General features: G+C 41.6%; 1 protein-coding gene and 1 long non-coding RNA gene across 2 annotated transcripts; one reads left to right on the top strand and one right to left on the bottom strand.

Moving 5' to 3' along the window:
* The first annotated feature begins 35,326 nt into the window (after positions 1-35,326).
* On the top strand, positions 35,327-249,454 carry LOC132210255 (uncharacterized). Its single transcript, XR_009446488.1, has 3 exons — positions 35,327-35,417; positions 52,918-52,974; positions 249,261-249,454. It is a non-coding gene; the product is annotated as an uncharacterized LOC132210255 (long non-coding RNA).
* alas1 (aminolevulinate, delta-, synthase 1) lies at positions 238,326-257,902 on the bottom strand. Its single transcript, XM_048547547.2, has 11 exons — positions 257,560-257,902; positions 251,176-251,390; positions 250,190-250,390; positions 249,650-249,796; positions 249,279-249,501; positions 248,604-248,788; positions 247,039-247,218; positions 245,263-245,427; positions 242,202-242,470; positions 241,555-241,717; positions 238,326-239,901 (listed from the first exon to the last, which is right to left on the bottom strand). Exons 2-11 carry the CDS (start codon positions 251,375-251,377, stop codon positions 239,741-239,743), a joined length of 1,896 nt encoding a protein of 631 aa, XP_048403504.2. The 5' UTR covers positions 251,378-251,390; positions 257,560-257,902; the 3' UTR covers positions 238,326-239,740.
* Between the last annotated feature and the right edge of the window lie 10,655 nt (positions 257,903-268,557).

Below are 268,557 nucleotides of genomic sequence, written 5' to 3'. Positions count from 1 at the left end.
CTTCATAAGTTGTTTGTATTTTCACAGACTGCTCTCCACCTGCACCCCACTCTTTCACTGTAGAAGAAGCCAAGTCAGAGCACATCTAATAAAACCACAGCATCATCAAACCAGGGCCCCTGAGCAAAAGCTATCCCTCTTGACTGAAGCCTGCTGTAAACAATGACAAGCTTACAGCTTTTGCATCTGCAATAAATAGCAAGACCAAGACAGCAGTGATATGAACCTGCTATCACTGACTGAGAGTACAAAGTGCAGCACAGCAAGGCAAGGAAGGGATGCTGTGAGCCTCCAGGTATGCTCAGTCTGAGTGAGTGCTATGACAGCGAGTGAAGAGCCTGGAGATGCAGTCTGGTCCAGACCAGGAGCTGGATGCAAGTCCGTAAGCACATATTGTCCCAGTAGCAGCATTACAATGATAGTTATTAATGTAGCCCAAGAATTGGTACTGAAGTGCAGAAACATCCTCTTAGTGAATCAAAGATGCGCCACAAGAGTTCTTAGAGGCTGGCATATGTCAGATGCCAATGTCTGTTGACATATGGTGTGAGTGGCTCTTGGAGATGCTGGTGCCAGTTTCCAACAAAGAAGTGATTCAGAGAAAGCAACAAACTGAATCTGCCACTTGCTTGCCTTAGTTTCCCTGTCCAATTCTTTTTGGTGAGTTTGATAAGAAAGGTGGCAGAATACCAATAGAGTCAGTTGGGCTGTTAGCCAGGCATCTAATAAACAATAATGACTCAAATGGCATCTTGCTGCTGCCCAGTGAGATTCTCATCACATCATCTGAGAAAAGCATAAACATTTGAACATACACATCGGGTTAAGGTTTAATAACATACCACATATTCTCTCAGGGCTACATCAGTTGTTCACAGTCACTAAGAGCAGATTGCTGTTAAAAATCGAATTGCAGCTCATTGATCAATGCTCTCATTTTTTCTCTGGTGTAAGAATATACATGACAATGCCTGAATGCCAATGATATCCAAGTTGATCATTGTTACTATCTATGTTCTTTGTTCTTTTTAATAATGCCTAGACATAAAATATACCTGCATAATGGCTAAGTACCTGTGCCAGTATTTCAAATACCTGGACAAATACCCCAGGAAATATTAAATTCATTTCATATAATCATAAAATCATAGAAGCTCTACAGTGCGGAAACAGGCCATTCTGCTTCACAAGTCCACAACACCCTTCCGAAGACATCCCACACAGACCCATTCACTTACCCTGTCCCTGTAACCCTACATTACCCATGGTGAATCCACACAATTTACAAACCCCTGGGCTCTATGGGCAATTTAGCAAGGCCAATCTACTTAACCTGCACATCTTTGGACAGTTATGGCAGAAATTCTGGGGCAGCAGATTTTGCCACATTTTCCTCTCACCTTTGGATTTTGAAAATGGGTATATCAGTCATTTGTACTTGGTGCATCTGGTGAATCTAATTTATGCCTCAAATTCCAGACTGTTAAGACAGATCCATACTACTTAGTCTCCCCGCACAATCCTAGCCCAACATTTCAAGGTTTTTAAGGATGCTTCCATGATCCTTGTGAAGACCTTTCTTCAATAATATAGCAGTCTTTCAAGCAATATAACTAATGGAGAACCTGGTTAGTCTGAGATTCACACAATGGATACAAACATAAGTAGCGACTATAAAAGAGATGCTTGTTGTTTATAGATCTGCAAGGTTAACATTGATGGCAAAATGCTGAAGCAACCTGTGGGCAGATTCGATTCGCTTCTGTCCCAGGAATTTGTCGTCCATTTGGGGTGAGATGGCAACATTACAATGTTTCAGAGCAGCAAAGCAACAACTCTTAAAGTCTTCAAGTTCTAGTTAAATTTACCAGTTCATTGTTGCTGGGTAGAGAATACTAAACAGTGTTTCCTGCAAACTGATATTGTTGTACTTGGCCAGTTTTCTTTTAAGTTCACAGTACCTTTAAAATTCTGGCTGATATGCAGCACATACAGAACACAGCCTGTGGAATGCCATCCAGTGTTGGTCCATGAGGCATAGTACCGCGACTTTTGTGTAATATTTTTGCAGGGACCACAGGAAAGAACAGTTGAAGGCCAAGCCATTTTTACCACAACAGAACAGGACACCCTGCTTGGCAGGAAAAGGCAACAAGATTAAATGCTGTGGCAAAGGGTGTGGGAGCCAATTGGATAAAATAATAGTCCAGGAAGTCTGCCAAAAACAGGTTTGTCAGTATTTCGCCGTTGCAAGTAAATGGGCAGAAATATACTAGCCACAAAGAGTTTCTACTCACTCTGCTAAATCATGACTGAGGTTGCACATTAAATTCTTAAAATACAGCTCTTTGCAAGTGTCACATGTGGAAGCATCCTCAGTGGAATGTATTCATTTACTGTCACTTCAAATTGTAATTGCAGTTCTGCTACCTCTTCAGAAAATGATTCCACAAAATGGCCAAAAAAATCATCACAAACATACGTTTACACATGTTTACCTAATCACACCAAAACTTGGAAGAATGATGCACACTTGGGTTTGGGTCCCCACAATTTTTCAAACATTCATCTCAACATTCTGAAGTCTAATTTTATCCCTGCTTGCCATATTTCTGTAAAGACATTTGGATTCTGGACAAATTTTGCAATGATGTGGCGTTGCTGCTCCCCACTAGGGAAAAATAGCATGGGAGGAGTTCATTAGATTTGAAGACAGAAGCACATGTAGATAATGTTGTATATTAGATAATGGGAACTGCAAATGCTGGAGAATCCGAGATAACAAAGTGTGGAGCTGGATGAACACAGCAGGCCAAGCAGCATCTTAGGAGCATAAAAGCTGACACTTCAGGCCTAGACCCTTCATCTGATGTGCTCCTAAGATGCTGCTTGGCCTGCTCTGTTCATCCAGCTCCACACTTTGATATCTCACATGTAGATAATAGTCTCTTAATAATGCAACAATAAGAGTAGAACCTGGTGTAGCTTAGATTACCTGAGTATAGTAATATTTAGCATTAAATTGTAGTAATCAGAGTTTTTTTTAAGAATCCCTGCAGTGTGGAAACAGGTCCAGGCTGATCCTCAGAGCATCCCACCCAGACTCATCTAACATATACATGAACATTCTGCGCAATTTAGCATAGCCAATCCACATGGCCTGCACATCTTTGGATTTTGGGAGGAAACTGGACCACCCAGACACAGGGACAATGTGCAAACTCTGCACAGACATATGCCTGAGGGGCAATTGAACTTGGACCCCTGGTGCTGTGAGGCAGCAGTGCTAACCACTGAGCCATCGTGCCGCTAAGGCAAACGGCTGACACAGTGGCTCTGAAACTAACAACCAGCACACTCGTCGGCATGGGTGGGATTGAACCCACAATCCTCAGTTTATGAGACCAACACCTTCCCTTTTGGCCACTGCACCTTTGAAAGCCTGGAGACAGATCTTGAATTTGCCTTCTCCTCAAGTAGTTGGTAAAGAAATCAAATTCTTAGTCATTTCACCATAGGTGAAAGGTGGTGGCACTGTTCGGATCCACTGTCTACAAAATGATAGCAGTGATAGCAGAAACAGGCCTGAAATTACCTGGCGAATAGATAAATGCAAAAATTCACTTTTCCAAAAAACTAGCCATACGGTTTCAAGACTACTTAGCAGTCAGAAGAACCACAGTTCTGAACAGGTACCAAAGACGATCAGAAATTAGTGGAAGCTTTTATAACCAGCAATAGGGGAAACAAACTTTCAAGGGAAAATAAAAGATAATTATGGTGTTATGGTAAAAACCTGCAAACTGTCAAAGGACAGATTAATCATCGTTGAAAAGAGGCCAATTACTGGACATCCGAAGTAAATTTGATACTTTAGAGGATGAAGTAACTGTCGAGAGGCCAGTGTCCTGTCAAATTTATTTATTAGTACACAGTATATTAGCTGTGGCCAGCCAGTTCAGAGTCAGTCCTCAACTGAGGAGATTCCAAACTCCTCGTTAAATTAGTCAGCCAAGGCTTTCCTGATCGGCCTAGGTTAACAGCCCCAATCAAGAGCCTCGTTTTTGAACAGGTCAACCCGGTTCTGATCACTACAGAGGAATATTTAGAAAATCTAGATTTGGAAGCAGAGTTGCAAAATAATATAAAAACCAAAGAACTATGGATGCTAGAAATCAGAAACATAAGCTGAGATTGCTGGAAAAACTCAGCAGGCCTGGCAGCATTTGTGGTGAGAATTTCTCTCCAGCAATTTCCGTTTTTAAGACAGTAGTATTGTAGCATTAAACTATTTACTTGACAGCATATTTGTCAGCAACCAAGTTATGAAAACTCTTTATAAACAGGCTCAAGGTACATTAATTGAAGAAATAAGGAATAAGAATTGTGCTAAGATTCTGAAGTAAAGTTTTGGAGTCTTAACAGTTAAATCTTTATTATTTTGACGCGTTGGGTGAGAAACACAAGTATAGTCAGAAACTAAGTTTTTTTTGTTGAATATCATTCTTAAATAAACAGCATTGGAAACAAAGAAAAAGCATATAAATTTGATAATGTATTGAAAGTGCTTCAGATGCAGAATGATAGGCACAAAACATACATTGCAACCACTTTTGATTGATTGAATCTTCTCACTTAAAACTATTTTGAGAACGTTTCTACAAACAGATCTTTTGGAAATGTTTTAGCCATTTTGGTAAAGGAATATTTCTTTCATCTCCATAAAGATAAGACACTGTTAATGGAAAACTGCATTTTTAAAAAGCAGCATTTAAAACTTTTACTGCTTTCCGTTTTAATGCTGAATAAGTTTACAACAAAAATATCAGCAATAATTCTAATGTGTAGAACACAAGAAGATCAAAATCCTCCCAATCATTTTCCAAATCAGGAAAATAATCAATAACTTGAGGTGATCAGCCAATGCAACAAAATTTATCAGTACCACTCCTTCCGCTCAAGACATTCAAATTATCAGCTCTATTTGGTAGACCAGCAAATTGGCAATTGTGGAAAGCAGAATGCCTAAAATTTTGGATTGGATATCAATCAAGAGCAGGACAGGTTTGCTCACAACCCTAATACATGGGAAGAACATTAGATCCTTTCTTATATAGACAACAGATTGATGAGAAACAAGTTGCACGAATGAATTTGGATAAGATTTCAACTCAAGAACAAACAAAACACTGGCAATATCACACTTCTATCGCAGAAACCAGCTCCCAGGAAAGACTGTGGATATTATATAAAAGTTATTAATGAATCTGTTAGAAGCATTCAACTATGAAAATGTACAAAAAGATCTCATTTATGACAGAATCATTATTGGTCTCTTAGATAAATCAGTTATTGAGCTTCTTCAGGCAAAATAGGATCTTGCCATAGGACTAGCAGTCTAAATAGCAATGTATACAGACCCTAGAAAATTGTTCCAGAGCATTATACTGTGAAAGTTCAATTTAATGCAAAACATTGTACCTGCTGATTACATAAATCATGGAAGTATTCAACCAGAGGAGCAGACCACCTATCTGAACAACATACCGTAGGTGACAACTTTAATACAAAATGCTATGTAATTTAATGCTGCATCTTCTTGTCACAAATATGGTTCCAAAACCCCAAATCAACCAACACAAAACTGTCTATCCCTATTACATCAAGTATTAAACCAAATTGTCTTCCAAATAACACATATATTTATTCCTTGGAATAGGATTTTGGAGGACAGGCCGATGCTACAATGAAGCACATTTCTACAAATGGGGAATAAATACTAATGGACAACCAATCTGAACAAGAGGCAACACAGTGTGGAGCTGGAGGAACACAGAAGACCAGGCAACATCAGAGCAGCAGGAAAGCTGATGTGTCAGATCGGGACCCTTCATCAACTTTCCTCCTCCTCTGCTGCTGCCTTGCCTGCTATATTCCTCCAGCTCCACACCATTTTGTCTCTGACTTCAAAACCTGCAGTTCTTGCTATCTCAATCTGGACATGTGATGTTCAAGAAAAGGTAATCAGAGCAATAAATGTATGTGCAACATCAACCGTAGCTTTTGATATGGCCAATCACTTGATTTGGTCTTTCCATTAGAATATGTGGTTAGGCAGCCAGACTGATTAAATCTCTGATCTAACAGAAACACCATAGAGAAAGTCAGCTCACCAGCATTACTCCAAATTCCTCTCTACCTTGAGATAGACATTCCTTACCCACCTATCGACATAGATTAATCAAATCAAAAATCTGGGGAGGTGTAAATTGTAGCAGTGATAATGGGAACTGCAGACGCTGGACAATCCAAGATAACAAAGTTTGGAGCTGGATGAACACAGCAGGCCAAGCAGCATCTCAGGAGCACAAAAGCTGACATTTCGGGCCTAGACCCTTCATTAGAGAGGGGGATGGGGTGAGGGTTCTGGAATAAATAGGGAGAGAGGGGGAGGCGGACCGAAGATGGAGAGAAAAGAAGATAGGTGGAGAGGAGAGTGTAGGTGGGGAGGTAGGGAGGGGATAGGTCAGTCCAGGGAACATGGACAGGTCAAGGAGGTGGGATGAGGTTAGTAGGTAGGAAATGGAGGTGCGACTTGGGGTGGGAGGAAGGGATGGGTGAGAGGAAGAACAGGTTAGGGAGGCCGAGACAGGCTGGGCTGGTTGTGTGATGCAGTGGGGGGAGGGGACGAACTGGACTGGTTTTGGGATGCGCTGGGGGAAAGAGAGATTTTGAAGCTGGTGAAGTCTACATTGCTGCAGGGTTCCCAAGCGGAATATGAGTTGCTGTTCCTGCAACCTTCAGGTGGCATCATTGTGGCACTGCAGGAGGCCCATGATGGACATGTCATCTAAAGAATGGGAGGGGGAGTGGAAATGGTTCACGACTGGGAGGTGCAGTTGTTTATTGCGAAACGAGCGGAGGGTTCTGCAAAGCGGTCCCCAAGCCTCCACTTGATTTCCCCAATGTAGACGAAGCCACACCGGGTACAATGGATGCAGTATACCACATTGGCAGATGTGCAGGTGAACCGCTGCTTAATATGGAAAGTCATCTTGGGGCCTGGGATAGGGGTGAGGGAGGAGGTGTGGGGGCAAGTGTGGCACTTCCTGCGGTTGCAGGGGAAGGTGCCGGGTGTGGTGGGGTTGGAGGGCAGTGTGGAGCGAACAAGGGAGTCACGGAGAGAGTGGTGGTGTGGTGGGGTTGGAGGGCAGTGTGGAGCGAACAAGGGAGTCACGGAGAGAGTGGTCTCTCCGGAAAGCAGGCAAGGGTGGGGATGGCACCTCCTCCCTCACCCCTATCCCAGGCCCCAAGATGACTTTCCATAATAAGCAGAGGTTCACCTGCACATCTGCCAATGTGGTATACTGCATCCATTGTACCCGGTGTGGCTTCGTCTACATTAGGGAAATCAAGCGGAGGCTTGGGGACCGCTTTGCAGAACCCTCCGCTCGTTTCGCAATAAACAACTGCACCTCCCAGTCATGAACCATTTCCACTCCCCCTCCCATTCTTTAGATGACATGTCCATCATGGGCCTCCTGCAGTGCCACAATGATGCCACCCGAAGTTTGCAGGAACAGCAACTCATATTCCGCTTGAGAACCCTGCAGCCCAATGGTATCAATGTAGACTTCACCAGCTTCAAAATCTCCCTTCCCCCACCGCATCCCAAAACCAGCCCAGTTCGTCCCCTCCCCCCACTGCATCCCAAAACCAGCCCGACCTGTCTCTGCCTCCCTAACCTGTTCTTCCTCTCACCCATCCCTTCCTCCCACCCCAAGACACGCCTCCCTCTCTTACCTACTAAACTCATCCCACCTCCTTGACCTGTCCGTCTTCCTTGGACTGACCTATCCCCTCCCTACCTCCCCACCTACACTCTCCTCTCCACCTATCTTCTTTTCTCTCCATCTTCGGTCCGCCTCCCCCTCTCTCCCTATTTATTCCAGAACCCTCACCCCATCCCCCTCTCTGATGAAGGGTCTAGGCCCAAAATGTCAGCTTTTGTGCTCCTGAGATGCTGCTTGGCCTGCTGTGTTCATCCAGCTTCACACTTTGTTATCTGGGAAGGTGTAGATGTGATAAGGAAAAATATAAGAAGAAGAAATCTGAGCAGTTTGTTTGAGATGGTATATAACTGTTAATCAATAATTATAATGGGGACAGGGGAAAGCTTATGATGGGATGTTGTTAAAGGGCTTTCAAACCCTGGAGGAGCCTTACAATGATGTCACAAATTGTATAATTGTACAATCTAGGAGGAGTTAACTAAATTTGAAGAGAGAAATGCTTGTCATTAATGGTATCCGAACAATGTGACAATACAATTACAGCCTGATATATCTCACATTACCTTATATAGTCAGTAGTTTTAATAAGCAATAAACAAAGTTCTCATGAGGTCGAAGCACAGGCATGCTTAACCTTGCCTTCGCCTCAATCAGTCTAAAAAGACCCAATCTCTAAAGTATGTTGCCAAAACCCAATGACCAAATGGACAATGGCAGCAGAGCAATGGAGTAGTTATAATGGCATTTATATGTTTCCTGATCGGCTCACTGTGCTTTTCACTCATCGCTATTTTACAAATGAAGTGTTTTTAAGAAAAGAAACTCATCACAGACAAATATGAACCTTGTTCATATGTAACAATTATGAACTCTTGGCATGATTAGATCCTCAGTAATAGTTTAACATCCAATCGTACAATTTGTGCATAATATGGACTCAGAGTTGACAATATAGCTGTAAGCAGTAGCAGGAACAGAGGAGGTCCAGGCATGTTGATAATTTTAACTCTTTTAAATGTCTCCCTATGACCAGGAAGTGAAGAAGATATTTTCTGAATCTTCTGAAGAAATGTGTCCCTCCCACCCAATCCCTGTGCTAAGCTCTTCCTCCCCTGATTATGATCTACTGCAGACCCTTTACCTTCCACCATTTGGCCAATCCCCAGGTTTATGCCATCTGAATCAGGGAGGTCCACAATGTGTGCCTGATCCACATCCTAAGTTAAAATCAGTCTCCTGCCCATTGGACAAAATAACAGACAAAATGAAGGCAAATTAATTTTAATCCACTGAGTTCATTTTAGACAATTGTATTTAAAGTTCTAGGAATTGGCAATGTGAAGTGAGCTGAAGCAGAACTATAGGCTTCAGACTTTTCCTCTCATTATTTCTTCACAAACTCCAACGGACACAGAGCATAAATGGTACTTGAAACTCCTTGCAGCTGGTGACAACTTTAGGTTTTGTGGATATGAACAAGGCCCCTAAAATTAATTGGAGATTCTTCTGGGCAATGGCATACATTGTCATATTACATTCTTCCTCTGGCACTCTAGCCAATACCCTGTTGGAACGATCACAGAATTCTGGGAGAAATTGCACAAGCCTTCATGGTCAGTGTCTTTTGGAAGCCAACAGTAGAAAAAAGAACAGTTGCAGGTTTTGTACATATTGTTCATTGACTGACTGACTGGTATAACGAGAACAAAGCAACCTGCTACATCCACAAACATTCACTCCTTCCACCATCGACACTCAATAGCAGTTGCATGTACTATCTACAAGATGCACTGCAGAAATTCACCAAAGATCCTTAGACTCAGCACCTTCCAAACCCATGACCATCTCCATCGAGAAGGACAAAGGCAGCAGACATATGGGACCACCACCACCTTAAAGTTCCCTTTCAAGCCATTCATCATCCTGACTTGGAAATACATTGCAGTTTCTTCACTGTCACTGGGTCAAAATCCTGGAATTCCCTCCCGAATAGCATTGTGCGTCAACACACAGCAGGTGGACTGCAGCGGTTCAAGAAAACAGCTCTCCATCACCTTCTCAAGGGCAGCTAGGGAGAGACAAGAAATGCTGGCCAGCCAGCGACACCCACATCCCACAAATGAATAGAAAAAAAAATTGCTAATGGTGCTTGGAATTGCTCGGATTGAGCCTAAGGAATACAAGCTCATGGTTTAATACCATTGACGTAATCAAGGGTCCAAACAGATCATGTGTGAGCAGATGGCACAAATTAATCTTCACCACAGGCTGTAGTTTATCAGACATTCCCAACCACGCATTTCTGGGACCATATGTACAGTTGCCTGAGTATAGGTTGCACAGTGTGGGCAGTTGACAATACACAAGCCATCAGTGTTACATTCCTCTTTTTATTCTCATCTGTATTTTCTGAAATGTGCAAAATTAGAGAAATATTCTTTGGAATTCCCATACTCTAGATTTATAACAGTTGAACTCTGAGACAAAAACTTTCAAAACCAAGTTAGTGTTCAATTTTACATGTTTCAAACATTAAATAAAATAATCTCCCATTAAACACTGAATTCCTGTTAGCTCAGAACATGCCTGGCCTGTTCACTTATTGCTCTCGACTGTGTGGAGCATAAAGCCCATTTTAAAATAGTTCTATCATGACGTGAGTGTCATTACAAGGCCAGGACAAATATTGGTCATGTTTAGAGATAATGGGAACTGCAGATGCTGGAGATTCCAAGATGATAATGTCCATCATGGGCCTCCTGCACTGCCACAATGATGCCACCCGAAGGTTGCAGGAACAGCAACTCATATTCCGCCTGGGAACCCTGCAGCCATATGGTATCAATGTGGACTTCACCAGTTTCAAAATCTCCCCTTCCCCCACTGCATCCCTAAACCAGCCCAGTTCATCCCCTCCCCCCACTGCACCACACAACCAGCCCAGCTCTTCCCCCCACCCACTGCATCCCAAAACCAGTCCAACCTGTCTCTGCCTCCCTAACCGGTTCTTCCTCTCACCCATCCCTTCCTCCCACCCCCAGCCGCACCCCCAGCTACCTACTAACCTCATCCCACCTCCTTGACCTGTCCGTCTTCCCTGGACTGACCTATCCCCTCCCCACCTCCCCACCTACACCCTCTCCACCTATCTTCTTTTCTCTCCATCTTCGGTCCGCCTCCCCCTCTCTCCCTATTTATTCCAGTTCCCTCTCCCCATCCCCCTCTCTGATGAAGGGTCTAGGCCCGAAACGTCAGCTTTTGTGCTCCTGAGATGCTGCTTGGCCTGCTGTGTTCATCCAGCCTCACATTTTATCATATTGGTCATGTTTAACTGCCTTTTGAAAAGGAGATGGTTTGTGTATAAAGTAATGCTCTAAAGTAGTTAATGTTGGAGACTGAATTAGGCTTCTTCCAATCAGGTGTTGCCACACCACCTTGGGTCTAGAATACAGGGGCCCAGCTCTCCCAGAGGACATAGTTTAAAAATAAAGGTTAGGCCATTTAGAACAAAGTTGAGGAAAAACTTCTTCACCCAGAGAGTGGTGGATATATGGAATGCTCTGCCCCAGAAGGCAGTGGAGGCCAACTCTCCAGATACTTTCAGGAAAGAAATGGATAGAGCTCTTAAAGATAGTGGAATCAAGGGTTATGGGGATAAGGCAGGAACAGGGTACTGATTGTGGATAATCAACCATGATCATAATGAATGGTGGTGCTGGCTCAAGGGGCCGAATAGCCTACTCCAGCACCTATTGCCTATTGTCTCTTGATCCCAATGGTGACGGACATGCCATCTGACACTCCTGTTCATTTTCATGAGAATGCCTATCTAGTAAATGTAATTTGTATCTAATGCAATCGTGTAATAAATTACATGAATTTCTTTGTTACATGGAAAACTTCTGAAGAAGGGCCCTGATCTGAAATGCCAACTTGCCTGCTCCTCTGATGCTGCCTGGCCTGCGGTGTTCCTCCAGCTCCATGCTGTGTTGTCACTGACTCCAGAATCTGCAGCTCTTACTATCTCTGATGTTATAAATTACTCTTTTTGCTATAAACTTCACTTCAGCGCTGTTGAGACGGGTAGGCAGGACAGTATGATCTAGTAAAGGATTAAAAACACAAAACACATTTAACAGTTACGGAGTCCTTAGAGAAGAAGATCTTGTCAGGACAGTCTTAATTCAAGGGTTTGTTTAGAAGCAACAATTTTGGAGCTCCATAAACAAGGTGAAGATCCCTCTAGGCTGGGCGATAAATTTAAAATAACAGAGCAAAACAGTAGGATGGTTCAAATAAAAATTAAAGAGGAGGACTTCCCATTCACAATAAACATCACTGCTGTAGTGAGCACACACCACAAGGCATGGCTGCCATAGTGAAGTCCTGGCTATTAATTTATACCTAGGGCATAGCATTTTGAAAACTGTTGAGCAGATTTATAGGGACAAAAAGCAATTTTAAACATTTTGAAGACAGGATCTGATAGAAGAAGATATTTGAGAGAATTTAAGACTGTGAAAAGGTTGAAAAACTCATAATTTAAATCATTGATTTAGCAGTAAGATTGTTTAGGACACAGCCTCAGAGGTTCATTTGAAATATTGTGGAAATAGACATGCATTCTGTTTTAGGCTGTAAAAGAAAGGAACATGTCCATTTCTTTTCATGAAGAAAGAGGAAATGTTAGAAGCCGCAACAATATAAGATTTAACAGAAGGTTTCAGCCTCTAGGGAAATCTGTGAAGAGTCTTATTCATGATCTCCACAGATGAATACAAAACTTTGATTGAGGAACTTTGAAATTTAAATTCATCAGAGACGGAATTGTTGGAATTACTGGTGTGTCTTGGTCAGATTTATTATAGTTCGAAGAAGATTTCCATTGAATCTTCACCTTGAAGGCACCGTCAGTAAAAAAACCACCTGGATGTCATGAACAATCACCCTCACCTCTAGAGTTCAGCTCTTTTGTACTTCTTTTGACCAAGGTTATAATGAGGTCAGGAGCTGAATGGTCTCAGCAAGACCTACAGTGAACTGTCATTGCTGAGCTCGTGACAAATGACAACACTACCAATGACCTCTTCTATCACTTTATGGATAATCGACAGTACATAGATAGCGTGGTTATGATTTGAGCCTTGTCCCCAGAGCATTAGCTTGGATCCCTTGATTAAATTAAAAGGTAAAGTCAGCACTAGCCATAAGGCTGCTCTATCAATAGATTGACACCACTGGTGGCGAGAGTCGTTACACCTCAGGCAAGAAGCAAAGTTGAAAAAAATGGGAACCTCTCAGTAACCTGAGCTGGTGAAGCAATTGAAACCACGCTGAGAGAGCAGCCTGATGATCCATTGGGACTACGGTAACTTTAGCACCAGACTACCAGTTCAATGATATTACCACTGTGCTACCACCACCTGGTGGAACTCGAGATATTTGATTATTTCAAAACAAAATTGGATGGACTCCTGCAGAAGAATGTGTATATCGAGGGGGGAAATGGGACTGACTACGTCATTCTGCAGAGAACTGGAGTAAATTTGGATCAAATAGCTTCTTTCTACAACCCTAAGATTCTCTGAACTGGAATCTCATCCAGGATGATAAAGTTGTGAACCCCCTGATCCAGAAGGGTATCCATCCACTATATTTTCATCCTTGTGAATTGGAGAGGGGATAGAAATGGGCTCACCACCTCCAAAGGCAGATTTGAGACAACTTTGAGGTGGACAGATGGTGAGGCCATCAGACTGGAATACTCACTTCTGTTTAGTGGGACGTTAGTCCAGTTTCAATGACGAAGGCTAGACCCTCAAGCCCTCACTCATCTAGCCACTCTCCATGCCACCTCCATGACCCTCAAACCCTCAATGCCACCATGTTCCCCATACATTTCATATAACCAATGCATCAATCCTCCCCATCTACCATCCAAAACCACCCCTCTAAAATACACTTTGGGCAAACTTCAAGATATCTTTGAAATAGACATGAAAAAGGTCTTCTATAAATCTATTAGGGCTGCTTTATTCAAATATACTTCATACCATGGGAGAAAAAACATAAGAGTTATTCAAAAGTGCAATCCCCTCAATTGGTCAATCCATACTGAAAAAAAACACAATATTTGTGCCACTAAAGATTCTTTTAATGCTCTTTTAAAATTGACAATGAAAATGTGTTTAGTGTCTCCCCTTTCCTCCATAGCAGAAATAATTGGTTCTGAAGCATTTCAAACTCAGCTAAACATTCATAATGGTGCTATCTGTCAAAACAAATTCTGGGAAATATCAGCAATGTGGTCCATTGAAACTGCTATACCTGGTAGCTGTTTTTTTAAAGCTGCAGCCGCTATTACATTTCCTATTCAAAGCAGATTGCTTGTCAATCAATGCAGTGCAGCAACTGCTTAGTTTTTCTTTTAAATATATAGTAGCAGTGCCATTTCTTTAAAGGCTGAAGATCGCTGGACATTTAATCTCAGATCAAAACAAGACAGTGGTATTTTCTGGAAAAGAAAATTTTGCAGTTTTGAATGCATAATGAAACTTCTCCATTGGAAAAACAGACTGTAATGGATGTCAACACATATAATCCTGCTCAATATAATGTTAACTTTCCTTTGGAGGATAGAACTCAGTTACTGAAGTAAAAACACATCGTTCTGACAATACAGTCTCAGTTTATTGAAACTTATTCCAAGCCTGTAAATAAGAGAATTCCACAAGCAGGAGACTTTTTTCACGCTGAGCTTGGGAATATGTTCATGATTCCTCTGAGGTGTTGTGAAACATTTTTCTTGTCAAAATGGTCCAATTCTATGAAACTCGTGGGAGTCAAAATGAAGTGGAGAAAGGTCAGATTGCAGTGTGCGACCTTAATACTCTGGGACTACGCAATGCAATTTGATTAGGGTTGATTCTGGAATTTGGTGCTGTCCATGATTTTGAAGGTCCTCTACCCTTGTTCTCGATGCATAATACTCTTTCATATGAAGCAGTCATCACTGGCATTTCTTTTACCCAATTTTGCTTTTCCTGTGTAGGTGATAGTGACCCATACTCTTGAAAGTCTGCAGTGTGTATGGGATAGGTACCCCAACAGGACTGTTAGACTGTGAATCGCAGTATTTTGAATCAGCAATGATAAAGAAATGGCAATATATTTCCAAATCAAGATGGTGTATTAATTCGAGGCAGTATTGGAGGAGGTGACATTTCTCTAGGCCTGCTTCCATTGTTCTTTTAGGTGGTAGAGGCTGTGGGTTTGAAAAGTCCTATTGAAGGAGTCTTGGAGAGTTGCTGCAGTGTATTTTAGGGATGGTGCACACTATTATCACTGTGCACTGATTGCTGAGGAAGTTAAGCTTCATTTTCTTTTGTATTGGAATGTGGCTTTTGCTAGGTAGGTCAGCATTCATTGCCTGTTGCTGATTGGTTAGAGAATAGCTAAGCATCAACCACATTGTTGTGGGCTTGTTGTCATAGCTAGACAAGGTCAGGTAAGGACAGCAGATTCCTTTACCTAAAGGACATTAGTAAACCAGATAAGTTTGTTTTATGACAATTGACAATGACTACATTGTTGTCAATAGATTCATTTTTAATTCCAGCTTTTTACCTCAAATTTCACCATCTGCCATGCTGGAATTGGAACTCATATACCCAGACTGGGAGTGGTACAATGGTTAGTACTGCTGCCTCACAGCAATCAGGGACCTGGGTTCAATTCCAGCCTTGGATGACTGTTTGTGTGGAGTCTGCGTGTTCTTCCATGTCTGTGTGGATTTCCTGTGGGTGCTCTGATTTCCTCCCACAATCCAAAGATGTACAGGCCAGGTGGATTGGGTATGTTAAATTGCTCCAGAGTATGCGGGATAGATGGGTTAACTATGCTGAGTGTGGAGGTGCCGGAACAGGTATATGGTGGGATGCTGTTCAGAGTGTTATTACATACTTGCTGGGCTGAATGGCCTCTATCCATGCCGTTTGGCTTCTATGATTCTAGAAGATTAGTTTGGAAATCAGATTACTGGCACAGTGACATTACTACTGTAATGTCTGGTTCACAGGTAATGTCTGTTTCAACTACTGGTTCTCAGTTATTGCAGATGATCATTATCTAGTACTTTTGTGGCATAAATTGTACTTACCACTTATAAGTGCAAGAGTGAATGTTGTCCATGTTTTGCCGTTGCACTTGGACATGGGCTGCTTCAGTATCTGAGGAGTGGCAAACGGTGCAGAACATTGTGCAATCATCAGTGAACATCTCCAGGTCTCAGCTTATGATGGAAAGCACAACATTGATGAAGCAGATGTAAATAGTTGGGCCTAGTACAGTCCACTGAGGAACTCCTGCAGAGATGTCCCTGAACAGAGAGATTAACCTCTAATGAAAACAATAATCTATTACACAAAGTATTACTCCAACCAGTGGAAAGGCTTCACTTCCATTCCTATTGACTTTGGTTTTGCAAGGAGTCCTTGATGCAACACTCAATCAAGTGCTGCCTTAATGTCAAGGTCAATTATTGCTCACATGCCACATTCTATCTAGGTCTGTGACTCCCCCTCCATTAACCCAATAACATGATTGCTCTTTCTGCCCCATATCTCAGTCACAAGAACAGGCAGGTCATGTTCTTTGATGTTTATCTTTCATTTTTAAAACTTGCTGCCTTTTTAATCACTGCCTGATTATTACAGTTATTATACTGCATCTTATTATGTAGTCTGTAAAGGAATATGGACGCACAAAGTGTGTGGGCAAAAAGATTGGCAAATGAATTATAATAGGGGGAATGTAAACATGCCACATCAGCAGGAAGAATGGAAAAGTGATATATTGTCTAAATGGTGAGGATTTGCAGAGTCAATGTTACAGATGGATCAGGTTGTCCTGATAGATGAATTACAAAAATTTACATAGCTTGTTTGAATGTGGTTAGACAGTAATTGCATTGGAAGCAGTTCAGAAAAGGTTTACTTGTCTCTTCCTGGGATGAAGGGTTTACCTCATTAAGAAATGTTTAATAGATTGGGCCTGTACCCATTGAATTTTAGAAGAATGAAAGGTGATCTTATTGAAATATATAGCATCCTGAGGGGACTTGATCGTGAGAAAACTGGATGGGGTTTCTTCTGAGGGAAGATGGAGACTAGAACTACAGAACATAGTCTGAGAATAAGACGTCTATTTTGTTAAGGTTTGGATGAGGAAATGGATTTTTTTTGTTAAAATCTTGGTCAGTGGAATCATCTTCCTTGGAAAGTGAAATTCATTCAAGCCATGATAACAAAGTGTGGGGCTGGATGATCACAGCAGGCCAAGCAACATCTTAAGAGCACAAAAGCTGATGTTTCGGGCCTAGATCCTTGAAAGTTCTAGGCCTGAAAGGTCAGCTTTTGTGCTCCTAAGGTGCTGCTTGGCCTGCTGTGTTCTTCTAGCTCCACACTTTGTTATCTTGGATTCTCCAGCATCTGCAGTCCCCATTATCTCTCATTCAAGTCAGGGTTGGCTTGTTGATAGACAAGAGAGTCAAGAGTCATAAAGCGATATAAACAAGAAAGTGAGATTATGTGGCCATATCACAAGATCTGCTGTGATCTTAATGAATGGTGGAATAGTATCGAAGAGCCAAATAACTTACTCCTTCTCTTAAAGTCTACTTTTATCAAAGTAAAATAATTAGCACTTAAAACTTTGCATTGAAAGGTATTGTAAGTTAATTGTAATCGTATCCACAAATAATAATCAGCTGGATTTACATGTGAATTAAGAGCACAAATGGGGGATTCATTCCCTTTTGCTGCTTTGCCATTCAAAAAGATCATGGCTAATCTGATAATGGCCTCAAATCTGCATTCTCTTCTGATAAGCTTTCACCATTTTGCTTAATCTATCTACTTCTGCCTTAAAAAGTATTCAAAGGTTCTGCTTCCATGCCTTTGTGAGACAAGACTTCCAAAGACTTACAGTTCTCTGAGAGAAAAAGATTTGCATTAAGTGGACTATCACTGATGTTAAATAGTGAAACTTCTCTCTAGGAAGAGGAATATCCTCCCACATTTACTCTGTCAAGATTTTTATGTTTTATTCTCAGTGGGTTTGAGACTAGGGAGGGATGGGAGTATAATCTAATGGGTGGCCTTAAATTGTTGCTACTGTTGCTCTTGTGACTATGGAACCATTGGCAGCCAATTGGCTGAAAGGCCTCTGAGGCAAGACCTCTGCAGTGGAGTGGAAGACACTTATATCGAAGCATAGAAGTTAGGAGCAGGAGGCATGCATTCAGCCTTTTGAGACTGCTCCACCATTTATTACACTCATGGCTGATCAACCAGTTTAATGCCATGTTCCAGCTTTCTATCTAATCCATTAAGCCCAAAAAACTACATCTAACTCCTTCTTGAAAACATTCAATGTTTTGGCCTCAACTACTTTCTGAGGCAGAGAATTCCACAGGTTCTCCAGTCTCTGCATGAAGAAATTTCTCCTCATCTCAGTCTTAAATGGCCTATCCCATATCCTTAGATCATGATCCCCCATTCTTGACTCCCCAGTCATCAGGAACATCCTTCCTGTATTTACCCTGCTTAGTCTAGTTAAAATTTTACAGATTTCAGTGAGATCCCTTCATTCTTCTGAACTTGGGTGGATGTAATCCTCGACAATCCAGACTCTCTTCGTATGTCAGTCCTCCCAACCCAGGAATCAGACTGGTTAATGCTTGTTGCACTGCTTTCAAAACCAAAATGTCCTTTCTCAGATAAGGAGCCCAAAACTGCAGCCAATGCTCCCAGCATGGTCTCACCAAACCTGTACAGTGCAGCAAGACATCTCTGTTCCTGTATTTGAATCCTTTCGGCTATCATTTATCCTTTTTAAAGTAATTAAACATTAAATTGCTGTAGGGTACTTAGTGGGGTCATGGGCAGGCTCTACACAGGCTAATCTGAAGTAAAGGAAAGAGAATTAGCATTAACATTATCTTCATTTTAGAAACCTTCTTTCAAAGAGGTATAGGTATGAGTATGATGTTATTGCTGTCCATGTGATTGCCCTTTGATAGCTGCTAGTGTTTGACAATTGGTTATTCTTTTGACCTATAAACAACATTTTGAGCCCACAATAACCTGAAAGCTCCAGCAATAATAGAAACCTATTTATAAATGCCTCAAACAATAGCAATGCATAACTGGAATGATGTATGGAGCATTGTGGGTAACACTTACAGAATTGTATAAGACCTTAACAGACAATTTAGCTTTATTAACTCTCTAATTGCTTGATTATCTATGTTTTATTCATATAATTCCAAGGACGTGCAGAGGGCAAATCAATACATTCCTCCATATGTGCTAGAACAGGGGAAGAAATTTCAATCTAAAGCACATTAGGCAATAAGAATGAGGTATTCTTCATTCATCTGGCAAAGTTTCAACAATACTGTAGAGATTAGGCCAGATTTTATTAGAATTTATGATAGTTACCGTTGTTCGAAGTGACATGGTACCTGCAACACCATGATTGTGTATCTATTCACTCTAAGTTGCAATCTTGTTTTAAAATTGAGCAACTGTCGATTAGTTTGACAGATGGAAACACCCCATAGCATGTTTAAACACTCAATGGCATTAAGTAAACTCTGATTTGGTGAATTAGTTTAAATATGAAAAATATGCTTTAATTCCAACTGAATTTAAGCAATGACAGATGCTTTTCAAGGACATATAGCAGCTAGTGGCCCTTCACAATTTCACATGAACGTTTACATTTCACATGTCTGAGGCTGTTGGCTTTTCAGCATCTGAATATGAGATAAACTGAAGTATTGCAATATTTGTGTCATTTGAATGAGAGTGGGGGCTGTAGGGAGGATGAATAAACTGACCATAGTACTGTAGTACAGGAGGCCAATTGAGACTGGAGGAGGTGCAGGAGAAAGAATGTAGTTGTAATCAGGGTATTAAAAGCAGCGGATAGACACTGTTGTCTGTGGCTAGGATTGAGAGCAAAGACTGGTACTCACCTTGTGCCCAGGTTCAGCACATCTCATCTGGGCTGTGGAAAATCTTGACATGGGAGGGGAAACATTCTGTTGTCATGGTCCACATAGGTATCAACAGTTTAGGTAGAAAGAGGAAGGAGGTTCTGCTGGGGGCGTATGAGCAGCTAAGAGCTATATTAAGAAGCAGAACCAAAAAGGTAACATTCTTTTCATTATTACCTGAACTACAACCACAGGGTATACAAGATTAAAGAGATAAATGTGTGGTTCAAAGAATGGGGTGGGAGAAACAGGTTTGAATTCATGGGATATTGGCACCAGTGCTGGGGAAGGAGGGAACTAATCCAATGGGACAGGCTTCACTTGAATCATGCTGGGACCAGAGTCTAGCAAATTGCATAACTAGAACAGTGGATGGGGATTTAAGCTAAATATTAGGGAAGTGGTTTCAATTGCACGGAAAAATATGGAAAGTGAAAGTTAGGGAGGGCTCTTCAGGGCTTAAATTTTCCAGAACCAGTTATAGGACAGAGAATAAGGAAAAGGTCAGGAATCTAACTTCAGGCACAGCATGAATAAGGGGCAGCAATGAGCAAGGGGGCAGTCAATACAATACTTCAGTACACTAAACTTAATTGCACGCAGCATGCAAAACAAGGTAAAATGAACATGTTGCACAAATTGAAATTGGCAGCTATGATGTTGTGGGTATCACAGAATGACAGCTGTGAGGCTATCAAGTTGGGAATGAAATATCCATGGATATGTGTTTTTTTGAGGAAGTTGCCAAGAAGATTGATGAGGGCAGGGTGGTAGACAGTGTTTACTTAGACTTTAGTAAAGCCTTTGACAAGGGTTCACATAGTAGACCAATTAGTAAAGTTAGATCACTTGGGAATCAGGGTGAACATGTGAATTGGACACAAAATTGGCTTAACAGCCAGAGACAGAAAGTGGTAGTAGAAGGCTGTTTTCTGGATTGGAGGCCTGTTACCAGTAATGTTCTGCAGGGTCCATTGTTGTTTGTCATTTATATAAATGATTTAGATGAGAATACAGAAGGCATGGTTAATAAGTTTGTGGATGACACCAAAATTGGCAGTATAGTAGACAGTGAAGAAGGTTATCTGAGGTTATAAACAGGTCTTGATCGATCGGGTCAATGGGCAGAAGAGTGGCTGATAGAGTTTAATGTGAATAAATGAGGGATTTGCATTTTGATAAAACAAACAAGTGCAAGACTTATGCAATTAAAAGTAAGGCCTTGGGTAGTGTTACAGAACAGTGAGAAACTGTGGTTCGGGTACATAATTCTTCGAGGTTCGCATCACATGTAGACAGGGTGGTTAACATTTATCACACTTGCCTTCTTTACTCAGACTTTTGAGTATAGGACCTGGGACGTCATGTTGAGGTTGCACAGGACATTAGTGATGCTTCTTCTGGAATACTGTGTCCAACTCTGGTCACACTGTTATAGGAATGATATTATTAAATTGGAGATGATTCCAAAAAGATTTACCAGAATGTCGTCAGGGATGGAGGGCTTGAGTTATCAGGAGGGGGCTGGATAGGCTGGGATTTTTTTTACTGGAACTTACAAACTTGAAGGGTGACCTTATAGAGGTTTATAAAATCATGAGGGGTTTAGATAAGGTGAATGGCAGGTGTCTTTTCTCTAGGTTTGGTGATTTCAAGAATGGGGCCATATTTTTAAGGTAAGAGGATAACCATTTTAAAAATACACTGGGGAAACATTTTTACACAGAGTAATTTGTGTGTGGAATAAAATTCTGTTGGAAGTGGTAGCTGCAGTTGGAATTGCAACGTTTACAAAACATTTGGGTAAGTACATGAATAAGAAATGCTTGGCGGGATTTGGGCCATTCTCAGGTAGGTGGGATTAGTTTAGTTTGGAATTTTGGCTGGATCGAAGGGTCTGTGTCTGTGTGACTCTATGGCAGGCAGATGGGCAGACGAGGCAGGCTGCCTTGTTAGTAAGAAATGAAACTAAATTGATAGCTATAAGTGAAATGGAGTCAGAATGTATAGAATCTGTGTGGATAGAATGGAGGAACCGCAAAGGAATAAAAGACCCAGATGGGTGTTATGTGCAGGCCTCCTAACTGTAGTCAGGATGTGGGGCAAAAAATAGAACAGGAGAAAAAAAAGACATGTAAGAAAAACACTATCAACAATAATCATAGAGGACTTCAATACGCAGGTGGACTAGGAAAATTCAGTTGGTAGTGGATCTCAAGAAAAGAAATTTGTAGAATGTTTACGAGATGGTTTTTGGAGCAGCTCATGGTACAGCCCACTAGGGGACAGGCAATTCAGGATTTGGTGATGTATAATAAGGCAGACTTGATCAGGGAGCGGAAAGGGAAGGAATCCCCAGGAGGAAGTGACCATAATATGATAGAATATACCCTGCAGTTTGAGAGGGAGAAGCTGGAATCAGATACTATGTATTTCAATTGAGTGAAGGCAACCATAAAGACATGAGGGAGGAGCTGGCCAGAGTGGATTGGAAGGGGAGCCTAGCATAGAAGATGGCAGAGCGGCAATGGCAGGAGTTTCTGGGGATAATTCGGGAGGCACAGCAGAAATTTGTCGCAAGAAAGAAACAAACTGAGGGGAGGATGAGCTAATCATGTCTGACAAGGGAAGTCAGTGACAACATTAAAGTAAAATATAAAGCAAACAATTTGATGAAGATTATTGGGAAGCCAGAGCATTGGAAAGAATTTGAAAACCAGTAGAGGATAACCGAAAAAGCAATAAGTTAGGGAAGGGGCATAGAGAGGATGAAATATGAACAGTAAGCTGGCTAGTAATATAAAATAAGATTGCAAGAGTTTTTTTCAATATCTCAAAGGGAAGGAAGAGGCAAGGGTGGACATTGGAAAATGGGGCTGGGGAAATCACATCATAGAATCCCTACAGTATGGAATAAGGACATTGTTGCTAAGTTTGCAGATGATGCAAAGATATGTGGAGGTACAGGTAGTGGAGAGGCTGCAGAAGGACTTGGACATGTTAGGAGAGTGGGCAAAGAAGTGGCAGATGGAATAAAATGTGGGAAAGCATGAGGTTTTGCACTTTGGTTGGAAAAATAGAGGTGCAGGCTATTTTCTAAATGGGGAAAGGCATCAGAAATCTGAAGAACAAAGAGACTTAGGTGTCCTAATTCAGGATTCTCTTAAGGTTAGCATGCAAGTTCAGCTGACAGTTAGGAAAACCAATACAATTTTAGTATTCAGCTCAAGAGTGCCAATATACAAGGGCAGAGATGTACTTAGTGTGTAACATTGTGAGCAGTTTTGGGCTCTGTATCTAAGGAAGTATATGCTGACCTTGGAGGCAATCCAGAAGAGGGTTATGAAAATTATTCCAGGGATATAACCTGTCATCTGACGAATGATTGAGGACTCTGGGTCTGTACTGTATGGAGTTTAGAAGGATTGACGGGGATGATGGGAGGTGTTGATTGAAACTTACAGAATATTGAGAGGCCTGGATAGAGTGGATGTGGAGAAGATGTTTCCACAAGGCCACAGCCTCAGAATGAAGGGATAACTCTTTAGACTAGAGATGAGGAAGAATTTCTTCAGCCAGAGGGTGATGAATCTATGGAACTTATTGCAACAGATGGCTATAGAGGCAAGTTATTCAACGTATTTAAAACAGAAATAGATAGGCTCTTGATTAGTAAAGAGAACAAGGGTTTCAGGGAACAAGCAGGAGGATGAGGCTGAGAAGAATATAAGGCATGATTAAATACCAGAGATGACAAGATGGGCCAAATGGCCTAATTCTGCTCTAAATTGTATGGTCTTATGGTTTTATATGGAGTCAGATGTTTAGCAAAGTTGAACTTCTACATTGGCCTGAAATAACACAGCAGTTTCTATGTTCCCACACAAATCTACCTTCTTCCAACTGCGTCATCCAATATTGTAAACTAAAGTCCGGAGAGGAGTAATGATACATGGCTCTCGAAACAAATTACTCCACAACTAAAAACTATTAACCAGCAATAGGGCAGAATTAGCCCACAGATGGTCTGGTTCCCACATTCAGGGAAATCTTCAACAACACTTTCTAACTAATTAATCTTTCACTGCATTAAAATTCCATTGAAGTGGTTGGAAATTAGTTTGACAACTTCTTGGGTGAGCAGTTTATTATGAATTGAAGGTCAGAAACAAGCACCAATAAGTTAAAATTGATTGCAAAAGTGGTTCAGGGCAGACTATCAGGGCAAGCCAGATAAGTGTAAGATTTTGTTGGAGTATTTCTGAAGTATCCTGCTGTAAAAAGTTGAATGTTTTTGAGCTGATTTTTGCTTTTCCTGATGGAAGAAGTACTTAGAACTGAGGCAGAAATGACTAGGAAGCTGTCTCTTTAAAAATAGTCCTTCTAAAACAAAATAAACATTATATCTGCCTCCTATTCATACTGAGAGCCTAGAAACATTTGGGGTCTACATAGATTATTATCCGTACTGAATTAATACATTTAGAAGCTTCTGGAAACAATGAGCCAAATTTACAGACCCAACGAGTCCCCACAGTGCAGATAGAGGACATTTGGTCTATCGAGACTGCACCAACCCTCTGAAGAGCATCCAACCATCTCTGACCCTCTATTCCCTTAATCCTGCCTTTTCCCTGGGTAATCCACCTAGCGTGCACATCCCTGGACATTACAGGACAATGTACTCTTGCCAATCCACCAAACCTGTATATTTTTGGACTATGGAAGGAAACCAGAGCACCCAGTGGAAATCCATGCAAACACAGGTAGAATGTTCATAACACCACACAGAGAGTCACCTAAGGCTAGATTGAACCCTGGGCTGTAGCACTGTGAGGTAGCAGCACTAACCACTGTGCTGCTTATTTATTGTCTCAGGCCCAACCCCCTCCCCTTGGGAGCAAGGTGGGAAGCAAAGAAGTACAGGTGAAATAATGAGACAAGGAGATTTGGGCTGGAGATCTCACCTTTCCATCCACTGCAATTAAGTTTGGGACAAGAAGTGCCAAGGACAACTTTCTTGCCCAGAGGCGAATTGAGATCATTAAGAGCTCATCAAAAATCTTACACTGCCACCGCTGGTAGCGTACCAGCTGTTAAGAGGTAGGGGTGAACACTCATGTCGGAAAGATGCCAGGTATTCACTAGCAGACATGCCTGCGACCTTGTGGTGGGAATGGAGTGCTGTTCTAACACTTTGTGCAAAGGCCTCTTCCGCAGGAAGACCCTTCTTAAGGTCTGTCTGACTGACTGCCCATGGTAATACCAGTTCACCTCTGAGGCTCAGTGCTGATTCTGCTACAGAGGCCCACTGCTTTACTGGCAGCAGGTACTGGTCATGCTGACATCGCTTGAAGGGAACAGTGCAAGCCTGTGACTGACCAGCAGTGTTTGGAGGAGAGATATTCAGTTGACAGGATCTGGAAATCCTGACAGCACAGGCATCAGACTGGCTGTTTGGCTTTTAATTTGGTTGGAGCTTCTGGAAATGGCTGTGCTGGGGTTCACATCCTTTCTTTCTGTCACTGAATGGGCATCATGTTCATTAACTTCCGCCGAATTTGAGGGGCTTAATTTGAAGAAGGAAAATCAAATGGAAGGGAATTTTAGTACTCAGTGTTAAAAGCTGAAATGTAGTAATTCCCTTGCAATACAATTTAATTCAGTAGCCCTTTAACGCGAGATCTGGAGGCAGTTTACACTTAAGACATTCTCTGGACTGTTATATAAACCAATGGTATGGATCATTTGGTGACAATTTCAAAAACAAGATAAATAATGCGAGTGAATGCTTTCATCCTGTTGGCCCACTGCCTGCATTGGGGTAGTATTTTTAAAAACAGTACAAATGGGGAACTTGCCACGTAAAACAAGATTGTTAGTGGGGCAGGGTTTGCCACTGCAGCTTTTGTGTCTGGAATAATAATTATTTCCAGGGAGACTAAGCTAAGTTACAAGCATATAGATAAAAGCTTTTCAAACCGTGAAGAGTGATGAATGCCATCAAGTGGCAAATTGTTATTTTGAATGCAAATGAGCTTTGCATAATTACCAAACATGAAGATGGAGAGGTTTTGAATTTAGCCTTATTCCATCACAATTTGAGAGACTCCCATAGTTATCACCTTTTCTGTTAAGATATTGCTTATTTGTCATTTTATCCACAAATAGACATTCTTTTTTTAACCAAACACATGACAAAACATGAAATGAATAAACTTGCATTAGCTGGCTGTTAGTGCCTTTGAAAAAAAAGCTCTTGTTTGTTGGAGACAAAAAGTCCAAGGATTTCCAATACCATTCTCTCCAGGAAATTTCTTTTCTGCACTTTACTGCAGACTGTAAATAATGAGACTGGCAGCATATTAGGTTTTAGGGCAATAAATTCTGGCAGAAGTGACATAGAGCTGAAAATACAACCAGAAGACTGACTGGCTTTCGTATTTTTAAGTCCATCCCATTGATGTGAAAGAGACTGCTATTATTTACTGTAATAAATCACAAAGTAAGGTTGTTTTTATTACCACATCAATCGGTGCTTAATTATAGCCATTCACTGGCTTGAGAATGAAACGTTACATTATGTTTTTGTTATCCATATATTTTTCATTTCAAAATATACATTTTTTAAAACTATATTGTATTTTTTAAACTATTTTGTAATACTGCAAAACACCTAGCTCTTGATTTGTTTGATTTTTTTTAACTCCCTCATTTCAACAAAGTAAATGTCTGCACTAGGCTAGGGGAGAAAGACGAAATCCGTTGCTAGGAAACCTGGCACCATTCACCTGCTAAATCTTTTGAATATAATATGGAAGCAGAAGATGGAATGCAGAAAAAAAGTAGTTTGCAATAGTAAAGTCTTAGTAATGTTGAATTGCGGTATCTTTGTGAATATTGATATGTTTTAATGATGGAAATATGAGGGATTAATAATTTCAATGCTTATTGATGTAGGGTGAAATACAGGTTATAAGGACCACATATTTAGATTCAGTCTTTTACGTTTTACTGCATATGTCACCTGTGTAATGATGTCAGTTTTGCTTGTAATAGCAGTCAAAAACATTCAAATTTATGTGTTACTTATTTACGGCTAACATACTAAATAATAAATGGGCCTTTATAGTCAGCTAGAACGAAGATCACTAACCTAACTGAGCTAATATAGATTTCTGGCAGATTAAACTGGCTGAAATCTGCTACATTCAGCTCCAGAATAGACTCAGTCTTGTTGTAGATTCTTATAAGAACATTCATCAGCATCAGAGCATTTTACCTGCACCTTTCCCTCACCACTAGCCACCATTCCTGGCACCAAAGATCTGCATAAATCACTCCTCAGACAGGTTCAGTGTTTTATTAATGTATTCCCTTAAGCAACTCTTTTGAAAGGGAGGAAATTTTAAAATATCCGTTTTGGGAATTTATGGACTATACTTGCTTTTTTATTTCGAATTCCCTCTCTTCCTCTTCATGTTGGAATGTAAATGTGTTTGGCCAGAAATCAAGCCTCAGTTATATACTCCATTTGATTTGCTAGCCTGTAATATATTGTATTTAAGAATATAGAAGAAAAAAAATTAAAGACTTGGATCATACTATGCCTCCTCAAAATTTGGAGATGTAGTATAGATATAAAGTGTGTGTGTGTGTGTGTGTGTGTGTGTGTGTGTGTGTGTGTGTGTGTGTGTGTGTGTGTGAGTGATGTGTGAAGTAATTAGCATGGAATGACATATTTTTAAATTATGTCCGCGTAGGCTCAATGGTGGAACGATTTAAAGGTTCAAATATTTTTCAAAGTACTGTAATCATAAATTCATGCAACCTGAACAGTTCGTAAAGCTTTCCAATGGTACTCTGTAAATTGACAACCTGAAGGCTTAACAGTTCATAAAGGCCTAACAGAATAATGCACAAAGCCAGGAAAATAATATTCATTCAGATTACATGTTCATCAATTTGCATTTTTTTTCACGTGGCTGTGTTCCCAGAAGGATAGGTAACCTTTCTTTAAAGTTTATACACTGATAAGAAATTTTCCTCTGGGTTAAATTTTACTGTGAATGCTGTACGTGGAACAGGTTTTCTAAAAGTATGAGAGGAACAGGAAATAAAATGATTAATTGGTGGCCATGACAAATATTTGTAACTAAATCCTAATTTCAAAATACTGGAAGGATTTCTTATGTGGTTCGGGAGATGGGCCCCACATTCAATTCCCAACCTATTCAGAATTAGATTCCTCAGCCATATGGCACCAATAAGAATGCTCCAAGTTGCTTCAGGACTCCTGGGACAAGGAACAGAAATTTGTCCATGGGCTTTTCCTTATTGCAATTCATTAACTCTCCTTGTAAGAGCTGTATGAAAGTAAGGAGGAGTCACCTCTCCACACATCACCAATAAATAATTTGGCATCATGTATTGTCATATCATGTTCATGAATAATGCTGACTTGACTAAGGATCGATAAGTTGAGTGTACTGAAGTTCTGACAGATTGAGGGAATCAATAAACTCGCGAAACACACCGACATGCAGCTGAGAGATTAACTGTTCCAATGGCTTATGCTTACTGTTGTGTCTTATAATTTCTTTTTACTGTACTATTAGTTACTTCTCCTTCATTTGGTAAACTGGTGGCTAGACCATCTAGCAAAACTCAGCTGTCATTCATGGGACAGAGAATGAGCTGAAATCCTTTCCCAGTGAAGTGCTAGCTCTCTGGTTGAATTCACATGTTCAGGAAGCACATAATAGTCAGTTGCTTGGGAAGGGTTATCAGTGAATCAAAATGAAGTGATTTCCATTGACTATTTTCAATTAAATGGCTTCTAATTACATACTTTCTGACAAAATCATGCTAACGTGTCTGAGAATTCATTGTTGTCTAGATGACTAGAATGACAAATAGACTCTGTCCGAGATTTAAAAAGATTTGCAAAATGAGTTTTATGTATCACTTGTGATGTAACAAAGTGAAAGATGTAGCAAAGGAGTCACGGGACAAAGATCTGAAGATGTAAATATTTCATAAAATGCAGAAGAGAAATGCGTTCGCATTGGTAATTGTATCTACTTGCCTTTATTAATTTTATACTAGCCTTCACATTTAGACCTGGAGGAACTAATAATCTATACCAGAGGGAACTGTGAGTCTGAATTATTGACGAGAAACAATTGCTGTCACTAATAATGATTTACCATTGGCAGGTAACCTTAATCGTGCATGGCTCAGTGAACATGGGACCATCTGCGTTATGTCACACTGAGACTTACAGATACACATTGCTGATTATAAATGTGTAAACACTATGTTGGTCATAGACACAGTGTGTATGGGCTGTAGATCCACCCTGTTGATTATTGATATACAAGTACTATGCAGATCATGGACACTGTATGTCGATTATAGTTGAGTGATGCTAACTATAAACTTGTAGATCATAGATACTAGGTTTGTGGATTATAGATCTGTAGTGTTATCCATAGATATATAAATACCTCAATAAAATTGCTGTGACACCTCCCCACCCCTACCACCCCACGCCACGACCACCTTCCCAATCTTCACTTGCCTTCCACAATTCTCACCTCTCAGGATTTCAGATCCATTTGGGATCATCACTGCTCCACTGTGATTCCCACTATAATTCTCAAGTATCCTTAGGATAGAGCCAAAAACCCATTTATACATACTCTTGGTTTGTATCAGCCCACCAACCTTCCAATTATCTTGGTATATTATTCCGTATAACAAGAGTTTTTATTTTCTGCTGTAAGTCTTGATGTGGTACCATACCAAAAGCATTCTGGAAATCAAAGTATAGTATTCTTTTAACTTTTTTATCCAAAGTGCATGCTACTCCTTCAAAGAACTCCAGTAAATTGGCTAGACATTTTTCAAATCATACTAACTCTTCCTGATTACCTCTTGGGTTGTTCTGCGTGTATGCTGCAATCTCTTTAATATTATATTCTAACACCTTCCTCACAACTGATCTCAAGCTAATTGGCCAATTGATTCCTATTTTCTTCCTCTCTCCATTCTTGAAAAGAGGGGAGAAAAAATGCTCCAGTTCACAGGAACCTTTCCTGAATTTAGGGAATTTTAGAAAATTAACACTAATGAGTCTAAGAAGCTATTAGCAACTTCTTTTAAGACTCAAGGATGAGGTCCATCATCCTTAATGGAGACTAGACGGCACACAGTTCTGTTGGTTGTTTAAAGCCATATCCCTGTGATTGCTACTTCAATAAGCTCCCCTCTTCATAGAATACCGAACATAGAACAGTGCAGCACAGGAACACCTGTGGCCCACCATATTTGTGCTGTCCACGATACTATTCCAAAGCATGATGCTATCCCATTTATCTGCACATAGCCTGTATCCCTCTATTCCCTGTCTGTTCATGTGTCTTTCTAAATGCCTCTTAAACATTGCCATCACATCTGCTTCTACCACCTCCCTGGGTGGTATGTTCCAGGGACTTTTGGAGTACTGTGTACAGAAAGAATATTATTAAATTGGAGAGGATTCAGAAAAGATTTAACAAGATAATACCCAGACTAGATGGTTTAAGTTATAAGGAGAGGCTGGATAAGCTGGGACATTTTTTTCACTGGAGTGTAGAGGGTTGAGTAACCTTATAGAGGTTTATAAAATCATGAGAGTTATAGATAAGGTAAATAGCAAAGATCATTTCCCTATGGTTGATGAGTTCAACACTGGAGGCCATAATTTTAGGGTGAGAGGAGGAAGATTTAAAGGAGACCTGAGGGGCAACTTTTTCACACAGGGAATGGTTTGTATTTGGAATGAACTGCCGGTGGAAATGGGAGATGCAGGTGACGTTAAAATATTTAAAAGACATTTAGAAAGAGATAAGAATAGCAAAGTTTGAGAGGGATATGGGCCAAACACAGGCAAATGGGACTAGTTTAATTTGGTTGGCATGAATGAATTAAACTGAAGGGTCTGTTTCTGTGCTAAATGACTCTATGACCTATCACCCTTGCCGCACACATCATCCTTAAACATTCTCCTTCACACTTCAAGCTTATGCTAAACATTATTTGACATTTTCACCCTGGGAAAAGGACTCTGACTATCCACCCGATCCATGTCTCTTAAAACTTTGTATAATTCTATCAGGACACTTCTCAGCCTCGAATTCATTAGCGAAAATAGTCCAAGTCTCTCCTGATTGCTAATACACTTCAATCCAGGTGACATCCTGGCAAAACTTTTTTGCATCCTCTCCAAAGCCTGTAGTGTGGTGACTAGACTGCACACAATACTCCAGATGTGACCTAACTAAAGTTTTATACAGCTGTGATATGACTTTCCGGCTTTAGACTTAATACTCCGACCAATGATGGCAAGCATTCAGTTTGCCTTCCCAGGTCTCTCATGTCTCCCAACTCTCCCATGTCCCAGCCTCCCACCCCACACACCAGGCCTTGTTACCACATAGCCTGCCACTACACACTACCTGTTGTTAGTCACTAACAGTCCCCATTACTAACTGTTCACCCTCCCAGCCTGATTGTTAGCAACTCCTTTGTCTGTCCAACTGTCTTTCTCTCTCTTTGGACCCTATCCTATCGTTTACTCCCTACCCCACCCACATCCCTATTTTCTACATGTAAACTGACATTTTCCCAGCCACCATCAGTTCTGAGGAAGGGTCACTGGACCTGTTAACTCTGTCTTCTCCTCCACAGATGCTGCCAGACCTGCTGAGCTTTTCCAGCAACTTTGTTTTTGTTCCTAATTTACAGAACCCACAGTTCTTTTGGTTTTTATTCAGTTTGCCTTCTTTACCACCTTATCCACTTGTGTTGCACTTTCAGGAGCTATGGATTTGCACCCAAAGGTCCCTCTGTGGATTAATGCTCCTAAAGGTCCTGACATTTACTATATACTTATCACTTACATTTGACCTCCCAAAATGCATCACCTCACACTTATCTGGATTAAAATTCATCTGCCATTTCTCCGCCCAACTTTCCAACTGAACTATATTCTATTCCATCCTTTGATAACCTTCCTCACTATTCATGATTCCACCAACTTTCATGTTGAGTGCACACTTACTAATCAGGCCATCTACATTTTCATCAAAATTATTTACATAAATTACAATCAGAGGTCCCAAGACTGATTCTTGTGCAACAGTACTGGTCACAGATCTCCAGTCAGAAAAAAAATCCCCCCACCCTCTATATTCTATAACTCAGCCTATGTTGTGTCTGACTTAACAACTCCCTGTGGATCCCAGGTGACTTAATTTTCTGGACCAGCCTACCATGGGGGACCTTGTCAAATGCTTTAGTAAAACCCACGTAGACAACATTCACAGCTTGCCCTCATCAACCATCTTTGCCACTTCCTCAACATAACTCTATTGGATTTGTGACAAAGCACCCCACACAAAACCATGCTGACTGTCCCAAATAAGTCCATTATTTTCCAAATGTGAGTAAATCCTGTCCCTAAGCATCTTCTCCAGAATTTTCCCAGCCACTGATGTAAAGCTCACTGAACTATGTTTTCTTGGTTTATCCCTGTTGCCCTTCTTAAACCGCATAGCAGCATCGACTATTTTTCATTCTTCTTGGACTCCGCCTGTGGACAATGATCTCTGTCAAGGTCCAAACAGTCTCTCCCTTGCCTCCTTTAGTATCCTGGGATAGATGCCATACATTTTGGAGGTGTATCTACCTTAATGTTTTTCAAGACACCCAACACCTCCTTCTGCATATTGATATGCCCTAAAATATCAGCCTACCTCTCACTAATCCTGTGCTAATCAAATATGTCCTCTTCTTGGTGAATACCAAAGCAAAGTATTCATTAAGGACCTCTCCCATTTCCTCTGGCTCCATGCATAAATTCCTTCCATTGTCATTGAGAGGACCTACCCTTTCACTAGCTATAATACACAGACACACATGCGCGCACACACATGCGCACACCCACACACAGACACATTGGAATCCACCTTGACATCACTTGCTAAGCACATTGTATGGCCTCTTTTAGCCCTCCAAATTCCTTGTTTAGTTTCTTCCCAACTTCCTTTATATTCCTCATAGGCCTTGTCTGATTTCAGTTTCCTAAACTTTATATATGCTTCCTTTTATTTGTTGACTAAACTTTCAGTATCTCGTCATCCAGAGTTCTAGAATCTTGTCATCCTCATCTTTCATACTCTGTAACATGCTGGTCCTGAACTCTGATCGAATGGCCTTTCAAAGACTCCTACATGTCAGATGTGGATTTACTCTCAAACAGACGCCCCCAATTTAATTTCTCCAGTTCCTGCCTAATACTGTTGTATTTAGCCTTCCCCCATTTTAGTATGTTCACCCAAGGATCAGTCTTAACCATAACTATCTTTAAATTTATGTAATTATGATCACTGTTCCCAAAATGCTGCTTAACTGAAACTTCATCGGTAAAGTGATGGAAGGTGCCATCAACAGTGCGATCAAGCAGCATCTGCTCAGAAATAACCTGCCCAGTGACACTCAGTTTGGGTTCCACCAGGGCCACTCAGCTACTGATCTCATTACAGCCTTGGTTCAAACATAGACAAAAGAGCTGAATTCCAGAGGTGAGGTGACAGTGGCAGCCCTTGATATCAAGGCTGCATTCGATCAAGTGTGGCATCAAGGAGCCCTAGCAAAACTGGAATCAATGGGTATCAGGGACAAACCTCTCCGGTGATTGGAGTCATACCTGACGCATCAGAAGATGATTGTGGGAAGTTAATCAGCTCAGCTCCAGGACATCACTGCAGGACTTCCTAAGGGTAGTGTCCTCGACCTAACCATCATCAGCTGCTTCATCATTGACCTTCCCTCCATCACAAGATCAGAAATGGGGATGTTCGCCAATGATTGCACAATGTTCAGCACCGTTCGTGACTCTTCAGATACTGAAGCAGTCTATGTTCACATGCAAGAAGATCTGGACAATATCCAGGCTTGGGCTGACAAGTGGCAAGTGACATTCGTACCACACAAATGCCAGGCTATGACCATCACCAATAAGAGACACTCTAACCATTGTTCTTGACATTCAACGGGGTTACCATCACTGAATCTTCCACTATCAACATCCTGGGGGTTATCATTGACCAGAAACTCAACTGGACAAACCACATAGACACAGTGGCTACAAGACCAGGTCAGAACTAGGAATACAGTGGTGAGTAATTCACCTCCTGACTGCTCAAAGCCTGTTCGCCATCTACAAGGCACAAGTCAGGAGTGTGATGGAATGCTCTCCACTTGCTTGGATGAGTGCGGCCCCAACAACACTCAAGAAGCTTGATATCATCCAGGAAAAAAACCACCTGTTTGATTGGCACCACATTCACAGCATCCACTTTCTCCACCACCAACACGCAGTAGCAGCAGTGTGTGCTATCTACAAGATGCACTACAAAATTCACCAAAGGTCCTCAGACAGCACTGTCCAAACCCATGATCACTTCCATCTAGAAAGACAAGGGCATCAGACATATTGGAGCACCACCACCTCCAAGTTCACCTCCAAGTCACTCACCTTCCTGACTTGGAAATATATCATCGTTCCTTCATTGTCGCTGGGTAAAATTCCTGGAATTCCCTTGCTAATAGCATTGTGTGTCAACCCATACAAGAGGACTGCAGCGGTTCAAGAACGCAATTCACCACCACTTTCTGAAGGGCAGCTAGGGATGAGCAAGAAATGTTGGCCAGCCAACAACGCCCACATCCCACAAAAAAACGAATAGAAAAGAGATACCACCTGGCAAGGGTAAATCCCTAGTACAAGATCTAGTGCAGATCCCTCCCTAGTTGGGCTATCTACATATTATTTCAAGAAGTCATACCCTGGGGCTAACTCTTGCCAACACCAACATTTTGAGGTGCACATTGCTTCCAATAGTCAACTGCAGGTGACGCAGCAGATCAGGGTCAGTTTTGTGTTGTGTCAGCCCAGTTCAAGTATGCCTCCGGCAACAAGGTACTTGAGAGCAGTAACTGAGTAGAAGGGAACTGTGAGGAAGGGATTTCCAGGTTTTTGATTGAGTGACAGTGAAAGAATGATTTCATCATTGCAAGTCAGATATGTGTGTGGCTTGGAGGGAAATTTGCAGGTATTGGTGTCCTGGCTGCCAGTAGACTTTCTATGTGATAGATGGTTCAAGCTTGGAAGGTTACTGAGTTACTCACTTTCATTCTCATTATACAGTTTCAAATTCAATTCCACTGTTATCTTATTTGTTGCTGAATTTAAATTGTCACTTACATTGACTATTGGTTTATCAGCTCCTGTGCAGGCTCCTCTGCTGAAGCATCGCTTGTTTCATCTGCAGAGTTGTCCACCTGCCAGAGTCCACACAGGGATCCTTCTGGCAGTGATCACTCTAGCAGAATTGGCACAGAGATCACCCTGGCAGAGTTGGCACAGAGGTGCTGAAGGATCATCAGAAACAAGGGTAATGTTTGAAGTGGAAAGACTGAGAGAGGCTCTTGGGGAAATAAAATGGAAATACGTGGTAAGATTTCTTTATTTTTGCTTATATCATAACGAATTAGCATTTGATGCCTGTGTGTCATGCAAATTTCAGTCTTCAACCAACATTTAAGACCTACAAGCAAGTCTCAGGACATGTCAAGAAACTAATTAATATTCTACTGTAATTGTTTTAGACACCTGTAATGCAAAATAGGAGACTGTGGCATTGTAAAAATTCCAACTGCTGTTTCTCCACTGCTGCTGTGTGCACTTGTATGTGTGAGAGAGTTTGGTCCATGTCTGTAAGACACTCAGCGTGACCTGTGAGTGTGTTAGTGTGAATGTGTGTTTGCGTGTGTTGGGAATCTGGGAATTGGTTTGGGAGCAATAATGGCATGAATTGAAAGCTGGGGCTTTCATCACCAAAGCTGAATGCTGTGAGAGGTATCTGCACTATTGTTTTACCCTGACTTCGTTCCTCAGAGTCCATTTTGCACAATGAGGACTTATCAACTTTGTGACTGACTCTTAGCCTTTTGCAACCACTCAGCACATTTTACATTCCAAGATAATAAAATGTGAGGCTGGATGAACACAGCAGGCCAAGCAGCATCTCAGAAGCACAAAAGCTGACGTTTCGGGCCTAGACCCTTCATCAGAGAGGGGGATGGGGGGAGGGAACTGGAATAAATAGGGAGAGAGGGGGAGGCGGACCGAAGATGGAGAGTAAAGAAGATAGGTGGAGAGAGTGTAGGTGGGGAGGTAGGGAGGGGATAGGTCAGTCCAGGGAAGACGGACAGGTCAAGGAGGTGGGATGAGGTTAGTGGGTAGCGGGGGGTGCGGCTTGGGGTGGGAGGAAGGGATGGGTGAGAGGAAGAACCGGTTAGGGAGGCAGAGACCGGTTGGACTGGTTTTGGGATGCAGTGGGTGGGGGGGAAGAGCTGGGCTGGTTGTGTGGTGCAGTGGGGGGAGGGGACGAACTGGGCTGGTTGAGGGATGCAGTAGGGGAAGGGGAGATTTTGAAACTGGTGAAGTCCACATTGATACCATATGGCTGCAGGGTTCCCAGGCGGAATATGAGTTGCTGTTCCTGCAACCTTCGGGTGGCATCATTGTGGCAGTGCAGGAGGCCCATGATGGACATGTCATCAAGAGAATGGGAGGGGGAGTGGAAATGGTTTGCGACTGGGAGGTGCAGTTGTTTTTTGCGAACTGAGCGGAGGTGTTCTGCAAAGCGGTCCCCAAGCCTCCGCTTGGTTTCCCCAATGTAGAGGAAGCCGCACCGGGTACAGTGGATGCAGTATACCACATTGGTAGATGTGCAGGTGAACCTCTGCTTGATGTGGAATGTCATCTTGGGGCCTGGGATGGGGGTGAGGGAGGAGGTGTGGGGACAAGTGTAGCATTTCCTGCGGTTGCAGGGGAAGGTGCCGGGTGTGGTGGGGTTGGAGGGCAGTGTGGAGCGAACAAGGGAGTCGCGGAGAGAGTGGTCTCTCCGGAAAGCAGACAGGGGAGGGGATGGAAAAATGTCTTGGGTGGTGGGGTCGGATTGTAAATGGCGGAAGTGTCGGAGGATAATGCGTTGTATCCGGAGGTTGGTAGGGTGGTGTGTGAGAACGAGGGGGATCCTCTTGGGGCGGTTGTGGCGGGGGCGGGGTGTGAGGGATGTGTCGCGGGAAATGCGGGAGACGCGGTCAAGGGCGTTCTCGATCACCGTGGGGGGAAAGTTGCGGTCCTTAAAGAACTTGGACATCTGGGATGTGCGGGAGTGGAATGTCTTGTCGTGGGAGCAGATGCGGCGGAGGCGGAGGAATTGGGAATAGGGGATGGAATTTTTGCAGGAGGGTGGGTGGGAGGAGGTGTATTCTAGGTAGCTGTGGGAGTCGGTGGGCTTGAAGTGGACATCAGTTACAAGCTGGTTGCCTGAGATGGAGACTGAGAGGTCCAGGAAGGTGAGGGATGTGCTGGAGATGGCCCAGGTGAACTGAAGGTTGGGGTGGAAGGTGTTGGTGAAGTGGATGAACTGTTCGAGCTCCTCTGGGGAGCAAGAGGCGGCGCCGATACAGTCATCAATGTACCGGAGGAAGAGGTGGGGTTTGGGGCCTGTGTAGGTGCGGAAGAGGGACTGTTCCACGTAACCTACAAAGAGGCAGGCATAGCTGGGGCCCATGCGGGTGCCCATGGCCACCCCCTTAGTCTGTAGGAAGTGGGAGGAGTCAAAAGAGAAGTTGTTGAGTGTGAGGACGAGTTCAGCTAGGCGGATGAGAGTGTCGGTGGAGGGGGACTGGTCGGGCCTGCGGGACAGGAAGAAGCGGAGGGCCTTGAGGCCATCTCCATGCGGAATGCAGGTGTACAGGGACTGGACGTCCATGGTGAATATGAGGTGTTGGGGGCCAGGGAATTGGAAGTCCTGGAGGAGGTGGAGGGCGTGGGTGGTGTCACGGACGTAGGTGGGGAGTTCCTGGACCAAAGGGGAGAAAATGGAGTCCAGATAGGTGGAGATGAGTTCGGTGGGGCAGGAGCAGGCTGAGACGATGGGTCGACCAGGGCAGGCAGGTTTGTGGATTTTGGGAAGGAGATAGAAACGGGCCGTGCGGGGTTGGGGAACAATGAGGTTGGAGGCTGTGGGTGGGAGGTCCCCTGAGGTGATGAGGTCAGCCATATGGTATCAATGTGGACTTCACCAGTTTCAAAATCTCCCCTTCCCCTACTGCATCCCTCAACCAGCCCAGTTCGTCCCCTCCCCCCACTGCACCACACAACCAGCCCAGCTCTTCCCCCCCACCCACTGCATCCCAAAACCAGTCCAACCGGTCTCTGCCTCCCTAACCGGTTCTTCCTCTCACCCATCCCTTCCTCCCACCCCAAGCCGCACCCCCCGCTACCCACTAACCTCATCCCACCTCCTTGACCTGTCCGTCTTCCCTGGACTGACCTATCCCCTCCCTACCTCCCCACCTACACTCTCTCCACCTATCTTCTTTACTCTCCATCTTCGGTCCGCCTCCCCCTCTCTCCCTATTTATTCCAGTTCCCTCCCCCCATCCCCCTCTCTGATGAAGGGTCTAGGCCCGAAACGTCAGCTTTTGTGCTCCTGAGATGCTGCTTGGCCTGCTGTGTTCATCCAGCCTCACATTTTATTATCTTGGAATCTCCAGCATCTGCAGTCCCCATTATCTCTGATACATTTTACATTCCATCTGACAGCCAGAGGCTAAATGGAGAGGATAATGGTGAAGGAATTGTAGAATATGAACAGCCACATATATCAGCCTAAATTTTGGAGCTAAACAAGGAAGCTTTTAATTCTTTAAGCTTTTCTTTAATTGGTAAGTTCACTCAATACATGTATTTTACATTTTTTTTGTTTTCTTGGGTCTTTTAATAAAGATTAGAAATGTTTTTTTTAAAATAATCTATTATCATGTTTTTAGTGTTTTCCTTACTGGAGTTTCTTAAAGTTAAAACTATTTGTTTTCATCAGATCACTGCGTGTTAATTATTGTCATATTTTCAGTGTCCTCTTGCTTTTGGGTGTCTTAATAATAGTTTAAAAAATTCCTTTTTCAATCATTTCAATTGTTTCATTGAGACCATGCTAATAAGTATGCATTGTTTTATTTTCTTCTGTTTTTTATTTCATGTTTTTTTTAAATTTACATGAATTGTGTGTTTTCTTCTTATCTTACATTAAAGCTTACATCCTCGGTCTGGCTTCATCAAAGTTAATTTACCACTGAAATGTAAAATTCACATCAACAAAAAAAAGGTACATAAAGCTGAAAATTATATCAGGAAAATAATTAAAATTATAAAGGTGCATTGTGCAACATCCCCAGAGTGGAAGCCTACTGCTGAGCTACCAGATTGAGCCAATAATACCAGCTGACTGGGCAGCTCCCAATGACTGCTACAATCAACTACTGGCAACAAACCACAATAGGAAACACAAGAGTCCATGAACACCAACCAGCAACAAAAAGACACGACCAATACTCACTCATCTCCATTCACACGGATGAAGGGGACCATCAGTTCGATTGGGACAATACCAGGATCCTAGGATAGGCCAAAAAGAGACGAGCATGGGAATTTCCAGAGGCCTCGTTCTCCACCAAGAAGGCCAACAACAAACTCATTGAGCTAGACCCTTTATATACACCACTGCGAAGAAAAACCAGAAATAAGGTAATCAAATCCAATGGACCCCAGAGTTTAAATACCAGGCAGGAAAACACAACAGTGCTTCATTGGAGGCTGACCTGATGAGGGTAATGAAATGTCTGCGAACTAATGAACCAGCTCAGTGAGCGAACCAACCACAGCAAGCCACAATGCCAATGTTACTTATTGCCCAGAACAGGGAGAAAATCTATGTCGAGACATCCAGAAGTTAACAGCCTCTACAAGCCTCAATTACTGGTTGAATTACTCTTTTCTTCTGGATGGCTGCTACAGTTTTTCCCTTCAGGGAAGTGTCTATGAACGTTGAGGGAAGTGTCTATGAACGTTGATTGGACTGCTGAGGCAGGCAATTAGTGCTACTATTTTCAAAGGGTGTGGACGCACATTTAGCAATGCGATCATTTGGAAGAAGTTTTTGGAGAATAATAGTGTGATATTGAATTCCTGGGGGTGATCAGATGGCTAAACTTAGATCAAATTCAAATCAGAATATCAGAGATAATGGGAACTGCAGATGCTGGAGAATCCAAGATAATAAAGTGTGAAGCTGGATGAACACAGCAGGCCAAGCAGCATCTCAGGAGCTGCTCCTAAGATGCTGTTTGGCCTGCTGTGTTCATCCAGCTTCACACTTTGTTATCTCAAATCAGAATATCATTGGTTTACATGTAAAAAATTAAATCAAACAATTAAATATTGGGCAGGACTGGTACATCACTTAAATATAAGACACTTGGACCACTGACAATGCTCTGAAAGTTAGTATTTTCAAATAAACCTGTCAGACTGTAACCTGGTATGATTTGATTTTTGACCTTGTCCAATCCAATCCAACACTGGCACTTCCACATCAAGAGTAAATGTACTCAACAAACTATCCAAGAGAAGAATTTAACATTACAACAGACAAGTTGTTCAAATGTTGCATGTTATTTAATCTGTCAAAACTTCTGGAACTGTCAAAAATAAAGGCAGATTAATAACCAAAAAAAAGTGATAAAGAATGTATTTAGTCTAAATGGCAATACTTGGACTTCTTTAAGTTTAATATATTTTACCTAGTTTGTAGTAGAATTTTTATTTCTCAGTCAGTAGTTTTTAAATTTAAATCCTTCTTCAGAAACTTAAGCACAAAGATTAATCCTCATATGCCAAAGCTCTGTTAAATTGGTGACAGCTTTTGGATTAAACATTAAAACAAGTCTCTGTACTATTTGAAGAAGAGCAGCAAAATTATCCCTGGAGTTGGCCAATATCATCAATCCATATCAGTGAAAATCCGATTACCTGGTTATTATCTCATTGCTGCTTGTGGGAGCTTGCTGTGCAAATATTGTCTTCTGTGTTTTGTCTATAACAATAGTTGCTAGACTTTAAAAAAGGACTTAACCGGCTGTAAAGTACTTTAGAACATCCTAAAATTTTGAAATTTGCAATAGCAGATGTGAGTCTACATTTGTAAATTGTATATATATTTGAAGCAGAGAGATTGCAAATCAATCAGCGATCCAGCAAGAACATGATGAATAATATTTATCTTGTACAGGTTCTGTTTGTCATGTCAAACATTTCAAAATCAAAGCTGATGTGTAGGTTGGCTTAAGTATTTCCAGAAATCCAAAGTCTTTTGTAAAGGTAGCATCCACAAAGGGTTGATATCAAGCATTTCCCTGGTATAGCCTCTGGTAAAGATAATAGATACATGCTGCATTTCTGGGGTTGGGGGTTTGTGGTTAACTCTATAACTGTAATGAACAACAGTGCTTCCTAAAATATAACTCAAGTTATATTTTACTTTCATAATTGAGGGGTAATATTATGAACGAGTACCTTAAGAATTACAACAGAAATGATTTAAACTGACTTGATACTGGCTGAAGAATATTTGATTGTGATAAACCTACGATATAGAAGAGAAGGATCATAGATGTTTCAAGACAAAGGTTCTTTCTGCATAGCCCTGCGCTTCTTTTTTTTCTCTCTTCAAGTGCTTATCCAATTCCCTTTTGAAAACCAAAGGTTGAATCTGCCTCCACCAGCCTCTGGTGTTGAATTTCTAATATTAACCAGTACCCATATAGGGATAATGGGAACTGCAGATGCTGGTGAATCCGAGATAACAAAGTGTAGAGCTGGATGAACACAGCAGGCCAAGCAGCATCTTAGGAGCACAAAAGCTGACGTTTCGGGCTTAGACCCTTCATCAGAGAGGGGGAATGGGGTGAGGGTTGGGAAATAAATAGGGATAGAGGGAGAGGCGGATCGAAGGTGGATAGAGAAGATAGGTGGAGAGGAGACAGACAAGTTAAAGAGGCGGGGATGGAGCCAGTAGAGGTGAGTGTACGTGAGGAGGTAGGGAGGGGATAGGTCAGTCCAGGGAGTATGGACAGGTCAAGGGGGCGGGATGAGGTTTGTAGGTAGGGAATGGGGGTGCAGCTTGAGGTGGAGGAGGGGATAGGTGAGATGAAGAACAGGTTAGGGAGTCGGGGACGTGTTCCTCATGTTATCTGAGCTTCAGTTGTAAATCACCTTAAGTCAGTCCCTTTAGCTTCTTAAGCCTGCCATCATTGGGAATAATTTCTCATTATCTACTTCTGCTAAGCCTCTTATGATATTGACTACTTCAATTAATTCACCTCTCCACCATCTTCGTTTGGGACTACAATCTCAGCTTCTCAAATATTTCCTCACAACTGAAGTCGCTTGCCCCCGGAACCATTCTCACAAATCAATGGGTTGGCATCTTGAAAGTCTTTGAATCTCTCCTGATTAGACAAAATCCTTTGGTTGATGTTGATCCAGGGTTTTATGAAGGTGGGGATCATAACTTTCTGGCTTTGGTAGTTTAAACTTACATTTATAAAGCCCAGTATCTGCTATGTCATTTTAACCATTTTCTCCATCTGCCTTGTCAACTTCAACAATTGTGCACTTTTGCTTTTATTATTGTTTGCTATTATGCAATTTATGCCTATTCATTTATTATCCTGCCATTTAATTCAACTTAACACCTCAGTAACTTAAATAATGATACTTGATCTAAAATGACCTTCATGAGTGCCATCTCCTCATTAGTAGTAGTAATGTTTGATGCTGCCCATCTGTCTCAGCTGTAATCTTTCAGAAGCAAATTGTTGCTTCATTAATTTAAAAATGATGTTCACAAATAAATGATTTCTCCTCATTATTCTCTTCTGTCTTTCAAGTAATCACTGTGGGAAGTTTTCAATGTATCTAACCACAATCTTGCAATAATTTTGCATTTAATCTCAAAGATCTATCCAATTCTAGGGCAGTAACCACTGCTAAGATCATAGAATCCCTACAGTGTGGAAACAGGCCCTTCGGCCCAACAAGTCCACACTGACCCTTGGAGAATCCCACCGAGACCCAACCTCGTATAATCCACATAATCTACACACCCCTGAATGCTACGGGCAATTTAGCATGGCTAATCCACCTAGCTTGCAAATCTTTGGACTGTGGGAGGAAACAAGAGCAACTGGAGGAATCCCACGGAGACACAAGGAAAATGTGCAAACTCCACACAATCACCAAGGGCGGAATCAAACCCAGGTCCCTGGCACTGTAAGGCCACAGTGCTAACCACTGAGCCACCATGCCAGATCCATTTGCTGTTGTGGTGATAAAAACCATGTTTGTGATAAACACTAGCATGAAATCAAAAGACACGTGCAATAGGAATTTCCCATTTCAAACAGTACCAATATTCAGCAAAGTGAGAGCCATCACCAGAGCATTGAAAACTTTCCAGATTAAGTGCTGCATCAGTCTGTTTGCTGCAATGCTATTATATGCCACAATGATAATGCTCATGCACGTATGATCAGATTGAGTTGGATAATCGATCTCTATAATGCCCCCTCTTTAATTCAGCCAGTGATATTCCTTTGCTGAAATAAAAAAAAGACTTCAGGGTTCCAATGTTTAAGGAAAGTGGATAGGTTACAGATAGAACTAAAATTGGCTGAAGAACACAGGAAATCAAGAGATTCGAATGTCCTGTGAATTTTAGCATTACTTGGAATGTCTTCTGCTAAATGGACAGCCTGCTGGTGTATGGAAGGTTTGGGTTCATGGGGTAGCGGTGGAGGGGCTGAAAACTTTCTTAAAGGTCCTGGAGAATGATATCCTGGTCCATAAAAAATACTAACAGTGTCAGTTTTCCTAGGGAGGCAGTAGCTGTTCACTGTTGACAACAATTTAAGTATGTTAATAAAGGTCTCACCAATCCATGGTGGGACACTGAGATACTCTGATATTTGTCATTGTTAACAGACATGGTTTGGCATAAGAGATAATGGGAACAGCAGATGCTGGAGAACCTAAGATAACAAAGTGTGAAGCTAGATGAACACAGCAGGCTAAGCAGCATCTTAGGAGCACAAAAGTCGACGTTTTGGGCCTAGAACCTTCATCAGAGAGAGGGATGGGGAGAGGGTTCTGAAATAAACAGGGAGAGAGGGGGAGGCAGACCGAAGATGGATAGAGGAGAAGGTAGGTGGAGAGGAGAGTATAGGTGGGGAGGTGGGGAGGGGATAGGTCAGTCTGGGAAGGACGGACAGGTCAAGGATGGTGGATGAGGTTAGTAGATAGGAAGTGGAGGTGCGGCTTTTGCAGCTTGTCCCTGCCTCCCTAACATGTTCTTCCTCTCAGCTATCCCCTCCTCCCACCTCAAGCCGCACCTCCATTTCTGACCTACTAACCTTATCCTGTCCCCTTGACCTGTCCGTCCTCCCCGGACTGACCTATCCCCTCCCACCTCCCCACCTATACTCTCCTCTCCACCTATCTTCTCCTCTATCTATCTTTGGTCCGCTTCCCCCTCTCTCCCTGTTCATTTCAGAACCTTCTCCCCATCTCCCTCTCTGATGAAGGGTCTAGGCCTGAAACGTCCGCTTTTGTGCTCCTAAGATGCTGCTTGGTTTGGCATAAGGTTTGTTTGTGTAGTGTTGGGATCTTGTAGTTTTAACCCTCTCCTATCCTTTTGAGGCTATTGAGGTTGTGGAGCAGGGGAATGTCATGGCAGTGCATACTTACTCTTTAAGTTGCCATACAGAGCAGTAGGAGGATGTGGGGCTTTGCCAATTATTTTCTTGCTCAGTTAAACTTTGAGAGCAATGAACAAAGAGCAGCAGCAGCTTTATCGAAACAAGAGGCAGTGAAATAAGCAAGTGTGTCAGCTCGGGATTCTCCAATTTCCCCCAGCTGCTGACCAGAGTGACATTGAAAACAGCCAAGGAATAGAATGCACTCTCAGCCCCATTTAATGTTGGAATGATCTACAATACTGAGAACTCAAACAAAGGGAGAAACATGAAAGAAAAGTTAGTTTGGAAATTTCAACATGAGTATATTTTTACATTGCAGCAGAAGAAATCAGATTCTGCGCAAGAAGGCAGCTCACCTTCTCAAGGGCAACTAGAGAGGGGCAATAAATCCTTGCTCCATTAGTGGTGCACGTGTCCAAAATAAATTTTAAAAATTTAGTTCTGAGCAAGGCTCACCAGACCCGAAACAAACTCTGCTTTTTCCTTCACAGATGCTGCCAGACCTGCTGAGATTTTCCAGAAATTCTGTTTTTGTTCCTGATTTACAGCATCCGCAGATCTTTCAGCTTAATTTTTAAAAATCTTCATTCTGCTTTCAGACATGGTGACATCCTGAACTGACAATGTTAAACATGATTTATGCATATTTTAATCCCATCTTCCTATTTCTGAAGACATTGCTTGACTGGCTGAGCATTTTCAGCATTATTTGCTTTGATGTTGAATATCACAGCACCAGCTATCTCTTTCCTAATGTTTTGCTGTAACAATGATTCACTCAATAGAGTGTTGCTCAGGTGCTGCTGCACAATACATCCATCCCATGGTGCATTTACTGACTTTTTGAATATCTATCCAATTATCCAGTAAATTATCTCGTACTTTACATGGGAAGTGGACTCAGTAAGCTTCACACACAGTTGCCGTCTGGACTCCAAGTGCCACATGGTTCAGGTTATTAAGTGTAGTGTATCTCATGTGCAAGCCATCGGTCTCAGGCCCATAATGTTGTGGTCTGAGTACTATATGGACAGTTTCATTTCCGTTAAATAGATGCAAGCCTGAATAAGTATTTTTATTGGGTTCTATTAGCAAAATTTTGACACTCAAGAACATTCTGTTTGATGACACTTACGGGGCTAAATTAGATAACTTGTAAAACAGGTCACAGGGATTGTGATACATGACAAATTTGTGCCTGTGAACTGCAATGCAGGTAGCAAGCCAATTCATACTGTTTGGTTCTTAACATGAGTGTATTGTCCACGTCAGTGCTATGTGCACTTTTTATTGGTTGGGCCAGCAAACGGTGATTCAATACATTGAGTGCTTAGCATCAATTAATGCTAGCTTGCACTATTTAGAGAGCATATACATGTCTTAGAGGAGAGATGCATTGTGGCCGGAGCAGGTACTGGCATTTCTGAGGAGGTCTAGGCTTATGTTGGTATGAATTGTACATGGAGAAAAACTTAAGGCTTTCTCAAAACAAAGGTCATAGATTTCCAAAAGCCTTATAAATTGATCCAGCTTTGTTCCCTTTCTATGGACCACATATTGATGATTATTATAGATAGTTACTATCTATCTAGTTAGCCTGCCTGCCTAAGCTCTTGTAATCTTCCATATCCAGATTGCTCATTCTGTTCTAGTATGTTCGCTGTTCATAGTAGTACCTTTTGCACATCAAGTGTATTTTACAGTCATGGGCCACTCTTTGCTTTTTCTTTTGTTACAATAAATGTGGTAACAGCTGGAATTTCTCAGGGATTATCTGCACTCCTGTTTCTTTGTGAAGGCCACATAGTGTCGTGGAATCATATAGCATTTAAAGAGGCCCTTTGGTCCAACTTGACCATGCCGACAACTTCCCAAACTAAATTAGTCCCACTTGTCTGCACTTGGCCCACATTCCTCAAAACTTTTCCTATTTATGTACTTATCTAAATGTCTTTTAAATGGTGTAACTGTACCTGCATCCATCAATTGCTCAGGCAGTTCTCACCACTCATGAACCATTCTCTGTGTAAAAAGGTTGCCCCTCATGTCTTTCTAAACATTTATCCTCTCACCTAAAATATGCCCCTTGTTTTGAACTCCCTCACCCTAGAGATCGGTACCTTCTCCTCTATAATATGGACATTTTTCAAGATGTCGCAATTTATTTCCCCACATTCTGTATCTTCCAATTCCTTCTCCACAATAAACAGTGATGCAAAATCTTCCCCATCTCCTGCAGTTCCACACATATGTGGCCTTGATGATCTTTAAGGGGCCCTATTCTCTCTCAAGATACCCTTTTGACCCTTATGTATTTGTAGAATTTCTTTGGATTCTCCATGACTCTACTTGCCAAAGCTATCTCATGCCCCCTTTTTGTCCTCCTGATTTCCCTCTTAACTATACTCCTACTGCGTTTGTACTTTTCTAATGATTCACTCAGTTTCTACTGTCTATGCCTGATATATGCTTCATTCTTACTCTTGACCAAACCCTCAATTTCTCTAGTCATCCAGCATTCCTTACACCTAACAGCCTTGCCCTTCACCCTAACAGGAATATACTGTCAATGGAGTCTCGTTGTCCGATTTTGAAGGTTTCCCATTTCCCAGCCTGCGAACATCCGCCCCCCTGCCCCCACAACAACTTTTGAATGTCCTTGCCTAATACCATCAAAATTGGCATTCCTCCAATTTAGAGCTTTAACTTTTGATCCAGTCTATCCTTTTTCATCACTGTTTTAAAACTAATACAATTATGGTTTCTGGCCCCTGGGTGTTCCCCCACCGACACGTCAGTCACCTGCCCTGCCTTATTTCCCAAAAGTAGGTCAGACTTTTCACCTTCCCTAGCAGGTACATCCACATACTGAATCAGAAAATTTTCTTTTACACACTTAACAAATTCCCCTCCAGTAGAAGCCCTTAACTCTATGGTAGTCCCAGTATATGTTTGGAAAGTAATGTTTTGAAACTACCATAACCCACCCCATTGTTCTTGCAGGTAATGAGATCTCCTTACAAATTTGTTTCTCAATTTCCTGCTGACTATTAGGCAATCTGTAATACAATCCCAATAAGGTAATCATCCCCTTCTCATTTCTCAAATCCACCCAAATAACTTCCCTGGACATATTCCCAGGGATATTCTCCCTAAATACAGCCATATTGTTATCCTAATCAAAAATGCCATTCCCTCTCCTCCCCTGCCTCCCTTTCAATCCTTTCTATAGCATCTATACTCTGGAACCTTAAGCCACCAGTCCTGTCCACCCCGAGCAATGTCTCTATAATTGCTATGATATCCCACTCCCAAGTTCCTAAACATGCCCTGAGTTCATCTGCCTTACCTATTAACCCTCTTGCATTGAAATAGAGGCAGTTTAATTTATCAATCCTACTTCAGTCTCTACTTTGTTCCTGCCTGCCCTGACTGACTTATTCCTTTTCCTAACAGCACCAGTCTTAGACTGCTCTGTTTCCTCGCTGTCTCTTTGTGTGAATCCTTCTCCCATGCACCAGCTCCTCAGCCACACATTCATCTGCTCTATCTTTCTATTCCTACCCTCACTAGCTTGTGGCACCAGGAGTAATCCAGATATTACCACCTTCGAGGAACAACTTTTTAAATTCTACCTAACTTCCTATATTATCTCCTCAGAATCTCATCCTTTTCTCTTCCTATATTATTAGTGCTAATGTGTACAACAACCTCCCATAGGTCCCTCTTGCCTTTGAGAATAGTCTGCACCCTCTGTGAGATGTCTTTGTTCCTGGCTCTTAGGAGGCAACACACCATTCTGATGTCTTCCTTTTGGCCACAGAAATGTTTGTCTGTGCCTCTGACTAAAGAGTCCCCGATTATAATCCCCATATTATAAAAGGAGGAGCTCTTTCTGCCAGAATTTTTTTCACATAGAACATAGAACATTACAGCACAGTACAGGCCCTTTGGCTCATAAAGAACTCTGTGCTGAACGTTTACCCTAAACTTAAGGTCTATCTAACCTCCACCACTACCTTATACTATCATCCATATGCTTGTCTAATAGCTGCTTAAATGCCCCTAATGAGGCTGACTCCACTAACCTCTCCGGCAATGTATTCCATGTCCCGTCCACTCTCTCAGTAAAGAACCTACCTCTGACTTCTCCCCGATATCTACCTCCTTTCATTTTAAAACTATGTCTCCTCGTAAACGCTACCTTCACATTCTCCATCTTGGATAGCCCAGAATGAGGAAGTTCAGGGAACATTTTCTAGATTGATATCTGAAACAAAATACTGTTTTAAGAGGAAAGATTGGACAGGCTAAGCGTGTATATGCTGGATTTTGGAAGAATAACTAGTGATTTGACCCATACAAGATCCTAAGGGTTCTTGACACAGTAGTTGTGAAAAGGATATTTTCTCTCATGAGAGAACTTAGAGCAAGAAGTGTTTGTTTAAAAATCAGGGGTCATCCATTTAAAACAGAGATGAGGTTTATTTCCCTCTCAGAGAGTTGTGAGCTTTTGTAACTCTCATCCTGAAAAGAAAAAAAATCGTTGAATATTTTTAATGCAGAGGAAGACAGATTTTTGTTAAGCAAGGGGGTGAAAGGTTATCACGAGTAGGCAGGATTTTAGATTTGAGGCTACAATCAGATCAATCACACTCTTGTTATATGATGGAGCAGGTTTTGGACAGCAGCATGGCCTGCTCCTACTCCTAATCATTTGTGATTGCAGAGGGGGCTAGGGAATTCAGTGAGCAGGAGTGGGAAGCCAGAGCTTTTTGGCAGTTCTCATCTGGTGCACAGTGGAGATGATTTTCAATACCAACCTTATGCCCACTTATTCCATATGGGGTTGCCAACTTGTTTCAGATGTAATCCTGCTGATTATATCGTATGAACGTTAGCCTGCAATTGCCCTCTCAAGTCATGCAACCTTTTTTTCCAACATTCAATACTTCTGCAACTAATGAACAGAGATGATCAAAGAAGATGCAATGTTTTAAATATTGGCAGGATTCATGTTCTTGGTTGAGCACAGCAGTGAATAGCAGCTTAGTCCTTCATTACAAAAGTGTCCAGGAAGATCGGAGAAGTGACAATTTGAATTCCTTGGTTAGGTGTTCTCTCAGGGAATCCTCAAATCCTCATAGATTCAGCGCTGGAGGGCACTTGTGGGTCCAACAGCTGAGACCAAATCAACAGGATTTTCAGCCTATTCTAAAAGTGCTGCGATTAAAATCTTCTCCTTTGATGAGATTGTTTAAAGGAGGAAGAGGCAATCTTGATCATTTCACTTCGGTGATGTAAATTCTGAACTACATCAATCATTTCATTGCATTTAATCTCTCCCAAGCTGTAATGTCCTATTTTCTTTTCCCTAAAGCTAGAAGCAACAAATATATTAGCACTAAATTGTTACATAAACTCCTGGAAATGGTTCTCAAAATAGATTGAAAGAGGCTTTATTGCATGTAGCTCTTCACAATGTTTTTGAAATGGTCCACAGTGATAGATAGCGACCAGATTGAAAGGAGCGTTCTTTCAAGACCTCACAGAAAAGTGTTTGGGTAGGCTGCATTCCTGGAACATAGCCTGTTCTGAAACCTCAACTGAAACTCAGCCTGCAACAGTTTACGTGCAGCATTGTGAAGGTGCACCTTTACCATCTTGTTCTTATTTACTCAAGAATCCTTCTTATATTCCTCAAGATTAATAAGGAAGGAACATGTAGTCACACAATATACTCCTTTCAATAATTGTGCTGTTCCTTACTCCACTGTACATAAACCTAATAACGTGTCTTGCTGGAACAACATGAAAGAAAGGATAGCATTTATATTGTGCCATTAAATCACAGGACCTCTCAAAGACTTTACAGTCAATTTGAAATACAGCGTCTGTTGAAAAGTAAGAAATGCAGCTGCTAATATAAGGGCTTCAATGTCACACAAGTACCAAAGTAATAATGTTTAGATATCTAGTTTAGGTGAGGCTGATTGAGAAATAAATGTTGCTTGGGACGTCAGGGATCTCTGCCCTTCAACAAAACACAGTAGAATTGCTTGCATCGACCTGACAAACAGACTCTCCATTTAACAACTCATTCAATGGCTTAGCAGAAAAATTCCATTAGAACTTTTAATAACAGGGATGATTTAATTCTTCTTTTTTAATTATAATAGAAGTGCAGAGTTGCACAGACATTTTTTGTGAGTCTAACTTCTATCTCCAAAGCTACTTTAACCTATTTCAAGCGAATCAAGGGTTATTCAGAAAAGGCAGAAAATTGGAGTTGAGGATAATCAGATCAGCCATTACCTCATTGAATGGCAGAGCAGACTCGATGGGCTGAATGGCCTACTTCCGCTCCTACACCTTAAGGTTAAGGCAAAAGCACACTATATTTTTAATGTAAAATGAAAGAAAAATGTATCTTTCTTAAAAACCATTTAGAAGGCACCATTTACAGGGGATATCTCCATGTGTACATGATTTACCTGATCTATGTGGTTGCTAAGATCATCATAGCAGCATTATTACATGGCTCAACAAGATAAAAAATATGCTTCTTCTGTGTAGTGGTTACTTACCAGGTAGTTCCAGCTGTTTCTTTTGTACATGTTCCACTTTAATCCAACTGTTTAATTTTCTCTTTACAATCATTTTCTCCAGCTCCACGTAAAAGTCATTTTGTTTTAGTTTAACCGTTGCACTTGAACTTCTGATAACAATTCCAGTTTCCACTCCAGTCCCCAGCCCCAGATTGCATTTGGAAACAGAAGCAGAGGCAGCCACTGGAAGAAAGAAATTGAGGGGGTGGGGTTTGTGGATAGAGAAAAATTGATGGAGACTGAATCCTGAGGACAGGAATGAGGGTCCTGTGGTGCAGGGGAAAGAAAGTGATTGGAGTTAAATCCATGGGGTGGAGATGGAGAGTACCCAAACCTAAGGTGGAGGGAGGTGTAAAAATCCTCCCATTTGACATTTAACCAACACCAGCAGCACAAGCTTTGCCTCCAGTCCGTCTAGTGGTCAAAGGTCAGAGTTGCCATTAATTTATTAACCATAAATTAGTGGCCGTCCGTCCATGTAGTCAAGCAGCATTATAGGAGCGGGAAGGCTGACGTTTCGGGCCTAGACCCTTCATCCGTCTCTAGACCTTGTTATCTCAGATTCTCCAGCGTATTATCTCTCATCCACGTAGTCAGTCTGGAAAGCTTATTTTGCAAAATGCCTTGTGCCAATACAATCTTAATTATAATTATCATGATAATAAGAATAAAATGCCAAAGTCCCTGATTGAGATCCTGAAGAAATCTTTTAATTAGCTTTGCAATGCACAGTAATGAAAACATGTGAGTTGACAAGTTTATTCTCAAAATCCAATATAGATTTCAACACTTGCAGGTTTCCACTGAAATTGCCACTTATGTCATTTTTTGGTGCAAAAAAAATGAGATCATAAACGTGCTCCTCAAATATGTTTTCATCAAGAGATTACCTCCAGTCACTGGTGTTAACTGGTTTTCCTTTCAGTAAACCTAACAGTAAATTTGATTAGATTGGTTTATTTTGGTGTTCAGGTTTGAAGCTAGTAGAAGTATTAACAAAGTGAGGCGTCATTGGCCAGAAGTACATGTGTTCACCTAAACACAGAAACCAGATAAATAAAAAGGGAGGCACACGTTTTTCCTCTGCTGCCACACAATTTTCATGCTGCCTGTTAATCACAGATTGCATAGTACATATCAGTTAGAGCTAGAAAAAATTAATGACATAAGACTGCATGATGTTAAATAATGCATGGAATTCAGTTAAAATTTGTCTCACCATCGCTGGGATTCTCTTTTGTCTGTTTCTGAGCACTCAGGGCAATCAAATGATGCTGACCACAAATGCCTGCATGCAATGATATTCCATTTGATGCCAATTGATGACAATGGCGCTAGTTGGGATGTCAAATTATAGCTACGTGATTGCTCTCAAGTGCAACAAATGTCAATTGTTGCTGAAATATTGCATTTCAGTTCAAATGAAATCAATTCAGACCAAGTGATGCCTGAACAACTTATTTTTAAGAGCAAATGAAAGCTGTTGAAAGCAAATGAAGTCAAAGAATATCAAAAATTTCTGGTAGGAATGTTACTATACTTCATAAGTTGTCTCTTTAGTGAGAAGCGAATGCAATGTTTTGTGTTGTGAATGATATATCAATACAAGTCTGCCATTGCTGCTGTTCTTCTCGCCTACACCATTTTAGTTTGTTTTCTTATTGTCGGTCAATAGAGCTAGACTGAATGTTCCTGGAGGAATTGAAGCTGAGCATCAATGTCCGTGTTACTGGTGAGTAAGTGCTGTTTAATAACACTGTCAATGACATCTTCCATCATTTTGTCGATGATTGAGCGGGTTTTAATGGGCTTGTAATTAGTTAGTTTCGACTTGTATTTTTTTTTCAGACAGAACACACCGAGAGCAATTTTCTGCATTATTGGCTAGATGTCAGTGTTATAGCTGTGCTGGAACAGCTTGGCAGAACTAGTTCTGGAGCACAAATCAACAGTCCTATTGCTGTGATCTTGTCGGGAGCAATAGCGTTTGCTGTATCCAGTGCTTTATGATTGGCATAGATGATGTTGGTGGCCTGAAGAGGAGGCCAATGAATCTTCCACTTGTGCTTTCTGGCTTAAAATGGCCCCAAATACCTCAACTTTCTTTTACTGGCACTAACATGTTGGGTTCTCCCATCTCTGAGGACAGGACTATTTGTGGATTCTTTTGGTTTAGCCTATTATTTGTGGAATCACTTAGCTCCTTCTGTGGCATGATGTTTCTGGTTTTAGCATGCATGTAGCTCTATGTTGTAGTTTCATAAGTTGGCACCTCGTTTTTAGGGCTCCGTGGTCTCTTTAAATCTTTTTTGCCATTCAACGAGATCACCATATCCTTCAATATTTGGAAATAACAACAATCAATCAATCTCAGTTTTAACATTATGAATTACACTCGTATTAACCATAAGACCATAAGATATAGGAGTAAAATTAGGCCATTCAGCCCACTGAGTCTGTTTTGCCATTCAATCATGGCTGATCTGCTTCTAACACCATCCTCCTGCCTTCTCCCTGTATCTCTTGATCCCCATACTAATCAAGAACTTTCTACCTCTATATTAAATACACTCAATGACATGGCCTCCACAGCCCTCTGCAGCGAGTTCCACAGTTTCACCACCCACTGGCTTAAGAAATTCTTCCTCACCTCAATTCTAAAGTGTTGTCCCTCCACTCTGAGGTTATGCCCTCAGGCCCTAGTCTCTCCTATTAGTGGAAATGTCTGCTTAACATCCACTCTATCCAAGCTTCTCAGTATTCCACAAATTTCAACGAAATGCCACTCATCCTTCTGAACTCCATTGAATACAGATTCAGACAATCACTCCCCATATGACAATCCCTTCATCCCAGGATCATTCTTGTAAGCTTTTTCTGAACCCCTTCAACACCATCATATCCTTCTGCAGATATGGGGCCCTAAACTGCTCACAAGATTCCAAATGCGGTCTGACCAGAGCCTTTTACAGCCTCAGCAGTGTATCCCTGCTCTTGTATTGTAGCTCTCTTGAAATGAATGCTAACATTGCCTTTGCCTTCCCACCCACTAATGAACCTGCATGTTAAACTTGTGAATCCTGAAACAGGACTCCAAAGTCCCTTTGTGCTTCAGATTTCCAAAGCCTTTCCCACTTCAATGCCTCTGTTCCTCCCACCAAAATGCATAACCTCACACTTTCTTGCATTGTATTCTATCTGCCACTTCTTTGCCCGCTCTCCTGGCTTGTCTAAGACCTTCTGCAGCCTTTCTGCTTCTACATTACCTGTCCCTCCACCTAACTTTGTGTCATCTGCAAACTTAGCAACAATTCCCTCAGTTCCTTCATCCAGATTGTTAACGTATAGCATGAATATTTGTGGTCCTAACACCCACCCCTGTGAAACTCTCTAATCATTTGATGCTATCCTGGAAAAAAACCTTACATCCTCACTCACTGTCGTTCCTCAGTCAGCTAATCCTCTATCCATGCTAGTACCTTACCCCTAACTGCATGGACAATTATCTTATTCAGGAGCCTCCTGTGTGGGACCTTGTAAAAGGCCTTCTGGAAATCCAAATAGATGATGTCCATTGGCTCTTTTTTGTCTAACTTGCTTGTTACCTCCTCAAAGAATTCAACAGATCTGTCAGACATGACCTCTCCTTGACAAAGCCATGCTGACTCAACTTTATTTTACCATGCATTTCCAAATACTCTGCAATGTCATCCTTAATAAATGAACTCTATAATCTTACCAACAACTAAGGTCAGAAAAGCTGGCCCATAGTTTCCTGTTTTCTGCTTTCCTCCCTTCTTAAACATTAGCCAACTTCCAGTCCTTTGGGACCCTCTCTGACTCCACTGGTTCCTGAAAGATCACTACCAATATCCCTACAAACTCCGCAGCTATCTCCTTCAGAACCATGGGGTGCAGTCTATCTGGTCTGGATGATTTATCCATTTACAGATTTTTTAGCTTCATCTGTGCCTTCTCCTTCGTGATGGCCACTACACTCATCTCTGCCCCCTAACTTCCTTAAAGTTCTGGTATACTGCTGTGTTTTCCACCATGAAGATTGATGCAAAGTACCTATTCTGTTCCTCTGCCGTTTCTTTGTTCTTCATTACTACTTCTCTAGCTTAATCTTCTGTTGGTCTAATGTCCACACTTGCCTCTCTCTTATCTTTTATAGATCTAAAACAAACTGTTGCAAACTACTTTTATATTATTATTTAGCTTACCTCTCATATTTCATCTTCTGCCTCTTTATTGCATATTTATTTATGCTATGCTAGTGTCTAAAGGCTTCCCAATCCTCTGGATACCCACTAATCTTCACCACATTTTCTTTTGCTTTTATGCTCTCCCTGACTTATGCTGTCAGCCACGGTTGTTTCATCCACCTGTTCATATGTTTCTTTTTCCTTGGGATGAATTTCTGCTGTGCCTCCCAAGTTAGCCCCAGAAATTCCTGCCACTGCTGTTCCAGTGTCTTCTCTGCTAGGCTGCCCTTCCAATTAACTCAGGGCAGCTCTTCCCTCGTGTCTTTAGTTGCCTTTACTCAATTGTGATACCATTACATCTGATTCAATCATCTCCCTTCAAATATCAGGGTGAATTCTGTCTATTGTGGTCATTGCCCTCTGGGGCTTCCTTCACTTTAAGCTCCCTGATCATGTTTGCCTTATTACAGATCACCAAACCCAGAATTGCCTGTTCCCTATTCTGTTCTACCACAATCTGCTCCAAATACACCTTGTAAACATTCTAAAAAATTCTTTTCGTGCAATCTACTACCAACCTGATTTTCTGAGTCCACTTGCATATTGAAGTCAGAGATAGCAAGAACTGCAGATGTTGGAGTCAGAGACAACACAGAGTGAAGCTAGAGGAACTCAGCAGGTCAGACAGCATCAGAGGAGCGGGAAAGTTGACATTTTGGGTTGGGACCCTTTTTCAGATTTTCTTTTATGATCTTATAGATTTTCTGAAGAATTGTCCCGATCCAAAACGTCAACTTTCCTGTTCCTCTGATGCTATGTTCCTCCAGCTTCATGCTGCATATTGAAATCCCCCATTTTATTATATTAGTACGCTTCCTACATGTCTTTTCTATCTCCTGTTTTACGTTCAACCCCACATCCTGATTCCTGCTAAGATGCCTGCACATCACTCGCATCAGGATCTTTTTCTTTTGCATTTCCTCAACTCTACCCACACAGATTCTATACCTTCTGACTCCATATCACTTGTTGTTGATTTAATTTCATTTCTTATGAGCAAGGCAACCCAGTACCCTCTACCCATCTGCCTGTCCTCCTGATAGGACACATATCCTTGGATATTCAGTTCCCAGCCCTGATCCCCTTGTAGCCACATCTCTGTGATACCCACGACATCATACCCGATAATTTCAATCCGTGTTACAAGCTCATTTACCTTGTTCATTTTTGGAGATCAAGTTGTACACAGTAATCTAGGCTACATGGGTTAGCCATGGAAAATGCAGTAATAGGGTAGCATGATGGGTCTGGGCAGGATGCTCTTCAGAGGGTCAGTGTGGGCCTGTTGGGCCGAATGACCTGTTTCCACACTGTAGAGATTCTATTCTATTCTATTCTATCTATTCAATCACTCCACCTCCTCTATTAACTCTGTTTCTCATGCCATTGATGCTGCCAGACCTGCTTTTATTTGAGATTTCCAGCATCCACAGTATTTTCTTTTATCGTCCACAAAGGCATTGATCTACTCACAGGAGTTCATCAGAATTCATCATCTATAAAGTGCTTTATTATATTCCTCTGAAAAGGTATGACATTAGTATGTTGATAAAATGTGAGGCTGGATGAACACAGCAGGCCAAGCAGCATCTCAGGATGCTGCTTGGCCTGCTGTGTTCATCCAGCCTCACGTTTTATTATCTTGGATTCTCCAGCATCTGCAGTTCCCATTATCTCTGACATTAGTATGTTTTTGTTTTCTTTTGTTTCACTGTGAATCTACATATAGCTATGAGGTACTGTAAGAATTGAAATATCCACCAAAAGGTCTGATGTAATGTTTTAAATTTCTTCTCTTATTTCTGTTTTAGTTAAAAGAGTCAATAGCATGAGAGGATGTCATGAAATTACGTTAAGACTTTCCAACACAATTATTTTTGATTAAAATGTATATTCTTCACTTAATTTTTATTCTTTTTACTGAGAAATAAATATAAGAATGTAAGAGCATAATATATTGGGGCAGAAGATCCTTACCACCTACCCCATCTCTTCCATTCAGTCCCACCGATTTGCTGCCTACTCCCCATCTCCCTTAGTTCCTTGAGAGGTTAAAAATCTGTCTATGCCAGCCTTGTGACACATCCACACTCCTCTGAGATATAGATATCCTAATGCTTGTTTCGTAAATGATCAGTCCCTTACCTAGAGATGGTGCCTCCCTTATTCTAGATTTCCATCTAGTGGAAAAAATCTCTCACTCTGTAAACCTGTCAAATCCCTTCAGAATCTTGTATGTTACAGTGCCTGATGTAGGAAAACTGTTAACATGAAAGGGTTCAGAAAAGATTTACAAAGACATTGCTGGTCTTGAAGGGTTTGAGCTAGAGGGAGAGGCTGAATAGGCTGGGACTATTTTCCCTGGAGCATCGGAGGTTGAGGGGTGACCTGAAAGAGGTTTATAAGGTCATGAGGTGCATGGATAGGGTGAATTGCCAAAGTCTTTTACCCGTGGTAGAGGAATCCAAAACTAGAGGGCACAGGTTGAAGATGAGAGGGGAAAGATATAAAAGGGACTGAAGTGGCATTGTTTTTTTGCAGAGGGTGGTGTGTGCATGGAATGAGCTGCCAGACGAAGTGGTGGAGGCTGGTACAATTATAACATTTACAAGGCTTCTGGATGGGTACATGAATAGGAATGGTTTGGATGGATACGCTCCAAAAGCTAGTAAATGGGACCAGAATAATTTAGTGTTTCTGGTTGGTATGGATGAGTCGGACCAAAGGATATGTTTCCATTGTATACAACTCTCGGGGACTCTATGACTCTATGCGATCACCTCTCATTCTTCTAAACTCCAAAGAATAAGATCCAATTTGCTCAGCCTATCATTATTATAGGACAACACTTTGAACACAGTGAACAATCTAGTGAGCCTTCACTGATTTTTTTTCAAAAACAAGTATATCCGTTCTAAAAAACAGAGATCAAATTTTGCACAGTAATCTAGGTGTGGTCTCAATCACCCTCTGTACAATTGTAACAAGATTTTTTTATTCTTTTACTCCATTCCTTTACGGTAAAGATCAACATGCCAATTGCTTTCATGATTGCTTATTTTGTTTTTAATACAAGGACACCCATGTCTCTCTGAACATCAATACCCACAAACCTCACGCCTTTTAAAAATTATTTTGCTTTTCTATTCTTAGGACCGAGATAAATAACCTCACACTTCTCAAATGTATCCTCCATTTGGCACCTCATTGCTTCTCAACCTGTTTAGATCTTTTTTGTACATATTAGCACAAGAGAAACAATCATCTCATCAAATGAAAATCAGGACACATTTACCCGCACAAAAACAGATTTCACATTCATGCTCAAAGCCACTGTCTTATCAGTTTGAATTGTTGGTTGTAAATAAAGAATACAAGGTGAGACTTGAAAAGAAAAATAATTTGGTTTAATGCAGCATGTGGGTGAGTAGGAAAGGCTCAGCAATGAAGGAATATATTTTTGTGAAATAATTTTGTTTCCATTTTTATCCTGTTTTTAAATAAATATTAATGCATTTTCTCTTCCCTTTGTCTTCCAAACAATCTTACGAAGCTATTACCTTGAATATTATGAAGCAAACAATTAACATATTTACAGGAAATTTCTCAACTTATTGCATTAAACAAAATGCTTAATTATTTAAAACAAACATGAAAACGTTTCACATGATAATACTACATTATATCATCTGGCCATGATGTGTCAGCGATGGAAAACCACAGGAGCAGAAGTAGGCCATTCAGTCCATCAATCTGGTGAGGTGATGGTCTTGTGATATTAGTGCTAAACTATTAATCCAGAAATTCAGCTAATTTTTGGCGATCCAGGTTCAAATCTAGCCATGGCAAATGGTGCAATGTGAATTCAATAAAAATATGGAATTAAAAATCAACTGAAATCATTGTTGATTGTGCGGGAAAACCATCTGGCCCACCTCTGGGAAAGAAATCTGCCATCCTGACCTGGTCTGGTCTACATGTGACTCCAGGGCCACATCAGTGTGGTTGGCTCTCGACCTGCCCTCTGAAATGAATTAGCTTGCAACTCAATTGTAACAATCGCTAAGAAGTTTCAGCAAAGAAATGAAACCAGATTGAGCTAGGCATCAGAAATGACAATATCAAAACCAGCCTGTCAACCCTGCAAAGTCTTCCTTACTAACATCTGAGCGTTAGTGTCAAAATTGGGAGAGGTCTCTCACAGACTAGTCAAGAAACAGCCTGGCATAGTCATACTCATGGAATCACACCTGACAAACAACGTCACAGACACCAATATGACTATCCCTGGATATGTCTTGTCCCACTGGCAGTACAGACCCAGTAGAGGTGGAAGTCCAGTGATATACAGTCAGGAGGGAATTACCCTGGTAGTCCTTGACTTGAAGTCTCATTACTTCAAGTTAAACATGGCAAGGAAACTTCCTGCTGATTACAAAATTTATCCTCCTTCATCTGATGAATCAGTACTCCTCCATGTTGAACAGCACTTGGAGGTGGCACTGAGAGTGGCAAGGGTGTGAAATGCATTTTTGTGAGGGACTACCAAGTGGCTTGGCAGCAGTGCTACTGATTGAGTAGGTTGGGTCCTAAAAGACATTGCTGCTAGACTGGGTCTGTGGCAGAAGGTGAGGAAACCAACAAGAGGGGAAAAATGTACTTCATCTCATCCTTACCGATCCGCCAGCTGCAGATGCATCTATCCATGATAGTGTCCGTAAAATGCCCACTGCACAGTCCTTATGGAGACAAAATCCTGCCTTCACATTGAGAACACCCTCCATTGTACTATGTAGTTTTATCACTGTGCCAAATGGAACAGACTTTGAACAGATCTAACAACTCACAACTGGACATCCATGAGGCATTGTGGGCCATCAACAGCAGCAGAATTGTACTCCAGCACAATCTGCAACCTTATTGCCCAGCATATCCTCCACTCAATCATTATCATCAAGCCAAGGCATCAACCCTGGTCCAATGGAGAGTGCAAGAGGGCATGCCAGGAGCAGCACCAAGCATACTTAAAAAATGAGGTGTCAACATGGTGAAGCAACCAAACAGGACTATTTGCATGCCAAACCACATCAGCAGCAAGTGATATACAGAGCTAAACAATGTAACAACCTGAAGATCAGATCTAAATTCCACAGTCCTGCCATATCCAATCATGAAAGTTTGTGGACAATTAAATAACTCACTGGAGAAGGAGGCTATGCAAATATCTCGATCCTGAATGATGGAAGAGTTCAGCACATCAGTTCAAAAGATAAGGGTGAAGCATTCACAGCAATCTTCGGCTAGAAGTGCCGAGTGGATGATCGATCATGGCCTCCCTCAGTGGTCCCCAGAATCACAGATACCGGTCTTCGGCCAATTGGGTTCATTCAACGTGATAAAAAAAAACACTTGGAGGAACTGACTTGGAAATATATCCATGATGTGGAGGTGCTGGTGTTGGACTGGGGTGGACAAAGTCAGAAGTCACACGACACCAGGTTATAGTTCAACAGGTTTATTTGAAATCACAAGTTTTTGCAGCATTGTTCTTACATCAGGGATGACAATAAATTCTGGCCAGCCAGAGATACCCACATCCCAACAAATAAAGTCTGCTCCACCATTCATTGAGGTCATGAATGATTTAATAATCCTCAACTCCAGTTTCCTGCCTTTTCCTCATAACACAGTATTCCATTACTGAATAAAAATCTGTCTATCCTAATCTGGAATATACTTAATGACTTAGCTCTGACAGTCCTCTGAATACATTACCCTCTGAGAGAAGTCCTTCTCATCCTTCACTTCAGTAAATGAGAACATTCTCTGATGTTATGCCCTCTGCTCCTACACTGACCTACAAGGGAGACTCATCAACCCTGGAAAACCCAATGAGAATCTTAAATGTTTCAATAAGGTCTCCACTGAGTACAGGTCCAACATCTTCTCATACAAAAAAATCCTTCTGTACATAGGATCAGCCAAGTGAACATTCTTTGCACTGCTTCCAATACCAATGTATCTTTCCTTATATAAGGAGATCAAATATTATTTGTGATGTGGAGGTGCTGATGTTGGATTGGGATGGAGAAAGTCATAAGTCACATAACACCAGGTTGTAGTCCAACTGGTTTATTTGATCCATAAGCTTTCAGAGTGCAGCTCCTTTGTCAGGTGAAGGGGTGGGAAGTGCACAGGCACAGAATTTATAGTCAGAGAGATCATTTCAAGATAATTCCAGATAATTAAGAGTGTCAAAAGATAGTATAAATGGTGTGAGTGGAGTGTCTACAGGCTGAATAACAAATATTTGCAGGTGGTTTAAAGTGTCATTTCGTGTAAGTAAAGTGCCAACAGCTGAATAGCAAGTGAAAGGATAACCTATAATCCAATTAATTGAGGCAGAGAGATATTTACAAGAATTCAAAAATAAAATGCGGTGCTAGAGACAAACCAAATGGCTGCAATAACATGATAGGTATAAGAGTCACATGATGAGAGTGGCTTTCGCATCTATCATTTTATTCCAGCCAATTCATTACCTCACATTTGTCAGGATTGACCTCCATCTGTCATTTCTCTGCTCAGTTCTGCAATCCATCTATATCCACTGTATCCTTGGACAATCCTCCTCACTCTGCAACTCTGCCAATTTTGGTGTCATCCACAAACTTACAAATCAGACGACCTATATTTTCCTCCAGATCAGTTATATATATATTACAAAAAACAATGGTCCCAGCACTGAGATAACAAAGTGTGGAGCTGGATGAACACAGCAGGCCAAGCAGCATAGATGCTGCTTGGCCTGCTGTGTTCATCCAGCTCCACACTTTGTCATCTTGGATTCTCCAGCATCTGCAGTTCCCATTATCTCTGGTCCCAGCACTGATTCCTGTGGGATATTACTAGTTACTGATCTCCATTCTATAAATAACCCTTCCACTGCTACTCTCTGTCTTCTATGGCTAAGCCACTTCTGTATCCATCCAGACAGCACATCTCGGATCCCATGAAACCTTACATTTTGTGCAGCCTTCAATGAGGTATCTTATCAAATACCTTACCGAAGTCCATGCAGATAACATCCACTGCCCTTCCCTCACCAATAATTCTTGTCACCTCAAAAAATTCAGTCAAGTTAGTGAGACAATGACATGCCCCACACAAACCAATGCTGCTTATTACTATCGAGTCCATCACTTCCAAGTATGAATAAATCCTGATTCTTAGTAACTTCTTCAACAGCTTCCCCACCACTCACCTCAGGCTCACCAGCCTGTAATTACTTGGATTATCTCTGTTTCACATCTTAAACAAAGGAATGACATTGGTCATTCTCCAGTCCTCTGGAACCTTGCCTAAGGTCAAAGAGTATATAAATATATCTGTCAAAGCCCCAACTATTTCCTCCCTGACCTCCCACAGTACTGTGGGATAGATCACATCCTGCCCTGGGGACTTGTCTACCATAATTATGTTGACGTCCTTCATTATGTTGACCTGCTTGAGAAAATTCACACACCTGTCCCAAATCTCAACATCCCTCGCATCCTTCTCTTTGATGAATACTGATGTAGAGTACTTATTAAGGATCTCACCCACTTCCTCTGGCTCCACACATAACCTCCATCCTTTATTCTTGAGTGGACCTACTCATTCCCTAGCTACTCCCTTGCTCTTAATATATGTGTAGAATGCCTTGGGATTCTCCTTAACTTTGCTGATCAAGGGCATTTCATAATCTCATTTAGTCCTCCTAATTACCTGTTTGAGCTACTTTCTACTTTCTCTGTATTCCTCAAGATTTTCAACTATTTTTAGTTGCCTTGACATGAGGAATGCTTCCCGTTTTTTGACTAAGCTGATCATTTCCCCTCTCATCCAAAGTTCCCAAATCCTACCAAACCTATTCTTCATTTTCACAGGGACATGCTTGAGCTGCACTCTAATCACTTGACATTTAAAGACTCCTACATGTCAAAGAACAAAGAGCTAAGAAAATTATAGCACAGGAACAGGTCCTTCTGCCCTCCAAGCCTGCACCAATCCAGATCCTCTATCTAACCCGGTTGCCTATTTTCCAAGGATCATTATCCCTCTGCTCCCTGCCCATTCATGTTTCTGTCCAGATACATCTTATGATGCTATTGTGCCCACTTCTACCACCTCCGCTGGCAACGCGTTCCAGGCACCCACCACCCTCTGCATAAAGAGCTTTCCACGCATATCTCCCTTAAACTTTTCCCCTCTCACCTTGAAATTATGACCCCTAGTAACTGAGTCCCCCATTCTGGAAAAAGCTTCTTGCTATCCACCCTGTCTATACCCCTCATGATTTTGTAGACCTCAATCAGGACACCCCTCAATCTCCAACTTTCTAATGTAAATAATCCTAATCTACTTAACCTTTCTTCACAGTTAGCACCCTCCATTCCAGGAAACATCCTGGTGAACCTTCTTTGCACCCTCTCCAAAGCATCCACATCCTTTTGGTAATGTAGCAACCAGGACTGTACTCAGTACTCCAAATGTGGCTGAACCAAAGTCCTACACAGCTGTAACAATGGCCTGCCAACTCTTGTACTCAATACCCCGTCCAATGAATGAAAGCATGCCGTATGGCTTCTTGACCATTCTATCGACCTGTATTATCACCTTCAGGGTACAATGGACCTGAACACCCAGATCTCTCTGTGCATCAATTTTCTCCAGGGCTTTTTCATTTACCATATAGTTCACTCTTGAATTGGATCTTCCAAAATGCAACACCTCGCATTTGCCTGGATTGAACTCCATCTGCCATTTCTCCGCCCAACTCTCCTATCTATCTGCATGCTGCTGCATTCTCCAACAGTCCCCTTCGCTATCTGCTACTCCACCAATCTTAGTGTCATCTGCAAACTTACTAATCAGACCATCTATACCATTTTCCAGATCATTTATATATATCACAAACAACAGTGGTCCCAACATGGATCACTGAGGAACACCTTTGGTCAGAGTTCTCCAATTTGAGAAACTCCCTTCCACTACAGCTCTCTGTCTCCTGTTGCCCAGCCAGCTCTCTATCCATCTACCTAGTACACACTGGACCCCATGCAACTTCACTTTCTCCATCAGCCTACCATGGGGAACCTTATCAAACACCTTACTGAAGTCCATGTATATGACATCAACAGCGCTTCCCTCATCTATCAACTTTGTCTCTTCCTCAAAGAATACTATCAAGTTGGTAAGACATGACCTTCCCTGCACAAAACCATGCTGCCTATCACTAATAAGCCTATTTTCTTCCAAATGTAAATAGATCCTATCCCTCAGTATCTTCTCTAGCAGCTTCCCCACCACTGACGTCAGGCTCACCAGTTTATAATTACCTGGATTATCCTTGCTACCCTTCTTAAACAAAGGGACAACATTAGCAATTCCTAATCCCCCAGGACCTCACCCGTGCTCAAGGATGCTGCAAAGATATCTGTTAAGGCCCCAGCTATTTCAAGTCTTGATTCCCTCAGTAACCTGGGATAGCTCCTATCTGGACCAGGGGTCTTGTCCGCCCTAATGCCTTTTAGATTACTCAACACTTCCTCCCTCCTTTTGCCGACTTGACCTAGAGTAATCAAACATCTATCCCTAACTTTAATATCTGTCATGTCCCTATCTTCAGTGAATACCGATGCAAAGTACTCATTAAGAATCTCACTCTTTTTCTCTGACTCCTTGCATAACTTCCCTCCTTTGTCCTTGAGTGGGCCAACCATTTCCCGAGTTACCCTCTTGCTCCTTAAGTATGAATAAAAGGCTTTGGGATTTTCCTTAACACTGTTTGCTAAAGATTTTCATGACCCCTTTTCGCCCTCTTTATTCCCGATGTCAGATGTGGATTTACCCTCAAACAGCAGCTCCCAATATACATTCTCCAATTCTTGCCTAATTTGATAATTGTTGGCTTTCTAGAATTTAACACTTTCATTTGAGGCCCACTCTTGTCCTTCTCCATTAGTATCCAAAAACATGCCAAGTTATGGCCACTACTCCCAAAAAGCTCCCCTAAAGAAACTTTGATCACCTGGCCAGACTCATTTCCCAATACCAGGTCCAGTTCTGAGGAAGGGTCACCGGACCTGAAATGTTAACTCTGTTTTTTCACTTCACAGATGCTGCCAGACCTGCTGAGCTTTTCCAGCAATTTCTGTTTTATTTTCAGTATGACCCCCCTCCTTGTTGGACTATCCACATATTGTTTCAAAAAACCCTTCTGGAAATACCTAACAAATTGGCTCCCTATCTAAACCTCCAGCACTGAGGGACTCCCAAAGTTAAAAATCACCCACGACAAAACCCTATTATTTTTCACATTTTTCTCGAATAACTACATATCTCTTCCTCTATGCCCAGCTGGCAGCCGGGAGATCTGTTATACAAACCCAGCATTGTGATTGCACTCTTCATATTCCTGAGCTCTACCCATAATGCCATGCTGTCAGTTCCCTCCAGGGTGCCCTCCCACAACACAGCAGTAATATGCTCCCTAACCAGTAATGCAACTCCTCCATCTTTTTTGCTTCCTCTCTGTTTCATCTAACACATTGAGATTCTCTGTGATAACAACTACATCATAATTGCATGCATTAATCCAGGCTCTAAGTCCATCCATCCTTCCTTTTATACTTCTTGCATTGAAGCAAATACAGTCCAGGCTTCCAGTTCTGCTGAGCTCAGCAACCTCTCCCTGACTGCTCTTCCACTTAGCTATACTTGCATTAATCTAACATTCTTCCCCTGTCTCGATACCTCCTGACCTGCTGCTCAGGTTCCCACCCACTGCCACACTAGTTTAAACCCTCCCTAGTGGTACTATAGAATCTCCCTGCCAGGATATTCCTACCCCTCCAGTTTAGGTACAACCTGTCCTTCTTGTATAGGTCCCAGCTACCCTGGAAAAGATCCCAATATTCCACATATCTGAAGTTCTTCCACTATACCGGCTTTTCAGCCATGTGTTCAATTATACTGTGTCTCTGTTCCTGGCCTCAGTAGCACATGGCATGGGGAGTAATCCTGAGATTACTACTCTCAAGGTCCTGCTTTTTAGTTTACTATGTAATTCCCTGAATTGTCATTGTAGGGCCTTGTCACTCCTCCTACCTGTGTCATTTGTGTCAATATGGACAATGACTTCTGTCTGTTTACTGTCCCATTTCAGGATGCCTTGTACCAACTCAGAGGCATCCAAGACCCTGGCACCAGGGAGGTTATATACCATCCTGGAATCCCTCTCACAGTCACAGAAGTGCCTGTCTATGTCCTTGACTACTGAATCTGCAATTACTATTGCCCTACAATGCTTTGACCCTCCCCTCTATAGAGCAGGGCCAGCCGTGGTGCTGCTGCTGTCACCTGATGCACTATCCCACTCATCCGTAGCTGTAGAGGACTCCTGCACAGACTGACTGCCCCAACTAGCGATCACCCATTTATCTTCCTGTACCTTGCGTGAGACCACAATTCTATAACTTCTGTCTATGACCTTCTCCACTACATGTGTGCTCCTCAGCGTCTCCAATTGCTGCTCAAGCCGATCCATTGGTTGGTGAGCACCTGAAACTGGGTACACTTCCTGCAAATGTAGTTATTAGGGATGCTCTCAGCATCTATGACTGACCACATCTCACAGATTGAACACAAAATCTAACTGACATGACCAACCCTCTATTGGCTATTAGATTACAAGTTAAATGTTAATTAGCTACCTAAAATTACAGTCATTACTTTCTGACAATTGGCCCCCTCAACATACTGTCTGAATTAGTTAGAGGTTGTCAACTGAAAATGTCCCCCTAATCCGAACACACTACTGTCAGTTCGTTCTTTATCCATGCCAATATTCTATGCCCAACACTATGGGCTCTTAGCTTATTATTAAGTGGACTTATATACCATATCATATGAAAAGCTTTTTGGAAATCCATATATATTGTATCTACTTGTTCCCTTCAATCTATCCTACTTGTTATCTCTTCAAAAGAATTCTATTAATTTTTTTTTCAGGCATAATTTCCCTTCAAGAAGCCACGCTGACCTGGTTATATAATTCATTTCTGCATCTTCTGCTATTACAGCCTTTATAATAAATTTTAACATTTTCCCAATGACAGATGTTAATTTGACTGGACTACACTTACCTGCTTTTTGTCTCCTTCCCATTTTGAATTAGTGTCTTATATTGGTAGTTTTCCAATCCCAAGGTCTTTTATAGAATCTAAGGATTCCTGAAAAAATACTACCAGTGCACCAACACACCCGTAACTGAATCGGTTGAAGCTTTCTGGACAAGAGAAGAATGGGAGGTGACATGATCATGGAAGGATTTGATACAGCGGACACAGGGAAATATAGAGTTAGAGTCACGTCTATTTATATGCTCTGTGCAAGAGTCCAAAATTAGGGGGCATAAACATGGATATAATTATGAAAGACAACAAGGAATTCAGACAAAAAAAAACACTTCATTCAAAGAATGATGGAATATGGAATTCATTTCTGGAGGAGTTGAAACAAATACAGCGTTGTTTTTATTGGGCACTTAAGTGCACAATGAAGAAAAGGTCGACTTGGTGAAAGAGTGAAATGAAGTAAGACGAGAAGAGACCACTGGTGAAGACAAACACTAGCAATGATACACTGAGGCGAATGGATTGTTCTGTTGAAAATATGTAAACTAACAGCAAGTTTGCTACATTTGAGAATTACATTTATAATGTCAGAAATCAGATGACGCCAGGTTATAGTCCAACAGATTTGTTTGAAATCACAATCCTTCAGAGTGCAGCCCCTTCATCGGGTGACTTCACCTCCTTTTGGAACTTTCAGAGTGAGGCTACTTCACCTGACAAAGAGGCGACACTCCGAAAGCCTCTGATTTCAAATAAACCTGTTGAACTATAACCTGGTGGCGTCTGATTTATGAACTTGCCCGATCAATTCCAACACCGGCACCTCCACATCATGGTTACCTTTATCACGGTACATGTCCATTTCCCACCCCATCACTCCCTCTCCCAAACCGCCTATCCAGCCATAACCAGTGGTCTACCAAACACATGTAAATGAAACTCTCAGAAAACAAGGTGTACAGCTGGATGAACACAGCAGGCCAAGCAGCATCTTAGGAGCAGGAAAGCTGACGTTTCAGGCCTAGATGAAGGGTCTAAGCCCAAAACATCGGCTTTCCTGCTCCTAAGATGCTGCTTGGCCTGCTGTGTTCATCCAGCTCTACAACTTTTTATCTCGGATTCTCCAGCAACTGCAGTTCCTATTATCTCTAATGAAACTCTCAGTCACCTCCAATGGTCCTGTGTGTTTGATTGTTGACAGGCCGGCATAAACTGCTTCTGTCAGCCATCTTCACCACTATGAAGCAAACCCTCTAGCGGATTCATTAAGAACTAAGACAGTTTAATCAGAGGCAGAATTGCATGTTGTTTTGGTGCAGTCAGGGTTAAGTCCAAGTTGATCCCTACCATACAACCTACCAGATCCCTTTCATGTAGATCTCATGTCTGATTTCTGTCCTATCTTACCATTTTACATGGAGCGAGACAATATCAATGGCCTTGCTGAACTTTTTATCCCATTCAGCCATACACAATGCCATAACACACATTACTCAGACCCCTATAAGATTTTTAAAAATAAGTTGTTTTCAAATATAAATCACTGATTATGTCTTTTTCTGGTATACTTCTTTTCCCTACCCTTGGAACCTTAATTAAAGGGCTTATTTTCAAGGAACCTTTAAAATTCTGCTTCCTGCATCACAATTCAAGTTGTTTCTATTTTAATCAAATATTCGCTTGATTTGCCATGTAACTGTACATGATTTACATTTAGCAGTTTCCTAACTCTCTCTTTTTCTAGGCTGGTAATTGAAGAAATGTGATAAATAGATCTTTAGATATCTAATGGCTCGCTTCTGAATGATCTTGTTAAAATCAAAAATACTGAGACCCCTGAATAGTTGTCATTGTTTTGTTTACTCGTAAGGAATTTGTAATAAGCTATGTTTAGAATTCCTTACTCAGTGCTTCCCTATGCACCAGTCTTTCACATAAATTAGCCTTTTGCCTTATTCTGTAGTTAATATTCAATATCCGAGCCATAAGTATATCAATAAAATGTTAATTGTTTGGCTGTAAGTATAAACTTGTGTGTAATTTTGATAATTTTGCACAAATAGTGAGATAAATCTAGCTGAGGATCTATTTGATTAAATATGGTAGTCCACTCCTATTTACAAACAAGTCACTAGTTTACAGAGAAAAATGTGGCAGCAAAAATACATTACTACTTGTGTGGGAAGTGGAGCTGCAACCAGTAAAAGGAATGTGCCTGTATTCAAATTGGCCTGGTAGGGGGTTCAGCAGTAGTGTTAAAAATATGGTAAACTGGGCATGTTATCAAGTCTTGTTTAGAAATTGTTAAAAAGGCTTATTGGGCCAAGCTATTATGAAAAAATAGCATTGGCAGCGCACCATTATACCATGACAGGTTGCTAGAACATTGCAGCACTAATGTTGGGTATTCAATATAAGGAAATACAAACACAAATGGAGCTGTTAATAGCTCCATTTGAAATACCATTCAATCAGTTCACACAGCACCTACAACAACATACTTTAGTTGGAAGTATCTTAGGTATAATGCCACCTTTAAATTCGAATTAAACATTGTTTTATTGGTCAATTACAATATTAAGTTCCAAAAGGTTTCTGAGAAAAATTAGGTGATTACTCCAAATTGGTCTCATGAAAAAAAAACTTCCTGTACTGAACGTTTTAAAACTATACCCTAAATCCTTGCAAATTCTTCAAAGATGCTACACAAATAACAAACTTGTTCATAGAGAGGAAGATTCTATATTGTGCCTGAATAAGTAATGAATTCTGCAAGCACTGCACTCTGTATTAACACTATTTATTGATAAATGCCCTTTCTTTTGAGCAAATGCAACAGCCACAAAGAAATAATGTGCCTTGTGGCTTCACTGAAATCAATCACAATATTTTAGTCCAGAGACACTTCTGCCTGAAGTCCTGTTCTCCAAAGGTTTGCTTTAGCTGCAAGATAATTGCGTTCTGAACGTTGATTGTTCTACATTGATTATTGACCTAATGATTTCCACAGAACCTTTTATCAATCATATACACATAAATGCATCTCCATTCCCATTTGGGCGTTTTTGAATTTTTATAGATTATATTATATAAGTAAAATTGTTTTTCTAATTCCACAATGAATTATCACACCTCAAAACCAGGTATTTTAAGTGGATGGAATGGTGAATTAAACCTTATATCACATATATAGCATGCCCTGGATGTATGATTTACTATCATGGAGGATTTTCATGCTTAATAGGTAAAGTATAGAGTATATAATGAATAACTTTACATTTTCCAACCCAACAAACACAGCTGGAAATATGATGGAGTAAACCTTGAATGCTGAGCGAAATTTATAGTTGGCCTTGAGAGGTAGAAGCTTCTGACATTTTCCATCTCTCCCAGATGACTCAGGTCATGACTGTAAATTTGCAATCCGAGGCAATGTGAAAATTGTCCATGTGCATCCCGTCTGCAAAAACAAAACAAATTGAACTTTAACAATTTTTACCTTATCAGGTTTTCTATTAATCAGAAGAAAAGTGATGGAGGGTGTCAGTGACAGTGCAGTCAAGTGTCGTCTGTCTGCCAGTTACTTGGCCAATAATTCAGTTTGGGATCTACCCAGGTCACCTGATACCAATACTCATTACAGACAATTCAAACATTGTTACGAGTGCTGAATTCCAGCAGTTAGGTGACACTGACTCACTGTTATGTCTTTCAGGTTCCTGTGTGTTAGAAATAGTTGCTGTTCAGACTCAAAATGCAGCAGCCTCATCAAGTGTATCAGAGATAATGGGAACTGCAGATGCTGGAGAATTCCAAGATAATAAAATGTGAGGCTGGATGAACACAGCAGGCCAAGCAGCATCTCAGGAGCACAAAAGCCTCATCAAGTGTATTTTGCTGTTGTCCATGTGACTAACAGAATGATACTTTTTTACTCTGTAGTGCAGCAGTAAGCATTGGCACGCCCAGTGTATATTCGCATAACAATTAGGTCTTCACATTTTATGGAAAAAAAACTGCCCTTGACAGTAAGGCAGCATATGGCCCAGTGTGTTAATGTGGCTCAGGGGAAATTTTAGTTTTTGCAATTGGTCTTTGATTCCAAATGGTGAGCAACTTTTTACCCTGCTAAACAGCGCGAGGATTGCAACCTGGATCTTACCACTGCTTCCAAAGATTGAAGTGAAAGCTTACATCACTCATCCTGCAAAATACCACCTGATGCCTTCAGCAGACAAAATATGCCCATCCTCACCCACATTGACACTGAAATCCCTGTGATTCTTTCAAAATGATCATTACATTGGAACTGGAACTGCTTTAGGGAATCCCTTGAACAAAAGTAGCAACCTGGACATTGTGGTACCTGCATTTTATCAGCAATTGATTAGTCTCCCTATTGTTATCACCAAGTGGAGCATGTTTTGAGGCCTCTGACAGGAATATACCAAGGATTTGCTCTGGTGTAACTAGTTAGGGTAATCAAAGATTGTAAAAGCCCTGTTCGTGACTCTAGATTCAACCAGATGTCACCACCGTACTGAACATTGTTATGATGCCAGCTGATTGGAATACCAGACACATCCCACCCCAAAGTGAAACTTTTCTTGATAGGTTATTAGAGATAATGGGAACTGCAGATGCTGGAGAATCCAAGACAACAAAATGTGGGGCTGGTTTGATACAGCAGGCCAAGCAGCATCTCAGGAGCACAAAAGCTGACGTTTCGGGCCTAGACCCTTCATCAGAGAGGGGGATGGGGAGAGGGTTCTGGAATAAATAGGGAGAGAGGGGGAGGCGGACCGAAGATGGGGAGAAAACAAGATAGGTAGAGAGGAGAATATAGGTGAGGAGGTAGGGAGGGGATAGGTCAGTCCAGGGAAGATGGACAGGTCAAGGAGGCGGGATGAGGTGGTAGGTAGGAAATGGAGGTGCGTCTTGAGGTGGGAGGAAGGGATGGGTGAGAAGAAGAACAGGTTAGGGAAGCAGAGACAGGCTGGGCTGGTTTTGGGATGTAGTGGGGGGAGGGGACGAGCTGGGCTGGTTTTGGGATGCAATAGGGGAAGGGGAGATTTTGAAGCTTGTGAAGTCCACATTGATGTCATTGGGCTGCAGGGTTCCCAAGCGGAATATGAGTTGCTGTTCCTACAACCTTCGGGTGGCATCATTGTGGCACTGCAGGAGGCCCATGATGGACATGTCGTCTGAGGAATAGGAGGGGCAGTTGAAATGGTTCACGACTGGGAGGTGTAGTTGTTTGTTGCGAACCGAGCGGAGGTATTCTGCAAAGTGGTCCCCAAGCCTCCGCTTGGTTTCCCCAATGTAGACGAAGCCACACCGGGTGAAATGGATACAATATACCACATTGGCAGATGTGCCGGTGAACATCTGCTTGATGTGGAAGGTCATCTTGGGGCCTGGGATAGGGGTGAGGGAGGAGGTGTGGGGGCAAGTGTAGCACTTCCTGCGGTTGCAGGGGAAGGTGCCGAGTGTGGTGGGGTTGGAGGGTAGTGTGGAGCGGACAAGGGAGTCGCGGAGAGAGCGGTCTCTCCGGAAGGCAGACAAGGGTGGGGATGGAAAAATAGCTTGGGTGGTGGGGTCGGATTGTAGATGGTGGGTGTGTCGGAGGATGATATGTTGTATCCGGAGGTTGGTGGGGTGGTATGTGAGAATGAGGGGGGTCCTCTGGGGGCGGTTGTGGCGGGGCGGGGTGTGAGGGATGTGTTGCGGGACATGCGGGAGACACAGTCAAGGGCGTTCTCGGCCACTGTGGGGGGGAAGTTGCGGTCCTTGAAGAACGTGGACATTGGAGGAAGAGGTGGGGTTTGGGGCCTGTGTAGGTGCGGAAGAGGGACTGTTCCACGTAACCTACAAAGAGGCAGGCATAGCTTGGGCCCATGCGGGTACCCATGGCCACCCCCTTTGTCTGTAGGAAGTGGGCGGAATCAAAAGAGAAGTTGTTGAGGGTGAGGACGAGTTCGGCTAGACGGATGAGGGTGTCAGTGGAGGGGGATTGGTCGGGCCTGCGAGACAGGAAGAAGCGGAGGGCCTTGACGCCATCTGCATGAGGAATACAGGTCCCAAACCCCACCTCTTCCTCCATTACATTGATGACTGCATCGGCGCCGCCTCTTGCTCCCCAGAGGAGCTCAAACGGTTCATCCACTTTACCAACACCTTCCACCCCAACCTCAAGTTCACCTGTGCCATCTCCAACCCATCCCTCACCTTCCTGGACCTCTCAGTCTCCATCTCAGGTAACCAGCTAGAAACTGATGTCCATTTCAAGCCCACCAACTCCCACAGCTACCTAGAATACACCTCCTCCCACCCACCCTCCTGCAAAAATTCCATCCCCTATTCCCAATTCCTCTGCCTCCGCCGCATCTGCTCCCAGCATGAGGCATTCCACTCCTGCACATCCCAGATGTCCACGTTCTTCAAGGACCGCAACTTTCCCTCCCACCATCTACAATCCGACCCCACCACCCAAGCTATTTTTCCATCCCCACCCTTGTCTGCCTTCCGGAGAGACCGCTCTCTCCGTGACTCCCTTGTTCGCTCCACACTGCCCTCCAACCCCACCACACCCGGCACCTTCCCCTGCAACCGCAGGAAGTGCTACATTTGCCCCCACACCTCCTCCCTCACCCCTATCCCAGGCCCCAAGATGACCTTCCACATCAAGCAGATGTTCACCTGCACATCTGCCAATGTGGTATATTGTATCCATTTCACCCGGTGTGGCTTCGTCTACATTGGGGAAACCAAGCGGAGGCTTGCGGACCGCTTTGCAGAACACCTCCATTCGGTTTGCAACAAACAACTGCACCTCCCAGTCGCGAACCATTTCAACTGCCCCTCCCATTCCTCAGACGACATGTCCATCATGGGCCTCCTGCAGTGCCACAATGATGCCACCCGAAGGTTGTAGGAACAGCAACTCATATTCCGCTTGGGAACCTTGCGGCCCAATGGCATCAATATGGACGTCACAAGCTTCAAAATCTCCCCTTCCCCCACTACAACCCAAAACCAGCCCAGTTCTTCCCCTCCTCCCCCCACTAGATCCCAAAACCAGTCCAGCCTGTCTCTGCTTCCCTAACCTGTTCTTCCTCTCACCCATCCCTTCCTCCCACCTCAAGCGGCACCTCCATTTCCTACCTACCACCTCATCCCGCCTCCCTGGACTGACCTATCCCCTCCCTACCTCCTCACCTATACTCTCCTTTCTACCTATCTTGTTTTCTCTCCATCTTCGGTCCGCCTCCCCCTCTCACCCTATTTATTCCAGTTCCCTTTCCCCATCCCCCTCGCTGATGAAGGGTCTAGGCCCGAAACGTCAGCCTTTGTGCTCCTGAGATGCTGCTTGGCCTGCTTTGTTCATCCAGCTCCATACTTTGCTATCTTGAATTCTCCAGCCTCTGCAGTTCCCATTATCCCTGACTTTGACCTTTGATTTTTCCACATGAACCCAAATGTCAGCAATGCATTGTCTGGAAATGTCCTGGGGCATGTTCACTGATGTATTCAAGAAGACATTGGATGATTATTTGGAAAAAGATAGTGTGCAAAGGAATGATGGATAAAGGACGAGATTGGCATGACGTAATGATGCTCATTTGCTGGTGCAGGCATAATCGGCTGAATGGCCTCCTTGTACAAGAGAACAATTCTGCCTACCATTTAGAATTACATTTCATTGAGTTTTTTCAAATGAAATGTTGTAATTACATTGGAAGGTTTTGATAGAGTCATCTACCATGTGTCTGTCATTCTGATTCATTGAGTAATGTTTGAAGAGCATATTCAGAGAGTGCATGCAGTCTCAAAGAAATTATAAGTGTGGCTCTTGTCTAATGACAAGTGTGAATTCTCCAAAAAAAGTCCATTCAATTTTTGGGAGACATCATCAACATTGAAGATATAATGTCTGACCTTCAGAAGATTGAAAACCATTTATTTTGTTCTTCTTGAGTGGTGGGTATCATTGGTTATGGAAGCATTTATTGCTCTAATGTCCTGAAGAAGAGGTGATCAGTTCCTTTCTTGAACCACTGCAGTCCTTTGGAGCATTCCACAGTGTTATAAGGAAGGGAATCATAAGATATTCATCTGTGACAGTGATAGCACAATGATGTTGGTCCATTGTCAGGGAGCGCGTTATGCATCTGCTGTGGTTGAAATGAGTGCTAAGTGAATCTCATTGACTATGAGACCCACGATTGGGGTTGTAACCTGGGCCATTCAGGGAGCCCTGGCTGACAGATATAAACAGGGGATTCAGAATGTCTCTTCATTCTAGGAACTTGTTCTGTGCTAGCTGGTCAGAGCCTATGTACTGTGCACATGTAAATAAACGATGACTTGGTGATGGGATACCTACCTCCTTGGAGCTATTTCAGTATCACATAATTCCTAGCCTCTCACTGTTATAGCCACGAGGGAGGTGGACGGCCCGATTGTACTATCACAACATTGTTAATCCAGAGACCCAGGTAATGTTCCGGGGACCCAGTTTCAAATCCTGCCACAGCAGATGGTAAAATTTGATTTCAATCAAAATAAGTATTTAATGATGACCGTGAAACCATTGTCGATTATCAGAAAAAAAATCTAGTCCACTAATAGCCATCCTTACCTGGTCTGGCCTACATGTGTCTGTAGAACTACAGCAATGTGGTTGACTCTTAACTGCCCTCTGGGCAATTAGGGGTGAGCAATAAACGTTGACCTAGCCAGTGATGCCCACATCCTGTGAATGAATTAAAAAAAGGATTCAAATGGTCAGTCCCATATGGTCAGATTCTTGTCTGGTGTAATCCCCAGCATGGTGATAGTGTTAGAACTCAGTGATAGTAAGTCAATTGTCAGTTTCCCCCTTGTTTGTGTAGTTCAAACTTGAGTGATATGAGTGTTACTTGCCAATTATTAGCAACCTGATGTCCAAGTTATGCTGTAAAGGGTCACAGGCCACTTCAGTATCTGAGGAGTAGCAAATGGTGTCAAACCTTGTGTAATTGTCAGCAAATGTTCTTACCACTGCCCTATATTAAAAATAAAAGAAGTCAATTAAATTGTCTGTAGAGCACAGTTACAGACCCCTCCTGAAAGAAAGTATGTTTAAAAGAAAACTAGAAAGTTGCTCTTATACACTTAGAATCCATACCTCCATCCTGACCTTGGTATGTTCTACAATGTTTTTGCCTTATCGCTCCTTATTTGGAATGAATGCCATCTAAAGGTAGAAACCTACCACTACAAGCCTGTATTTATTAAACCAACATTCTTAAAGGGCTAAGATAATAAAATGTGAGGCTGGATGAACACAGCAGGCCAAGCAGCATCTCAGGAGCACAAAAGCTGACGTTTCGGGCCTAGACCCTTCATCAGAGAGGCTGAGATGCTGCTTGGCCTGCTGTGTTCATCCAGCCTCACATTTTATTATCTTGGAATCTCCAGCATCTGCAGTTCCCATTATCTCTGATTCTTAAAGGGCTGAAGGCCAGTAAAGGAGTAGCTGCGACAAAAAAAAATCAAGAGGACCAAAGACTGCATGATATTCCGGGCACCAGGAACAAGTCTCATCAAAAAAGTAGCTCATCTTTCTATCCATATGGAACAGCTCCAGCACTGTACATGTGCTCACCAATCCCCGAGTATACTCCCCTGGAACATGCAAAGACCAATCTTGAAGGGAACATGCCAACAGGAACTGTAGGGGTTGTATTCCCTGGACGTTCAGCACCTGCATTTTAATTTCCAGCCTTTTGAAACCTAATGTACCACCATTGTGAAAATTCACAGCCATAGAGTCATTTTCAGACCACACTGTTAAAACACAATCTCTAATACAACACAGGCACTGACTCTACACAAGCTGTGTTTTCAGTCGTAAATCTCACTCCTTTATCTCCAATAGCTGACCTCAGTCAAGCTCAATGAACTTATTTGAAGATTCTTTTAAAGTTTTGACAAAGCAATACTTAATTGCATTCCTGAAAACATTAAATATTTTTCTGAACAAACATTGTATTGTATCTACAGAGGTGTTCATCTCCTCTCTGTTTGGCAATGAGTTATCAGCATTGCAATGAACAGCTGGGATCTTGTGGGCTTTCTTTCACATGCAACAACTATCATGAGACTCAAACCTGAAAGATGAGTCAATGAAATCCAAAGGTAGTTTATCACAGGCAACAGATCCATGAAAAAAATGATTCGATCAACTGGTAACATTTCTGGCAAATTGTTATATTTGAATTTTAATTTAAAAACCCACATGATGTCCTGTGCTGGATATCAAGCCATATAATTCACTTTGCAGGATGGCAAATGAAATATTCACTGTCTACACTGTAAATGGGTGCACATAAATATTAAAAACCAAGGAGTGTTCCCCTCTTAGTCTTTTTTTTGATCCAGTGATCTCCTGCGTGTCACCCCAGAAAGCATCATTTTGTTCACTCAGCTATATATCAAGCATTGCAAATATATGCTGACAGTTGTCAGTTTGAAGGCATGCAAGCAATATTTCTCAGCTTGCAATAGATAAGGTTGAACCAGTTGACCTCAAATGATAATTATGGAGGATGGCTTATGCTTCCAACCATCCTTTATTTACATGAACAACTTTCCAGAAAACGCAACATTCTAACATTGAAGAATGATGAATATGGTGATTCATGTTCAACACCAACAACTTTCAATTATGTATATGTATTTATTCATTCATGGGACAGGGTTTCTCTGGCATTTATTTTCCTGATTACCCTTGTAAAGGTTGTGATGAGCAACCTCCTTGAAAAGGGGAAGCAGTGACCAAGTGGTATACTGTCACTGGACTATTAATCCATAGAGCCAAGTAATGTTCTGGGGACCCAGGTCTCTGGATTCTGCCATGGCAAGATAGTGGAGTTTGAATTCAATAAAAATCTGGAACTAATAGCCTAATGATGATCATCCTGATTATCGGAAAAAACTCATTACTAATGTCCATCAATGTGATTGACCTGTAACTGCCCTCTGGGCACCTAGGACTGGGCAATAAATGCTGATCTAGCCAGTGATGCCCTCATCCCATGAATGAATTTATTTTTAAAGTTGCCTAGATCGGTGTAGTTTCAACAACACTCCAGAAGCTTGACTTCATCCAGCCTGATTTATTGGCATCTTTTCCACCATATACAAAATTCATTTCCTCCACGAATGATGCTCAAGAGCAGCAATGTATACCTACTACAAGAAGCATGACAGGAATTTACCCAGGCACCCTTGACAGATGCTTCCATATTGGTGAGAAGGACAAGGGCAACAGATACATATGGACATAATCACCAGCAAGCCCCTCTCGAGGAAACACATTATTTTGACATAATTGTATTAACATTTCTGCACTGTCACAGGATCAAAATCCTGGAATTCCTCCCAATCAACAATGCAAGATTACCAATACCTCAAACATAGACTCATAGAATTATACAGTGGAATTATACAAATAGAGCCTTCAGTCTGACTCATTCACACTGATCAGATATCCTAAAAGGATCTAGTCCCACTTTCCAACATTTGGCCCATATCCTTCTAAACTCTTCTGATTCATGTACCCACTTAGATACCTGCAATTGTACCTGCCTTCACCCGACTACTCTGGCAGCTCATTCCATACATACACCATCCTCTATGTGAAAAAGTTGCCTTTCAGGCCCTTTTCTTCCCCTTTTTCCCCTCTCACCTTAAACCTATGCCCTCTAGTTTTGGACTATCCTGCCCTTTGGAAAAAGACTTTGGCTATTCACCTTATCTGTGCCACTCATAGTTTTATAAACCTCAATAATGTCACCCCTCAACCTCTGACACTCCGGTGATAAAAGTTCCAGCCTATTCAGCCTGTCTTGATCAGTGCTGGGACTGTTCTTGTTTGTGATGTGCAGCTTTGCTTGTGATACGTAGTGGCTTCAGGTGATTGCAAAGTGTTTCAGAATCAATGAATTATTTCTATAATGTATTCACTCTACCTATAAGAAAAGTATTAAGTGAATGAATGATCAACTTATTGTTGTTTGAGGAAGAAATCATAGCCAGAACAGCAAGAGAACTCCGGCATTAAATAATACCTTAGGATCTTTTCTGTTGATCTGAGAATTATAGCCAGCACTTCAATCTAAGAAAAGCTAGTATTGCTGTCAATATAACAGTGAAACTTTGGCCTGTATTATGTGTTTGAATTTATAGCATTAGTTTAAATTCATGAATTAGAGATGAAAGTCGTCTTATCTGGACCTATGGAACATCACTGAACACCACCATCATTTCACATTATAGTAATGGTGAGTAGCCTCAACTTATTAATTGATTCAAAAACTGTAACCAAAAACTGTAGAAGTGTGCCTGCACACTTCTAAGTTCCTCAGCTATTCTGGTAAATTATATTTTTACACATTGTACTTCAACATATTTGTCCTTCTGAGCTTCCAGACCTGCAGGCTCAAATTTCCCAGAATGTGAATTTCTGCGTTCGGGAGTGCAAATTAATAAAATTATCACCCAGAAAAACTCTTACCCTTTTATATATGAACGCTGTTGCAGTGATTTAAAAAGTGTTGTGTAATAGCAAGAATTATATACTTAAAATATGCTTGCTCTATATCACAATAAAGCAATAGAGCAAGTAAATCATTCTGCTTTAACTTCTGAGAAGTTTCATCAAGCTCAGAGTATGATTTAAATGAACTGCCAAACAAGACTGAGTTGACCTGAGTTTTAAGAATTAACTTTCCCCCAGTATGATTCCCAAAACATATATAAAAATGAATCAAATTTTGAGACAGTGGATGACGAGTAGTTTGTTCATAATGTCATTTCCATTCCTCTCCCTGTGTTAAGTTGTTATCACTCTTTCATTACCGAGGGCTGAATCCACTTAACCTCTGTCTGCCCTTTGTCATCACTAATCTAGAGGGAAAAGACAGAGGTATGTTTATATACATATAGGACAATCGACAGTCTGCAAAGTGAAAGCCAATACATTAACCCTTGCTGTGAAATGGAAGTGCTCTGCAACTGTATTGCCAGAGTTACAGATGACACATTTCACCATATTCTACTCCCGGTTGGACATGAGAAAATAACGTGAGGCGACTCAAGGTCCCATTCATTTGGACAGCATGCCAATCACATCTCCTATGAATGGAGAAAATGGGAGAAAAAAAACTGATTAATCAATAATGCTCTCATTTCCAAAAAAGAATATGATCCATAAGGCTGAGAAGCAAAATAGACACTCAGAAGCACAATCTGGAATCACAAGCTATAAAGTGTGTGAGTCAGTTGACAGGAACTGGAGACTGAAATGAAATTGCTTCCATCAGGGTCTTCGAATCAAGGTGTGGAGCGACAGAGAAGGCTTTCCATTCCATCAACCCTCATTTTGTTAGGATATCAGAGGGAATTCCCAGCACACAATCGATAAACCTACAACTGAAATTTGCCCACAGTTGTGGGTGTCATTGCGAGCCTTGGAAAGACCCAAGATTAATTTCAATAATCTATTTGTGATTGTCCTAATACCAGTGTGTTTATTGCTTTATTAATTGCTACAAAACAATGACACATTGGAGAGGAGCAGGCCACAACCTTGCAGTTTTGTTCTTTGGCAGCCCCTCAGGGTGAATGTGACGTCCCTCCCGCCAGGAGGACTGCGTTCTGTAGTGGCTGGATTGTCTGACCCTGGAGCTGCAGACTGTGGTCCAGGTGGGTCATGTGGTGTTTGAGGAGGGGTTTGGGGTGTCAGGGGTGGGGGTGGTGGTGCTGGGATACTCTGAATTCTACACCCTCTTTCTGATGCTTTTGCTTGGCCTCCAAGTGCCCCACTCGGTGACCCTCAAAGTGGTTGCTGTCTTCGCAGATGCTTCTTCAGCGGTTTGTGCATTTTAGGCCAAGTGATTCCCATGTGTCGGTGGGAAATTCGAATTTGTTTAGGGAGGCCTTCAGGGTATCCTTGTAGCATTTCCTCTGCCTTCCTAGTGCTCACTTACCTTTGCAGAACTCAGAGTAGAGCGCTTGTTTCAGGAATCCTGCATCCAGCATGTGGAAAATGTGGCCTGCACATTGAAGCTCGTCATAAGTGACCAGTGCCTCGATACTGGGGATACTGGCCTGGGAAAGGACGTTCACATTGCATTCATCCTGCAAAGATTTTGCAAAGACAACACCCTCGATAATCAGTCTCCAGGGATTTGAGGTGTCTGCTGCACATGGACGATAATTTTGACGCATACAGAAGGGAGCACAGTTGCTCTTATGACCATAAGCTTGATGCTGGGTTTCCAATCTTGGACTTTGCACACTCTGTTCCTCAGTTGCCCAAAGGCTGTACTGGCACATTGGATTTCATGTTAGATTTGATTGTCAATATCTGCTTACATGGAGAGGAGGCTCCTGAGTTATGCAAAATGATCCACATTGGCCAGGGGCTCACTGTGGATTTTGATGCTCATGGGGCAGTGATGCATGCCAGGAGCAGGCTGGTACAGAACTTTATTTAGTGTGAGGCCCGTAGTGTCATACACCTCAATGAATGCATCAATGATGGTTTATCGCTCGGCCACTTACACCAGCATTTAGCTGCGTACTGCAGTCCAGCGACAGAAGTTGGAGAGATCTTGCTTCTGGTCTTAACATTGAATAGTTTCCTGCTGATCCAATAGTTTATCCCCATTCTGGTGGGGAGTTTCATAGAGATGGGGTGGAGTGTTGCAGCAAGGATGATGGGGAACAGTGTTGGTGTAGTGATGCTGTCATGCTTGATCCCTCTATGCACTCATATTGGGTCTGTAGTGAATTCGTTGGTGAAGATCATGGCTCGTATGTCACCATGAAGGAGGTGGAGAGTGGTGATGAATTTCTCCAGATGGCCAAATTTAAGAAGAATATTCCACAGACCCTCCTGGTTGATAAAGTTGGATGTCTTTGTAAGATGAAGAAGGCCATGTGCAGAGGTCAGTACCATTCCCTGCCATGTTCTTGGGTTTGTTGCACACTGAAAATTATGCCCATTGTGCCTGTTGTTGGGAGAAAGCCTCATTAGGCGGAGGAAGGAGCTTTTCAGTCTCTAGGAGGAGGAGGTTGAGGAGGAGTCTCCTGATTACCTTTCCGGTGGTGGACAGGAAGGAAATCCTTGTGTAATTTTCACAGTTGAATCTGTCTCCTTTCTTGGTGCTTCCAATGTACTCTTTTCCTCCCAGTCCATGGCAATGAAGGGGGCAGCACAGTGGCTCAGTGGTAAGCACTAATGCCTCACAGCACCAGGGGCCCAGGGTCGATTCCACCCTTGGGTGACAGTCTGTGTGGAGTTTGCATGTTCTCTATGCTTCTGCATGGGTTTTCTCCAGGTGCTCTAGTTTCCTGCCACAGTCCAAAAATGTGCAGTTTAGGTGGATTAGCAATGCTAAATTACCTATAGTATCAAGGGATGCTTAGGTTAGGTGGATCAGCCATGGGAAATGCAGGGTTACAGGGAAGGGGTAAGTCTGGGTAGGATGTTTTTGGAGGGTCTGTGTGGTCTCAGTGGACTGAATGGCCTTCTTCCACACTATAGGAATTCTATGAAAAAGTGATTGTGCTGTAGAAGTCTGTATATAATGGCTATTGGTGAGTTGTTTTGTCTCCTGTGCTCTTACCACCCACCATCTATTCTTTAGGTCACAGGTTCTTTGTTGCATCTCGGCTGTCAGTTGCCCATAGGTTTCTTTTCTATTGCTCGAGTGGCCGCAGCCACCAGCATCTAGAAGGACTAGGGCAGCAGATGCATGGAAACACCATTACCTGTAACTCCCCCTCCAAGCTGCTTACCAGTCTGACTTGGAAATATATCCGTGTCACTGGGTCAAAATTCTGAACTACTTCGTAAATGGCATTGTGGATCTACCTATAGCAAGTAGATGGCAGTGGCTCAGGAAGGCAGTTCACCACCATATTCTCAAGGGCAATAAGAGCTCCAACAATGGGCAGTAAATGCTGATCCAGTTAACCAAGCCCACATTCCTTGAATGAATTCTGAAAAAAGCCATTCAGCAAATGAGTTTTCTCGGCCATTCAATGAGATCATGACAGATCTGATAATCCTTAACTGCATTTCCTTGATTTTTCATCATAGCCTTTGATTCCCCTACAGATTAAAAATCTGTCTATCTCATCCTTCAATATACTTAATGACCCATTCTTGACAGCCTTCTGCTATAAAGAATTCCACAAATTCATGACCCTCTCTGAGCAGAAACTTCTCTAACTCTTGTCTCCAATGGGCTCTCCGATTATGCCCTCTAGTCCTGAAGTCTGCCACTAGAAGAAACAATCTTTCCACAATTATCTTGTCAAACCCGCAAAGAATCTTAAATGCTTCAATAAGGCTGCCTCTCATTCTTCCCAAGCTCTAGTGAATACAAGTCCAAACAACTCAACTTCTCTTCATAAAGAAATCACTCTATACCCAGGGACTACCCTCGTGAACACTTACGGGGCCTCCTCCAATGCCAGTATATCTTCCCTTACATAAGTGGACCAAAACAGCTCACTGTTTTTTAGGTGTTGTTTGACTAGGGCTTTTCATAGTTTTGATGAGAATTTGTATTATTATTTGACTTTGCCACCAGGATGAGCCCATTGAATCCATTGGTCCTTGGTATATAAAAATGATAGATTGGGGTAGGGGCTGCTGTAGCATCTTCACAGGCTGTGCTTCAATTGTGAAATGGTTGGTCTTGTTTTACAAATCTCTCCTGATCTCTTTAACCTTCTTCAGCTCTCCCCGTGCTACTCCAATTCCGGCCTGTTGAGAAAACTCAATTAACATTCGCACAATCACATGGAAGTCTCCACCACTGGGTTGGAACAAAGTCTGCATCAATTACACCTCAGTGACTATTTGAACCTGTTGTTTAAAGAAAGGATCAAATCAATAGTATTAGGTGCATTGCTAAAGCTAAATTCAACATAATGCAATAGAAGGTAGACAGAAATGAAAAGAGAAAGAAAACTGAGGACTGCCAAAATGACAGTATTTCATTATTTATGTTGGGTTTTTATAAACTCATTATTCTCTCATTACTGAATTACCCTGAGATGGTTCCACATAGGTTATAAGGGGTTAACAGCATTTAGCCAAATAACTGGCGTCTATCATCAGTGTTGACAGATAATGTAAGATCACTTGAAACAAAAGAAATAAAATCAAAATGTTGTCAATGCTGGAAATATGCAATCATAATAAACAGTGCAGGAGAAATTTGGCAGGTCTGGGAGCACCTGTGGAGTGAGGAACATTTTCAGTCTGCTATGACTCCTTCAGAACCTTCTGATGAAGAGTCATATCTGACTTAAAATGTTAACTCTCTCTCCCCACAATGCTGCCAGACCTAGTTAGTTTCACCAGCACTTTCTATTTTTAATTAAGGTTCTACTAGAATCCAGATAAAGTCTGTCTCTGTCAAGAATAGAAGTAGTCTTTAATTGCTCAGTCGCTTGCATTACAACGGTTTCTATCCTTCTTCTGTCAAAGCTATTTAGAGCCAGGTCATGTTATTGATACAGCACATGGAATGGCTCCAGTATCTTTCCAAATTACCATTGTGCACATTTAATCTCGTAATTCCTGTTATTGGCATAATCAAAAAACCTCACAGTCACTGGGTATTTTGTTTATTAAATCACCGAGAGAATGAATTATGTGTCCCTGGCAACAAGTTGTTCAACCAAAACTCACGCTAAATCCCATTGCCCAGCTCTGCTATAGGCACAGGCCTACATTGGCTGTGCTTCAATTGTAAAATGGTTAGTCTTGTTTTTCAAATCTCACCATAATGCCATCCCTCCTGATCTTTCTAACCTTTTTCAGCTCTCCCTGTGCTCCTCCAATTCTGGCCTGTTGAGAAAGCTCATTTAGTATCATTCTACCTTTAGCTGCCTAGTTGCAAAACTTTGGAATTCCCTCTCCATCTCTCCAACTTTCTTTCCTTAAACAACTCAGTTTCAGCACTTGCTTGATAACCCTTCTATGACGAACCTTGCAAGATTTGCTCCATTGAAGATGCAATATAAAATCAAGTTGTTATTGTACCTTAGGCAAAGCCAGACAACAACAGGTCCATCCAAGTGTCCTACTCAAACATACTTAGAACAGAATTCACTCACTAGGCATCACAACTGTGAAATCTTGTTGACCCACACACGTCCCAACCCTCCCCCTGACCCCATAAATTCAGAAGTACTGAAGCCACTTTTGCTGTCCTGATGGAAAGTGTAGCCAATAGCATAACATTACAATGGGATATTGGTAAACTAGGTGAATGGAAAAATCTGTGGCAGATGGAGTTCAATGTAATTAAATTTGAGGTTATCCAATTTGGATAAAAAAAAAGATCAATCAGGGTACTTTCTAGATAAGAGCATAACCGCAAAAGAAATAGGCACAGGAGAGGGCCATTTGGCCCATTGAGCCTATTCTGCATTCAAGGCTGATCTTTCCATAGACTTAGCTCCGTTCACCTGTCCCCTCCCATAACCCTTAATTCCTTTACTGTTCAAAATCTAACTAACTTTACCTTAAAAACATTCAACAAGGTAGCCTCAACTGCTTCACTGGGCAATTAATTCTATCGATTCACAATACTTTGGGTGAAAATGTTCTTTCTCAACTCAGTCTAAAATCTGCTCCCTTTAATTTTGAGGCTATACCCCTTGGTTCTAGATTTGCCTGCCAGTGGAAACAACATCCCTGCTTCTATCATATCTATTCCCTTCACAATTATAAATGTTTCTACAGGACTCCCCCCTCATTCTTCTAAATTCCAATGAGTATAGCCCCAGTCTACTGAATCTCTACCTCATAAACCAATCCTCTCAACTCCGGAATCAACCTAGTGAACATCCTCTGCAACCCTTCCAGTGCCAGTGCAACCTTTCTCAAGTAAAGAAACCAAAACTGTACACAGTACTCCAGGTGTGGCCTCACACCATCCTATACAGCTGCAGCATAACCTCCCTGCTTTTAAACTCTGTCCCCCTTGCAGTGAAGGATAATATTCCATTTGCCTCTTAATTACCTGCTGCAGCTGCAAACCAACTTTTGCGATTCATGCACATGGACACCAGGTTCCTCTGCACAGTGGCATGCTGCAATTTTTCACCATTTAAATAATTGTCTATTTTACTGTTTTTCCTACCAACATGAGTGGCCTCATGTTTACCAACATTGTACTCCATCTGTCAGACCCTTGCTCACTCACTTAACCTAACTAAACCCTTCTGCAAACTTTCAGTGTCCTCTACATACTTTGCTCTACCGCTCAACTTCATGTTACCCGTGGACTTTGACACACTATATTTGGTCCCCAACTCTACATCATCTCTGTAAATTATGAATAATTGCAGTCCCAAGACTGATCCATGAGGCACAGCACTAGCCACTGATGGCCAAACAGAAAAACATCATTTATCCCTACTCTTTGCTTTCTGTTAGTTAAACAACCTTCTAACCATGCTAATACATTACTTGTAACACTGTGCACCTTTATCTATGTGCAGCAACCTTTTTATGCACCTTGTTGAGTGCCTTCTGTAAATCCAAATACACCACATCCACTGGTTCCTCATTGTCCACTGTATTCATAATGTCCTCAAAGAATTCCAGTAAATTATTTAAACATAATCTGCCAGATGGTATGGCTTTAAATACAGTGGATGTCCATAGAAACTTGGGAATTCAGGTGCATAGGTCTTTAAAATGCCACCAACAAGTAAAGAAAATCATCAAGAAAGCTAATGGAATGCTGGTCTTTGTATCCAGAGAACAAGAGTACAAGGGCATAGATATTATGCTGCAGCTGTGCAAAATCCTGGTTAGACCCCACATTGGGTACTGAGAGCAGATCTGGACATCACACCTTAGGGACGATATATTGGTCTATTGCTGTAGGTGATACATAGGTTTCCAAAAATTATACAGTGAGTTTAAAGATTAGGTGAGGAGCGATTGTACAAATTAGATCTATTTTCCCTAGATTTTAGAAGATTAAGGGATGATCTGAGTGAAGATATTAACAGGATAGGAAAGGTAAGTAAAGATAATCGATTTCTACTGGTTGGGGGTTCTCAAAGTAGTGCACGTTGTTTAAAAATTAGTGCCAGACTGTTCAGGAGAATGTTAGGAGACACTTCAAATACAAAGGGTGGTAAAGGTTTGAACTCTCTTCCCCAAATGCCAGTTAATGCAAGATGAATTGTTAACTTTAAATCTGAGATATATAAACTTTTGTTAAGCCAAAGGTATTAAGGGATATAGACTAAAGGCAGATGAAAGGAATTAAGTCTGCTATGATCTCACTGAATGGCAGAACAGGTTCAGGGGGCTGAGTGGCCTACTCCTGTTCCTACGTTCCTAAGGTCAGGCAAACAAAATGAGCCTTGTGCCTTCTACGACCGGTGTAAATTAATCTACTGCATCACATTGCCCCCTAGAGTTAGCTTTATTTCCTGCAAAATTGTTCTTGAATCCAATAGCTCCTACCCTCAGGAAATGAGACTAAATTATACTTTTAAAAATGGATAAGGTAGAAAAAATAAGGGACATTTTCATCCGTCGATATGGAATTATTTCAGACACCAATAACAAAAATAACTTCTTATAGAAAACATATTCTTCCTCAAGCAAATTAACCAAAATGCACGATGCAATGAATTCCCAAAATTGCATCCAGAATGTATCAAAGCACCAGAGTTTAGAAATAGCCTCACTTAAATCTCAGATTGCTGTTAACAGCTATTGAAGCTAATGGTGCATTTACAGTTCATTGTCATGTGACAGCGAAAATACACTCAAATGTAATCATGTTATAAGTTAATGAAGTCTCCAATTGATCAGCTAATGTATTAAATTGGAAATGAAAGAAAGAAATTATAGTGTAATTACACAGCATCTTTTATGACCATAGGGTGTCTCAAAGGACTTCACAATCGATGCAGTACTTCTGATATGTAGTGTCTGCTAGAATATAGAAAATACAGTAGTCATTTAGGAGATGTCAAATCCCACAAACAACAACTAAATTGATCTCTCAAATTTCAAATCTAATGTTCACCTTGCTTTTTCTGCTTTTTGCAGCTGTAACTTTCCCCACTATTTCTGTCACCCTATGATCTTTGTATGGTATGATCTATTTATACTTCATGCAAAACAAAACTTTTCACTGTACTCAGGAAAATGTGACAATAATAAATCAAATCAAAGAAATAAAAACATTTTTCACCAAATTTAAGTTTAGTTGACAAGGGTGCAAACATAATTAGCCTTTTATCCCTTGAGAAAGAAGACCAGAGACTACAATTTTGGCTGATTGAATTTCAGTCATGGAGAGTTAGACTTGGTGGGCCAAAGCAACATTCCCTCACAATCTCTCGGTGGTGACAATGTAAATGATGCAACCAGCTTCATTGGCATTGTTCTAGTTTAATTGTGCATTCACAGAGGTGGAAGTGTTCACTGCTATTGGATTTTACAGTGGACATACGCATAAACTCCAGCTGTGTACTACTTCAAATGCTGCAAGCCAGGAACAACTGTTCCATAGAGATAATGGGAACTGCAGATGCTGGAGAATCCAAGAATACAAAATGTGAAGCTGGATGAACACGGCAGGCCAAGCAGCATCTCGGGAGCACAAAAGCTGACGTTTCGGGCCTAGACCCTTCATCAGAGAGGGGGATGGGGAGTGGGTTCTGGAATAAATAGGGAGAGAGGGGGAGGCGGACCGAAGATGGAGAGAAAAGAAGATAGATGGAGAGGAGAGTATAGGTGGGGAGGTAGGGAGGCAATAGGTCAGTCCAGGGAAGACAGACACGTCAAGGAGGTGGGATGAGGTTAGTAGGTAGCAGAACACCTCTGCTCGGTTCGCAATAAACAACTGCACCTCCCAGTCATGAACCATTCTAACTCCCCCTCCCATTCTTTAGATGACACGTCCATCATGGGCCTCCTGTAGTGCCACAATGATGCCACCCGAAGGTTCAGGTAACTCATATTCCGCTTGGGAACCCTGCAGCCCAATGGTATCAATGTGGACTTCACCAGATTCAAAATCTCCCCTTCCCCCACCACATCCCAAAACCAGCCCAGTTTGTCCTCTCCCCCCACTGCATCACACAACCAGCCCAGCTCATCCCCTCCCCACACTGCATCCCAAAACCAGCCCAGCCTGTCTCTGCCTCCCTAACCTGTTCTTCCTCTCACCCATCCCTTCCTCCCACCTCAAGCCGCACCTCCATTCCCTACCTACTAACCTCATCCCACCTCCTTGACCTGTCCGTCTTCCCTGGACTGACCTATCCCCTCCCTACCTCCCCACCTATACTCTCTCCACCTATCTTCTTTTCTCTCCATCTTCAGTCCGCCTCCCCCTCTCTCCCTATTTATTCCAGAACCCTCTCCCCATCCCCCTCTCTGATGAAGGGTCTAGGCCCGAAACGTCAGTTTTTGTGCTCCTGAGATGCTGCTTGCCCTGCTGTCTTCATCCAGCTTCACATTTTATTATCAACAACTGTTCCATGTCTGTTTTCTACCGCATCTCAAAAGGAGATGGCTAAAGAAGGGAAGGTGGCATTCCGCTTCACTCACTGTGGCCAAGTGATCCTGGTGGATGGAGCGCTGGAGCGGAGGGTTTCCTCCTCCTTTAGGACTGCCAGCAGAGGACACAGACTTTGCCAGCCTGGTCTCAGAAAGCAGCCTGGATCAAGGCCATTTCCACAGTCTCGAGGAACATGCAGCAATAATGACTTTCTGTGGTCCACCAGGATGTGTGCTTTCATCTCTCTGCCACCTTGCACTCATTCAAAATCTGCCATTGCACACCAAGGCTTATAGCCTACTACTCTTACTATTGTCTGAAGTATCTTCATGCAGTGGATCTAACCCAACTACTTCTCCCAAACTGCTAAGCCTTCCTGTCCTCACTCACTCAGATCCCCTAACCACTTCCCCTCATCCTACACTGCCATTTACAGCCCTTCCATCCACTTTCATCTCAGTCAATCCCACATTTTGTCTCATTACTAAGAAACTGTATCATAGTAGGTGAGAAAGGGCAAAAATGGGTGGTAGGATGAAACTCCTTGAATTAGAGGGAGGCGATTGAGACTGCTCATGTTGAGGCAAACGAGTGAACTTCATTGTGCTGTGGTGCTCTCCCTTTGGCCACTCTGAACATTGTCTAGCATGCTTAACATTCTACCCTTAATACGCAGCTCATTTCCTCATTGCTCATAGCTGCACTCACATAGACACTGCCTTTAAAAAGCCAGCCATTGAGCAAGAAGCCACAGATCTCACAGAGGATGGACCAGCAAGGCTTCTTGCTGCAGCCTCCATCAGCTCAGATATTTTCACCTCAGTGTGCGTTTTGTATAAATCAGACCCAGTAGCACAATCTACCGAAGACATCTGTGTCACGGCTCAGCAGCTGGCTAAAGGGAAAACAGAAGACTGCCTGAGACTTGGCACCTGCTCAACTTCAGGCAGAAGATGACCCTATGGTGTCATTAGTAACTTTATACAAGTGCATGGGTAGATTCAAGAGCAGAGGGCAAGTTTGTCAGAATCACTCAATAAATTAGATGAAATGTTGGAGGAGTTCACCAATCAGTCCCACACTGTCTCTGGTATATGTGCTTCTGGTGTCTTTATGGACAGCTTGGTGGCTGCTATGGAAAGATAGGTCCAGGACAATGCTCAGTGACCAGTGGAAGTGCACACAGACCTGTGCTCCACCAATCAAAGCATCAAAGAGAAGCAGAGAGGGGAACGTGGGACATCACGCTAGCTGCTCCTTTGGAGACAGGATGGGAACGAGGTTCTGAAATGGAACACACACACACACACACACACACACACACACACACACACACACACACGCACGCACGCACGCACACACACACACACACACACACTCTGCAGAGGTACCTGCCCTGTGGAGGTCCTAGCTGAGAATGGTGAGTCTGCATCAGAACAGTTTACCCTCAGGTCCTTTTTAACCACGTAGCCACTATGATGGGATGAAAGCCCACTTCTCTCCTGTACGATTCTACACTATTATAATCAAACAGGCCTTTAGATAGAATACAAGAAAATGAAAAAGGGAATTTCATTGAATCTGGGATTGACAGATTTTTGGTTTCAGGGAATCAAAGTATATGGAGAATGGGCAGGAAGGTAGCATTTTTGTTGAAATCAGTCACAATCATATTAAATGGTAGAGCAAGCTTGGCAGGCTATATGGCAAGCCCTATTGGAGTCAACTTCCCAAATCTTGAAAGCCAACAGGCTCCACTACAGAGGAGGCTCCTTCTACCCCAGCTGTAGACGCTGAAACTGCACTTAAGACAAACTGAGGAGTATGTGAAATCACAGGCATTGAAGCCTGCAAGATGATGCATGGGTGAGAATAGTTTGCATCATGATACCTCCTAGGCTGACAAATGCTGGCTTTGCCAGTGTCTCCCAGATCAACATGAACATGCCAGTGAACTGTACCAACCAGATAACTGCTCAGCATTTCAAGTCAGAAATTAATGCCATCTAGTTTCGCATGAGTACCTGGGAGAATCACAAACTGCATAGAAATGAGGCAAGAACTGGTACAGACACAATGGGCTGAATAGCCTCCTTCTGTACTGTACAATTCTACGGTTAGTAAATATGAGACACTCAACTATTCAAGTAGTCTCCTTGCCACTTGAAGTCACAGAGTCATAGGGTTACACAGCACAGAAACAGACCTATTGGTCCAACACGTCCACTTCTTATTCAAACATCCATCCAGATGCCTTTTAGTGGCTGTAATTGCGCCAGCCTTCACCAGCTCCCCTGACAGCCCATTCCATATATGCTCCACCCTCTCCATGAAAAAAATTACCCCTCAGGTCCTTTTTAAATCTTTCCGTCTCACCTTAACTCTATGCCCTCTAGTTGTGGCCTTCCTTACTCTGGGAAAAATACCTGGGCTATTCACCTTACGTATGCCCCTTGTGATTTCATAAACCTCGATGAGGTAGCCCCTCGGCCTCCTAAAAGACAATCTACAATAAATAGGCTTTCACGTTGCTCACATATTGGCTGGGTGGCTGACGGTGAGGACAAAGGTCTTAAATTACAGGAGGGTATATATGGATTGGTTAGATGGTCAAATCAGTGGTAGATGGAATTTTACTCTGATAAGTGCGAGGTGATGCATGTTGGAAGAAGAAACAAGACAAGGGAGTACTCGTTGAATGACAGGACTTTAGGAAGCTTAGAGGAACAAAAGGATCCTGGTATGCTTGTCCACAGATCCCTGAAGGCAGCAGGGCAGGTTAATAACATAGTTAACTTGGATGAGTACCTTAAGGTGTCACAAATTTCAAGGGTATGGGCCAAGTGCTGAAAAGTGTGGCTAGTGTAGAGAAAGTATATTTTTGGCATTATGGGCGCCATAGAATCATAGAATCCCTACAGCGTGGAAGCTGGTCACTCAACCCATCAAGTCTACACTGACCCTCTGAAGAGCATCTCAATCAGACCCGCCCCCTGCCTTCACCCTCTAATCTTGCATTTCCCATGGCTAATCCACTAGTTTGCACATCCCTGGATCCCATGCGGCAATTTAGCATGGCCAATACACCCAATTTGCACATCTTTGAACTGTGAGAGGAAACCAGAGCACCAGGAGGAAACCCACACAGACACACGGAGAATGAGCAAACTTCATTCAGATGGTTGCCTGAGGCTGGAATCCAACCTGGTTCCCTGGCGCTGTGAGGCAGCAGTGCTAACCAGGTAGCCACTATGATGGGATGAAAGTCCGCTTCTCTCCTGTATGATTCTACACTATTATAATCAAAGGGGCCTTTAGATAGAATACAAGAAAAAGAAAAAGGGAATTTCATTGAATCTGGGATTGACAGATTTTTGGTTTCAGGGAATCAAAGTATATGGAGAATGGGCTGGAAGGTAGCATTTTTGTTGAAATCAGTCACAATCATATTAAATGGTAGAGCAAGCTTGGCAGGCTATATGATCTGAGCTTACTCCTCTATCCTGTATTCTTGTGAATTCTCCTAGAATCTCCTCCAATAGTTAGACTAATTCTTTGTTTATGTTAATGTCACTAGATCATAGAATCCCAATGGTGTGGAAACAGGCCCTTCAGCCCAACAAGTCTACACCGAGCCTCAGAGCATCCCGCTCATCCACACATCCCTGTACACTATGGACAATTTAGCATGGCCAATCCACCTAGCCTGCACATCTTTGGACTGTGGGAGGAAACCAGAGCACCCAGAGGAAACCCACACAGACACAGGGAGAATGTGCAAACTCCACACAGACAGTCGCCAGAGGGTGGAATCGAACCCAGGTTCCTGGCACTGTGAGACAGCTGAACTAACCACTGAGCCACCTTGCCGTCCCAAGTTAGGAAGTATCTCCAAGTCTAATTCTAACATTTCTATTCATCCACAAAGCTCCAGGTTTAATTTATAGAACATAGAACATAGAACATTACAGCACAGTACAGGCCCTTCGGCCCTCGATGTTGTGCCGACCTGTCATACTGATCTCAAGCCCATCTAACCTACACTAATCCATGTACGTCCATGTGCTTATCCAATGACGACTTAAATGTACTTAAAGTTGGCGAATCTACTACCGTTGCAGGCAAAGCGTTCCATTCCCTTATTACTCTCTGAGTAAAGAAACTACCTCTGACATCTGTCCTATATCTTTCACCCCTCAATTTAAAGCTATGCCCCCTCGTGCTCCATCACCTCCCAGGAAAAAGGCTTTCCCTATCCACCCTATCTAACCCTCTGGTTATTTTATATGTTTCAATTAAGTCACCTCTCAACTTTCTTCTCTCTAATGAAAACAGCCTCAAGTCCCTCAGCCTTTCCTCGTAAGACCTTCCCTCCATACCAGGCAACATCCTAGTAAATCTCCTCTGCACCCTTTCCAAAGCTTCCACATCCTTCTTATAATGTAGTGGCCAGAACTATACACAATACTCCAAGTGCGGCCACACCAGAGTTTTGTACAGCTTCACCATAACCTCTTGGTTCCGGAACTCGATCCCTCTATTAATAAAAGCTAAAACATTGTATGCCTTCTTAACAGCCCTGTCAACCTGGGTGGCAACTTTCAAGGATCTGTGTACATGGACACCGAGATCTCTCTGCTCATCTACACTACTAAGAATCTTACCATTAGTCCAGTACTTTGCCTTCTGGTTACTCCTACCAAAGCGCATCACCTCACACTTGTCTGCATTAAACTCCATTTGCCACCTCTCAGCCCAGCTCTGCAGCTTATCTATGTCTCTCTGCAACCTACAGCATTCTTCGTCACTATCCACAACTCCACCGACCTTAGTGTCGTCTGCAAATTTACTAACCCATCCTTCTACGCCCTCATCCTGGTCATCTTTAAAAATGACAAACAGCAGTGGACCCAACACCGACCCTTGCGGTACACCACTAGTAACTGCTCTCCAGGATGAACATTTCCAATCAACTACCACCCTCTGTCTTCTTTCAGCAAGGCAATTTCCGATCCAAACTGCTATATCTCCCACAATTCCATTCCTCCACATTTTGTACAATAGCCTACTGTGGGGAACCTTATCAAACGCCTTGCTGAAATCCATATATACACCACATCAACCAGTTTACTCTCATCTACCTGTTTGGTCACCTTCTCAAAGAACTCAATAAGGTTTGTGAGGCACGACCTTCCCTTCACAAAACCGTGCTGACTATCCCTAATCAATTTATTCTTTTCTAGATGATTATAAATCCTATCCCTTATAACCTTTTCCAACACTTTACCAACAACTGAGGTAAGGCTCACTGGTCTATAATTACCAGGGTTGTCTCTACTCCCCTTCTTGAACAGGGGAACCACATTGGCTATCCTCCAGTCATCTGGCACTATTCCTGTAGACAATGAAGAGTTAAAGATCAATGCCAAAGGCTCGGCAATCTCCTCCTTGACTTCCCAGAGGATCCAAGGATAAATCCCAGCCGGCCCAGGGGACTTATCTATCTTCACCCTCTGCAGGATTTCTAATACCTCTTCCTTGTGAACCTCAATCCCACCTAGTCTAGTAGCCTGTATCTCAGTATTCTCCTCGACAACATTGTCGTTTTCTAGAGTGAATACTGTTGAAAAATATTCATTTAGCGCTTCCCCTATTTCATCTGACTCCACACACAACTTACCACTACTATCCTTGATTGGGCCTAATCTTACTTTCGTCATTGTTTTATTCCTTAAATACCTATAGAAAGCCTTAGGGTTTACCCTGACCCTATCCGCCAACAACTTCTCATGTCTCCTCCTGGTTCTTCTGAGATCTCTCTTTAGGTCTTTCCTGGCTACCTCATAGCTGTCAAGTGCCCTAAATGAGCCTTCACATCTCATCCTAACATAAACCTTCTCCTTCCTCTTGACCAGAGATTCCACCTCCTTCATAAACCACGGCTCCCGCACTCTACAGCTTCCTCCCTGCCTGACAGGTACATACTTATCTAGGACACACAGGAGCTTTTCCTTGAATAAGCTCCACATTTCTAATGTGTCCATCCCCTGCAGTTTCCTTCCCCATCCTATGCTCCCTAAATCTTGCCTAATCTCATCGTAATTGCCTTTCCCCCAGCTATAACTCTTGCCCAGTGGTATACACCTATCCCTTTCCATCACTAAAGTAAACATAACAGAATTGTGATTGCTATCACCAAAGTGCTCACCTACTTCCAAATCTAACACCTGGCCAGGCTCATTACCCAGTACCAAATCTAATGTGGCTTCGCCCCTTGTTGGCCTATCTGCATACTGTGTCAGGGAGCTCTCCTGCACACACTGGACAAAAACTGACCCATCTATAGTACTCGAACTAGTCAATTGCCCAGTCAATATTTGGAAAGTTGAAGTCCCCCATGACAAACTACCCTGTCTCTCTCACTCCTATTGAGAATCATCTTTGCTATCCTTTCCTCTGCATCTCTGGAACTATTCGGAGGCCTATAGAAAACTCCCAACAGGGTGACCTCTCCTTTCCTCTTTCTAACCTCAGCCCATACTACCTCAGTTGACGAGTCCCCAAACATCCTTTCTGCAACTGTAATACTGTCCTCATTTGTCTTTCTAAATAAGTTATTAGCAGAGTTCTCACCCAGCTGTTAAAAGCTTAAGGTGGAGATCAGATTTCTTTCTCTTGGTCTCGAGAAGTTAATTTTTTAAATTCTTTTTGCATTTTGCCAATTTTTTTTATCATTGCCCATGCAACTTAAGGGCTAGGAGAATTCCACTGAAGATTCAGTATAATAGCTTATCTGATACTACAGTTTTCCCTCAGTATTCGAGTATCAACTCAAATTATATGCTTCACCAGAACAAGACTTGAACCACAAACTTCAAGTTTTGAGGCAAAAGTACTATCAACACTCTAAGGCTGTTGTTTGACATTTAAGGAAGGCATACCTTGAATGTGTACTTTTGCCAGTAAATGTGTTCTATTTGCTGTAGTTGAAATCTCATCAAGCTACATTCCATGCATTGTAGGAATGTAGGTGCTGAAATGTTACACTGAGGTTGTACAGGACAAGTGATGAGGCCTCTTGTGAAGTACTGTGTCCAGTTCTGGTCTCCATATCATTGGAAGGATATTTTTAATCTGGAGAGAGTTCAGAAGAGATTTACCAGGGTGTTGCGAGGAATGGAGGGTTTGAGCTTTAAAAGAGAGGATGGGTAGGCTGGGCCTGACTTCACTAGAGTGTAGAAAGCTGAGAGGTGACCCCTTATAGAGGTTTGTAAAATAATGAAGGGCGTAGATAAGGTGACTAGCCTGTGTCTTTTCTCTAGAAGGGGGGATTTCAAGATGAGAAGGCATACTTTTAAAGTAAGAGGACAGAGGTGTATAAAAAACATAAGGGGCAATTTTTTTCACACAGCGTATTTCATGTATGGAATGAACTTCCAGAGGAAGTGGTGTTTATGGGTACTGTTACAATGTTTAAAAGACATTTAGATAAGTGCGTGAATAAGAAATGCTTGAAGGGATACGTGCCATGTACAGGTAGATGGATCTAGTTTAGTTTGGGATTATGGTCGGCATGGACTGGTTGGACCAAAGAGTCTGATTCCTGGCTGTATGACTTTATGACTCTAAAAAGAATGTGTACAAAATATGACAGCTGTATTTAAGGATTTGATCAACTTACAGCAACTTTTACTTTGTTTCTTTCACCTTTTCAACATTCTTAGCAGTGTATTAATTTGCACTGCTACCTTCCTTTTTGGCAAAGAAAATTATTGCATTTTACATTGCTTTCATGATCTATTTTGCATGAAAATTCTAGTTTTGTTTATTAGTAAATGTTATATATTGATAGTATCCAAATGTTATTTTGGTTTCTTTATTATAATAGATTGATTGGTCAAAAAATGAGAAAAACAGCCATAATTTAGAAAAAAAAGCTGATCCCAAAATGGATAAATATATATATGCAATCTTCATATAATTATTGAAATATCTTTGAACATAATCCTATACGAAATGAAGTAATGAAAAGTAGATAATCAGTAATGTAGAGGACTCTGCACGATGAGATAAAAACTGTAAAATTATAGCTGTGGATTGAAAGTTGAGGTATGATTTGCAAATGGTAAGCTACCAGAAAATAGACATACAGCACAGAAACAGTTTCTTCAGTCCACCATGTCTACCTCGACCATGATGCGATTCCATCTAATCCCATCCGTATGCTCATGGTCTGAATCCCTCTATTTCCTGCCTGCTCATGTGTCTGTCTAAATTGTGATGATGTTGTCACTCTAAGTGGTTATTTTGTCCCTTTTTGAGGAAGAGAGGTTTTAAGGCAAAGGTATCAAACAATCTAACAATACCACGAGAGTAAACAACTTGTGGGGCCTTGTTTATTTTTGAAAACAGCCTCATTGGGTGTAGTCAGCTCTCACAAATCTAGATTTTTGGGCTTTAGTTTTTCCGAAGCATCAGAAGCTATTGGTGTCTCAACAGAATTGGAAGCTTCAGTGAATGTCTCCTGGCTGCTACTCTCTCTGAATTCCCTCTTGAGATATTTTCCTCCTGGATTGGAGAATTGCATGTTAGAATCTGTCTGGATTTTCTGTATTTTTGCCAAGGTGTGTGTTTCTGGGATATTACTATATTGAAACAGTTAATTACTAGTAGTTACTATATCTTTACTCTGTTAAGTTTCCAATAGAGTTAAGTTATTCTAAATTCCTCTTTCTTTGATTGCATTTTAACTACAGTATTTAAATAAATTGTGTTTTACTGAACATTGGCCAGTCGCATTACATCTGGAACAGATACTTCATCTTTGCTTTAAAATAGGAAAGCATTAAGGTCTAGGCTACCTTCGAAAATATTTTGGGGTGGTGTGGTCTGGTCCATAACAAAATGCCTTAAACATCGCTATAATACCTGCTTCTAGCACCTCTCTGAAAGCATATTCCAGGCATGTACAACCCTCTATGTAAAAACACTTGTCTTACACATCTCCTTTAAATTCTCCATCCCTTACACTAAACCTCTGCCCCTTAGTATTTGACATTTCCACTCAGAGAGGGGGAAAGACTCTGAATCTCTACTCTATTGATGCTTCTCATAATTTGGTATTCTTCTATCAGGTGCTAGAAGCAGATATTATGGCGATGTTTGGGGCATTTTGTTATAGACCAGACCAGACCACCCCAAAATATTTTAAGAAGGTAGCCTAGACCTTAATGCTATCAGATCACCCCTCAGCCTCTGACACTTTAGAAAAACAATCAAAGTTTACCCAAACTTTACTTTTAGCTAATACACTCCAATCTAGATAACATCCTATTAAATCTGGAGACAGCAGGAACTGCAGATGCTGGAGTCAGAGTCGATAGTGTGGAGCTGGAGGAACACAGCAGATCAGGCAGTATCAGAGGGGGAGAAATGTTGACATTTCGGGTCGGGACCCTTCAGTATGACTACTAATGAATCCTGCTGAATGGTCCTGACCCAAAATGTCGAAATTCTTGATCCTCTGATGCTGCCTAACCTGTTGTCTTCCTCCAGCTCCACGCTGTGTTGATTCTGGTAAACCTCTTTGCACTCTCTCCAAAGCTTTCACATCCTACCTATCAGGCAAACCAGAACTGCACATGATACTCCAAACGAGTAAAGTTTTATGCAGCTGCATCATGACTAGACAACTGTTATACTCAATACCCCAACTCATGAAATCAGGCATTCTGGATGCCTTATTTACCATCTTATCTACTTCTGTTGCCACTTTCAGGGGGCTATGGGCTTGTACACAAAGATCCCTCTGTATATCAATGCTCTTAACGGTCCTGCTATTTACTGAATGCTTTCCTGTTGCAGTTGATCTTCCAAAATCTATCACCTCATACTTGACCAGATTAAACTCTATCTGCCATTTCTCCAACCAACTTTCCAACTGATCTAAATCATGCTGAATCCTTTGATAATCTTCCTTATCGTACACAGCTTCAACAATTTTCATGCTGTCTACAAACTTATCAATCTGGCTACTTACATTTGCATACAAACCATTCATACAATTTACAAACAGGGCCCAGCACTGATCCTTGTGTAACACCACTGGTCACAGACCTCCAGTTAGTAAAACACAACTACACTGTGTCTTCTACGACCAAGCCAATTTTGCATGCATCTTACCAACTCATATTGGATACCATGTGACTTAGTCTTCTAAATCAAACAATCATGAAGGACCTTGTCAAATGCTTTAATAAAGTCCATGCAGACAACATCCACTGTCCTACCCTAAATCATCTTTGTTACTTCCTCAAAAAAACTTGAACTTGTGAGACACAATCTCTTCCATTCAAAGCCATGCTGACAATCCTTATATCCTTATCCTTTTAACTGGCCTTTCAAAGGCTTCTGCAAGTCAGATCCGGGCAATCAGGGGTGGACAATAAATGCTGCCTTAGCAAGAGATGCCCTCACCCTATTAACAAGTAAAAAAAAGGTAGTACAGACATTCTATTTATATTTCAGCATTTGTTCAAATTTAATATTTGAACAAGCAAAGTTTAACAGACGGAAACAAAGGCGAGGTGAAAGCATAAATTTATCTATGAGTGATCTCCATGCACTGGAAGAGAACTGCACCTAGTAAAATGTTTAATCAAAATAGATTCGTAAACAGATTGCTGTCGAGGCTGGAGGCAAGACGTATCAGTCCTGTTGCACATTAGGTACAATTTAACTTCTGAGAAAGTAGCTCAAGGAGAGACAAGCAGAATTTAGGAAACAGAACTTGCTATTTGTTTGAATAGTAAGTGATGGCACATGTAAGAAACAGGGTCAGCAACGGTGCTGGAAATTGAACCAGCAAAATATTTTCTTTTGAAAATATTAAACAACTCCTAAGCTCTTCAGAAATCTTATCACAGAATGATCCACGATTACTGACTATCATGGTAGCAGATGCATCATCCACAGTACTGGGCCAAGACATTTTCAGCTAAGTGTAGACCAGGCAACTGTAGACAAGTTTTCTATGCTTCTGGGTCATTAAGAGACAGAATACAATGTAGAAAAATGTTTTAGCAGTGACATGGATATGTGAAAGGTTTCCAGAGTATGAAATAGGATTATTTTTAAAATAGAAACCATAAACGTTAATCTTCCTTCTGAAGGAAATGGCCAAAATGTTATTCAGAATCCAATAGCTCGGATTAAGCCTTATACAATATGATCAAGTCACCAATATACACAGGAAAGTATCAAACAAGAGCAGACAGATTTCTGCAGATACCATGAGTTGAATTTAGCAGGGGGACTTCGACTTCTTTGAAGAAGTTGAAGTGAACACCCTCTTAATCAATGAGAACAATTCCATAGGTTAGGTAGATTGACCATGTTAAATTGCCCTATAATTTCCAGGGATGTGTAGGCTATGTGGGTTAGCCATGGAAAATGCAGAGTTATAGGAACAGGGTGGGGTCTGGGTGGGATGCTCTTTGGAGGACTGGTGTGGGCTTCATGGGCCAAATCGCCTCTTATTACATGAAAGGATTCAATTGTTCTGTCATTATGCACAAGCGATATGGATATGGGAGCTGCAGCAGTGCTACAAAGATTTAAGTTTGCTTGATAGAATCATAGAAACCCTACAGTGTGAAAGGAGCCCATTCAGCCCATTGAGTCCACTGTGCCCCTCTAAAGAGCATCCTACTCAGACTCAACCCCTACGTTATCTCTGTAACCCTGCAGTTCCCATGGCCAATCCACCTAGCCTGCACAACTTTAGACTGTGGGAACCATAACCTCCATTATCACTTTACCTGGCATTTCTACTTCCCTGGCTTACTTTCAACAATCCCTTCATCTGCCTAACTTTCTTCCTCTTTCTCTCGGCACTGGCCCTACCTATTCACTGATTCACCCACCTGAGATAGAAGTGTTGGCCAGGGAACGTGGGGCTGCGTCGAAGCAGCAGGCAACTGGAATCTCAGAGGCTGCATAGCTACCACCTATTCCTAGCTTCTAGCAGCTCGACAGAAAGGTCACTGGTCTTGAAATGTTAAGGTTGTTTTCTCTCTAGAGATGCTGCCAGCTCTGCTGAGTTTTTCCAGCAATCTTGACGCTTGGGCGTTTGCTATGAATATTTTTGCATTCTTTTACACCATGCAATTACATTACAGGTTTCTTTAATTATGTTTCACCAGTCCCATTATCACCCTCTGTGCTACACTTTGTGCATTAGAGAAATATTCTGAAGGGCATCAAGCTCCAATTTTATAGTTAGGTTTAGCAAATGTCAAGTACCTTTAATCAGTGGCAGAGCATGTTAGAGATGAAGAGTTTTCAAGATTGTAAGGGAACAGGGTGTGGTGGGGGATATGGTATGAACAAGCATATATTGTACAGTAGATGGCTGGAATGATTAAGTGAGAAAGGGATGATGGTGCAAGGCAGAAGAGAATGGAGGAGATAATGATCAATTAGGAAGCAAGGGCTGGCACTGAAGAGGTGTATACAGTTCTAGCTGAATAACAATGGAAGGGAAGCATGGAAAATCTGGTGAAGAGGAGACTGCTGTGCCCAAGATTGTGATGGATAAAGGCTGCAGGAGCTCAGGAGAGGTGGCCATCATGTATTAATTAATGTACGCCAATGCAAGTACATTATTATATCTCCTCCAGTCCGTGTCACTAGTGTAGCCTTCCCATATTGCCAGCAGCTAGCTGTAGCACATGGGCTAGAACAGTTCAAGAAGTTCACCATCACTATCGCAAGGGCAACTAGGGAACAGGCAATAAATGCTGGCCATATCCCAAAAATGCATATAAAAAAGAAGCCTAGCTGATAGTTGAGGCTCTGCTCCTTAAGTTGGTGTCAAACTTTGGAACAGATATAGTAGGCCAAGGACAGAGGCTATACTGAGAGTGGCCTGGAGAACTAAAACTACAGGTGAAGATCTGAAGATTGAACATAGACATTCAGCAAATCAATCACAGATATTTGTAAAATATGTATAAAATATATATTGTCGTCCAGATCATAAGAGCCAAACTGCACTTCTGTTAAAAATAAAAATCAAAGCCTGTCAAGTGTGATACATCAGGATACACAAAATGTATGTCAACTTCCCCTCTATAACATTATCATACAATTCATGTCATGTAACTGTTACATAAATGTACTACAGAAAGGAATAGAAAGGTCTCAATCATGTTCATCATGTTGACATTTGAAGAGTGAGGTATTATTTGCAGGAGAGTGCTTGTAGGGGAATAACATTCTCTCACTTTATTGCAATTTGCCTTTTGCATTTCTTTGCAGTCGTGAATGGGGCCATTATCTTTCGCACTCATTAGCTTGGAGTACAATTTTTCACAGTTGATTTGAAGCATGATGCTAGGCACATCAACCAAATGCAAATTCCTGTTAAATGTTGCAGGGATAATGCAACAGACAAAATACAAGAAGCTGATTTTACCCTGGAATGAATGGATGGCAAATACACTCAGGGTGGTTACAGGCCAGGCAGATTCATCCACTCATGCTTATTTGAATCTCCTTTCTAGCAGCTGCTCAGAGTAGGGAGAAACTTTAGGTGGCCTGGAAGCTGCCTCCAGGCACTGAAAGACACTACAGGCACCAAGGAACAAGAGTGGGTTTTCAGCATCTCACAGCTGATACAGGAAAGCCTGCAACAGTAGAGGCCCAAATGACAAACCCTCATGTTTTAGGTACAACGTGAGTCATCCATCTGTACCTGATGATACATAGCTTCAATTCTGGCCAAAATCAACAGCTTTAGAACTGCAGATAATGAAGTGTGGAGCTGGACGAACACAGCAGGCCAAGCAGCATCTTAGGAGCACAAAAGCTGACGTTTCGAGCCTAGACCCTTCATCAGAAAAAGGGGAGGGGGAAGCGGGTTCTGAAATATTGAGGGAGGGGGGGAGGCGGATCAAAGGTGGATAGAGGAGAAGATAGATGGAGAGGAGACAGACAAGTTAAAGGGGCGGGGATGGAGCCAGTAGAGGTGAGTGTAGGTGGGAAGGTAGGGAGGGGATAGGTCAGTCCGGGGAGGACGGACATGTCAAGGGGGCAGGATGAGGTTAGGAAGTAGGGAATGGAGGTGTGCCTAGAGGTGGGAGGAGGGGATAGGTGAGATGAAGAACAGGTTAGGGAGGCGGGGATGAGCTGGGTTGGTTTTGGGATGCAGTGGGGGGAGGGGAGATTTTGAAGCTTGTGAAATCCACATTGATACTATTGAGCTGCAGGGTTCCAAAGCGCAATGTGAGTTTCTAAGGAATGCGAGGGGGTGTTGAAATGGTTCACGACTGGGAGGTGCAGTTGGTTATTGCGAACCGAGCGTAGGTGTTCTGCAAAGTGGTCCCCGAGCCTCTGCTTGGTTTCCCCAATATAGATTCCGCAAAGCGGTCCCCAACTGCACCTCCCGGTCACGAACCATTTCCACTCCCTCTCGCATTCCTTAGACGACATGTCCATCATGGGCCTCCTGCAGTGCCACAATGATGCCACCCGAAGGCTGCAAGAACAGCAACTCACATTCCTCTTGGGAACCCTGCAGCCCAATGGTATCAATGTGGACTTCACAAGCTTCAAAATCTCCCCTTGCCCCCACTGCATCCCAAAACTAGCCCAGCTTGTCCCCGTCTCCCTAACCTGTTCTTGCTCTCACCTATCCTCTCCTCCCACCTCTAGCCGCACCTCCATTCCCTACCTCCTAACCTCATCCCGCCCCCTTGACCTGTCCGTCCTCCCCGGACTGACCTATCCCCTCCCTACCTCCCCACCTATACTCACCTCTGCAGGCTCCATCCCCGCCCCTTTAACGTGTCTGTCTCCTCTCCACCTAGCTTCTCCTCTATCCACCTTTGATCCGCCTCCCTCTCTCTCCCTCTTTATTTCAGAACCCTCCCCATATCCCCCTTTTCTGATGAATGGCCTAGGCCTGAAACATCAGCGTTTGTGCTCCTAAGATGCTGCTTGGCCTGCTGTGTTCATCCAGCTCCACACTTTGTTATCTCAGATTCTCCAGCATCTGCAGTTCCCATTATCTCTGATACAGCTTTAGAACTGCAGATCAGTTGCAATAGAGTAGACAATGGAGTCTCTCCACATTAACTCCATTGCCAATAATAACGGAGAGTTGAAAGTGCCTTTTAAGTTATTAAATACATATTAGATATATCTGTGCAACAAAAGCATTATAAAGAAAAGTAGGATGTTCAGCTTCGCTTGCCAAAAATGTTCTTTGCAAAGGTCAGCAAAGCAGAAACATGTTAACATGAAATTCAAATGTAAATATTTGCAGAAAAAGCATGCAGATTAAACTTTCTCAAAGAAGAAATTCATGGAAGAACACCATTTGCTGGGGTTACTACTTTCTGGTATTGCTAAATGTAACATGCTGTCTACTTAGATTGAAACCAATTTTTTGGCTTTCCAAAACTCGAAAGTATGTTTTGATCTATGTCACGAAAGGTTAATATATGCATATGTAGATGCTCTGATTGTGCTGGATCTCTGGTGAAAGGCATATAATTAAAGGCTACAGGATATCAGTGAGCAATTATCTGAAAATGCTACGCTTCAGTATCAATTACCTGAACAACTCCCAGTTCTACTAATGCAATGAAGTCAAGGCTGCAATTCCGAGCTTTTCACAAAAGCAAAGCAATGGGGTTAGTGTAAACTAATTTTCCGCAGGCACTTTTACATTGATCCAAACAACAGAAATAACCAGACAAAATCACCAGCCTGAGATAACAAGGTGTAGAACTGGATGAACGCAGCAGGCCAAGCAGCATCAGAGGAGCAGGAAGACTGACATTTCGGGCCTAGACCCTTCTTCTTTCTGAAGAAGGGTCTAGGCCCGAAATGTCAGCCTTCCTGCTCCTCTGATGCTGCTTGGCCTGCTGCGTTCATCCAGTTCTACACCTTGTTATCTCAGATTCTCCAGCATCGACAGTTCCTACTATCTCCAAAATCACCAGAATTGCAGGTAGTGGACACACCCGCTATTTAACAGAAATCAACAACAAATTTTCTGTAAGAAAATAACAATTGACTGAAATTAAACAGGAGATGATTTAAGGGTTCCACAGTATTATTTGAAATGGCAATGAGCTCAATGATGGTCTCCACCTCTTGATATGGCAGTCACCCTATACAAGGTTATTCTTGATTGTAACTCATGTGGTTGCTGCATTCAAGATCCTGTTGAGACATGATGCCATTTCTGCAGCTGCTTTTAGCACGGCTGAAACTGCAAAGGTTCATCTCAACCCTTCATCAACAAAGTGAAACGTTTTCAGTTTTTAGGTCTTGTCTGTGGTATCTAGTAGTAAGTGGTCCAAACACACACAGGCTAGAGACAGAAGAAAAAGAAACAGGATAAATAAATATAAAAGGAATAAAGGGAAATCTCAGTCCAATATCAATGTTTCCATTCTGACTCTTTGCTGTTTTATAAAACTGTGCTTGGTGCCCTTGGTGTGCATATGCTAAAGCCCTCAGGAAGAGCGAAACAATTAAAAGCAAATCATACCAAACAAGAAGTCCTTTATCTAATGAAACTGATTACTTTCCGGGCGCATTTTCATAGTTTCCCATGCCATTCCCACATCCAAAATACCCATGCTGGAACTACAAGGTATGGTGATCTCATTACAACAACTATTAAAGGCTGCATTTTCAAACCCAGCTGTCAAGGACCTCAGGGCATTGCAATTTTAAAATCAATCCTTTAAAAAAAGCCCCAGTGTTGGCCATTTCTAAAGGACTGTCAATTACCTCCACCTCAGTTCTGCAAAGGAAAGCCAGCATGATTCAAGTCAGCTCCAACACAGTACACTATTCTTTCAGGAAATCAGCCTGTGCATGGATCTGAATTTATTCAGTTTTAAGCTCTATCAGGCTATGGGAGCTGGCTTAGCGCACACAAACTATTCCAAGCACGTCCACTCATGTAAATGCTAAGTGCCAGTGGTATGGCGACAATTACCAGTTAGAGAATTCACTTCCTTGTCCCAAACAGCTGTAGGATGAAAACTGAAAGTAATATGAGCAACATTGCCAGTTTTAAGATGAATATTTTACATAAATTTTAATTTCCTAAGATGCCTCTCTTTAGACGAGAGAAGATACTTTAACCTGTACAAAACAACATAGTACAGGCATCTTAAAAATACTACAGTAATTTTATGCAATTGCTTCATCACTGGACCACCCCTGCCCTCACCCAAGTTTCTGCTAAATATGGTGTTATTTATGTGTTTGTGTTCTGACTAAAAAAAAGTTCTTTACTGATAAAATGCCCCAAACAGGTTATAAAAAGAAGTCCTCTTGCTGGGAGTCTGAACTTTCCCACAGAAACAAAGTACAAACTGTTTCATTCTACATTAATCTAGGCTTTAGCAGTCACTTTACACAATTCTGCCTGTCCACAGCACCATGCTTTCAGATATCGTGCAAATTAGGCATTCCTCACAGCTGTGGTTGACAACAGGAAGTCTAAAGGATCCCTAAAACAAAGGTAGGAGCATTGTAAAATATTATGGATTCCATTTACAATTCTGGTTCCCCAAGGAAGAAACAATGAAGCATAAGTTGACATGGATATTGCAAAAAGAAAGACATACGATGTAATGTTCAAAATGAATTGTATGCTTTGGCAAGTACTCGTTAAGTATGAATTAACATACAACATTTCAGAGAAGGAAAGCACAGTTTAAAAAAAGGCAGTAATACTTGGAAATGAATGTACCGGTCATACTAGAGCTCCATTTTGATGTATATGGAGAGTTAGATCAGCATGTGTCATTCACATACTTTACTGTTTTGTTTCTGGGATACATTGATAATAGGTGTATATCAGAATATGTATACCAATCCCCTGTTCGCTGTGCATTATAATGCTTTGCTTTTTTTTGTAATAAGGGCTCTGAATTCTTCCCTGGCCTACTTGTGATCACAACACCATTCATCTAATAAAGCTTAAAGGATTGATTACGTAACCATTGCCAACCAGGGCATTATTGTGAATTGTGAACGGGACATCAATGAATCCAGCAAAGAACTCAACCTTAATGTGTTATCTTCACAAGCAACAATTCATTCAAGAACCAAATGAAGAAATATGTCATTTCCTGATGTGTGATTTGCAATCAGCATTCATAAGAGGATTGGTTTCCAGTCCTACATGGCTTTCATCCTCGCTATATTTGTAACCATCTAGAGTCCTATCACCTGTTTAAAACTTGGCACTCCTCTGACTCTAGTATTTGTGCAACATTCACTTCCTTTCCCTCACTATTGGCATCCCTAACTTCAGCTATCCGCAAACCTCTCTGCTTTAGGGCCCCCTTTAAACTCCTCTTTTTGACCATACATTCAGCAATCCTAATGTTATTTTGACTCAGTATTGATTATTGCCTCATTATTCTTCTGTTTAGCATTTTAAGGTTCTTAGGCACAGCATAAATCCAAATTATTATCACTGCTCCAAACTGATGCAAGGCTCATTGGCAATGACCACTAACATAGATTGCCTACATATGTTCAATAAGTTGAGCATTTTCAACATTTTAACCCAAGAACTTCCTGCAATGGAAGATGAGGAAAAATGTGCCATTGATTGCACCCATATGGCCTTGTGGGTTACAGCACAAAATCTTTCTGCAAATGCAAGGATTTCCACAATGTCAACATGCAATCCTTTAGTGACTGTCAAAAGAACACAAGAAATAAGGGCAAGAGGAGATTATATAGCCCAATGTGCCTTGTGCTCAATTGAATATGATTATGGTTGATCTTGGGCTTCAACTCCTCTTTAATGTCCACTCCACATATTCCTTGATTCCATGAGAGACCAAAAATTTATTCAGCCTCTCATCACAGGACAACACTTCCATCGCAAGAATCAGTTTCACGAAACTTCACTGTACTGCCTCCTTGGCAAGAATGTCCTTCCTTAAATATGAAGACCGTGGATAGAGATGTATTTGCACCACAAAATTCCATTGTCTGTCTCCATTTTAATCATATTCTGCTTTTCTGTTCTTTCTACCAAAGTGGACAGTTCACATTTTTTGATACTATAATCCATCACAGAGTCCTAGAATCATACAGCGTGGAAACAGACCATTCAATCCAAGAAGTCCAAGCCAAAAACATCCCAAATGCCTGCTCCTGGCCCATATCTCTTCAAACTTTTCCGGTTCATGTACCTATTCAAATATCTTCTAGACATTGTAATTGTACCCACATCTACCACTTTTTCAGGAAGTTCATTCCACATGCAAAGCACACCCTGTTTAAAAGAAATTGCCCCCCTGGTCTTTTTTAAAACTCTCTTCTCTCACCTTGTGGCCCATAGTCTTGAAAGCCCCCATCCCAGGGAAAAGACAACTACCATTAACTCCATCTATACCTCTAACTGTTTTATAAACTTCTATCAGGTCACCTCCCAACCTCCAACACGGCAGTGAAAGAAGTCCCAGCCTATCTAGCCTTTCTTTATAACGCAAACCTTCCGTATCTGGCAACATCCTGGTAAGCCTCTTGTGAACCTTCTTCAGCTTAATAATATCCTTCCTATAGCTGGGCAACCAGAAATGCATGCCATAATCCAGAAAGGGCCTCAAAAATGTATTTTACAATCCCAATATGACACCCCAACTCCTATACTAAAAGGACTGAGCAAGGGAGGCAAGTGCGCAAAATGTCTTTTTAACCACCTGGTATGTGACACAAACTTCAAAGAATTATGAACCTGTGCCTCTAGGCCTCTCTGTTCCACAAACACTACCCAAGACCCTACCAATAATTGTATAAGCCCTATCCTTGTTTGTTGTACCAAAATGCAGTTCTTTGCATTTATTTAGATTAAATTCCATACACCATTTTTTAGCCCATTGCTCCCTCATTTGATCAAGATTTCATGTAATTTTAGAAAACCTTCCTCACTGTCTACTATGCCACCAATTTTGATGTTGTCCACAAACTTACGAACCTTGCCTTCTATATTCTCATCCAAATCACTTACATAAATGAGTAACAAAAGAGGACCCAGAACCAGTCCCTGTGGAATGCCTCCAGTCACAGGCCTCCAGTCCAGAAAACAGCCGTCCACCATTACTCTCTGTCTCCTGCCATTGAGCCATTATGTATGCAATAGACAAACTCATCCTGAATCCCATGTGACTTAACTTTACTAATTAGTTGACCATGTGGAACCTTGTCAAAGGTTTTACTAAAATCCAAATAAACATGTACTGTTCTGTCCTCATCATTCTTTTTGGTAACTCCCTCAAAAAGCTCAATCAAGTTTGTGAGACACAAATTTCCTAGCACAAAACCATGCTCAGTATCCCTAAGCAATTTTTCCCTCACTAAATGTCCATAAATCACATCTTATGTAATCACCTCTGACAAATTACTCACAGCCAACGTTAGGCTTATATGTCTATAGTTCCCCAGTTTCTCTTTATGACCTTTTTTAAACAAAAGGTTTAAGGTTGCCAATCTGTAACTAGTGGAGTGTTGTAATAATCAGTGCTAGGGCCTCAATGTATAATGTATAGTAGCCATTTGGAGAATGGCCATTAGCCACCCTGCAGTCAGTGGCATCTCACCCGTAGTTATATTTCTACAAATATTTCTACAAAAGGTCTCGCAATTTACTCCCGTAATTTCCACAACACTCTGGGATCAGGTCCCAGAGATTGATCTAACTATATATTCACTAAGACATCCCAAACTTCCTCTTCTGTAGTGTGAATTTTTTTTAAAACATCAAAGTCTATCTGATTGTATTCTCTGGACTCCAGTTCTTTATGCACAATAAAAACTGATGCAAAATATTCATTTAGTATCTCTCACGTCTTCTGGGATTCAACACAAAGATGACTTCCTTGATCTTTAAGAGATCCTACCCTCTCTCTAGTTACTCTTTTGTTATTAATATATTTACAGAAACTCTTTGGATTATCTTTAACCTTATCTGTGAATATTATTACCTTTACCTTCCTGACTCCTTGCTTAAGAACACCTGTACACTCTTCATCTTGATTAAGAGATTCAATTGAACCAAGTTGTCTATATCTAAAATAAGACTCTCTTTTATTCTTGACTAGAACATCAACATCTTTACTCATCCATTGTTCCTTAATCTGACCAGCCTTACCCTTCACACTAACAGGAACATAATGCCTTTGAATTTTCAACATCACAATCTTGAATGCCTCCCACTTGTCAGCTATCCTTTTCCCTGTGAATAGCCTATTCCAATCAACTTCTCATACCTTTAAAATTTGCCTTACTCTAATTCAAAACTTTAACGTTTATGGAAGGTTTTTGTTTATTCCTCAGTAACGGATTTCTTACCCGTCTTTGTATTATCAGCAAACTTCGTGACAATGCAGTCTTTATTTTTCTCCAAATGGCTACTATACATTATACATTGAGGCCCTAGCATTGATTATTACAACACTCCACTAGTTACAGATTGGCAACCTTAAATGATCTGTTTACTCCTACTTCCGTTTCTCAAAATTTTGTTCAACATATACTTATGTTAATACATCACACCTCCCAATACCATACCATTTTCTACAATATTGTAGCACCATACAGAATGCATTTTGGGAATTCAAATCCATTACATTTGCAGGTTCCCCTTTGTCTACATCGGCCTAAAACTACTAATAAATTTGCCAAACATGATTTCCTTTCACAAAACCATGTTGACTGTGCCCAATTACTTTATGATTTTCTAAATGTCCTCTCAAATCATGGTTTCTCGCATTTTCCCCATGATGTTGTGCAGTGAGCTCTTTTTCCAGTGCAGGCAGTCCTCGGGACAAAATATTAAAAATGATCACCTTAGTATACAATACATGTGCAAACAACATTGATTGACATTGCCAATGAACCCTGCAGCAGTTTGAAGCAGCAACAACTGATGTCAGACTAGGGGGCTTATAATACACTGCATTCTGTTTCCTTCCTTTTCTGAACAGTGGTGCTACAACTGCAGTTTTCAAATTGACTGGAAGCTTTCCAGAATCTAAGAAATTTTTAAAAGATCACGACCTGTGCACCCATTAGTTTCTCAGCCACTTCCTTTATGACCAAAAGATGCATCAGGTCTTTTCAGGTTTTAATTCCATATTTTTCCTAGAATGTTTTCTCTAGTAATGGTTATTGTTTTAAAGTCCTCCTTCCTTTTCATTGCGCAATTTTCTACATTTCTTCAGTTGTTTTCTATGTCTTCTGTTGAAAAGTTAGTTTCTTGTCTGTCATTTTTTGTTTCCAATTAATATTGAACATTTTCACTCTCTCAGGGTCAAATGCTTACATTAGCTACTCTTTTCCTCTTTAGAAACATGCAGAAGCATTTCTTGCCAAATTTCTCTCATACACTTTATTTTCCCCTTTGTTTTAATCATCCTTTGCTGGTTTCTAATTTAAAGTTTCCAAAATGCTTCCAAACCATGTAGGCTAACAATAATCCTGGCAGCAATGCACTTTGATAACAAAGTGTGGAGCTGGATGAACACAGCAGGCCAAGCAGCATCTTAGGAGCACAAAAGCTGACATTTCGGGACTAGACCCTTCATTAGAAAAGGGGGATGGGGAGAGGGTTCTGAAATAAATAGGGAGAGTAGGGGAGGCGGATCGAAGATGGAACCATCCATCTTCAATCCACCTCCCCCTCTCTCCCTATATGTATTTCAGAATCCTCTCCCCCTCTCCCTCCCCCTTTTCTGATGAAGGGTGTAGGCCCAAAACGTCAGCTTTTGTGCTCCTAAGATGCTGCTTGGCCTGCTGTGTTCATCCAGCTCCACACTTTGTTATCCGGATTCTCCAGCATCTGCAGTTCCCATTATTTCTGATACAGCATTGTTATTTGCACTTTTTAAAATTTGATACCATCCTTTTATAACATCAGCTTAGCCATTGGTGGTGCATCATCATAATGCCTTTTTTTCTCACTGGAATGTATTTTTGTTGAGCATCATGAAGTATCTGCTTAAGCATCTGCCACTGCTTCTCCGCCATCTTACCTTTTAACCTATTTCCAATTTAGTCAGCTCTATCTTGTACCTTTTTAATTTCTTTTAATTATGTTTAGACACATGTTTCAGATTCGGACTTAAAATTATTAAATAAAGAGTAAAATTCTATCATCTGATGATCAGTTTTACCTAAAGGGTCATTAATTAATCCTCTCTCATTGCACATTACCAGGTCTAAAATATTCTATGACCAGGTTGTTGATTCCAAATTGTGCTGTTGAATGAAACTGCTGTAAGTGCATTATATGAACTCATCCATTAACTTATTTTTGCCAAATCAATTAATCCAATTTATACAAAGATTAAAACCTACCATAATTAATGAAACATCTTTCTTAGAAGATCCAAGAATTGATTGACTTATACTCTGTCCTACACTGTATCTATTGTCAAGAGGCTTATAAACCATTCCACCAGGGACTTGTTTCCTTTGTTATTTCTTGCCAAACTGACTCTACATTTTGAACCTCCGAACCAAGACCATATTTAACTCCCATGTTGATTTTATCCTTTATTAAAAGAGCCACTTGATCTCATTTTGCATTCTTCATGTTCTTCTGAAATGTTAAATTCCCCCGAATATTCAAATAACAGCCATGGTCACCTCGGAGTCAAACTTCTGTAATGACTATCCTTCTAGTCTCACTTATTTCTTCAATTTTGTGCCATCAATCTTGATACAAGTACTGTGTGTGCTCAGATGAACAACCTTTACTTTGATTTTTTAGCATTTCCTGGCTCTGAGCTCATTTATTGGTGCATTTAACTTTGTAATCTCTGTCTCTTCCTATCATACTTTTGTGATCATTATCTGCATCAATATGCATCTCTACGGCCTTGCGCTTTCTCTTTATATTTACCTTTAACTGAAACCACCTCCTTCCCAACTACTTAGTTTAAAGCCTCTGGTTACATGACTAAATGGAGCACTGCTTCCAACATGGTTTAGACGAAAAGCATGAGGTACTGCTTCTTCTTTCATCAGGACTCACACCAGGGCCCCATGAGTCAACATCCGCACTTTGTAAAATCATTCCACCTTACACTCATTAAACCAATTCACAAGAATACTAATTTAAGTAGAAAACCAACTTTTATACATTATGAGAAGAGTTTGTAGGTTAGTTGACCAGTGGATTCTGATTGGTAAAGGTGCTGTCATGGAGAATGCATGAGTAAATGATGATTGATAGTTAACTTCAAGTCTTTATTTAAATTTTAAAGAGGGTAGATCGACACTGACTGATCAAAACAATGCCCTGAGAGAAGAAAGTCAGTGCACAGACTTTAGCATTACCAATATGTTTGGAAATAAATTTGGAAAATCTTAGGTTTAAAACAGTTTTGAAGAAACAATAGAAAGCTTACCTATACCTAAAGCACCATTTCCCAGAGATTATTAAATTTGCCATTCTCTTTTTTTAATTTCATCCAAAGCTGTTTATACTCCTTCAGCACAACCAAGTTCTTACCCCTATTTATTTGAAACAGGCCAAACAGATCCTTCCTTCCCAACCTTTGTACCTAATTGAATAGCAGTATAAAGGTAAACACCCTTCTCCTCTGACTGCATTCAACTAATTAACTAAAACTGACAGTTCAATACCATTCAACCATTCTGATTGATTTACTGAAAACCTTGCAAACAAGCCCCACCTTTGTTCCTTGACAATATTATACATTATTAATATTTTGGAACTTCAAATGTAACAACTCGCTATATCAAAGGAGCTCCTGAGGCACCGTTTCCAGAATCCAGGGAGTAAGGATTGATTGGAAGAGTGAACAAGTAGAACATGAGCAGTCATTGAGGGCATCCATGATGACAGGCCTTTTGGGGAGTTCTGAAGCTAGCTTTTCACAGAAGAAAATTGGAATCCTTGTAAAGAAATTTTCATGCATTTAGGTGTCTCACAGAACCATTAACATCTGAAGGTTCCTAAGAAATCCATGGGATCTGTTTGACTGCATTTGCTATTTGGTATACACTGAGAGATATTTAGAGTCATAAAACCTTACAGCAGGAAAACAGATGCTGCTGTCCAACCAATCTATGCCGACCATAATGTCAATTAAACTAGCCCCATCTGCCTGCACTTAGCCCATATCCCTCCAAACAGCTCTTACTCATGTATTTATCCAAATGTCTCTAACATTTTGTAACTGTACATGCATTCATCACTTCCTTTAGAGGGTCTTTTCATACATGAACCTCTCTCTGTGTAAAAATGTTGGCCCTTGTTGCTTTATACAATGTTTATCCTCTCATCTTAAAAATATACCCCTTAGTCTTGAAATCCCTCACCCTAAGGAAAGGACAGCTGCTATTCACCTTACCTATATTCTTCATGATTTTAAAAACTCTCTACAATGTAATTCTTCAACCTCTTATGCTCCAGTGGAAAAGGTCCCATCTTATCCAGTCTCTCCTTATAACTCAACTCCTTCATACCAGCAATATCCAGGTTAATCTTTTCTGAACCCTTTCCAGCTTAATAATATCCTTCTTATATCAGGGCAACTAGAAATGGACACAGTGCACCAGAAGAGGCCCTACCAACGCCTGTACAACCTCAATGTGACATGCCAACTCCTGTACGCAAAGGTCTCAGCAATGAAGGCAGGGTGTCAAATGCCTTCTTAACCATCTTGTCTACATGTGATGCAAACTTCAAAGAACTTCTAGGTCTCTCAGTTCTACAATACTACCTAAGGCCCAACTTTTACTTGTATAAGTTCTGCTCTTGTTTGTTTTACCACAAGACAATACCTTGCATTTATCCAAATTAAACACCATTTGCCACTCCTCAGCCCATTGACCCAAATGATCAAAATCTCTTTGTAATCTTGCATAACCTTTTCCACTGTCTACTACACCACAAATTTTGGCGCAGCTTTCAGAGACTCAGAGAGTCATAAACTCACAAAATAGAAACAGACCCAAACAGATAAAGCTGAGAATGTTCCCAACTAAACTGGCTGCACCTGCCTGCATTTGGCCCATAATGTTCCAAATCTTTCCTATTCATGTATTTATCCAAATATCTTTTAAATGTTGTGACTGCACCTGCATCCATTACTTCCTCTGGCTATTTATTCCACTCTCTGTGTAAAATAGCTGCCCCTCATGTCCCTTTTTAAATATTTCTCCTCTCACCTTAAAAATATGCCCCCTAGTTTTGAATTCCCTCTCCCTCAGAAAGACCCTTGCTATTCATCTTTTCTATGCCCCTTATGATTTTGTATACCTCTATAAATTCAACCCCATCCTCATACGCTCCAGTGAGAAAGATCCCAGCCTATACAGCCTATTTTTATAACTTAATCCATCCAGACCTGGCAACATCCTGGTAAACCTTTTCTGAACTCTGTCTAATCTAATAATATCCTTCCTATAGCAGGGCAACCAGAACTGCACACTGTTCTCCAGAACAGGCCTTAGCAATGTCCTGCATAACTTCAACTTGATGTCGCTTGTTCTTGTATAAGCCCAAGCTAAAGCTCTGGAGACATGGGTTTGAATCCTGCCCAGGCAGGTGGTGAAATTTTAATTCAATATAAATCTGTAGTTAAAAACTGTCCTAACAGCAACCTGTTACAATTATCAAATATTGTAAACATCTGCCTGGTTCACTAATGTCGTTTAGGGAAGGAAATATGCTGTCCTTACTGTCCGGCCTACATGTGACTCCAGACATACAGCAAGGTGGTCGACCCTTAACTACCCTCTGAAATGGCTGAGAAATTATGGAAGCACAAATATTGGGTGTTTGGTCCTGTCAGATTTTTGTCTACAAGTGGGAACACATCCTTATTGTTAAGATCTTAACAACTGGGAAAATGCATCCAGAATAGCCTTCAGAATCACACAAAAAAATATGCATTCATATTTAACTTACCTTTAACATTTGGCATGCATCAGCAGGAGTAGCATTGAATAATACTTCTGCTTAAATGTTCAAACCATCAAAAGTTCTTGTTAGGCCACTGAGCAGCATGAATTAAACTTCAAGAATTTTACAACGATGAAGAAACCAGTAGAATTCATGGCAAAGAAAAAGACAATTAAAGTTAAAAGGAAACATCTGTGAAAGAACTTGTTACCTACATTAGATTATTTGTGCAGGATATCAGGAGCACCTTTTCTTGTTCAGCAATATCATATGTTAAGTCATGCTCTGTGATTCTATAGCCTTCAACAAATATTTGGAACAATAAGTCCCATTGGTGGCCAATGTTTTCTATTATATTGACAACTGGGAACACATTTATGCTTTACAGAAGACACCACAATATGATGATATAATGATTAGTGGTATATTAAGTAGCATAGACAGAAGTATAAAATTGCAAACAGAATTGATAGATTGTGTGTGGGTGAAACTGTGGTAAATAGGTTTCAATGTGGGTAGATGTAAAGACTTCTATTTTGGTTCAAAAAGGGTTGATTCTGACTACCATGTAAATATCGAAAGGCGGAACAGAAGAGATTTAGGGGTACATGTACATAGATCACTAAAATGAACTGGTTAGACGCAAAAGAGACAAAATGCTCATGAATTGTTAGCCTTGTGTGTGGAGTTTTAGCTCACAAGATTGTGGAGGTTGGTTTCAGGACATGGGCTTCTATGAGAGTTCTCAGAACAGAGAAGCACAAGGATACTGTTACAGGGATCATCACAGAGTTATGAAACTTTCTGTAATAAGATCAGCAATCAGTTTTCACAGATAACACAGCCTGCTCTTTTGCAATCAACCATCATTTGCTTTGTCTCAGGCTAATTATTTTCCAGACATCTACACTGCTAAAGACCGTGACAAATGACGTTTATATTTAGCTATCAGCAAACCATTAGCTTGAAATTCATCATAGTAGATTACCCCTCCCCCAATTCTCACATTTATGTTTGAGTAGGGAGGCTGCACTTTATATGAAGATGTTAACAGCCTTCATCAAAATCTCGGAAAACATTTTCAACCTAACCATTTAGATTGTGTGCTGCATTCAAGGGAAACATTTACATTTCCTGTTACAACTTTTCTTAAAAAATTCTAATATGACTAACAGAAAATAAAAAAGGCATTGTAATAAATTTTTAAAAAGGTATTTAATCCCCTCTGAATCCTGTCAAATGATTAATGAGTTGTAATTGTTCTGAGATAAAATTGAATGGTACAAAGTGATTGTTCCAATAGGGCAAATTGCTATTGCTGGAACTGTATAATTTACCATTTTAGAGTGGTATAGCAAAAAAACAGACCCTTCTGTCCAACTTGTCCATGCCAACCAAAATTCTCGAACTAAACTAGTCCCATTTGTCCGTGTTTGGGCCATATACTTCTGAACCTTTCCCATTCACGTAGCTATCCAAATGTCTTTTAAATGTTGTAACTGTACCTGCACCTACCACTTCCTCTGACAGCTCATTCCACATACAAACTACCCTCTGTGTGAAAAAGCTGCCCCTTTCTCTTTTTCTCTCTTTCTCTTTTTAAATCTTTCTCCCCTACTTGCTGGCCAACCAGTGCTGCCTGTCTCCCACTGAACGCTGAAATTTATGTTTGATCCTCTGAACCCATGAAAGAACATTTGAGAATGACAATTGTGCCCATAGTGTCTGGCTATTTTAAACAAAATATACATGGCATAGGGGCACTGTCCAGATGTTTGGTATAAATACTTTTTCAGCATCTGGGTTTTAAGGATCTTGCTGAAATGCATCTAAGCAGTCTCATTGCAATTTCTAATAAGAATATCTGAATAGCTTAAACTTATATCCAACTTGGCGCACACTGTCAATTTCATTCTGATGGATTCTTGGATGGCAGATGAAGTTAAAGGAAATATGTCGCTTGTGTATGCTTCTGATTTGGGGAGCCTGAGACATACTATGGCAGTGGACTAGCAGAGGCTTTGCACCTAATTGAGTTTTTTTTAGGACCTGAGAGTCCCTGATGATAACAGCCTTTGTTCAAAAGATGGAAACAAACAAATATTGCACCATTGAAAAGACTCCAAGAACTCCACATACTGCCTAATGGACATCCAGCATTTGAATGCTGTTATCTTGAGTGGAACTTCAACTTCTTAAGTGCTTTCCTGAAAATCCAACTTAGTCCAATTTTATATTTTCCATGCAACTCGAGTATTATGCCCCACAGCTTTTGTCACACTCAAACAGCTACTGAAAAGAAAATTCCCTTGCCAAATTTCATTCTGTATAAACCACTTTATAGCCACTAGCCACCAACAGTAGTTAATTACATTTTATTCAGCATTTTGACATATTTCTTAACCTTTTGTGGAACTAGCAATAATGTTTTACAGTTAATTCAAGCAATCTATTTAAAAAAAGGGAATTCAGGTAATTTTTTATCATTACGAATGCAGGGCATGACAAAAACTGAACCTTACAGCAACTTGTAAAAAGATATGAAAATGGAAAATGTAAATCAGGACATCAAGGTTACTACACAGCATTAGGCAAATCAGTTTGCAATTGGCTCTTTGCTAGATAGATTCAAAGTTAATTCCCCATTTGTTCTCCTCACAATCAGTCTGATTCTGATTATTAGCCAATTTTATTATACAAGATGAAATTATCTTTGCCTGAACCATTCACTGTGGCAAAACATTCCTATATCTAACAGTCTTCTCTGCCAGCATCTCCTACATAGTGTCCTTACTCCTGAAGTGGCAACTTCAAACTGTTGCTCTCTTATTACAAACTGTTGACTAAAAGCAATAGTATTTCCCACTATCATCATCAAAGACCTTCATTTCAAAACCCACCTTGCATCTCCTCTTAGCATTTGTGGTACAGTGGGAATGGCTCCACTACTTCAAATCTCTTCATGCCACAAAGTACCAGGCAATGATCATCTCCAATAAGATAGAATCTAAACATCAGCACTGACATGTAATGCCATTGCCAAATCCAAACCGCCCACTATCAACAACCTCAGTGTTACCATTGACCAGGATGTAGCTATTTAAACACAGTGGCTACAACAGCAAGTCAGGGGCTAAGAATCCTCCAGGGCCTCATGACTCCAAAAACCCATCCATCATGTACAAGTCATAAATGTAATAGAATAATTTTCCATTTGCTTTGATGAGTGCAGCAACAATGACACTCAAGAAGCTTGATACCACCCAGGACAAAGCAGCTTGTTGGATTGTCACCACACCCAACACTTGTATATGGATTTCCTTAACCACTAATGCACAGTGGCAGCAATGTGTGCTATTTACATAAGGCACCTCACCAACTCACCAAACCTCTGCCAACATATCTTTCCAAACCCAAAAACTCTGCCACCTAAAAGGACAAGACTGTATCTTGGCTTGGAATACAGTCACTGTTCCTTCACTGTTGCAGGGTCGAAATCCTCAAACACTTTCGTTGTGTCAATGCTCACCTATTCTTCAAGTCCATGTAATTCCACACTAGAACTCCTGAGAACTACTATGATACTTCCTTGTTGTGGTATTCCAAAATCCTTGCTGTGTTGATACTGAAAGTATGTGTATAGGATGGCTGTTAACAGATAAAAGAAATCCCTGCTAACCCTGCCTAGTTACAGTAGAGTACAGCAATGATGATATCAACATATTCAAGTTTCCTCACCAGGTTCCTGAGTGCTCCAATAAACTGTGTTGTGGCCTTACTCTCCTTGATATACAGAACAACATTCCCAACATAATCAAAAACGGGGTCCAACAATTTGCAGATTACTGCATTGTTTACACATCAGGGAAAGCTCAACATCACATTGATTCACCACAAGATGACCTTCTTCAATTGAAAAAATGGTTGGACTAATGGGGGATGACATTCAATGTGTAAACATAACAGGTCATGTGCATTACCAACTAAAAGGATTCACTAACAGACAGCTTCAAGTTTTGGAATCTAATTCTCCAACAACCTGGATGTCCACCTTAAAAAACACCTTTAATCAACATTCCACATGCAGCAGAAGACATTTAGCGAAAATAGGCTTCTTAGGTTTCTGTGGAGGAATCTTTGGTGTTGCAACAAAAATATCAGAGTTATAGCTTTCCAAGCTATAACTTGTTAGTCCAATCCTAGAGAATGCCAGTTGGTTGCGGGAATCCTTACAAGGTGATGTTTGATAAAATGTCGAATGAACTCATGAGAATTAACAGCAACCAGCAGGAGTTGCCTTTCAGCAATGAGAAAACATGAAGTGTTCATCTGCATGATCTTAAAGAACATTTGTTGCAAAGTTGGGTAGAGTATTTGTGGATTGGAGGGCAAGATGTTAGAAATTGATGTTTGTAAAATGATAGGGGTGAAGAGTGTGTGGCCCCTTTAAAAGATGATACGTTCTTTTTAGGCTTGGAGACTAAAACAAAGGGAGGTACACAGTTAGCTCCTGAAATTGAAACTTTGCATCAAAAGTCTGTATGATTATTAAGGTAGCCAGTTTGAAAATCAACCAATTAATTTAAACCAGTCACTTAGAAACTAAAAACCAATTAAATTTAAATCTGATAGTTGTGACAACCTAGGACCAATCCTAATGTAAGAAATTAATTGGTCATCAAGAGTATAAAAGAAGATGGCATGTGAAAAATCAGTCTAAGATCAACTGTCATCTAATAGAGTTAACAACCAGCAGCTCTAAAGAGAAAAATCACTGGCTGTCACATAATTTTCTAAATTGTCAGAAAAACATCATCTAACTAAAGGTACAGTAGCATTCTTGGATAATATTCTTGACAGAAGAATTTAACAGACAGAGGCAGTTCTGGCACTAGAATTTGACAGAGAAAGGTCGTCCTGATTGAAGATCAGCAGACAGGGCACAGAGCATTCTGGAAGATATATCCAAGTTGTAATTTTAAGAGATTAAGTTTTAATGTATTTTTATTACTATTTTGGTTTATATAAGTGGGACTTCTATTTATTAGAATAGCATACCATGAGAAATTTGTTTTATTTGGGATTAGCTAAGGGGGAATTTTTTTTAGTAGTTCTATTAATTTGCTAACTGTTAGATAAAGAAATTGCTACTTCTTGATTAAAGAGTAAAAGGATTTAAGTTTTATTTTTATTTAACAACTCCTGTATAATATGTTGTGAAGTGAGAGGCAAATCATTCCACTTTTCACACTTCCTTTTAATGGATTGTGAGGTGAGCTTCTCTGGGTGTCTGTTTTAGTTATCAAAGGAGATTGACCTCTGTTTTGTAACCGATTGAGTGCTCAAGTCAGGGATCTGGTCAGATCTTGTATGGGATCTGAACAGATCCCAACAGATTTGGACACATTTGAACAGATTTGTGATATAAAAAGTCCCAGCAGAATTAGACAGACTTGGGGATTATTGTCTTAGATATCTAAACTAAAACTTGTGTGACAAATGAAAACTCTATTTAATTTTGGTTGTTTGTGGATGGTTAAATCAAAAAATTGATAGAGGTTCCAGAGGATGTTTTCCAAATTTACCACGCAAGTTTTTAGAAAGGCAGAGGAAGGATATATTTTTAGGTTTAGCAAGTAGGCGAGAATTGGGTTTAAGTAGGGATAAGAGGAAAGCTGAAATTCTAAATGAGTTAGACAAGCATTTAGGTATGCCAGGGAAACAGTTTGGTGCAGTGGAGTTAAAAAAACTTAAGAGTAAATGAGACAATTTGAGGTAGCAAGTGAATTTAAAAGGCTTGAGTCAGAGAAAGAATGGGAAGTGAAACAGTTTGAATTCTGGTTAAAAGCAGAGGAAGGGAGAGAAAGGAAAGAATGTTTGAGTTGGAAAAGAGGAAGCAGCTTGAGCATGAATGGGGGGACGGATTTTGAACTTCAAAAATTCACAATTGGATAGGAAAGTCAATTTAGAAATGAGATGAAGATAGAAGGTAGGCTTAGTGAGGAGGGGCATAATGATGAGCAAACCCACCATAGTCAAAGACCTGATAGGGTCAAATATGTCAAAACATTACCAAAATTTGATTGGGAAAAAAAAGTAGAAGCCTTTTTCAGTTCTTTTCGAGGTAATTGGCTACCAGATGAACTGGCCGGAGACTGTGGTTAACGTTAATTTAGGCCACATTGGTAGGTAGGGATAGTGAGGTATTTGTAGTGGTGTCAGGACAATATGAATAAGAAAGCAGGCTATTTTGAGTGCCTACGAAATGGTACCAGAAGCTTGCAGACAATGGTCCAGAAATGTATGAAAGGAACCAGGTCAGACTTGCGTTGAGGCTGGAAGAATTAAACAGAGCAACTTCAATAGATGGGTGAGAGACCGAAAAGGCATGAGGATCTTAGGTTATTCCGCTGGAGGAGTTTTAAAAAGTCACTTCCAGAAATGACAAGAACTTATGACAACAATCAAAGTTAAAACGGCAAGAAGAGCTGCAGAGATGGCAGATTAATATGCATTAGCATATAAATCAAAATCCAGCTTCTGACAGCAATTTCATTCCATGAAGGATAGAAATCAGGAAAAAGGGAGATCCTTCAATGAAAAACAGCAGTAGATCACACAGGGAACAGTTTACCACATGTGGAAAAAGAAACCCAAGGAGGTGAAAGGCCTTGGGTGTTTCCACTGTGATATTGGGGGATGTACAAAGTCAGTGCTGGTGGTTTAAGAGGCGCGGGGGGGAAGAGAAATGTAGTAAAAGAGGCTGAACCAGTGGGATTAGTTGAGGTAGTGAAGGATGCTCCAAGAGCTTGAGGAGCTGCAGGGGGGGTGCATAGCCTAGTCACGGGCTAGAAAGTAAGATAGTGCTTTCTCTTTTCAGAGAATTCACCCATGTGAGTAAGGGTTAGTCAGGAAGAACGGGGGGAGAAGGTAAAGAAGTAACAATATTGAGAGAAACGGGAGCTGGTTGGTCTCTAATAGTAAAAAATGAAAGCATTTGCACTCCTTTTGAAATGTGGGGCTTCTAATTATTAGAACAGCATACTATTAGAAATTTTCTTTATTTGGGATTAGTTAGTAGTTAAGGGGGAATTGTTTCATTTGTTAGCTGTTCTGTTAATTTGTTCACTGTTAGAATTAGATAAATTGTTACTTGTTGATTATAGTGAGTGATAGGATTTTATTTTATTTCAACTCTCCTTTATAATGGGTTGGGAGCGAGAAGCCGATGATACGACTTTTCATACGTCCCTTAACAGATTACGAGGTGAGGCAAGCTTCTGTCGGTTTTCAATTTGTTATCAGTGGGAGGTTGACCTCTGCTTCGTAACAGATTTATTTCCAAGACAGTGTCTCAACAACTTCTCTTCCCAAGGACAAGCCCATGATAAGCTGCCAAAAGGAAATAAATGCAGCCCCATCACTTGCAACCTTCAAGGCCATCTTCATATTATTCCCATTTCAAAGCTTGTATTATCAGGACTGCCATTTCAATGGACATTGCTTGGTAAGATGGCAATACCCATCAAAATTTTGGCAGACTATAGACAATAGTTACTGATATTGATATAAGTAAAACAGCAGAAGCAGAGTTTCTGGAGTCACCCTTTGTTGGTCGTCAATGAAGGCCTGCAGATTATTTGGTGTGCACTGTATTCTACATAAAATAGCACAGCTTAGTGGGCAAGAGATCAAGGAGGGACAAACTGTTCCTTGTTATTTGTTGTTATTGGGGTCATTGACATGTCAGTGCACATCAAACCCATCCTAGCAATGTGAAACATTGAACTGAAATGATCATTAGAAGCATCCATTTTGAAAGCAGATGGTCTAACTGCCTGAAACTTGATGCTTTGGCAATGAGAAGTCTGTCAAAGTCAGCCTTGAACAGAGACAATGGGCCAGCTCCACTGCTTATTGGGGAATTTCTGAGACTAATGACCCTCTGGGAGAAGAAATTCCTCCATCTAACTCTTAAATGGGAGACACCTTATTTTAAATGTTGCATAGTTCTGGGTAGCACCACGAGGTAATATTATCTCAGCATCCCCCACATTGAGCCCCATTGATTGACTGACTGATCTAAAATGATTTTGACCTGGAGATTACTAATGCCCACGTTGATATTATTGGGACACTTGAGCCTAAAACATAGAATAATATCTCAATTGATATTTAAAAGTTCACATTAATGCTCTACTCGGATGCCAAACACAAATCGGAGCTGCATGATTCAAACACAGAAATATCAGAAAGGACCAAGATGGTTCATGCTAGCACTCTATGATAAAATAATAGAGATTCATAGATCGTGCAATGATGCTTGGAAGAACAAAAACGCATTTACTTATCACATTAGTTGAGTGGAATTTCAGCACTCAATTTAAGACTTTAGACATCAAGTGCTCCTAAACATCATGGAAAGACATTTTGCTTTGCTATTGGTAAGTAAAATGTAAGAATATAAAACTGTAGTAAACAGGAGCAGGATTAGGCAATACTGCCTCTCAGATTGGCTCTGTTATTCAATAAAATTGTGGCTGATCTGACTTCAATGCCACGTTCTCCCTTCTTCTATATCGCTTGATCATCCACGAGTACAGAAATCTATCAATCTCGACAATTGCACGGCGACATCTTCCTGGAGCAGAGAATTTCAAACAATCTCAACTGTGTGAAGAAAATTATCCTAACTTCAGTCTTAAGTGGTGGATTCATTATCACAAAGCCAATGACCCTGTTGAAATTCCCCAACTGGAGGAATGAACCTCTGTGTGAAGCCTATCGAGCCCGTTCAATTTATGTTTCAATGAGATTGTGTCTTAATGCTCTGAACTAAAGACAGCACTGGCTCATTTTATTCAAGTTCTCCTTAGAGGATAGCACTCTCATCTCAGGAAACAATCTAGTGAACCTTCACTGCACAGACTCTTAAACAGCCAAATCCATCCTACGATAAGAAATGTAAAACTGCTCAGTACTCCATGTATTCACTCAGCAAAACTTAATACAAAGACAAGCTTTTCTATCATATACAAAGCAGATGTCTGTATTGTGAAGGAATACTGTCCATTTTCCTGGGAAAAATTCATCTCCAACATTTTTAAAAAGTTTGATACTATTCCTTTGCCATTGCTGTCCAATGGCAGTGAAGCAAAGCAATATATTTCCCAGACAATAAAATGTGAGGCTGGATGAACACAGCAGGCCCAGCAGCATCTCAGGAGCACAAAAGCTGACGTTTTGGGCCTGGAAAGGGTCCAGGCCTGAAACGTCAGCTTTTGTGCTCCTGAGATGCTGCTGGGCCTGCTGTGTTCATCCAGCCTCACATTTTATTGTCTTGGATTCTCCAGCATCTGCAGTTCCCATTATCACCAATATATTTCCCAGTCAGGGTGGTGATTGGCTTGGAGGGGAGATGTAGTGGTGTTCACATATCTGCCTCCCTTGTCCTTCTAGTTGGAAGTGATTGTAGGTTTGGAAGGTGCTGTCTGCGGATCTTAGGTGAATTTCTGCAGTATCTTGTAGATAGTGCACACTGCTGCTACTGAGCTTCAGTGGTGGACAGAGTGGATGCTGGTGGATGTAGTGTCAATCAAGTAGGGTAGTGTCAAGCCCTTTAGTGATATTGGGCTACACTCTTCCAGGCAAGTGGGGACTATTTCATCACACTCCTGACTTGTGCCTTGTAGATGGTGGTCAGGCTTTGAGGAGTCAGGTGAGTTACTCGCCGCAGTATTCCAAGCTTCTGACCTGCTCTTGTAGCCACTGTCTTAATGTGGTGAGTCCAGTTGAGTTTCTGGTCAATGATGACCCACAGGATGTTGATCATGGTGGATTCAGTGATGGTATATGGGAACATCATCACCACCTACAGCTTCCCCTCCAAGCTACACACCGTTCTGACGTGGAAGTATATCGCTTGTCTTTTACTGTGTCTGGGTCAAAATCCTGAAGCTCCTTCCCTAACAGTACTGTGCACGTCCTTTACACCCCAAGAACTAAAGCAGCTTACTAATAAGGGCTTGGGCTATAAATGCTGGCCTAGTTAGTGACAACCACACCCAGTAAATATATTGGCATGCACGTACAGTTCTCTTATTCTTGTACTGAAATGAGATTTCAATGACAATTTTTTTTTCGTTAATTGCTTTGAATTTCACCCATGATGATGATTTGAACTGAGGTTCTAGAGCCCTCTGTACCCTGGTCCAGTCATATGATCACTTTCCCACCTATGACACATCTCCGTCACACGTTGTTTAACAAATTTTTTGAAGGTCATAAGGCACGTTGAAAAAGTGGTTAAGAAGCCATGTGGGATTCTGTGCTTTAAGACTAGAAGCATAAAAATACAAAAGTTATGCTCAAACCTTTAGAAAGTCCTGCTTCATCATCTTCTCCTGAAGAATTATAACTGATCTGGGTACGACTCTTTAGGAATGTGAAAACATTTGATGACATGCAGAAAGCTGGACAGGATGGTTCCTGGTTGGGGTGGATTTTCATTACTAGGACAGATGTGAGAAAGATCCAGCTTCTCCATAGAGAAGGTTAAGAGGAGATCCGATTTGAGCTATTCAAAACCATGAAGGGTCTGTACAGAATAGACAGGGAGAAAATGTCCAATTGTCACAAGGTCTCAGATTCTCCAGCATCTGTAGTTTCTACTATCTGAAACTACTTTAACCACACTGAAGCCTCTTCTAAGGATTCCTACCTTGAAGTTACCCTCCTCCCTCCGGAAAGACCTCAGTGGATCTCTCTCCCACTGCAACTCTCTTGTAATCTCTTCAGCCTTAACTGCTCGGCCACGTCCTGAAGCAAACCAGGTACTACAGCCACGTTACCTTTCTAAGAAACAAAAAAACCACTGATTTTAAGGCATTTTGCAAAAGAACCAAACGGGCAATGAGGAAAAACTTTGAAAGCAATTAAACAGTCTCAATTATTCTTACAATAACAAATAAGATGAGACTGTAAGATGTAGCAGAAAAGAGCAAATCAGATGATTAGCTGATGTACAGGGGAGGCGATGGCCTAATGGTATTATTGTTGGACTGGTGATCCAGATAACATGGCAGATGGTCAAATTTGAATTCAATAAATATCTCAAATTAAGAACCAAATCAACTGTTGATTGTCAGGAAAAACCCATCTGGTTCACTCATGCCCTTTTGGGAAGAAAACTCTCATCGTTATCTGGTCTGGCCTACATGTGACTCCAGACCTGCAGCAATGTGGTTGACGCTGAACTGCTCTCTGGGCATTTCAGGATGGGTATAAATGCTGGCTAGGCAGCAATGTCTTCATCCTGTGAAGAAATTTACAAAAACAGGACAAAGAATCAGATTACAGAAAACAACCAATGAGTGGGTGATAGAAACATAGGCAGAGTCAACGGAATGCCTAATATATAAACTTGGAAAATAAGTAAATTATACCTACTTCACAGATGATTATAAATTGACCAGATTAAGGGGAACAGAGATGCAAACTTATTGTCTTTTTTCCCCCAGAGTTCAGTGTTAGACTTGTTTTAAGGCTCACTATCTTAGTATGTGTTTGAATAAATTATTGCAGCCTATGATTGAGTCTCCAGTGGTTTGTCAAGATGTGCCACAAAATCTTTAGACAAAAAGTGGTTAGGATCTGGGCTGTGCTGCCTTTGTGTGGTGGAGGTCAAGTCAATCATAGCTTCCAAAAGGAAACCTGGATACCTTTTTATCTGAGAATTTTGGAGTGCAATGAAGAAAGGTCAACAGTGAGACCAATTGAGTTGCCCTTGCAGAGACCAGACATAGGCCTACTAAACCAAAGGCCCTTTTCCTTTGCTGTCATCAATCCGTGATTCCATGTTCTTTGTTTTCCCACTGTGTCCAAAAGTTCCCCACTTGTAATTACACAATCCCTGGGAGGTCTCGTTTGCCTTCCTCAACAGAAATCAATAACATTTGCATCTACAATCCGACCCCACCACCCAAGACACTTTTTTTTTTCCATCCCCACCCTTGTCTGCCTTCTGGAGAGACCACTCTCTCCGTGACTCCCTTGTTCGCTCCACACTGCCCTCCAACCCCACCACACCCAGCACCTTCCCCTGCAACCGCAGGAAGTGCTACACTTGCCCCCACACCTCCTCCCTCACCCCTATCCCAGGCCCCAAGATGACTTTCCATATTAAGCAGAGGTTCACCTGCACATCCACCAATGTGGTATACTGTATCCATTGTACCTGGTGTGGCTTCCTCTACATTGGGGAAACCAAGGGGAGGCTTGGGGACTGCTTTGCAGAACACCTCCGCTCAGTTCGCAACAGACAACTGCACCTCCCAGTCGCAAACCATTTCCACTCCCCCTCCCATTCTTTAGATGACATGTCCATCATGGGCCTCCTGTAGTGCCACAATGATGCCACCCGAAGGTTGCAGGAACAGCAACTCATATTCCGCTTGGGAACCCTGCAGCCCAATGGTATCAATGTGGACTTCACCAGCTTCAAAATCTCCCCTCCCCCCCCCACCGCATCCCAAAACCAGCCCAGTTCGTCCCCTCTCCCCCCGCCCCCCCCCCCCCCACTGCATCCCACAACCAGCCCAGCCTGTCTCTGCCTCCCCAACCTGTTCTTCCTCTCACCCATCCCTTCCTCCCATCTCAAGCCACACCTCCATTTCCTACTTACTAAACTCATCCCACCTCCTTGACCTGTCCGTCTTCCCTGGACCGACCTATCCCCTCCCTACCTCCCCACCTATACTCTCCTCTCCACCTATCTTCTTTTCTCTCTATCTTCGCTCTGCCTCCCCCTTTCTCCCTATTTATTCCAGTTCCCTCTCCCCATCCCCCTCTCTGATGAAGGATCTAGGCCCGAAATGTCAGCTTTTGTGCTCCTGGGATGCTGCTGGGCCTGCTGTGTTCATCCAGCTCCAAACTTTATGAATAACATGGCAACTGGCTTCCAAGCAGATTCCAGCCCTGTGTTAGACTTTACTGGTCAATTGTTTGACAAAGTACACGGAAAATAAGAGGGAATGATGTAAAATAGTAGTGATGTGATAACAAATCAGCAAAATTCTGTTAGATATCTGGCACATGAAAACCATTGAATTACATAACAAAAAATAATACCTCCTCTCCCATGGCTCATCAGTACATTTTAGTAACATCCATAATCCAAGATAACAATTCCTGGGTGAAAAGGCGAAAAGCAGCAAACCTTGCCTGTTTTCAATGGTTTCTGTCTCAGCAGCACCACCTGCTGCTAAAGCATTTAATAGCATTCTAGGAAAACAAGGCCAATCCATGCCAAGGGCCTATTCATAAAACTTTGGCTAAAATTGCAACTGCCAACATTTTTATTCTGAAGATAGCCATTAACTAATAAATTGAGAAAACCTGAAGAATTTCTGATTGAAGGGTCTTGGCTCAAAATGTCAGCTTTTGTGCTCCTGAGATGCTGCTTGGCCTGCTGTGTTCATCCAGCTCCACACTTTGTTATCTAGAATTTACAATTTGGCCTCTTCTCCCTCCTGGCACTTGCGAAGAAACAGTTTGCAGAGTGCCAGTGCCTCTCTTGTGTCTCAAACGAGACACAATGACATGAAACTATTTGCCCATGAGTACCTGATTTAAACTTTACAGTAGGAGTCATCAGACAGTTGACAAGAATAGGGGCTCAATTAACTTTTCCCATTCTGGCCTCATTAGAAATATGAGAAGTAGAACATCATATGGTCCCTCATATCTGCAGCGATTCAATAAAATCCTGGATGATCTCCCTCAACAGCATTTTCTCAATTTTTCTTCATTTCACTCGGTTCCCTTTGCTTCTGAAAGTCTACTCATCTTGGCTATGAATATACTCTATGCCTGAGCATCAGAAGCCTCTGAAGTAGAAGAGTTCAAATATTCACAATCTTTTTTGGTGAAGGAATTTCATGTCATTTTATTTCTAAAAGCCTGATTTCCTAACCCAAGACAGTGGCCTCCAGTTCCAGAATCTATAACCATTTAAAGGAAAAAGTCTCTCCGCATTAACGGTCAAGCCGCCTTTTCTGCATTTTCTGATGTTAGATTACAGGCCTGTAATGTTTCAACTATCGACCAATGGAAAGGTGTTAGAGTTAACCAAGCAACAACGTCCAGATTGTATCCAAAGTTGCACACGAGCATATTACCAAAGACTAAGACGTATCTGCTTCTTGCAGACACCAGTCAGAGAATGCGTGTTGTCAATTTGACACAGCTCTCTGAAGGGTCTAGGCCTGAAACGTCAGCTTTTGTGCTCCTGGGGTGCTGCTTGGCCTGCTGTGCTCATCCAGCTCCACACTTTATCTTGACACAGCACATGACGCCATCAGAAAATTTGAAGCTCTTCTCTCCATTCCACTAAAAGAATGGACAATATGTGCTACAAGTCAAAACTGACATTGGTGCAAGTGCAAAAATCATCCTCTTATGCATCTTATATAAAGTATGCTCAGAAAATTGACACAATATGGTGTAATCCACATACTACAAACTAATTGCTTCCAATGGATCTGATATTCTTTGCATTGTCATTGTCAATACAGCTCTTCAGGGTGGACAACCGAAATGTTTTGTGCCTTTGAAACTGTAGGACGACTATTATTGATCTGCTTGTGTGCACAGATCTAAATATTATTGCAATCTGCAAGGTAATCTACACAGCCTTTTGTAACAGCAAATGTTTCAGAAGGCAACACTGAGCCTATCTATTGGCTGGCCAACCTTGACTCATCTTGGGAGGTCGAATTTGAATGCAGAATACAGGGTTAATGGCAGGATTCTCGGCAGTGTGGAGGAACAGACGGATCTTGGGTCCATGTCTGTAGATCCCTAAAGTTTGCCACCCAAGTTGATAGGGTTGTTAAGAAGGCATATGGTGTGCTGGCTTTCATTAGCAGGGGAATTGAGTAAAAGAACCATGAGGGTATGCTGCAGCTCTATAAAACTCTGGTTTGACCACACGTGGAATATTGTGTTCAGTTCTGGTCACCTCATTATAAAGAATTTGAAGCTTTAGAGAGGGTGCAGAGGAGATTTACCAGGATGCTGCCTGGACTTGAAGGCAGATCTTGAGGAAAGGTTGAGGGAGCGAGGGCTTTTCTGATTGGAACAAAGAAGGATGAGAGGTGATTTGACAGGTGTACAAGATAATGAGGCATTGATAACCAGAGACTTTTTCCCTGGGCAGAAATTACTATCACGAGGGGGCATAATTTTAAGGCAATTGGAGGAAGGTATAGGGGAGATGTCAGAGGTAGGTTCTTTACACAGTGGTGGGTGCATGGAATGCACTGCCAGTTGTGGCAGCAGAGTCAGATACATTAGGGACATTTGAGCAACTCTTGGATAAGCACATGGATGATAGCAAAATTAAGGGTATGCAGGTTAGTTTTGATACTAGAGTAGGATAATAGATCAGCACAACATGGGCCGAAGGACCTGTACTGTGCGCTACTGTTCTATGTTGACAGACAGATTTCATGCTATTGGCAACTTTAAAGGTGTGCGGTATTATACCTGGAAGATAGTGCCTAAGCCAGCATCAAACTCTCTCCATCAGGACAGCATTCCCATTCAAGGCACAAAATAATATCATCCACAAAGTCATCCATCATATGGCTGATGTACCTCTTTTTCAAAGAAAGGCTGGATTATATGTGTATGTTTAGATTCAAGATGACAATTACTGCACTGAAAAAAAATACCCACAAAAGGTTCTTAGCCTGGAAAAGCTTAAGCTCCAGTTTCCTGGTGTTATGTCTCATGATCTTAATGGCAGTATAACTTTAAGGGCCATATTCATGATATCATAGTATATGACTTAAGGATATGAAATTTTCATACTCCATCCTAACTGGCATTGCTTGGAACATGGCTTGTTACTAGAAGCATGTCGCTCAATGCCATATTGCTGCAGCCTAATAGTTTAATGAAAGATACGCCTGAAAAGTATAATGATTATATATTGTAGAAAGCCGGAATAAATGTCTGTTGGACTCTTCATACCACAATTTACACACCTTGATCAGATGGGCCAATGGCTAGAGGAGTGGCAGCTGGAGTTTAATTTAGATAAATGCGAGATGCTGTATTTTGAAAAGGCAAATCAGGGCTGGACTCCTATACTTAATGGTAAGGTCTTGGGGAAAATTGTTGAACAAAGAGATCTTGGAGCTCAAGTTCATAGTTCCTTGAAAATAGAATTGCAGATGGGCAGGATAGTGTAGAAGACATTAGCTATGCTTGCCTTTATTGATCTGTGCATTGAGAATAGGAATTGAGATGCCATGTTGTGGCTTACAGGAAATTTGTTAGTAATAAATAGGCAGAGGAGGGGTGGGACTGGGGAAGGTAGGTGAGATGCTGATAGGTGAGTGCAGGTAGGGAATTGTGGAGATTGGCCAAGAAGGGTCCCAACCGAAACGTCCACTTTCCTGCTCCTCTGCTGCCTGGCCTGCTGTGTTCTTCCCACTCCACTCTGTGTTATCTCTGACTGCAGCATTTGCAGTTCTTGCTTTCTCTGAGGAAGTTTGTTTGGCCACTTTTGGAATACTGTGTGCATTTCTGGTCTCCCTGCTATGGGAAAATGTTGTGAAACTTGAAAGGGTTCAGAAAAGATTTACATGGATATTGCCAAAGTTGAAGTTTGAGCTATAGGGAAAGACTGAATAGGCTGGGGTGTTTTTCCATGGGGTGTCAGAGGCTGAGAGGTGACCTAATAGAGGTTTATAAAATCATGATGGATGCATAGGGTGATAGATAAGGACTTTTAAGGGTGGAGCAGTCAAAATCTAGAGGGTATTGGTTTAAGGCAAGAGCAAAAACCTTTATAAGGGACAACTTTTTCATGGTGCATGTATGGAATGAGCTGCCAGAGGAAATGATGGGGTTTGGTACAATTGTAATATTTAAAGGGCATCTGGATGGGTTTATGAATAGGAGGAGTTTAGAGAGATACCAGCCAAATACTGGCAAATGGGACTAGATTTACTCAGGATATTTAGTTGGCATGGACAAGTTGGAATGAAGATCTGTTTCCATGCTGTATGTCTCAATAACCCTGTGGCTCAATGACCTAGTTTCATTATGTAATGTAAGATGGCATAAGCATTGCCACGTCAGATGAAATACCCTGTTAGAGGTGAAATCACATCATGATTAGCAGCAGTAAAGACTCCAAATTCACATATGAGAAATTCACTGAAGATAAACAAAGAGCAGCTCTGGACATAAGGAATTCAAGCAATTAATAGCTTCAGTTTGAGTGCAGACAGCTGGACAGATCCATGGTTTGGTCATTGACCACCAGCTGACAGAAACAATTTCCTTTTGACTGGAGTGCATTTTCAAGAGAAAAGAAAATAATAAGATTGCCTGAATTAAAAAGAAACAAGTTTCAGTCCAATTTTGAGCTGAAAACTCGTACTCTGTCCTAATAAAAACCAAAAGAACTGCGGGTGCTATAAATCAGGTACAAAAACTAAATTGCTGGAAAACCTCAGCAGATCTGACAGAACTGAGGAAGGGTCGGTTAACTTTGTTTTCTCCTTCACAGATGCTGCCAGACCTGCTGAGCTTTCCCAACAACTTTGTTTTTGTACACTCTCCTGATATTTGATACAAAAATAAGCATTTATCACAACAGATGCAGAGTTTGGTTCTTAAAGAAGAATACTTTAAATTTGCACTGACACAAAGCCAACAAGTTTGTTTTTAAATTTTCACAAAGTTAAAGGTGGATTCCAATGTGTTTCAGGCTGTATCATTGATAGCTCAATCTCATTATGAATTGGGAAACATTGAGTGAGACTTTTACCGAATTATAGCTGATAAAACGAAATGTGCCACTCTATTTCATAGATCTAGCAAAAGATTATCCTAAGACCATAGGACATAGGAGTGGAAGTAAGGCCATTCAGCCCATCGAGTCCACTCTGCACTTTAAATCATGGCTGGGTATTTCAACTTCACTTCCCTGCACTCTCCCCATAGCCCTTGATTCCTTGTGAGATCAAGAATTTGTCAATCTCTGCCTTGAAGGCATCTAATGTCCTGGCCTCCACTGCACTCCATGGCAATGAATTCCACAGGCCCACCACTCTCTGGCTGAAGAAATGTCTCCTCATTTCCGTTTTAAATTTACCCCCTCTAATTCTAAGGCTGTGCCCATAGGTCCCAATCTCCCCACCTAACGGAAACCACTTCCCAGCGTCCACCCTTTCTAAGCCATACATTATCTTCTAAATTTCTTTTAGATCTCTCCTCAACCTTCTAAACTCTAATTAATACAATCCCAGGATCCTTAGCCATTCATCATACATTAAACCTACCATTCCAGGGATCATCCATGTGAATCTCCGCTGGACATGTTCCATGGCCAGTATGTCCATCCCGTGGTGTGGGGCCCAAAATTGGACACAGTATTTTAAATGGGGCCTAACTAGAGCTTTATAAAGTCTCAGAAGCACAAAGAAAAGAGCTCTGAATATCTTGCTTGGCGTTGGCTTTGGCTTTGTCTTATTAATACACCCTGTCTTTTTGTGGGTGATCAGAAAATTCCTAACAAGATCTGGGACATTCTCAAAAACCAGCAGAAGATAAGAATTACTTTCAGCTTAAACAAACTCCAACTCACGTCATCTAGACAACAGTGTCAAGAGGCATTTTGACAGAAGATGCCACAGTAAAATGTATGAGTGTGTCTTTACCAAATAGGAACTGTTGGAAAAGTTTAATGAATTAACAATGTCCTCAACACTAATTAATCCCTTTAGAAAGAACCTGTTGGACATTTAAAAAGGTCCATACTTGAGAATCGATGCATAAGTGAAGCCATAATGGCAGCCTAGCAGTAATTACATGCTTTAGCCAACACCATCCCTATAACAGGAAAGTGCAACAAATTAACAAAATCTGAAGCAGATGCAGTTGCTCACACCTACCCAAACACTGTCCAGCTTCTCTTGACATTTTTAAAGCATGTGGCACTGATTGATGCTGGACTGGTGTGCAGGAAATTCAGTTCCAAACACCAAACCCCAACACAACACAGATGACTAAAAAGATGGTACAACACCACAAAACTAACAGCAAGGAAAATGTTAGGAAGCTACACAAAAATTAACACCTCAATGAGGGTCGGAGCCAACTAAACAGAAGGCAAATTTCAAAAGATGTCCCTGTTTTCCATGTTGTTAACCTTACACACGATGTTCAATGGCAAATAGTTTACATTAATGTAATGAAAAGGCAAAAAAGATATACACTAAATGGTTAATTGGCGCAGTAGCCAGTGCCAATATATTATGGCTACCATCCAGAAAAATGTGTACCTCAGCAAGCAGCACTCTATGGTACAGATTGCAAGAAATTTTCTCAGCGTGTAAGAAATCATCCATTCTATGCATTGACAGAATCAGACTATAGTGCAATATGAAAGATCATCTTGGCTTTTGTAAATCTTCCACCTAGCAGACACCACCAGTCCAGCTGTAGTAGGACTACCAGAATGTACAGATCTCACAATTCATGGGATTCAAACCATAGCCGCCACAATGGAACAAATCACACTTGATGCCATCGTATCAGTCAACAATCTTAAAAACTTAATCATAGATTGATTTGATGCAATCCACAATTTTAATGGAAATGCATCTTGAGAATGATGCAACCCCATCTATTGATCATCCCAGGAAGTGCAATGTGTATATTCAGAAACTTCGAGCAATACTGAATGAGATGGAGTGAATTGGCATAATTCAAAATATTGGCCAGAGCACAGAATGCTATAGTTTCAACGTGTGCATTTTTAAAAAAAGGCATCATTAGAATATGCTTAGAACTTAAATTTTCCACTGAAAAAATGTCCACAAAATGTACTGATGCTGGTATAGCCAAAGCTAGATACAAAGCATTCACACAGGTCTGTCCATTCAGCAGAAGAATTGCAAGAGCTCACAATATTTAGGAAGACTTTTGAATGGTTACCATTGGGCTCTCAGTTAGCCAAGATATTCCAGAAGCCCATGGATTGGATTTTTGAAAAATGCCTTGTTATAGTTTGTATAGATGACACAAGACAAGACCACGAACCTCCTTCACCTTCAATAAGATCATGGCTGGCCTGATTTTAAAGCTCGACTCCATGTCCCTGCATGTGCTTAATTATCTTTCATCTCAGTCTATTCAGTATCCAATGTTAGTCAGTGTCTGAAAACAAAATGCAGTACACCATTTCAAAAATATTTCAAGTCTGTGTACTAAGAGGGACGTGACCCATATGGCATCATCACCCCATTATCCACATTCACATTGACTTGCAGAATGTATAATACATACTGTCAAATGAATAATCAATAAGCGTCAAGCAGCAAAGCAAGAACTTTGCACTACCACCTTTTCATGCAACACCAATGGATAAGCGATCACCACACCTCATGCAACTTATGTTCAAATGTCAAGTGCAACACACACTGTCAAGCAACTAAGTTGTCTTACCGTTTTGAGACTGAGGACATTCTTCTTTAAAGGCAGCGGAGAATCAAATAGATACACAATGATTGTGCAGGTTGAGAACAGAGCACTGGGGAAAGGGTGCGAGTTAAAAATGCAAAAATGAAGGTTTCTAAAATATGCGACAGGCCCAGGTCATGTGCTACATTATGAAGAAGCAGAAGCCTGCTCACGCCAATTATGGTGCATCAATCATGCATGAACAAAGTGAGGAAAAATACTCTGATGACGATTGTCTGATGATGTTGAACGACGGCAACCAGCTGCACAACACCAAACAAGTGCAACCCAGAGCAATGCATATTTCCCACAAGGCTGAATGATCGGGGTAGGTTGTCAAAACTCCAAGACATTCCCTTGAAATTTGAAACATTAACCGTGTAAACATGCTTAACCTATTTATCGGCCTGAAACATGGAAGGAGCTTAAAACTGTTATCTTTAATCATTATTAAATGCTAAGAAAATGGCAGTTTCATCTGCTTCCCTGTCACTTTTAGCAAGAGTGAGAAGATACTTACATGGTGTTAATGCCGTCAAAGGTGTTTCTTTGCTTACAGCTTTTGAGTTGTCACTCTTTCTGTTTCTCTGGCAGAACATCAGCACAGGAAATATTTGTCCTATTTGTTCCTGTTATCTCAGCTCTTGCTGCATTGATATATAGATCCTTCTAAACAGCTGTATTTTACCGCCTCAGACATTGAAGTTGGAAAACAAAGAAACTAATTGCTCAGATTTGCTCAGAAACCCATACTCCCTTTGCCCTGTGATTTTGCATATAAACCTAGGACCTGTACAGTCAATCAAGTCACACACATTAACTACAGAAAGCTGTAGGAATGTCACTGTTGAATGCTCTCAATATTTAAAAGTCAATCCCTTTTTTTTCTGATTTCTTACTTATGCACAGAGCTTACATTTCATTGGAACAGGCAGTTCAGCTCATTGAACCTGCTCCCCAGTTGAATTAGTTCAGGCTGGTCTAAAAAACATGTCATAGACCATAATGTAGCTCACTGAGGGCACTCATGTGACTCACCAGGCCATGCTCCAAAACCCAGGAAAGTAGAGCATGGTGTATTTCTTTTAAAGAGTTACTCCTCTGCATAGAGGCTAGTTCTCTCCTGCGTGTTCTGTAGGTAGGCTCAATACTGAGAACCACTCTGTGATTGAGGAACGCCAATCAATTCAGCATGTTTTACTCCACTCAAGGCCTGGAGCAATGGCGGTGCAGAATCTGACAGGGACAGGGACAGGGAGGTATTGGCTCAGGGAATAGGAGAATGAGAGTTGGGCTTCTGGGATAGGGCAGTCACAAGGAGCAGTGTTTTGCAGTATAATCTCACCCTGAAACATTTCACAGCTGATGTGGCATGTTGACATCTTCAGGGCTGTCCAATTTTGCATCTCAGTAATGCTAATCAACGTGTGGGTGAGAATGAGTGAGTGTGTGTAGACATGTGTGAGTGAATGAGTCAGTGTTAGTACGGGTGAGTGTGAACATGGCTCTGTGAATGATTGTAAGTGAGTGCAGATGAGAGTTTATGGTAACTGACGATGTGTGAATGAGTCAGTATAGCTAAGTGAGTGAGTGTGAGTGACGAAATGAAACCAGTGTTGTAGAGTTAATGAACCTGTGTGAATGTGTACTGATTGGTGAGTGACTGAATGTGAGACACCGTGGCTGAATGAGTGAGCTTGACTGTTGTTGAGTAAGTAGGGATGATTGCGAGGTTGAGAGATTGGGTGTTGTTCTGAGTGTTTGTGTGTGTGTGTGTGTGAATGAGTGCGCGAGTGAGTTGCTGGATGAATGAATAATAATTGACTGAGTGTGAGTGATTGTAGAGATAAGACGGTGAGTGAGTAAATTTCAGAGATTTGTTCACAGCAAACATAAATTGCAGAAAAAAATAGCACCAAAACAAAAAATTGGTAATTTCACCGAGTAATTAATAAAAATGACCAAGTGGCAGAGGTAGGTAATTAAACACTTTATTTACCTTTTTGACTAAGAAACAGTGCTAGACAGAGATAAAGATGAAGCTACAAGTCCTGTTCACCAAGGAAGGTAGTGATTGGGGATGTGCGAATGAGGTGAGAGTGAGTAAATGATGATGAGTGAGTGGCTATGGGAGACTGAGTGAGTTGTTGACTGTTATTGAATAGGGATGAGTGAGTTGTGGTTGATGAGTATGTGACTGGTTAGTGTGTGGATGGCTGGGTGTGTAGGTGTGTTTGGTCTAATCACGTCACACTCTTTTACCTCTTCTTTCTTCACCAAATTCTCATCCACAAAACAGGCTGTGGAGTGGATGAAAACCCAATCTGAAAAATCAACGTGTTTCTGACCCTGTTGTGTTGAAACTATTCAGACAAGCTTGCAGTATTCCCTTTAGAGGTGAACCAAAGTCAGGATTAGTTAAACACAACTAATTAGGTCACCACCATTTCCCTCGCTGATCAGGATTTGTGGCCTTGTCTTTATCTCTGTCTAGCTTTGTTTCTCAGTCAATTAGGCAAAAAAAAATGTTTAATTGCCTACTTCTACCAGTTGGTCACTTTTTTATTAAATACTCAGTGAAATTACCAATTTATTGTTTCAATGCTTTTTTTCTCTGAACTTTATGCTTGCTGTGGTGGTGAATGTTATCTTTCTGAAATTTGTTCACTGGCTCTTGTAATGAGAGAGAGTTTGAAACACACACAATTAGATCAGGGCTGATCAAATCTTATTTTTGACTTACCCATCTTTGTTCCATATCCCTCTGTTTCTTCACCTAACAAAATCTATCGACCTTATAATGACAACAGATCCCAAGACCAAAGTACTAATGTACAGGTTAAATTTTTTTATATTTTTTTTTAACTAGGCCAAAAGTTGACCATGGGATGTAAACTCAGAGACTGGCAGAGTCCTGTGTTGACCCATGAAATATCACAAGTTTACAAAGTCAGGGAAACTTTAAACAGAAGAATTGTAAAGGAAATACCAATGATAATGACTTGCTTGTGCTCTACCTTTCTAGAGATACACAATAAAAGCATTTAAATCTGACCATAACCCTGATCTGAGAGCCTGACATACTAATAATTGAATTGGGGTGCTATGACTATCTCGGCTGAAAAACATCAATTAAACATCTCTGCACTGCAGGTAAAGTTATCAACTTGCTCTACATGCTGCCGCCTCACTGAAAAGGAAAAAAAACCGACAAAAGAATTTCAATCAACCTGCAAATCTAAGAATCTCAAAATTGACTGCTTGACTCAGACAGTAATATTACTGGTGTCATCTAATATGTTGGGGCAGAATGACCAAATGAATCACTTGACATGCAGAATCTATTTCCAGTATCAAAGAGTTTATTGGTGTTATATCAGTGGGAAGAAACCTCTTGGGCTGCACAAGGTTCTCCACTAAACACAGGAAAGATATAACCTTTTATACATCTGTTTTTAGCCTTCCTTTGGCTAATGCAAACCAATGGTGTTATTAATTGATTACATATACATCCAATCAGGAAAATTATGTGACTGCATGATCAATGATAGACAACTCTGGGTCTTTCATGATCTCACAAAATTTATCAGACATCCTTAACATCCATCCTTGGTCTTTTATAAAATCGTATTCAACCACATTCCAATATTGTTGACTTCTGCATCTGTTATTCAATTCCCCACGCTAATAGGGTGGGGGCTTCAATGTACTTTCTAAAGCAGTCAGTCTACAGAAATTTAGTTAAAATCACTTAGTGTTAGTTTGTTGGTAGCATTTAGAACTTTAGTACACCATTATAGGTATATATCACATGTAGTGATTAGTACCTAAGCAGCCTTAATTATGGTGGGATCAGTTTTTTTTTCTGGTAACCTTTACTAAATAGTAAACTTTGAGCCAGCTGGTAAAAATGGCTTCTACCAAGATTTTTCAAAGCTGACTCTACAGGAATCCAATTAGATCCCTTGACATTGAATACGTTAAAACTGCTATTATATATTTGTGTGTGTGTGTGTTTATTTGTATGTATATGTGATTACAATATCACCTAAATGCTCTTAACTAATGTGAGTCGAGCTTTTCCCCTCTATCCTACATTAAACAGTGAACTTTAAATTAATATGTAAGAAGGGCTTCTATTAGTGCTTCCATTCTCAAAATTGAGTGTAAACAATGGCTACACTTTTGATTCTTCTTGATAAGACCATATTGTGTGATTTCTATGAGGCACTTTATTATCCTATCTGGTTGGTATAAGTACAAAGTCAGCAATTCTGACTGTGTAAATTACTACTTCAGCTAACAATTTTCTTCAGCCATTTTTATGTCAACTAAAAGCAACAGGTGGCCATTTTATGTTAACTGGGAACCATGGGCAGCCCTAACACATAAAAGGGAAGTATAAGAGTGTCAGCAATGGGGGAAATGTTTATGTTTTGGGAAGGAATGAAAGTTGCCTGTAATAACTTTCAGACTTACAGTAGCCTTCTTATTTAAATTTCTTCCTGAGTTTTTAATTGATTTTTGCCCTAACACATTGTAACCTTACAGCACTCTACTATCTACTCTTCATAAAATAATCAGAGACTGGCTCAGAAACCTATTTTTTTAAACTTTTTTTGGACTCTGGACATTCACATGGATATCTATTTAAATAAAAAATGCCATTATTTCTTCTCCCATTTAGAAAGTTAAAAATTCACTCTTTTACTCACGCAAGAATGTCCGGTTAATCTGATTCCTTTTAAAACAGAAACTCACTTGTTCTGGGAGAAAGATATCCACAGGGGAGGGATCCCTTGTAGAAAAACCTCTTTGCGTCCAATTGAGAGGCCAGGTGAATAACGTACAGGAGCTGTTTTCCTCTGTCCTTACCCAGGAACTTAACGAATTGAGTTATCCTGTCTGGAAAAAGTTCTAGATTTCTAATGTCAAAGTTTTGGCCAAGATCTGTAGTTCGGGTTGTGGGTGAGGTTGTTGACTTGCTCACCAAGCTGGCATGCTTTTGTTCAGATGTTTCATCACCATGCTAGGTGGCATCATCATTGGACCCTCTGAAGAAGCGATGTTGTTCTACTCTGCTTGGAACTTATACTGACTGGTCCGTTATGGTGAGCACTGTCATTTCCAGTTTTGATCTGTACGGGTTTGTATATGGGGTCCATCCTAAGTGTCTGTTGATTGTATTATGGGCGGAGAACCAGGCCCCTAGGAATTTCCATGCGTGCCTATGTTTGGCTTGGGCTACTATGGTTACCTTGTCCCAGTTAAACTGATGGCCTTCATTGTCTGAGTATACTGATATTAAGTAGAGTTCGTCATGCCATTTTGCGGCCAGTTGATTTTCATGTATTCTCATGGCTAGTTTCCTTCCTATCTGTCTGATATTATGTTTGTGGCAGTCGTTGCATGGTATTTTGTAAACCACATTCGATCTGCATGTTGTGGGAATGGAGTCTTTAATCCTTGTAGGCGTTTATTGTAGAGTGGCTGTGGGCTTGTGGGCCACCATGATTTATAGTAGTCTTAGGAGTCTTGTTGTCAGTTCTGATATGTTCTTGATGTATGGCAATATGGCCAATGTGTTAGGGAGTACTGTGTCCTCTCGTTGCCGTCTGTTTAGTAGGCACCTGTGCATTAGATTAGGTTCCCTACAGTGTGGAAACGGGCCCTTCGGCCCAACAAGTCCACACTGCCCCTTGGAGCGTTCCACCCAGACCCATCCCCCTATAACCTACACACCCCTGAACACTACGGGCAATTTAGCATGGCCGATGCACCTAGCCTGCAAATCTTTGGACTGTAGGAGAAAAGCGGAGCACCAGGAGAAAACCCACGCAGACATGGGGAGAATGTGCAAACTCCACACAGACAGTTGCTCGGGGAGTCAGGGATAGGGCAGGGGGGTGGTACTTTCTTCAGGCAGTTGGTGTGGAGTCAGTGTGCCAAATGTCCTGCTTCCCCACTGTGGGGGTTCTGTATTTGTATGAAAAGATTCGTTTTAGCACACCCTGTGGACAATCAGTGAACTCTTTCCCAGCCTTTCCCTCTGCCCATAACACCCATGCTTTAGGATTTGTCTGTATCCGTATACACAGGGTGTTTTATTAGGTGATTAGAGTTTTGAATAGCAGAGTTATATGTCACTGCTTCATAACTGTTTATTTGTAGCTAGAATCTACTTATTTATAATAAATAGCCATTCCTGTTAAGGACTGAAACCTGGTTCAGTTTTACTGTTAACCAGGGTCTAAAAAGACAAATATTGTACACTTGTATAAAACATTTAACTTTTGTGATGACGCTTGTCTATCATATTTATAATGTGCTTCCTCTGTATAATATTTTACTGTATCATGTCCAAACAGCTGCTCCTTAATAAATTTAATGAAGTAGCGAATTACTTACAATTAGTTAATTTACCTCAGGTATCTGTGGCTCCTGAATCAAAATTTTACGGGCCTAAGTTTCATTTTTAGACTGTGTCCACTTGTTCTGGGGAAAATGCCCAGTTGAATTCTTTTATGACTTTAAACTCCTTGGCTTGGTATTTCCGATAAGCTGTATTGATATTTTCAGCACAATATAAACATTGCAGATGCAATAGATGTCAGAAATGTGAGTGCAAATTGAGTTCAACACAACTTGGGTTTCCATGATGCATTACATTATTAGCTACCTAACTCAAGAGATTGCAAGTCAATCTTTATGAAACATGCCTTTATAATCGGACACTATAATACCTAGTATCATTCTGGCGCCTCAATATATTATGATTAATTTTACGATCCAAAGTTCTTTGCGTTCCTTTTGCCTGTTGCCATTGTCAACATCCAAGCAGTAATCAGGCCTGCAGAAAACATCATTTAAGTAATGAAAAGTTCCCTTTAATCATGCTACAGACTGATATTAGATTTTTGAAAAATAACAACAGACAATTAAACTGTAATTATTAAATTCCATGTCCCTGAAGTAAAATCAGATCAAAAATATTTTCAGAATAAAGCAATGACTGCTTTGGTGACATAAAGTTTGCATTAACAAGGAAATTGAGCATCAAACACTTCCAGAGATTTTTTCCCTACAGTGATGGATTCAGTGGCCTTTTAATGCAAGAACAACAATTGATATAATGAGCTGAATCATACATTTGCTCAACGATGCTGTGTTGAGTAAAGTTTTTGAAAGTGGTTTTAAGCACAAGGCCTTGTGGGGTTTTTTCTCACCATGTCTAACCAAGCTCATTTCATTAACTTTACAACTCACCCTTATATCATCCTTTAAATCCAATTTCAACCCCATCTTACACTGTTCCTAGAAGAGCTTGCCACTCAGCGGGTATCACAAAATTCTCTGGCAGCCCTCAACATATTCAAAGCCCCTCATGCCACGGTGTAAAGTTGCCCTTCATGATTCCTGACATTTTTCCAAGGCCTGACAGGCAGGAGAAACCACTGCCTCATTTTGTAGGCAAGGATTTGGAAGGCCTGCTAGATGGGTAGCGCAAACACAGGATTTCCTCTTTCCTCTCAGGGCAAGCAGTAGAGGCCATGGCACCAGACCATGTCAGCCTGGTCTGAGGTTCCTACCCCAGGTCAGCGAAGTCTCAGCCATCTGGAGGAATGCACAACAGCACAAGGAAAAAAATCAATGATCTTCTCCACTAAACCAGCATAAGTGCCACCATTTTCTCTCCAATACTTCGCACTCACTATTTCTCTGCTTGTGTACCAACTGCCCACCAAGACTTTTGCTCCATCATTCTATTACCTACAAAATCACTTCCATCCACTTTTATCTCCCTTAATGTCTGCCTTTTTCACTCCAGGAGGAAAGCAGCTCCCAATTGACAGAAAGAGCAAAGACAGGTGATGGGCTGCCTGATCTTTAGCTGTTTACTTCAGGTCCTGGTTCTGACCATCCTGGGTGGCTGAATGACCTAAGACAAAGCTCCACCTATAGTACCAAAGGCTTCCCTTGTCTCACTGTGCCGAGACACCCTGACCAAAGGTTATCCAGCTTGACTGAGACTTGCTGACAACCATTACAAGCTTCTTGGCTTTCTGTCTGTGTTAAATAGCACAGCTAAACTGCGGTGACATGAGCCTTATACCTCTGGCTGAAGAGGCAAAGCATAAATATGCAAGGATAGGCAAAGCTAGGCAAGGATGCTGTAAGCATCCAGGTAGTCTGAGTGAGTGAGCACTCTGACAGTGAGAGAAGAGCTTACAGATGCCTGTACTAGTTCATGAGTTGGTGTGTGTTCTTAAATGCACAGTGTCTTGGCTACTCAACCTGTCTATATTCCTCTGTAGACTGTTTGTGTCATCGTTATGATTTGCCTCCTGACAGATTCTTGTGTCATCGGCAAATATGGCAATGGTACATTCATTTCCTCTATAACTGTGGTCTCAGCACAGCTATCTTTGGTAGACCACTAATTACAGGTTGCCATCTTGAAATCCCTTTATCCCAAATCTCCATCTTCTCTTAATTAGTCAACATTCCATCCATGATAATGTATTACCTGGGCTGTAATTAATTAAGTAACCTTACAAGGTACTTTATCAAACTCATTTTGGAAATCCAAATATATTATACCTCCTGGTTCCCCTTTATTTACTTTTCTTGTCACCCACCTTCTCTAAGAATTGTAATAAATTTCTCTGGCACAGTTTCCAAACATTGAGCCATGCTAACTCTAATTGTTTATAGTGTTTATTTCTAAATGCTCTATTATTTCATCCTACATAATGGACAGTGGCATTTTCCCAATGGCACATGTTAAGTCAACAGGAATTGGTTTCTGTTTTTTTAATCTCTCTCCCTTTTTGAAACCAAGTGTTACATTGACAATTTTCAAAGCCTCTGGGACTTTTCTAGATGCCAAGGATTTTTTTGGAAGATTACAACCACTGCATCCACTATCTCTATAGCTACTTCCTTTAAGAATATTCGGATGCAACCTGTCAGTTCCAATGGACTCACCAGCCTTTAGCCTCAATAGTTTCTTCAGTATTTTTCTTCCAATTATAGCTATCGTGCTTATTTCTTCTCCCAGTCCCCTTTTGAGCCTTGATTATTTACTAGCTTTAGAGTGCCATTGGCGTCCTCTGCCATAAAGACAGGTGTAAACTATTTATTCGACTTCTTTGCCATTTCCTATTCCTCATTGTTATTTCCCCAGCCTCACTCTCTAAAAGGTCTATGCTCACTTTCGTCACTCTCTTACTTTTGATATATTTAAAGAAGCTCTGGCGTCTATTTTTCCATTACATGTCAGTTTAGTCTCTCTATTTTTGCTGTTTTTTATTGCTGGTCATCTTTTGTTGTATTTTAGATCTTTCCTAGTCTCTGGTTTACTACTAAACATTGCCACATTGTATGAATTTTCTAAAAAAAATTTGACATTGTCCTCCCTCGCTTAACCATGTGCAGGTTATCTCCTTCCGGGAATCCTTCTTCCTCACATTACCATTTCTAAATCGCCTGATCCCTGGTTCTAGGAAACTGTGACAAAGTACATTCTATATGATTTTTTCCTTGTGGCAACTTTCATCAATTCGATTTTCTCAATAAATTTGAAGATTAGTAAAGGAGTAATGTGATAATGGGAACTGCAGTGCTGGAGAACCCAAGATAACAAAGTGTGAAGCTGGATGAACACAGCAGGCCAAGCAGCATCTTAGGAGCACAAAAGCTGACATTTCTGGCCTAGACCCTTCATCAGAGAGGGGGATGGGGTGAGGGTTCTGGAATAAATAGGGAGAGAGGGGGAGGCGGACCGAAGATGGAGAGAAAAGAAGATAGGTGGAGAGGAGAGTATATGTGGGGAGGTAGGGAGGGGATAGGTCAGTCCAGGGAAGACGGACAGGTCAGGGAGGTGGGATGAGGTTAGTAGGTAGGAGATGGAGGTGCGGCTTGGGGTGGGAGGAAGGGATGGGGTGAGAGGTAGAAACCGGTTAGGGAGGCAGAGACAGGTTGGACTGGTTTTGGGATGCGGTGGGGGAAGGGGAGATTTTGAAGCTGGTGAAGTCCACATTGATACCATTGGGCTGCAGGGTTCCCAAGCTGAATATGAGTTGCTGTTCCTGCAACCTGCGGGTGGCATCATTGTGGCACTGCAGGAGGCCCATGATGGACATGTCATCTAAAGAATGGGAGGGGGAGTGGAAATGGTTTGCGACTGGGAGGTGCAGTTGTTTATTGCGAACCGAGCGGAGGTGTTCTGCAAAGCGGTCCCCAAGCCTCCCCTTGGTTTCCCAATGTAGAGGAAGCCACACCGGGTACAGTGGATGCAGTATACCACATTGGCAGATGTGCAGGCGAACCTCTGCTTAATGTGGAAAGTCATCTTGGGGCCTGGGATAGGGGTGAGGGAGGAGGTGTGGGGGCAAGTGTAGCATTTCCTGCGGTTGCAGGGCAAGTGGTCTCTCCGGAAAGTAGACAAGGGTGGGGATGGAAAATGTGTTGGGTGGTGGGGTCGGATTGTAGATGGCGGAAGTGTCGGAGGATTATGCATTGTATCCGGAGGTTGGTGGTGTGGTGTGTGAGAACGAGGGGGATCCTCTTTGGGCGGTTGTGGCGGGGGCGGGGTGTGAGGGATGTATTGCGGGAAATGCGGGAGACGCGGTCAAGGGCGTTCTCGACCACTGTGGGGGGAAAGTTGCGGTCCTTGAAGAACTTGGACATCTGGGATGTGCAGGAGTGGAATGCCTCATCGTGGGAGCAGATGCGGTGGAGGTGGAGGAATTGGGAATAGGGGATGGAATTTTTGCAGGAGGGTGGGTGGGAGGAGGTGTATTCTAGGTAGCTGTGGGAGTCGGTGGGCTTGAAATGGACATCAGTTACAAGCTGGTTGCCTGAGATGGAGACTGAGAGGTCCAGGAAGTTGAGGGATGTGCTGGAGATGGCCCAGGTGAACTGAAGGTTTTGGGGTGGAAGCTGTTGGTGAAGTGGATGAACTGTTCGAGCTCCTCTGGGGAGCAAGAGGCGCGCCGATACAGTCATCAATTTAACGGAGGAACAGTCCCTCTTCCGCACCCTACACAGGCCCCAAACCCCACCTCTTCCTCCATTACATGACTATTAGGGGGCCAATTAATGGCCACTTGTGGGCTTCTTCTCCCTGCCATTGGTATTTTGCCAGCAGCAATGGTATCCGTGCCAAAGTGTGGGGCAGCTAATTATACCTCTTAAACTCTTGCAGGATAAATGGTTAGTTCCTGCTGATCGTGCCTTTTGTTACATGGAGAGATCCTGCCAAACAAAAAGGGCTGGCCCCACTTGAAGACACCCCCCCCCCCCCCCCCCCCCCCCCCGTCCCAACCTTACCCTCCCTCTCAAATGCTGCCAGCTCTGTCCTCATATGTCCGACGTCATCACTGGGCCTATTTGACAACATTTTCTGGCAAGTCCACTCCATTAAATCTTCACCAGCGTCCTTTGCTGGTTTGTTTTTAGTTTGGATGCAGTCCAGGGCCCAATATTCCTGTAGTATGCTGTGCTTCGTGCATTTCAGGATAATGTAACTCATCACATGATTCTGACATCAGTAAGAGGGGATGATACCAGTCTAGAATGAGCATGAGAAGTGAGATATCTTGGGCTTTACAGTGGACATAAATAAAGGAGTGTTACAGTACATAACAATTTGAAGATCCTTTCTTAGAGATAAGAAGTAAGCTGCCTCAGGGACTGTGTATGTGCTGATACCCATAGCCCAGATACCCAAGATCTGTATCACAATTAGCAGCACTGGCTTTAAAGTGCAAGATAATATCGTTTATCGCTGGCATTGCTGGGATTGAAAAGCTGCTCACATTCTGAATAGTCCAATGTCTTGAGATGGAACATCCTGCCTCAGGGAGGGGGCGCCGAAGGTCATGACCTCACGCAACTGATCGCTTGAGCCGTTCAAAAGAGTGCTGTAACTTCCAGGGTGGAGGTGAGCTCAAAAGCTCCCACACCTTACACTTTCCAGCCAGCAAGTGGGACTACCAACTCCAGCTTAGGGCAGCACAAACGGCTCAGTGGTTAGCACTGCTGCCTCATGCACAAGGGCCCTGGGCTCGAATCCACCCTTAGGTGACCGTGTGGAATTTTTATATATTTGCTATATTCTCTGCTCTGTTTCCTCCCACAGCCCAAAGATGCGCAGGCTGCTTGGACTGGCTGTGCTAAATTATCCACAGTGTCCAGAGATATGCAGGTGGATTAGCCATGGAAAACTGCAGGGTTACAGGGATAGGGTAGGGGAGTGGATCTGGAGAAGCTCTTCCGAGGCTTGGTGTTGACTAAATGGGTTGAATGGCCTGCTTCCATACTATAAGGATTCTATGAAAAGCAGAAATGTTGGAGAAACCCAGCAGGAGTGTCAGCATCTGTGGGGAGAAAGCAGAGTTAATGTTTCGTGTCCACTGACCCTTCTTCTGAAAATCTGGTCTGGTGAACAGTCACCAGACTCAAGACATTGACTCTGCTTTTTCCTCACACATGCTGCCAGATCTGCTAAGTTTCTCCATCAATTTCTGTTTTTGTTTCAGATCTCTAGCATCCAAAGTTCTTTGTTTTACGTCACCTGCAGCTGAAATCTGGTCTACCTGTTGAAGAGCTATTTTTCAGGGGCATTGTTTATTGCCTTTCACTCACTTGAAATGTGAAGAATCTCAGTCTGGCTTGACTGACCAAAGCCTGGAAATTTGTACTGCAATTTTACAACTAAGTCTGCAATGGTAACACCTCATCTGCAGATTCCGTGGCTTTGCCTGATGCTGACTGGAATTCTAGTGTTTGTGCAACTGGCTTGCAAGATTCCCTTGCCATCCTCAGGAATATGTGCATGTTTTAGGTCCCCTTCTGCGATATTTTATTCACAGTAATGTGTTGAAGCGCTAGGAGGCACCAGATATGATGGAGATTATACATTATCACTGCTTGAACAACAATCTGAGAGTCCGAGAGAGAAGACAAAGTGGAACATGGTACTGACAGAAATGTCCACAATCAAGTGGGATAATGCCTTCTGACATGAACTGTGGTGTCTTTGAATAATAAACCAATTAAATAGCCACAAGATAATTACAAATAGGATGACACAGCCGAACACAAACGCAAAGCATTAAGTTGAATAAACCACAGAACTGCCTCCATTCCTGGACTTCTGATGATATATCCCTACTGGAGGCCACATTTACACATGGATTACTGCCCAACTTGAACAGAATGGTGCACTGTTGGTGCACCCAGTATCCCCCACCCAGCCAAAAATATATGGAAGCCAGCCATTATTGTGTGATGGAGTGCAGCACTCAGTGTCTCATTTGCTCCAGTTATATTCTCCAACCTGCCTACCTGACCTCATCCTTACTGATCCTGCATTCTACGTTCTCTTGGCAAGCTCCGACAACAGAGAACTTTACATTCCTGACTATATCCGATTGGCAAGTAGAAGCTTGTAGCTGTTACCAATCTCAGTTTTCAGCATGGTCTGAAAGAAGGCAAGTGATCGGCGCACCCATTTGTAGTGAACACCTGCTTTCCATTCTCCTAAGAGCCTGTACTCAAAGTAATTCAATAATATTACTACATAAAATGCTGCCCCTCCAGCAATCAATCATGATTTAGGGTCCATACCTGCCTTTATGCATCCACAGGGTGCTAACAGGCCAATCAGTCATCTCCTCCCACCCTGAAACCTGCAAAATTGTTCTCAATGCCTCTGACAATTCACACATTGAAGATGTTGAGGGCTGGTGTGAGACCCAACTGCTCTAGAATATAATGGTGGTGCTGATAATGAGAAAGAAACGCAGGATGATAAGGTTGGTGTAATTTAGCATGTTTATCAGCATGTGGGCAGCACATGGCAGAATTTGCAGCAAATAGACACTACTTTCTAATTCATAGAGTAATGCAACTAGAATTACAAAGACCTGTGATGGTTTCCCGTCATTTCTTTCCTGCTTTACTGTCATTATAGAACTCTTTTTTTTTCAGAATGATTTATTTCTGTGTCTGTACCTTTTACTTGACCAGTTAAGTCCCTCACCTTCTGGGGGCAAATTTTGGCAGTAACATAATATCCGCTGATAAAAAAATCAGCTCCCACGTTTTCAACGAAGGAATTTTTATTTCCCTTGATTCAGAAAATAATGCAAGATTTTCCATTTCAAACCAAGTGAATGCAACAATAGGGCCAGGAAACCAGCCTCCAAAAAGTGATTTAACTATGGTTCTAGGAAATTCATTGGGAAGAAGATCAGGTTATTGAAAAAGCAGTTGTCAATTCACCATGAACTTGCATTGACCAGGCAGGTCCTTGGTGTGTCTAGGGTTCAGTTTGTGTGTGTGTTTCTTTGTCCCAAAAGAACAGGTAAGTATGCATTGAACAAGAAAATATTTATGCTGGTATTTTAAACGTCAAAATTTATGGCCTAACACAGAAATTGACCTGAATGTGAAACAACTTCCACAGAACAACTGTTAGAAATATGGGTAGAGGTTGACAAAACTAATATAAGCCATGTATTTACTACTTAATGCATGGCTTTTCATTGATATCCATTTAGGCTGGTAGTTAACATTAAATTATGAGCTCTTATCTGCCTGCAGTTGCACATGTTGACCTAAAGAGGTCACCAAGTGCATATTTTTGCACTGATAAATCATTGATTCATTTGCAAGACTACAATTAGTCAGATATTATCATTGCCTTCAATATTGTGTCCTATTACGGTAATCAAAGCGCAATGAGGGAATTCAAGTCATGGACACAAAGCAGAGAGGAGTAACAAGACTGAGCCCCATTGTTAACAAAGTGTGGAGCTAGATGAACACAGCAGGCCAAGCAGCATCTCAGGAGTGCAAAAGCTGACATTTTGGGCCTAGACCCTTCCCCATTGTTAGTGGTTTTAATCATGAGGGAACAGTGAGGAGGGAGGAGATACCCATTAAAGAAGACAATAACAGAAATTGCTGGAGGTCTCGCAGTATTTGTGGAGAAAAAGCGGAGTTACTATTTCAGGTGCAGTGATCTTTCTTCATAACCATTCTGAAGTGGAGCCCTGCCGAATCTTCACCATCCCCGAGACCTCCCACTGACTGAGGACAAACGGTCAGTCCTAAGCAAGGACTGTCCCCCTCCACCCACACATCAATGAATACCAGTCACGTTTGGACATCGAGCAGTTTTTCCGCTGCCTTCGCCTCCACGCTTACTTCTTTAACCAGGAGCCTAACCCTCCCTTCACCTGCCTCCAACACAAGTCCTCTTCCTGGACACCACCCCCAGGCCTCCTACCCTCCCTTGACCTCTTCATCTCCAACTGCCGTCGAGACATCAACTGCCTCAACCTCTCCACCCCTCTCACCCACTCCAACCTCTCCCCCACAGAACGGGCAGCCCTCCGCTCCAACCCCAACCTCACCATCAAACCTGCAGACAAGGGTGGCGCAGAGGGAGTATGACGCACTGACCTCTACATCGCCGAGGCCAAACGCCAACTCTCCGACACATCGTCCTACCGCCCCCTTGAACATGACCCCACCCCCGAGCAGCAAACCATCATCTCCAACACCATCCATGACCTGATCACCTCAGGGGACCTCCCACCCACAGCCTCCAACCTCATTCTTCCCCAACCCTGCACAGCCCATTTCTATCTCCAAGCCAAAATCCACAAACCTGCCTGCCCTGGTCGGCCCAGTGTCTCAGCCTGCTCCTGCCCCACCGAACTCACCTCCACCTATCTGGACTCCATTTTCTCCCCTTTGGTCCAGGAACTCCCTACCTACATCTGTGACACCACCCACGCCCTCCACCTCCTCCAGAACTTCCAATTCCCTGGCCCCCAACATCTCATTTTCACCATGGACGTTCAGTCCCTATACACCTGTATTAATCATGCAGATGGCCAAAAGGCCCTCCGCTTCTTCCTGTCCCGAAGGCCCGACCAATCCCCCTCCACCGACCATCCTCATCCGTTCAGCCGAACTCGTCCTCCCCCTCAACAACTTCTCTTTCGATTCCTCCCACTTCTTACAGACAAAGGGGGTGGCTATGGGCACCTGCATGGGCCCCAGCTATGCCTGCCTCTTTGTAGGTTACGTGGAACAGTCCCTCTTCCACACCAACACAGTCCCCAAACCCCACCTCTTCCTCTGTTACATTGATGACTGTATCGGCACCACCTCTTGCTCCCCAGAGGAGCTTGAACATTTCATCCACTTTACCAACACCTTCCACCCCAACCTCAAGTTCACCTGGGCCATCTCCAACACATCTCTCACCTTCCTGGACCTCTCAGTCTCCATCTGAGGTAACCAGCTAGAAACTGATGTCCATTTCAAGCGCACTGACTCCCACAGCTACCTAGAATACACCTCCGCTCAGTTCGCAATAAACAACAGCACCTCCCAGTCACGAACCATTTTAACTCCCCCTCCCATTCCTTAGACGACATGTCCATTCTGGGCCTCCTGCAGTGCCACAATGATGCCACCCGAAGACTGCAAAAACAGCAACTCATATTCCGCTTGGGAACCCTGCAGCCCAATGGTATCAATGTGGCCTTCACAAGCTTCAAAATCTCCCCTCCCCCCACCACATCCCAAAACCAGCCCAGCTCGTCCCCTCCCCCCTCCACTGCATCCTAAAACCAGCCCACCCTGTCTCCGCTTCCCTCACCTGTTCTTCCTCTCACCCATTCCTTCCTCCCACCTCAAGCCGCACTTCCATTTCCGACCTACTACCTCATCCCGCCTCCTTGACCTGTCCGTCTTCCCTGGGCTGACCTATCCCCTCCCTACCTCCCCACCTATACTCTCCTCTCCACCTATCTTCTTTTCTCTCCATCTTCGCTCCACCTCCCCTCTCTCCCTATTTATTCCAGAACCCTCCCCCCATTCCCCTCTCTGATGAAGGGTCTAGGCCCGAAATGTCAGCTTTTGTGCTCCTGAGATGCTGCTTGGCCTGCTGTGTTCATCCAGCTCCACACTTTGTTATCACGTTCTGAAGTGGTGATGTGTTTTGAGAAGTTAAATACATGAGGTAAGTATATAGGAAATGGCAGCATCCTTAGGAGCATTGATATACAGGTGGCTCTTGGAGTGCAAGGCCATAGTTCCCTGAAAGTCACAGCACAATTAGATAAGGTGGTGAAGAAGGCATACAGCATTCTTGCCTTTATCAGTCAGGGCACTGCATACCAAAGTTGGCAAGTTATGTCGCAGCTGTAGAAAAATTTATTTAGCTTCAGTGCTGTTCTGGTCACCACACTATATAGGAAGGTTGTAGAAGCATTGGAAAGGGTGCAGAATAGGTTTACCAGGATGTTGCCAGGTCTGGAATGTATTAGCTATAAGGAGAGGTTGGACAAATTTGGATTGTTTTCGTTAGAGCTGAGGGACAACCTGATAGAAGCACATAAAATTATGTGAGACATGGATAGAGCCTCTTTCCCAAGGTGGTAATGTCATATACTAGAGGGCATAGGTTTGAGGTGAGAGGGGTCAAGTTTAAAGGGGATGCACAAGGTAAGGTTTTTTTTTGTTACACAATGGGTGGGAGGTGCCTGGACCGAGCTGACAAGTGATGTAGTATAAGCAGTTATAATAGTAATGTTCAAGAAGCATTTACACAGACACATGAGCAGGCAGGGAATAGAGGGATGCAGACCATGGGCAGACAGGTAGGAAGACATTGTCGTTGGCACAAACATGCTGGACCTAAGGGCCTGTTCCTGTGCTGTACCGTTCTGTGCTCTATGCACAGAAACACACCAGTGCTTTCCATCAGCAGAGGAATGTATTGTGTTGCTTTGGCTTTCAAGTCACAGTGTAAGATCCCACAAGATGTGTGCAAGTATAAATGTAAGATTCACTGTTTACTCCAGAATCCAGGAAACTTCACCGAATTTAGTCACTTCCTTTGGAGGAAAAGGAAACAGAAAAGCATTCGAAAGAACAAGGGGAGGAATTGAAGCATAACCTTAGTTAATGGAAAATTAGTGATGCATTTCCAGACAGCTGAGTTTTACAACAGGCTTATATTTCAATTTAAAAAAGATAATATTTGCATTTTCCTTAGATAACTGGCCAATGCTTCTCCAAAAACTACTTGACAGCCTTTGTCGATCTACACTGCTCCACTTTGTTGGTGCAATCCACTCTGTCTGAACCCAGTTTGTAAAGCCAGCTTTACCAGGTCCAATGGGTGGGAGTTTCTCTGACTTTTCATGTCTCGATTTCTGGAGACGGTGCATGATCAGATGATGGAGCAGTGAGATATGGTGCAACAAATCTGGCCCCGTCAACGCAATTTGTAACTTTCTACTAGAAGTCAGGTGAACAACCTGAAGCACAAAAGAATGTTGAACTTTTCAGTGTGAACTTTTGACACATGTTTTAAAACAAACTAAAATAACACAATTTATAGTCTGGATTAGTTGTTAAAGGAATACAGCATATACATATCACAACCTGATCCTAGATAATAAAATGTGAGGCTGGATGAACACAGCAGGCCAAGCAGCATCTCAGGAGCAGTGTGCTCCTGAGATGCTGCTTGGCCTGCTGTGTTCATCCAGCCTCACATTTTATTATCTTGGATTCTCCAGCATCTGCAGTTCCCGTTATCTCTGATACTATTACAACCTGATCCTAGATGCTTTTGACAGAAAAATTTTGGAAACTGTACTAGTGTAAACAGTGAACATTTATTAACTACTTACACTGCTTCCCCAGATATCTTCCAGCAAGAATCCACTAGAATTTCTACAAATGACACATTCTAACTCTTAGTATAATGGCTATTCACCCTTTTGTACTACACCTCCACTTAAGTCATAGAGGCCTATAGCACATTTGGCCTTTCGAGTTTATGCCAGTTCAAAAACCACTTCCTAGCTACTTTAATCCATTTTTCCAGCACCTTGTGTGTAACTCCTTCCGTGTAATGCAACGTCCCAAAGTACATTTTAAAGCAAACCATAACAAAAATCCACTAAAGCAAATGTTAGGCTAGATGACCTCAAGGTCAAAGATGTAGGCTTAAAATAAGTATTTTAAAAGGAGGAAAGTGAATTGCAAAAGTAGACAAGTGTAAGAAGGCAACTACTGGGCACTGAAAGTACAGTCACCAATGGTTGAGCAATGATAATTGGAAATGCACAGAGACCACACCATAGATATCCTGGAGAGCTCTGGGACCAGTGGAGGTTACAGAGAAGATGAGAGGCAATGCCACAAAATGAGAGAGACCGGCCAAGAGAACATTGGAGTATTTGTTAATAGAGGTAATCTCTACAGGCTTCAGCTGCATGTGAGCTGAAACAGAATCTGTTATTCTGCCCAGAAACAATTTACATCATCAGGAAAGGCCATTTTTATTGTACTCCACCTCCCCACCCTCTGAAGTCACTGCCAGGCCCTTCTAATTCGGAACAGTAAATCACTGTAAGTGAGCTTACTGCCTGTGAAATAGCCTATACAGATACTGTACAGAATGAACCTGTTCCCCAAACTTGGCTGACTACCTAAGAAACACATATCCCACCCACTCTGGTGAACCTGATTGGGCTGCTGGATTCAATTCACTGAGATCCATCATCAAGCACTCTCAGGGTCTGCTTGGTATCAAGGTGGGTGTCACATGGAGTCTTCACCAACTGAGGGAATGACTGCCAAGTATCCCTTTTGGCATAAAAACCAAAAGAACTGCTGATGCTGTAAATCAGGAACAAAAACAAAGTCGCTGGAAAAGCTCAGCAGGTCTGGCAGCATCTGTGGAGGGCAAAACAGAGTTAATGTTTCGGGTCCAGTGACCCTTCCTCAGATCTATTCTGAGGAAGTGTCACTGGACCCGAAACGTTAACTCTGTTTTCTCCTCCACAGATGCTGCCAGACCTGCTGAGCTTTTCCAGCAACTTTGTTTTTATCCCATTTGGCATGCTGTCTGGCTTCAACTTCTTATATTTGTTTGTTGCAGCATGCATTTTGGGAAACAGACTGGAGAGCACAGAGTCCCATATCATGGAGCTGCTCGGGTCAAACCTCAATAAAAGCCATTACATCTTCCTCCAAATTACTTTTGCAAAGGCACATTCCAGAAGGGGATGTGTGACAGTCTCAACCCCACTGCTGCAGCTACAACCAGTAGGGTCACATGGCAAGGGTCACAGCACCCATTGAGTTTTGACCAGGTCATCCAGCTGTACCTATCCCTTTATGATATTAAGGTGCCATTAATCTATGGTGCCAAGGGGTGTTGCCGAATCTGAGGAATATACAAACATATTGCCCTTCTGCGCACCTCTTAATGCATTTCAGATGTTAACAACACTCCCATTGTTAAGGTCAAGTTCCACTGTTCAATATGCAAGACTGGCCTGGGCTGGTCCTTGTTGGTTTTTGACCTGAGGTAACCTTGCCTCTTTGCGTTCCATCAGGCCTTGCCTTCAGAAATTGTTCGACCGACTTTACGTTGGTCCCAGTTACTTAGTCCATTGTCCACTTAGCCCCGATCTGCCTGACTGTGTCTTTGTTTCTGTCAGAGAAGTGGTAGGGATATGTGCATCCACTGGGAAAGGGCAGGAACAGTCCAGTGAGGTACTCAGTGCATCTTCCCATTCATCTGAGGTGTGAATCCAGGCTGGGAGAAGTCACTGGCTGGTAGATACCAATGCTGATCTGTTCTGTCTAAAAGGACTGTGGTCATTGTTGAAAAAGTTATAACAAGGATGAAGATGAATCAAAAGTTTCAAAGCTCGGCCAACTGCTTGAAATATTTATTTACAATGCAGTTAGTAGGACATATGAAGCCTAATCCGTGAAGCGGTGATTGCCATGTTTATGCACATCAACTTTCTGAACTGCATGAATTCCTTTAGCTTTCTAAATGATTGCAACGTCAGAAATCAGACGACACCAGGTTATAGTCCAACAGGTCTATTTGAAAGCACCAGCTTTCTAAGCCTCACTCCTCCTTCAGGTGTCGGTGATTGCAAGCTGGAATTTGGCTAACAAAGAAATATAGGACTCCACGTCCTCAACAAATCAGATCAACATAGAACAGCATCTCATTTTCTTCTTAGGGGCCCTGCAGCCTTCTGGACTCAATTTTGAGTTCAACAATATTAGGGCTTGAGCTCTCCCATGCCCTTACCCCAATCCCCAAACACCAGGCCTTGTTATCACGTAGCCTGCTGTTACACATAACCCATTGTCAGCCAACAGTCCTCATTAATAGCTATTCACCCTCCTAACCAGATAGTTGCCCACTGCTTTGTCTGCCCAACTGTTCTCTCCATTTGGGCTCCAACCTCAACTATCATTTATTCCTCACCCCCTCCCCCACTCTATCTTCTGCATATAAACTGACATTTTCCCAGCAATTATCAATTCTGAGGAAGGGTCACTCGTCCTGAAACATTAACTCTGATTACTCTCCACAGGGCTGAGAGGCCTGCTGAGCTTTTCCAGCAATGTCTGTTTTTGCTTGGGGTCAATCTGTGTAGGCTTCTCTATGGGGATGCAAGAAAAGGCATTAACCGTGATCTGGAGTTGCCTTGGACATATGATTCCAAGGCCAGACTTCAACGACCTTTCCGTATATAGCAATATATTCATCAGTCCTTTGTCTTCTTAAAATAGCATCACGCTGCTGCCAATCACACACAGAAGAACACAAACCTGATTTTTAGTTTTGGCTTTTGAGTGAGCCCAGCCAGGATCCAATATCAAGTGAATCAGTGACTACGTTGCCTGAGTGTGCAATATTATTCAGGTGTGCCAACATGTTCAGAGGCATGGAAAGAGACAAAATGTTCTCTGTAGTTTTGTGCACTTCCAGTCATTTGTCATGAAGCTCCAGTGACAATTTAGAATAAGGTTCAGGGTACATACTCTTCACTGTTGAGCTAGCTGTCGCTGTGGGCATTTGCTCGAGTGGATGATCTCAGACTTTTCACTTTTCACCTTTCTCGGTGCTAGCCAAAATCCGCAATAAATGGTTTGCAGACTGGTGCCAATGTGTGTGAATATCATAACTGGGTTCTGGATGTTTTAGACAGATGAGGGCTAGAAACTAGACATGTGTAAACTAATGAACATTGGCGACATAATTGACATTATTCACAGAGACATGGTTCAGCAGGACGTCATGAGGGCCTTGTTCCCTCAGGTCTCAGCTCCGTGTGATGTGATATTATCTAACATATACCACTCATAATGCATTCAAGATATTAACATTGCAGATACTGACGCTGTGTGCTACATACAGAACTGTCAGCTCAGTCAGGATCAGGTTCATGATTTGCTTATTGCACATTCTGTTTGTGGAGGGACAACACTTTGTATCAGTGAAATTGAAAAGAGTCTTTTCTTCCAAGAACAAATAAATTAAGCAACCTTTGTTTCATGTTGTTCTGGCCAGAAAATCTTTGTCTGAAAGGGCTCCTACTTTATTTCTAGTATAATCTGTTGCATTGTACATCAGATTAAATGTTATACTTGTAAAGTAACTAGTCTTAAGCCTTATCCTTGACATTTTGCCTTCAAAACAGGAGAAAAAAGAAACTGTGCAGCACCAAACTATTTCAACAATACTTAAATATTGCCCTTTGTCAAACATTGGAATCTTGGACATTTGCAGCAATGCACAGCACACCACCAAAGAATTAATTGCACTACAGTCACCGAAGAGTCTCTGGGAGCAAGTTGTTTTAAATGCATTGTTATTATCTTGGTTCCATGTGTAATTTCAGATATCATTTGCCAGTCCAACTAGACAATGGAGCATGTGTTAAAACGCCACGCACTACCCAGAGAAATAACGCAAGTTTTAATGGATAAAGTCTTTTCTGTATTCTTTCACAAAATGTGGCTGGTTCTAGCTAGGTCAGTGTAATGATTGCAACGAGATCAGGCAGGTGGACCTCATAGAATATGAGTTCCTTGATAGGGACGGTTAAGCTGGGCCAATCAGGGCACACTGGCTGACAGATATAAGCAGGAACGTCAAGCCCAGGCAGTGGGTTGTAGAGAGGTTTGTCTTTGTTGACAGGCTGCTTCTTGGCCAGTTACAGTGTAGCCTTGGAAAAGGAGACTGCAGTATCCAACAATGCTCTTGATGCCTTTAGGAAGAGGTGGGCACAGTGGGGAGTGGAGTGCTTTATTTTCCCCTGCAATTCTATTTTAATTTAGTTCCTAACTTCCCCCTTCACTTTTTCTTTGTGTAAGTACTGGTCTTATCAGGCTTTGCTTGTTAATGATTCACCAGCTATGTGAGTGTCTCTCCTGGTGGTGGCAATATTGAATAAAGTTCTCACACAATGGTGTCCTTTTTTAACTGAGTCACTGTACATACACATGAACAAAAAAAATGCACTACTTCTGTACAGTGGTAATAAAGAAGAAAAAAATAATAAACAGGAGTGTCAGGCATTCTGTTTGCTCTAAAAGCTGGTTTGCCTGGAGCTGGATCAGTGACAAGGACTTTCCATGTATAAAAAGAGGGTAATTTGGTGAGGGGATACTGGCCTTGGTGGAGTTATTTCGGTGGTGAAGTGAGTAAAGCATGTTCTGGAGACAGTTGCTCACAAAAGTTGTCTTTGAATTGGGGTAAATATTTTGGCATTATGCTATTATTTGGGAAGCTTGATTCATTTGATCCTGCCATCAAAGATTGGGCTCAGTATGTAGGCTTTATTTTTTTCCCCAAGTAAATGACAGAGGGGCATACGTAAAGCAACGAGTAATTCTCCTGACAGCTTGTAGACCTCCAGCTTTTTTGATTACTAAGACCGTAACTTTCCTAAGGAACCAAATACTAAAACCTTTCAAGAGCTGGTGGATTTAGGTCAGGAATATTATGAACAGGATACTGATTGTGGATGATCAGCCATGATCATAATGAATGGTGGTGCTGGCTCAAAGGGCTGAATGGCCTACTCCAGCACCTATTGTCTATTGACCCCAAGCCTCCTCTAATTCTGTGGTACTGTTGGTTATACTCAGCAATTTGAGAACCAGGAGAACCCATATCAGAAATTTTGACTAGGTTAAAATGACTAAGTTTAATCCTTAACATGGTGCTGAGAGGCCATTTGGTATATGGGATTAATGATGTAGCCATGCAAAAGCATCAATGAGCTGAAGCCCAACTGGATTTCAAACAGGCACTACAACTCATTTTCTCATTAAAAAATGCAGCAAGTGGAGTGTATGGGTTGCAGGATACTCCAATGGAAATGGGACACACTTGCCAGTGCAGTTGAGCTTGGGAACACTGCCTGAGTGAAATAATTGCCTAGCCTCACTCAGGACATATCCTGAATGAAGGGAGTCTGAGTCAGCTCACAACAAAATCCCAAAACAAAGCCAAGCCTTGGCCAACAGTTAAAGTTTTCTTCAGGATCCGGGCTAGCAAGACATTATAGTTACTGCCAGTATGCAGACACAAGAAAGCAAAAGAGTCCCAAAAAAAAACAAATTGAGTAAGAGAACTCATAGGCTGGTATCCAGGAGACTTCATACCCTGGTAAGTCCACTGACATCTGGTTTGGAACAGTTAAATTGCTCAGCAACATCCAAATCAGAACCAATCAACATAAATGTCTAGTTAAATAGCCAATTGGTTCTCTTGCAGTTTGGTACTGCTGTACCCATTTCAGCGATTGCAGAACCAGTCTATAGCAAAATATGCTCCGGACTCCAATTCTTACATTCATGCAAGACATCAGCTAGAATGAGAAACTATTCCAGGGAGCCTTTACATATTAAGGGTACAACATTGGTCTGGTTTCTTATCAGAAGCAGCTGGTTTAGTTACTTCTGATTGTAGCAAAAGACTCAGGCCCGAACCGGATGGGGTGAAATTAATTGAGAAAGATTCATCTCAATTGGCTCAACATTTTTCACATGAGAAAATGGCTACCTGAGTGAAGTTCTAATTAAATACCTGCAAGTTTTTCAGGAAGGTCTAGAGACTATTAAATGAGCCAAGGCTACCTTGCATGTTGACCAGGAAACAATTCCATTATTCTGCAAGTCCTGCCCAGTGCTATACAGGCAAAAGTAGAGGCAGAAACCAGAAGCTGGAAAGCAAAGGAGTCAAATCAGTCCAATTTGCAGAATGGGCAGCGATGGTTGTACCAATTGGAAGGCCCAACAAGTAGGCTCACATTTGTGGGGATTTTAAACAAAAGGTAAACCACTCCTTGCAGCTGAATAAATACCTAATCCTCCACATAGAGGATCTATGCCCAAAGATGGCAGGGGGCATTCTTGTCACGAAGCTGGACATGAGCTATTCATACTTGCAACTGCAATTAGATGAGGATTCCCAGGAGTAAGCTACAATTACTACCCATAGTGGTTGGTACTAATAGATGAGACTGCTGTTTGGGGTATTGTCAGCCTGTGCAAATTTGCAGCGTAGAATGGAGAACATTTTACAAGGTTTACCCCAGGTTGCCATTTCTCTAGATGACAAGCTAACGGCAGGGGAGACCAATAAGGAGCACTTAAAGAACTTGGTAATAATCCCTAGGCATTTTTCCAGGTCAGCGTACACCTTATAAGGGAAAAGCCTGCGTTCCAGGCACCCCAGGTAACCTACTTGAGTCGACAAGACCAGGTTACACCCGGCGGAAGAAAAAGTGAGGGCGATCAAAAGTACCTCGGCTCCCTCATCTGTGCTGGAGTTTAGGCCTTTCCTAGGGCTAACGAATTATTACAGAAAGCTTATACATAGCCTGGCCTCCATCCTGGCACCTTTGCAGCAAGCTCAGAAATGGTTGTGTAGCCAAACCATAGCTTTCAGGAAAGTGAAGAAACACTATCATCCTCTTAGGTGTTGGCACAATATGATAACAAGTGAAATCTGATATTGATATGTGATGTCTCCCTGTATGGCATTGGGATGTGTTAACTCATAGCTGGCCCAATAGGGAGTAACGTCCATTAGCGTATGCATCCAGTACTTCAGCTAATGCAGAATGTAGATGTACCCAGATAGAGAAAGAAGGTTTAGCAGTCATGTTTGGAGACAGAAAGTTCCAGCAATACCTTTATTGACATAAATTTGTGATAATAATGGACCACAAACCCCTTATAGGTCTACTTAAAGGGGACAAGGCTGTGCCGTGATCAGAGATAATGGGAACTGCAGATTCTGGAGTATCTAAGATAACAAAATGTGGAGCTGGATGAACACAGCAGGCCAAGCAGCATCTCAGGAGCACAAACAATGACGTTTCGGGCCTAGACCCTTCATCAGAGAGGGGGATGGGGAGAGGGTTCTGAAATAAATAGGGAGAGAAGGGAGGCGGACCGAAGATGGATAGAGGAGAGTATAGGTGGGTAAGTGGGGAGGGGATAGGTCAGACCGGGGAGGACAGACAGGTCAAGGAAGTGGGATGAGGTTAGTAGGTGGGAAATGGAGGTGCAGCTTGAGGTGGGAGGAGGGAATAGGTGAGAGGAAGAACATGTTAGGGGGGCGGGGACAAGTTGGGATTGTTTTGGGATGCAGTGGGGAAGGGGAGATTTTGAAGCTTGTGAAGTCCACATTGATACCATTGGGCTGCAGGGTTCCCAAGCGGAGTATGAGTTGAAGTTCCTGCAACCTTCACGTGGCATCATTGTGGCACTGCAGGAGGCCCATGATGGACATGTTGTCTAAGGAATGGGAGGGGGAGTGGAAATGGTTCGTGACTGGGAGGTGCTGTTGTTTATTGCGAACTGAGCGGAGGTGTTCTGCAAAGTGGTCCCAAGTCTCCACTTGGTTTCCCCAATGTAGAGGAAGCCACACCGGGTACAGTGGATACAGTATACTACATAGGCAGATGTGCAGGTGAACATCTGCTTAATATGGAAAGTCATCTTGGGGCCTGGGTTGGGGGTGAGGGAGGAGGTGTGGGGGCAAGTGTAGCACTTCCTGCGGTTGCAGGGGAAGGTGCCGGGTGTGGTGGGGTTGGAGGAGAGCGTGGAGCGAACAAGGGAGTCACGGAGAGAGTGGTCTCTCCGGAAGGCAGACAAGGGTGGGGATGGAAAAATGTCTTGGGTGTTGGGGTCGGATTGTAGATGGAGGAAGTGTCGGAGGATGATGCGTTGTATCCGGAGGTTAGTGGGTGGTATGTGAGGACGAGGGGGATTCTCTTAGGGCGGTTGTGGCGGGGGCGGGGTGTGAGGGATGTGTTGCGGGAAATGCGGGAGTCACGGTCAAGGGCGTTCTCGACCACTACGGGGGGGATGTTGCGGTCCTTGAAGAACGCAGCCACCTGGGATGTGCAGGAGTGGAATGCCTCATCCTGGGAGCAGATGCGGCGGAGATGAAAGAATTGGGAATAGGGGATCGAATTTTTGCAGGGGGGTGGGTGGGAGGAAGTGTATCCGAGGTAGCTGTGGGAGTCAGTGGGCTTGAAATGGACATCAGTTTCCAGCTGGTTGCCTTAGATGAAGACAGAGAGGTCCAGGAAGGTGAGGGATGTGTTGGAGATGGCCCAGGTGAACTTGAGGTTGGGGTGGAAGGTGTTGGTGAAGCGGATGAACTGTTTGAGCTCCTCTGGGGAGCAAGAGGTGGCGCCGATACAGTCATCAATGTAACGGAGGAAGTGGTGGGGTTTGGGGCCTGTGTAGGTGTGGAAGAGGGACTGTTCCACGTAACCTACAAAGAGGCAGGCATATCTTGGGCCCATGCAAGTAGCCATGGTCACCCCCTTTGTCTGTAGGAAGTGGGAGGAATTGAAAGAGAAGTTGTTGAGGGTGAGGATAAATTCAGCTAGTCGGATGAGGGTGTCAGTGGAGGGGTACTGGTCGTGCCTGCTGTGCCGTGCATAGCTTCTGGCTGAATTCAGCAGTGGGTTTGAATGCTAAACGCATATAACTACAATTTGGAATATCGTCCAGGAGACCAAGCAGCAAATCTGACTGCATTGAGCTGTGTCCTGCTTGCAGACACACCACTAGTGGTACCACCACCGGAAGAGTCTGTCATTGTTTTAAATTTTCTGGACACGTTTCCAGTCAATGCTGACAATATCAAACTATGGTCACAGAAAAAAAAACAGTCCTGATAAAATTGAAATGACTGTTGGCGATGAGAGAAACTAAGGGGCCATCACAATCAGAATTGAATCAGTGATTCATATGGTCCATGTGCTTGTTCAGGACACACCTACCCGAACTGAAGTGAAACCTTTTTGCACCCAGAAAGACCAGATTATACGAGGAGATGGCCTATTGTTATGGAGATCAAGAGTGATTATCCTGTGCAAAAGTCACTACCAGCCACTGGCTGGGCTCAACCGTGTCATCAAGGGTTTTCCAAAATTAAAATGTTGGCATGATGTTATGTCTGGTGACCAGGACTAGATGCAGACAGAGCCATGTTTGTGGGGCAATGCCCAGAGTGCCACCAAAGTCAAAAATTGCCGCCAGCAAATCTTCACATTCGTGGGAATGGCCGTGTAAATCCTGGACTCGGGCACAGATTGACAGTGCAGGTTCTTTTATGGACTTGATGTTCCTAGTTATTGTGGCTGCCTAGTCTAAGTGGCTGGATGTGCATAGAGGTCATTTGTCAAACACAAGGATGACAATAGAAGAACTGCATGCATCTTTTGCAATGTACAGGCCCACAGAAATATTGTTCACAGATAACAGGTCATCATTTACAATCAGGGAATGCGAGTATTTCTTAAAGTCAAATGGCATTCTGCATACAAGGACAGCTCATACATCCATCTTCCAATTCTTCAGCAGAAAGAGCAGTCCAGGCTTTAAAGAAACAGCCTACAGTTCACTAGACACCAAACTGCCCTTGATCCTATTTGACTATAGGACCAGCCCATCATGAAACGACAGGGATAGCTCCAGCAGTATTGATAATGAGGAGAAGACTTTACACCAGGTTTAATCTGGTCTTCACTGACCTGGTGGTGTAAGGGGGAGGGTGAAACAGCATCAGGAATGCCAATGCCGGACACAAGACTCTGTTCAGCAAGAGGGACGGTTTACTTCAGGGGACAAAGTGTGGTGTAGGAACCAGGGGAACAGCCCTGCATGGGTAAGAGGCAAGGTCAATGTGAGGTCAAGTGCAGTGACGGATAAAGTTCGGGTAGGTGTGTTCTGAACAAGCACGTGGACCATATGAAAGCTCCAAACTCACAAACAGTGTGGCAGCAAAACATGCTGGCTCCTCAGAGCAGTCAGAAAGGCTGAAGGAACCTGTAGGTTCTCTTTCTCCATCGAAGTGACCTCAGACTCTGAGATGGATGCTATGTCACCACCTCAACGCCTTTGCTACCTGAGGAAGAGAATGAATTTCTCCTGAAATGCTGTAAGTGCAAGAGGTGAGCTACTGTGTATTATATGCCACCTGTATCTGAGGCAGAATCGGAGGATTCAAACCCAGCACTAAAACTGCCCAGGAGGAGCCACCAAAAAAATATGAACTGGTCTATGTCCTTGGACACAGAGACAGATGGATGTAGTGATTATAATGAGGTCAGCCAGGTGGACCTCATAGAATTGGAGTTTCCTGATTGCGGCTGTTAATCTGGTCCAACCAGGGAATCCTGGCTGACAAATAAGAACAGGCGTGCTAGGCACCCCATTCATTCTGAGAGCTGGCTTTGAGGAATTGGATTAGTGTCAAGGACTCACCGTGTGTAATTAAAGGGTAACTTGGTGATGGGATATGTGCCTCTGTGGAGTTATTTCAGTCAGCAATTGTTAGTTGCCCTTGAGAAAATGGTGTTGAGCAACTCTCTTGAATCAATGCATTCCATTTTGAGTAATACATGCGTGGTGCTGTTAGGAAATCCAGGATTAACAGAGCATTTGCGAAGTAATAATGTGTTTGGAAGCGACTGCTGAAGGAGCCTTGGTGAGTAGATGCTGTGGAACCTCTGCATTAATACCCTGGAACTGAGGTGACTGACCTCCAACAACCACCATCATAGACACTTGGCTGTATGGAGCTTGAACACTGCTGAAAAAACAGAGCTGTGTCAAAGCTTTGCATCTTGGCCTCATCAAGCCAGAATCTCTCAAACCTCAAAGGGAAGAACGACTCATATTGTATAAGAAGAGGGTGCTGATTGTTTGTTTGGCAAGTGAACTTTGATTGTTTGAGGCATTGCCAAGGAGAATGCAGAAGGGAACAATTAACACCAAACTTTTGGTTCTTAGTACAATCGGGATTAGTTAGTGAGTGTGAAAGCACATTTAATGTTGAACACAATGATTCCGAATATGTAAGCAAGGTATGGCTGAGTACAATCAGTATATTGCCTGTTGTGAACAGCTGAACAGATATTCTGATTGAGGAAATCCACTAATCATTGGGATGTACAGCCTGCATTTCTGGGATCACATCAGTCCTGAAATCCAGACAACATTTTTACTCATTTGTGTAGCCCACAGAGCATCTTTCAGTTTGATAGCAGTATCCTTGTACAGATAATATTTTGTGTTGCTACTGCTTACTAGAACCATAAAAATTCTCACTTCACTTATTGCTTGAACTACCTTCCTGACCAGTAGAGGTAGACTGGGGACTTTTAGGGGTTGCAAATAGCAGCCTTAAACCCAATCTTGAGCAATGTACAGCAATCTGACCATTGTAGATAATATCCCACAGAATGGTTTTGATGTGCCCTATTTCAGCAGCAGACCTGTATGATCTGCAAAAGGCTTGAGCTCTATTTAAGATATCAATGTAAAACCAATCTTAACGTGCGCGACATTTAGCAATCTAATGCAAAAGTGACTAGTGAAGGTAGATGTGCAGTAGCGAACAGTTCAGTAGATATCACAAGTGATAAAATGGAGCTTGTTTGATTGGTCCATTTTAAAGATGAATTTAATGGCCTGCATCCTGCATTCAAAGTGTGTAAAGAAATTTTTGCTATGCTTAAAGTTACAGCTGCATGTAAATATTTCATCTTTCTATCAGAAATAAGCAAGGGGTGGCAAGGTAGGGTTTTTTGCTTAAAAAAAGGAAACCGAAGAAGATGGTAGTGACAGCTGGTTCTAAGAGGATCCCATGGCAACACTATGTATTTGGGAGAACATGACGTCATTAAAACTGATATCAGCTACACAAATAGCTAAAATCAATGAATACAGATTCACAGAAAGTTGGCATGTCTACGTCACTGGGTTCTGAGAAACGGTTGCTGGACCTGAAATGTTAACTCTGACTTTTTTTCTTTGCAGATGCTGCCAGACCTGCTGAGCTTTTCCAGCAATTTCTGTTTTTGTTCCTGATTTACAGCATCTGCAGTTGTTTTGGTTTTTATTTTAATCGAGTTTAAATGTGGGCGTGACGCCACAAACAGCTTCTCCATCTGGAAGCCACGTTGATTGACAGGCTTAGTTAGAAGGATGCCACAAGTATAGGTAGGTGTCCCCATTAGCAACTACCCCAACCGCAGAGGTGTGATCCCGAAGGTGGAGTAAATCCTGAGATCTTGGGGCCAGATCCTAAGGTGGGGATGGTTCAGATCTTTGCTCCAGAAAGAAGCAGAGAGTCCTGTGACCCTCCTGGTGGGGAATAGATGTGTAAAGGGATTGCACGTCCATGGTGAAGAGGAGGCAGCTGCAGCCAGTAAACTCGAAACTTTGAAACCAGCGTAAGGTGTCAGATGGATCATGGAGGCATGTGGGTAGGGATTGGACCGGGGAGAAAACTGAGTAAATGTAGGAAGAGATGAGTTCTGTGGGGCAGGAGCAGCCTTAAACAATGGGTCTGCCCTGTTGGTGGATTTTTGAGAGGAGGTAAAAGCAAGCTGTGCGGGGCTGGGGGACTATCAGCTTGGAAGTGGAGGGTTGCAAGTCACCGAATGAAAATGAGATCAGTTACTGTAGTAGATACAATGGCCTGATGTGTCATGGTGGGGACATGGTCCAGGAGAAGGTAGGAGAGGTATCTGAGAATTGGTGCCCAGCCTCTGCATGTTAGAGATCAGTGCACCAGACTACAACAGCACCACCCTTATTGGTAGGATTAATAACAAAGTCAGGGTTAGATCTGAGTGCGTGGAGTGCAATCAGTTTGGAGGAATATAGGTTGGATTTGGTGACAGTGGCAGAGAAATTGAGATGACAAATTGAGATGCCACGTCGACAGTTCTCAATGAACAGATTGAGTGCAGGCAAAAGGCCGGAGGGAGGGGTCCAGGTGGAGGGAGAGTGTTGGAACTCGGTGGAGGGGTCTGTGGGAAGGGGAGAGGACTCTTGTCCAAAGAAATGAGAACCGAGGCGAAGGCGGCAGAAGATTAGCTCGGCGTCATGTCGTGCCTGAAATTCGTTGAGGTGGGGATGCGGATGAATAAAGCTGAGGCCTTTGCTGAGCACGGAACGTTCAGCATCAGAGTAGAAGGTTAAAAGGGATGCTGAATACCCGACAACAGGTGGGTGTGTTGGAAAAGGGGATGGTATCGGGGGAAAGGGAGGAGAGGAAGAACAGAAAATATAGTCCTGTCAACCTTGCATCCTTACTAACATCTGGGGGCTAGTGCCAAATTTAGATGAGCTGTCACACAGATTGGTCAAGCACCAGCCTGACAGTCATATTCTTGGAATCATACCTGACAGATAATGACCCAGAAGACACCAATACCATCACTGCATATGTCCTGTCACATTGGCAGGCGACACCTAGCAGAGGTGGTGGCACAATGGAATACAATTGGGAAGGAGTTGCCCTGGGAATCCTCAATACTGATTCCAGACCCCCACAATGCCTCATGGCATTAGGTCAAACATAGGAAAAAATCCTTCCTCTTGATCAAGAGGACTTGGGCCCTGCAGACCCCATTCATTTATCTGTTATAGAGCCCTAGTGTGATACAGCACAGAAACAGACCCTTTAGGCCAATCAGTTCATGCTAACCACAATTCCGAACTAAACTAGTCCCACTTGTCTGCACTTGGTCCAAATATTCGTTATTCATGTACTTACCTAAGTGCCTTTTAAACATTGTAACTGTACCTGTGTACGCCACTTCCTCTGGAAGTTCATTCCACACATGAACCAGCCTGTAAATAAAAAAAAATTGCCCCATGTCTTTCTTAAATCTCTCTCCTTTCACCTTAAAATTATGTGCCCTAGTCTTGAAATTTCCAAATCTGGGGAAAAGACAGCTGCCATTCACTTTATCCATAACCCGTTATTATTTTATAAACCTCTACAAGCGGCCAGTACAACCTCCTACGGCTCCTATGGAAGAAGTCCCAGTCTATTCAGCCCCTTCTTCCAACTCAAATCCTCCACTCGTGGCAACATCCCGCTAAATCTTTTCTGAACCCTCTCCAGCTGAATAATACCTTTCCCATAACAGGTCAACCAGAACGTGACACAATTGTCCAAAAGAGGCTTCCCCAGTGTCCTGTACAATCTCAACATAGTGTCCCAACACATCTGCGCGACGGTCTGAGCAATGAAGACAAGCATGCTAGATGCCTTCTTAACCATCCTACTTATGTGTGATGCAAACATCTTAATGGGTTTCACATGCTCTTAAAATCTCTCATCAAATTTCTTTTCAACTTCCCCTTACGGTTACTTGTTTATTATTGGTCATGTGCCAGCAGTTAACTTTAGACAACATTTACCCCTGTTTTGGGCTGTATTCAGAAGCAACCTGACTCCAAGAAGACACCATCCAAATGAGTTGCAGGCTGCCACCAGCCTCACACTGTCCCAGGGCGAAGCCTCAGCCAGCATATTCCTGTGAGGATGAAAGTTACTGATGCAAGATTCGGGAACCCTGGGTGACCAGAGATATTGAAAGTTTGGTCAAAAAAGAAAATAACGCACATGAAATGTTTAGAAAACTAAAATCGGACAAGGCCATTGAGGACCATGAAATAACTTAAACAAGGAATTACGAGGATTATAAGGGGCCATGAAATGTTCTTGACTAAGGCTTTTTTTTTCATTTGTAGGATGTGGCTGGCCAGCATTTATTGCCTGTCCCTTGTTACCCTTGAAAGGGTGGCCGTGAGCTGTCTTCTTGAATCAATGCAGTCTACCTGATGTGTGTTGACCCACAATGACCTGGGGGAGGAAATTCCATGATTTTGATCCAGCAGTAGCGAAGGTACAATGATACTTTTTCAAGTCAAGATGGTGAGTGGCTTGGAGGGGAACTTAAGCTGGTGGTGTTCCCATGTTCCTGCTTCCCTTGTTCTTCGAGATGGAAGTGGTTGTGGGTTTGGAAGGTGCTGTCTGAGGATCTTTGTTAAATTTCTGCAGTGCATCTTGTAGATAGTACACACTGCTGCTACTGAGCTTCAGTGGTGAAGGGCATGGATGCTTGTGGATGTGTTGCCAATCCAGAAGGCTGCTTTGTCCTGGACGGTGTTAAGCTTCTTGAGTGTTATTAGAGCTGCACCCATCCAGGCAAGTGGGGAGTATCCCATCACACTCCAGACTTGTGCTATGTAGATGATGGGCAGTCTTCAGGGGATCAGGAGGTGAGTTACATGTTGCAATATTCCTAGTTTCTGACCTGTTATCATAGCCACTTGCTGATGTGGCAAGTCCAGTTGAGTGTCTGGTTAACACTAACCCAAGGATATTGATAGTGGGGGATTCAGTGATGGTAACACCATTTAAAGTCAAGGGATGGTGATCAGATTGCGATCACCAATAAGAGACAATGCTCATTGTGTGGTATTAATGTTACTTACCACTTGTCAGCCTAAGCCTGTATATTGCCCAGATCTTGTTGCGTTTGTGCATGGATTGCTTAAGTACTTGAGGAATCACAAATGGTGTTGAATGTTGTGCAATTATCAGGGAACATCCGCATTTCCGACCTTATGATGGAAGGAAGGTCATTGGTGAAACGGCTGAAGATGGTTGTTCCTAAACAAGTGGATGGTCCATCTCAGCCACTCCAAAAATTCCAGCATCACAGCTTATTTCACAAGACAATATGCAGGCTTGGGGTAACAAGTGGTAAGTGCCATTCATGCCCACAAATGCTTGGTAATGACCATCACCAATAAGAGAAAATTTCACCATGTCCCCTTGACGGCAATGACATTATCACCACTGAAGCCCCCACTATCAACCTTTTGGGGGTTACCATTGATCAGAAACTGAACTAGACTAACCATATAAATACTGTGCCTAAAATATCAAGTCAGAGCCTAGGAGTTCTGCAGTGTCTAACTCAACTTATGTTCAAGGTTGAAGTCAGGAGTGAGGTGGAATATTCTCCACTTGCCTGGATGAGTGCACCAACTCTCAAAGAGCTTGGCACTAAATCTATAAACATCCACTGCCTCCACCACCAACACCCAGTATCAGCAATGTGTACCATCCACAGGATGCACTGCAGAATTTCACCAAAACTCCTTCAGCAGCACCTTTTAGATATATGACTACTACCATTTAGCGGGTACATTGGAACACCACCACTTGAAAACTCCTGTATAAACCACTCACCATCCTAACTTGGGAATATATTGCCGTTCCTTCAGGGTCACTAGGTCAAAATCATAGAACTTCACCTTTAACAATATCGTGGGTCTACCTACCATATATGGAATGCATGGGTTCCAAGAAAGCAGCTCATCACCGCTTTGTCAACAGAACAAGAAATGGGCAATAAATGGTCACCCAGCCAGTGACACCCACATCCCGCGGGTGAATTTAAAAAAAACCCTTCCAACGCTAATCCAAACACTAACAGTATTAACATGCAAAAAAAACCTTTGTTTCACAGAAATCAACATCTTAACACATTTCAGCTGAATTTCATTTGGTGCGATTCATATTTTTTGCGTCATTTCATGAACAGCTGACAGGAAACCACTTTAACCATACATGTACTGGTTCTTGTAATCAATACACTAATTCAAACAAAAATACATTTGTACTACAATGATCTACTTTTGAAAAAGTCCCTTTTATGTAAATCCTAGTACTCGTGCACAGAGCTTGTGCACTGCATTAAACATCCCATCTGTCAATTCTTCCAGTTCTCAAAGTGGAAAGACTGAGTGGTAACACAAACTAACAGATGTGTCCATCTTTTTCTGACATCATTAACACTTGGTTTTTCCACTGTTTTGCACAAGATATAGTGAGGTCCAGCTGAACAATGTCAAATTATTTGCATTACCCCTTGGGTCAAACCAACATATAGCATGACCAGTTCTGTCTCACTTGACGGGCACAGTTCACAGGCTTCCTGCAGAAATTGTATCTAAACATAGAATCTCGACAGCACGGAAGCAGGCCATTTGGCCCATCAAGTCCACACCAACTCTGTGAAGAGCATCCCACCCAGACCCCCCCTCCCCTTCCCTACACCTGTAACCCTGCATTCCCCATGGCTAACACCTTTGAAGTTGTACAACTAATCATGACACACTTATCCAACCTTTGGCCAGGATCTTTGTCACCTATTTAATTATACCGAATGGAAATGACATGAAAGGTAAAACAGACTGGAATTTGCTAGGGTATTCCTCTTCAAATTGGGTTGGTTAACAGTTTGAATATGAAGTGGTGAGGATCCGTAATTTCTTCTTTCCTCGTCTCACTCCAGACTGTTTCATCATTTTCCACATCATACCTGCTGACTAAATGTCAATGTAATGAAGGCTCCTCTCCCTTCAAATTACTTCAATGACTTAAGGATCAAAGTCATCAAATAAAGTATAGCCTGTGGTCTTTGGGTCCTTAATATGCTGCAGATCATCTCACTGAGTTGCATGATGCAGGCCATGCCAGCATCCTTTTTAAGAGTAAGAATTTACAGAGCCTGAATAATTCAGTAGTAGAGCAAAGCCACTTTTTGGTCTATCTTGAAGTGTCTCATTTATTTAACATGGCGTAGTTTATTGCATGTTAGCAACCAGTTACAGGTTATATTGATACGATTGATATTGTTCCAGAATGTTAGAGGAAGTCTAGAAGGCAAATCTCACTCCTTCAAGATCTAAACTGTTCTATTTATGGCATCATCATAATGGATAGCACTCATGGCACTCCTCAATTTTAACCAGATATGCATACAACAGCAGTCACAATCATCCTGCTGCTGTATCTCAATCTTCCTGGAGATCCTTTTAGACTGCGATCCATTGCTAGAAATTGGCTGGGATCTGCGGTGAACACAAAAGGACAATTGAAGCAAAGGAACTGGGTTGGGGCGGTAGCAGGGTTAGGGCATCATCAAGCAGTCTCAGTGTTTGCCAACAAAAGGAAAACCCAACTCTACAAATCAGCTTTCATTGAACACATCCACACCAAGCTGCAGAAATACATGAAGACACTTCTATTTCACAGAAATCAAAATTCACCACCCATGGTAGATTAACTGACATTCAGCTGTTCTACCGTAATGTGTATTTTCTGTTCCTAGCAATAAACAGCTGACAGGAAACCACAATTAATGCTCTGTGTACAGTTTCTAGTAATGAGTTTCAAATCAGTCATTAGATGTAAGCTAAAGAACTTCTGTTTTCATCACAGCAATACATCCCTGAACCTTCAATTGCGAGCGAAACTGTTCATTCTTTCAACAGAAGCTTGCTGCTTTTTTGATTTGCCATCATGTTCAGCTTTCATTTTTCTTTTATTCTCTAACATTCCCCAGCAAAAACAAAGGATTTTTTTCATTAGGAACACCCTTGTATCCACTTTCCTTCAAGGAGGGAGAGGACAACAATCAAGCACAGGAGAAGGCAGCTCTATTCTGGCATCAACTGCTCTTCAATCTGCAATGACAGCAACCAACGACCTCTATCTCCAACATTTTGAAAATGGACCCTAAACGATAAACCTAAAACATCTGAAAAACAACCAACCACAAAATTTCAAATTGCCAAATGGCTAAGGGAAGTGTCATTGATGGGCTGGGGCCCAGACATTCTGGATCATAAGCATGTTTCCTGATATAAGCAATTCTACAATTGCTGCCAAACTTCACTGGATAGAGTCATGGTGATGTACAGCACAGAAACAAACCCTTCAGTCCAACTCGTCCATGCTGACCAGACAGCCTAAGTCCTGTTTGCCAGCATTTGGCCCCAATTGCTCTAAGCCCTTCCTATTCATGTGCCCATCCAGATGCCTTTTAAATGCAATAATTGTACCATCCTCCATCACCTCCACTGGCAGCTCATTCCATTCCTACACAATGATGGACTGAAAGGCTTTCTTTGTCCATCTTTATCTTTTGAAATCCAAGTTGTACTATTAGATATCAGTTCACACTGTAATTTTTCTCTGTAGAATATTAAGAGAAACCTGAAACTACTCATTATCCAAGATGAATTTGACATGTACAGAGCAATGCAATTGCACCCTTCTTATCCCTGAGCTCGAGACAAATCAATTCTGCCTTTGAGCCATCTGAAACATGATCTTTCTCTGTTCTCTTTAACCAAAAACACCACCCATTTTATTGTCCTTTCCTAGTTTTGATAGGTGCCTTCTAAATAAGTATATTTAATCTATCTACCTTCAGCCAGGTCTCTATATTGATACCACATCATAATTCCACATGGGGTAATCTGTCCCTGCAAATCCCCAGTCTTATTAACTATCCTTTGCGTCTGCAGTGTAATCCTGATTTAGGCTTCATTATTTTCTCCCTTACTCTGAGTTCATCTATTGATTTGCAAATTATTGTTTACTGCTATTCACTTCTCCCAGTTTCAAGAATTTCAAGCACACTGGTGTTATTTTCTAATATTTCTGGTTCTCACATTCTTGCTGTGTTAATTTAAACCCTCCCCTACAGCACTATCCAAACACCCTACAAGAAACTGAAGAATAAGAATGGTATTAAGCTCTAGAGTGATGCATCCCTGAATAGACTTAAACAAAATAATAAAGAAGAGTTCCTTCTAGGCATGTTCATTCAGCAAAGATAATAATGGTTAGAATGTGTGGACTGTGTTTGGAGGTAGTTGGTCTGTATGATGGATAAACTTGAATTGATCTTAGTTTATTCATAGGCTCAATTATCTTCAGCTGCTTCATCAATGCTTCATCTTAAGGTCAGAAGTGGAAATATTTGCTGATGATTGCACAGTGTTCAGCACCATTTGTGGCTCCTCAGATACAAAAGCAGTCATGCTCAAATGCAGCAAGGACTGGACAATATCCAGGCTTGGTCTGATAAAGGGAAAGTAACATGCACTTCGGACAAAAGCCAGGCAATGGCTATATCCACTACGAGAGAATCTAACTATTGCTTGTGACATTTGATTATGTTTCCATCACTAATTCCCTCATTCTCAACATTCTATGAGTTACCATTGAGTAGAAACCCACCTGGACTCACCATATAAATTGGGTGACCACAAGAACAGGTGAGAGGCTAGGAATACTGCAGTGAGTGACTCATATCCTGATTCCCCAACCCCATTCACCATCTGCAAGGCACAAGTCAGGAGTTGATGGAATACTGCAGGAGGCTTAACACAATCCAGGACAAAGCATCCTCAAGCATTCAGTCACTACATAACAAACACTCAGTAGCTAAAATATGCACCATCTACAAGATGCACTGCAGGAATTCTCCAAAGATCTTTAGACAGCAGCTTCCAAAGCCATGTTCAATTTTATGTAGAAGGACAAGGGCAGCAGATACATGGGAACCTGCAAGCTCCCCCCCAAGCTACTTACCAAATTGACTGGGAAATATACTACTGTTCCTCCACTGTCAGTGTTTCAGAATCCTGGAATTGCCTCTCTAACAACATTACAGGTCTCCTACAGTGTGAGGGCTGCTGTGATTCAAGAGGTGCTCACCATCTGTTTGGAAAGATAACTAGGAATGTATAATAAATGCTGGTCCAGATAGTGAAGCCCACATCACACGAGTAAGTAAAACAAAAGCTATCAGAGGCTAATGATGGTATCCGGGTGCTAACTTTATACCATTTAGCTTTTCTCCATAACAGCACTTGATTCCACCCTTCTTCCAGTTTATCTGCAACTGAAACCATCATTCATTGCTACTACACTTAACTCTTCCAATGCACTTTGTGGCTGATTTCCCACGTTCTACCCTTTGTAAACTTGAGGGTATCTGTTATGTTTGTCTTAACCTTGACCAAGTCTCATTACCTATTATCTCCTTCCCCCTGACATGCACTGTAGCGATTGGAACCAGGTTGGCCAGGTGGGTCCCATTGAAGATAACAAGGTGTAGAGCTAGATGAACACAGCAGGCCAAGCAGCATCAGAGGAGCAGGAAGGCTGACATTTCAGGCCTAGACCCTTCTTCAGAAATGCATTTCTGAAGAAGGGTGTAGGCCCGAAACGTCAGTAGATTCTCCAGCAATTGCAGTTCCTATTATCTCTGGATCTCATTTAATATGGGTTCACCAATTGGGGCTGTTGACCTGGGCCTGTCAGGGAGTTCTGGCTGATAAACTCAGGAATTCTCCTTACTCTAGGAACTGGCTCTGAGCTAGCTGGTCAAAGTCCATGTATGGGGCATGCGTAAGTAAAGAGTGGCTTGCTGACATGATACTGGCCTCCATGAAGTTATTATAACTGGTTGATGGTCAAACGGCATCTTGATTTTAAAATCCCATTCTTGTCCTCAAAACCAACCCTAAAACTCTCCAAGATACCTATATTACTGTGATTCTGTGCATTCCTACCTTTGATTGGCTGTTTATTGGTGGCCATGCCTTCAGTTGCCTAGACCTTAAGCACTGGAATACCTTTCTTACAATCTTTCTTACAAGTTTTGCACACTTCCTTTAAGGAAGCCTTAAAACTGGTGGCTTTGGCCATATTTTATATCACCTGGCCTATATCTCCTTATGTGGCTCAGAGTTATTTTGTTGTTAAATGCTCTTGGGATCTGCCTTGGGACGTTTTATGAGATTAACATCTTTTTTCTTTCATGGGATGTGGGTGTTGCCAGCAAGGCTTGCATCTATTTCCCATCCCTAATTGCCCTGGAGAAGGTTTTGATGAGCTACCTTTGTGAACTGCCACATTGTTCAGAGTGTAGGGAGACCTCCCCCTTGCACTATTGGGGAGGGTGTTGTTATCTCATTCCTGACTCATGTCTTGTAGAGAGTAGACAGGCTTTGGGGAGTGAGCAAGTCAGTTATTTGGCACAGAATTCTGAGGCTCTGACTTGCCTCAGACAATGCACTTGGCTGAGTTGGTTATGCCTCTGGTTAATGGCGAAACCCTTTCCCAAGGCGGTTTCGGCGAGTGTATTGCTTTTCAGCTAACTTTAGACGAAGCATTTCCACAGCTGTTGTTTCCCCCTTCTCTTGAAAACACATTTTGCAGAGAGGAACCTTTAATGAGTCACGACTCTCCACATGCTTTTTTCCTATTTACTAGAATTATGGCTTCCTTTTTGAGTATTACTGGCATATTTATTTGGATTTTTAATCATTGACATTTGTCATTGTTGATCGATAATATTGTAATGTAGAAAACAATGGAGAACTTTGCACCGAAATTTCCTCATGCTCTGAAAGTCCAATCTCAATGGGTGTGTTTTTAACTTCAGGCTCAGCTTATCAACTCCTTGCTCCCCAATCCACAACAACACTAGAACAGTCAAGTGTGGGGCATTAGGTTACTCAAGATCAGAAGCTCAACTATAACCCTTTGTGATTCCACCTATGTCTGGTTAAGTTGAGATGAGTTTGGGTTTAGATGTAGAACTTATGAGAGGTGAGTCAACAATCTTGTTATTCAGTAGAGGATCTGTACGTTTCCTGCATCAGGAATTTGGATTTGACAATTTCTGGGATGCTGAAAGGCTGGACTATCTGGTGACCCAAGATAAGCAGAAATATGTCACCCTCAATCAAACCTGCTGTGATATGCCTATCTCCCCCAGTTCCTTGTGAATTCTCTCCTTATGTCAATCTAAGTCCTCCATCACTATGACTGCCATTGCCCCTGTAATCGTGTCCTCCTCCATGAACTATTCTCACCCTGCAATCTGGACTCAACATCCTAACACATCTGCCACCTCTCCCTCCTTCTCTCCACTGTGCTTTGAAGCCCTCTTTCCTCTATTTCCCTCCAATTTCAATCTCAGAAACAGTGTAAAACATTTCTCAAAGGATTCAGCCTTACATTCTGGCATTTTGAGCGATTCCCGCCTACATAAATGTGGCACAGTAGCCCAGTGGTTAGCACTGCTGCCTCACAGTGCCAGGGACCTGAGTTTGATTCCAACCTCAGGCAACTGTCTGTGTGGAGTTTGCACATTCTCCCTGTGTCGTTGTGGGTTTCCTCTGGGTGCTCTGGTTTCTTCCCACAGTCCAAAGATGTGCAAGCTAGGTGGATTGCCCACAGTGTCCATGGATGTAAGTTAGGTGTATTAGCAGCAGGAAATGCAGGGTTATAGGGATAAGGAAGGGGGGTGGGTCTGGGTGGGATTCTCTTTGGAGGGCCAGTGTTAACTTGTTGGACCGAATGGCCTGTTTCCACACTGTAGGGATTCTCTGATAAAGTCACACACCATTCTCTCCCTGCCTCCACGTAAATACTGGGCCTGCCATGGGACCATTAAGGATAAACCAAGCCAGTGGGCAAATGCTTCTTCACAGAGGAGGAGGGAGATTCGGAGGGAAAGTCATGCAGCTTTCAATCGCCCCTAAATTCTGGACACCCATCCAGGCAAAAAATGAAGTCATCGGTCTCCTTTTTAATTTCTGGGAAACAATGCAACATCTGGAAAAATTGTTGAAAAAGAACAGAAGAAATATTATTCAACAAATAATCAGTCGTGGCCATTGTCAGCTCCCAAATTTGGAACTGTTTCAAGTACAGCTGCACTCTCTGCAGCAACAGTAACCAATCACAGTTTTGATGTTTGATTCTTATACTTCAGCATCTTGTGATATTAGTGCAAACTAATTTCATGATCATTATCCTTATTAGACACACAGAGTTTTACAATCAGTTTTCTTTTCATGACTTTTCAAGCCTCGGTGCTGCTTTAAGTTTTAATCTTCTCCAAATTAGAGCTGATTTATTCTTTTCCATTTAGTGAGGCAACCAGAAATAAAATTACCGTGATTAATTCTGCCAAGTATCTGTTGGAACAAAATGTACTTACAGTTTTTAGATGTCCAGATTCTCTCAAATTCCAAATTGTCCAAGTCCTTGAATTCAGATTTAGCTGTACTTGGAGACATAAGAATTGTGAAGTAACTTATTTGTAATGATAGTGCACAAGCTCAACAATTCCATGAAATCCCACTATCTTCTCCTAGTGTAGAGTTTTAACTTCACAAAACAGAAAGGGCAAATGGGGAAAGTTTTAATGACCCTACTCAATAACAATGGAAGTTTTCCGAGAGTGTGTGAAAGTAGCATCAATAGTTCTGAGAGAGTAACAGTAAAGGAAGAAAATTGGAAAGAACAGACAGAATTTGAGATTTCTGCACTTTTAATCAGCTGCAAGTTTTACCTTTCACTTTGTTCTTTTTATCATTTTACACTTCAGCTTTGAAATTTATGGAAATGAAAAATGCCTTGCCCTTGATGTTGTTTGCAGAAGTCAAAGTGACTCTCTCAACCTCTTCCCTCATTCACACATACTGATAAGCTCTGCAAGTCATTGCGTGCTAGCAACTCTTCCTGGCTGAAGGCCACCCTAAACAGTCCAAACCAGATAAAGCAGCTACTGATAAAATCGAAGTGTAGTCATTCAGCTTTAACAATGAGCTAGAAGACTTCAAGGGCCAGTCCTGAAAAGAGTTATTTTGACTTTATGCAGGATGCTGCTTCTGAAAATGCCAGTATTTCTAACATGCAATTTCAATCAAACTGAAATATTTGCATTTATGGGCGAATGTACTGGCTTATACCATCTGTAAAACACAGTTTGTGTTGGCCTTTGTGTTAAATACGACTCAACTAAATCCAGTAAGTTTTGTTCTGCAGTACTTTGTGCAAGGTGCAGTGTAATGGTTCATTGTATAGTGTACAATTACTAGGAGTCAGTTAGCTCAGTTGACTGGATGGCTAGTTTGCAACAAAAAGTGATATCAATGTTATGGATTCAATTCTCACACCAAATGAGGTTACCATCTATCTCCCCAACCTCGTCCCTCACGTTGGCATAGTGATCCTTAAGTTAAACCAACCACCAGCTGTGTTTTTCTACAACAAGAGAGCAGCCCAATGGTCAATTGTCACCGTTGGTAAAATTTGTCTTGCTGTTTTAAGCCAAATGAGTGAGCCATTGTCTGCTTCTGAAAGGTAATTTTCCAACTATTCTGCTGGAAAAGAAAACACTTGATTAGAAAAACAAAGGACACAAGCTGTTCATCTAGTTAATGCAACACATCCAGGTTTCCAAGATAATAAAATGTGACGCTGGATGAACACAGCAGGCGAAGCAGCATCTCAGGAGCACAAAAGCTGACGTTTCGGGCCTAGACCCTTCATCAGAGAGGGGGATGGGGGGAGGGAACTGGAATAAATAGGGAGTGAGGGGGAGGCGGACCGAAGATGGAGAGTAGATAGGTGGAGAGAGTGTAGGTGGGGAGGTAGGGAGGGGATAGGTCAGTCCAGGGAAGACGGACAGGTCAAGGAGGTGGGATGAGGTTAGTAGGTAGCTGGGGGTGCGGCTTGGGGTGGGAGGAAGGGATGGGTGAGAGGAAGAACCGGTTAGGGAGGCAGAGACAGGTTGGACTGGTTTTGGGATGCAGTGGGTGGGGGGGAAGAGCTGGGCTGGTTGTGTGGTGCAGTGGGGGGAGGGGACGAACTGGGCTGGTTTAGGGATGCAGTAGGAGAAGGGGAGATTTTGAAACTGGTGAAGTCCACATTGATACCATATGGCTGCAGGGTTCCCAGGCGGAATATGAGTTGCTGTTCCTGCAACCTTCGGGTGGCATCATTGTGGCACTGCAGGAGGCCCATGATGGACATGTCATCTAGAGAATGGGAGGGGGAGTGGAAATGGTTTGCGACTGGGAGGTGCAGTTGTTTGTTGCGGACTGAGCGGAGGTGTTCTGCAAAGCGGTCCCCAAGCCTCCGCTTGGTTTCCCCAATGTAGAGGAAGCCGCACCGGGTACAGTGGATGCAGTATACCACATTGGCAGATGTGCAGGTGAACCTGTGCTTAATGTGGAATGTCATCTTGGGGCCTGGGATGGGGGTGAGGGAGGAGGTGTGGGGACAAGTGTAGCATTTCCTGCGGTTGCAGGGGAAGGTGCCGGGTGTGGTGGGGTTGGAGGGCAGTGTGGAGCGAACAAGGGAGTCACGGAGAGAGTGGTCTCTCCGGAAAGCTGACAGGGGAGGGGATGGAAAAATGTCTTGGGTTTCATTTCTTTTCCTGAGCAATTATGGCAGTTTCAAATAAATCATTAGGAAAGCTTTTGGGGCACAATGGTTTGAAAACCATTTGTTGCATCATAGATCAACTTGAAGATTTGTCTATCACAGAATGAAAATCAGCACATCACCAAGATAAATATTAGCAAATGTTGAATTTGCATAACGTTTCTTGACACACTTCTCATTTATCCAAATTCTTGAAAGCGTTCTTAAAAAGTTGAAAAAGTATATAATTGCTCACTTTGTTTTTGTTAACGTATACTGTTCTATTTATTTTTTTAAAATGTCCTTTTCCTGATAGCATAACAACATGAAAAGTATTCTGTGTTAGAAATAAGTAGCTATATAATTGTGCCTTGATAATATCCAGATCACTTTCATAATTATGATAAAAAATTATTTTAAGGCATAGATTTTGCAGCAATTACGGACAGGATTTTCCTTGTAGGCTTCTCAACTCCACACCAAAGCTCTAAAATGAATCAGAAGCCTTCTCTGTCAAAAAATCACCCAATGATTCTGTCAGTTAATAGGCAAAGGGCTGTCTTGTTGTCCTATTGATTTGCGAGTGATCCCTTGGAAGCTAAATAATAGCCTCAAGCCCAAAGGTATAGCTTGATGCCTTGACAAATAAATGAGGAAAAGGCCTCCCTGAGAAGGAAGTGCTCTCTCAGTAAATTTTACAAATATATAATTAAAAAAATAGCCTTGCAATACAGTCCACCGCTGCAGAAAGAATCTTTCAGCCTGTCTGAAACATTGGGCGCTCCCCACCCTGTCCTTTGGAATCAGAAGGCTGAACAGAAAATGCTACTTCAGCAGATCTTATTTAGGCACCTAGCTATCTCAAGCAATGTGTTGGGTGGAATGAAGCTGGAAAACCTCTAGTCCAGTTGGCGACGTGAAGTTTTGCGTCCTCCCATCTGAGTCTTTAAATCTTCCTCTTAAATACAAAGAACAAAGAACAAAGAAAATTACGGCACAGGAACAGACCCTTTGGCTCTCTAAGCCTGCACCAATCAAGATCCTCTGTCTAACCTGTCATCTATTTTCTAACGGTCTGTGTCCATTTGCTCCCTGCCCATCCATGTACCTGTCCAAATATATCTTAAAAGATGCTAACGTGTCTGCGTCTACCACCTCTGCTGGCAACACGTTCCAGGCACCCACCACCCTCTGTGTAAAGAACTTTCCATGCATATCTCCCTTAAACTTTCCTCCTCTTACTTTGAACTCATGACCCCGAGTAATTGAGTCCCCCACTCTCGGAAAAAGCTTTTTGCTATCCACCCTGTCTATACCCCTCATGATTTTGTAGACCTCAATCAGGTCCCCCCTCAATCTCTGTCTTTCTAATGAAAATAATCCTAATCTATTCAACTTCTCTTCATAGCTAGCACCCTCCATACCAGGCAACATCCTGGTGAACCTCCTCTGCACCCTCTCCAAAGCATCCACATCCTTTTGGTAATGTGGTGACCAAAATTGTACACAGTATTCTACATGTGGCCGAACCAAAGTCCTATACAACCACAACATGATCTGCCAACTCTTGTACTCAATACCCCGCCCAATGAAGGAATTTTCCCGGATCGAACTCCATCTGCAATTTATCTGCCCAACTCTCCAGTCTATCTATATTCTGCTGTAATCACTGACAGTCCCCTTCACTATCTGCTACTCCACCAATCTTAGTGTCATCTGCAAACTTGCAGATCGGACCACCTACACCTTCCTCCAAATCATTTACATGTATCACAAACAACAGTGGTCCCAGCACAGATCCCTGTGGAACACCACTGGTCACAGGTCTCCAATTTGAGAAACTCCCTTCTACTAGTACTCTCTGTCTCCTGTTGCCCAGGCAGTTTTTTATCCATCCAGCTAGCACACCCTGGACCCCACGTGACTTCACTTTCTCCATCAGCCTGCCATGGGGAACCTTATCAAACGCCTTACTGAAGTCCATGTATATGACATCTACAGCCTTTCCCTCATCAACCAACTTTGTCACGTCCTCAAAGAATTCTATTAAGTTGGTAAGCAATAGGAATGTCATTTCTTAAGTTAAAAACAAGTTTCTTAAACAAGTTCTGGTACAAATCAGACAGAAAGACATAATCGGACAAGGTATTTCTTAAACTTTCTCAATGGAAAATGAATAATAATGAGATTTGCACTTTGTTAATATATTATCATCCACAAATATTTCAAGCGACCGCTTACAATTTGAAGTTCACTGGCTGCATCCTGTGTTAATGATATTTGGTAGTCACTTGAGTAAAGGCAATGATGGTTCTATTTTTGGTTCGCTGCTAAAAATGGTGTGTTGTTCACCATGAAATGTTTCATCAGATGGGAGTCTGACAGTATTGAAATCAAGCAGCTATACTGGGAACCAGTATGCAATGTAAAGAGAATCTGAAGGTCCAGTTTTATTATTGGTAGAGATTGCAGAAATTATTTTCAAGGTTTTGATCAGCTTTCTAAACAAAGGCTTTTAATCTGCTTTCACCTAAGGCTGAATAGTTATTAGGAGAGGTGCGCCTATACACTGTCAATCTAATTGAACAGCAAGCGGAGTCTTCATCAGAACAAATGTGACAGTGTGATGTAATGAGCACTTTAGCTGAATTTTTGTACATGAAACCTGAGCATTGCATGCATTGCTAAGATAGTTGGGCTATGCTGATGGCTTTATTATAACTTGTAGATGTATTGCAGTTAATTTGACCTTGGATACAGCTGTGATCTTTACGTAATTATTGAAGTCTGGATGCTTGGCATTTCACAGGAAATTTTCATAGAATTAGCTTCAGGCAAAGTGCTACTTTTTTTGTTCATTTTATCCCTTTTGTAGATAATAAAATTTGTACTTACATATGAACTCATCTCCCAGGTTGTAAGAACACTTTCAACATTAACATAAACAATAATATAACTCAGGTATGAAGGACACTTAGGCAAAAGTATGACTCTATTACCAGAAGACAGTCTCATAGCACATGGCTTTCCTAACCACTGCAAGGTTAAAAAAAAAAATTCACCCAGGGATAGCTTAACTAGTAATGTGATGCCTCTGAATGTGATTCTCTCAATGCATATTGTTACTACTGAGTCTGGGACATGCACCAATTGTTTTCTGGTTTTGCTCCTTCACTGGTCATGATTTAAATTTAACAAAAGCAGTGAAGTGGCCAAAAATCTGTTTTAGCATTAGAAATAATTCTTTTATCAACAAGAGATAATTTGTTTATAACAAATGAAGCATACTCAAAAAATACAAGGATGATTGACAAAGTACATTTAGCCTGTGCAAAGACTGATATATTTCTATTCTGACATTATAACATTAACATGAGGCAAATATAAGTAACAAACAATGGTTACGCCACAGAATAACCAAATAGTAAATGCGATCGAACAGATCCCACACATTTTTGCAACAATTGCACCAGTTCAGACTCCAGTTACATTATCAGTAATGAATCTTTACAAGCAATTGTGAATCTTTACTGTTGCTGTCCTGATCAACTGCAATACATTTGCAAGTTATAATAAAGCCAACAGCATAGACAAACTGTCACAACAATGAATACAATTCACAAGTTTCATGTGGCAAAATTCAGGTAAAGTGTTCACTACATCAGAATATGCTTAGGCCTTTGTAATTCCCACAAAAACTACTCTGCCATGGGCTTCCCCATTGAGTAGTCCCATTTAAGTAATCCACTATTCTTTCCTCGGATAATGCTTCCCTGAATTATTGGAAACTCAATTACAGCATTTGCTTATCAGCTATTCACAAATGGCAAGCTTCACCAAGACTCTAGATTTGCTTCCTGGACTCTGATCTCATCTTACAGAACAATACATCTGCTCTAAGTCTTCCCTGACCCTTAAAAACACAGAACCGGTGTTGTTCATTTGCCTTTCTCAAACACACTGCCTTCTTGTTTCAATTCTGAACTCCTGTTAGAACTATAGAGACGTAGAATGTTACAGTACAGATGGAAGCCATTAGGCCCATCATGTCTGCATTGGCTCCCAAAAGAGCTACACAGCTAGTCTCAAACTCCAGCCCTACACTTTAATGTAAATTATAAACCAATTCTTTATTTTTCTCCTATTCTTTGAAGTAATGCTTAACTTTTTAACTCTAGTTTCTGTTGCTAATTTGTACCTAAGTTTTTTATGAACTGAGGTACCTTAGTATTTAAGATGGTACAATGTCAGGTGACATTATACACTTTTCACTGTACTCCTGTACTTCTGTACTAAAGTATGTGTGACAATAAAATCTAACTCTCCCTAGCCCTTTAACTTCATCACTTCCAAATATACATCCAGCTCCCTTCTGAAACCTCCATTGGAATCAGCCTCCACCTCTTTCCAAGGCAGCACATTCCAAATCCTAAGAATTCTCCGAGTGAAGAAGTTTGCTCTCAGCTTACTCCTAGCTCTCTTGCTGACACTCTTGAAATTGAGATGCCTGGTTACCCTTCTGTGGCCCCAAAATGTCCTGAGTGATTTCATGAAAGTCACACAACAACTTTCACCTCTATCACTAGGCAGAATTGAATGTAACTAGCACTTCAAACTGTCAAATGCAGCACCCTTGGCACTGCCTTCCACAGAATGGATAACGTTCTTAGAATCCCTACTGTGTACAATGGAAACAGGCCTTTCGCCAAACATGTCCACACCAATCTTCTGAAGAGAATCCCACGCAGACCCATCCCCTTCTGCACCACACAACCAGCCCAGCTCTTCCCCTCCACCCACTGCATCCCAAAACTAGTCCAACCTGTCTCTGCCTCCCTAACCTGTTCTTCCTCTCACCCATCCCTTCCTCCCACCCCAAGCCGCACCTCCATCTCCTACCTACTAACCTCATCCCACCTCCTTGACCTGTCCGTCTTCCCTGGGCTGACCTATCCCTCCCTACCTCCCCACCTATACTCTCCTCTCCACCTATCTTCTTTTCTCTCCATCTTCGGTCCGCCTCCCGCTCTCTCCCTATTTATTCCAGAACCCTCACCCCATCCCCCTCTCTGATGAAGGGTCTAGGCCCGAAATGTCACCTTTTGTGCTCCTGAGATGCTGCTTGGCCTGCTGTATTCATCCAGCCTCACATTTTATTATCCCCTTCTTGACATGGATCACAGGGATAAGCTAATGTAGCTAACCTACGAATCCCTGAGCACTATGGGCAATTTAGCAGGGCCAATCAACCTAACTTCCATATCTTTGGACTGTGAGAGGAAACAGGAGCAACTGGCAGAAACCCAGGAGAGAATGTGTAAACTCCACAAAGACAGTCACCTGAAGGTGGAACCGAAAACAGGTCCCTGGCACTGTGAGGCAGCAATGCTAACCACTGAGCCACGGTAGTGCCCACCTGTAGCCATGAGCGTAAAAAGGTTCACTGCGTGCTGGCTTCCGCAGCACAAATAGATACAACAAAAACAGAATTGAACTCCAATTACACTGGTCAGAGCAATGCCACAACAGCTGACAATGCAACACAATTTGCAGGCCAAGTTTCAATTTAGATAGCTAGCAATGCCAATAATAAACTATAACATATCATAACTTTGTAGAGACTGAGGATTGTTTTAAAAAGACAGTTAATTTTTTATTTATTTATTGACTGAAAATACCATATAACAAGATTTCAAGTATAGCACTGAAATAACTCCAATTAGACCAGTATCCCATCACTAAGTCACCCCTTATTAACACATGAGCAGCCCTTGTCTCTAGTACTGAACAGAACCTCCAACAGTCCTGTTTTTATCTATTGGCCAGGGCTCCTTGATTGTACCCAATTTTCCAGTCAGAAAACTCATATTCTATGACATCCAGCTGGCTGACCTCACTACAATCGCATCATTCCCCCTGTAAGTCTGAGAATATAGCCTGGGCCTTTCTCTTGGAAATCACCGGATGGTGTTTCAACACTGGGTCAGGTTTCTCTGACTCAGCATCTGAATGGGTGGTGTGCAATGCATGGGAGCTCACCTCTTGCGCCAGGAGATTCTCAGTAAAATTTCACTTTCTTCTTTTGGCGGCGAAGGCATTGAGGCGGCTACAGCTTGACACATCTATCTCTGATTCTGATGGCTTGTCAACACTAGGCACAGAGAGTGAACCCAGTAGATCCAACAGCCTTTCTGACTGTTCTGAGGAGCCGGCATGTTTTGCTCCCACATTGTTTGTCACTTTGCAGCTTTCAAGAAATCGACATGCTTGTTCAGGATCGTCACACCTACACAAACTTTACATGTCACTGGACCTGACCTCGAGTCAACGATGCCTCTTACCTGTGTGCAGAACTTCCGGTACATTTTTACACAAAACTTGATCCCCTGTATCAAATTGTCTCTTTCGTTTAGCAGAGTCTTGGATCCGGCACTGGCATTCCTGATGCCGTTTCACTTCCCCACTCCAGGTGCTGAAGATCAGATTTAATTGAATGCGGAGTTTTCTCCCCATTAACAACTCTGCTGGTACTATCTCGTAGTTGCACATGCGGTGGTCCTATAATCAAATAAGATCTGTGACAGCTTGTTACCAGGTGAGACTGGAGGCTGTTTTGTCAGGTCACACTTCAAAGTTTGGGTTGCTCTTTCTGCCAGGGCATTGGATAATGACTGGTATGGAGTAACCTTATACTCATTCAACTTTAAGGAATACCCAATTCCCTGCTGGTAAATGATAGTATGTTATCCCTGACCAACACTTCCAGGGCTCCATGCATTGAAGAAAGATGCGCATAGTTTTTCTATCGCCGTCCCTTTGTTTTACAAATGGACCTTATGCACATCCAACCTCTTTGAGTGGGCATCTACAATGACTAAGATTGTTGGACCCATGAAAGGACCCACATAGTTGACATGCAACCAAGCCCAAGGTTTACCCAACCATTCCCTTGGATGTGGGGGAACTGTGGCGGTAATCTTTGCCCTTGTTAACATTCTGGGCCCTGCCCCACCAACTCAACTATGTCTGCATCCAGGCCTGGCCATCAGACACAAACTCTTGGCAACATTTTCATTTTAGAGACCCCCGCAAGTCCCTGATGGAGTCCAGCCAATATCTGGCAGTGACTTTTGATCAGGACAATTATTCTTGCTCCCTGTAACAATATGTGGTCCTCCACTGTAGGCTGGTCTCTCCAGATCCAAAAGGGTTTCTATTCTAATTGTGACAGTCCTTTGGGCTCCCCCTTCAACGCCAGCTGTTTCAGTTTTGCCAAGTGTACATCCAAAGTCTGATTTGTCAGCTATGACTGGGAGTCTGTCTAATAAATTTAATACCATATCAGACTCTGCAATTGGGGGTACCAGCAGGGTGGATCTGCTAATGGGAAGTATCTCAATGCATCTGCATTCACTGCTTGGACTCCCGATGGTGTTCTAACTTAAAGTTATAAACACTTAGTATTAGAGCTCACATTGAATGTGGTCCCAAGCTATGGATGGCACTGCCTTGTCCTCTTTAAGCAGACCAAGTAGGTCCATAATTAGCACAAATTTTCATCCACAAAGATGTTGGTGGAATTTCCTGAATCCAAACATGATTACCAATTCTTCCTTCTCTACTTGGGCCTATTTACACACTGCATTAGCCAAAGTCTTGGATGCATGTGCTATTGGGCCTCTCCATTGGGCCACCTATGAGCTAACATTATCCAGTTGTCATACAGGGAGGGATCGCATGTTAATACCAGATCTCACTTGGGATCACAGTGTGCCAACACCTTAGTGGATGACAGCAGTTCACCTAAAGATAGGGCATGTCTATGTGGGCCATTCTGAAGCTGACCCTTTTTAAAAAGTTGATGCAAAGGTGCCAGTATTGTGTTCAGGTCGCATGTGAGCTTCCATAATAATTTACCAGCCCAAGTAATGGCCTGATCTCCCTGAACTCATGTGGGAGCCGGGACAAGCTTGATAACCCTTACTTTATCTTCCATTGGGTGTAATCCAGTCTTGTCAAATCTGTAGCCCAAACAGGTCATGTGGGGTGTCTGGAAAACCCATATTTCCTTCCTAAGGCCTTGGAAAAATGTCTTAGGACTATGTCAAAGTTCTCTAAGTGTTTCTTATTAATTTTCCCAGCTAATAGAGCTTCATATAGGTAAATGGTGGCCTGAGATAGGCCTTGCACAATGTTCTCCATTATCCCAAATTTGAACAGGCCAACGATACCCCAAATGGCAGTTTCATACATTGATACAAGACTTTATGGGTTTTAATTGCAGCATTCTTCTAGGAATTCTTGTCTAGTCGCAATCGCATGGCTCATGTCTCGATTCATGAAGGACTGTACCCCTTGCTAATTTTGCATGTTAGCCCTCTATGTGAGGGATTGGGTATTTATCCAGCTGGAAAATGCAGTTTCCCATTTGTTTAAAATTCCCACAAAGGTGAGCTGACCTGTTGGGCTTAAATACCAGTATGAACGGTGCTGCTTGTTTTGCAAATTAGATGGTTTGATGATTCTTTTACTTTCCAGCCTTTTGATTTCAGCATCTATTCTTGTCCTTAAGCCAAAAGGCATTAGGAGGGCAGAATCGTGGAGTTGCTTCCTGGACAACATGCAAGTTGGGCTTAGTTCTTTTGATAGTCCCTCAACCTTCCTGAAAGACTTCCATGTATTTAATTAGGACTTTATTCAGACAGCCATTTTCTAACTATAAAATATTGAGCCAGGTTGATGACTCATTCTGCTCCATCATGCCTGGGCCTGAGCTTTTTACTGCAGTTAATGGCGTGTGAACCAGCTGCTTTTCGTAAGAGTTGGGAGCTGAAGTTATACATTTAAACTGTAAGGGTTCCCCAGTATAGGTTCTCAGCCAAGCCAAGGTCTTGCACAAGCTGGAGGACTGCAATCCATAGTGATTTTTTTTATTTAAAATGAGTGATCACTGATATAACTGTGATGGTTCCAACCTTCATTAAAACCGGATGACCATTTAACCAGCTGTTTGTTTTGATTGGTACTGATGGATGTTGCTGAGCAATTTAACAGCTCCGAACCAGGTGCAGGTGGATTTTCCAGGGCTTACACTCTGCTGCATACCCTCTTGGATGCCATGACTTATCATACTCAACTTATGTCTGGTAGGAGTCATTAGCTGTCTTGAGTCTGCAAACCAGCAGCAACTACAATGGCTTGCCAGCCCAGATCCTGAAGGAGATTTTGGTTGTTTGACTGAGGCTTGGCTTTGTTTTTGAGCTTTGCTGTGGGCTGACCTGGCGTTCCTCTCTCAGGATATGTCCTGAATGAGGACATTCAGTTGCCTGCACTCAAGTGGTACTACCCAAGCTCTGGACTGGTGAGGATGTTCACTTCCACTGGAACACCCTGAAACTCATCTGCTCAACTTGCAACATTTTTCAATGATAAAGCCAATTGTAGCACCTATTTGAAGTCCAGTTGGGCTTCAGCTTTTAGGCATTTTGGCACAGTACCAGACAGTATCTGAGTATCTTCTTAAGGGTTAAAAACACAGAGGTTCCTGCCAGTTGCCTTAACCTAGTCTAAAATCCCGATAGGCATTCCCCTGGTTCTCAAATTACTGAGTGAAAACGATTGCAATTCAGAATTGGAGAAGGTTTTGGGTCATAATATTCCTTAATTCTTGTCTGTCAATTCTTGAAAAATTTTAGTATCTGGTTCTTCAGAGAAAGTTAGCTTTCTAATAACAAAAAGTTTTGGCTCCACAAGCTCCCAGGAGAATTATTCATTGCTTTTCGTCCAGCACAATGTTGTTTGTCCTGAAAATATAATACATTCTTTTTGCTTCTTACACAATCCACTAAGAGGACACTTTATTCTATAAGAACACGTCCAATATTATTCTTAGTTCCCATAGATTGTTTGTCTTCCCTTTCACAATTTCTAAGGCCAGAACCATTTACTATGTGGGTCACACTGGAAAGCATTTCCCTATAACCCGATTTAGATGAATATCCTCACCTGTACCCTGTTTTGAAAGAAAAGTTGAAGGTTGGAAATGAGTGACATGGACGGAATTTGGGCAGGGTGAGATTCTGACATATCGTTATTTTTAGAGTGTCAAACTTACCTCTTGTTCTTGCGTTTGTTTTGGTAAAATCAAATGTGTCGTTTTCAGGCAAATCAATAATTGAAGAACAGCATTTCAGGGTAAGGAGCAAAATGAGCAGTATTCAAGATGCTGATGTAAATCATTTAAAAGAACTTTGATTAAAGAAACTCAAAACTCACTTGAAGTTTGTCCCACATTATACTGGCATTCTAAAAGAGTGGTTCCAACTCATCCTTATGTATTTTGTTAGCAAGTCATAGTGTTATAGAGACTAACCAGCCCAGCTTAACCATGTTCCCAAACTGAGCTAGTCCCACCTGCCTGCTCTTGGCCCATGTTCTTCTAAAATTTCTTATTAGTGTACATATCCAAATACCTTTTAAACATTATAACTGTATCTGCACCCACTACTTTCTCTGACAGTTCATTCCAAACACAGGCCACTTACTGTGTAAACAAGATGCCCCTCATGTCATTTTAAAATCTTTTTTGTCTCACCTTAAAAATTATGCCCCCTAGTTTTGCAAGCCCCCACCTTAAGGGGAAAAAAACCCTTGTCATTCACTTTATCTGTGCCTCTCATGGTTTAATAAACCTCAATATAGTCACCTCTCAGCCATCTGTGCACGAGCGGAAATTGTCCCAGCCTTTCCAGTCAATTTTTATAACTCAAACATTCCATCCCCAGCAATATCCTGATAAAATATTTCACCAGTCAGGAATCAACACTAATTTTACAGATTGAAGTATTCCACAATGGCAAGAGTCTACTATGTCTGTTGTCAATGCAAAAGTAACAAAATACTTTTTTAAAATGTTGAAACTACACAAAAGACTCATTGGCATGTGAAATGAAAACCGCCTTTTATTTATTTTATCTTTGTTCTGTGTTCTTATTCCATTAAAGATTGGAGCAGCTGGCCGAGCTGCTCGTAAAATTGACACAAAGTACAACATTGTTTAACTGCCAGGAACTGTTACTGATTGCCCACGTACAAAACACTATAAAGTCACATCTGTGCTCCTTAGAATGACTGAAGACCTCCAGCTATGAATTATTCTCAAGGAAAAATCAAATTCACCTTTGGACAGAGGATCAGTAAGGAAATTACTTTCTCTTTTCTTTCTTCTTACATTCTTAGTGCTAAAATGATTAAGAAAATGTGAATGGTGCTGACTGATAGGTAGAAGATCACCAATGCACATATTGAATGGCAGAGATGTCTCAAAGAGTTGAACAGCCTACTCTTGTTCCTATTTATTAATTCTTTCATTTTTATTACTCACCTCTGTTATGCCAGAATGGATTTATAAGAATGAAGTAACAGACTGACAGGAAATTAATCAAAACACTGGCAAGCTGGATATGGTATTATTGACCATCATGAACATATCAGTTGCTACCATCCATAAATGTGCCCATGAAGAGGTTTGGCGAGTGCTATCACATTGACTTGCCAATTAAGGTTGAAATGGTGTTCGGCAGGCTGATCTCCCCCAGCCCCCAACACCGTCCCGAAAAGGGAAGGAGGCAGCCAATGTATGTAAAGGCCCCACTGTGCTCCGTTTTACAATGGATTTCTTCCTGTTCCCACCATGTGAGGTGACTGCCAGCAAAATCAAGGAGACTTCCCAGTGTCGGCCCAGAAGGAATGTTTTGAAAGCAAACAGGAGGTCAAAGACCAGGAAGGAAGGCCCAGTGGTCATCAGTCATATCCTAAGAGGGATTTCCCTTCACTTTCATAGCTTATATTATTTTGCCGTCTTGTTGTAGGCCACAGGTCTCCAGCCAACTTCAAATATATCTATTTAGGAAATCAATATAACTGTGTAATTTGCATAAAAATTACTCCATATATTTTGCATCATGCAAAAGAAAAAGCTCATCCTGTCAAGAGTATTGTAAACCCAATGAAGGACCCATAGAGTCTCAGGAAGCTAAATACCAGAATTTGGTGTTGATCAGGCTCATAAGACCATAAGATATAGGAACAAAATTAGACAATACAGCCCATCAAGTCTGTATGCCATTGATTGTGGCAGATATGTTCTCAACCCCATTCTCCTGCCTCCTATTTGTAATCCTTAATCCTCTTTACTAACCAAAAACCTATCTATTTCTGTCTTAAAGTCAATCAATAACATTGCCTCCACAGTTTTCTGCTGAAATGAGTTCCACAGATTCACCACTCTCTGGCTGAAGAAATTTCTCCTCATCTCTGTTCTATAAGTTTGTTCCTTCACTCTGGGTCCACATCCACTGTGCCCAGACGTCTCAGTATTCTGTAAGTTTCAATGAGATCTCTCTATATCCTTCTAAACTGTGTCAAGCACAAACCCAGAGTCCTCAACCTGTTCTCACATCACAATCCCTTCATCTCAGTGACCATTTCTTAAACCTCCTCCACACCCCTCCAACACATCCATCCATAGATATGGCCGCAAAATATACTGCTTACAATATTCCAAATGGAGCCTTATACAGCCTCAGCAGATCATCTCTGCTCTCACACTCTAACCCTCTCGAAATGAATGTTAATATTGAATTGGCTTTCCTAACTGCAAATTGAATCTGCAGATTGACCTAATCAGAACCCTGAAATAGGGCTACTAAGTCCCTTTGCATTCCAGGTTTCCAAAGCCTTTCCTCATTTAGAAAATAATCTATGCCTCCAAAAAAAGTGCATAATCTCACACTTTCAAAAATTGTATTCCATCTACCACTTATTTGCCCATGCTGCTAGCCTGTCTAAGTCCTTCTGAGTGCTCCATTTCCTCAACACTACCTTTCCGCCCATCTATCTTTGGGCCATCTGCAAACTCAGCAACAATTTCCTCAGTTCCTTTGTCCAGATCATTAAAGTATAATGTGAGTAGTTGTGGTCCCAACAATGACTCCCGCGGAACTCCACTGTCACCTTCTGCCTTCCTTCAGTGACACCTTGATCATTGAGTTCTTGTCAGTCAATGGCTAATCAGAGACTCCCCAAAAATCCAGCCTCCATCTTACTGGTTAAACCAGGTCATTCCACTCAGCTCAGACATCAGGACAACAGAAATTGAGCAGAGAAACTGCAAGGGGCATTTTAGGTTAACCTGAAGCTGCTTAAAATCTGATGATAAAAAGAACACCTAACATACACGATAACAAAGTGTGGAGCTGGATGAACACAGCAGGCCAAGCAGCATCTCAGGAGCACAAAAGCTGACATTTCAGGCCTAGACACTTCATCTGAAAAGGGGGATGGGGAGAGGATTCTGAAATAAATGGGGAGAGAGGGGGAGGCGGATCGAAGATGGATAGAGGAGAAGGTACTCTCTTCTCCACCTATCTTCTCTTCTATCCATCTTTAGTCCACCTCCCCCTCTCTCCCCTTTTATTTCGGAATCCTCTCCCCATCCCCCTTTTCAGATGAAGAGTCTAGGCCCGAAATGTCAGCTTTTGTGCTCCTGAGATGCTGCTTGGCCTGCTGTGTTCATCCAGCTCCACACTTTGTTATCTTGGATTCTCCAGTATCTGCAGTTCCCATTATCTCTGATCACCTATCATATACAGCATGTGTACTCAAATCCTCTTGCAATGAAAGCCAACATATCTTCTTAGCTGCTTGCAGCAACTATTTACTTACTTTCAATGACTAGTGCAAGGGCAGCCAAATGCCTTTGTACATTAACCATTTCTAATCTCTCACTGTTTAAATAATAATCTTGCCATTCTGTTTTTCCTACCAAACTAGATAGCTTCACATTTATCCTTGTAGAACTGCAACTGTCACATACTGGCCCACTCAATTTGTCTACATCACCCTGAAACCTCCCTAGCAATTATACTCTTATCCAATCTTGTGTTGTCACCAAACCTTGGAAATATTTGACTCAATTCCCTCATCCAAATCATTGATCCTTACTGTGAATAACTAGCACCAAAGCTCAGATCAACTGCACCACGCCATATATCACCTCCACTTACTCCAAAAAGAGTTGTTTATTCCTACTTGCTGTTTCTGATCTATTAACTAATTTTCAATTGATGCCAGTATATTACCAACAATCCCATGTCCTTTGAGTCTGCACAATTATGTTTTCACTGGGATTTTATCAAAACCCCCATAAACATCCATAAATACATCATGTCTAATGGTTCTTCCTCATCTATTCTATTAGTTACATTCTCAAAAATTTCACTACACTTGTCATATATGATTTTCTTTTCATAGATCTATGTTGCCTCGATGTAATACTGTTGGTAATTTTAAGTGTACAATTATCACATCCTTTATAATACAAATAAATTGTTTTCCCTAATACTGATTTTAGGCTGACTAGCTAAAGAAACCCCATCCTCTAGCAGTAACTGAAATGGAAATCTGTCAGACAGAAAGTTTACCCCAGGGGACTCCTGCACATGACCTGCTTGGTGCTTTCACTCTGTCAGATGGTCACCTGTTCCATTTCTGACTTTGCACTCTTTACCTGTGATGTGACCACCTCACTATGTGTTATCCTCAAAGATCTTGGATTTGTAGTAGGCCACAGAGATTTCAGCTGATGCTCCAGATCTGAAACATGGAATTCGAGGCACAGCAGCTGATGTGGTCACCTCAGAAACTGGAAATGTCCCAGACTCCCCACATATTCACAAGAGGAGCATTCCACATGCTGATCTGCCTTGTCATGCCTCTTCTTTAAAATATTATCTTTCTGTTTAATTTGCTCAGTAAAAATAATATTGCACATTTCCCAGGATATTACCCTTGTGATGGGGTTCTTACCTTGCCAGATTCTCTAGCCATACTAGCTGGTGTCACAAGGTCCTCTTCTTTGCACACTGGCAAAGGTTTGTCTACTGCATGTGTAATAAGAGCCAAAATTGATGTGAAAAATGTTCTACAACTTCTCCCGGGACAATATGCAACTTAGCTTAACAACGACAATTTGAAATTATTACAGTGCTTTTAAGTTGGCAAAAGATCTTAAGGCAATTTACAGATATATTAACAGTGATGTTTTGAATGGCAAGCTTGCAGAAAAGACAGCTGTTACCAGATGGTCACAGATCATATTTAAAATGTTGTCTGAAGGAATTCAAAAAATGTTTTGTCAACTGCCCAATTTAAAGAAGATTTTTCTGCAAGTTGCTCTTAAATAGTTTCAGAAACATAAATCATTTTTACCCTGCCCACTCTGTCAGTTTAAATGCGTTCAACTGAGGGTTTGCTCACTTAGGAGTGAAATCAGGAAACACACCTTCACACAAAATGAAAACGTACAACTTTCTTCCCCTAAAGGGTGTGTTTAGGGGCTGAATTGAAATGTTCCACAACAACACACTTTAAGAAGGCATTTTTAACATTATAAAATGTTCCAGTGCCTTTCACAAGATTGTTATAAAGCAAAATTTGGCATCTAATCACAAATGCTGACCAGCAGCTTGGCTGTAAACTTTGAAGGAGCTGGAGAGGAGGTCTGGCTTAGGATGAGAATTCCAGCTTTTGAGGCTTAAACATCTGTCCACTCAGTAGCCAGTAGTGAAGCAATTACACACCCAATGAAGGATGTGTAAAAGCCAGCAGTGGAGAGTGTAGAGGTCACAGAAAATTGTAGAACTGCAGACAGTTACAAGGGAGGGAGGAAAGAGAACATGAGAAGATTTGAAAACATGGGATGTTAAATTTGAAGTGTTGCCAGGTCATAAGCAAGACAGTGCACACAAGGGTAAATGCTGAGATTTCGGATTTGGCAAGTGGCATTTTGAATGATCTTAGGTTTATGGAGGTTGAAAGATTATTATCTGGCTAAGAAAGCAAAAGAAAGAATAAAAACTTAGAAGAAACAGAAGTGAGAGATATAAGTGGGATTAGATGTGGGGCAGTTTTATATTTATGACAGGCCTGGAATGGAATTTTTATTACCAAGCAGAACTCAGTGAGTTAGTGGAAGATCCAGATAAAGCTGCAGAACCAGAAGAGTGGGAAAAAAGAAAACATTGATTTTAGAATGATTAATTGTAATTGATAATGCTTAACATATTTTCTGTTGACTCATCCAATCTGATTGACACAACACATCTTATAAAATAATAAAATGCAAGAAGTGTATTTAGGTTGAAGCAAATCTGACCTACTAAGGTATACTTATTTCCTCTTTGGTTGTGCACATTAGAAAGAGTTGGAATGGTTTTCCATGCTCTAGTAACTTTGTACTTGAAATAACTTTTCAGAAGTCGGCTTCCTGTCACCAAATTTCTTTCATTTTCAAATGCGTAGCTTTTGACAATTGCATTGCCTCACTCTGAGTCAGGTATTCAGGAGCTCCAATCACCCTCACATTCATCCTTTTATATCAGCCAGTTCTTTCAGATTGGACTAGATTAACAGCCCAATTCTATGAGGTCCATCTTGCTGATCCATTACAGTCACTACAGGACTGATTCTATTCCCTCTCCTCATCATCAATATAATGTTTGGCTCAAAATGGGCAGACATTGGTAAGCAGATGAGAAGTTTCAGCCATTCTCAATTCTACAGCGTCTGAATGCACAATGGTGTGTTCACTGGTGACTGGGTCTTCACCTCCCAACAAAGGTCACCAGATTGAGCTCCCAGTGGGCCAGTGAGGCAACCAAGAGTGGGCTGGTGAGGCAGCAGTGGCAAGATTGGGCCAGTGAGGTGGCCCAGAGCAGGACGTTGATAGAGGCATGGTGAGGGCTGGAAACCCTGGAGTGGGACTCTGGCCGAGGCATGGCAAGGGCTGGAAATCCCAGAGTGGGGCTCTGGCAGAGAAAAGGAAAGTTGGACTCTCTTAATTTATCTTTTCTTATCGTATTCTAAGTTAACATGAATGGCGCCACATATGTACAGCGAAGGTAAACACTTTTCAGTGTGTTTTAACATTGAATACATGTGACAATAAATAAATGATTCAATGATTCAATAATCAGAAGCTGCCTGGTGAGATTCTCAGTAAATTATTGGCCTTGACAATGAAGTCCACTTGCTAGAAGCTGCTGGTCAATCAGAGACTGATAGCTGCAGGGTACCAGAGGAAGAGGCCGAGACTTCAGAGGATCTGATGGCAAGGAGGTAGGTTATTTTTTCTCAGACATCATAGGGTGAGGTTTGTGAGGCAAAGGGTGGCTTTCAGCAGACACCTACTTGGTCCCCTCCCTGCCCCAATTTGGCACAAAATTAGGATAAATAAGGTGTCTTCCCCCAACACGGGAGCCAGGATCCCAGTGGGGAAATCAACCACTTTGGCAGGTAAACCAGCTGATAGCAAGAGGAGGCCCTTTAGACCTGTTTATTGACCAACTTAGGATCTCTTGCCAGCAAGTTAATGAGGTTAATAACAGACCTTCTCATCCAACGTTAATTGCTGAGTTAGTGAGAAGTGGGTAAGTATCCCTTCAAATTATCTCTATTGCCTAATTATTTGCCTGTCTATCCACATTGCTCACCATCTCCAGGGAGAGAAAGGACCCCTCCAACTCTGATCTCTCCCTACAGCACCCCATATGATAACATGCATCCAATTACGAAGGGGTAGGAGTGGAATAGTCATGACAGGATATAGATACCAGTATTTAATGCTGGATAGCTGAGGAAAATGAAGACTAGGAAGTCTTGATGATGGATAAGCTCCATGAAGAAAAGGAAACCAATTTTCAGTTTGAGTGAGCACTTGTGAAAAGGAATTAATCAGTGACAAAGGGACAGAGTTAACTGTGGGCTGAAAATTGTAAAGAAAAGCTTCCCAATGATCAATAGTTTCAGGTGAAAGGTTTGACTCATCTACCAGCAGGACAGCAGTTATGGGAGTCAGGAAGATGATGAAGAGGTAGAATTGGGTGCCATCAACTTTTATATAATAATAAGGCCTATTGATGGTATCACTAAGTAACATTGAGATGAGGAATAGTGTAGGGGAATAAGGGCTAAAAAATGATAGACTCTAGAGGGGCTGGTACAGGGCAGGGAAGAAAAGTCATTGCTGCAGGTAGTTGACTGTGTTTATACTTCACCTGAAGAAGGGGACTATGCTCTGAAAGCTTGAGTTTTCAAACAAACCTGTTGGACTATAACCAGATGTCATGTGAATTCTGACCGTGTCAATCTACCCAATCTTGCTACTTAATAATGTCATGCAGTTGTTCAAGCATTAGTTTTATCCTTGACTACTATAAAATAGCATATTATAGTAGCACATTTCTTTGAATAAATTCTGTTTCTATTTCACCAAGATTCAAGAAATCATGGAAGGTTGAAATATAATGGGAGAAGCATTGTAACTGCACAATTCTGATCAGTTACCTCAATGGCCCGATCATTGTCTCACCCAAAAGCTATTGTCTATTCTGAGATAATTATATGAGAGAAATTCAACTCCAGCACTGTCTAAAATACAAAGGTTTGCCTGTAATAATTGGTTCTAAGTAATAGCTAATTGTGCCTACTGGAAACACATTCAGAGACTGAATGTGGAGGTAGGATCAGTGCTGATTACATTTATCCCTATTCCCAAATCCATAACCAAGTTAAACATAAAACAAAGAATTAAAGATTGTGAATATCTGAAACAAAAAATTGTTGGAGAAGCTCAATGAGTCTGGCGACATCTGTGGCTGGCATGCAGTGTCAATTTTTCAGGTCCAATGACCCTTCTACGAAGAGGTCATATTTATGCTGAAAGTGGTGGGAGAGTGTTGGGACGAGTTAATAATCGGTGCAGGTAGAGTTGAAAGACAGACAGCAGCTGGGCAAACAATGGAATAGATAATGGTAAGCTGGGGATAAAGAGAAACTGCTAATGGGGAGCATGAGCACACCCATGGGCTCACCTATTCTGGTCACTTTGCTGGGTTTATGGAACATTCCTTGATCAAATCCTCCTCTGGTTCCTCCTACAACTCTTTCTTCACTATATCGATGACATCATCAGTGCTGCTTCTCTTTCTTGTAGAGAATTGGAAAAGATGATCTATTTTGCTTCCAGTTCCCACCCTGCTCTCACCTTCACCTACCTGATCCATCTCTGGCTTCTCCCTTCCCTTCTAAGCCATGTCTGCTTCTATTTCTAGGGATAGATTGGCTACCAACATCTGTTACAAATCCACCAACTCCAATAGCTACCTGGACAATACATCCTCACACCCCCTTCTTCCTGCAAATGACTCCATTCTGTTCTCACAATTCGTCTATCTCTGGCGCATCTGTTCAGATGATGCCAACTTCAACAAGGTGGCCCCCAAAATGTCCATCTGCTTCATCAGCTGAGGATTCCTCACCACCATGTGTTGACAGAGCCCTCAATAATTTCAGGGCCAATTTTCACACTTCTGTCCACACCCCTTCTCTTCCCTCCCATGACAGCAATACAGTCTCCCAGTCCTTACTTTCCACCTACCAAGATCCGCATCCATAGGATCATTAGCCACCATTTTTGCCACCTTCCATGCCAGCCTTCTGCAAGGATCATTCACTCCAGGACACCTGTCCCACTTCTCCCGACTCCCAACACATCCCCACTCTCGTGGCATCTTCACTTGCAATCACAGAAGGTGGAATACCTGCCCATTTACTTCCTCCCTCCCTCAGTACCCAAGGCCCCAGCCACACTTTCCAGGTGAAACAGTGACTTACCTGCATTTCGCTCAATCTAGTCTATAGTATTCACTGCTCACAATGTGTTCTGCTGTACATGGGGGAGATGAAACGCTGACCGGGTGACCGCTATACACAATACCTACATTCTGTCTGCAAAAATGACCCTAAGCTTCCAGTTGCCTGTCACTTCAACGCACCACCATGTTCCCTGGCCAATGTCTCTGTTTCAGGCTTGCACCAGTGCTCCAGCAAGTTCAACACAAGCTAGAAGAACAGCACCTCATTTTCTGCTTGAATACCCTGCAACTTCATGGCTCAATATCGAATTGAATAATTTTAGGGCCTGAGCATCTTCTCCCATGTCCTTATGCCTAACCTCTACACAGCAGACGTTGTCATTACCATGGATTGTTTTCATCAAAACTGACCCATTTTTACCTGCTTATGATCCCCATTAGCAGGTTTTCTTTCTCCCCTCTTCCCCATTATTCATTCCTTTGTTTGCTCAACTGCTATGCTCTTTCTCTGGGCTCTATCTGCACCTATTGCTAATTCATGCCAGTAGTAACCTCCAATCCCACCCCCATCTTCACCATATGTACTACCTTTCTTTAGATGGGTTACTAGACATGAAATGTTGACTCTGCTTTTTCTCCACTGATGCTGCCAGACCCGTTGAGTTTCTTAGAATTGAGCTGTCTGCTGAATCTCTCCATTGAATTCTCATTGTCAACTCTCATTGTCCATGCCAATAATGTTTACTGGAAACGTTCAAGGTTGTTTGCTTTTCCTGTAAGCATTCCACAACCAGATGTCAATGCTTTTGTGGAATTAAGACACAAAAATATTGAGGAAAACAGGAAAATCTGAAAATTCAATGTAAAAATAGAAAATATCAGAAAAATACTACTCACACCTGTTGCACATTTATGGTTGTCAACATCCCAAGGCAGGAGACAAGATCGGACACTGTATCATATATTGAGATATTAGGAGAAATGACCAAAAGTTTGATCAAGGAGGAAAATTATAAGAAGCAACAATGAGAGTGAGATAGAGGAGCTGAGAGGTTTACAAGGGGAATTTCAGACCTTAGAATTGAAATAGCTGTATGAACAAACACTAAGTTGACTAAAACACAGGGCTGTGGAAGAAGCCAGTATTGTGAGTGCAGTGATCTCTGAGTTGGGTGGACTACAGGAGCTTACAGTCATAGGGAGGAATGAGACCGGGAAGGAATTTAAAAACGAGTGTAAGTTTCATCACATCAAGGTGTTGCCAGGCTTACTGAAAGCTTTGACCTTTATGGTTGCTGATTCATCTCATGCATTTGTTGCATTGTCTACTTCCATTTAATGATACCTAATTATAGTTCTCAAAAGATAGATTTCTGCTGAAACAAGAAGTAAATGCAATAATGAAATGAGTCCTACACTATTTTTATGAGTTGCTTTCAACACTTAGGCCAAATAATGTAATCGTTTTTGATTGAAATGCTTAAATTTTACTTGAGTATTTTAGTTTACCTGAGTTGATGTCTCACAGTGAGTTACTCAATTTTCTATTCGTACCCCAGTCTCCTATTAGAAGCCCTTGTACCGTTCCCTGTTATTTGCTTTCAATGATTGGCTCTGCAGCATGAACAGACATAATAGTGATAGCCCAATGAGAGAGTCCAAGCTCTACACATTAGTCAACATCTATTCTATATTTGAGCATTAAAACAGGTCTTAATGATTGAGTTTGCCACTTAGATACATAGCAACTGAGAGAAGTTAACAGATTAGTTATCTCCACTCCTTTGTGTTAGCAAAATAATAGTAATATTACTAAACTACTAATCCAGCAGTTTCAATTACAACCCTAGAGGCTCAAGTTCATAATCCTTCTGTAGCACCTGTGGGAATATAAATTCAATCAATAAATTTGGCATGAAGTGTATGATTCATTAATGATAATCATGGAGTTACCCGTTTTGGTTGATAAGATCAATTTCATCAGGGGAGAAAATTGGCTATCCAATTGTCACTCGAGATGAATAGCATCATTATTAATTCTTACATTTTCTCCCAAATAGCCTAACAAGCCATTCTATTCTATCAAACTGCTATAACTGTAATGGTTCAAAATGATGACTCACCAACCCTTCTCAAGGGTGGTTATACATGAAGTCTAAATGGCAGTGATGTTCATGTTTCTTTTTTATTTGGCATTGGAGCATAGCAGGCTGGGCCAGTATTTATTGCCTAACCCGAACTACCATGGAGAAGGTGGGGGTGGGCTGCCTTCTTTCATTACAGTAAGGATCTGTAAACACTGATCTAGGGCTTTGACCATCAGTCAGTGAAGAAACTGTGAAAGAGCTCCAACTCAAGATGGTGCATGGTGTGGAAGGGAACCTCGAGATTATATTGTTCCCATGAACCTGCTGCCTGTATCCTTCGAGGTGGTAGAGGTTGTGGATTATGAAACGTGCTCTTGGAAGAGCATTGGTGAGTTCCTGCTGAGCATTTTGTGGATTTTTTTTTCTTTTATTCATTAACGGGATGTGGGCTTTGCTGGCTAGGCAGCATTTATTGCCCATCCTTGCCCGGAGGGCATTTCAGAGTCAACCACATTGCTGTAGGTCTGGAGTCACATGTAGGCTGGACCAGGTAAGGATGGTAGTTACTTTCCTTAAAGGACATTAATGAACCAGATGGGGTTTTTTCTGACAATCGACAATGGATTCATGGTTATCATTAGATTAATTCCAGATATTTTATTGCATTCAAATCCCACCATCTATCATGGTGAGATTTGAACCTGGGACCCCAGAATGTTTTCTGCATTCCTGGATTAATAGTCTAGCAATAGGCCAATGCCTCCCCTATTTTAGATGGAACACACTTTAGCCACTGTGCCATGGTGGTGAAGACAGCAAATGTTGAAGTTGCTGGCTGGGTGTCAATATTAAACAGGCTGCTTTGTCCTGGATGACTTTGAGCTCCTTGAAATTTGTTGGAACTGCTCTCATCCATCACACTCCTCTTGTCTCTCATAGATGGTGCACAGGCACTAGGAGTCACATAGTATTTACGTGGCTGCTCTAGTTGTGTTTCTGGTCAATTGTAACTCTCAAGGTATTGACAATGGGGAATTCATTGATGGTAATGCCATTGAATGTCAAAATGAGATGATCAGATTTTTGTTTGTTAGAGAACAGTCATTTCCTGGCATTTACATTGTATTAGTCTTACATGCCATTTATCAAGCCAAGCTTGAATGTCAACCAGTCACAAGTTTATCCAGTATCTGAGGAGTGGTTACCAAAGCTGAACATTGTGCAATCATCTATGAACATTCCCATTTCTGACCACACAATGGAAGGAAGGTTATTGGTTACTGATAAAGCAGCTGATTATGGTTGACCCTTGGACATCTCCCTGAGGAACTTCCATTGTAATAACCTGGGACTGAGATGACTGATCTCTAATAACCTCAAACACCTTCTATTGTTTTAGATATGACTCCAGATAACAGAGCGCTTTCTCCTGATTCCCATTTGCTCCAATTTTGTTGGGGCTTTTGCTTTGTTGCGAGAGGCAGCTAACCTCTCTTCATCTCTGAAGCTCAGCTCTTTTACCCATGTTTCAACTAAGATTGTAATGAGATCAAGAGCTGAGTGGTTCTGATGGAACCGATACCAAACATCAGTGAACAGATTATTGCTGAGTAGGTGCCGCTTAATAGCATTATCAATGACTCTTTCCTTCAGCCAATTTAATCTCTCAGTGGGACATTAATCATTGGAGTTTCCCAGTTTGGGGACTACGAATGATATGGGTACAATTACAACATTTAAAAGACTTTTGGATAAGTACATGAATAGGAATGTTTTGAAGGGATATGGGCCAGGAGCAGGCAGGTTGAACTAGTTTAGTTTGGGATAATAGTTGGCATTGACTTGTTGGACCAAAGGATCTGTTTCCATGCTGCAGGACTCTATGACTCCATGACCCAATGGGATTGGTCATTGAATATATTGAAACCTGAGATAGACAAATGTTTGATTGAATAGGAGTCATGGATGGTGTCAGGTAAGAAAATGGAGTTGAGACCACCATAGATCAGCCTTGATCTTGCTGAATTGCAGTCCAAGCTTAAAGGGTTAATTGGCCTACTTCTGATCCTACCTCTAACGTATGCTCAAAGCAAATCAGAAAACGACTGATGCACAAGTATTCTGCCAGTGGTAGTCTCCTTTCATGTAAACCTTGCTAGCCAGCTTCTCAAAACACTCAGGAGATCGTCAGCATTTATATCATAGCCTGATTCCTAAAGGGCTCCAAACTCCAACAATGTTGTTGCAAAATGATCAAGGAAGCAATAACCTTAATCAGTGAAAGATTGCTGTTATGGCAGCAAACACAAGCAATTAAGCTTTCAAAATATGGCTATACTAAATATTTATCCTGCTAACAACATCTGTAAATCTATTGTTTTATAAAAGCAACAGGAAAATTGGAGTTCAGGAGAGATTTAGGTGGGGAAGGTGCACGCCGTGCCCCTGAAAGCAGATAACCTGTGAAAATTCAGACGCTCAACCTTCTTAAAGGAAATATAGTTGAGCATTGTAACCTTAACCCTATTGCATCGTCAACATAATGGTGAAGCAATTAGATATCAAGTTTGCATGTGATTGACAACTGTACAGAGATATTCCTACAACAACACTTGAAAAACACACTTGTTTAAATGCAAAAATCACATTTTTGAATGAAAGGAGAACAATGTAAAATTGAGTATAATTCTGTAATGTGCTAGAATGCCTGGAGGCAACAAGTAACAGGAGGTAAATTCTGCATGTAAGCGGGATTCCAGCTCCACAGAGATTCTAGGTTTTGCCCCAGTGTTTATAAGAACTGGGTTCTGAGTTTGCCACTTTGGGTAGATCAAGAAAGCTGAAATTGATGGAGAGTGCCCAACACATTAATGAGAGAGATATCTCTCTTGGGCTCCTGACTCCTGCTGGCTGTATCTGTAGAGGGCCCTGAGCTGCCAGATTTTATCTAGTTGTGACTCAGGGGGCTATCTTCAGTGTGTCCGCTTCAGTAGACTGGTTTCTCCCGCAGTGTTTCACATTGTGAGCTGACTTTAGGCAGGTCATCCGCCTCCACTTTGGGGGACGGAGCAGAATTTGTAAGGTGTGTCCAGGAGGGTTTTCTAGAGCAGTATGTATGTAGTCCAACTCGGGAAAGGGCCATACTGGACCTGGTGCTGGGGAATGAACCCGGCCAGGTGGTTGATATTACAGTAGGGGACTACTTTGGAAATAGCGACCACAATTCCATAAGTTTTACAATATTCATGGACAAGGATAGGAGTGGTCCTAAAGGAAGAGTACTAAACTAGGGGAAGGCCGACTATACCAAGATTCGGCAGGATCTGAGGAATGTAGATTGGGAGAAACTGTTTGAAGGTAAATCCACATTTGATATGTGGGAAGCTTTTAAGGAGAGGTTGATTAGAGTGCAGGAGAGACACGTTCCTCTGAAAATGAGGAATAGAAAAGGCAAGATTAGGGAGCCATGGATCACAGGTGAAATTGTGAGACTAGCCAAGAGAAAAAAGGAAGCATACATGAGGTCTAGGCGACTGAAGACAGACAAAGCTTTGCAAGAATATCGGGAATGTAGACCGAATCTGAAGAAAGGGATTAAGAGGGCTAAGAGAGGACAAGAGATATTGCTGGCAAACATGGTTAAGGAAAATCCCAAAGCCTTTTATTCATATATAAAGAGCAAGAGGGTAACTAGAGAAAGGATTGGCTCACTTAAGGACAAAGAAGGAAAGTTATGCGCTGAGTCAGAGAAAATAGGTGACATTCTTAACGAGTACTTCGCATTGGTATTCACCAAGGAGAGGGACATGATGGATGTTGAGGTTAGGGATAGATGTTTGCTTAGTCTAGGTCAAGTTGACATAAGGAAGGAGGAAGTGTTAGGTATCCTAAAAGACATTAAGGTGGACAAGTCCCCAGGTCCGGATGGGATCTATCCCAGGTTCTCGAGGGAAGCGAGAGAGGAAATAGCCGGGGCCCTAACAGATATCTTTGCAGTGTCCTTAGACACGGGTGAGGTCCCAGAGGACTGGAGACTTGCTAATGTTGTCCCCTTGTTTAAAAAGGGCCGCAAGGATAATCCAGGTAATTATCGACCGGTGAGCCTGATGTCAGTTGTTGGGAAGCTACTGGAGAAGATACTGAGGGATAGGATCTATTCCCATTTGGAAGAAAATGGGCTTATCAGTGATAGGCAACATGGTTTTGTGCAGGGAAGGTCAACTTAATAGAATTCTTTGAGGACGTGAAAAAGTTGATTGATGAGGGAAAGGTTGTAGATGTCTTTTACATGGACTTCAATAAGGCGTTTGATAATGTTCCCCATGGCAGGCTGATGGAGAAAGTGAAGTCACATGGGGTCCAGGGTGTGCTAGCTAGATGGATAAAAAACTGCCTGGGCAACAGGAGACAGAGGGTAGTAGTAGAAGGGAGTTTCTCAAATTGGAGACCTGTAACCAGTGGTGTTCCACAGGGATCTGTGCTGGGACCACTGTTGTTTGTGATATATGTACATGATCTGGAGGAAGGTATAGGTGGTCTGATCAGCAAGTTTGCTGATGACACTAAGATTGGTGGAGTAGCAGATAGTGAAGGGGACTGTCAGAAATTACAGCAGAATATAGATAGACTGGAGAGTTGGGCAGATAAATGGCAGATGGAGTTCAATCCGGGCAAATGCAAGGTGATGCATTTTGGAAGATCAAATTCAAGGGTGAACTATACAGTAAATGGACACGTCCTAGGGAAAATTGATGAACAGAGGGATCTGGGTGTTCAGGTCCATTGCTCCCTGAAGGTGACAACGCAGGTCAATAGGGTGGTCAAGAAGACATATGGCATGCTTTCCTTCATTGGGCGGGGTATTGAGTACAAGACGTGGCAGGTCATGTTGCAATTGTATAGGACTTTGGTTCGGCCACATTTGGAGTACTATGTACAGTCCTGGTCGCCACATTACCAAAAGGATGTGGATGCTTTGGAGAGGTTGCAGAGGAGGTTCACCAGGATGTTGCCTGGTATGGAGGGTGCTAGCTATGAAGAGAGGTTGAATAGATTAGGATTATTTTCATTAGAAAGACGTAGATTGAGGGGGGACTCGATTGAGGTCTACAAAATCATGAGGGGTATAGACAGAGTGGATAGCAAAAAGCTTTTTCTGAGAGTGGGGGACTCAATTACTAGGGGTCATGAGTTCAAAGTGAGAGGAGGAAAGTTTAAGGGAGATATGTGTGGAAAGTTCTTTACACAGAGGGTGGTGGGCACCTGGAATGCGTTGCCAGCGAAGGTGTTAGACGCAGACACGTTAGCATTTTTTAAGATATATTTGGACAGGTACATGGATGGGCAGGGAGCAAATGGACACAGACCGTTAGAAAATAGATGACAGGTTAGACAGAGGATCTTGATCGGCACAGGCTTGGAGGGCCGTAGGGCCTGTTCCTGTGCTGTAGGTTTCTTTGTTTCTTTGTTTGTTTCAGGGACTATCCATCACTCAAGTGCTGGGTCTACAGCCAATTCCAAAGAAGGCTCTTGTAATAAAATGCTTTGTAACTATTTGTGCACATATGTAAACAAGTCAAACAGAACCAGCTTAGTTGGAAGTACAACCTTTACATGTATGCGTCAGTGTTTCTGTTTCCAAAGACATCAGTTTGGTAACAGACATGGATTTCCCGAGCGAAATAAGTTTGATTGGAAAAGTTTCCAGCAAACTTGCACGAAAACTGTCAACTTATTTTTGCTGAGATATTAGCTTTAAAATGTGGTCATGAAGAAAAGGCTGTGCACGTGAGGAGACCGTGCTTCAAAACTTGCCACATCAACTGATACCCTGGAACAACTGGAAGAAAATAGCCATGACCAAAAGTGTTCTGGTATGGCACACATAGAGATTGCTTTTCACTGCTAATCACATCCTCAATGATCCTGATTATCCAGCTCTAAATCAGTCAATGAGGAAAAGGACAGGGGCGATACTTCTGATTGAAGCAGGTCCAGATTTGTATGATAAGTCCGCTCAATCTCTCCTCATAAAACAATCCCACCCTCCCAGAGATTCATCTGGTGACCATCTGTTACACTCCCTCTGTGATCAGTGACGTAAGGGGACCAGAACTGGACACAACCTGAAGAGCAGTCTGACCAAGGCTCTAAACAACTGCAGCAAGGTTTGGGACAATGAATGAGGAGCAAAACTAGTAAACCTTGTGAATGACGCATTTGTTCAATTCACCTTTTATATTTCAAAATGGAGCTCCAGAATGACCCAGTACATTTATCCCCAGTTATTACTTTTCTCTTACTGGGGAACTGACCTTGTAAAATGTGGCCCAGTGAGGAAATTGCAGAGTTTATTTTGGCTTTTAAAAGCTGATTACTCATTGCAGTTTTGGAGAATTCCAAGAGAGAACGTTACGGGATAAAGAGCATCGCAAGAAAGAATTTTGAGTGATTTTGAAAAGCGAGTGAATTCTCACTAAGTTACTGACATTACTGCAACTAATTTTTGACTTGATTTGCCAGGCTGCAATATCATGTAACAGACATGGCAGAATATGACTAGAGCGGAGCCAGAGTTAACAACTGCCTGTCATCTGTTCAAACAAATAAGCCACAGCAGAGTATGTAAAAGGTACCAGCGCTAGCAGCTTGTAGTAGCAATGACACTACAAAGTCCTATTGCTGATGCTTAGCAACATTAGACACTGATCTGCCCATTCATTAAAGCAGAGTATTACACCAGCAAGAAGGATCATCTTGTCAAGGCATATTGAAGAAGGTAAATAGAGAAAACATTGGCTGGAAGAAATGGCTGTCACACAACAATAAGCCAATATGGGGTCAGTTGAGCATCATAAGATTTTAGGAACAAGGATATTGATACATACATCTGGAGTAGGTGGGTCTTGAACCCAAGTCTGCTGGTTCAGAGGTAGGAACACTACACTGCACCACAAGAGCCCCATGGGTTGTATTCAGTACTTCGGCAATATTAAGGCCAAAGGTGGGAAAGATTCCTTAATCAATATGTGAGGGCATTAACACAGCTTGCCATATCCTATTACTTTGCAAAATTGCAAGATGATCTAACTAAAACCATGATTTTATTCAACTTAAGATATCCCGCAATGACAGTGCCCTACATCCCATGGGGCACATAACATGTGTGTCAATGGGACATGTACACAGGCAAACACATATACAACAAACACAAAGGAATATAAGCGTGTGACTGTCATCATTCTAATAATTCATCTTCTCCTATGTTATAACTTTATAAAGCTTCCAATTACTGGTGGAAGATTGTCTCATCCATTGCATCCTGGGTTTTCTATTTGCTATTTTTTGGATAGTGTTATTAGATTAACAACTCTCCTATCCTCTAGAAACCTTCCTTAACAAAGAGAGAAATTGGAAATATTTTGGCTGTACCGGAGGTTCATTTGAAGGTTCCAAAGCAGGTTGGTCCAGTTTTTGCAGGTCTTAGATTCTGCCTGTTTCAATAAGTTACCTCTGTTGCTATGATGGCCAAATAATACCTGTTTTACATACATATTTTACTGAATAAATATAGATGCTGGTACTATCCTCTGAAGAGAGATTTAACAACCAGGATTATATTGTCAAGAATTTTGAAGAAAGAGAAGTGAAATTTGCAATATATATTTAAGGGTAGTTGGAGTCTAAAACCAGAAAGCACAATTTAATAGCAAGGGGGATGCCATTTAGGTCCAAAAGTAGGAGATTTGTTTTCACTCAGAGGGTTGTGAATCTTTGGGATTTTCTACCACAGCAGGAGCAGGTGAAGCTCAGTCTTTGATTTTAATAGAGGGTACGTGCTAAATTTATGACTCAGCAGCCACAACCTGCATGGTCTAGTGGTATCAGTGATAATGGGAACTGCAGATGCTGGAGAATCCAAGATAATAAAATGTGAGGCTGGATGAACACAGCAGGCCCAGCAGCACCTCAGGAGCACAAAAGCTCTGATGAAGGGTCTAGGCCCGAAACGTCAGCTTTCGTGCTCCTGAGATGCTGCTGGGCCTGCTGTGTTCATTCAACCTCACATTTTATTATCTTGGTCTAGCGGTATTATTGCTGTACTGTTAATGCATAGAGCCAGGTAATATTTTAGGGGCCAGGTTTGAATCCTGCCACAGCAGATGGTGGAACATCAGTTCAATAAAAATCTAGAATGAAGAGTCTAATAATAACCACAAGTTCTTTGTTGACTGTCTGAAAAACCCATCTGGTTCACTAATGCCTTCTAGGGAAGGAAACTGCTGTCCTTACCTGGTCTGGACTGCATCTGACTCCAGGCTCACAGCAATGCGGTTAGCCCTTAGCTGCCCTCTGGGCAATTATGGATAGCCAATAAAGGCTGCCTTAGACAGTGACACCCTTGTTCTGCGAATGAATAAAAAAAGTATAACACTTACTGTTTCTGTAGTTATGCAATTTATATTTAAATTGTTATTGAAGGTAAGTGTTCCCCATGGGAAGAGATTAGTCACTCATTTTGTCAACTGGGCCTGTTCAACCTCAAATAGACCAAGACTGATCCATGCTAATTTAGTTAATTACATACACAATATTTTTAGTTGTTCAGTGGATGTGTTTGATTGTGAAACCAGGACTCAGGAGGAAGAGAATTGGTAAATGTCTGTGTGTAGCGCATTGGATTTGGAAGAACAGCTCCCTGCTGTATTACTGTAGGTGCAACTGAGGACAATTGTACTGCTCAGCACTTGTGTATGTCCATCAGGCCCAGGCCCTGGATTTTCTGTTAATAGCAGCGCAAAAATATATGTGGATTTAATGACCGTTATCTGACAACTCTGTGGATCAAACCCAAAGTTTGAAATAACTCATCATCAGTGAACGATGTTTAAAAGAAAGGAGGCAATTTTTTTTATTTGCAGGATAAGGGTGTCACTGGTAGGCCAGCACTTATTGCCCATCCCTAATTGCCCAGAGGGCAGTAGTTGCAGTGTGTCTGGAGTCACGCATATGCCAGACCAGGTAACGGTGGCGGTTTCACCCCCTAAAAGACATTAGTGAACCAGACGAGGTTTTTAGACAATTGGCAATGGATTCAGAGAATAGATTAGCCTTTCTTGATCGTCATTCAATTCTTAATTCCAGATTTTTTTCTATTGCATTAAAATTCTACCATCTGCAACGGTGGGATTCAAACCTGGGTTCCCAGAACATTAGCTGGCTCTCTGGATTGACAGCCGAGCAATAATACCACTTGGCTGTTGCCCCCCACAATGGGACAACAGTCAGTGGTGAGACAAGGTAATTGGCCAGGCCATCATGTTGCAGTTATACCTGGCATTGATGAGGCCACTTTTAGAATACTACATTCAGTTCTAGTCTCCATGCTACACGAAAAGTTGCTAAACTTAAAGTGTTCAGAAAATATTCACAAGGGTGTTGCCAGGTTTGGAGAGTTTGATTATAGAAAAAGGCTGAATAGGCTGAAGCTTTATTCCCTAGAGCATCTGAGATTGAGGGGTGACCTTATACAGGCTTGTAAAATCATGATGGCCAGGGATAGGGAGAATAGCCAAGGTCTTTTCCCAAGTGTAGGGGAGTCCAAAACTAGAGAACATAGGTTTAAAGTGAGAGGGGAAAGATATAAAATGAACTTGAGGAGTTTCATGCAGCGGGTGGTACATGTATGGAATGAGCTCTGAGTGGAGGTGGTGGAGGTGGGTACAATTATAACATTTAGATTAGATTTCCTACAGTGTGGAAACAGGCCCTTCAGCTCAACAAGTCCACACTGTCCCTTGAAGCATCCCACCCAGACCCATCCCCCTGCAACCCACACACCCCTCAAAACTACGGACAATTTTAGCATGGCCAATCTACCTAACCTGCACATCTTTGGACTGTGGGAGGAAACCGGAGCACCTGGAGGAAACCCACGCAGACACAGGGAGAATGTGCAAACTTCACACAGACAGTGGCCCGAGGTGGGAATCGAACCTGGGTCCCTGGCACTGTGAGGCTGCAGTGCTAACCACTGAGCCACCGTGCCGCCCATTTAAAAGGCATCTAGACGGATATATGAATAGGAAGGGTTTAGAGGGTTAGGGGCCATATGGCAGTAAATGGGACTAGATCAGGTTAGGATACCTGATCGGCATGGACAAGTTGGACTGAAGGGTCTGTTTCCATACTGTACAACTCTATGACTCTGTGATTCACAGGAGGCAAACAATCCTAATAATAGCTTCCCTAAGAGAACCTTCACCAGGTTCTTAAAGCTCCAAGGATGCTAGTTGGACTGCATATAGAGATGGATTTCCAGATGTGTCTATGCAGAATAAAACTACAGCTGGGTCGCATATGAAAACTTCAGATTTCGAGGATCACACAGGCACTATTAATCATAACCAGCTTTCCCTCCCTCCAGTTAATAGATTGCCAGCTTGAAATTCTTCCCTCTTAATTTTCTGCCTTGAGGATTCTACCTCAGCAGTGCCACCACCAGTATACTTCACCATGTTCCCCCACCCAACCAATAATTCAAACCTATGAAGTACAAACAATAACTCACCGCACTTAGTCACTATTACAGAAACAGGTGGGATTTTCTCTTAATAACATTTCCTTCAAGACCTTTTCTATTCTTTTTATTCAATTTCCGGTTTAATATTACTGACAATGTGAATCTAACAGACTTACAGTGTTAGGCCAGAAGTTGAACTTGTTGTGTGATTTCTGACTTTGTCCACCCCAGTCCGACACTGGCACCTCCACATCATGTCTCAAGGCAAGATATTGGTAAATTTACCAATCTCATGCCAGGATGCGTGAATGGACATAGGTTCTGTTTATTACAAAATCTATCAGTTGCTACTGTTATAGGAAAGTACACCATCATTCACTCAGATCACATATTGCACCCTAGGCTGGTAATGGCTGCCTGTTATGGGCAATATGGTGGCTCAGTGGTTAGCACTGCTGCCTCACAGTGCCAGGGACTGCCCTCCAGTGATTGTCCGTGAGGAGTTTGCACATTAACCCCATGTCTGCATGGGTTTCCTCTGAGTGCTCTGGTTTCTTCCCACAGTCCAAAGATGTACAGATTAATTGGATTGGCCATGATGAATTGCCCTGTAGTGAGCAGTGATGAGCAGGCTAGATGAATTGGCATTGGGACATGCAGGATTACAGGGATAGAGTAGGGAGGTGTGTCCGGAGGGGCTGATGTTGGGACGGTCTGTACGGACTCAATGGGCTGAGTGGCCTGCTTCCATGATTAAGGGATTCTATAATTCTATGTTCCATGTTCTACATCCTACTCTTATTTGCATGTTCTGTCCTAAAGTGATATGACAACAAGAACTAACTGTGACATATTTCTAATTACTTAAGTCCCAAAATTCCTGGTGTTGTGCAATAAGTAGTGAGGCAATGAAAGTTAAATATTTCAAAAATTACCATTGAAATAGTCATAGAAAGGTCAAGCTGCAAGTATGGATTTAAAATATTAAGATAACAGATAAGTTAAAGTAAGATTTTCCCAGGCCTTCTGTCTGATGATAAATCAAATCTTCTACTTTGGTTGTGTCAGCATCAAAAACTAACAAACCATATTCAACAAGAAAAACAGAACATGCTGGAGGAACTCAGGTGTGGCAGTGTCTGTAGAAAGGAAAAGGTGTTAACATTTTGAATCCAGTGACCCTTCATCAGAATGATTCTATTTATCCATTTTCAACCTATTTTTGATTATCAATATGGTTAACAGCGTGAAAATGATCAGACAATTACATGATCAGACAATAGCAATAACCACCCCCCCTCCACCCCCGCTCTTCTGTCAATAGTGCCAGGGGGTTTTGCACCTGAACAGACAGATAAGGACCTCTGTTTAACATCACAACAATAACAGTAACTCCAGGAGTGCCGTGTTCCCACAGTAATGTTTTATATAGTCCATCGTGGAACAGGGCTTGAATGTGGGATCTAATAGTTCACGAGCAAGAATGCTATATCTAAGTCACAGCTGACACAAAACCCACTTCAGGTGTTAGATACCTAAAGAAGGACTGAGGCTCAGAAAGCTTGTGTTTTCAAATTAACCTGTTGGACTATAACCTGGAGTCGTGTGATTTCTGACTTTGACTTAAGACAGGAGAGTAGAAAAACCAGTATCAGCGATAGAACCTTTGTGAAAACCTCAACGAGCAAAACATAAAGGCTGCATTTATGTACAGCTGTAAACCACAACTTTGGGGCCAAAATGCAGGGGATAAAAATAGAACAGTAAATTATAAATTGTATTCAAAAGGGCTCTCTCACATCTTTATAGCTGAGAAGTAGTTTTGAAGTCTAATCATTGGTGTATTGTAGGAAACACTGCTACCTATCTGAGCACAGATAGTCCTGCAAATAGTAACTGATAATAGCCAGTCTGGTTGTAACCATGTTTCTTCAGGGATGAGTATTGTGAACGTTTAGTACAAAATAGAACACTCAACAGTGCTAGTGTCCTTCAGTGGAGTGCCACACAGAGTTTGGTGCAGGATTCAAACCAGCAACCTCCTATTATAGAGGCAATCATGCTGCCAATTGAACTAGAGTGATACAAACATCATCTACCATTACATCAGAACTCTCATGTATGAAACAGACTTCTCCATTCTCAATGCAGTCAGTGTGCTTGGAAGTTATGTTAGTACATTGATTATTTTTTCCCCAATGCTGCTCAATAATGTTCCTTGTAATGAAAAGCCTCCAGAATGCAGTATCTGTGTAAAGCCGAACAAAGATCAGAGACGGCTGTGCACTCCAATGCAGAATCTGGGATTGTATTCATTAGAGTTTAGAAGGTTGAGGGGAGATCTAACAGAAACTTACAAGATAATGTATGGCTGAGGAAGGGTGGACGCTGGGAAGTTGTTTCCGTTAGGCGGGGAGACTAGGACCCATGGGCACAGCCTTAGAATTAGAGGGGGTAAATTTAAAACAGAAATGAGGAGAAATTTCTTCAGCCAGAGAGTGATGGGCCTGTGGAATTCATTGCCACGGAACACGGTGGAGGCCGAGGCGTTAAATGTCTTCAGGGCAGAGATCGATAAATTCTCGATCTCACAAGGAATCAAGGGCTACGGGGAGAGTACAGGGAAGTGGAGTTGAATTGCCCATCAGCCATGATTAAAAGGCGGAGTGGACTCGATGGGCCGAATGGCCTTACTTCCACTCCTACGTCTTATAGTCTTATGGTCTAACTATATAAGGTGCTGACAAGACTGCATCTGAAGTGCTGTGTGCAGTTTTAGTCCCCTTACTCAAAGAAAGATATCATTCCATTTGAGGCAGTTCAGAGAGGACTCTCTAGGATGACCTATGGTATGGAACGATTGTTTAACGAGCAAAGACTTAACAAGTTGGCACTCTACTCACTGGAGTTTAGAAGAATGAGAGGTGATCTCATTGAAACATAAAGGATTCTTAAGTGTCTTGTCCGTGTGAATGTTGAGAGGATGTTTTCCTTCATGGACGAGTCTCAGACCAGAGGCCATAGCCTCAGAATAGAGGGGCAGCAATTTAAAACTGAGATGAAGAAGATTTTCTTGACTCAGAGGATTATGAGTCTTTGGACCTTCTTGTTACTGCGAGTTTGGAGGCAGAGTCCACGTGTATATTTAAAGCTGAGATAGATTGATTGATTCATTGATAGATTCTCCTACTGATCAGGAATCAAAGGTTATGGGAAAGGCCTGGAGAGTGGAAGGGAGGAATGTTTGAACTGATACACATTGTCAGCCTCTTGTGAATATATTCAGTGAATGACTTCTATAGGTTGTTTTTCCCTTTGCTCATCAAGCCAGGCCTGCCTTCAGAGTCTGACTTACCGGTAACATCAACTGGGATCATAACATTATTGCCTCTACAAAGTCTTCCTCACTAACATACAAGGGTTTGCATCAAATTTTTGAGAGCTATCCTACAGAATAATCAAGTAACCCCCTGACATTTTCATGGAAAATATCTTGCAGACAGTGTCCCAGGCATCACCATCGCCATTTTTCAGAGGATTTGAGTTCAAACCTAGCAATTATACAAGTAATATACTATAATATTTTAAGATAATGTGTTCGTACACCATTAACTTTCTGCTTATTTCTGCTTCTTTTTATGTTTCAACTCTGTCATTTCGTTTGTAGGATCAAAAAATTGCCTTTCTCTTTCACTAGTTTATTGAGATAGGGGAGCACAACTGTACTGAAGCATTGCTTAGCTGCACCCTTTTAAAGAAGAACACATTTTTTATAGCCCAGACAACACTCTTCTTTCACACAATGCCACTGAATAAAGATGAATTGAATTCAGTTTGTTTTAATTAATTAAGTTAAATGATTTGCTCATGGGTCTCCAGCGACATCAGATGTGAGAAGTCATCTATTAAAATTAATACCTGTAGGACCTGACTACTTGCAAGTTGACTGTCATGCCATGCATAATTGTGATTCCAGTTTAGGAGATATTTTATACCTGTGAAGTGCTTTGTTATATCTTGGGTAAGCAATAAATTAAATGCAATGTTGTCTTTTTCCTAGACCTTGTCAACATTGGGGTAGCATAGTGGCTCAATGGTTAGCCCTGCTGTCTCACAGCACCAGAACCAGTTTGAATCTCACCTTCAGGCAACTGTCTGTGTGGATTTTACACATTCTTCCCTGTGTCTGTGTGGGTTTCCTCCTGCAGTCCAAAGATGTGCAGGTTATCTGGATTGGCCAGCTAAATTGCCCATAATGTTCAGGGATGTGTAGATGAGGTGGGTTACGGGCAATGGGTCTGGGTGGGATGCTGTGAGGGTTGGTGTTGACTTGTTGGGCCAAAGGGCCTGTTTCCACACTGTAGGAATTCTATAATCTATCAAACACTAAGCAATCAGTTCTTGTGAAATTGTTCAAGCTGGACTATTTATTTCAAGTCTGTGACTATAGCTAGCTACCCTCTAGTACTACTTGTTGATTTAGCGTGATAATTTTTTTTTGCTTACATATACTATCATTGTACCACTAGTTCTATTGTCCCCACCATTAAAGTGAATATTTTCTCAGTATCCAATCTTATCAAATTCCCTCTTGATCTTATTCATATAATCTCTATAGTTTTGAAGCAGGACATTCAGCCAATCAAGTCCACACCAACCCTCTGAAGGGCTTCCTACCCTGACCCAACCCCCCAACCTCTCCCTGTAATCCTGTATTTTCCTACTCTGCCTAACCTACACATTCCTGGACACAATGAGCAATGTAGCATTGTCAATCCACCGAACCTGCATATATACAGGCTGTGGGAGGAAACCCACACAAGACATGGGGAGAATGAGCGAACGCCACACAGTTGCCTGAGGTTTGAATCAAACCCATGTCACTGGAGCTGTGAGACCGCAGTGCTAACCATTGACCCACCACATGACCCTATTGAATTGTTTGAATAAGAACACATTGCATTCTTCTAAATTCCAATGAATTGACCCAACCTTTCCTCACAGGATTATCCTCCCTATCTCAGGAATGAGTCAAGTGAGTCTTCTCGGAATGGCTTCTAATGAAATCATTAGTTTTTTTTTATTAATCGGGAGACCAAAAGTGCTCACAGGCACAGTATCACCATGCTTTTTCTATGATTTGTTGCCACTGAAACTTAAACAACTTTCATTGCTTGCTTCATGGTCAGACTACCTGATGATTTTCAGGCTCCCAAGCCCACTCAAAAGATCCTTCTTGTCAATGCTTGTTTGCAAATCATTGTCAAGGTTTAAAAAGATACAGTGCCTTCGCACTGTGGCATTTGGCTTCTTTAAAAAAAGAAAAGTATCACAACGATGGCTACTCAACAGCAAAGCATTCGTCAGGTGGCCAAAACAACTGAGCCCATTCTAATTATACTGAACAGAAGCAGAGGAAGGGGGTCAATAAGTCACATGATCATACAGAGAGTTTTGAAAGCACCCTTATTTCCTGGACCACCGGGGTCAGGATTTATAGTATGCCCCAATATATGCAGAAGCATGACTGCTGTGTCTTTCCCTACATTTCCTAAGCAATGATTGTCAATTGCCAAGGTTAAAGAAGAGAACCTGGCTCCAAAAGCTCATAAACTTAGGAGAATGAAACATCCAAACAACATTCACTTGGGAGAGTCCTTGCTGATAGTTGCCAGGGGTGACATAGGACTGATAATTTCAGATTGCTTTGCTTTTTGATTTTATTTGTCTATCAGAATACCATAGCCCGACATCCTCTTGAGCCACTTTTAATCAAAGAGAAATTTGCTCAAACAAAAGCCCCTATTTTCTCATGATACCCATCAAACATTCTGTCACAACATGTTGTTGCCAGCAACCATCACTTTAAATTGTCAGCATTAGACTAGCACACACTTTCCTGTTTGGCTGCAATCCTCATGACTAATAAAGAGCCCATGCATCATCTACTTAAATCCAGTAATTGCAAAGGAGTTTGCTTACTGTTTCCAAATTCTGTACTTTCTCTTCAAGCCTATTGTGCCTTCTGTCACATAGTCCAATGCTACTACTAATTACTATGGAAGGACCAGAGAGATGAATGGTTTCTCATGCTGTATGGAAGACTTTGGGGTTGAAGTGGCCCTCAACTATTAGCATTGGGACAGTAAATATGGTGTATTTCCTTGTGCTTCTAGAAGCTGTCCTATTATATAACTGACAACATTCTTTGCTGGCTTGGTGAAGAAGTGTGGGGATGAGGTGGTGGCGTTTGTTCAACTTTTAGCACTTCTCTTATGAAATTGCCGTTCCTAAACACATCCAACAACACAGCTATGCTACTGTCTGCTGACATATACTTTGCAACTATTTCAACAACTGCTTTCCTCCTTTCTGTAATTTCCAACAGAAGGTTGATGTTGGTGCTTCTCCTTTTTGTGAAACTGCTTCTCGCTATTTTCTTTACAAAGTTATGCACTAATGCTGAATGCATCTCCCCAGTAGATTAGGTGGCATGCTTCTTGTTGGTTTATGGAAATCAACTGGCTCTGTTGTAGGATAGTACAGATAATAGGTTCTCCTCTGCATATTACATGTCCACTGCCACTTTTCAGACCCAAGCCTTTCAGAGTTCAACTTTATTTGGATGGAAAATTTTGCTTCCCATTTCCAGCATTTCTCTTCATTTCCCTCCTATCTCGAGTCCCACCCCAACCCAGAATTCAGTTAATTTAAAGAACTGTTGTATTCTCCTACAATAACTGCTGATAATGTTGTCAGTTAAAACTAATAGCCAATGCACATAAAACTCATTATCACAGGAGTAGCAAGATTTAATGTAGCAAGCAGTAATTTTGACTACAGTACAAGATAAACAGAAAGTCGCCAATGAAATTACTACAGTGGGAATTAATCTCTCTACAAACAGTGCATAAATCAGCCTTTGGTAAACACTTGACTTGTTTATTCCTAGATAATACTTCAGGCAAGATTCTCTCAATAAATGTTGGAGTTGCAACAATGCCAAAATGAATATCTACCTTAACTGGAGTCAATGCTTTGACACTGGTGATACACAGAAAAGTACCGCGGTCAATGATAAGATAGCACCAAATAAACTCTTTTAATGATAAATAATGGTTTTTGTCTCTTCAAACAATACCAAGAATCTCTTACACCCATCCAAGAAGATAGATGGAGAAAAATCCAAAAGCCTGCACTGACTGTATTGCACTGAAGTATATCATAGATTATGCATGCTATATGCCAGTCTTTGATTTTCCTACTCTTTAGCAGTAGAGAATTGCACAACTGCAGAGATAAGCCATCCAATATCAATGAGATTGTAGAGTGTACAACTTATCAACATGCCCGTGAAAACCAATCTTTGGTAATCTTGCCTTGGGATACAAATGAAATAAGAGCAAAAGTAGGCCATTTGACTCCTTGTCTCTACTCCACTATTCAACAAGATCATGGCTGATCAGTTTATGCTTCAAAATTCATATTCCCATCTACCCTCAATAATCTTTGATTCCACTGTTCTAAATTTGCATGACCCTCATCTCAATTTCCTCTCATCTTGATCTGAAAGGACGATCCCGATTTTAAAAAAAATTCCCCTAAGTTCTGGAAAGACAAGGTGTACGGCCTTCTCCTGCAGCATAACAAGTCGAACTGTAAAATCGCTACTGTGTGAAAGCAGGCCATTCAGTCCATACTGACCCTCCAAAGAACATCCAACTCAGACCTAATCCATCCCTGTGCCCTTGCATTTCCCATGACATATCCACCTAGCGTGCACATCCCTAGACACCATGGGCAATTTAGTGCAGTCAATCCAACTATCCAACTAGTCTTTGGACTGTGGGAGGAAACTAAAGCACCCAGAGGAGAGTGTGCAAACTCGATGCAGTAACACTGTGAGGCAGCAGTGGTAACAATTGAGCTACCGTGCCACCTATGGTAATTCTGTGATTCTGTGGACTCACCCACAGGAGGAAAGAGATTCTTCGTAATCCATTCACAATCTTATCAGCTTCAATTAAGTCACTCATCCAAACTCCAGTTAAAAGGAGCCCAGCCTGTCAAACCTATCCAGGTAAGACAACCCACTCATTCTAAATACCAGTCTCAGAAACCTCACTCGCATGCCACCTGCCATACATATACATCCATCCTTAAATATATAGATCAAAACAGAGCACAATATTCAAAAGGTAGTCTTGCCATGCCCTGTACAGCTGAAGCAGTATATGCTTACTTTTATGTTCAATTCTTCTCATAATAAAGGATAGCATCCCTTGCCCGTCTTTGTCGCATGCTGTGCCTGCGTGCTGAATTTTTGTGAATTGTGCACCAGGCACTTAGATCACTCTGTACCTCTGAATTCCATAGTTGTTCTTTATTTAAGTAATACTATGCTTTACAATATTCCTGCCAAAACTAACAACTTCATATTTTCCCACATATTCTGTCTGCCAGATTTTTGCTTGCTCACTCAACCGATTTATAGACATCAGAGAAGTCCTTATGTTTTCTTGACAACATAGTTTCTGACGTGTGTCAATTTACCTCAAATACCATAGCTCACTTCATCTTGATGTAAATTGTAGTGAGGCCCCAATGTAGACCTCTGTGGGACTACATGTATGTTGTGTGGGTGAAGAACAGAGTGCTACAGGTACAGTCAGAGCAATAAAAGTGAGACAAATTTGTTCCCACTCAGCTGAATGATGGGAAAAGCAGTGTTGGAGAGGATGGTTTGTTGATTCTGTCAAAAGCAGCAGAAAAATCAATGAGCAAAAGAAGGCACCATGTCCCACTGTCAGGGCTAAAGCTTGTGGGAGAGTACATTCATTGTTTGACTGTATTTCTATGGAATAGATCAAAATATTAAAATGAATAGTTGTGATAGGTAGCAAACAAATTAGAAAAGGCTGTATATATCAGGGAGGGGCAACACCGCAGCCACCAGTCCTTTAGTTCCAGCTTTGCATGAAATTTTGGATTGTATATCAACAGTTTTCTCTTTGTTTTTCAGGGGCGTTCAGGGCAGGCAGGGATGCAAAGCTTTGGCAAGGAAATGACGATTTTCTAGTGGGAGTGACAATGGCAGCCAGAATATTCAACCTAATGGATGCAGGCTTATAAAATAATATTTAAATGATGTGATGACATCTAGGATGGGAATTCTCCTCCAAAGTTGGACCAGGTGATGGTGGAGAATTTTGGAAAATTCAGGCACTGGACCCTACCAGCTCCTCTGAACAGACGGGGATTTTCTGTTCTCCTTCCATATCTATTGTAGGAAAATAATGACAGGGGCCTGAGTCCACAGCTGATTCCAGTCCTTTCTACCACAATGGAAGTTGAGCCCTAGACACGGCAGTATAGACCATTAGGCGTCTCCTTTCTGTACTGACTACCTACCTGCTGAAAATTTCAGCCTTATTCTTTGCCTTTATCTCTTGTATCTTTATAATCCCATGTGTCACTGCAGACACTACTGCTGGATTTTCAACATTGACATAGATAGGCTCTGTAAGACAGCAAAAATCCCTGTGGAATTCTCCAAGATGAGCTCCTAACAGGTTGGAACATGTACCCCTTAGGATAGTGGTGCTGAGTAGAGAAAAATTCTCAGCAGGGATGTGAAACTTAGATGTTGGGGTGTATTAGGTTTTATAGCAGTGTATTCAGCCAAATGGAGCATCAGGTGTAAGTACCTCCTTGTCATACATGTGGGTGGCACGGTGGCTCAGTGGTTAGCATTGCAGCCTCCGAGTGCCAGGGACCCAGGTTCAATTCTACCCTCAGGTGACTGTCTGTGCTGAGTTTGCATAATCTCCCTGTGTCTGTGTGTGTTTCCTCTGGGTGTTCTGGTTTCCTCCCACAGCCCAAAGATATGCAGATTACGTGGATTGGCCATGCTAAATTGTCCATTGTGTTTCAGGATGTATAGATTAGAGGGATGGATCTGGGTGGGATGCTCTGAGGGTTGTTGGGCTAAAGGGCCTGTTTGCACACTGTAAGGATCATCTATGATGATGTGGAGAAATGGAAGTAGTCTTATGGAAAATTGGATGCACAGACGACTAGTGTGAAATACATATTGGTCAGACCAGTGATAACAAAGCATGGAGCACAAGAAACACAGCAGGCCAGGTGGCATCCGAGGAGCAGGAAATTTGACATTTTGGGTCGGGACCCTTCTTCAGAAAAAGACCCTTTTCTTAAAAAGCGTCCTGAATCAAAATGTCCAGCTCTACACCTTGTTATCTCAGATTCTCCAGCATCGGTAGTTCCTACTATCCCAGAACAAAAGGGCTCAGGGCAGTAATTAGTGATAATTGTGTTACATTCTGACAAGGTACAGTATGTCTCAACTTGTACTTACCTGTACAGTTTTTCCTTGTTATGAACTCTAAACAGAGCTTTGCCTAATGTTTGCAAATGTAGTGTATACAAATCTTCAAGGAAGCAGGAAAAGAATCACAAACTTTAAAACAAGATATGGCTATTTTTGTGCAGATCAGGTTCCTGTTGGTTCACATTCTGGAATGTTCTATTATGAATTTAACAAGCTAAGCAACTAAGAATAATTATTAAATTCCATATGAATGGTTTAGAGGTGAGTGCTGAAGAGAATGTGATCCAATAGATTCTTTACTTCCCTAAAGGATATTTATGTTTGAAAAACAGTCAATGATCTTTCCATGGTCACTGGGAAAGGCTCTGAGACAGATTTACTGATTGAATTTAATGAGATTTGAACACATGTCCCCAGAGCATTAACCTGGGCCTATGGTTTATTAATCTATTGACATGATCAGCACTCTGCCATCATCTCCCACTTGCTGTGCAGTAATCCTAAAAGAAAAGGGAATTTATGAATTGCCAATATTAGTATACAATATAGCAGCTGTGATACATTTGTCGACCTAAGTGATTGACACAAGGGCTGCACTGGGAACTGGAACACACCGTGAGGTATGGCTTTCTTTCTGAAAATTCATACCATCCCCGCAGGACAGTGTTTCAGCTGAAGGAATGCCATGGCTATCAATTGATCAAGGTGACCTCTGAGTGACATCAGCAGCATCACATGTAATTTATAAGCTGCAAAGAGGTTTGAATGTGTGCACTGAGGTTATGATAGCTTCTGTTATAAAGACAATTTTTTTTTAATAAATCATGACCAAAGACAGACTTGGTCTAAATCATGCCCTGAAGACCTGGTTCTAAGAAAACGTACTGCAAGTCACTAAAAATTTCTACTTGTATTTTTTAAAAGCATAAATGTAACAGAAGACATGGGAGCAGAATTAGGCCATTCAGCCCATCGCGTATGCTCTGTCATTCAGTCACGGTAAATGTTTCTCAACCCCATTTTTCTATTTTCTCCCCATAATCTTTGCTCCCTTACAAATTAAGAAGATATCATAACTAAGAAAGTACGTAAACTGAATACAATATAAGAAATAAAATGTTTTAATTAATATTAGTTTTGGTTAATTCTCCCATGTGTCAGAAATTGTCACTTAAAATTCCATTCCAGGATTTAAGCTGACACTTCATTGTTCACCTGAAGATGCGTTGCGCTGTAAGGAGCGTTGTTTTTCATATCAAATATCAATGAAGCAGAAGGTCTAACCCTCTCATTATAACTTTGCCATTGTTCTTGCTTTCACTATCCTGCCAACTTTCTGTTAAAACAGGTTTAATTAGTTATAACAGAATAACACCTGTAAAGCTACCTTTACAAATTCAAGCCTACTCTGCCCAATTTTAAAAGCAGCTGAGGACCAGAACAAAGGTGAGAATAGTGATGAAAGCAAATTCAAAAGTCAATTCCCACAGACAGTCAGGCATGTATTTGAAAATAAAGCAAAAGTGCAGAATTATGGCAGAAGAGAATGAGAGGGTGAGTGGGACAAATTAGACTGCAACACAATAAACCTGGATTTGGTAGAGTACTGAGATAATGAAATGTGAGGCTGGATGAACACAGCAGGCCCAGCAGCATCTCAGGAGCACAAAAGCTGACGTTTCGGGCCTAGACCCTTCATCAGAGGAGCACTGAAGGTATAAAGGGACAGTGAAAGGAGTGTTCAATGTCCTGCTTAGGTGATTAGATTTTAAAATAGCCAGCAACTTCTGCCTTCCACTGACAACTGACAGAGTAATGCTGTGTGTAATGTATTGACACTCAATTTGTTTATTTTTAAGCAGGTGGAAGAGCATATGAGCCACAGTTTAGTTTCACTGTTCTCTGTATTATCTCCCCTTCATCATCCGGAGCCAGAGCCATTTTGAAAGGGGTCAGCTCAAGGCTGAATAAACTGGCAAGCAGCAGGTAGCTGTTAGTTTGAGTTCATTAGATCTGAATAAGGAGTCAATGAAAGCCCTGCCCTGTATTGATTGGACAATGCTTAGGCAAATGCAGTGAGTTCGGAGTGGGAAGGAAGTTGAGGCAGATTCATTTAATGGATCTTCAACTACTTTCAAGTTGATCGCTGTCTGATTCCGAGGCTTTGGTGCAGTATTGAAATGGGTGCAGCAGTAGGTATTACTTTCTGAATACGTCATGAAAGGGAGAAAGAGGTACAGTTGAAACGGAGCAAGGAAACCTGTGAGAAAAGAGGACGCAAAAGAGGTGTCTGAAGAAGGGCCTATGCCCAAAACATCAACTTTCCTGCTCCTCTGATGCTGCTTGGCCTTTTGTGTTCATCCAGCTCTACACCTTGTTAGCTCAGGCAAAGGAAGGGCTCTCTGTAAGAAGCCAGGCCCACTCAGAATGTTCGGGGAGCATTTCTCCGAAAAAAACTCAGCAATGAACAGGGCCTGAGACACAAAAGCTCCATTCAGGATGTTCTCATTGAAATATGTCGCCTTCTGTAGCCAAAACAACAAGCTCAGAGCTGGGCAAGTGACTGTGAAGGACACCACACGCATGTTCTGACTCCTTTCAGGCTGAAAGTGGAGATATTTGCAATGTTCCACACTTTGCTGCTCACAATGGCATAATTTTCTGGTCAAAGTGAGCTGGTGGCAGATTTGTCTCTTGCCAGAGAGCAGCAGATAGAATGAGCACCATTCTGAATTTACGAGATCGGTAGAGTTACCCATGATGTACAGTGCACTGTGGGTGCCACATGTTGACTCTGAGGTAAACTGAGCCAGTAGGGATAGCTCTCACTCATTTCCTAGAGGGCATGTGTGACCATACAGAGTATATGTTATCTATCTAGACTTCCAAAAGGCCTTTGATGAGGTACCTCACGGGAGGCTGCTGAGTAAGGTGAGGGCCCATGGTGTTGGAGGTGAGCTACTGGCTTGAATTGAGGACTGGCTGTCTGACAGAAGGCAGAGAGTTGGGATGAAAGGCTCTTTTTCGGAATGACAACCAGTGACAAGTAGTGTCCCACAGGGTTCAGTGTTGGCGCCGCAGCTGTTCACTTTATATATTAATGATCTGGGTGAAGGGAATGGAGGCATTCTGGCGAAGTTTGCCAATGATATGAAGTTAGGTGGACAGGCAGGTAGTACTGAGGAGGTGGGGAGGCTGCAGAAAGATTTAGACAGTTTAGGAGAGTGGTCCAGGAAATGGCTGATGAATTCAACGTGAGCAAATGCAAGGTTTTGCACTTTGGAAAAAAGAATACAGGCATGGACTAATTTCTAAACTGTGAGAAAATTCATAAAGCAGAAGTACAAAGGGATCTGGGAGTGTTGGCCCAGGATTCTCTAAAAGTTAACTTGCAGGTAGAGTCCGTGATTAAGAAAGCGAATATAATGTTGTCGTTTATCTCAAAAGGGTTGGAATATAAAAGCAGTGAAGTGCTTCTGAGACTTTATAAAGCTCTAGTTAGGCCCCATTTGGAATACTGTGTCCAATTTTGGGCCCCACACCTCAGGAAGGACATACTAGCCCTGGAGCATGTCCAGCGGAGATTCTCACGGATGATCCCTGGAATGCTAGGTTTAACGTACGATGAATGGCTAAGGATCCTGGGATCGTATTCATTAGAGTTTAGAAGGTTGAGGGTAGATCTAATAGAATCATACAAGGTAATGCATGGCTTAGAAAGGGTGGACACTGGGAGGTTGTTTCCATTAGGCTGGGAGACTAGGACCCATGGGCACAGCCTTAGAATTAGAGGGGGTAAATTTAAAACAGAAATGAGGAGAGATTTCTTCAGCCAGAGAATGGTGGGCCTGTGGAATTCATTGCTACGGAGCGCAGTGGAGGCCGCGATGTTAAATGTCTTCAAGGCAGAGATTGATAAATTCTCGATCTCACAAGGAATCAAGGGCTACGGGGAGAGTGCAGGGAAGTGGTGTTGAAATGCCCATCAGCCACGATTAAATGGCGGAGTGGACTTGATGGGCTGAATGGCCTTACTTCCACTCCTATGTCTTATGGTTTTATAGCATGCAGATTAGTGCCTGGTATCCTACCAGCAGTAATGTTACCTTTGCTTTTCGGCAGTCCACTGTACCATTGTTATTTGAGCAACCGAAGGAGACTCCTTTGTGGTAAAAGTTGCCCACTGCCCAGATCATGGCTTTGGTGTACAAGCCAGCCTGCAATGAAAGCCAAGCTGCTCTGTGATGTGATAGGGCAGACAGTAAGCTGACTTACATAGTAGGAACTGTAGATGCTGGAGAATCTGAGATAACAAGGTGTAGAGCTGGATGAACACAGCGGGCCAAGCAGCATCAGAGGAACAGGAAAGCTGACGTTTCGGACCGAGGCCCTTCTACAAAATAAAACCACTCAGCATTAATGTTGTTAATGTCAGCCTCACAGGCTTTCAAAGTTCTGAACTTCCTCAGATAGATTTCCAATTCCTTTTCTTTGATGGATTATCCACTGATTCTTAGTCAGCAGCAGCTCCCAAGCAACTCTAGTTCCACAAGTACCATCTTCGACAAAATCTACTCAGCTCTGCTCATAACATCAGACACCTTTATCAAAATCATAAATCCTCAATAACAAGTTAGTGCACAATATGGCTGGTACTGTTCAATCAGTTCCTTTAAGATAACAAAAGTAGTGACTGTAATCTTATTTTTCCTGATTTCCACTCCAAGATTTGGGCTTCATGAGTGGACTTTTTCCAGCTGCACTTTGATTTCCTCTTCCCATCCTGATCATGCAGGCTTATGTTGGGGTTGCCCTCCAGAGACACATGAGTGCATTTTTACATCAGTGGTGAAAGTGGAGTTGCACGTGGACAGGGTAGTGAAGAAGGTAATTTGGTACACAAGTCTTTATTAGTCAGTGCATGGAGTATATAGAGTTGTGGGAGGTCATGTTGCAGCTGTACAGGACATTGATTAAGCCACTTTTGGAATACTGTGTGCAATTCTGGTCTCCCTGCTATATGAAAGATGTTGTGAAACTTGAAAGCGTTCAGAAAAGATTTACAAGGATGTTGCCAAGGTCGGAGGGTTTGAGCTATAAGGAGAGGTTGAATAGGCTGGGACTGTTTTCCCTGGAATGCCAAATGCTGAAGGCTGACCTTATAGAAGTTTGTAGAATCATGAAGGACGTGCATAGGGTGAATAGCCAAAGTCTTTTCACTGGTGTGGGGGAGTCCAAAACTAGAGGACATAGGTTTAAGGTGAGAATGGAAAGATTTAAAAGGGACCTAAGGAACAACTTTTTCATGCAGAGGGTAGTGCATGTATGGGATGAGCTGCCAGAGGAAGTGGTGGAGGTTGGCACAATTACGACATTTGAAGGGCATCTGGATGGGTACATGAACAGGAAGGGTTTAGAGGGATGTGAGCCAAATTGGGACTAGGGTAATTTAGGATACCTGGACGTGCCTGAATGAGTTAGACTGAAGGATTTATTTCCATGCTGTGCAGTTCTATGACTATGGTGGAGTGAGTAACTGGTTGATTTTCCCTTGAATGAGGAACACATGGATCTGGAAATCCAGGACTGGCATCAACCTCCAGTGGATGTGGAGCAACCTTCTAATTTGGAGTTTCCAATCATAAGTGCCCTCAATGTTGCGAAGGTGGAGGAGAGCCTCAGCCCCTCAAATGTCAATGGCACCATACTCTGTCAAGGGATAACAATCAGAATGCCATAATCAGCCAACAAGAGCCAACAATAATCGAGATTGCTGAAGAAACTCAAGCAGCTCTGGCAACATCTGTGGAGACAAAGCAGAGTTTACATTTTGAATCCAGTAAGCTTCCTTTAGACTGGACTCAAAACATTATCTCTGCCTTTTCTCCATAGATGTTGGCAAACCTGCTGAACTTCTCCAGCGATATCTATTTTTCATTTAGATCCTCAGCTTCCAAAGTTCTTTGTCTAATTTATGTGAAAACTATATCTCCTCCACATTACGCTTCCATGCTGGTCACATCTAGGAGTTTGTTGCAGTGCCATGCAGCCAGCCTTTGTTAAAAATTCTGTTCATTTAAAATCTCCATTCACAGAATTTTATTTGCTTCTCCCTCTAGTCCATCTATTTGTGGTAATTGAAATCTCTCATGAATACAATATCAATATCATTTAGTCATTTCACGTATTTACTTACACAATTCTTCTCAAGTATATTCCTGTTAGTGTGATAAATCTCACTGCACAGCCTTCTTCCATGCAGACACCAACAATGAAACTGCATACTATCTTGCTCATACCACACCGAGAATACTTTCTTTAATATTACTGACCTAGACACAACACATGGAAATATTCAACAATGGTTACAGCACTGAGAAGAATCATGAGGCTTGTTCCTAATTCTGAAGGTACAGAAATACAAGATAAACCTTCAACTCTTCAACCTTGGAGACAACAGTGAGACCTTCACAGAAGTATGTTTCAGCACCAGCCATAAATAAATGAGATAAATCAGACAACCTTTTGAGGTAAACCTTGACAGTAGGATTAGAAAGTTTATGTTCAAACTGGAGAAGAGAAAATTTGGGATTTGAGCCAAGAAGTTCTTCTAACAGTCAGCAACATTGAAGGTAACGTCTATGAGAGAATTTGATCATATGTTAGTGTTTTTCCTCATCTGCATTCATGTTGTGACCTTTGAAACTTTTCTGACATACACTGAAAAAATAATTTATTCACTAACTGTCAGAATTAGGAACTGAGTTTTTAACATCTTTCCCACCATCTGAGATATCCATCCACTTCTCGATTACAAATGGACATGTGACTGCCTGTCAAACTGAAAAAAAAAGCAGGAAGTTATGAAACTACCAAAAGTATCTTTTCTCAGCATTTGCATCATCGACTGTACAAAAGATTTGGAAGACTCTGATAGTTATGCAAGAACAATGCCCCTAGGTCAGAATAGATCACTTGACTGAAAGCACATCAGTCAACAGAATAGAACTTTCTCTGTTGGAGAAATAAGTCTGTGTTCATCTGTAAATCAACCAGCAAATTTCAAGGATTAAGAAATGAGGAATGGATTGCAAATCTCAAGAATTTGTCCTTCAGTGTTGGTCACTCAACCATTTTGCTTCATACCAACAGCTTCTCACTCTTCATCTCATTGTTATTTTTAAGTCACTGAGTTGCCAATTAAATCCCCTGTAGAATAATGACTGCATTAATATCATAGGGCAGTCGTCATGAGGTGCTGGATTCAAGTTCTACTCCAGGACTTGTTCACAATTTTTTAAAATAAGTAAGTGATTGTAATGTCGAAGTAGGTATAGGAAGAGTAATCAAAAGGGAGAGGATGATTGGATTGAATGAGAGATAAATTAAGACAGGGCAGAAAAGTAAGAAAAGCATTTAGGTGAGATATTTTAAATATTTCCAACAAACAATTCACAATAAGATGGAAATTGAAGGCTTTTTAGATGTAGATTAGGCATCATCTGCTCGTATGACTGAGCAGGATAGAAGGACCTTCTCTATGCTTATTATGGATGTTACTCTATACCTACTTATTCATTTTCTCGGCAAGAGAACTTGGCTGGTTATCATTACAATTATCATTAAAAAAAACAAAATGCTGTGGATGATGGAAGTTTGAAAGTCAAGCAAAGAGTGCTTGAAATCATCGTAAGTCTGGCAAAATTTCAAGCCCCAGTAAGTCTTTTCTTCAAAACTCAGAAGTTCTAAGGAAGAGCCATTGGACTTGAAATATTAAGTAAATTTCTCCACAGATGCTTCCAGACCTGATGAATTTTTCCAACACTTTATATTCGTTATAGACAATTACCATGCCATTAAAAGTGTACTGATAATTGCTAGGCTTAACTTGTGACCTGGAGTTCAATGTATGGTTAAAGCCCAAATGCAACAACTGCATGAAAATCACAGGGAGATTCAGGGAGAGATGCTATTTCCCAGAAACTAATGTCAGAAGAGCAGAAAGTTGTGATGATTAACAAATTACAGATACATCATCCTTTCTGCAGGTTGCTAGGCAATTTGTGTATTATTGATGGCATATACGATTCAAACACAATTCTTCTCAATAAATCCTGGGCCATCATTCCTGGACTTTTAAACCCCTGCAAACCTAAATCCTAGAAGGATAAAAGCAGCAAAGCCATTCAAAGATATCACATCCACTCTAACGTGGCATTAGCATATCTTGCTATTCCCTATGATACCCAAACTCTCTACAACAATCATACCCATCTTCCAATGTACCAGAGATAATGGGAACTGCAGATGCTGGAGACTCCAAGATAATAAAATGTGAGGCCTGCTGTGTTCATCCAGCCTCACATTTTATTATTCCAATGTACCAGGTTTCATTCCAACTAGTGGAGAAATTACCTAAATTATTCCCATTGTCTGAGGTGGATTCATCCTGTATTTGGTTCACAGGACATACCTGGGAAGTTATGAAAAAATGTTGGGTAAATGCCAATGTTGTAGTTGCGGGAGAAGAGCTGGGTCAGGATCTGACAGGATTTCTGGAGCATGCACATTGTGTACTACTGCTGGAATGTTGTCACTGCCCATTGTGTCTGGGGTATCCAGTACCTCCAGCCATTTCTTCATGTCATATGGACTGGATTAAATTGTCTGAAGTTTGGCTTCTGTGATGCTGAAGACCTCTAGATGAGGCCAAATTGGAAGATTTTTGCAAATGTTTTAGCCTTTTCTTTGCACAAATGTGGTGCACAAAGGATTAGGATATTTGTGGAACCTCCTCCTCCAATGAGTTGTTTAATTGTCTACTGCTATTCACAACTAAATATGGCAGGACTGCAGAGTTTACATCTGATTTTTTGGTTGTGAAATCACTTAGGTCTGTCTATCACTTGCTGCAAATTCTGTTTGGCAGACTAGTTGACCTGTTTTATAGCTTCATTAGGTTGGAATCTCATTTTTAAATATGCTCCCAGCATGCACTCCTGCACTCATCATTGAGCCAAGGTTGATACCCTTGCACTAAGAAAGCCTTAATGCGTTTCATACTTTTTTGCCCTGTCTTAATTTATCTCTCATTCAATCCAATCATCCTCTCCCTTTTGATTACTCTTCCTATACCTACTTCAACATTACAATCACTTATTTATTTTTAAAAATTGTGAACAAGTCCTGGAGTAGAACTTGAACCCAGCACCTCATGATAACCCCCAATGACATTAAAGCAACATTAAGAAGTTATTATTCTACAGGGGACTTAATTGGCAATTCAGAGACTTAAAAATAACAATGAGATGAAGAGTGAGAAGCTGTTGGTATGAAGCAAAATGGTTGAGTGACCAACACTGAAGGACAAATTCTTGAGATTTGCAATCCATTCCTCATTTCTTAATCCTTGAAATTTGCTGGTTGATTTACAGATGAACACAGTTATATTTTCCCAGCTTGAGGCAATGATGGTGTCGGAAACATGCCAGGCCATTAAGTTGCAGACTGTGTTGGAGTATGATTCTGCTCTCCCGACGGCCCACAGCACGTCATGGATGCCCAGTCTTCAGTTGCTAGGTCTGCTCAAAGTGTATCCCATTCAGCAAGGGGATAGGGCTACACAGCATAATGAAAGGTATTCTGGATGTGAAGATTGGAGTTTGTCTCCACAAGGGACTGTGCAGTGATCACTCTTACTGATACTATCACAGCTGGCAGATTCGTGATGATGAGGTCAAGTTATGTTTCTCCTATTTTTTGGTTTCCTTAGTAACTGCTGCAGATCCAGTCTAGCAGCTACGCCCTTTAGGATCTGACCAGCTCAGTGAGTAGGAATGCTGCTGAGCTACTTTTCATGACGGGCATTAAAATCTCTCAACCAAGGTCTGTTCTCTACCCTTACCATCCTCAGCCTCCCCCAAATGGAGGAATATGGATTCATCAGGTAGTTGGGACTGGTATGTTGTAATTAGCAGGAGATTTCCTTACTTATGTTTGACCTAATGCCATGAGTCTTCATGGGGTCTGGAGTCAATTTTGAGGAATTCTAGGGAACACCCTCTCAACTGTAGGGATTCTATGATTCTATGATAACTGCATGCTACAGTGCACCACCTCTGCTAATGTTAATGGTGTTTTCTGTGACTTTGTGTGTAACGTATGGCTCAGATTGTTGCTTGACTAGTCTGAGAGGCAGCACAATTTTGGCACTAGCTTCCACTTGTTTGTAAGGATGACTTAGAGACGCAGAGACTAGAGGGACTACCCTTCATTGTTGAAGTTTGCAACGCCTTAGTTGATACCAGGCAGTCTTTCTTTCGAGAGACTTTTAGCAGATGATACAGCTGACTGGCTTGCTAGTTATGAATCAAGCATATTGCTGTGCAGAGACCCAAATGAGTATGGATGGCTGTTTTCCTTCTGCATATAGGGCATTAGTGAGCCAGAGGTGTTTTTAGAACAAACAAGTTTCACAGTCATCATTATACTCTTACAGAAACCAATTTCCACCATCTGTCAAGGTAGAATTTGAACCTGGATCACCAGAACTGAACTAAGACTCTGGATTACTAATCCAACAACAATATCACTGAGCAATGTCTTCCCAAAACTTGTTATTTATTCCTCAATCAACAAAAGAAACAGATTACCAAGACATTACTCACTCCTGTTTGAGGGAACCAGCTGTTTATGAACTAGTTGCCACATTTTCTACATTACAATAGTTAGTACACTTCAAAAGCACAAAATTGGCTTTAAACTGTTTTCAACTGTTCTAACATAATTGAAGGCAAGATTGAAAAAGTTCTGGATACTAGAAAAATCAAAACATAGGGCAGGAAAGTGAATTTTGTAACAGATTGGCGTTGTAGGACACTCAATTCATGGGTAATTAGAATGGGCAATAAATGCTAGTCCAAAAACCAATAACCACATTGATTGGGAAAAAAATACCTTGTTCTGACCAACCAAGGAGGGGGTGAACAAGAGAGTGCAACCAGCAGAGAACTTGACAATTTGGGCTATCCTGCCTGGAAACATCATTACTTGGGAAACTTTGTGCAGCATTTCGTCATAACACTTTCCAGATGAAATTGCTGGAAAGTGTTAAGTCCAGATATCAAGCAAATATACACTTTTTATTGTTAATCTATCTAATTGTTCTACCTCTTTTTCCTAGACCCTTTTATTATTACTTTTGTACTGTTCAATGAAAACAAACATTATCTTTAATACCTTTAGTATTCCTCCATCTTCCCATAGTATGTCCTTTCTCATTTCTAATTTGCCCCACACTTTTAATCTTGGTTATAAAATATTGTATTCTTTTTACGTCACTGATAAAAAAAAATTATCCCCCTTCTCAGCTTGTTTGTTTTACCCCCATTATTTGATAGATATTTTCATTTCTATCATTGTTATAGATCAATGTCTTTTTTATTCATATCTGGGAATATGAGCACTTCTGGAGAGGCCAATGTTTACTGCGCAGACTCAATTGTCTTTAAGAAGGTGAAATGACGATCCACCATCTCAAACTGAGTTTAAGACTTTGAACCAGTGACAGTAAATGCATGGCAATATTGTTCCAAGTCAGCATGCTGTGTGGCTTGCAAAGGAATTTGCAACTGGTGATGTTCCCATACATCTGCTCTCCTCGATCTTCTCCATGACATTGACCCAGTGACAGTGGAGGAACAGCAGTACAGTTCTAAGTAAGGTTGGCAAGTGGCTTGAAGCAGAACCTGCAGGTGGTGGTTTTCCCCATGTATCTGTTGCCCTTGTCATTCTAGATGGATGTGATCAGTGACTCAACATCCCTACAGTGTGGAAACAGGCCATTCTACCCAACAAGCCCACACTGCCCCTCTGAAGACCACCCCATCCAGACCCATTCCCCCACACTAGCATTTTACATGACTAACCCACCTAACCTGGACACTTCCACACAGAAGTCACCCGAAGGTGGAATCAATCTCGGGTACCTGGTGCTGAGGCAGCAGTGCTAACCACTAAGCGACCACTATGCTTAGGTTAGCCAACTTCATATCTAAAAGTAGCATATTAGATTTGAGAAAATGTTGAGTTTCAATTTTTTGGGACCTCTCCTCAAAACAAGATTTTTCAGTAATTGCTATTTTAGACAGCAAAATACAAATTATGCAAACACTTTCACCTCATGCTACCCACTAGAGATTTTTCCCCTTGAGTTTTGTAATGTAAGCAGCTGTATATGTTCAAAAAGGTGTGTTAACAACTTCAAAAAGGTCAATTGAAACAAATCATGTAATAGCATTAAAATCTAGGGAGAGGAAATAAAAAGGAACAGAAGCCAGTGCTCAAAAGATTTAAGGGCACAGACAAAACAGACAGCAATGAAAATAACTCACTTGTTCCACGAAAGCATGACATGCAACTGTAACCATTAAGAGCTTGGCAATTAGAATTTTGGTTTTATAACTCTGCAGCATAGAAATGTTGAGCAAAAGTTTAATGGATAAAACCAATGTATTGTGAACACCTTTATTAAAATGTGTTGATCTAGCATGATACATGGGATGAAAAACTGCAAGTTAAGACAATGTTCAATACAAGAAAACCATTGCCACTTGGGCAAAGTGAATCAAGAGGAGATTTGCAGTTACTGCTCAATTGAGTTGATAGAGATTACTCAGGTTGAAAATCTGAGAGCAAAAGGAGAGACATGAGTAATGTTACGCAGAGGTTAAAGCCAGGGAACAAAATTGATGCAATACACTGGTTTAAAAATAATTTAACAGTTAAAACAGTGGGGGAAAACAGTAGATGTAAGTGGCCTCCTATAACATTCTGAAACTGAACAATTAGGTGGTGTTAGGAGACATGCTGCTTACATTTCACAACAAAGATTAAATATTCCTGAACTTCAAAACATTTATGCTTTCACCAGCTGCTGAACCTTTGTACCTGTCTCACTTGTAATTTTAAGCCCCATTAAGAATGGCAGTTTGCAATAGTCTAGGACAATTAGCTTACTTTCAGATCTTTATAGTGTATAGGATGATCAATTTAGTGCTGTAAAATTCTATGACCTCTTTCCTACCCTATTTTTATTTCATAAAAGTAACACTAATTCAATTTGATATCAAATTTAAATTGTAATTCATGCCTTGATTCTAGATAATTACACATTTGAGCTGGCACCAGCAAAACAAGCATACAACATACAACTCATTTCCAAGCTTGCACTGCATCCAAGCTCCAAGTTTGAGTGTCGGAAATAGCTTGTCTACAAAGTATTTCAGTATTTAAGATAACAATGGAACCACTCCAGATTAAATTGTTTTTGATGTGAGGCAATACTTGATTACAAAAAGAGCTTACTACAGAGAAGCTGGTTGTGCCTAAAAATGGTCTAAGCTTGCTCTAAACAAAATCACTGACTGCATCCAACCCAAATCAACATATCTGAGCAAGGGAAAGAGCAAGCAAGCAGCAGCTAGATATGTATATTGTCACTTAGAGGGTGGAATTGTCAGCTAAGTTTTGATAAAATACAATTTTTAAGTGAGAAACTTTAAGTGAATTTTTAATACCTATTATCATGCATTTCCCCCATCCATTAACACCCCAAGCATAATCAAACACATCCATTTTTTTTTAAAAAAGGCCTCTTATTTCACCCTTCATTTCAGGAGATTGAAAATAGAGGGACAACTGAAAATTTCAGAGTGAAAGGAACATACAGACCATTAATTATATTTCAATAACAGGAGACAGACAATGAATACAGTTTTGCCTTTTTTAATTAAGTATTTTAAGTCAATGGAAATTACATTGTAATTTAATTATACAAGGTTAAGTTTTTAAAAACATACATTATATGGTCTAAATTTAAGTCCTCATACAAAGACAAAGACAAAGACAGTCTTGAATCACATTGATCTAGGCTTTCACAGATATCAGGTTGCTCATTCCATTGAAGTAGGATATTTCCCGGTCACACATCATCTCAAAATGTAGAGGTCTTCTGCAGAAGTTACATTCAGCTGAGGAATGGGTCTTCAACTCCAATCCAACATCTTTCCATGTTATCACTAGTTTTTCTGTTTATAAAACGCAAGATATTATGACTTATTCAACTTCTGCAATAACTCCAAGCTGAACACAAGTTATTCCAGAAAAAACCCTTATACCAAAACCAAGATAATCACAATAAAAACTGTGATTATTTCAAAAAACAGTAGTAAAAGATTCAGATTCTCATGTCTAAAATCTCTAACTCATTGACAAGTGAAAATGTTACTAAAAAAATTAAACTACAGAATGAGCTTGATTAAGGGGATAAGATAAATTTGGGGAAAGTGTATTTAAAAGTTCAATAAATTCTAATTTTACATTAGAATAGGCAATCAATTTAGACAAAAAAAAACATTATGATCGCACTTCAGCCCAGGCCATCAACTTCCAAGTTACACCATGGAGATAGAGATCATTAGGACTTTAGAACCTCCTGCACTTAAAATGTATACTTCTATTACAAGAACAGACCATTCAACAGAACTAGATTGGACATAAGCAAGTGTAATTAGTTACATTTGATCACCTAATTCCTAGAGCCACAAAGCAAAATTTGAGAAGTTATAGATTTTGAGTCCCAAAACGGTGGCAAGAAGAGATTAAAATCTGACATATTCTGAATTCTGCCTGACAAGAAGCTAGAATGGGTGCATTGTTAAAGTTCATGGGAGCCCAGGGTGCTTTACTGAGAAGGCACAAAAAAGGTTCAGAGCTGCACAATAAAGCAAGAGCATCTGTGCTCACTGTGATCATTTCATTATGACTCCAGAACTCTCAGGATGTATTAAGCATGCTTGGTTTTAGAGAAGGGATTTATGAAATTTGCCAGCAAAGGCAGCCATTTGGCCCACTGTGTCTGCATTACTTCTATTACTAGTGCCAAAATCCTGCATTTTCCCCATATCCCTGTATATCATTATACTTTAAACTACCCATGTAATTTTAAGATAAATTGAGGTCCAGGTCTAGCGGGTAGCTAATTAGCATATCCACCTGGATACAAGGTCAACGTGATTCACTCAACCATAGTGATATATTTTAGGAAGGGAAAGATCAGTCTGCAAGAACCTGCGAGGAACAGAGGTAGCAAAAACAAAAAACACTGATTTTATTCTGAAGGAAGCACCTGGAAACTCACGTTTAGATTCAAGATACTAGCTTTGTAACAGATTCAAACAAGACTGTAAAATTAGCATATCAGGAAGAACCACCAAGTGAAGCCGAATCACAAAAGGCAGTCCTGATATCAAGTTATTTGGTAGGGAAAAAAAAAGAAGATAACTATTAAGAGAGCACAACAGCTTTGAACAGGTTCGTCTGGCATAAAACAGGTGCATTTCCATTTCTAAACTAATGATTTCAAAATGTTCCAGCAATTCCCTTTCCTTAGTCCTTAGTAACTTGCTGATACTGATGTCCCATCACCAAAGTCCTACAGCCACCTTTGGCCTGATTAAAAAAAAGCTTTCTAGTTTGGTGTAGACCAAACAAGATTGCCACCACTCTTGGAAACCTATCAAATAGCTAGACTAGTTGCCTGAGAAATAAACTACTGGGGACTCCTTTCTAGCCACTCAGGTAAAACTGCAACAATGATGATTGGCTTGTTCAAATAATTTTAAATCTAGAGCACTATCCTCCCTAAATTGCTTTAGATCATTGATGTGAAGACTACTTACCAACAAAATGATTCATCATCTCAGGGGTGTGATGTGGGGTTGGGGCAATACGCAAGAGCTCCTCCCCACGTGCAACAGTGGGGTAATTGATAGCCTGGACGTAAATGTTGTATTTACTTAGCAGTTCATCACAGAGCTGAGTGTTTTTAGCTGCATCTGCAACCTAGAAATGCAAGCATACACAAGAATCAAGGAATGTCTTCACGGGCTCTTCAAGCTCATCACCATTTTGTCCAATTTCCATTGCACGTACGGGCAAAAAGATAAAAAGTACCAAAGACAGCAGTTATATTTATTTCCCATCCAATTTCATTTCCATTTCCTCACCCCTTACCATAACTTCACTGCTATCTGACAAGTTTAACAAGCCTCTAAATTTATACCAATGCAACACAGGTGAATTTGGAAAAAGAAAAATCAATTGTATATATGAATCAATTTTTCTTGTACATTTATTGCAGGATGATCAATGCAATGCTGCACAACTTTTTTTAAAACATGTTGCAAAATTACTATTTCAAGTGAGACAACAGGAATTTGTTTCATAAATAGTGCATAATGCCTCAGGACAGAGAAGCAGATGGAGGATGGAAACATAGGACATTAAAAAAATTAAATAAACAGGAGTATTTTGATTCAACACGTACTCGGACTGGAATGATATGACTGGGACAGTGAACCACAGGTAAACCAGCATCCATAAGTAACTGCCGCATGTGTTTAACATTGCGTTGATGTCTGCGGCGCAGTGCTCGACCATCACCACTTTTCAGGAATTGGACAGACTGCAAAGCACCAGAAAGCAACATAGGCGGTAATGAGGTAGTGAAGATGAAGCCAGCAGCATATGACCTCACAGTATCTATAAGAGATGCAGTACTGGCTATGTAGCCTCCAACACATCCGAATGCTTTTCCTGCAATTAAAAAAGCTCGTGTCATTCCAGTAGCATTAATTCATGAGACAAATAATTTAGCGCGCGCACACACCCCACCCAGGCCATTCAGCCCAACAAGCCTGCGCCACGTGGTTTCTATCACTGTTGCCTGCCATTCACATGTCTATCAAGATAGACCTTAAACACTGCTAGTGCACCTGGTTCCACTTCCACCACCTCCACTGGCAGTTCAAAACAAGATAAAAGGACAGTGAATGCAAGTAATATCCTACCATTGTGCAAGTATGAGTTGCTTTCGTAAATTATTTACATGCTCCTCAATTTTCGTGTTGAACATTATACTGGTGTCCCACTCCAACACGTGGAGTAATCTTCCTTCTATCCGATCCACTAGGCAGCATGTGGGATCAAGACATGAACAGAGGGCCTTGGCATCCACTGTTCACAAAGATGATCAAAAAAAAGGCTGCTGAAACTTTATTTCAATATTAATTGCAGCAACACTCAAATTTGAGCGATCTGCAGGTCACAATACTCTCAGAGGACCATAGACTGCTCTCTCGTTAGAGGGAGATGACAGACAGCTAGTTCAAACAGAGAGTCACCATGTCTCAAATGGGGAGAGGTGGTGAGATTTCCATTGTTCCCACTGTTGGCATCACTACATCATAGCCAGCCACACATTCAACAGAGCTGTACAAAAACTGGGCAATGCACTCTCAAATGTGGAAATATCAAATTGCACAAATGAAGCATCCCCCAGCCTGTGACTTGATAACAGCTTTGAAAAATGTCTCCATGAGAAACCAAATATGAGACAAGAAAATGCTTTGTGGTAAAAGAATCTTTAAGGCATCCTTTATACCAGGATTTATACTTGCATTTCATGCCCAATTTAAACTGTTTAACCAAATAATAGCTCATTTGTACTTCCGATTTTTTAAAATTCTGCTGTCAGCACTGATCTACACATTCTGAACCACTGGTTCCAAAAGGGACACCATTATTTAAAGTGAGGAGACTTCAGGCTATTTCACTAAAAAGAAAAGCTTTGTTTGCACTCTGAAGCAAAACAGCTTTCTAGGTCATTGCTACAGCATATGTAACAATTTTGAAGCAAAAATAAATCCAAAATCCACAAGATAGTACTTCAAATGTCAATGCTGAATAAACTCATTTAATCAAAGAAAAATCAGCAGTTCTCAAAATTGCATTGAGGGGTACATGCACATTGTTAGGTACTTCTGATGAAGATTTCACATTACAAATGCTATTCGAACATGCCAAAAAAATATCATCCTAGTTAAGTTGTTTTACAAGCTTGACTTTTCTAAGGTCACAAAACACCCTTCAGAAATGTAACTTCTTAAAACAGCTATCCAAAATCCTACAGAAGACACCAACATCCACGCATAGCTAATTTAGTCAACATTCTTCAGTGGCTAGAGATTGTCACAACTCAATTTTTTCATGCACATATGCTCATTGTAATATTATAAATTCAGACTTAAATTTTTACAAGGTGGTTTATCTTTAAAAAGGCAAAAAAGTCAAGAAATCCATGCCGACATCATGCAGTTGGGTATGGCTTCACATGATGTGGGTTTGCAAACCCACAAGTCTAACCACTGGATAATGAAGTTTTAACAGATTAATCAGGTCTTTTTTCCACTGGCTTCAAATCCTAGCACAGTTCTTTAAGGATTGCCATCAGCTGAAGACAAATGCATCGGAAATCAGACACCTACTCTACTGGCCTCAACTGAACCCGAGCAAAGTTACTTTTGGATTGCAGGCAACAGCCAAAAGAATAGTGGTGCATGCAAAAGAGAAATAAACCTTCAAGCAAATCTCAATGACAATACCCTGATGTCATAAACCTATAGGTGGATCAAACCTTTGAAAGCACTCACAGGGAATAAGCATCTAACAGATTGTGCATCTTGGCAACCATATCGTAATTGGAAATGAGAGAATCTACCACGAATTTAGAAGGCACGTCAAAAGAATTTAGTTATGTGACTGTGGATTAGATTTTAAAATTTGCACCTTAGATTTTTAGCTAAACTTTCAATTGCAACAAAGCATTACAGGAGATTTTCCATCCTCAAATTTTAGAAGTTTCCTTCTAGAGGAAGAAAAAATTGCCTCTGTTTTTCATAACCACAAAATTAAAACATCCTTGCATGATTTGTTTTGAAAGAAGGATGTGCAGAGCTGAACTTGAGTGACTGCAGTTATAACAACCTTTCCCTTGATGTGTGACAACTGAACAAGTTTTATGTAACTGATTCCAAATAGGCCTGATGCATCTTGCTATGCTAAAGTGAACTGCATTAAATAAACTCACACTAGGGTGCTGAACTAGACTTTAAAAAATACTGCCAAGGTTACTTGTATCAGAAAAGCCAAAATTTCACTAAAAATGTCAAGGGTGAAATAAATTTCATAGTTGCTTCCATGACCAATGTTCATTTAAATGTTTTAAGCTGTCCACCCAAATATGTCCTTATACCATTCTTTAATCTTTTTCTAAAGTAGTATTTGTTGAACATTTTCTTCCTGGTTTCTAATGAAGGCAACCCTAAATTAGTAACTTCTTTAACACTAGAAGGATTCTTAAAACCATTAGTGCTTTATGGGGAGAAAGATACCCAGAATACAAGTGAAAATTAAAAGAACGTACAGGCCAATAATAGGAAGAAGCCTTCGTAAATCAAACTCTAATCTGAAACTCACTATCACATGCACTATTTGCTGCTCAAGGGAAACAAAAGAGTCTGCATTTCGTCACCCACTAACATACTCACCCAGTGTTCCAGATATTATATCCATTTTATGCATGACTCCGTCTCGATCTCCTATTCCTCCACCCCTGGGCCCATAAAGGCCAACAGCATGCACTTCATCAACAAAAGTTATTGCACCATATTCATGAGCTACATCACACATCTCCTCCAAAGGACAGACTGCGCCTAATAAAAGACAGCATATTTGAAAGGTTAGAGATTTGCTTGCCTCCCAATAGCCAGATACTTAGGAACATGGAGGAATTAAAACCAAAATTAAAACATGACAATTCAAGAAGCTAAGTTTGCATTAAAAAATGATAAAGGCTTGGTAATTTTAACAGTTAGCCAGCTAGTACTTCACTTCTTTCGAAGAACATTTAAACATGCAAATGTTTGAAGATAACAGCAAATAGCCTGGAGAAGCTTGGGTTGTGACCAGAGATTAACTTTAAAATTGTGCACTCTAGATTGTTGGTCCTCAAATATTTCACACACAATTGCTTTTTAAAATCTCAAAAATGACCTGGCAAAAAGCTGCATTTGTATTAGATAGTTTTCACAAGTTACCTCAAAATGTTCAGTTAATTATCAATGAACGTGGGCATTACTGGCAAACAGAGAGAGAGTGGCTTGTGAGGCCAATTCAGAACACAGTTAAAGTCCTGCGCTGAGAGTCTGGAGTCACACGTAGGCCAGGCCAGTTAAGGATGACAATTTTCCTTCCAAAAAGGAGCATTAGGTGAAATCAGATGGTTGGTGTAAAGATCCAGCAATGGAATTTAAAAAAAAATCAGCACCAAGCCCTGCCCTAATATAAAAAGAATTGACAGAATATCACACTTTCTACATTTTTTTTTTAAAAAGACACACTCCTCTAACTGGATTGGTAAATATTAGCACTCTGAACGATCTCCATCCTTGTCCAACACAGTGGTTTTCTTCCACATGCCCTCAATTAAATTGGCACTCTAACTTTTCCCCAACTCCACCAGAATTCCACTCCCATTTTCAACATGCTGATCCTCATTGAAATCTTTTCCTCTGTCTATTCTTCCCTCAATGCCAATCTGATCAAACCTTGCAAGTCTTATGGTCTTAATTAATAAGGAAAGGTTCTCTTCTACACAGTGCCCCCTCAGAGGCCTTCTAGGTCCTATCCTCAAATCTCTTCTGCCTTCACATTGCAGACCCAATTTCTCACGAGCAATGAATCTCTTGACCTACAGCAAACTGAGGCAAAGATTGTTTTCATGACCTGCAGCACCATGAATCAGTGCCGGAAAGAAAAAAATGGTTGGGCTTTGAGGGAAAAGAAACAAAAATTTAGTTGTGGACTGTAAATCAGAACAGTCAAGAAATTATTGGAATGATAATCAATATTAAGTTGTTAGTATTTTGAGAATCTTAAATTCAAAAATATATGATTAATGCAGAAGAGCAGGATTATAACCAGGACGCCAAATAATTGCTCTAGGAAGAATTAGGTAAAGTTTTTACCCCAACACAAAAAAGGTTAACTGTTCATCCAGGATGTCAGTAATTTCAGTTAAAATGCTTTTAAAAGTTGAAAAATTGCAAATATTTTGTATCATCACTTTTACATATAGATCGCTTACAAAAGGTGAAAAATCAACTTAAACCAAACCACATTCTGTGCAACATCAGGAATACAAAGGTTGCTAGCTTGACAAATTTTGCAAGTTAGATGTGTGATTAATTTGCTGCTGTGAATTGGTTAGTGGCAGTTCCCCATCCTGTGAAATTTTAAATTCAAAACACAAATGCATTGCATACCATCCATTGAATGAACCGTCTCAAAGGCTACAATCTTTGGAGTAGCTGAGTCTGAATTCCTCAATAGCTCCCGTAGATGACTGACGTCATTATGACGAAATATAAACTTGGGAACTCCACTGTTCCTTATGCCTTGTATCATGGAGGCATGATTTCCAGCATCAGAGTAGATTTCACATCCTAAAAAAGAGGTAAAAACACCAACCACAGTTAACACTTGGAACATTAGAAAGAAATAAAGCACAATATTTGGAGAGCACTGTGTCAAAGATTATGAGTAGTAACTGTGTACAATGTGAAATTATGTCAGTGTACCATGCTCATTTCACAAATAATCCATGATTTATTTTCTCAAATGAAAACCAAAAAGCTAAATACAAAATCCTGAAATAGGAAAATTCACTTCTGCCTTCAGTTGTTACATTCCCACCTGGAACATTTTCTTCTCTTGCTGGTATTTGGAGAGAGTTGATAGAGCCATCCTCCACTACCTTTCAAAATTTACCAAGTCTCACATACTAGACTGACTATCAAATTATCACGCTCTACAAACCAAAATAAAAGTGGCCACAGCAAAAGTTGTTCTTTGTTCTTGTCCACCATACTTTGAAATGGATCAGAGTCGTTTCTGAGTTAAATTGGGGAATTTTCCCTAACTTGTGAACTCTGGAAAATTTAGCATAATCTCTTCATTGCATTAACCAGTTTGCCAGCTATTGTCAGAAGCGTAGTTTCTAAATTCCACAAACAAGCGGATAACCGCAGGTAAACGAAATTATATTCGCACACTCGTGAGTGTTAGGTCTCAGCGACCATATTGAGGAAACAAATGAACAAGGAAGGGACACAATCAGAACATACAGTTCGAGGGAGAAAAGGATGTTCTCTGGAGGATTCAGTCCAAAGATAGACAGTGAAGGGCGCAAACTCAAATAAGCCATTGCAGGATACAATCTGCCTTAATTGGCTTGAAAGAGCAGATACAAGCAATGGAAAGCCCAGTGGGAACAAAAATGGTGTACTTGATCCTGTTTAAAAATGTATGGGTCAAGGAGAGAATGGAACACTGTCATAGTAACAGGTTAGTTTGCATGGACTGAGGTGTCAAGTGGAGGATATAACATAGGTAAGAAACTTTGAAGCAGGAATGATTTGCAGATGGCAGAGATTATAACCGGTTAGGGAGGCAGTGTGTGAATTTACACTCACTAATGGCTGTTAGAGAAGACAGAACCACATGAGTTCAAGGGCTGAATTCGTAGAACAACGCAATTAACCTCCCACATCCCGGGCATAACTAAACAGGAAAAGTTCAACTGAGAGCTACTTTTGATTTATATCTCTATACTCAAAATGAAAAACGTATGAAGAAAGGATAGCAGCTACAATGTCTTTTAGTCAGAAACAAAGAATATTATGATGAGAGTGGTATGTCCACCCTTAAAAACCTAGCAAAGATTAGCACCTCTGGGTGGGAAGGGAGGACAAAATGCTGATTAAAAAGTAGACAGACAATTTGACTTAAACTATAACAAGTAATTAAATAAATAAATAGAAAATCATACCTGGGAGCATTTTGGCCAACGTAAAGAGGGTAGAATCATTTGCCACAAAGCATGATGAGAACAGCAATGCTGCATCTTTGCCATGGAGATCAGCCAATTCATTTTCCAAATCAACATGATACTTGCTAGTTCCTGAAATATTCCTGGTCCCACCAGCTCCAGCACCATGGTGCCGAAGGGTCTCCCTGGATACAAATCGAAGAATCCAATTAATAAAAAAGAAAATTGGCCTAGGACACATAGGTGCTACTAAAGTGTGGTATGATTAACCTTCTCAATACGATGCCTCCATCACCACCACTGGGCATCCGATATACAAATCTTTACTTGCCCCCATATTTACAAAGAATCAGGAACAGATCATGGAAGGGATCCATGTCAAACACCTGGTCTTCCTTCTTTATATGTCAACCTAGGTACTAGCTTGAGGGAGGTTACTAATGAAAAGCCATGGCATACTTTCAATAATTGATCCAGACTAATCTATTGGCAGACCATATCTCAAAGAAAGTTTAACTACAACAGATGCAGAATGGCTCACGTTCATCAAAGAATACTCCTAGAGTGAAACCAATACTGTTTTTTAAACTAACAATTGCAGGATACTCAAGTCGTGAGATGATTTATGGCATAACGCAAGTTTGATTTTATTTCTAGTTTATTTCAGAAGCTTACATGATAGACCCCACAACACGTGGGTGACGGCTCATTCCAAGGTAATCATTGCTGCACCAAACAGAAACCTCCTTCTTGACACTCACAGAATCAGAGTAGTCATCTGCCATGGGAAATACATCAGCACGGCGATTCACAGTTTTGAAGACACGGTAAGTATGATCTTTCTTCTTCTCATCAATCTTTTTTTCGAAAAATCCATCATATTTGAAAGCTGAAATGGCTATAAAAAGTACAGAATAAAAGGTTTTAAAACTTATAACTAAAACCAAAACCAAGTGACATGACCATGGCTGATCAGATGGCAAGAACACTAAAATTGGAACTAATGATTGCATACTCGTGTGATTTTTATTCTGTTCTGCACTCACATTTTGGTATGTTATCCTGAATGAGATGAGAAATTGAAGGCTTTTGCTCTGTCTCCTTATTTAGGTTCCTCTGCAGGCTAACGTCCTTCTGTTCATCTACATTCATGATGTTGGTGACAGTGGAGTTGACAGATGACACAGGTAACTCTGTTCAAGAGTAATCAACACTTCAGGAAGATACCACAATCCGTTGATGTTATAACGAGTACAAATATTATCTAAAATCATCATAACAACTCAATTCAGTAGCTTCAGGAACTTGGAGATTAGTCACTTTTAGAAATTAGGCTGCCACATTACATGCAGTTTAAGTTGTGAAATAACAAAGTCTCTTGCTTTTACATGACAACTGCTCATTCATCATAAAATTTCACAAGGCAAATTAGTTGCCAAATCTGCCCATAAAACAGTGACGCTATCAGAAGGAAACATAATGACATCTGTACAGCATTTTGGAACATCCTGAAATAAAATGACAGCATGCCTTCAAAATTAAAAGTACACAAATTAAGTTGCATTCCACCATCCAGATCATCCTACCTTTTCTCACAGCGTGCATCTGGTGCACATCCTCCGATAACTCCACACTGGCTTTTCGGACAACAGAGCTCTTACCATGGCTCATCTCACCAGCAAGAAATGGACATTTGGAAGCAATAGCCTGTCCAGCACTAGGGATTGGGTGTCCAGGGGGAAGCTGAGAAGCTGGGACACTTGGTGCTGAAGTCAAAGTAGTAGGTTCTGTGGAGCATTCAGAAAAGCATGCTCAGAACAAAATTTAAACAGTGAATCCAAAAGGAAAATATTTTCAAAAACTATTAAAAAGAAAAATTTGGAGCTTTAAAAGCTTAAGTTAAAACAGATGTTAATCAAAATCAGTCTACTTTAAATGCAATGATTGATATTTAAGAACAATTATAATAAAATGCTTTAGAAACTGTGCTGATTATGGTTACAAGTACTGTAGTATTTGTAGAAAAATGGATCTAAAACATCAGTTCAAAGAGGGATTGCACAATCTTGTGTGTTTTCCCACATCCGTTGTCCATGTCAACCAATTTTGAACAAAACTGTCATCACTTTATTCTTAAACTACTGAGCTCTAGTAACTCAATTTGTTGTAGTATACCCATTACAGCCGGAATCTCAGGATTGAGTCAAAATGGGGTCTTATTATTTAAGCGTGTTCTTTAGAGGTCAATTTAGCTCTATGCCAAAAAGATTACTGTTTCAGCTTGGCAATTAAAGTGGCTAAGTGAAGGACATTTTAACCTTAGGTCATTGAAGTACTTAAAATCAATAGACTGCAGTCCAAGTTTTACCATAATCATTTTCATCACCAATGATGCCCATTTGTTTGATTGGCAAGCCTCAAAGAATATTTAACAAGCCAAAAGTTTAACAAAAAAAAGGAATAATTTTGTTCCTTTTGACATATTCCAACAGTTACTCCTTTCAAAGTCCTTAGGTATACATAGAGCAGCTTTAAAAGTTATCACAACTTAAAATATAAATCAGGTCCTTACTCTCATTCACTGGGGTGGTTTCTTTGGTCTGTTGGCTGTGAGCAGCAGAGGTGGCTACAGTCCGGGTTGTAGGCTTGGCTCCAGCCTTCATCATCATAACGGGACAGTGTTGTGCATAATAGATCAGTGACTTGCCAGCCTTCTGAAGAAAATTCTGGGATACACGTGAAAGGAATGGACAGTGACGAACAACAGCCTCCATTGTAGTTCTTAAACTACAGGAAAAAGGATGGGAAAAGAAAAGAAAATTTACCTACAGTATGACTATCATGATGGGGGAGGAAAAAAAAACATCCTGAAGAGGAAACACTCACATACGTCACATTTATGGAAAAGTCATTATGCAATTGCGACACTTTGAACTTTTATTTACATCACCTGAAAAGATTACATTTCAGCCCTCATTTCTTTCAAAAACAAACCAACGATGTTAATATTTTAAAGATGATTCACAAATGTAATCAGGACGTAAATATTATGCAATGAGGAAAAGAAATTAAATTACAAGTTTTGCATGTTACACTTAAGAAACACTTATGGACCTGAACCTGGGAACAGAAACAAGGGTTGATTGCTCATTGCAAAGCAATTTTAAAAAAACTGTTGAGGAAATCCTGCTTTTAACATTAAAATCTGAAGGAGGACTAACTTTAAAACCAAAGCTGGTAAACAGAGGAAAAAAAGGTCTTCAGTACTATTTCAACTGCAGGGCAAGTGTTACAGGCAACAGGTATGACAGAAACAGGACTCGAAAATCAGCAAACATTTTCACACAAAAAAAAGAGTAATGCATGGAACACACAAACATGAGATAACTAAACAAATACATATGGGCCCCACTGCTCACCAAATGTCACGTTGCTTCCAAGTTTATCAACTTGCACTTCCAGAAAATTTTAAAATATCTTCATATTTATGTATAGAGGATAATAATTCATGAGATGACCCACACACATGTTGAAACAATATATCTGAAGTTACTGTTTTGCAATTTTTTCTACAAATTGCATTAATATATTCACTCAGTTACCAGAAGAGCTTCTTACAATTTTCCAAAAAAAAAAAGGTCCCTTTAATGTGTTAAAATAAGGTAGTCAAATTCATATCTTCATGCAATTCATTTAAAAAAGGTCTTGGCAGTGTAGTTTCAAATGGATGTATTTTCTGAAATATTAAAGAAGAAATAAAAAACAAAATTCTAGCTGCTGCTTTCCAAATGATGGAAATAGCATGCTCACTTAGATTAAACTGACAGTGTACAAACACTATGAAGCACTATAACCTAGGGATTTTCACCTGAGGCTTGGTTGGGAGATACAGCTCCATAAAAATACACACATTACACATGAAATCTGAGCAGTTTAATCAAGGATAAAACTCATGCAAACATTTTAAAATGGTGTCTACAAAATTCAGCTTTTAAAAGTTGTCAAAGTTCAAAAACAAAACTTTTTTAAAAAATTCCTCAAGGGAATAGCAGTTTTTAAAAATCAGATTCCACTATTGGAAACTGGAACTGAATAATAATCTTCAATATTTTCTATTTCATAGAGAAAAACTTCACAACCAGTTGTGGCAATATCCACAACTCAAAATAAATGCAAAAATCTCATTTTAAAACCAAGCTGACTAGCTCTCAAAATGTAAACTCACCTGAATGATGAATTCCATTGGTAATGCAGATATGGAATAACAAACCCAAACCTCAAAAAACTCATCTTTACTGTACTCTAGTTGTTCCGTCACAAAAAAATAGGAAAAAACAAAACATTTTGAGTTCAGCATGCAAGATATAATCTGAAATGGCTGCAGTCCAGAGCTTCGAAATGAGACTCAAGAACTGGGCAGCTGGTTATGACATCCTCATCATCTCTTCAGAGACAATTGTAAGAGACTTCAATAGAAACCTTTGTGCCTTAGACAAAAGACACTGCCAGAAATGGCTGACCATTAAGAGCATCTACTAGTATGCTACTTGATTTAAATACATTGGAGGAAACAAAGTTAAACACCTAAACTTTTTTAAAAATAGAATGATAAACAATAAAGCTCTGATCCTCCACAATAGTGAGCTTCCAGAGTTGGCTGTACAGCTTGACGAATTCTCCACAATTAAAAAGGGAAAGAGGTGCCCTCCTTGTTCCTCCGAGCAACTAGGTCAAAACTTAATTTAAAAAGGCAGAACGAGAGCCAAATCATTCTCCTGCTACAAGCAACTAATTCACAGCAGGAAATAGAAAGAAAACACTAACTAAATAAAAATTGCATTTGTCAAAAATGTAAATAAATTAGCAGTTTCTTCAGAATAGATTGTAAGTCAGTCAGTTACGTCAGAACAAGTCAGTACAACCTTGGTAGCTTACATTTCAGTACTGGCAACGTAACTTGATTGTGAATGTATAATATTCCTATTGTAGCACTGGTAGAGTTTGATTAATGTTAGAGCCGTCTTGCTGTTTTAGCTTTGTGGATGGAAAATGCAGAGGTTTGCGATTTGTGCATTACATAATCTATTAAATCCACTATTTAACTATTCCTTTCTAAAAAAGTAATATCACCCAAACTACCAAATTCAGTAAAAAAAATGGCCTTTGTGTATTTGCAGATTAGAGTATTGGGATTTAGGAGCACTAAATTAAGGCAATCTTTTACATAAACTTGGCTTGCGTACCTTGAGTACAGAAGCTTGTGGGGTTAGCTGACTGACTGGTTAAAAAACCATGAAGGAATTGATTGGATAGATACATAGAAATTGTTGGGATAGCAAGGGACAGAAATTTAAAAGGGGGGCTTGGAGATTCAAAGGCAGAAACAGAATGCCTATAGCCAGTGCCATGCAGATCCTTCCCCATGAGTTACAGCTTGGAGAAGCAACCTCAAAAATGATGTGTTAACCTTTGGGAAATACAAATTGATGACATTTCAAAGATCAGGTGGAAATCTGAGCCCATTGAAAACAAAGAAAAAACCTATCACAATTAGGTTTAAAAGAACTGGTGAATTCCAAGTCAAATACCGATTACAGAAAAAAAAAAGAGGAATATGTTGACTGAGAAGAGGCACCACGGAAAAGCATGAGAAAAGTATAAATTAATCTTTCCACACAAAATATTAGTGTGCGATCTTGATGCTGTAGTTTTAAGTGTTTCCTTCTTGCCACCCACAGTAAAGCAGCCTTGCAGAAATAGAAATCTAGTCTTAAAACAAAATAGGAGTTCTTGGATCATGAAGTACTAGCTCTAATTATCTGTAATGAATTGTAACTGCATTTATTACTGACCTAGTTTTTCTTTTGCATTTGAGACAACACAGGGAATTCATTTCTGAGTGGTCAACAACGAAATACTGCAAGTCACTCAGGATTTAGTGGTGACGCACAACTCAGGACAGCACTTCTCCACCACAATTTACCAAAATTTTACAAATATAACCACAAAAACATCCAAAGTATGCACCATTGCAAATAGTCTACTTCCAAATGACGTGCTTAACTACATTAGTGAAAACATTGTAACTTGTAAGTTGCAAGGCTCAGTTTAAAATAAAGTTCAATTAGAAACATTATGTTTATCCAAAGTGGGTATGGATTTAAAGGGTGGCAAAAAGAAAAAAAATCAGAGCATGTTCAGAACTTCCAACTGTCAAGAGTCTTTAAAAACAAGCAGAAAAAAAAAGAAAATGAGTGGAGGAGGAAAGTACTGTCTTCTTAAAAATTTCAAGCTTTTATCCTCTCACCCTGCTGTAAAAATAACCTGAGTGTAACTGGAACCTTTGTGACAAGAAAATAAAGTGACAACTCCTAGTTTTACCAATGTCAGATCAATCTCTCAATATTTCTTATAAATTACGGACACTCTGGCGTCAGATAATTGAATGAGCTAAACTCCTGTTTAAATGAGGATTTCATGGAGCCGTACCAGTCGCCAGCTGCACTAAACAGTCTTTTAATTTCCAAGGCCACTGATTTACAGTAAATGAGCTCAAATTCTATTTTACTAGGAAATATTCCAGAGTTTTTTTCTTAAAACTGGCAGTTGCGAAAATCTCAAGCCCATTCAATTTTTAACTCAAACTCTTGAAATTCCTTGGATCCTAGGGATTCTAAAAACAAGAGATTCCAATGACAGATCAAACAAAAACACCACTTTTTAAAACTTCTCCACTTAGAATTTCCACAATCTCACATTTTCTAGATATTTACCACCCCCCTCCCCCACTCCCCAAGCCTGATTACTAACTGTTTAATGTTTCTGTCAGCGGTAATCTCTAAAGCAAGATTCAGTTATAGCTCAGTCAGACAAGCTCCGTCTCAAATGATCCCTCAGGTTGAAAGTGATAACAGGGGTGAAAACAAAGTCAACTTTTGTAGAGAATACTACAGTAAATAAGCTACTCCCAGGAACTTGAGACCTGAAAGACCTCCAATAAGGTAATATCCTACCATTGTTTAGGCTACATTGAGAATTTTTTTTTCAGAATTTGTATCAATTGCACGTTGTTCTAAGTTAGTCACAACAGTTAAGCTCTAACATCTTGATTTACTGGACTATTGTTGAATTCAAATCTTTAGAATGTTTATCTAATGGGAGCCTTCAACATTTAAAAAGAAATCTGAGTCGATTCAAAAATAAAATCCAAATATTAGAAATATAGGCTCATAACAGGATGTTGAAACTTTCTGTTGCCAGACTTCTGGCAAATGTGAAGGAGGAAACAGTATACTGTATCTATTTAGATTGTCTAATGGCATCCAAGTTGGATGTGCACATAAACAGCACAAAGCTCAGACCCCACCTACAGTATCTTTCTCGCACCATTTCAAAAACATAGTACAGTCAAATGCAAAATTACAAGTGTAGGGATAATTATAACTTTCTGCAATATATTTCCTCCTTCAATTAGCTTGTGGAACTGCCAGAGTCACAAAGGACCAGTCTACTGTATCTTACTGCAGATTGATGATGTTATGATGCAACATGATGAGCAAGTCTATTATTCATAGCTCTCAAAACTGTGACAATAGGTCAGAGGGAAGTAAACGGTGTTATTAAAGAGCAACATTCACAGTAGCTGCATTTTGACACAGTAATATCACTTATTTTAACCAATGAACTAGAATGAGACATTGGGCATATTAAAATTTCTATGTTTTCAAAACTGAAAATAGCTTGGAAGTGCTAACATCAGTTCACAACTGAAATTGTGAATTATCCACAAAAGAGCTGTAAAATTGAGCTAAAAAATGTGCAAAGCCACTGACAGAAATTAATGTTAGGGATTGAAATTAGTGTTCATTGAAAATATCTGCTTTGCAGTCAAAGCATTTTCTTTACAAGACAAAGCTTGCATTATTGTGTTGTTCACCCTCAAATTCTTTTAAAAATCATATAACCTATCTATGCTCTCACACATAGATATCACACATCTAAGCAAGAAATTAATGTATTTCTCCATAAACTAGTTCATAGTTGCAGGTATACACTTTCAGGTAGAGTTTATTTAATCCCTGCATTGTGAACAGAATACAAAATAGAATATCAGACTCCTGTAAATTCATCTAAAGAATACAAGTATGGCAGGTAGTTATGCACTTTAAAGATTAGCACATTTTGACATTAGAGTACTCAACATAAACAGGTACAAGTTTGGCAAATATATATCCTTTTTTCCTAAAAGGACACTTCATTTAAAACACAAAGTAGGTGAGTTTTACAATAAGTAGCACATCAACTACAGAGGAATCAGAAAAGCATTGGAAAAGACTCAAATCAGTAGCACCTGTGGAGAATGGAGCCAAGTCCACATTTCAGGCGTATGACTCTTCACCTGTATTCCACCGTTACAAATGCAACCTAATCAGCTGAGCGGTCCTAACATTTTACATGACCTTTATCCGCCTCTGAAAGAATTTGATCTATTCCATGTAGGGCAAAAAAACCCGGAAAAAAACCCCAACATTTCTCAATTTTTAAACAGTTGGGCCCATGATTCCTGACAGAGCCACAGTTCCCGTATACGTGAAAGGACGGAAAGCGGAAGAGAATCAACAAGCTGATCATTTGTTTGGAAAAAAACTGAGGAACATTTCAGCTTCATAAACAAGAGAACATGAAGCACGACACAGGAGCCCACCTCGGAGACCCCGTGAAGTCCGAGCCCATAAATCTACTGCTTGGCTAAAGCTGGTTTAAAGGTTATCGCCTCTCCTCCCCTCCCATCCCATCCCCCAGGCAAAAGGGAACCTCTCCCTCTCCTTGTCCCTGTTGTGGAGCAGGCAGCAGCACAGCCGGAGTAACCGGGATAACAGGGCCTAGTCGCCGCGGATAGGCAGGAAGCCAACAAATCCCATTTGGAAGAAAACACCGACAGATGTCTGTGCCTTACCAGTTATTAATGCTACGGATAGCGGTTTTGAGGAAGGGTCGGCGGACCCGAAACGTTAATTCGGATTTCTTTTCTTCACAGATGCTGCCAGACTTGCTCGAGCTTTTCCAGCAACTTCTTATGCCTCGGCTATCGGTGCGGTGTGCGACTGAGCCAGGCTAGATTGTAATAGTCTCAGTCCCGTCCGCTGTTGTCCTACACTGAGGACGAACTGGACTGTAAATAGCTCGGTCTCTCCCGCTGTTGTCCTACGCCGAGGGCCACCTTGACTGTAACCGGGTCGCTCGCTCTCGTTGTCCTGCACTGAGGACGAACTGAAGAGAAGCCGCGCGGCACCGCCGGTAATAACATTAAGCAAAGCAGACGAATATCGCGAGATTTCCCCGTCCGCCACGCCCCACCCGTCAGTCCCACCTTCCAGTCGACCGCGCCCCAGCCCTTGACCCCGCCCCTTCCCAGCTATCTCCGCCCCTTCCCCAAATTGCTCCGCCCCTATCCACGCACCTGTCCCCGCCCACTGACTTCAAACCTTCTGAAGCTCATGCGCCCTCTAGTGTAGATGTTCTTTCAGATCATCCTGTTCCCGTGGGTTGACAAACAAACATACCTCTGGGATTTGGACCTGGGTCCACGGGACCGTTGTGGCACAACTGCCGTCCCTCCCCTTTAACAGCATTCACCCTGGTGTGATTTGAACTTCTGCTCTTAGATCACCAGGAGGTTGTGGATGATTGGCCCAGTGACATTACCACTGTACCACCACCTCCTCAACCAGATTTGTAATTAACCTGTTGATATCCTGGGGCCCCCCCAATTTGCAAACATCCAACTTATGAACATGATCCCATACTAAGGTGTAATTTTAAACATCTGACATACAAATATTTCCTGTACTTAAAAGAAAGCTATTTCATATTGTCCTACAATCACGTTCAGACTGGAGTACAAGTCAACTTGAGAACGGATTAAAGAACATGATCCCATTGCAGCCTGTACATGTCATAGCATGCACCACATGAAGCCAAACGTTAGTGTTGTGGTTCTGGATTGCTAGCTCATTGACAGTACTACTGTCACAGCACCACCTTCTCAGGCTTAACTATATAATTTTTTGTGACGACCTGCACAGTTGCATGTCAACTCCCCAACAGCTCGAGAAGAAATTGCTTTCTTTGAGGGATCATCCTTTCTACTCTCTCGGGCTGGAATGCAGATGGGTCACAGAAAGTCGCGAGTGCATTGCCACTTCACAGTCCAGGGCCAGGCCAAGATAATGCAGGAAAGGCCCCCTAATTGTACGTACTCTGCACAATGACCCTTTCCAGCACTCACTCACACAATATGAAGATATCTCAAGAGGGCTTGCGAAATCATATACACTTTCCTCCAAACTTGAGTGACACGTGCTGGTGATGTTTTAGTACCTGATCTCTGGAGTGATGCATATGCAATTTGTTCATTCACTGACACAAGGCAATGAAAAATGCTACAATTCACTAACTTAATCCTCACACAGGGACAAAACAAGAGAAATCATTTTTTTTAATGCTAAGAGACAGACCAAAACAAGTCTGTTTAAACTTTCAAAGCGGAGACTTGGACTGTGTCCAATTCATTTCACATGAATAGCAACTGAGCGGGGAAGGGGGAACTCCAATCCTGATCGTTGGGGAATTGCTGGAAGTGTACGTGTTCAGATACTGACGCAAGGGGAAGTTAGCAAGCAACTTCTGATGCAATAATAATGAACGAATAACCTACGGAGTTTCAACATTAATTACAGTTAAAAACTACCCCGGAAGTTACAAAGGGCTTTGGATGCCCCAGTGTTGTGAAAAATGTGAACGAGCCTGTCAGTACATTACAAATTCATTGCTGTCAAGTCATCACGTATGGGTGTCCAGGGATTGCTTTTCTTTCATTTGCAAATCATGCCTTTTTAAAAAAAAAACAAACTACTAGTACAACACGCCACCACTGTTTGCCATAGAAAACATTAAATCAGTGCAAAAGTATGAACGTGAAAATCAACACATTTCCACTTAACTTTGTTACACAATACACCCAGTGGAATTCATGTTAAATTCGTACAGGTTTTTTTACTCTAGAATTTTTGAGTTGTGCTAATTGCCAAATCCCAGCCAATTAAACTTGAGATAATAAAGTGTGAAGCTGGATGAACACAGCAGGCCAAGCAGCATCCCAGGAGCACAAAAGCTGACGTTTCGGGCCTAGACGCTTCATCAGAGAGGGGGATGGGGAGAGGGAACTGGAATAAATAGGGAGAGAGGGGGAGGTGGATTGAAGATAGAGAGAAAAGAAGATAGGTGGACAGGAGAGTATAGGTGGGAAGGTAGGGAGGGGAAAGGTCAGTCCAGGGAAGACAGACAAGTCAAGGAGGTGGGATGAGGTTAGTAGGTAGGAGATGGAGGTGCGGCTTGGGGTGGGAGGAAGGGATGGGTGAGAGGAAGAACAGGTTTGGGAGGCAGAGACAGGCTGGGCTGGTTTTGGGATGCAGTGGGTGGAGGGGATGAGCTGGGCTGGTTGTGTGGTGCAGTGGGGGGAGGGGACGAACTGGGCTGGTTTTGGGATGCGGTGGGGGAAGGGGAGATTTTGAAGCTGGTGAAGTCCACATTGATACCTTTGGGCTGCAGGGTTCCCAAGCGGAATATGAGTTGCTGTTCCTGCAACCTTCGGGTTGCATCATTGTGGCACTGCAGGAGGCCCATGATAGACATGTCTTCTAAAGAATGGGAGGGGGGGTTGAAATGGTTTGCGACTGGGAGGTGCCGTTGTTTATTGCAAACTGAGCGAGGTATTCTGCAAAGCGGTCCCCAAGCCTCCGCTTGGTTTCCCCAATGTAGACGAAGCCACACCGGGTACAATGGATACAGTATACCACATTGGCAGATGTGCAGGTGAACCTCTGCTTAATACGGAAAGTCATCTTGGGGCCTAGGATAGGGGTGAGGGAGGAGATGTGGGGGCAAGTGTAGCATTTCCTGCGGCTGCAGGGAAAGGTGCCGGGTGTGGTGGGGTTGGAGGGCACTGTGGAGCGAACAAGGGAGTCACGGAGAGAGTGGTCTCTCCAGAAAGCAGACAAGGGTGGGGATGGAAAAATGTCTTGGATGGTAGGGTCGGATTGTAGATGGCGGAAGTGTCGGAGGATGATGTGTTGTATCCGGAGGTTGGTGGGGTGGTGTGTGAGAACGAGGGGGATCCTCTTTGGGCGGCTGTGGCGGGGGCGGGGTGTGAGGGATGTGTTGTGGGAAATGCGGGAGACGTGGTCAAGGGCATTCTCGGCCACTGTGGGGGGAAAGTTGCGGTCTTTGAAGTACTTGGACATCTGGGATGTGCGGGAGTGGAATGCCTCATCCTGGGAGCAGATGCGGTGGAGGCGGAGGAATTGGGAATAGGGGATGGAATTTTTGCAGGAGGGTGGGTGGGAGGAGGTGTATTCTAGGTAGCTGTGGGATTTGGTGGGCTTGAAATGGACATGAGTTACAAGCTGGTTGCCTGAGATGGAGACTGAGAGGTCCAGGAAGGTGAGGGATGTGCTGGAGATGGCCCAGGTAAACTGAAGGTTGGGGTGGAAGGTGTTGGTGAAGTGGATGAACTGTTCAAGCTCCTCTGGGGAGCAAGAGCCGGTGCCGATACAGTCATCAATGTAACGGAGGAAGAGGTGGGGTTTGGGACCTGTGTAGGTGCGGAAGAGCGACTGTTCCACGTAACCTACAAAGAGGCAGGCATAGCTGGGGCCCATGCGGGTGCCCATGGCCACCCCCTTTGTCTGTAGGAAGTGGGAGGAATCGAAAGAGAAGTTGTTGAGGGTGAGGACGAGTTCGGCTAGACAGATGAGGGTGTCGGTGGAGGGGGACTGGTCGGGCCTGCGGGACAGGATGAAGCGGAGGGCCTTGAGGCCATCTGCATGTGGAATACAGGTGTATAGGGACTGGACGTCCATGGTGAAAATGAGGTGTTGGGGGCCAGGGAATTGGAAGTGCCCATGGCCACCCCCTTTGTCTGTAGGAAGTGGGAGGAATCGAAAGAGAAGTCCAACCTGTCTCTGCCTCCCTAACCTGTTCTTCCTCTCACCCATCCCTTCCTCCCACCCCAAGCCGCACCTCCATCTCCTACCTACTAACCTCATCCCACCTCCTTGACCAGTCCGTCTTCCCTGGACTGACCTATCCCCTCCCTACCTCCCCACCTATACTCTCCTCTCCACCTATCTTCTTTTCTCTCCATCTTCGGTCTGCCTCCCCCTCTCTCCCTATTTATTCCAGAACCCTCACCCCATCCCCCTCTCTGACGAAGGATCCAGGCCCGAAACGTCAGCTTTTGTGCTCCTGAGATGTTGCTGGGCCTGCTGTGTTCATCCAGCCTCACATGTTATTATCTTGGATTCTCCAGCATCTGCAGTTCCCATTATCACATCAAATCCAGTCAATTGTTTGTACGGCACCTTTATGTTCATCCCTACCTAAATTAAAATGCTACCGGCTGCCATGGCTGTATTTAAACCCACAGTTCCACAACATTATCCTGTACCATTGGGCTTCTGTGCCGATCACCCACTTTTCCAATAAATATGCACCAATCAACATTTTTTTTCCCCTTCTTCAACTAAATCAAGCCTCATCTGCCAATTTAAGATCTTCAATTGCTAACTGAAATTAAGCAACTTGTTTTAGGTAGCATGTTTAAATGTTTAATTATACAATGGTTAAAGGCAGCTATTGGGCTGCAGTGATCCCATCCCTACCTCTACACCCAGCAGTCTAGGCTCAAAACCCACCTATTCCAGAGGTGTGTAATAACATTTCCAAGCAGGTTAACTAGGAAATATAAAAGCACTGTTTAGTTATAGAATGGATGAAGCAGGCTTCTAATACACTGTGGTAGTATCCCCACCTCTGGACCAGAAGTCTTGGGTTCACATTTCAGATGTGTCATAGCATGTTGATTAAAAATATCCACAATAAGTTGAAAGCTCATAAAAAATACACTTGAGCCATTATCAATGTTTTTCTTTTCTTAATAGAATTACTGTATAAGGATACACAAAGTTGCCCATTGCTTTGAAACAAGAAGTAAAGGTGTTCCCTTCTAGAGGGCCAAAGGACTAAGTGATGCAGGCACTGCTTCCAGCAAAGTGATGTGGCAATACTTATTTTATCCCTCCTGACATAGAAACACTACAGTTGTATTGAAGAATCTAACAGATTTTTTTTTACAGCCAGCTACCAACACAGCCGCATTAGTGCCTGACCTAACATTAGGATAGATTACAACTGAAGAGCATGCTTCACGTGATCCCCAGGGTAAGGTGAAGTATGAGACGGTTATACCCATAGGTCACATTCTGTGACACACTGACAATATGAGAAGGATGTGTCTTAAAAGTACAATGGGACATACTGTATCTCCTCAAATTTTACTGAGACACTGACCTTGAGACATGACACAACATCAGGCGTAAACACAAAAGAAACATATGAAATTTACTTAGATAGTAGGAACTGCTGATGCTGGAGAATCTGAGATAACACGGTGTGAAGCTGGATGCACACGGCAGGCCAAGCAGAAGTGAAGTCAGAAATGAAGAAGGGTCTTGACCCAAAACGTCAAACTTTCCTGCTCCTTTGATGCTGCTTGGCCTGCTGCGGTCATCCAGCTTCACACCGTGTTATCTTATAAAATTTACTTACATTATTTCGCTCACATCCATTATGCAGAACTCAGAAGGCCTTAGGCACGTGCTGTCAAGAGTGGTATAGGTTACACATGGGCAGCAAGAAACCTTGGAGATGATGGCCACAAGCTAAAGGCAACCTAGGCCTATGAATAGAGATTCAGTGATAGAACTGGGCAAAACCTTATATCCTCTCATTAGCACGCAACTTTATGATGTTTTTACAATCTATTTTAAATACTTGAGTGATGCGTGACTCAACTCAAAATATCTACTTCAACAAGTTCATATTAAGTTTTAGTTTCAAGTTTTATTGATACCACAAGCAACAGAATTAATCAATTAACTCTTCTGGGAAAATCATTAAAGGAAGTGTACTAATTTGTGATGCACAAATAACTACCTATTCATTATAAAAATGCAATTTAAAGTTAAGTGTATGAACATCTAAAAGAAATGAATGGATACAGGTGGCCATTTTGCAGCTGAAAACCAGCATCCACCTATCTCCATCTCACCTACCTCTATTTATTTCTGTGCTCCCCTCCCCCTCCTACAGCCTGATGAAGGGTTTTGGCCTGAAATGTTGACTCTCCTACTCCTCGGTTGCTGTCTGACCTGCTGTGCTTTTCCAGCTCCACATTTTTAATGATTGTAGCTTCCAACTTCTGCAGTCCTTACTATCTCCAGACTTACTTCGTTTTATTAATGAGTGGCTGAGGTTACACGTACAATTTGATATATCATTCCATTAGCATTACTGGATGCTGAGTATTAATTCTTGCAGTGATCATCATGTGAGAGTACAGATTCCTAAATCTTAAGATAGCTTACACTGAACAGCTTTTGGACAGTTGGTTTATTGGATAGGCACATATCAACTGGTGATTAGCAATGTTTCAAAGTTTACATGATCTTACCCTAATGAGCTGCATAGATATATCAGTGTCCTTGCATCCATGGGACAAAGCCAAAAGCCTCATAAGAACATGAGAAAATAAGAACTAGGAGCAGGAGTAGACCATTTGGCTCCTTGTTCCTGCTCCTCTATTCAGTAAGATTATGGCTGATTTTGCATGGAGTCTGTTCTATTTATCTGCCTCCTCTCCATAACCCTTAATTCCTTCACTATTTAATAAACTATCTTTGCCTTAAAAACATTCAACGAGGTAGCCTCAACTGCTTCACCGGGGAGGGAATTCCACAGATTCACAACTCTTTAGTGAAGAAGTTCATCCTCAACTCAGTTCTAAATCTGTTCCCCCTTATTTTGAGGCTATGTCCCCTAGTTCTAGTTTCACCTGCCTGTGGAAACAACTTTCCTCTTATCTACACCCTTTATAATTTTATATGTTCTTGTAAGATCACCTCATTCTTCTAGATTCTAATGAGTTTGGTCCTAATCTACTCAATTTCTCCTCATAAACCAACCCTTTCAACATTGCAATCAACTTAGTGAACCTCCTCTGGAGTATTAAGTAGGTGATGTATTAGTGTGAGTAACTTTTTGTGTGATTTGATAAGTAATATTTGAGGACTAGAGGGAGCATTGTAAAAAAAATGCACATTTTATTAACATAGTAAAACAGCTATACAATTCAAGAAGTAAACAGTTAAAATACCAAGATTATACACATAACCATAGCAAATGAAGCGAAATGCAAGCTTTTTTTACTCCCTCATGGGATGTAGGTATTGCTGACTGATGAACATTCATTGCCCATCCCTACTTACTCATGAAAAGGTGGTGGTGGCGAATTCTAATGCATAATTCATCCAGTCACACTCCAAGCACGTGCTAATAAAACTTGGCTTTATGCATGTCTTAAATATATCAACCCAGATCTCCTACAGAGCAGCAATCATGGTTGGTATCAAAAACATATAGTTATAATGTTATAGATTTTGTGACAACTCTAATCTCCTTTTAATACTAGATGTCACTTAATTCAACTGCACTTGAAATTAGACGAGTTACCTCAAAAAGGATCAGATCAGATATCTGAAATTCAGTGAGCATTTCTACAAGGATGAATAAAAACTCATTTGACATTAGTTTTGTGAGAGGTGTGAATAACTCATCCTATCTCACCAAACATAGAAGAATGGGGTTATTCAAGTTAATTACTGAGATGGCTAAAAAAGCTAATTACCTTGCCCAAGAGACAATGATGGGACTATGCTTCAGACGCAGGGGCTAACCCAACATGTAATAATGGCAGCATGATTTCAGCAATTTAGGATAGCAGCCATTTTGAGTTTTGAAGTATAACAAGTGCTGCTGAAAACAGTCATTCATTGGAAAATCAGCTGACCAGTATGAACATAGGACATAGAACATAAAACAGTACAGCACAGAACAGGCCCTTCAGCCCACAATGTTGTGCCGATCATTGATCCTCATGTATGCACCCTCAAATTTCTGTGACCATATGCATGTCCAGCAGTCTCTTAAATGACCCCAATGACCTTGCTTCCACAACTGCTGCTGGCAACACATTCCATGCTCTCACAACTCTCTGTGTAAAGAACCTGCCTCTGACATCCCCTCTATACTTTCCTCCAACCAGCTTAAAACTATGACCCCTCGTGCTAACCATTTCTGCCCTGGGAAATAGTCTCTGGCTATCAACTCTATCTATGCCTCTCATTATCTTGTATACCTCAATTAGGTCCCCTCTCCTCCTCCTTTTCTCCAATGAAAAGAGACTGTGCTCAGTCAACCTCTCTTCATAAGATAAGCCCTCCTGTCCAGGCAGCATCCTGGTAAACCTCCTCTGAACCCTCTCCAAAGCATCCACATCTTTCCTATAATAGGGCGACCAGAACTGGACGCAGTATTCCAAGTGCGGTCTAACCAAAGTTTTATAGAGCTGCAACAAGATCTCACGACTCTTAAACTCAATCCCCCTGTTAATGAAAGCCAAAACACCATATGCTTTCTTAACAACTCTGTCCACTTGGGTGGCCATTTTAAGGGATCTATGTATCTGCACACCAAGATCCCTCTGTTCCTCCACACTGCCAACAATCCTATCCTTAATCCTGTACTTAGCTTTCAAATTCGACCTTCCAAAATGCATCACCTCGCATTTATCCAGGTTGAACTCCATCTGCCACCTCTCAGCCCATCTCTGCATCCTGTCAATGTCTTGCTGCAGCATACAACAGCCCTCTATACTGTCAACTGAAGTAGACACTTTGCAACAAAAACTGCTTGTGACAGGGAAACCAAAGAAGGCACTTAGGGTAAAAAGAAAACAAGAAGGAATTGGTGTACCAAACCAGGCTGCAAAGACGTACAACTTGTAGACCCATAAAAGTGAAACAAAATAACATCAGTCACTGCATGGACCTGGCTCAAGTCCATCCGTAGGAGCAACCTTCAACTATTCAACGATAGGAACTAGCTCAAAACTCAAAACTTTCCACGTACTTTTTCTGCTCTGTATTTAGTGCTGGACCTTCCAAGCCCAGACTCTTGTGAAATGTTGACCACAGCATCCATAGCAGAGTTCCCTAATAGTGCTTTGGCACTAGTGTTGGGGAGGGCGGGTTTGCTCAGTTGACCGGAAGGCTGATTTACAACGCAGAATGACACCAACAGTGTACATCGAATTGAGGTTATTACAAAAGTATTCTCCTTCTCAACCTCTCCCCTTAACTGATACGTGGTCCCCTTGGATTAAACTACCATCAATCATCTCCCTATGATAAGAGAGGAAGACTGTATTCTATTTGCCTTTTTACATTGTCTCTGATCTCAACGTTTGCTTGAGTGCACATTGATGATACTCAATTGAAATCCTTTAGTATATGTTAGACTGTGGGGATTGTAGCTTGTTAAATGCCTTATTAATGTCACATTTAGTTTTAAAGTCATAGAGTTGACAGCATGGAAACAGACCCTTCGGTCCAATTCGTCCATCCTGACCAGATATCCTAGCGCAATCTAGTCCCATTTGCCAGCATCTGGCCTATATCCCTTCAAACCCTTCCTATTCATACACCCATCCAGACACCTTTTAAATATTGTAACTGTACCAGCCTCCACCAATTCCTCTGGCATCTCATTCCATATGCTCACCACCCTCTGCGTGAAAGATTTGCCCCTTAAGTCCCTTTTAAATCTTTCCGCTCTCACCTTAAACCTATGCCCTCTGGTTGGACTCCCCACGCCAGGGAAAAGACCTTGGCTATTCACCTTATTCATGCCTCTCATGACTTTATTAATCTCTATAAGGTCACCCCTCAGCCTCCGAAACTCCAGGGATGTTAGTGCCAGCCTATCCAGCCTCTCCCTTTAGCTCAAACCCTCTAATCCTTGTAAATCTTTTCTGACCCCTTTCAAGTTTCACAATATCCTTCCTTTAGCAAGGAGACCAGAACTGCACACAGCATTCTGAAAGTGGCCCAACCAATGTCCTGTACAGCCACAACATGACCTCCCAAATCCTATACACAATGCATGGACCAACTATGGAAAGTTTACCAAATGCCTTCTTCACTATCCTATCTATCTGCAACTCCACTTTCAAGGCACTAGGAACCTGCACTAACAAGTCTCTTTGTTCAACATTCCCCAGGGCCTTACCATTAAGTGCATAAGTCCTGCCCTGATTTGCCTTTCCAGAATGCAGCACCTCACATTTATCTAAATTACACTCCATCTGCCACTTGGCCTATCGGCCCTCAAGATCTCATTGTACTCTGAGGTAACCTTCTACGCTGTCCACTAGACCTCCAATTTTGGTGTCATCTGCAAACTTACTAATCATACCTTGTATGTTCACATCCAAATCATTTATATATATGATGAAAAGCACTGGGCCCAACACTGATCGTTTTTGCACACTGCTGGTCACAGACCTCCAGTCTCAAAAGCAACCTCCACCATCACGCTTTGTCATCTTCCTTTGAATCCGTTCTGGATCCAAATGCTAGTTCTCCCTGTATTCCAAGTGATTAAACCTTGCTAAACAGTCTACCATGTGGAACCTTGTTGAATGACTTACTGAAGTCCATATAGATCACATTCATCACTCTGCCCTCATCAATCCTCTTCATTACTTCTTCAAAAACTTCAACAAGTTAGTGAGACATGATTTCCCACACACAAAGTCAAGTTGACTATCTCTAATCAGTCCTTGCCTTTCAAAATTCTTGTAAATCATATCCCTCAGGATTCTATCCAACAACGTATCCACCACTGGTCAGGCTCACTGGTCTATAGTTCCCTGTTTTTCCTTTATCACCTTTCTTAAATAATGGCACCATATTAGTCAACCTCCTGTCTTCTGTTA

The sequence above is a fragment of the Stegostoma tigrinum genome, chromosome 11 (assembly GCF_030684315.1).
Source record: "Stegostoma tigrinum isolate sSteTig4 chromosome 11, sSteTig4.hap1, whole genome shotgun sequence".
Lineage (NCBI taxonomy): Eukaryota > Metazoa > Chordata > Chondrichthyes > Orectolobiformes > Stegostomatidae > Stegostoma > Stegostoma tigrinum.
This window is presented reverse-complemented; position numbering and strand designations above follow the sequence as displayed.

Bases quoted from the DNA above. Each gene is read 5' to 3' on its own strand.
- alas1 (XM_048547547.2), bottom strand. From the start codon at position 251,377: ATGGAGGCTGTTGTTCGTCACTGTCCATTCCTTTCACGTGTATCCCAG. The intron at 250,391-251,175 runs GTAAGGACCTGA...AATGCTCCACAG, and splicing joins AACCACCCCAGTGAATGAGA to AACCTACTACTTTGACTTCA. The intron at 248,789-249,278 runs GTAAGCTTCTGA...ATTTGTATCCAG, and splicing joins CGTGTTGTGGGGTCTATCAT to GGAGACCCTTCGGCACCATG.